Here is a 286,335-nt window from a genome sequence, read left to right on the forward strand (position 1 = left end):
TGTGCACATGACAAAGAGTGCAGCTCTTTAAGCCAGAATGAGGCCTCCAGTACTGGACAAATTCTTCCTCTTGCTTCCTTGGACACGTTTGATCTATTCTTTATAAAGAATGTTTTTAGCTGACATTTCTGTGGAATTTTCTTTGTCTCTTTAATTCCCTCTCCATAATCATTCAGTCATTTACTTCTATTTAGCTGTTCACCCATCTTGCAAGAGGGACTCTGGGTGGTAACACAATTTAAAACTTCATTACAAACTATTCTATTAACTAAAACAAAAAAAAAAAAAAAACACATTAGCATCAAAAGACAACCAACAATAGCCAATCAACTGACACATCTTGGGCTGCTCATTCCCCTGCCCAGGAAAATAGCAGGTTTTAAGAGCTTTCTGAAAGTGCAGCAGGGTCAGGGCCAACCTGTTTTCCAGTGCGCTGCTTATACAATCCATGGATGGGTTGTTCTTCCTTATGTCTTGATAGAACTGAGTGTGATTTTTTTCTTTCTTCGCCCTTTGACCACCCCTCCTTATCTCCTGACACATCAGTCTTTTTCACTCAGTTGCTGACAAGACTGGTGTCTTTTTTCGCTCTGTGGCTTGAAGCCATATTTCTAGTCTTTCGCTTAGAATTTTACTTTATTTTGATTATTTCCTTTTCGGAGAGAGCTGTGAGTGTCCTTGCTAGCTGCTGAGGTGCGTGCGATGATCCTGGGGCTCCGGGCCGTCCCGCGCCTCCCCGAAATTTCTGTGAAGCAGGAGTCCGGATTCTGTCCCCCCGAGGCGGCTCTGTGAGTAGCAATTTAGCCACCGGTGTGTGCGCTGGTTTCCTGGTCTGCTGGCACAACGCCACCACCAATTGAGCTCTCAGTTAGTTGGCGGCTCCGGAGTCACTGCACGGTTTCCATGGCAAACTCTGAAGTCTGGATTCGCTTTGCGGCGCTGACAAGGTTTTTCTGCCTTGCACCACATTTCATCTGTACCGAAGCCGCTGCTGGGTCATTAAGACTTCCTGCCGAACCCGCCATCACTGAAGCGGCCGCCATTTTGTTTTTCATCAGAGTGGCCGCCATTTTGATTTTGGCATCATGGCCACCATTTTGTTGGTGCCGAGGGAGCTGGTGGATGCCATTTTGACAGCAGCAGGGCCATGGTGGCGTTTTCACTGAACGTCGGGGAGTTCCCTGCCTGCTACACCTTTGCGAAGCGGAACGTTATGGCTTGTATTTGAGCCAGCGCCTTGGTGGTCATTCTTGTGGAGTGAACTTACACACTGGGAGAGCGGCTGCTCTCATGCTACACGGCCAGGTTGGTCAGTTCCTTTTAGGCCTGGCCTGTGGCCAAAAGGGGGATTGATCTAGAAGTGGTAGTAATTTTGGGGGTCCTTAGTCCCACTTCTATGCCCTGCACGTTTCTTGAGATTTTGCTTAAACTTTATACCTCTAACGTCCTCACCAATGGCCGACTCCTTATCCTCGGACTTGGAACATGAGACCAGCCCGCCAAGGGCGCCTAAGCCTTGGCTTCCACCAAAAGATCTGGGGCCTCAACTAGGCGCAAGCCTCGCCAGGCTCTGTCAAAGGACATTTCGGGTCAGGACAAAGATGCTCTGAGGCGCACCAAGGCATTGGAACACCAATTTAACAAGGCCAAACAGGCACAATCTACATTTGTGTCCCGGGGGGGCAGTCTTCACAACCGGATCCCCCCAACCTGTTGGGTATGGCTGCAGTGCCTCTTCATCTGCAAAGTGGCGTGCCTTCTTCTTCAGCTGGGGGTCGTGATTATCCGCCTCAGTCGTTAGGGCTGTCAAAAGGGGTTTCCCTTTCTATGCCAGATGTTTCTGCTGTGGGATTGGTTATGCCTCCTCTACCTCAAAGGCAGCAGCCGGAAGCCACCTTTATTCTGACAGCTGCGGGGCTCTGCAGAGAGGAAGGACACTTACCAGGGAGCCAGTTGGATCTTCAAAATATGCTCTCCAATGCTTTGTCTAAGATCCTAGCAGCTGGTATTCAGCAGGCTACTCAGATGCCATCGCAAGCCTTACCTATACAGCCCCTGATTCAGGGGCAGTTGCCCGGCAGACCTCGCTCTCCTTCTCAGCGAGATTCTGCTTCTTCAGTGGACTCAGCACATGGAGACGCCTACCCTGAGGACATTGAGTTCTCTGATGATGAGAGTCTGGTGCCGGATTCTCCAGCATTTACTGGCCTGTTTCAGCCTTCGCTGTTCAAATTGTCCACAGCTATTTTCTGAGGTGGTTCAAATGCTGTGGGCCAGCCGAGTTCCCTGACAGCTCCAAACAGTCAAGACAGAAAACTCTATTGCTCAGCTCCTGAGTTCGATGAGCTATTGACATTACCTTCTGTCGATGTTCCTGTTGCGAGTCTTTCTTCCTCCTCTGTCATTTCTACTGACTCCATAGATGGCCTTAAATCTGAGGATAGGAAGGCTGAGTTCACCTTCAGAAAGACACACCAAGCGGCGGCGTGGGCGATTAAGGCCGCCATGTCTACTTCCTTTTTCAACAGGGCATCACTAATTTGGTTATGCCAATTACAAGAGAGGTTTCCCCCGGAGGAGACTAAATTACACCAGGACATTAACAAATTGGTAGCTGCTACCGAATATTCAGTAGATGCAACTTTGAATGCTGCCAAATTTGCCTCTTGTGCCCTAGCTTCCACAGTCACCTCGCGGAGGCTATTTTGGCTTCGCAATTGGAAAGCGGACATGGAAGCCAAGTGGAAGCTGGCGTCGGCACCTTATAAGGCCCCAACTTGTTTGGAGCCGTCCCTGATCCTGTCTTTGTGAAGGATAAGGACAAACACAAAGTCCTCCCATCGTATCGAAGACCGGAGTGTAGGTACACGCCATATTTAAATATTTAATTTAAATATGCCATATTTAAATGGCATTTTAAATTTGGGGTTTTATAAATTGGGCCTATTATTTAATAATTTTTAATAATTTTAATTATTTTTAAATTTTGTCTGTCTTTGTGTTTTTAATTAGGCTGTACACCGCCCTGAGTCCTTCGGGAGAAGGGTGGTATAGAAATAAAATTAATAAAATTAATTAATTAATAAATAAATAAATAAATATTCACAATGGCAGCCCTTTCGGTCTTTCTCCAGGTCCGGGGTCCTATTCTCAACGCTCATTCTCTCACGCGGCGACTGACCCTCTGACAGGCAGCCCTTTCGTGACCGCGGCAGATCTCAATTCTCGGCTAAACGACTGTTTCGAGGATCTGAATACAATCCTTTCAGGAGGAGCAAGTGACTCCCGGTTGTCCGGTCCCATTGGCGGTCGTCTCCAACTCTTTTACGGTCAGTGGGAACTGTCGACATCAGACGCATGGGTATGCTGCACCGTGACCCACAGGCTCACCATCGAATTCCACTCCAGCCCTCCCAATCACTTTATTCGCTGCCCAGTTCCTGCCCTTCCTGTGAAGAAACATCTGATGGATGAGGAAGTTTGCCACCTATTGGATATCAAAGCCATCGAACCGGTGCCCGGCGATCAGGAGAGGACCAGCTTTTACTCGATATTGTTTCTGGTGCCCAAGAGTTCGGGGGGTGGAGAGGGATCCTAAACCTCAAGCAGCTGAACTCATTGGTCCATTACCACAGGTTCAAGATGCACTCCCTCTGATCGATCCTCGGAGGCGTAAGGGAGGGAGACCTCTTACAATCCATAGATCTCAGGGAGGCGTACTTGCACGTGCCAATTCATCCTCCTCATCGGAAATATCTGCGGTTCGAGTATGATGGCAGTCACTTTCAGTACTGTGCCATGTCCTTTGGTCTCTCATCGGCCCTCCGGAACTTTACCAAGTTGGTGGCAGCGGTGGCAGCGATGCTCAGGATAATCCCGGTATGCATTCTCTGTTACTTGGACAACATCCTCGTTCTGTCGTCCTCCCCGGCCCAGGCAGTCCACAACATGGACTTAGTGATCAGTGCATTTTGACAGCACGGCTTTTCCATCAATATGGACAAGAGTCAGCTGATACCCACCACCCGCCTCCTTCACCTCAGGGCGGCGATTGACTCGATAAAGGGGCAGGTATTCTTATCGCCTGACCAGATGCACAGCATTTATTTATTTATTTATTTATTAAATTTATATACCGCCCTATTCCTAAGGGACTCAGGGCGGTGAACAGCGAACGATAAAAATACATGTAATACAAACATTAATAAAAAACCAATTAAAATATACTAAACACTCTGGTCCTAGATAATTCAAGACATCCCAGTTTAAAATAAAATAAAAAAAGCAATATAAAGGGAAAGTTAGGCCAGGCCGGCCTGCTGAAACAGGAATGTTTTGAGGGCACGGCGGAAAGTGCGCAGATCCGGAATCTTCTGTATCTCCGGGGGGAGCTCGTTCCAGATGGTGGGTGCCCTCACAGAAAAGGCTCTCCCCCTGGGGGCCGCCAGTCGACACTGTTTGGCTGACGGCACCCTGAGAAGCCCCTCTCTATGGGAGCGTACTGGGCGGTGAGAGGCTATTGGTGGCAGAAGGTGGTCTCGTAAGTACCCCAGTCGTAAGCCATGGAGCGCTCTAAAGGTGGTAACTAAGACCTTGAAGCGCACCCGGAAGACCACAGGGAGCCAGTGCAGCTCGCGCAGGAGGGGAGCCACATGGGAGCGCCATGCTGCTCCCATAACTACCCACGCGGCCGCATTCTGGACCAGCTGGAGCCTCCGGGTGCTCCTCAAGAGGAGCCCCATGTAGAGAGCATTACAGTAGTCCAGGTGTGAAGTGACGAGGGCATGAGTGACCGTAATTAACCAGTCCCAATCCAGAAAGGGACGCAACTGGCGAATCAGGCGAACCTGATAAAAAGACCTCCCGGCCACAGCCGTCAAGTGTTCTTCTAAAGACAGCCGTGAGTCCAAGAGGACGCCTAAGTTGCGAACCCTCTCCGTGGGGGGCAATGACTCATCCCCAATAGTCAGCGATGGCACCAATTGACTATATCGGGACGTCGGAAACCACAGCCACTCGGTCTTGGATGGATTGAGCCTGAGTCTGTTCCTCCCCATCCAGATCCGTACAGCCTCCAGGCACTGGGACATCACTTTAAGGGCATCATTGGGGTGGTCCGGGGTGGAGATGTATAGCTGAGTATCATCAGCATACTGATCACAGATTTAGTGGAACATGTGATTGCGCATAGGTCAGTTCCCTTATTGCTTCTGTCACAGCTGCTCGGGAAGATGGTCTCATGTAAAGCCATTGTCCCTTGGGCTCGCAGACACACTCGTCCCTTGCAGTGGTTCCTACTGCCGTTCCAGAGGAAGGGGCGCAGCAACTCGTCATGCAAGGTGACTTTGCCTCCACAAATACGTTTGTTTCTCTGGTGGTGGACATCACCGGCCCTGCTGAAGGGCTGCACCTTTATGGAACCCGATCGTCTGGTGCTGACCTCGGACACCAGCCTTTACGGCTGGGGCGTGCATCTTCTCGACCAGGTGGCGCAGGGGCAATGGTCCCCAGCAGAATGGGCGAAAAGCATAAACTGGCTGGAGTTGCGAGATGTTCGTCTGGCTCTTCGTCATTTTCGGCCCATGCTGGAGGGGCAACGTGCTAATTCTCACGGACAACATGTCCACGAAAGCACATGTCAACCAGGAAGGGGGGACCCGATCCAGGTCCTTGATGTGCGAGGCGGAGAAGTTGATGAGTTGGGTGGAGCGTCACACGCTATCAATCAATGCGGACCACATATCTGGCACCTCCAACATCCGGGCGGACTGGCTGGGCAGGGAACGGATCGATCCAGCGAAATGGCAACTTCACCCATGCCTTTTTCTGGAATTATCGCAAAGGTTCGGTCCCCTAGTGATAGACCTGTTCACCAGTCCACAAAACGCTCAGCTCCCAAGGTTCTTTTCTCGCTTCCCGAGCCCCACTGCGGATGGTTGCAAAGCTCTTCGGTGCTCCCTGCCTGCTTTACGCATTCCCCCCTCCTCCCTCATCCTAAAGGTTATTTGAAAGATGCTCAACAAGCAAGCGGAACTTTTGCTGGTAGCTCCCCATTGGCCACGTCAGCCATGGTTTGCCGACCTGGTGGCTCTCTCCATCGTGCAGGCATGGGTAATCCCTCAGCAATGGATCTCTCTCTGCCAGGGGGTCATAGTCCACCCAGAACCTCAGTGGCTCCAGTTGACTGTCTGGCACTTGAGAGGGTCCTGCTGAGGAAGGACCGTCTTTTGGAATGAGTAATGCAGACCATCCAAGCATCCAGATGGCCGTCAACGGCCCGTATTTACGAGGCTTCCTGGAAGGCATTCTGTTCCTGATGTTCGAAGCAACACGTCGATCCAACATCAGCATCCATTCCGGACATTCTCGACTTTCTGCGGGTGGGTTTGAATAAAGGTCTGGCTCCAACTACCTGATGGCGACAAGTGGCGGCCTTATCCACGGTTCTCACTTGTGCTTCTTACCAATCGCTGACTCATCATCCTCCAATTCAGGGCTTCTTACATGGGGCCACAAATTTACGTCCGCCAGTAGTGCATCGCTACCCTTCCTGGGACCTTCCTCTGGTTCTACAAACCCTCATATCTGCACCGTTTGAGCCATTGGGATCCATTGGCCTCAAGTTTCTGTCCTTCAAGGTCGCCTTCCTCCTGGCAATCACATCCGCCAGGAGGGTTTCGAAACTGTTGGCCTTGTCCATCAGGAAGGACCTCTGTATATTTCATTCCAACAGAGTGGTCCTAAGATTGGATCCCTCATTCCTGCCCAAGGTGAACTCCTGGTTTCACCGGGCCCAGGAACTCATCTTACCTGACTTCTGCCCAGCTCCAAGACATTAGCTGGAGGAACGCTGGCACACCTTAGATGTGAGGCGGGCTCTCCGTCGGTACATTCGGCGGACGGCCTCCTTTTGCTGGACTGAGGCTCTCCTGGTCTCCTTTCACCCATCCTCTATGGGACAAAAAGTCTCCACTTCCACGGTGGGCAGGTGGCTAAAAGCTTGTATCTTGATGGCGTATGAACTCAGGGCCAGGCCTCTCCCTGGCAGAATTTTGCCCCATTCCACCCATAGCGCAGCTACTATGGCGGCCTAGGCTACCCAGGCTTCCGTCTCTGACATTTGTCGGGCGGCCACTTGGTCCTCCATTTCGCCTTTTATATGTCATTACAAGATCGACAGCTATGCCTCTGCCGAGGTGTTTGGCCGGAGGATATTACAGAGTGTACATTCGGCCCTGGGCCCGAGGAGGGGTCTTAAGCTTGGGTATATCCCATCCATGGATTATAGGAGCAGCGCATTGGAAAATGGACGTTGTCTTAACTGAACGTCCCTTTTCTGGGTGCTGCGACTACAATCCATACCCTCCCCTTTTCGGTTTCCTGCTCCAGGTCTCTGGGGTGGCCTTGCTGTCTGTATTTTTTTGTGTCCAGTTTCTTTATAGACCTTGGTTGGCCACGCCTTCGTGACAAAAGACTGACGTATCAGGAGATAAGGAGGCATGGTCAAAGGGCGAAGAAAGAAAAAAAATCACACTCAGTTCTGTCAAGACATGAGGAAGAACAACCCATCCATGGATTGTAGTCGCAGTGCCCAGAAAAGGGATGTTCAGGTAAAACAATGTCCGATCTCGGATACTACAGCGCTCCGAAGGGCATGTGCTGCGACAGACAAGGCAGATGTAATGCCTGTTAATGGGTGCCTTCTTTGTACTCTGCAATTACTACCTTTGATCAATACTTTTCATTTTCACACATTTTGTGCATTCTTCCTCTGTCTAAACTCAGCTGACTGACCCTGTTGATAACTGTTAACATTCTTTTAGATATATCTCTGAAGAAAAAACAGGGCTTGCTAATGTCCTGTTTTACAGTTCATGTTTTACAGTATTTGTTTTCTCATCTACTATAATGTAAGCTAGTAACTCTAATACATTTTTCCACACCACACCAGCTCTAATAATCTTAATGTCAGTTCATGCTTCCTTCAATGTTAAATTTGGCACAATCTTCTCTGAACTCTTCCTTTACATCTTTCTTCTTCTTCCTGTTAATCCCCTCTAAAAATTTCACTATCAAATCTGTTTTTTGATCTGTCCATTGTCTTTGATAGACAATTCTTCTCATTTGTAAACTTCCAAAGTTTCTGTCACCAAATCTTTTTTTAAAACTATTTTAGCATTTTCAGGTAGTGAAATTCTGCTTTTCTTCTCTGTTTTTGGCCCATTTCTTTCCCTCTACATTGCTTCTAGGCTTTCAGTACTATTTATATTCCAGTAGTGGCCAGTCTTCATCACTTGCACAGAACAAGGAGAAATATATCATTTCTCTTCATTTGTTCACTGTCCAATTATTACGATTTTCAGTGTTATATTACAAAATGCAATATTTTCTGTTTTATCCTTATGCTTCTTAGGAAAGCAACTTATAGATTTATTTAAGTCTTGTGACTTTTACTTTACCACTAAATGGTTAATTTCAAAATAAATATATAATTATATTTTAATGAAATAATAGAATAGAATAGAATAGAATTGAATTGAATTGAATTGAATTGAATTGAATTGAATTGAATTGAATTCTTTATTGGCCAAGTGTGATTGGACACACAAGGAATTTGTCTTTCGTGCATACAGTATACTCTTAGTGTACATAAAGAAAAAATAAAATAAATTCATCAAGAATCATAAGATACAACACTTAGTGATAGTCATAGATACTAATAAGCAATCAAATCAAACTAGAAACCAATAAAAACAATATAAGTTGTAAAGATACAAGCAACATGGATATAGCCATAAGTGGGAAGAGATAGATACTAGTAAGGATGAGAAGAATAGTAATACAGTCTTAGTAGTTAATTTGACAGTCTTGTGGGAATTAGTTGTTTAGCAGAGTGATGGCATTTGGGGAAAAAACTGTCCTTGTGTCTTGTGCAGAACCCTATAGCTTCGTTTTGAGGGTAGAAGTTGAAACAGTTTATGTCCAGGATGTGAGGGGTCTGTAGATATTTTCACAGCCCTCTTTTTGACTCGTGCAATATACAGGTCTTCAATGGAAGGCAGGTTGGTAGCAATTATTTTTTCTGCAGTTCTACTTATCCTCTGAAGTCTGTGTCTGTCTTGTTGGGTTGCAGAACCAAACCAGTTATAGAGGTGCAGATGACAGACTCAATAATTCCTCTGTAGAACTGAATCAGCAGCTCCTTGGGCAGTTTGAGCTTTCTGAGTTGGCGCAGAAAGAACATTCTTTGTTGAGCTTTTTTGATGATGTTTTTGATGTTAGGTATCCATTTTAAGTCTTGAGATATGATAGAACCTAGAAACTTGAAGGACTCTACTGTTGATACTGTGTTGTCTAGTGTTGTAAGAGGTGGTAACATAGGAGGGTTTATTCTAAAATCTACCACCATTTCTACAGTTTTGAGTTTATTTAGTTCAAGATTGTTCTGGTTGCACCACAAGGCTAGTTGTTCAACCTCCCGTCGGTATGTAGATTCATGGTTGTCTCGAATGAGACCAATCACTATTGTATCATACTTTAACAGAGAACTCTTTTGAAATGCAGTCATTGGTATGTAGAGAGAAGTGGAGAGAGCACACAGCCTTGGAGTGCTTCTGTGCTAATTGTGCAGGTATCAGATGTTAAAATTACATTTTATGGCATAAAAATGCAATCAAGATGTTATTTTTTTTCCTTATACAGCAAAGCACTTCTAGACACTCCCAACCGCCAGCTTAAAAAAGACTTAATGAACAGCAAATATGTTCCAGCCTCAAAGAGCAAGGATGCAAGATCTTACATAGAAACCAAATACTAAGAAGTGCTGTCAAATCCTCGGTGAAATCGTTTTTTTATTTGCTTTCTGTGAAAAGTTTCCACATTTTAATCTTTTACAAAATGTTATATAGATGAAGCGGCTAATAAAATAACACCAAAGGACCACTGAAATTGTTTTAGGACTTTTAAAATATTTGATGTTATTTCAGTTGTTACAATTTCTGTAATAAATTTTTGAACTGATTTTATGCTTCTGTGATTTTTGAAATATTTTTATCAATATTAAACAATTTCTTTACTATCACTGATGATGTTACCTAGTAATGAAAAGTCTGCAACAAAATGAAATGTCTGCAATAAAACAACCAAACTCAGAGAGCATCAAGGATCCCTTATTTCAACCCCGAGCTACTAATATTCTCATTTATTGGTAAAATAATTTCCATTTGTATTGTTTTTGCATATTGAAATTTATTCTGGCTATTTTAAATAGCAAAAAAAAGTTTGCAGCAAATAACCTTTCAACATTTAATATAGCATAAGGTTTTGTCTGACAGAATGATATATGTTTTGAGGATGAAGAAAGACAAGATGAAAATGGTGATCAAGAATTCATCTGGTTAAATTGGAAACATATTTTAAATCCATAGTAAGATATCTTTCTTGGTAAAACATACAGAGACCCAATTGCTTGAATCTTTCATCATCACAACCACCAACTGTAAAGCTTTATTTCTTTCATGACAAATACACATAGTGAAGATTACAGTACCATATTTTTTGGACTATAAGACGCACCTAAATTTAGAAGAGGAAATCAACAAAAAATGTTTTTGGCCTCCCCATGCCCCATTTTCAGGCCTTTTCCAGCCTTTTTTCGACCCATTTTCAAGGCTTTTTTCAGCCCATTTTCTAGGCTTTTTCGGCCTATTTTTGAGGCTTTTTTCAGCCCATTTTTTCAGCTTTTTTCAGCCCATTTTTTCCAGAAAAAAAATGGCTGAAAAAAGCCTCAAAAATGGGCTGAAAAAAGCCTCAAAAACGGGCCAAAGAATGGGCTGAAAAAAGTCTCACAAACAGGCCAAAAATGGGCTGAAAAAACTCAAAAACGGGCCAAGCAGAGCCTTGAAAACGGGCCAAAAAGCCTAAAAATGGGCCAAAAAAGGGCTGAAAAAAGCCTCACAAACGGGCTGAAAAAAACAAAAATGAGCCAAAAAAGTCTTGAAAACGGGGCAAAAAAAAAGCCTCAAAAATGGGCCAAAAAAAGCCTCACAAACGGGCTGAAAAAAACTCAAAAATGGGCCAAAAAGCCTCAAAAATGGGCTGAAAAAAGCCCTGGAAATGGGCCTGGAAAAGGCCCAAAAATGGGTGTGCAGAGGCCAAAAAAGGGCCAGCAGGTGGGCAGGGCTCCAGCAATATTCAGTCTATAAGACAGACTGAATTTTCACCCCCTTTTGGGAGACAAAAAAGTGTGTCTTATAGTCCAAAAAATACGGTAGTAGTCAGTGGTTTTTGTGAACTTGAGCCCCAAAAGCTTCTAAAAAGGCATGGCAGATGAGCATAAAAATCTATGGGATTGTAAAACAATGTATCTTCACCATGCCATCAAATGTAGCAAAGTCAGTTCTGAAACTTTCTTTCTATTTCTATCTTTACAAATTGCAAGCACAGATCATTCTGAAAAGAGGTTAGGATTCTTGTAATTTTAAATAGAATCATGTAATTATGGAAGAAGTGTGGCTATCAGTGTCTTCTTTAAAAAAAAAATAGCCAAGACAGCTTCTGAGAAGTAGAGGAGGGAAATGGATCCAATATATTGATTTGGGAAGTTAAAGGGATGCACATATTTCAGGACTTGTTAAGTTGTCAAGACTTTTCCAGATCTAAAAGTTTTTGACAGTACCACTGCCAGTGTAGCATGCCCATAAGGGCAAGGCTTCAACTGTTCTTGTATATCTGACATCCAAGATAGTGTCTCAGAAATCCAAGAGTTTCAGGGTGGCCAGGATTTTTTGGGCGTGTTTGCATATTGTTTGGTCAGTATGACTCCTCTTGCTGCAGGATACAGTGGACTGTTTTCAAATAAAAAATCTCAGGATAGCTGGGGAGATTTATGAATAACAATTGGCAGATTAAAAAAGAAATCTCCAAGATAGCAAGACCTTAAATGCTAATATGTTCATACAGCATTTCCATTAATTTCCCAGTAATGAATTCTGTAATGACACTAGGATTTTCGTTTCTCTGATAGTTCATTACTTTTTCATGTGAGCCAGAATATCTGAAACATTGAATTCCTTTCTTTTTAGCCTTACATTTCCCCCTATTTCCATTTAATTTATATCTGGCTGTGACTGAAAGGTTTGTGTGTTGAATAATTAGAAGCCAATTCTAAATGAGAAAATAACCCTGACCAGAACCAGCAATGGAGTATCCAGAGCTGTGGTGGCGCAGTTGTTAGAATGCAGTACTGCAGGATACTTCTGCTGACTACCGGCTGCCTGAAATTCAGATCGAATCTCACCAGGCTCAAGGTTGACTCAGCCTTCCATCCTTCTGAGGTGGGTAAAATGAGGATCCAGATTGTTGGGGGCAATATGCTGACTCTGTAAACCGCTTAGAGAGGGCTGTAAAAGCACTGTGAAGCAGTATATAAGTCTAAGTGCTATTGCTATCCTTTACTCCTCTACATCATTGTCTCTTTTGAACCAATGGCACCATATTTTGTCCAAGGATGCATTTTCTACTGCCCTAACCCAGCCTCCTATCTCCTTCCTGGTGGCTTTCACCAGACTGGGTGGGACATAAAATATGGCTATTTTTATATTCTGATTTCACATTCACATTGACAGTAACTCTGTTTTACAACTAGAGGACAGCAATTTTAGTCTTTAAGGTGTCTGATTTTCATTATTCCTCCTAATACCACTGAAACAACTGACTTGGACCCATTTCATCTTTTGGTTTTTCAAGCATGTGACAGATTTTAGCAACATAATTTTTGTGATTTAAGACTAATTAGGCATACCTTTTCTAATCGCCTATAAATATCCTAATATTTGGTACCAGGGCTGTCTTAAGGCTATCTAGTTTCTATGCAGTATTTCTCAAAATGGGCAGTGACTACTATTGGGATTGCTTATAAGACAACCAATTAGGGTTGCACACTATGCAGCTCAGCCTGTAATCTTAGTGAAATATCTTATTCAATTGATATTTGGTTTTATCCTTAACACTCATCCTCAATACTGCCAGGTAAGATAGCTGGTAATAAGTCTGTAATGTTCATATCCCCCTCCCTTAATTTTTATTCCCTCCTCCTTTTTTCTATTTTATGGAGAATAGATTCAGACCAGTGGTGGGATTCAGCCAGTTTGCACCTATTCGGGAGAACCGGTTGTTAACTTTCTAAGCAGTTCGGAGAACCAGTTGTTGGAAGAAATCTCATTTTGTTTTTTTTCCCACTTTACAGAGCTAATCCTGTAAGGAAGGCAGGAAGGAAACATTCTGGTGTTGTTTCTAGCCTAATCTTTATTACCCTGCTTACAGGAACTGCCTCTACGGTTAACCCTTATTACATTATAACAACTAAGGCAAAGTGCCCATCGATGTGAGTGATGTTGAGTTGGCCACGCCCACTGAGTCACATGACTACCGAGCCATGCCTACCCAGCTGGTCATTAGGGCAGAGAACCGGTTGTTAAATTATTTGAATCCCACCACTGGTTCAGACTCTTCTGCAGTCTTTGGAACAAAGAAATGGTAGAAGAATCCTCCAAAACTCTAACTCTGAAACATTCCCCAAACTTTTTTGTTCATTTGTAGAAATCAAGGTATAGAAATTCACTAATAATCACTTGGAACCATCATTATAGGCAAGTTAACTTATTTGTACAGACATTTCATGCTATCCACAAATCATTCTGAAATATGCAAATAATTGCTAGGCATCTACTTTAAGACTAAGTTCAGTTAGATATCTTGATTTCTGAGAACTTGCAATGGTATTAATAAAATATATTTTATGATTTAAAATGCATGATAGCAGTGTTCTGATATTTGAGGGGCTGCCACAAAGAGGAAATCAACCTCCAAAACACTAGGAGGCAGAACAAGAAGCAATGGATGCAAATTAATGAAGGAGCAAACCAACCTAGAGCTAAGGGGAAATTTCCAGACAGTGAGAACAATTAACCACTGGAATGGGTTGCCTTCAGAAGTTGTGGGTGCTCCATCACTGCAGATTTTTAAGAAGAGATTGGACAGCCATTTGTCCAGAATGGTATAGGGTCTCCTGCTTATGCAGGGGGTTGGACTTCCAACACTTATTCTGTTCTTAAATTTGTTTGCCACTTCTTGCTTCAAAGGGACTCTTTGGGCGGATTACAACATTGAATGCAAGATAAAGGTATGCTACATTTAGTAGGCAAATTATATTACCTTGTACATGTGTGATACAGTATATGAATTTAAGGCATCAGACCTTGAACAACTAATGATGGGACCTAATTTCTATTTGGAACTGGAGGCATCAGGACTTTGTACGAGACAATTGGAAAAACATTTTGTAATATGGTTAATCATGTTCATATTATGCTTAAAATCCTATGTGGAAGTGTACAGTCCTTAGGTTGAGCTGAAAATCTGAAGAGCAAGCACCATGTACGGATAAATGTCATTGTGAGAATAAGTGTTTAAGGATAGAAAGAAAAGAAATACAGGGAACACTGTTGATATAAATTACCTTTTAGTTGAATTTCTCTTTTTGACTCCACCCATTAATTTATTTCATTATTTCTTACCCTCTTTGTGTAGGTCACACGATTATGCATATTCTAACATCAAAATGATGGCCATATACATATGTAGAAGTAATGAGAAAATAAAAGTACCAGTATACATTTGTTTTTATTTCTGTATGCAATGTAATATTAGGCACATAGCTTGGGACACTTTCTAAAATAAATCATTGGCCATTGTTTAGAGTATCCTTTTGGCTTTTAAATACTGGTCAGGAAAACATATGATGTAAAAATACATGAATAACTTCTTTTGAAAGAAAAGTGGATTTTGCACCTAAAAGTGCAAGAGATGTTCTTTAACCCTTCCACCAAAGAATGTGGCAATATACATTATATTGCTTCTGTTTGAAAAGGCGGCTGGAATTTTATGACATAGAAAATTATAAATTACAATTAGTTTCCATAATCACTATATATATATACACAACCCAGTTGTGAAAAAAACTGGTTTAAAACTTACAAATGAAATCTTCACACAGATCAAAACAGTGAAAATATAACAATTAACATGCTCAAGTGCCCAATTTGGATATTTAAAGACATTATATCTTTAAAACACGAACTTTAATTACAAGAGCAGCATGGGCATTTGTTATATTTATTTGATTTGTCAAAAGGATTACAGTGTTTTAAATATGAAGATTGTTTCAAAATGGGTAATTTTGTAATGCTCTAAATTAAAGTACATCTTGGTGAATGGGTTAAAAAAAGGTGAGTCTTGTAAAAATACACAAGCCATGTGCACTTCAAAATATTCTAGTGTTTCACCTGTAAGGTATTGTTTCAAGCAAACAAGACTTAACAGAACATATGGCTTTACAGTAACATCAATCTGTCAACTAAGCTGTAGTAATAAATACTTAAAATCTCTACCGATAGACTTACATTTTGATCTGGTTTAAACAATACAGAAAACAATTACCAGTTGAAAGCTTGCTGTAGTATGTCAAACACCAAAATTCTTTTTAAATCATTGTTTTAAATCTAAAGCAACCAAACATTTAAAGGGCATTGCATTTGAACAATTTCTTTGCCAAAATGAAAGAAAGATAGACTTAAAAATGTTTTGGGTGAAAAATTATGAAAATTGCTACATACTTTGGTCACTAATTGTCAAATAGTATGCCTCAAATACATTAGATTTGTGTATTCACTTTTTTTTATATAAAACTATTCTTACAGCCATTTTTAACTATAGTATCATTACTAATGTTACTTGGGTGGCAAGTTCTTATTTCACAATCACCCATCATTTAGAACAATACAATATAAACATACGCAAAAATTTCTTGGTATTCTTCAATGTGCAATTTTTACACTTATGAATTTCTGTACAATGTCTCAAAATCTAGAATATAAATGTTGCTGGTCCTGATCACTTGTGAAATTAAATGCAGCAGTGACTGGCTCCAATAGGTTCTAGATGAAATCCTCAAGAATCATATCCTTGAAATCAGTTCATATTCTTCAGTTATCATCAGTCAATATCACATATCATACAGGGCCATTAACAGATGCCTCTGCTAGAATGGTTTGTTGATCAGTCCTAAGGAAATCAAAGAAGCATCAAATTGTTAGAAGAGAATACAATGATTCTGAACGCTGAAAAACAAAGTTAATCAAATTGCTTTTAGATTAAAAAAAAAATGGAATAGACCTTATGGCACTGATATACTTGCAAAGTAAATTAAAGAATTCAGCATTACAATGAAGATTTGCCTTGTGAATTTTCCCCGACTTCCCAGGAAGTGACCTAGGACACATTGGAGATCACTACATGAAGCTTAGGCTTCAAATTTAGCCCCATAGATTATCTTTCCCATAGGATATCAGTATTTTTACCTAATACAATTTTTGCCACAGCACTGAGATTTCAGAAATTGGTTGCTGCCAATCCTCTTTAAAAAAAAAAGTTGGAAAACAAGAACAAATTGGGAAAAATTTTCAAGGAAGAGCTTTCAGTTCCATATAATTCTAAAAGCCGTATAATTCATGCAATATTAAATATAGGCCATATTTTAGCAATGATCTCACTGCATTTATATTGGAGATGCAGTAAAATTAATAATTTATTTAAATATATTGTTTTATTTTAATAAGGGGCAATTAGATATATTAAGCTGGAGATGTTAATTAGATGTTTATATTCTTTTGAAGTTTATCTGTATCACATAGGAGTTGAATTCTCAAGGAAAATGTACTTTGTCAAAAGACTTGGTGTTCAGTATTAGAAAGACAAATATATAGCTCCAACTATTGCAAATTAATTAATATTGATCAGCGACAGGTGACAGTAATGAACAATTAGCCTCAATTTATTGATAATTGTGTGTCTGTAAATATTAAAAATTATCTTCTTGGGCCCATTTCTACAAGTTGGATGGTTGATTAACAATCAGACTGGATCCCCAATTCTACCACTGTTGGAATGAGATGAAATCAAGAGACTGTTTTCTAGGTTCAAGTTTTGTTTTGTCAGAATATGAATCACACATTTGAATTTTGATCTGCTGGAATGCAACCAACTTGAATAGAGCACTTCTTTTCCAGGTATATATACCCCTAACTCAACAATATTGGGGACCTAGATATTTTTCTTTCAGATCATAAAGCCAGTTACTAAATCTAACAATAAATTCACCAAATATATAAAAGGATAGTAACTATTAAAGAAATCATAATATCAATATGGAAAAGGTTAACGTTTACATCCTCTGCAAGCCTTTATATATCTGAAGAAGAGCAAGCCCTTTTCTAAAGCATTAGCAATTTACAAAAAAAAATTCAACAACAGAAACTATAATTAATTATGGGGATGAGGAAGCTATAGTAAACAAGTATTTTTCAATATGTTACTAAGTACAACCAATATTTAAAGCATGTTGCATTTATAATTGCTAGAATAAACAAAGTGAACATACTCATTGCTTATCATTGAAACCTATGCTCTTAGCTTATTATATAGGAATGGAGAAGAAAAAGCTTTGCCTGTGCATTTCCTATTCTTCCCAGAAGACATTAGCTAAGCTGCTTTCTCCCATCTCCAAGATACATACTTAACATCAGACATAAATAAAAGCAATGTAGCAATACGTATCATTTCTGTTAAAAATTAGAGAAAACAATATGAGTACAAAATGAGTTTATCAGCAGCAAATTTACAACTGCCAGAGCAGCCTCTTTTATTATGTCCTAGAATCAAGAGGCTGCAAGCTGTTAGCACTTTGGCCAGAAAGTCTATGAAGGCTAATTTAGAGTTCTCTCTCCTGTAAGGTGACAATGCTCCCCAATATGCTCAGAAGTGTCTGTGCAGCTTTCTGTCATATATGGACAAGCACATAGATAACAAGATGGTAAAACGTTGCAATGTTCAGTGTGCTAGAATCCTATAGCAGCAGTCCCCAGCCTTTCTGGCACCAGGGACCAGTTTCGTAAGAACTGTCTTCCATGGACAGTATGTGTGTGTTGGTTTTGTTCCTGCGCATGTTCAGATGAAGCTTTTGTCAGGGTTCCAAGTAACACCCCCAACGAAAGAAGACTCTGAGGCTAAAAGTTCCTCAAAGTTCCATTTTATTAGAGATGTCATATTGGCACATGTGGGAAAACCCGAATCTGAAAGCTTCCAGGTTTTCCCCACCCAAAAGAAAGTCCAAGTCCCTGTCCTAGCATGCACATGGTCCAATTAATGCACCCTCCCAACTGGAGATGCCTCCCAGTCACACCACTCTAGGTGCAGGGCAGGATGTCCTTGACTCTCAGAGAAAAGAATGTTATGGCTAGATATCTCCCCAACTCCATACAACCCCCCCTCCCAGTTTCCCACAGCACTAAATGTGGCAGCCCTGAAGATCGAAAGTAAAAGATGGCTTCCAGGACTGACAGCCCCCCCCCCCATCAACTGATGATCTTGTTCTGCAACGAGAGGAACATAGGGGGTTAACGCAATATTCCTTAACCCTAACCACCTCTTCCCCACCCAGGGGGACCCTTTGTCTTATCAGGGTATTTATCAAGGAATTGCTTCACTAATCTGTCTGCTTTTATATCCCAGCTTTTAATCCAAGTAGCTTCAGACAAAGGGTACCCCTTCTAATGTACAAAATATTGCAATCGACCTCAATACAATCTAGAGTCTAAAATTCTTTTAACTTCATAATGGGTTTCCCCTTGCATCACTATAGATTTGGGTGCTGGTCGGGTCTGCGGTCTCAATCTCGACCCACTGCTGGCTTTAGCAGACTGCAATGAAAGACAGGATGCACTTTCCCTAGAATGCGTGGGAGGTTAAGCTGAACCGTCACTGGGTTAATTACTTTCACTATTGGGAAAGGACCTAAAAACATAGATCCCAGCTTTTTACTGGGCAACTTCAGCTTTATGTATTTAGTTGATAAATAAAACTGATCTCCCACACAGAAGGGGGGATTGAAGGGATTGGTGTTTGTCAGCTTGCTTTTTTATACCCCTCGGCAGCTTCTGTCAGTGCTTTTTTGGTGTTTTCCTACCCCTTCTTCAGCGACTCCATCCACTCGGTCAGAGTCATGGAGGAAGGTGGTTCTCTGGGCAGCTCGGACATGGGGACAAAGTCCATGACGCTGGTGATCCGGAAGGGGGTCAATCGGGTGCTGCTATGCACGCCGTTGTTGTAAGCCACTTCTGTGAACGGCAACAGGTCCACCCAGTTCTCCTGTTGGTAATCGTCCCAGATGGTGTGGATTGCGGCACATCAGGTAGCTTAGCCTGGGTTCGGCAGCCCAGGGGTCTTCTTGCTGGTTTTTCTGCAGTCGGTTCCCTATAGGGGTAGATTTCCAGGTCCATGGCTACTGCCGTGTTGTACCAGGCTTGTATATGCTCCGGAACTCCCCTAATGCTGCAAGCTTGTCTGAGGTCTGGGTCAAGGGCCTCTTTGAAGTGGTAAACGAGGAGGCGCTCAGGCCAGTCCCTCAACTTTCCAGCCAGTCTTCGGAATTCCAACACTAATTCTTTCGGAGGCTGGCCCGCTTGCTTAAAAGCTTTGATCTGGGCTTCGGCTTCTACTCGGTGGGCCGTGTCTTCAAACTGACCTCGGAGTAGTTGGATGAACTTGTCCACATCATCTAGCTCCAGGGCTCCCTCGTCATGTAGCTCAGCTATCCACTCCACTGCTTCTCCTTCATTCATGCCATCCACAATTGCCGAAATCATATCTTGATCGATTTGGTATTGGTCACCATAGAGATCAATGTGGGACCAGACCCAATTGAGGAAGTAGGCCAGTTTCCCTGGGATTCTGTCAAATGTTGCTCTAAATCGTGGAGGGGAAGCGGCTGGTGGGGCTGGCATGGGCTGCTGAGCTGGCACCAGCAGCAGGGCCGAGACCAACGGAGGGACCGGCAATGGTTGCGGTGCTGGTGCCGGCTGCAGGACCAGAGCTGGTGTCCATTGGTATTGCACCCACCTCTGCCGGGGTAGAAGGGAGGATCTGGTCAGCCGGAGGCAAACTGAGGACTGGCTATGGAGGTGGGGTGCTGGCTCACAGCAGTAGTGCCGGACTGGATTGACTTAATGGGTCTTGCTGCAGTGCCGCTCCGATTCCAGCAGGAGCTATCACTGAACCCTTCGGTAGGCCTGCCAGTGACTGGCTGCATGACAGCAGTGGGAAGCCCCACTCTCGGGAGTTGCTGAGATCAGCCGGTCCCGATGCTCTCCATTCAAGGGCTTGGGTCTGCTCCGCTCTGCTTGCTCCCATCCGCTGTTCCTGCAGCATTGCCCCAGTCACTATCTCCAGGGGCGGCATGGCTCCCACAACTTCGCCCCACAGAGAAGGATCCAGTTGAGCAGCTTGCCAGGGCGCCGGCTCTTTGGGCCCGGCACCCTATCAGTGTTTTGCTTTGGCGGTCTCCACTGCCTTCACTACAGCTTCGGAAAGCGAGTAGAGGGTCTCAATGTGGACCATTGAACCAACCCCCATGGTCCCTTCTGTGGTTGTGTCTTTCTCCATCTTCCCCGAGTTTTCACGCTGCCCGGTGCTGGGTCGGTGCTCGAAGCTCAGGACCCCGGACAGCATCCCGGAGTTTGGGGAGCTGGTTGAAGTTCTAAAGGAGATTTGGGTTAATGTCAGGGTTCCAAATAACACCCTCAACGAAAGAAGACTCCGAGGCTAAAAGTTCCTCAAAGTTCCATTTTATTAGAGATGTCATATTGGCACATCTGAGAAACCCCAAATATGAAAGCTTCCAGGTTCCCCCCGCCCCCTAAAAAAAAAGAAAGTTCCCAGCACCCACATGTCCATCACATGGTCCAATCAATGCACCGTCCAAACTGGAGATGCTTCCCAGTCACACAACTCCAGGTGCAGGGCAGCTTGACTCTCAGAGAAAAGAATATTATGGCTAGATATCTCCCCAACTCCATACAATCCCCCCTCCCAGTTTCCCACAGCACTAAATGTGGCAGCCATAAAGATCCAAAGTAAAAGATGGCTTCCAGGACTGACAGCTTTGCTCATTCACCTGTCACTTGCATGGCCCAGTTCCTAACAGGCCACAAACTTGCTACCAGTCCACAGCCCAGGGGGTTGGGGACCCCTGTCCTATAGGATGTAGAATATCCTATAATTCCAGGAGTCTCCAAAATAGTTGAGAGCAGGTTGCCATACATAATCATCTTTTCATTTACCTGTATGGTTTTCCATAAAATATCTTTCCTTGAAAGGAAGAGCTGGATCCACCTCATGACTACATGCACCCATATTTTCTTTTTTTCCTCACCACTTTTTTTTTTTTCAAAAGTTTATAAAGGTGAAAGCACAGCCTATGTAAGAGCCCATGTATAAGGCATTCTAGGAGCAGGGTATAAAACAGATTATAAGCATTTCATATACACACACTGCTCACAATATAAAAATGACTTGGTAGCAACAGGTACCTCTGCTCCAGGCTGCTGCAAGTGGGCTGTGGAGCTACAGGACTTTCTTCTCCAGCATCTGCATTCTCTTCCACCACATATTTACAAGAAGCATCTTGCGAGGTAGACAGTTTTCCTTCCTCACTAATAAATAAATAAAATTACAGCTTTGTTTGTGCTTTAAATATTTGTATTACCATGCAATAATGAAAGACTTGGGGGAAAGGATCCAGAGGTCACATGCAAACAGATTTTAGAAATATGATTGAAACATGGAAAACAAGCACAAGATTGTTGTTTCTGTTGACGTTCATTACTCCCATCAGTTTATGTTTATTAAAAAGGAATTGGACAAGAAAAAAATGCAGGAGAGAGTAGTAAAAAAAAGAGGAATGAAGAATGTAAATGATGCCCAAAATGGAAAAAAAAAACATGTATGATCCTTTACAGTACATACCGATAGGATTTCAACACTCTGAAGCCACAGTGAAAGGGAAGGGTGGAAAAAACAGAAAAGTAATATAAAAAAGAATATCAAGATTTTCCCAGAAAAAAAGAATGTTCGGATCAAGTCTGTCTAGGATGCAACAAAAACAGTGGTATTGTTATCCAAATTCTTTAAACAAACCAGCAATTTCTACTGCTAAGAACAGTTGGGATACATTTTTAAAACTAAGCTTCTCTTTGGACACCTATGGATTGATTTCACAAGCTTAATATTCAGTAATCACAGGTCCCAACTGCAGACTGAAGTGGAATTATCCAACAACAGTTTACAACCAACCCATTACCAGAAATCAGCCTCAATTTTTATGAAAGAATATAAACTGTTTTGAGCTTTCCTGAATAAGAAAACTGAAACATTTGAAAACCAGATGCTTAAAAATGTGTTTTAACTAAACAGAAAAGGAACAACAGAGGAAAATGCCTCATCCCAACCAGTCTATTAAGTATAATTGCTGTCAGTCAAGCAATGTCGGCTGGTGGCCCCAGGGGGAGAGCCTTCTCTGTGGGAGCACCCGCCCTCTGGAACGAGCTACCTCCCGGAATACGACTGATCCCGGATCTCCGCACTTTCCGTAAGGCCCTGAAGACGTTTTTATTTCAGCAAGCCGGCCTGGCCTGAATAGGTTTTATGGGTTAGTTTTTAATTGTATAGCTTGGGGTTTTAAATTGGGAGGACGATTAATTTAATTTATTTTTAGTTATCTTAACTTTTATATTGTATGTTATTTTAATTTTCGGCTGTTCACCGCCGTGAGTCCCTTCGGGGAGAAGGGCGATATATAAATTCAATCAATCAATCAATCAATCAATCAATCAATCAATAATAGTCTACTGGGAGAATGAATTGTTTCAAAAAGATTTATTTTCTAGTCTTATATAGCAATGGCAAGGTTTAACCCAGGATGCTTTAAATTAAAAAAGTGTTTCTACCAAAAGCTTTGTCCTAAGGAGAAATGAAAGAAAGCCACCAGGTTGATTGCTCTTATATTAGTTACCCTGTTTTCATGGGAAGAGGAAAAGTTCAAAGAAAAACCAATGTTTCTTCATCTGGGAAAGAAAGTATCTCAAGCTGGAAATATGATAGCATTTTTTTTTAGTTTTTAACTATGTTTCATGAATTATTGTGAGCTTCCTAAAGTCACTAGATGAGATAGGAGGCCATATAAATCCATTAGATTAGATAGATAGATGATAGATAGATAGATAGATAGATAGATAGACAGACAGACAGACAGACAGACAGACAGACAGACAGACAGACTGTGGTCTAACAATAATTTAGTCATTATAAAAGAATAAAAGATTATCTGCATTTTGAAATCTTTCAAACTAAATGCTGATACATTTAGTATTTGAAATGATTTTTGTAACATGTCAAACATTTACTGTAATTCTGGCTGCAATCTGTTTGTGGTTGGAAGGAAAAAATATGCTCCCAGCAAAAACAGGTGAATCTGAAGTTAAAATTTCAAACCTTTGGCTTGATCTAAGAGCTGGAATGAATACCTTCTCCTGCACCCTCTCACTTTGAAAATAAAATTCTTTTACTTCTATACCAGTACAAAAAGAAAATTCAGTTTCTTGATAATTTTGCAAACAGAATCTCTTTGTAGAATTCTGCAGAATTAGAACATCATCAATATTATTTGGGTTTAGCCGCTTCTGTGTAAATTTTGACACTCAAAACAGAGGGGATCAAATCCAGATGTAGAAATGGAGGCTGAAACCAAAAATCCTGTGAGACTACAACACAACCATGAGTACTAGATTATAGAACCATGCTCCTGAGATTCAGACTAGAACGGACAGAATCAGATCCTCTGCTTAATATTTGGTCCTTCAGTATGCCTGGTAAAAAAAGAAGCTGGTAATCCAGAAAAATATGTAGCAGCCAAAATGCCAGTCTCTCGAGAGAACACTTATTCTCTCTGCTGGATTTCCAAAGTAATCACTGAGAGCTCACAGTTTAATAGAGCTACAAACATCCTAATTAACAAACCAAAGGGGAACTGAATTATGAATGCTGTGGGATTCAAGGTTCATTGCACCTCATCTAAGCTGACTCAGCTTCAGAATTTGAATATTTAACCAACATAAAAGTACTATCCTACCCTCTGTTGCATTCTCATATCTAATATATACATATTAGTAATTAGCCTGGTTATTTTCTGTTTTAACATACTGTCCCTGTAAAATTCATTTGGATGTATTTTGTTTTTTAAGCAGACTTTATAGAAAAAAAAAAAAGAAAACCCACTCAAGAATGTAAAAATAAATCTTGTCATGGGGATTTTAATTATAATTAAAGAATTCTGAGCCAAGGAATACATTTTGAGTACCAAACTTAATTGAACTTAATTCTTTGTAAATGTTCTTATTACCCTGCTAAAGATTTTATTTCTTTTAGATATACTATATACTATACTATAAGTATACTGTGCTATACTATACACTATCTTTCATTATCACTCTCAAATAACTTAAGAGTACATTTTTGCTGCATTACTTCAAATCTGCACTAGCTGCATTGGTTGCCGGTTTGTTTCCGTATTCAATTCAAGGTGTTAGTCATTACTTTTAAAGCCCTACATTGCATTGGTCCAGGGTATCTGAGGAGTGGTCTCTCCCAGATGGGACAAGCCTGCCCCAGTCGGGCCTGTGGAAGAGGCCTGCTATGAATCCCATCTGCTAAGGAAATGAAGCAGATGGGCTCAAGGAGAACAGCCTTTTCTGCTGTGGCTCCATCTCTGTGGAACATTCCACCACCAGAAGTGAGAACTGCCCCCTCCCTTTTGGCCTTCTGGAAGAGTATCAAAATCTGGCTTTTTCGATTGACCTGGGGCCTGAAAGGAGGAACTCATTGCTAAAGGCAGCTAATGGAGTAAGACCTTAACCACGTCCCATCCATCTTTTGGCTCTTGTAGGTGTAGTTTTAGTGCAGGTTTTAATATTTTAATGTTGATTTATTTTAATCTTTTAATTCTTAAACTATTTTTCACTTGTTTTATCATTTGTAAGCCGCCCAGAGTTGTAGGGGAGATAAGTGAGGATTGAATGAATGAATGAATGAATGAATGAATGAATGAATGAATGAAGACAGACAAGAAAGAAAGAAAGAAAGAAAGAAAGAAAGAAAGAAAGAAAGAAAGAAAGAAAGAAAGAAAGAAAGAAAGAAAGAAAGAAAGAAAACAAAACACTGGCCCTGTTCATGATTGAGAGGAGCAACCTAACTATAGATATTTTATTTTATTTATTTATTTAAAATATTTATCTAGCCATCCATCTTGCATCAAACTCTGGGTAGCTCCGTATCAACTATTAAAATAATGTAATACGTATAAAACCATAAACATTAAAAACTGGCACCAAAGTTAAGCTTCCAACATTCATGTTAAATCCTCCAATCTTCCTCCAATGAAGATGAAAGATCTCATATTGATCATGTTTCCCATCTTGACTAGATCTGCTCTATTATCATAAAAAAATCATTTCTGTAAACAAGCAGCAGAGTCTAGGAAGAAGAGATTACATCCTCTACGACCAGCTTTCCCTAGCAGCCAACAACCCTCACTCTTACCCATATACATACAAGACTGATGCATTTTCTGTTTCATAGCTTAGTACAGTGCTTACTCAAAATGACTATCATGTTATGTACAATGTAGTGATGCCATCCACAACACAGGTGGTGATAGGACATGGAATGTGAGAGAACAATCTATGTCCATAATACAAAAGCACGGGAACATAGTCATTTCAGGCAGGGACTCTTAAAGGTGAAGTATTTTGCTACAGACATTCCACTATCGTTGCCGTCTTGGTATCATCTACTATGCCTCCGCAGCAGGGAGGGGAGGCATCTGTCCCTTTCCCCACCAACACCTATTGAAGGATGAAATCAAAATTGCCTGCAACACTCTCTCTATTCGTCTATGGAGATTCTCAGTCATCAAGGTCATGATTGTCCCAAAGGTGATTTTTCAAGAGGCAACTGGATTTTCTGGTTTTTCTTTTGCTTCTCATCCAAGAAGCTTCTTCAGAAAAACCAGAAAGTCCAGTTGCCTCTTCAAAAAGCACCTTTGGGACACTCCCTATTCCTGTCATACTACAATAATAGTGATAAGTTAGGGACTAAGCATAACTACAGGCATAGTGAAGGCCAATTTTTTTGTAAACCGCCCAGATCATTTTGAAACAAAATTGATGACAAATTTGTTAAATAAATAAATATAAATATATAAACAAATAAATAAATGTGGCTGAAAGTTACATATTTTCTTAGCCTTTGGGGTAATACTGTTTCCTTAGTGTACTGAAGGAAACACTGAAAGAAATCTGCAAGGGTGGGTGAGGCCTCCTTTGGATTGTGTGAGTTCACATCTTTTTCGTTCCAGACTGTTTTTTGTCATTCTTGCCATCTTCTATTCTTCATTTTTTCCTTGTTTTGAATATTTTCACTTGTGAACCACTCAGAGTTGGGAATTAGATGGCATGTAATAAGACATGGACCAAAAAACAAAAACAAAAACCACCCTACCAGTATGTTAATATTCAGGTCAGAATTTTGACCAAAAAGGTAAACTGAAGAGCAGATTAAACATGCTAAATTTATATAACTATTTCAAAGTACAAGCTAAGAAAAAAAGGCCATGTGGCTATTGCATCAGCCCCATGGCAGCTATTATTTTCAATAATTGATTCATAACTAGATTAGAAAATTATTTTTAAAATAAAAAGAGGTAAATAGAAAGCACAGAAAAAACTTCAGAGGCTAATACGTAAGAAAAAATAGCAACTATCAACTTAAAATTAAAAATCTGCCCAATGATATTCAGTGAAAATAGGAATACTTCATTTGTTTGAACTTTTAGCATTCACAAAAAAATCATGTTTAAATCCCAATTTCACAGAAAGCTTGTGCCAAATGGTTGTTTTAAATGGTTCGAGAATGCAACACTAAAATGAAAATTCTTTAAACTTACAGGGCAGCAAAGTTTAATGCCTCACCTTTTGAAGACAGCAGTCTCAGTTTTAGCGTCTACAGTAAGGCTAAGAGTCTCCTTCATGCTGCCATTCATTACTGTTTCAGTCACTTTATCTGCATTTTCTGTATCATCTTCTCCATCAGAACCAGCTTCCATTGCAATACTTCCTACATCTGAAAAAAGAATTCGAACAATGAAACTGGACAGTTACTTTTTTATTTTATATCTGTATTACTCCTCTATTCTGTGCTGAGCTGTACACAACTGTCAGCAATAAGGAGAATAAACTTTCATATATTTCACTGATTAGTAGTAAACTCTTATTGAGAGCTTACTGTCACAGTAGCAACTCTGGATGACAAGTAAGAATGGGGAGATGGGCAGCATAAATATTTAATTAATAAATAAAAATTAAAAAAAAATAATTAATTCTGTTTAAATCATCAACAAAAATCCAATTCTCTCATCAGTGGAATATGCTGAGTCTAATGCCACACATTATTAATCAAAGTATTTCTGAGTTCTTACTTTCTGGCTGGGTCACAAGGGCAACTACATTTGCATTCAGAGGATCCACTGGTTCGGTGTTGGTTTCCATTTCCACAGGTGAATTACTTCTCAAAGAATCTTTTGAACTTTAAAAACAAAGTAAGAAAAATTGATGAATCACATTTTCAATTATTTTCTGCAAGGAGTACACAGGATATAATTCAGTTTGTTACTTCTGTATGATAATGGTAACTATTTGGAACAGGATTCTAGAGTATACTTGCGCTTATATGTAACTGAGCAGCAAATAAAGGCAATCTACCAGTAAATATCAATGAGCACTTGAGACCTTATAGAAGTTTATATAGATTCTGAAAGCTAAACTATTCTTTCTTTGCACCCTCACCTTTCAATTAGGACATGGAAGAAAAACAGATGGCTATTCAGCTATAGATTATTTTTTTAATCCAGAAAGCAAAAATAATAATGTTCAACAGAATGAGATGCAGAAAAACGGAGGATAATGGTTGAGTGAAGATGATAGAAAGACAATGAAAAGAGAAGCACTTCTTGAAGTGCTAGGGAAGAAAATGTTAGTGCTGCTTGTTTTATCCCATTATCCAAGATTTTCTGTACAGAAATGAAATTTGCAACAAAATTAATGGGTCAATGAGGTTAGGTTTTTATTTTTAGAGACTTGAGATTTTCTCAGTAAAATAGTTCTTTTTTCTGGAGAAAAAAATGATACTATAATTCTGCACTTTATTGATGAATTTCTGCAATGTAGTTTTGGGATGAGTGACAAAAAACTGACTTGGGACTCAAAAAATGCCATCCATTTTTTTTCTCAAATTGCACAACAGACAGATATTTTTCACCTAAGCATGTTAATCTATTACTACAGCTGCACTTTTAAAAGATGTCAAAGCAAACTAATAAGCTAATACTATCATTTCAAATATAAAATATATGAAAATAAAATATATGTTTTGTTCTTGTGTTTCTTTAATTTCATTTGTAGGTTTTGCAGGAATTCAAAACTTTCCTACCTTACAGTGAAATCTGAAAAGGAAGCCCAACCAGTTTCTTTTGCTGGCATTGGTTCCTCTGTACTCCATACATCAGATCCAACAGAATCCAGATTAGTGCCATGTGTGGTTTCCATAGGAACATCAAAGTTAGCTGACCAATTAGGTGCTGGAAAAAAATGTAACATTACAAATATATTAGTTTCTAATACTAAGCCTATAGCAAGGCAGCTTGTTTAAGTTTTAAACCAAGTTAGAGGAAAAATTTGTCAACTTTTACTTTTATGCATACTGAGATAAAATAGAACCATTTACAACTATTCATTCTACCATTACCATATTTAAGCAACTCGATTTTACAAAAATTCTGTGTCATTTTAGAATATACCTCTTTACATTTTACGCATGTTCATTTATAATGGAAAATGTCTATAGATATAAATGTCTCTAGATTGTCTTTCACTACACACAGCCCTCTGCTACAAGTCAAAAATACCAAGAGAGGAAAGGGTGGTGCACATGTTCCTAAGTCCCTCTGTACATCCATACATTGTCCTTGCATTGTAATATATTGAATGTTGAGTTTGGTCCATCTTGGTCTGAGGCAGCAACCATAATAACAGAAGTGATGTAAAATACTTCCCTTTTATTTTTATGGAGTTAACTTGAGGAAGTAGAAATAATGGGGGGAAAAAAATAAGAAGGCCAAAGGCTTCCACTTTTTTTTTTTTAACAAATGAAAAAATCCGGTAAGCACAGTACAATTCCTGCATCTGAATTTGAATGCATGAGAAACTGTGTGAAAAAAACTACTTACTTTCATTCAAATCTACTTCCATCTTGTCTTCTGTATTGGTGCTTGATTCAAAGAGGTCTTGCTTTGTTCCATCCTCTTCTTCAGAATCTGTACTCTCTTCACTGTCTGTACTGCCTGAGCTTTTTATTTTAATGAAAGAGACATATAACATGAATTTCCTCCCCTTCACTTATTACGTAACCATTTTTAAAACTTAAAAACTTTGGAGGATTAAGAATAGGCGAAGAGGTCTGACTGATTCCTCCCCCTTGTTCGTTAACATTATATAATACTACAAAGAGGACTTTTTCGCTCAACTCATGGTTGAACATCCACCGATTTTAGCGTCGTTCAATAGTAGAGTTTTCAGAAAATGTTTTACACAGTGTTTTGCCCTCACACAAACAGAGCAGCTCTCTGCTATTTGTTAAAAGTACTCAAACTTTTTCAGGCCATCATGAGCCTACAGGTGCCACTGTTTCAAGAGTCACATTGATAAACCTGAAACCTATAAACACAATTACAGTGTATTTAAACAACATAGCAAAACTAGACATTCTGTTATATTTGCCACTTAGATAATATCAGGCAACTTCCAAAGGAAGAGAGGGGCTCCTCCGGGTGCCGTCGGCCAAACAATGTCGACTGGCGGCCCCCAGGGGGAGAGCCTTCTCTGTGGGGGCACCTACGATCTGGAACGAGCTCCCCCCGGAGATACGGAGGATTCCGGATCTGCGTACCTTCCGTCGCGCGCTTAAGACGTTTTTATTCCATCAAGCTGGCCTGACCTAAACTTTTCCTCTTTTTAAATGAATTTTAAATTTGGTTTTAATTTATTGGGGTTTTAAAATGTCTCAGCCAAATTTATTTAATTAGTTTTATCTCTATTTTAAATTTTGTATCTACATGTTTTATTTTATGGCTGTTCACCGCCCTGAGTCCTTCGGGAGTAGGGCGGTATACAAATTTAATAAAATGAAAATGAAATGAAATGAATCATACAGAGGAATATGGACTCTTGTAAAGTCACTAGGCCCTGACATGAAAAATCTAGTTATTTAACAATTTTAGCCAGACGTTTCTGGGCAGTGTATGTAAATAAAATATAACTAAACTATATAAACTAATTTTAAAAACTGGGTTGAGCCTTTAAAATTACATTAGCAACCTATTCAACAAAACTATACCATGCCAGAGTCCAAGAGCCAGGTCTTCACAGCCTTCTGAAAGGCTAATGAGGCAGGGCCATCCTGGGGTGGGGTGGGGTGGGCTGTTTCATAAGACAGTTGTCATGACAGAGAGGTTACACTTTCTGATCTTACCAGGTGACACTGCTTCACTGATGGGACATGCATGCTCACTCTATCAGAACTAATGGAAGAGGCAAAAACAATTGGGATAGGTAGTCCATGGGTGAGCTGACCCATGTCATGTAAGTCTTTAAAGTGACAACCAGCACCTTGAACTTGCATCTAAAGGCCACCTAGGAGCCAGTGTAGCTCATGTAACCTTATGAGCCATTTCTTTTTGTAAGAAGGAATTTATAATTTACTTGACTCTACTGAACATCTTTTTTACTAGATGTGATAAGCTGTTAGTGGGAAAGCTCAAGAAAGTAGGTGACGACTGAAACCTTCTCTGTATTAATTTTAAAAGTGATCTCCAAAAAATCTGATCAGACACTATCCTAATTATCTTGACAGATTAAATTAAAATAATGAATTTAAAGTATGTAAGTCCCATGCCATAAGAAGCTATGAAGGGTTCTGTTTTCGGCTTTTATATTTCAGAAGGCCTCTAACCACTGGGCAACATAAAAAGAAGGCAGTGGTGAAGGTCAAAATTTGCTCTGTCACCTACATTTTTGCCAGAGGAGATTCAGTAAGGGGTCGTGACTAGCTATCATCATCAACAACAACAAAATAAAATTTTCCTGCTACAGTATTTGAAGATTACCTGGATCTTCTCTGAGATTCTGGAGTAAAAGCAATATGTTTCTCTTCCCAAATATCTTCCTCATCAGAGCCACCATCATCAAATTGCTGTATTCTCTCCTTGCAGCATGCTTCAAACAAAGCAATGTTGCCCTGAACATGTGAAAAAGAGCACTAATAATAAATACTTTTTCATTTATCATGCACTGTCTGTTGTGCAAATATGTGTGTGTACATATAGGCAAAAGCCTCCTAAGGCGTAAAAACAAGTTTAAATAATTTTCTGTAGATTGGATGAAGTTGTCATGTCAAATGTTTCTAATTGTTCCTCCCTCCAAGTACCTGCTTGCCTGATCTCTGATCTCAAATTAGACTTAATAGAGAAAAAAAAAAGGGGGGGGTGGCATTAAAATAAGAACACAAGAATTCCAGATTTTCCTGCTTTGTTGTGTTATCCGCATGTAAGGGAGCAAAGGCTTATCCCTTACGAGAAAACAGGTCAGCTTGAAAACTGTGTAGACATTTGTCTTCTTATTGATGTAAAAATTGTTCTTTACTCCAGGCTGGGCTTCTTTCCCCCTCCCCCATTTTGGAAGGATATGTGGCCGATTTTGGGATAGAGAAAATAAATTATAAGGAAACAGAAGTTCTTTTCAGCTTTCCATTTTTCCAAGGTTGGTAAAATCAGGGCCCAGATTGTTGGGGGCAATATGCTGACTCTGTAAACCACTTAGAGAGGGCTGTAAAAACACTGTAAAGAGGTATATAAGTCTAAGTGCTATTGCTATACAAAATGTTTCCTCTAATTATTCCTTCTGTAAAGAATGCAGCAGTAGAGTTTCTATTGTTAAAATTATACTCTTTAAAAGTATACCAGCAGGCTGTGGAGCAGGCTAGTTCTCATTCAAAGATATGTACTCACTTTCATTTCTATTGAGGTAAAATTGAAAAATACTTACACTTTCATTTGTATTGAGGGTAAAATTGATATCTGATACACGATCAAAAGAAACACTGTGAACAAAGTACAAATTTAGGCAGTAAAACAAAAAGGAAGTATCACTTTATAGGATATACTGAAGTACTTCATTTACTAACTTTACGTATCTAAAAAAAACCCCGAAATAATCTTTCCTAGCACAAAATGTTAAGCCTTTTGAAATAGCCCATATAAATTACTTGTGAAAATGAAACTTGAACCTTTTTTTCAGATCGTGATAAACCTCACGCCTAACATTGCTTCTTCCTTTATCAAGAGTATCTCAAAAGGGAATGCATACCTTCAAAATATTTTTACCTCTGAGGGTGATGTGAAGTAGCTAGGTTTAAAAATTATGCATCACTGCAGACACGCAAGTCTTTGCAATTTGCATATATGATTAACAGTTAAATAGAGCTTGCAAAGGATTCAACTTATGCGTCTGTTAGTAACTATAATATGCCAAGGTGTTCACATTACATCTTCAAAGATGAGCAGGCAGCTTGATTGCTAATATATTAAGCTAAAAGCTCTTTAAACAAGCTCAAGTAGGACAAGGATTAAACTCACTTGTCTCAATGACAGGCATCACTTCTAGCAGTAGTATTCCTTTCAATAATGTGATAATATGGACACTCTTGGATAATTCTATGGGAAGGGAAATGAAATAATCTATGTTGCTACCAAACTACTTCTGGATGTCAGCAGAAAAACAATGTTAGGTCTACCATTCCAAGAATGGTTATGCTCAAACTGTCAGAAATGTTTTCAAAATTATAATTTTAATATGCCAAAATTCTGATTTGCAATATTTGCATTCATGTTTCTGGATCTGGGATACAGATTTTGATACAGATTCTTGGAATGTGTGCAGTTACAGATGCATTTCATAAATCCAAATTAAAACAGAACACTACATAATCCAAATTATTGAATTTCAAATGTATAAGTAAAAAATCACATAGTTGTTTCTTGCCTATCTCATACAACAGCTGCCATCATATGCATTTGGAAATCAATATTTAGCTGTTTTCTGATTTTAATTTAGTTTGTGAAAAAACATCAGCATGTACATAAACATTGTGTTAGTTGTAGGTTAGCTTTGTGTATGAGCAATTGCTTATATGCAGCTTGAATTGTGCTTTTAAACATTTTAATTGTAGGGAACTTTTAGCAGTCAATTGACCCATTTTATTATTGAAATATTCCAAGAGAGAGACAACTTGCCTGAATAATTTTCTCAGAACAAATACGCTAAATAAGAGATAGACAAATATATCTAGCAAAATTTAAAAAGTCATAAGAATGTATAATATAGTAGATGGTGGATGAAAGTTTATTTCAATCCAACTGAATTCATCACATAAGGAAAAATAATTTTTATAGCTTGCAACTACTAATAATTGCCCATCCCACATGAAAGTGATTCTGTGGTTCCAAATACAGAGATATGGGCCCCATAGAATACATCCATTATGCCAACAATCCCAAAGATATTTTTCAAACCAGGTCATGATATATCCCAAGTTCTAGAACTTATCTTGAAACTTAAGAGAAAGGAACTCATAACATGAATCTAAACTTGCTTTTTTTTTAGTAAGGGTCACAATTTTTTTTTTTGCTTTCTAAATTAATTACAAATTAATAATGAGATTTCTTTTGGAGTATACCAAAAACATAAATATCTATGGAACAAAACTAAATAAACAGCATTTTATTGTTTTTAGGGGTAATGAATAACCACTGTGATGCAAGACATGGAAAACAAAAGTAACTTTTAAAATAGGACTGTACTTACTTGCCGATGTCATCTTGATCAGCAAACTTCTCATCGTTGAAGCCAAACTGGTCAATAAAATTGGACGTCATTTGTTGCATCTGATAATCAGAAAAGGCCTGGCAATCCCAGGACCAACGACAGTGATATAATGATTCTAATAGTAGTCTAAATACTATTTGCCCAATTTGCTCCAGAACTAATACTTTCATTAAATTGCAAGGACATATCATATGTGCATGCATGCACATACATACAGATACCACATATGGATAGGGCTGTTTTGTCATCAGATGTATGTAATTTGGGAGTTTAGGGGGTGACTGTTTTATAATTGAGTATTAAAATTACAGGTGATGGCACCACCACTAATCTCACTAATAGATAAAGGGGGTTTTATGTTTTGTTTTGTTTTGTTTTAGACGGAAGATACATAATAACAAAGAGTGTTACTATTACTTTAAAAAAAATCAGTTTACAAGAGTAATCCTACTAGAATATTTGGTAAAATATACTGCTCAAAAAAATAAAGGGAATACAAGCAGAAGACATCCGAGATCTGAATGAATGAAATAGCCTTATTAAATACTTTGTTGTTTACATACAGTAGTTTATACACTGCTCAAACAACTAAAGGGAACACAAAACTACTGTATGTAACGAACAAAGTATTTAATAAGGTTATTTCATTCATTAAGATCTCGGATGTCTTCTGCTTGTGTTCCCTTTATTTTTTTGAACAGTGTATAAGAAATGTGGAGGAAAAAAAGTTTCTTCTAGAATTACACTTAAAGTGAATCTCTGGCATCTTCCCAATACGTAATGTTTGCCAAATTCCTATTTAAGGATACAGCCAAAGATAAGTCACTGCATCCCCATACTGAAATCAGGAATGATATGAAACTTATTACTGCCTAAAGCTCATTTAACACCATCTCTATGTATTTACATGCATAAAACAAAAAACTATCTTTTTGGGGGGGGCAGGCATATTTTACTTTTCTGATCTAGGAAGTTTGACGGTTTTAACTATTCGATTGGATTATATGTATGAACTTTTTCTAGACAATGAGTAGTTTTTAACATGACACTGAACCCTAAAGGACTATTAGAGAATTTACTATAATCAATATTTTTGTAGATCAGGGCTTTATGTTTATGTGAATATTTATATTGCTTTCTAGTCCATAAGAAGGCAGACTATGAGTACACTGCTATCCCACAGAAGAGAGCATAGAATCCAGCATTGAGATCCTATTGACTCTAAAAGAGATCTTAATTCCATCAGAGGAAAATATATGTAGTTCAGAGTTGAACTCTGGGGTCCTTGGTTTTCTCTGAGTTGGTTGTTTGCTTACTTCTGTTTCATTACTCTAAACGCCACATTCACTATACTTAATGTCAGCGAGTCAAGTAATGAAATGTCTGCAATAACCAAGCTCTAAGTCTGCACAGGGATCTTAACTGACAGAAATCAATATGAAAACTATACATAGATATAAGTAGTGTGCACGCTATTCTCCAAGCTATACATTTAGAACATGTTCCCAAATGTCTAACTTGACTACAAGAAACAGGATGATTGTCTTGGTTGTAAAAAGTTGTTGGACAATGGAAGAGGTTGCCACATAATGTAGTCAGTTTTTCTTCACTTGTGTTATCAGAGGCTGGACAGATCAACAAGTTAGATGATGCCTAAGGTCACTTCCAACTCTCTATTCTATGAAATTGGTTTATCTTCTTAAATACAGTAATATTTTACACAACTGCAAAATCTGAAAGTGAATACCTTATCAGAAGCTTTTTAGCAAAATAATATATGCAAGCAGTATAGCTTAGAGTTTAACTCACTTCTTGCAGTGAAGAATCTTGTGAAAAACCAGTTTCTTTAAAATCAATTTCATCATCGCTGGATGAATGAATGTGACAAGTAGTAACCTAATAGAAAGGTAAGGAATTCATGTTAAAAAGGTTCTGAATAAACATCAGTTACAAAAATCCACACTAGACTTACAATTGTTCATTTAATGATGGTTTGAAGTTAGAACAGTCTTCTAAAATGTGACTTATGATTTGTCCTCAAAGTTATGACCGTTGCACCACTTAACGACTGCATCACTTAGCAATAAAAATTCTGGTCCCAATTGAGGTCGTAAATTGAGGACTACCTTCATAGTACTAAAACTGAAAAAAACCCCAAGTATTCCACTATGTAGAAGAATTAATTGAAATCCTCACCCTACCTAACTTGGATTCAACTGATAAAAACCTCCCTGGAAGATAAGACTTGTAAAAGTCAATCTACCATTTCTATGAAATGATTGTTAAAATAAGATACTTTTAATTTTTAGAATTATTTTATATATTGTTGTAAAAGTATTTTGTTTTGGATACTTCCTCAAAAATAAAGTTCATTTTAAATGTAAATTTTAAAGACAATCATTACAGACAGCACATTTTCCTTAAATTCGTATCTGTCCTGATAGTTCTCTGCTTGCTACATCAGATAAAAGTAGCATGTAGAATTAAGTAATAGACTATTAATTGCTTTTCAATTAATTCAAATTCAATTATTGGGCAGATTATAAATAACATTCAAGATAAAAGAATAACAGAGCTGGAAGCAACCTTGGAGGTCTTCTAATCCAACCCCATGCTCAAGCAGGAGACCTTAAATCAGTGATGGCTAACCTTTTCTGGACCGAGTGCCCAAAGCGCATGTGCACACGAATGCGAATGCGTGTGCGCATGAACCCCCAAAATACAATGCGCATGCAGCCCCTGCACATGCACCTCGCTCTCTACATGCATGCATGGGGACCCCCCACGCGCCCCATGCGCATGTGCAGCAGAGACCCGAAGACCAACTGGCTGGTGGGAGGCACACGGGCAGTGGAGCTGAAATGGGGTGACGGCTTGCGTGCCATCAGAGAGGGCGCTGTGTGCCACCTCTGGCATGCGTGCCATAGATTCGACATCACGGCCTTATATAATTTCAGAAAAACAACTGTCCAATCTCTTCTTAAAAACTTCCAGTGATGGAGCATCCACAACTTCTGGAAGCAAGCCATTCCACTGATTAAGAACAAGCTAACAACTCAAATTTACAAATAGAACTAGAATTATAGTTCTAATCAATATATTTCAGTTACTTCTTGATATAGTTTCCTATCTTTGTGCACAACTATACAGAAAAATAGTTGGCAGCAATATTCTGTTCAAGCAGAGATGCTTCTCTGCTTGCTCAAGTCATCTCTAGATCCAAAACCAGCAAAAAGCTAGTGGAGGAACTAGCGACCTAATTAACATTTGACAAAAGAACAAAGAACATAGATTTATATGTGGATGAAAGCAGTTCTTATGTTAAATTCTGCCCTTAAAAAGCATTTGTACTACTTTTGCTTTTAGAACAAAATCATTATACCTGCAGGGCAGCTTTATTTAATGTATATCGAACAAAATACCTAAACAATCATATTAACAGATGAAATGTATCTCACATAGCTCAGAGGAGAATGGTAAACAGATTAAATAAGAGACTAGGATTAGAATTGGCACTTTGGATAAACAGACTTAAAAAATAAGAAGTTAATGAACCCAAGGGGAAAAAGTTAGGTTATGAAACTGTATTTTTTTTGTAATACAAACACAGGAAGTGGCCAGTAACTCAGAACCAAAGAAAGTAGGCCTCAGCAGCAACAAAAACCTGAATGAATATAGTGCAGAAAAATTAACACAAGTGAAAATTTAAATTCAGTCTAATAAAGAGGGGAAGTGGGATTCAGTAGTTTTTTGGAATGATTAATATCAGCAAAATGTAGCTGTGGTATTTTAAATCTGACATAAAATAATAGAATGAGATATCTATTATGATTGTTATTACGTGTTGTTTTCATTTTGTAATGCAAAAATTGCAGTTAACTTCTCAAATGACAGTTTATAAAACCTACTAAGTCCACTGTGTTTCTCTTGTTGGTTTCGCCTAAAGAGTTTGTGCAGAAAGATTCCCATCGTTCCCTGATTTCATCTGGAAGTTCTAAAAAGTCCAAAAAGAAAAAAAAAAGCAATATCAAGAATGCAGATTGTCATCATTCCAGGTACTGCAGATTATTTTATATGTAATTTTGAATGTTACTAATATATATTATTATATATATATAGTTATAACTTCAGGAGAGAAATTCTGCTGTGATTATTTCTGTACCTGAACTTAAATTTTCACTCATTGTTCCCAAAGTATCATTCTTACAATTGGTACCTTGTTAGAAATATGATTTAATGGATCATCATCTTCAACAACTGAACTGATTTGTTCAGCTAGACATTACCTTCATTAATATGTAGAAAATTAATCAATTGACCAGCCAAACAGTTGCCAAAATTAGGTGATAACTTATTTTGCTTGTTTCATAATCAAAATCATTATTTAATCATTATTTAATTCCATAACTAGGCATTTGGACAATTTGCTATTGAGATATAACTGGCAAATGCAGCAAAACAATGGGCTTCTGATATCAGTTGCCTTCTATCACTGTAGGCAATTCCAGAACCGGAACATAAGATTTTAGGATCTAATTTCAAATCCTAATAGACTTGATTAGTTAATATAAGGTTCATGAAACACTAGGCTTATAAAATATTCTCACATTATAATGAAACTACAATTTGAACCTGGGAAATTGGAGTACCACTACCATGCACATTATCCAGACTTCTTTGAAAAGCTGAAATAGAAGATTTTTTTTCAGCACAATATGCTTTTCATTAATTTTTGTTTAATAAATGGTATAATTGGCAGGGCCAGGGACAGCTTCTGAACTTTTTTCATGATAAATAAATGGTAAGGAATGGTCAATCTTAAAACAAATCATGGTTTATTAGAACAGTTCTGACTGTATGCAGGAGGTATGCATTTCCTCCTCAAGAAACCTGTGTTTATTCATATGCATTTGAAATTTCTGTCTCTTGTGAGAGATTCACAGCTTTATGTCACATTGGAAGTTTGGTGTAGTGGTTAAAGTGTCAGGCTTAAAACTGGTAGACTGTTGAGTTTGTACCTTAGATACAAAGCCAGCTGAGTGACCTTGAGCCAGCTCTCAGCCCCAGGAAGAAGGCAGTAACAAACCACTTCCAAAATAATGCCAAGAAAACTGCAGGGAGTAGTCCAGACAGGCACCAGGAGTTAACACTGACTTGAAGGCACCAAAATAAATAAACAAACAAACCCTGTATGATTTGAATTAATTATTCATCTTTCACAATAAAATGTAACCTGTGCAAGTGTTCAAAAATCAAGCTAAGCAGAGAACACATTGAAGACATCTTCTATTTTTGGCTTTTTTGGGTTAAACAAAAACTCCTGAGAAGTACCGTATTTTTCAGACTGTAAGACACACCTGACCATAAGACGCACCTAAATTTAGAAGAAGAAATCAACAAGAAAATGTTTTTGGCCTCCGTGCGCCCCATTTTCGGGCCTTTTCCAGCCTTTTTTCGGCCCATTTTCAAGGCTTTTTTCTGCCTATTTTTTCTGAAAAAAAATGGCCATAAAAAAGCCTTGAGAACTGGCTGAAAAAAGCCTCAAAAATGGGCTGAAAAAAGCCCCGAAAATGGGTCAAAAAGAGGCCAGAAAAAAGCCAGAAAATGAGTGGTGCGGAGGCAAAAAAAAAAAAAAAAAAAAAGGCCGGCGGATGGGCAGGGCTTCAGCAATATTCAGTCTACAAGATGCACAGACATTTTCATCCCCTTTTGGGAGACAAAGAAGTGCGTCTTATAGTCCGAAAAATATGATAATTTTAAACCTCTTCATCTAAACTTTGTTACAACACATCAATGCAACTATTAGCTTAAACATGTGTTTACATTATTCATCTGGAGCCATTGAGAATAAAAATCAAATTGGTCAAGTCTGATGCTTGCTAAGTTATCACACTTAGAAGTAGAATACCTCAGATCCTATGAACTTTTAAGAAAGGACACGGGGGAAGAAATGAGATAGCGGATACAGAAAAACTGATAAAAACTGGTAAAAGAAGCCTATGAAAATGTGAATTCCACTTACACAAGACTCAGTAAGCAAAAGTACAATGGATTACCTTTAATAAGTTGTTGCACCAGTGTACAGTTTGGCCCTTTATCAGTACTGTGCACAATGCAATTTGCTATTCTTGTTAAGTGACCCATATAGCCATATCGTCTTCCTCCTTCAGCTCTGCAAGAGTTAAACTAAGTTATTCAATCAAAAAAATTAGTTCATTATAGGATTTTTATTTTATAGACTTGTAGAAATAAAGACTGATTCAATCAATATAGAACAGAATAATAGGTCAGTTAAAGACTAGCAAGTGCACACCAAAGTTCATTAGCTTTAAGTTTGGGGTGGGTGGGTGGTAGCCTGCAGCACTATCTTGTTTAATTTATGATTTAGCCTAGAATTGCAATTCTAGAATATGGGTGAATTCAGTAAGACATTTGAATATATTGTGCAAAACTTGGAATTATGATAAAATATCACAGCTTAATCCTCCACATAAAAATCTTGTACTTTCTTAAACAATTAACTATTTAAACAGCATTCTGCATTAAAACATATTCTTCTGGTTTAGTTTCAATATACATTTCTTCTATAAGTAGACTATAATTACTGTATTTTTTGGACTATAAGATGCTTCGGACTATAAAATGCACCTAAGCTTTTGGGAAGGAAAACAAGAAAAAAAAATCTGCCTCTGCCTTCCAGTAATTAGCCTCCTTGCAGTAAACAGCAAACAGCCTGGTCAGCTTCAGCACAGCCTGATTTAGCACAAACAGCTGATTGGTGGCTGGATCTGCCTCCTAGAATACCGCCTATCAGCTGTTCCATGCTGCGGGGATCACCACCGCCCATTGCCACTGTCGACACCCATCACTGCTGCCGCCTATTGCCACATCAGCACACCCCATTTTTGGCCTCCATGTGTCCTGTTTTTGGCCTTCATGCGCCCCATTTTCAGCCCGTTCCAGGCGGTGGGGATAGGTGGTGGCCGCCTGGAACAGGCCAAAAACAGGGTGCGTGGAGGCCAAAAATGGGACACGCAGAGGCGGCGATAGGTGGCAGTGGTGATGGCCGGTGATGGCTGCAATCCCTGCAGCCTGGAACAGCTGATAGGTGGTATTCGGGGAGGCAGATCCAACTGCCAATCAGCTGCTCATGCTAAATCAGGCTGTGCTGAAGCTGATCAGGCTCTTTGTTGCAAGGAGGCAAATTGCTGGGAGGCAGAAGCCAGCGGGTAGGCGGGGCTTTGGCAACATTTGCTGTATAAGACGCACAGACCTTTCCAACCACTTTTGAAAGGAAAAAAGTGTGTCTTATACACCAAAAAATACAGATATATATTAGGAAAGATGGCCAAAACATAGAGACAAAAGTGCACAAAAGTGAGTGTTTAATTAAAACAAATATAATAAACAGCGCAAATAAGGAGAATTAACAATGATATTGAGAACAATATCTGTTCTCATGGAGGGATCTCATACCTAAAAAGTCACAGGGAAAAGAGGTATATGAAATTCAGAGTTTATATAAAATTGCTAATTATAGTTAGGATGTAGGTCGATATCTGTGATACTTATACTGCATCTTAAAAGTACAAAGTAAGAAAAGTTTCTGACTACTCACTGTTTCTTTTCATTCATATCCCATGCTTCAAGTATTCGTTCTATTAAATGGCACTTAAGAAAAAGCTATAAAGAAAAAAATTACTTAGTGTTGCAGAAGAAATAAAAAAACTTGATCAAATAATAAAAAGAAGTATTTACCACATCAGTAACTGGCTAGCCACCAAACTGTACAGTGCAAAAAGCACTATTTTTCCAACACACACACACACACACACACACACACACACACACACACACGCATATGCATGCACATTCACTCTCTCTTCAACCCTGCCATTTGATTTCAATGTTTAACGGAAAGAATAAAGATTAAACTCAAATTGACTACATGCTGCAATTATATTATGAGTTCTGTCCTCAAGTAGTTGCTTAACTGTTTACAGTTTTAGAGGGAGACAGAGATTTTGGGGGGCAAATCATCTCTATGTAACCTGATAAGATGAACTAGATGCAGTGTTTATGAATGGGAAATAATTGGCAAGGATATTTCTTGCATTTCTGCTTCCATCCTTGCTATAAAACTTCTGTTAAAAATAGAGGTACATGAAGTCTGGAGTGGAGAGGTTATTATACATTAGAATCCTATTAAAATATAATGCTAGCATGTGTTTATCCTGCCACTCACATATTATAGTTGTAATAAGCTCTCAAAGATAATTGAAATTATTATTCAATTAGAGAACTTACTACCACTGTACAGAAGTGCAGCAACATTTAAGAACAAAACAAGAAAATATCTTACGTGTTTCAGCAAAAGGTTGCTTCTAGTGGGATCTGGATCTGAGACTGTACCATTTTCTGTGCTTTCAAAAGGACTTGCAAGAATCAGTGCAATACAAATTTCTACTTGAGTATGCAAAAAATTGTTCCATGTGTATTTAAAAAACATGTCCTGCAGGAGAAAAAGAAACAGGAATCAGAAGTATCCATACCACTTACTAAACATGTTTGGATATTTTTTTTTCCACTGATAAAAGTGATTTTAAAAATGTTCTTCCTCATTTAAAAAACCTCTGATATTCTTTATAACAGGGGTGTCAAACCTGCGGGCCAGATGTGTCATGCGCTGGCCACCCTCACTCCCATTTTAGCAAAGGGGGGGGAAGTCACGATACGTCACGTGACGACAATGTGACGACATGAGTTTGACACCACTGCTTTATAATAATGAAGGAAGCTGAACTCAGGTTTGTCAGATGCAGCAACAGAAATCCTAACCACCCTTTTTGTCAGAATTTCTTTGACATAAGGATTATGGAATCCTTTCAGTATTTCGTGTGTGTGTGTGCATGTATGTGTGTGTGTAAAAGCATATATTCAGTTAGGCCCTCCACCAATGTTGATTAAATGACTTGGTATATTGAGTATGAATGTTTGCACTACACACATCAGCTGCTGGAGCAATCAATTGGCTAGAGCAATGGGGCGGGGAGTGGGGGGAGAGGAGACTTGGAAGTATTTTTGAGCCAAGTTTTGGGATAATGAGCCTTTGGGTGGGGCTAACAAATCACAGAAAAGCAACAACTTGTAATATTTTAGTTATTGTTAGCTGCTCTGAATTGGCCAAAATAAATAAAAGGAGGGAAATAATAATGATCAACTGGGTCTTTCAAACTGACAAACATCTGCCACATTACAGCCCACACTTAGATTACATGTCAATTAAGTGCCAATTCTTTTCATTCCATTTAATATGAAACAATAAGAAATACAGGATATACATGGTCCTTCAATTACAATGATTCTGTCGCCAAACAATACACTCATGTTTTTCTCCTAGTTCCATACTTTTCTGGAGAGCTTGCTTTGGCACTTTTAAGATTAAAAAATAAAACTGGTTATCCTTATATCCTGCAACTATACTTGATAATAACAAGAGATTACATTATTTAAACAAAAATGCACACTGTAGAAAATACTAAGACTGTATCTTCTAATCTAAAATGCAATCATGGAAGTGCAAATTTATTCAGTATGGATTTAACTTCAGCCTCTCAATTTTTTTGAATAAATTCTTCCATCATCAAGGGTAACGTTTTAAATGAAAATATCCCAATTTCCCCTGCATTGCAGGGAACAGGTTTAATACAATATATGGTTACTATTGGTGTCTCCCCCATGAATTACATACAGGTAGTCCTGGACTTCAGGGACACTGTGAAGACTGAATGTTTGAGAACCAGTGATAATTACCCCTCATTCAGAACTGTCACTAGTTTGAATGGTCGCTGAAGGAGTGGTCGTTAATCGAGAGCCACCAGTAATCCAGCTGAGATTGGGGGTTGACTCCCAGGTCCCAGGTCTGGCACCTGGGAGTCAAAAGTGCTTCTGTTTTTATCTTTCTTTTAATACATTGTTGTGAGCCTCCTAGAACCATTATATGCAATAGGTGGTCATATAAATCCTATAAGTATTTAAGTAAGTAAGTAAGTAAATAAATCTAAAAATATGTGTTTTCTTACCAGTATAACTCCTATGCTGTTGAGCTCTATAAGTTCCTGGTTGACATTATTCGTATTTGTTTGCAGAAGGCTGGATATTAACCTAATCACATTTAACCTGGTATTCCCTACCGGTGGATCCAGTACACCCCATGTTGTCTTCATAACACTTTTCTATACAAAAAGAAGAATGCAACATTTGAAATAGAATTTCAACTCCTGAAGAAATATTTAAGTAACAGGAACGTAATTCTGTATTTAGCATAACGCTTATGTAATTTTATTCAAAGGGCTGTTTTCTATAGTTTTATGTTCTGGAATATTGAAAATATTTAAGTAGACTATAGTGTCTTCATAAGTTGTCAATAACAAAAACCACTCTTCCAAATACTTATGCTTGTACTTCTATTGCAAAAGAGGGTTTTTTTAAAAAAAGCCAAACTCAAAGATCCTTTCACCGTCATTTGATTCTGCAGGGCCTTTGGAGAATATAAATTGAGGAAATGCATTTGTTGTTTTACTTTTCTTATATATGTGTAAGCACTAGGAACAGAGTAGAAAGTTTTGCTTTCTCTAAAGTGCCATTATTAAGGAAAGAAGGCACAACAGTTTAGCTAGTTGTGCTGAAAACCAAGAAACAAAGAGACAGTAGAGACAGAGTTATGTAATAGAGTGGAAGTCATATTCCCAATTGCCTAGACCAGTGATGGCTAACCTTTTTGCCATCGCGTGCCAGGAGGGGGGGGGCGGGGGAGGATTGTGCGTGCACGTGCCCACACGCATGCACATGCAACCCCACCCACCCCCGCTCCTGGCACATGATGGCCTGGTAGGCCCGTTTTTCTTTCTTACCTGGTTCCAGATCCTCTCTATGCATGTGGGAAGGGAGAAAACAGCCTTTCCCACTCCCTTGGAGGCCCTACGGAGGCTGAAAGGGCCCATTTCCCAACTCTCGGTGGTACAGGAAGTGACATTTTTTGCTGTCCCCAGCCTCCAAAACCTCTCTAGGAGTTTCTAGAAGCCTCTCTAGGAGTCTCTAGGAGCCTCTCTAGGAGTCTCTAGGAGCCTCTTTAGGAGTCTCTGGAGGCTGGGGACAGGAAAAAAAGTCACTTCCTGTCCTACCGTGAGTCGGGAAATGGGCCCTTTCAGCCTCCGTAGGGCCTCCAAGGGAGTGGGAAAGGCTGTTTTCGCCCTTCCCAGATGCATAGAAAGGATCTGGAGCCAGGTAAGAAAGAAAAACGGGCCTTCCCCCCCCACCGGCCCTCCAGAGGCAGGAAACAGCCTGTTTCCCTACTTCTGGTGGGCCCAGAAGGCCCGAAAATCAGCTGGCCAGCACGCGCATGCGCCCCAGAGCTGAGCTGGCATGACCACTAATATGGCTCTGCGTGCCACCTGTGGCACACATGCCATAGGTTCGCCATCACGGGCCTAGACAATCGAAGCATGCTTTGTACTGGATGCCTCAATTCCATTACTGAAACAAGAGAACCTCCTCCAATAATTCCATACATCTAAGAGTTCTGATATCTAGCAATGCAAAGAAATATCTCCACAAGCCATTTGACTATGCTATTTCAAACAACTGTGTAAGTCATGGGTGTCCAACCTTTTGTCTTGCTTGAGCCTCAATGAGTGAAGAGGAATTATCTTGGGCCGCATATAAACTATATAATATCCCAGGTAGTTAATGTATATAAATGTGGTTCAAAATCAAAGAATAATGTTAAAAGTTTTCAATCTTGTGGTGCCGCATCACTATCGTGTTTCCCTAAAACTAAGACCTCTCCGGATAATAATCCCAATTGGTTTTTTCAGCGCATGCGATAAAATAAGCCCCCCACCAAATAACTAGAGGAATGGTGTATTTCAAGACATGGGAAAGATTCTATTTATGGATAGAAAAGAAATACGAATAAAAGTTGATAGATAAATGATATAGATAATAGAAAGTTAAATGAGGAATAAGATAAAAAAGAAATAGAAACTCAGATGACACCAGAGTAAATGGAAAAGCGGGGGGGGGGAAGAGGATTATAAATATAAATGTACAATTATGAAATGATAGATTGGGTAAAATGGGAAAAAAATTGAAAAGAAAGTATATATTATTAGAAAATTGGAGTTGCTCGGATACCAAATAAGGGAAATATTGCAGGAGAAAGAAAGAAAAGAGGAGGAGAGGGAGAGAGAGGAGGGAGGGAGGGGAAAGAAAGAAGAAGAAAGATTGTTGTGAAGAGAGAGAAAAGAAAGGGTAGAAGAGCAACCCCAAATGTAATTAAAATGTCTTATTTTTATACTTTCATTAGAAAAAAAAGTGTATACATATACATATACATATACATATACATATACATATACATATACATATACATATACATATATACATACACACACACACACACACACACACACACACACACACACACACGATTAATTGTGGATAAGAGAATATTTACAATATGTGTATAAGAAATAAAAATAAATAAATAATAATAAATATAAATATTCTGGTATAATAAATTGTTATGGTCATAAAACAAGGCACCTACATGACTGGAAGTAATTTTCTGGCCTTTTTCACAGTACTCATTAAGTGCTGCAATTGCTAAGCAAACCATTCATTTGAAGAGTGTTTTTTCCAGAAACCAGAAAATACATCACAAATGATGGTCACATGCTCATACAATACTGCATAAGGTCATAAAACTGACTGACATGTGGTTACATAATCCCCAGGAAGGAGCATTTCTGACCAGTCAAACTTGTAGTGTCTGTTTCCTGATCTAGCTACCTTGAAGGATTAACAGATTCCTCCATAATAATGAAAGATATCAAAATAAGGGGCATCAGAACTCTTACTCTTTAATAATTTTTCATGCAGAAATAGACATGTTGTCCCCAACAACATTAGAAGCATAAAAATTAGGATTGAAGAAGCTGTACAGTACTTCACCAGCTGATAAACCAATTCATAATCTGAGATAACTGCTGAATTTCCAGGCCAAGAACTACATTACTAAACAACAGCAATAGCACTCAGACTTATATACCCCTTCACGGTGCTTTATAGCTCTCTCTAAGTTGTTTACAGAATCAGCATATTGCCTCCAACAATCTGGGTCCTCATTTTACCGACCTTGGAAGGATGGAAGGCTGAATCAACCTAGAGCCAGTCAGGATCGAACTCCTGGCAGTCAGCAGAGTTAGCCTGCAATACTGCATTCCAACCACTGCGCCACCACGGCTTACAAATCAACTCAAGGATATAAATCTTCAGGATAGGTCTTTCAGAAAGCTCATTTATCAAATGATTTCCTCAGTGCTATTGGTAATGTGGTCTGGTGTGTGTATGTAAGTGTGCCTTCAAGTTAGATGTTTACTCCTGGCAACTGGGTGGCCAAGCCCCTGCAAGTTTCGGACAATGTTTTTTGAAACTGATTTGCCACTGCCTACTTCCTAGGGCTGAGAGAGGGTGACTGACCCAAGATTCCCCAGCTGGCTTTGTGCCTAAGACAGGACTAGAACTCCCAGTCTTATGTTTGTAGCCTAGTGTCTTAACCACTATATCAAATTGGCTCCCAATGTGGCACAGAGCTGTGAATTTCTTGTAAGAGACAAAAAGTTCAAATGCACATGAGAAAACACAAACATGTCTCTTGGAAATTTCTGAAAAATGGCAAAAGCTTTGGAAAACCATGGAGCTATAAGAATCTTGGGACTGGTGGCTCAAAGAGTTAGTTCTCAAAGAGTGGCTTACAAATGGGATAAGCAATTGCAGCAACACTTGACAATGCTACAGGAATCTAAAACATAACCTTCCCCAAGATAAAAACAAAAAACAAACTGCCTGTCCACTTTTATCTGTTTGTGCCAACTAACCAAAGATTTTGGATCTAGCTCTGCTATTGTTTTCCCTTTCCTCACTAGTCCATTGGCCACAATATCATTAGAGTTAAGGGTAAAACCTAATATTAAAACCCACAAATAGAACTAATTCTATTGATGCAGTTGAGAAAAAATCTGGTAAGACTAATATTTATTTTGAGCTTATGACTATCCAGACTGTGACTATAAATTATTCCATCAATCTAGCATTTTACCTGTAGAAATCACAGGCAAAACCTAAATATAAGCAAGATTTATATATTTGTGATGGCAAGGTAATTAAACAGAGCGAGCCATAATAATTAATTTTTGACTTGTTCAGTCATGTTTTGCCCTATTCCAGCTAACACAATTCCTCCATTCTGCATTCCATGAAATGTAACCAGTCTGAATGAGGCAATGGAGCAGAGAAGTAAAAGAATTTTGCATTTCCTTTTCCTTCCATATCTTCCTAGCTACAGTCACACTAAGTGAAGGAATACTTACTTATTTATTTATTTTGGACATTTTTTGATCCTGTTGGATTTCCAAAACAAAGTGTAAATAAAATATTTAAAAATACTTAATATTTATTAATATTTAATATTTGTTGTGAAAAAACAAGTAAAACTGACAAAAACGATTTGGGATGGGAGCAGCCCTTACCCTGTTCCTCTAGCCATTCTTCACTTTCAAACTAGTTTTAAATTTCAACACCCCGTTATGGAACTTAATGGTGCCAGTACCTGAGTTAGGCAGATCTTTCAAATACCAGAAAGGAAGATAGCACAAATGGAAGGAGGAAGGTGAAATTTATTTATTTATTTATAAAATTTATATTCCTGCTTACTCGTGCATGGTGACTTCAAGGCAACTTACAGGACATAAAAACACAACATAAAAGAAATAAAAATAATAAATAATAAAAATAATAAAAAAATAACCCCCTCACCCCACACTGGGGACAACACACATTCATACTAGCACTTAATGGATTCCATCCCGCTCTGGGTTCCTCAGGCCTGCTGGCAGAATGTCTTCAGGGCCTTCCAAAAGAGTGTTGGGGGGGCAGTCTAATTTCCGGAGGAGCCACCACAGAGAAGGTCCTTCTTCTGGGTCCCGCCAGATGTATTGCTTTAGGGTACAGGACCCACAACATTCCTTGCCTCCCCGCTCTAGTGGGTTGGGTAGATGTGACCAGCAAGACACGGTCCCTCAGATAACCCGGTCCTAAATGGAATCAATCCTCAACTAGTTTCTTCCAGCTGTTCTCTCCCATGCTTGGAAGACTTGAGGATCTCTCAGGGGAGTCAAGGAAAGTGAGTGTTGGTCTTACCTGACACGCTTTTTCTTGATGTATTGCCAGAGAATCCAAAGTGTGGGTAATGCTCCGCCTTCTTCCTTTTGGAGACTGAATTTGTTGAGCTTTCTGCCATGCCTCTCCTGGCTGACTCCCAGGTTTGATGAAGACGTAGCAGATAATTTGAAATTTCTCTAATCTTGTTGTCCTCTCCTGTACTCTGGACCAGACGGTCACCAGGGCGGGATTGGATTCTCTGGCAGTACATCAAGAAGAAGCATGTCAGGTAAGACCAATGCTCATTCTCCGATGTACTGCCTTGGGAATCCAAAGTGTGGGACATACCAAAGACATCATGTCCTAAGGGTGGGGCACGTTCTGGTCCTGAGTCCCCCTGTCTGTGTGTACTTTCTGGAGGACCCGTCTATCAAAGGCCGCCTCAGCTGAAAGTAATGCGTCCAGCTTATAATGTCTGATGAACGGGATGGTGAGGACCAAGTTGTTGCCCTGCATACCTCCTCTACAGAGGCCTGCGTCGCCCAGGCGCCTGTTGTGGCAGCACTTCTGGTAGAATGTGCGGTCACTTGTTGGGGCACTGGTAGAGCCTGTATTTCATAGGCCTTGGCGATGCAGGTCAGAATCCACCGTCCCACTGTTGTTGCAGTGACCTTACTACCTAACGTAGAAGTTTGCAATGATATAAACAAACAGTGACTCCGTTCTTCTCAGAGGAGCTGTTATATATAAATGCGAAGTAACCTTCTGACATCCAAGATATGCCACTTCCTTTCTAGTTCATGTTTTGGGTTTGGACAGAAGTCCGGCAATATGATTTCCTGTGCCCTGTGGAAACGGGAATTAACCTTGAGTAAAAATGAAGGGTCCAGTCATAGTACTACCCTGTCTGTATGGAATATACACAGATTCTCCCTTACAGAAAGAGCTGCCAGTTCTGAGATTCGTTGCGCCGAAATAATCGCCACGAGGAAAACTACTTTGCATGTCAGGTATCACAGGCTCGAAGGGGCTCAAGGAGATAGCCTGCAGGACCTTGGATAGGTCCCAGGTGGGGTACCTGTGTACCACCGGTGGCTTTAAATTGATTGCTCCCTTAATGAAGCTGCACACCATGGGATGATGTGCTAGGGATTCTAGGTCCCCACATGACAACACCGATGCTAGTGCTGCTACCTCCCTGTGTATGGTGCTTGGGAACAGTCCCTTGTCCAGTCCGTCCTGAAGGAACTCCAGGATTTGACCCACCGTTACTGAGGTTGGATCAATGTCGCCCTTGGAACACCAGCTACAAAAGGTCTTCCAAGTTGAATCGTATATCCTATTAGCTGAAGGCCTCCTGGATGCCTGGATTGTCATGATGACTCTGGGGAATAACTTGTTCTGTGTCAGGGCTTCCCACTCAAATACCAGATTGTCAGCTTTAATCATTGTGGCTCCGGATGAATCAGAGCCCTCTGGCTGAGGAATAACCTTTCTTGCAGGATCCTCCATGGTCTGGCTATCGATAGACTGACCAGATCTGCAAACCACGGCCTCCTGGGCCAGTGAGGGGCTACGAGTAATACTTCCCCCTTCTCTTCCAGCCTTCCTGATCACCTTCAGGATCACGGGAAGGGGGGGAAGACGTAATAAGAGGTCCTTCAACCATGGGATGTGGAGTGTATTAGCCCCCTCCACTCCCGCTGTTGCGAACCTGGAGTAAAATCTCGGCAGCTGGCTGTTTGATGGTGTGGCAAACAGGTCCAGTACCGGAGTCCTGAACCGCTCTGTTATTTCCCTGAACAGATCTGGATGCAGGCACCACTCCACGTGATCGATTGTAGTCCTGCTGAGCCAATCTGCCTGGACATTCGTTGTTCCTGAGATGTGCTCCGCTCTGATGGAGAGAAGGTGCTTCTCTGCCTAAAGGCCCAACTGATCTGCCCCTCACATGAGAGCCCTGGAATGCGTGCCCCCCTGACGGCTGATATGGGCCTTCGTGGCTACATTGTCTGTCATGATGAGTATGTGATTACCCACTATCCTGTCCCGAAACTCTCTCAGGGCCAGGCAAACTGCCCTGAGTTCTAGGCAGTTGATATTGTTTGCTAGGTTCTTCTGTGACCACTGCCCTTGTGCCATCTGTTCCTGAAAGTGGGTGCCCCAGCCGAAGAAGCTGGTGTCTGTTGTGATGGTTAGTTGATCGGCCTCCTTGAAGGCACAACCCTTGTCCATTGCCTGGGACGTCCAGCAATGGAAGGACTCCAACACCTTGTGGGTGACTCGAACCTTGGTGTTTGAATTGCTTTCTCCAGACCACTGGTAGGGTAGGAGAAACCACTGTAGGGTTCTTGCGTGTAGGCAAGCCCAGGGAACTATCACAATGCACAACACCATCTTGCCTAGGAGCTTTGAAAGAATGGCTAGTGGAACCCGGCGGTCCACCCGAATCTGATTTACTAATGACCTTATGTTTACCTGTCGCTCCTGTGACAGGTAGACCTCACATAGTGTAGTGTCTATGATCGCCCCTAGATGAGGCAAATGGTTGGAAGGAATCAGATGACTCTTCCCGTAATTGACTGAAAACCTGTGATCCTGCAGAATCCGGATCGTGACTTGTAGGTCCTCTGATGCCCGATAGTGGGAAGATGATTGGATTAGAATGTCATCCAGCTAACATTGGATTCGTATTGGTAGTGCCCTGATGTGGCCCGTGAGTGCTGCCAGGACCTTGGTGAACACCCTGGGTGCTGAGGACAGCCCGAACGGTAAGGCTTTGTATTGGTAATGGTGCCCCACGTAACAGAATCTGAGGAACCGACACTGCAATGATAGTATGGGAACGTGGAGGTACGCCTCCATCAGGTCTATAGTTGCTAAGAAGTCGTCCTCTCGGATGCACGCCAGGATGGGCTGGAAGGATTGCATTTTGAACCTCTTGTAAATGAGGTACTTAACTTTTTCAGGTCAAGAATTGCTCTGAACCCCCCCCCCCCCGAGGTCTTGTGTTCCGCTGAGACCAACTGCATGGCCTGAATGTCCAACAGGTGTTGAATTGCAGTCTCTATGAGGTCCCTCTTTGTGTTGTCCCCTGGTATGGGACAGCGTATGAAGAATCTTGGAGGTTTGGAAAGAAATTTGAGCCTGAAGCCTAGCTTCACTGTACTTAGGACCCACGTGTCTGACGTGGTTGGCTCGCAAACAGTGCTAGGTGGCCGCCAATGGGAGATTCTGTCCTGGGGTCACTTGTAGCTCCGGAAGGGGCACCCTCCAGAGCCACGAAAGGGTGTCTTGGCCTGGAACTGCTGTTTGGTTCTGTCTCGGAATTCGGCTCTATCTGTTTGTTCGTCAGTTTCCTGAGGAAACCTCCTTTGGAAGTAGCCTTGACTCGCCTCTGCTGGCTGAAAGGAGGAATTACACACGAGGTGATGGTTGCCAGTCCACCCGCCTGTGCAAGGATGGCAGGATCTTTCTCCTGTCCTTGGTCTCTACCAGGATGGGTTCCATGGCTTTTCAGAACAGCTTGCCACTCGTGAATGGTGCAGAGGCTAGCCTCCATTTCAATTTGGCATCTGTCTGCCAGTTGCGAAGCCACAACATTCGCCTGTCCGTCACCGTTGAGGTCATTGCCCTGAACACGAATTGGGCTGTGTTCAAGGTGGCATCCGCCAAGAATTCCGTTGCTGCTATCAGCTTTGTGATGTCCTGTTGGAGGAGCTGGTTGTCAGCTGGAATCCTGCTTTGCATCTGTCACAGCCAGGCTAAGAAGGTCCTGTTGAAAAGTGAGGCAGTCATGGCCGATTTGATCACCCAGGCCGCTGCCTGACGAACCCTGCGAAGGGCCAACTCTGACCTCCTATCCTCTGGCCTCAGATTATCTGCTGTGTCCTGGGAAACTAGGTTAGCAGAATTCAAGGCTGCAATTGGCCCATCTACTGATGGCAGTTGCAGCTTCTCTGCAAAGTCTGAGGTTATATTGTAATTTTTTTTGTCATTCCCATTTGGGTTAGGATATGTTCCTGGTTGGGAGTTCATTGTTTTTTGACTACATCCCAAAACAATTGTGTCGAGGGAATCTCTTCACTTTGAGCCACCGGTTGTGCAAACAGTAGCACATTTGGATCTGGTGGGCCCTGTGAATTCTTTTAATCCTTAAAGTCATTTCCCATGTTAGCTGTGGCCTTGATCTTAAACAGAAGTGGCTTAAAAAGGGAGGGGCAAAACAGCCCCGTGAATGCCGGTGGATCAGGAGCCGATCCCTCATCTTCTGAAAGGCTCCATTCTTTCTGGTCCTCCTCTCGTGAAATGCCATCTCTGCTCTGTAGTGATGGGGTGGGGAAGTTAGATTCCCTAAAATTCCTCTGAGCTTGGTGGGCCAAGCGTTGGCTATGCTCCAGGTCTGAGTCTGATGCCATAGTGTTTCTGATTTCCCTGTTGCAAGGATGTGACTAGTCTTTGTGTTAGGGATATCAATAATTGCATTTGCTCAGCAATCTCTGAGCTTTGACCCTTCCCAGAGCGTAAATCAGCCGTTGTGGGAGTAAAGGTTGCCTTGGAGCCATATGCTTCCTCTTTAAATCCCATTTATTCCCTGCTGACAGATTGTCTGGCTGAGGGAACTGATCTATGGAGCCCTCTGGAGACCAGTTTGGGTGGCTGGATTGACTCTCATCCTCAGCTGTCTCTGAATGTCCTGGGGAATGGATGACTTCCTTGGTCCCAGGGAACTCTGCTAGCTCTCTCCATTCTGCCTGTCTTTTTGCCTTTGTAATCTCCCTTTCCAAGGCCTTTTCTCTCCTGAGGGTGTCACACTCCTCAGCCTTAGAGATCTTTCTCTTTGCAGTTAATTTCCCGCTATCATTTTTTTGAAGCTGCAAGGCTTCTTTGTTCTATTTGGGAATGTCCTGCCTCCCCCCCTTTTCCCCACTCACGAGTCATCTCATGGCCATCTAATGCAGCAATATTCTCCATCCTTTGATGTGCTATCATTGTTTCTTTCACCTGTTCCTCCTCCAACTCAATATATAACAAAAAGTTATAAAAATTTTTTATTATATTTTCTTCCGTTCTTGTGATTATCCTATCTAACTCAGTCTTCTCGATATAGAAAAGACTGTAACTTAGCATCTTTTTTATATCTTGTACTTATCTGCATATACATATACCAATCTATCTCAATCCCGTTCTTCCAGTTCTTGTTTCTCTTTTAATTCCCCCTTATCTGTTAACAAGTCCTTGTATCTAACAATATTTCCAAAATTAAAAACATTTGGGTGTATTAAAGCTTCCATCATTGATAACCATATTGGTATTTTCACATAGTATTTATCTCTAACCTTTTCCCAAACCAATAGCAATGTATTTCTTATATAATGTCTATGAAAATATGTATGTATCTTATTTCTACCATATCACAAAAAGGCATGCCAACCCAATTGCAGATCATGCCCTTCCAATGTTAACAACTTTATATTTCTTAGTTCAATCCATTCTTTTAACCATGTCAATGTTGCTGCTTGATAATATAATCCCCAATTTGGTAAACCAAATCCCCCTCGCAACCTCGTATCTTGTAATAATTTCAAACTTATAGATGGCATATGCCACCGGAGAAGTTAGCAAAAATGTTCAAAGATAAATCAGCGAAATGTTGGAAATGTCACCAACTACCAGGATCTTATTATCATATGTGGTGGACATGCCCTGAAGCAAAAAAATATTGGAATAAAATTAAAATCTGGCTGGAAGAAATGATACAAATACGTATTGAATTCAAACCAGAGTTGTTTCTATTGGGTATCCTACCTGACAAAATTAAAAAGGAATATATTTATTTGATTATACATGTAATAACAGCTGCAAGAATTATTTATGCTCAAAATTGGAAATTAGAGAAAATACCTTCGGAAGATGAAGAAATAAGAAAGATCTTAGATTGCGCTGAAATGAATCGGTTAACTTTATTGATTAAAAATAGGGAAGAATCAGAATACTTTAAAATATGAAATTATTTTTATTCTTGGTTGCAAAAGAGATATAAATGATTAATTTTATAAATATGTATAAAAAACCTGATAGTAAGAATATGATTATAGTAATGAATTTGTATAGTGGTTTTGAAGACGACAAAGACAGAAGAAACTGTTGGAATAAGAAGAATAAAATGAACTGAAGAATTCAACACCGAGATGTCATAGGGGAGGGCTGATTGATGTTTTAAATGTTTGTTTAAAAAAAAAAACTTTATTAAAAAAAAAGAATCCAAAGTAACCTTAGTTGTTAAAGAAAAACAAATCTTATCTGAATTGCTCAACTAACACGTCTCTCTAGATGCAAGACTAAATCAAATCTGGGAGTCAACCAGGAGAGGCGTGAATGAAAGCTCAACAGATTCAGTCTCCAAAGGGAAGAAGGTGGAGCATTACCCCCAGTTTGGATTCTCAAGGCAGTACATCGGAGAAGGAATAGCTACAAGCCATGATTCTTTACAAAAACATAACATTTCATTGCCCCCCCCACTAGTAGTTTCACCTGTACCTCCTCAACCTGCTTAAATTCACAGCCCTAAAACAAAATCTAAGGAAAACAAACATTGACTAGCTACCCAGGTAATACATACTCAGATCTGCTGGATAAGTTCCAAGGAAACCTGAGCTTTCGTTATATGAGCAAAGCTAAAATACCACCAGTAATCTGAATCAGGATTATGTTGATGTATATAGCCTTACTGAAAGCTAAGCCAAGATGTCAACCTACAGACAGGAATTCACTTTCAGATTAAGCAAGATGGCACATATATTCTTGCTCCAGAAGTCACAAAACTGAATCAATCTATTTTCACCCAGTTGGGTGTTTTTCTTACTTTGGGGGGTTCCAGGAGCAATTCGTGGAAAGATGAAAGTCGTGCTTTTATGGCTTCTAATACACTTTTATTGACCGAGTATGTTGAGTGGCTCATACCTGGAGGGCAAATCTCTATGTGACCTTCAAATCTGTAACACATATATAAAAAGATGTTTCCCTATTAATACAGTAAGCAAGGCTACTGAAAAATTATGTTTGCTACCAGCAGCACTATCAAGCATGAGCTTTTTCAATTACAAATTCAAATAATCTTTTCATCTTCAGAAAACAACTGCTCACCACAACATAAGAACCATTCAACCTTTTCTAGAGTCCAAAGCAATATTTTCAGACAATGAAGTGAGCTCAAAGCTTTGTTGCGTTATATAAAAGGTTTTTGTTGCATTATATAAAGGGTCTATTGGCTATTCCAAATAGTAGGTTAACGCTTAATATAATTCATATTTGCAGCAATGTATTACTCCCTTGATTAATTCAGTTACATCGTCATGGAAGAAGTATACATAAATATTCGTTTGAAAATATGTATGGCAGCCTGCGTATAACAGGCTCACTACCATAAAGCATTGCTATATTATGAACAAGAAATCTGTGGCTGTATTCAAAATAACTGGCTCAGTACCAGGATGAACAGAAGATCTGTTATCATTATCAATGCAAACTTCAGATTTTACTTGTTCATTCGCTTTTGATACCTGGAATTGAACAAATCAGATAAGAATTATCAGAAAAATATTGATTCAGAATGTTTCTGTGTACATAAAGAGTATAGCATTATATCTAAGGAGTGATAAGCAAATATAGCCATAATCTAATAGTTACTAAAAAATTAAGAGTATCATTAGAATAGAAAGATAAAAAATTAACTTACGTTGGCCGTCTTGTTTCCAGTAAAGTCAGTAATATCTGAATTGCACTGACTATTGCAGATTCATTTTTCTCTTTATTAAAAATATTTGATAGCAGCTGTTCTATAATTTCTTGTCTATAATAAAAAGATAATGCTTGAAATATACCTTTTATTACGTAGATAATTTCAAAGAAAACCTTTGCAGTTTATTTTAAAAAGTCCTTTATACAAAGTCTAGACAATTATTTTTGCTTTAAATCTAATTCTTAGTTGCAGAAGAAAGTTGTGTAAAACTGGATTCTTACTTTTGTGGTATAAATAGTCCTCGACTTATGACCACTACTGGGACTAGGACTTCCATTGATAAGTGAGGTGGTGGTTAAGTGAGTTGCATCCAATATTCTGACCTTTTTTGCTGCACGCGGTGCAGTTGTAAACTGAATCATACAATTGTTAAGTGAATCTAGCTTCCTCCATTGACTTGTCCTAGCTTGTCAGAAGTCAGCTAGGAAAGTCACAAATGGTATTCATGTCAGCTTGGGGGGTGGAGGGGGTGTTGCAGCCATCCAAAATACATGTCAGTTGCCAAGTATCAGAATTTTGAACATGAGAATGCTGAGATGGTTCTAAGTGCGAAGACAGGTAAGTCACTTTTTTCAATGCCATGGTAACTTTGAATGATCACTAAACAAATGGTTGTAAGTTGAGGACTACCTGTACATTGATATATAAACAAAACAATCTAAGCTTATATTAAGTGTGTGTCCAGGCAACCAAATCCTTCTTCTACATGTCTAAATGTATCACAAATTCTTACTTTCTTGTAAAGGTTAACCTTCCTATTTAATACTTTTTTTGAATAAAATCTCTGGATTAATCTATAATCTATTATTATAAATATTACTATTATACATAAAATGTGTGAGTCACCTATTTAAAAAAGTACATTGTTATAAATACAAAGGCTGAGGTCACTAAGTCATGTTTTGGCATTTTATTTTTATTTAATGTGGCTGTCTATCTTAGGCAAATAACTGAGTGGCTCACAAAATATATAAAATATATAACAAAATATAAAAAATGAGGCACCTTATACGTATTCTTCAGTGACAAATTCACCTATGTCAGGTTTCACTAACAAGCTGCCCCTAATCCCTGTGGGTTTATATAGCCTTTCAGAAGGCCATGGGATCAGGACCACATGGATGGGAGGATGCTATTCCAATGCAAAATGTACATCTCATGGTTTCCACAAGATGCTACTGTTTCCTTGACAGGAACAGGGAAGTGGGCTTGGGGAGTATGCCACTTTGCTCCATCTGGTGGGGTAGATAAAACAACTGGAGACAATGGTTCCAACAAGTAATCTGGCCCTGTGTCACATAGGGTTTTAAAGGTAATAACTAGCGCCATGATTTGCATCCCGAAGCATAATGGAAAGCAGTGGAGCTAAGGCAGCAAGACATTACATAATTGAATGAACCAACTCCATGTTATCATGTGTTTTTTCTAAGCAGTTCTGGAGCGGGAATATCATATTTGCTATTTAGAGCTCTAAATATTTTGTTTTTATTTATTTACTGCTTGCTACAGCTTATACGGACACTACTACCATTATTAATATCTCTACCTTTCCTAATAGAAGGAATACATTTAAACTTTCAAAATCTATAGATAACATACTTATTTTAAAAGTAAAGTAATATTTTTACACCAACCTACTTTTCTAGTGTTGCAAGCAGTGGATCTGGTTCAGAACTGTTTTGTACTTGTAGCATCTGGTCTCTACTCAAGCGTATAATTTCACAAAGTGACTGGGATGCATTTGACTGTCTCTGAAGAACAAGAGAGAATTTATAAAGGAAAAAGAAAGCTAAACAATTTTATTTGCTAATTAATACCAGAAACAATTTAACAGTTTTACTATTTTCTAGAAGGCACAATTACAGTAAGTGGATTAAGATTTTTCCTCAGTCCTGTAACTGCAGAACCCATTATTTTAATGTAATGTTATAATTAAGTATATAATGAAGAAAATTTAAACTTTGTAAGCAGAATAGAAGTAAATTAGTATATAAAATGAAATATGAATTATAAAATAGATTTCTTACATCTTCATCTTGAGACGGATGGACAATTTCCACAAGCCGCTGAATAATTTTCTCTTCATTTAACCACTGTGGAAACATATGGCAATCTTTTTTTTTAAAAAAAATCACCTTCCAGAATTAAGACTAAATATAATTATTACATAATTCACCCACTGGTGCTATTTAATACTAAAGTGCGTTCTCAGAAATTCCAAGATATTCAAAATTTGCAGAAAGGAAATTACAAGTACTATCAGTGAGTATAACATGCTATGTATTTACTTTGTTATACAATGACATCATGAAAATAGCTCATTCTCATGCACCCTTGAAACAAGATAATAAATTATTCAAGAAATAAATAACTATTCTCACTTAATATAGCAAAAAGGTTTTTAAAGGGAAACTTGGATATCAAAAAGAAATAAAAACAAGGGTAAAATACACAGGATTTGGAGAGATGTATAAGAGATGAAAAAACCCACATAGATGGGGGTCAGAAGAAAACATTTAGCATGAGCTGAAATAACTAAAGAAGGGGAAATTATTCAAAGGCCTATGAAAGAGGTAATAAGAACAGACTGTTTAAATAAATTTAAGCTGGTTATATGGCGTTTTCTCATATAACCAGCACTTTCCAAAGTCTTCAATTGGAGAGATCAACAGTATTGCCTTCTTTACAACAGCAATTCTTAGGAGAACCCTACGCGCCTTTTGACATTTTTATATATAACCTAATTTTAAATTTGCACAATTTATTCCAAACTCCATAAAGAGTAAATGTAGCATCATCAGTTGATTCTTTTCTCTTCCTTGCATTTCTTTTTGCTTTGTTTGCTACTATAAATCATAAAGAGTTTGAAGAATTTGAAACAGTAACTGTTGTTAACTGTTGTTAAGTTTATAATAAATTTATTATGAATAATAAATGTATTATTCATATATGGATTTTGAAATAGGAGAATTACGACTTACATTTAATACTTCTTGCCTTGGCTGCGGAGGTTCTATGCATGTCAGTAGCCTGAGTAGTAAGTCCATAATAGCAGAGGTTCCTATGTGCTTTATTATGAGATCTACAAAATCATGCTTTTTCTTTAAGAAATCCACAATCTGGAAAAATATGAACAAGTATTAATAAAATGTTCTAAAACATTTTGAATCCAACAAAGCATAAGAAGATGATTCTGAAGAAATTGCTGGTATCAATTGATAAATTGTTGAATTTGCTGAACAAGTTCATTCCTAACATTGAATATATCATGATGTTTGTTTGCTTTTTACTAAATACTGTTGTGCGGTATCTTGTACGTACCCCAAATGTGAAATTTATTTTTTTCTAGTCCCCATGCTCCGTTTTTTTCTCGGCAGGGAGAACATTTAAAATAAAGCACTAGATTACAGACACTTGGTGTTTTGTTTTTTTGTATTTTTGGAATTATATTCCATTACTATAAGTAGTTTATGAGACTTATGAGTTTATGAGATTGGCAGGTTTTTCAAGTTGAAAAATATAACATGATTAATTCTGTATCCATATACGTATATACGTGGATCATTCAAGTCTATTAGGTACAAAACAGTGCTTAGACTGAAAAAAACGGTTCCTATTTATTCAGTTAAATCAATACAATTCTATCAAGCATATAAATACAGAAATATATCTCCACATGGTAGAAAAACAGACTCTCAAACATGAAGATTCAAAAAAGCAAATACCTGTTCTGGTTTTCTGCTAATAAGAATACTCAGCACCTTGCTGAAGAAACTGGCCAATAATGGATTTAGAGGTGGCTCATTTAGAAGAAAACTGTACAGTTTTATTAGTAATGATTCCTCTTCACCCAGTCTATCATTGATCTGTGAAACATCGGAAGTAAGCAGCTCACAAGATATATTTGGGTATCTAAAAGAAAATAGTTGAGGTTTTATTTTACTAGAATTACAAAACCATAAATTTTAAAAAAAGACATGCATTATAATTTTGCAACCTGTTAAATTCTGAATTAACCCAGCCATCTTTCACAATCTGTGCAGGTTTCATAGGACTTCCATTTGAGAATAGCATTTCAATGAAGCTACTTTATAGATGGTTCTTCAATTGATTAATGTATACAATAGACATTATTTGTACGAACAATATAAACTTCCCTATGTGGCATTCATGCACCATGGCAGAGGAATGGAACAAGCACAAGACAGAGCCGCTTAGAGGTACATCTCCGGTAGGCAAAAACCAGCAATGGGAACCACAGCAGGCTGTAAGGCTTACAGGAACCAAGTGAGAAGTCCTTTGGCGAGCTGTTATGAGATGTAGCAAGAAGCACTCCCATGAGCAATCAGGAATGCCAATTTGAAAATAAGCTCAAGGCACAACAGAAAAAATCTCTTTTGATTACTGTTCCACAGGCCATGGAGCTCACAAAAACCTCCATAAACAAGTTTCAATTTTTACAATTAGGATCCAAATGGTCATTGGGTGTGACATACAATAGTAGCCCGCTTGTCAGGAGCAAACAACTAGATCTACACATGTAGAGTTAAAATTAACTATTTTGTTGTTCTCTGTCTAGTACACAGGAATCTCCCCAGATTGACAGCAACATCCAGATAAAGCTGTAGCCCTATTTGTGTTTACGTAGCAAGTCCAGGCTGATTACTTGCTTGAGCCTTTCTCCCAACAGGGATGATTGCTCTCCAATGCAGCCACAAATATAGTTGGAAAAAATATATACCAGTCACTTCTGAAAAATTAGGAAATAGAGAGTTATGCACTTCTGGAAGAAGCAACAACAAAAAGTTGTTGAAGATCTGATTGTATGAGTTATAGAAGTTCACATGCAGGTTATCTCACTTAAAGTATTACTAAAATTCTACAAAGTTGCCTATACAGAGAGATGTGTATTCAGCTGATGCAGAATACAGCAGCTGGGTTACTGAGTGGGGCATGGACCCTACAAGTTAGTCCTCTGTTGAAGCAAATGCACCAATTGCCAATCATTTGTTAAGCAGTTCAAAGTTTTGATTTTGATACATATGGTTCTAAACTATAAGGGGCGTTGGTCCTACCTGACATGCTCCTTCTCGTTGTGTGGAGACAGCAGCCAGTGGGTAGCACTTGCCCAATCAGCTGAAGGACTGAGTCAGCCAATAATGTTAAAGCCTGCCCTTGTTGCCGGGCAGGTCCAGCTTTTGATGAAGGACTATAATGGCAGACTCGGCGTGTGGTTAGGCAGAAAGGAAAGGCTCAAGAAGGAAGACAACAAAAAAGGACCAGACAGGCAAAGGGAGGGTCTGGCTGCTGTCTCCACACAACGAGAAGGAGCGTGTCAGGTAGGACCAACACCCCTTCTCCATTGTTTGGTGGAGACAGCAGCCAGTGTGGGACATACCCCAGTTCACTGTCCCCAAGTCTGGGAGGGGCCAGGCTTGTCCGAAACCACGTCACTGGTCACAACCTGCTGCAACACCTGACGACCAAAGGCGGCCTCCGCCGAAGCAAATTTGTCCAGCTTATAGTGCCGTATGAATGGTTCAGGAGAAGTCCATGTAGCCGCACGGCAAATTTCCAACAAAGGAGCTTGAGTAGCCCAGGCCGCCGACGTGGCCGCGCTATGTGTGGAATGGGCCGTCACCCGGGGAGGTCGCGGTAGAGAACGAAGGTCATAAGCTGAAGCGATGGTCTGTCGAATCCAGCGGCCTATAGTCGAAGAAGTCACCTTGAGACCCAATGAGACTGGAAGGAAGGAGACAAATAACGCCTCAGACCTGCGAGTGGCAGCAGTCCGCTTGATGTAAATTCGTAACGCCCGCTGGACGTCCAGTGTGTGCCAATGGCGCTCACGAGGATGCGAAGGTCCTGGACAGGAATTTGGTAGAATAAGTTCCTGTGAGCGATGGAAAACGGAGTTAACCTTCGGAACGAAGGTAGGATCCAATCGGAGGACAACACGGTCCGTGTGGAACACACAGAGGTCAGCTCGTATGGACAATACGGCGAGCCGAGGTCACAGCCACCAAGAAGGCAACCTTGCAAGACAGCAACCGCAGAGAAGCCGTCCTCAGCGGTTCATACGGAGGACCCATGAGGGATTCGAGAACCAACGGAAGGTCCCAGGTAGGGTAACGATGCAGGACCGGAGGAGAAAGGTTCGTAGCGCCCCGAAGAAAACATCTAATCAAAGGATGTTGAGCCAGAGATGACAGTGAACCGCAGGTAAGTACAGAAGAAATGGCAGCCACCTGGCAACGTAATGTGTTAGGGGCAAGGCCATCAGAGAGACCCCGTTGTAGAAAGACAAGAATGTCCATAATAGAGGGTTGGAGAACATTCACACCAGCCCGGTCACCCCATGAACAGAAAGACCGCCAAGTCGCAGAGTATATTCTGTCAGTGGAGGAACGTCTTGACGCCTGAATCGTCTGAATCACGTCCTCTGGAGCCAGAGCACTCCTCAGGGAGAGCCGCTCAATCTCCAGGTGGTCAGGCTGAGCCAAGGAAGGTGCGGGTGGCTCAGTGCCCCTTGCGTCAGAGCGTCCGCCTCGAAGGGAATGCGCCAGGAGGGAGCGACAGAGAGGGAGACCAAGTCCGCAAACCATGCTCTGCGCGGCCAATGAGGGGCCAAGAGAATCACCTCCGCCCGTTCGTCCAGAATCCTGCGGATGACTCTGGGAAGTAAGGAAGTTGGAGGGAAAGCATACAAAAGACCGTCCGGCCATGGAGTCCGAAGTGCATCGATGGCTTCCGCCTGAGGTTCCGGGTACCGGGCAAAGAAACGGGGCAACTGAGCATTGACATGCATCGCAAATAGGTCCACAACTGGGGCCCCGAACCGATGAACCAGGTGTCGAAAGATCTTGGGGTGAAGACGCCACTCCGCATTGTCCACCTCCTGACAGCTCAGCCAATCTGCCTGGGTGTTGGCGACACCGGAAATGTGCTCCGCACGGAGAGACTCGAGATGGCGTTCCGCCCAGAGGCCGAGTTTCATGGTCAGAGACAGCAGGGCCTTGGATCTGGTGCCGCCCAACTTGTTGAGATGTGCCTTGGCTGTCACATTGTCCGTCAGTACAAGTACATGGGACCCTGAAACAAGGTGGCGAAACGCTCGGAGAGCCAGGAAGACAGCTTGCAGTTCCAACCAGTTGATTGTACGAAGAGAGTCCGTTGCACTCCAAATCCCCTGGGCTAGTTGGCCTTGGCAATGGGCACCCCAGCCCCGGAGTTACCACCACCCGCTGGGGTTCTAGAAAGAGACAGCCTGCCGATATCGCCGGGGATCGCCACCACCCGAGTGACCTGAGAACTGAGGAGGGAACAGGAACCGGCCTGGTTGACGTGCCCTTGCCCAATTTCTGTAAAGGCAAGAGAAACCATTGAAGTTCCCGGGAGTGGAGCTGAGCCCAGGGAACAATGGCAATGGCCGAAATCATCTTTCCCAATAACTGAGAAAGGAGATAAGGAGAACTAGACCTACAGCCCTCAATCTTAGTTACCAAGTCCCGTAAACTATTCTGGCGGTCAGGGGAAAGAAACACCCTATCCTGCACAGAATCAATTAGGGCCCCTAAATGAACTAAAGAAGTGGAGGGAACAAGGTTGCTCTTTTCTAGATTAACAGAAAAGCCATGGGCAGCTAACGTCTCCAGAGTTAACTTAATATCCGACACAGCATGGCGAGCAGAAGAGGACAATACCAAGATGTCATCTAAATAACATAAAAGTCTAACAGACTGAACCCGGAGGGAAGCAGCCAAAGCCGCCAATACCTTTGTAAAGGTACGGGGGGCAGACGAGAGCCCAAAGGGTAACGCCCTATACTGATAATGAACCCCCCCGTAACAAAACCTAAAATATTTTCTATGAGAAGGGAGAATAGGGATATGCAAGTAGGCTTCAGTCAGGTCGATTGAAGAAAGGAGATCGCCCCTCCTAACACCGTCAAGGATGGATTTCAACGATTGCATCTTAAATTTACGGTATACAACATACCGATTTAACTGTTTTAGGTCCAGAATGGGTCTCCACCCCCCCAAGGACTTAGGGACCAGGAAAACCCTGGAATAGAACCCCAACCCAACCTGTTCAGGAGGGATAGCCCTGATGGAAAGAAGATGCCGTACCGCTGCGTCCATATGCACTCTCTTCTCAGGATTACGAGAAATTGGACAGCAAACAAAGGTAGTCGGGGGAAGGGAAAGAAATTCGATGGCTAAACCAGATTTTAAGGTAGCCAAGACCCAATTATCAGAAGTAGACTCCTCCCACATGGCGACAAAAAGGGCTAGTCTGCCGCCAATGGGGGGAGTCGCGATGCAATCAGCGCCGGCGCCGGTAGGAACGACCTCCTCCCCCTCGAAAGGGCCTCCTGGATACAAAGGGTTTCCCCCGAGAGGACCTATCTAAGGCACCCCGCTGCCTGCCCAAGCTATTGTAAGGCCTAGAGGAAAAAGAGGAAGAAGAGCCCGCACCATCAGCACCTCGGAACTGAGAACGAGGGGTATAAGGAGCAAACCGAGACTCTCCCCGTCTAAAGACCGCTGCCAACACTTTCTTATCTCTGGTTTCGGTGAGGAACGGCTCCAAGGCATCACCAAAAAGACGGGACCCCCCAAATGGAACCGAAGCCAGACGCCACTTATGGCGGGCGTCAGCTTGCCAGTGACGGAGCCAGACAAGTCGATGAGCAGCGACCGTGGAAGCCATCGCCTTGGAAGCGAAGCGAGCAGCGCTCAATGTGGAGTCTGCCAAGAACTGCAAGGCTGCGACAATTTTATTTAAATCTTGCCGGATCCGTGGGTCCTCCGGAGACAATTTCTCTTGAAGCTGGCGCAGCCAAAGTAAAGTAGTATGGTTGAAGAACGAGGCGGAGGAAGCCGCCCTAATAGCCCAAGCAGAACTTTGATGTGCTCGCTGAAGGACCAAGTCCGAACGACGTTCATCCGGACGAAGACCTTCATCCGGATCACCCGGAACGTTGGCGTTGGGCAGGAGGGCGGCAATAGGGGCGTCAACAGATGGCACCTGAAGAAGAGAGTCTAACTCGCTAGCCACTTGAAAGTTCTTGCAGTCGTTGGAAGAAAGCGACGGAACCGAACCCGGAGAAGACCACTGGCGTTTCACCACATCGACAAACAGAGGAGGAGTCGGGATGGAGGTAACAGGTCTGGCCGGCTCAGCAAACATGGGATCCAAAGCCTCGGAGGCTGGAGCTGGATCTACCGCTGGTGAGGACAAGCGAGCAGTGTTAACGGCCTTAAATAATAAGGACTTAAATAAGGCTTGTGGAAAAAGTCCAGTGAAAGCTGGTTGATCTTGAGGTAAGTTTTCGTCGTCAGATAAAACAGAGTCACAATAGTCCACATCAGTCAAGGCCGAGGGATGGCTTGAGTGGGAACAAATAGGAGAATCAGGAGCCCGAAGCCGGGGTTCCTCAGCAACCGGTCGTTCCGGGGAAGCGGATGAAGTTGAACGCACCGATTCTGGGCGACTGCGAGAATGCTCTCATGCAGCTAAAGACCTCTGCACAGCAGTTTCGATAAGAAGCTGGAATTGCTCAAGTTGAAGATGTTGACAGGAAACCACCACTATCGGAGAAGAATTTGCAGAAGCAGAAACAACAGGATGCACAATCTCTGGAAGAGGGGCCACCGAAGTAGAAGGAGCAGAAGTACCCCACAAATCCGAAGTCGAAATGGTCACCGGACAATCCCTCAATGACAACTGATCCGGCGTATCAGGCCTAGAAGGAGACTCAACAGGCAGATTGTCAGCTACTGGAGTGGGAACCACCCTCTTCGCAGCAATATCAGTGCTCGCTTTTTCGCAGAGCTTTTGTAAGACTCTGTCTCTGTGTTTCTCAGATTTAGATGTCCCACTGTGCTTGTGGCCTTTATGATGGGGTTGATGAGGCTCAGCCGATGGCAAAGAGTCACTGGAAATCACAAGTTCCTCGGGTCTATCCTGAGAGCCAGAATGATACTGGACTTGAGCAGCAGTACTGGCCGAACGGCCATGTTTAGATTTTGCCAGTGCTTTTGGCATAGCTGCAGTGTGTCAAGGAAGAGCCTCAATTAAGACTAGGGGGGGCACGAAAAACTCCACCAATTATCCCCACCAATTACTGTCAATACAGTAATTCAACAAAGGGAGCGTTAAAGAACTCCACATGTATCACACTGTAATAGGCAGTGGGGGCGTAAACAACCCCTCAAATAAATTTCTGTCCGGAGATTGGAAAGGCTGAGGATAGGGGGCGCAAACGCTCCACAATAATTGTCCAAATGTCAGTTCATAGGAAGGATGGCACAGCTCCAGTCAAAGGCCAATGTATAATTCACCAAAATGGCCGCCGCCGCAATTATCAATGGCAAAATGGCGGGCGGCTCAAGCGAGGCACAGGAAATCCCTGCAGTAACTGAGGTGGCAGGAATGGAACAAGGAGAAGCCCAGCTAGTAGATTGCAAGCATTAGATAGTTCCTGTCAAATGAGGCGTCCCACTTTGAAGAACAGAAGCAGAGTTAAATGAGGCTTCCCAGGTTGATTGACAGGTGCAAGCAGGCAAAGGTCAGTAACAAGCCTCGCAGCAGCAAAGAAACGGCAGAGACTGTAGCAAAGCAGGTGAAGCAGGCCTCCCAGGTCCAAAACGCCCCTCTCAGCCAAATATAGAGATTCCGGCAGTAAACGGCAGTAAACGGCGAAACGGAGGTTTTCAATTAACTCCCATGCGAGAACGGCACGAAAGGAGTCCCAAAATGGCTGCCGCAGCCGCGCCCAAGCAAAGGGAGAGCAAACGCAGCTCTGGAGTTTGAAACCGAAGCAGAATGAACAATTTACTTTAAAGGCTTCACCACGAGCCGACAATGAGGAAAGGAGCCCCCCCAACCTCCGGAGGGGACAACAAGGGAAGCGGGCTCTCCTTTCAGCCACGGACAGAACAACGAGGCAGGAGTCACTCACAATGACCACAGTCCAGGAAGAGAAGCCGAAGTCGATCAATCCAAGGTCCAAATACCAAAAACCACAAACGAAACGTAGTCCAGCAGTCCAAGGTCAAAAACACGGTAAATCAATCCAATTTTCAGCGATAGAAAAAGGTATAGAGAGATATAGAAGAACAGAGCCAGAAAACCACACGCCCGATCAACTGAAGGGACTGAGTCAAAAGCTGGACCTGCCCGGCAACAAGGGCGGGCTTTAACATTATTGGCTGACTCAGTCCTTCAGCTGATTGGGCAAGTGCTACCCACACTGGCTGCTGTCTCCACCAAACAATGGAGAAGCATGATTTGAGATTCTTGCATCTACCAAGACCTGTAAAGCCTATACTTTTCATTTTCATTTATCATATTCATAAAGTTTCTTAAATTACATTTTTGGGACGTCATATTGAAAATCTCTCTCTTCACCATGTCCCTGCATGAACTGTTGTGTGAATGGCTTTTGTTACATTTTTGTTTTCCTTCACCCCTTCATTTTTAACTGAATCTATTAATTTTATATTGCTTTAATTTACATTAGAATGTTATTAGTATTATTAGCAATAACTAATATTACCAATAAAATTAATAAAATTAATAAAATATCTAATATTTTATTAGAAAAGTTTATTGTAAATCACTTCAAGTAAGATCAGACCTGGGCACTTTATCAGGCCCATCAGATGTCCCTGTCAGCCCTCGTGAGATCTATCAGAAATTAGCAATCAAATGAAGTGTACACCGCACATGCAACTGAGCAGAATTTAAGTTCAGCCTATTGGTAAGGCCTTCACAATGATCCCACTTTCTCATGTGGCCCCCTGGGAAAATTAACTGCCCACCTCTGAATAAGACAACATAATGTTTGAATATTAGTAGCAGGGTGAATAAAAATCGATTTAAAAAAATATTTAAAATTGGATTTTTAAAATTTAAATCGGATTTTTTTTTATCATATTTATTTTAATAAAATGCTTTTGGAGTAAGAATCTTTCTAAAGGTAGTTTTCTATTTAAGATACATAAATAATTTAGTTTATTCAGCATGAAATGGAGCTTAGTTACGTAGCATGAGGCTGTATATTCTGCAACATTGGGACTGTCAGTAAGTCAACAGCAGGTCAGAAGAGTAGCAGAGATGACAGTTGCTCTTTAAAAATTATGATTTAAATTGACTTGATTTAAATCAAATCCACCCTGATTAGTAATAACAATAAATAATTTTTGTTGATACAATTATTTTCGTTTGATATGATCTTAGCAAGTTATAAAAGGGAAGATTTTTTGAGAATATCTATTTTAGCATACAATCCACACTTCCCTAAAATTAGTAGCATGCAATCTCTTTTCACAACTTCCTATTTTTTCAGTGTCCAACTTTTAGATTAAACATATTTCTTACTTGTATCTGATCTTTTCATCCATGTCTTGAGGTGGCTCTTCTATAATGAATGATACTAGATTTTCCAGACATTCCGATTTCAAAAGAAATTCTATAAGTTTGCGATTTTGAGCTTTACACTCTTGTAACACATCTTCTTCATCCATCAGTTCCTTCAGTGTTACATCTTCTTTCTCCAGAAGTGTGTCTATGTGGGACGATGAATGAAGATCAAATTTCCAAAACATGCTGGTCTAGAGAGAGAGAAAAAAAATCATACACAGCTTTAATTAATGGAGTTTTTAAAAAGCCTGTTTAAGAAAGCCATTCCACTACCCCTCCCCCCTTCTCAATTTGTATGCAAAAGGAACTGTAAAAGCAAGAAACTACTGTAGCAAAAAAAGGGGAAAAAAAGAATGCAAGGAAGAAAAATGCTACCAGTATCAAAGTGCCTTAAATGATAATAAGCCAATGTCTTTAATATATCAATGTAGTGATTAGTCATCATAAGATTTTAATATGAAAATAGTTTATGTGTTAATGCAACAGCAGCAAGAAAAGTATTTATTGACTCAGAAATTTGATTTTAGTGTATTTTAGCATATTCTTGCCCTTTTTACTCGAAGCCTGATTCCAACAATGGTCAACTCAGGAAATTGCTATAAACAAATTAAACTAATCCTATTGCTGATCCACATTTCCATCCTTAAGTGTCTATGAATTTTCTCATATTTTTCTCTGCAGACCCTATTTACAAAAGATAATGAAGTCCTTCCCTGTTTGAATAAAATTTGGATGTCTTCTGGAATTTGCAAAACTCATCAGCACCAATAATCAGAACAAACCATTAATACTGCATCTGTCAGGCCTCATACTGAGTCCATATTCTTTCTATTGTTACCAGAATAAATTTATTTGATGAAGAAAATATTTTTAAATGTATTGGCGTATATAGAATATTAGGAAAGTATTTATTATTTCCTGAATAAATCAATACTGCCTCATTATTGTTAAAAATTAAGAAGTGTCTAGGCCAGTTAAAATCCTTTCATAATTTCTGAAAAATCAGGTCCAATTATTTGTTTTAAGAAAAAAACTTTTTTTTTACTCTTAATATTTAAAATAGTATTATTAAACACCCTCCCCCAATCTGGATCTTTTAGATGTTCAACTGACAATAATTTCCATTATCCAAACCTGATGGGAGTTAGACCAAAATATCGACTGTCAGGCTCAGAGGGTTGTATTAAAGATAAATTAGTATAAAGGTGCATTAGAAGAATTTTATTTCACAGAAAAAATAGGAATTAGCTAGATGATTCTCTGTATATTAATGTAAAAATTCAAAATGCTCAGCAATTCTATATCCATCAATTATTTAGTAAGTTAGTAATTTCCTAAAGCAGGGTAATGGCAACCACCAATTAAGTACATTATGAAGATATTATGTGCTCATCTTATCAAACTGCAATGAATTAACATCATACAATAACTCTGTTTCATTTTAAGATTAAAACAGAGAGAACAAAAGTTTCATGTACAGCCAATCCTGCATTGTTTTGAATTAAATACTAGCTATCTCCAATTAAGCACATGCATGATAATTTATCATAGGGAGAAAACTATACACACTTTGAGGAAGCTACCGTATCAAAGCCAATCACATATTGCGGGCCCATACTTCAATGCACTGGCCTTTTTAAAATAGATTGCAATTCTCTAAATATACACAGATGGAACTGAATTCAGTGAAACCAATAAAGCTTACTTCCAAATGCAGATCCTTAGCATTACAGTAAGAAACAATATTTAGCAGACATACAAGGAGGGGACCAAAAGAATGATACAGGATTTGACACAGGGTTTTTAAAAGTATGTACAGAGTATAAATAGTTAAACCAATTTCTGGCTTGGCTGCCTCTTACAGTATGAGCCCTACCCAATAAAGTTAACTACCACCTGCTTTTGGTATCTACCTAATCATTGTAAGATTAAAAAGGCAGAAGAATAACCAATGAATTAATATATTAGTACTTTTGCAGAATTTAAGTTCTATACATCAAATATATTTTACACAAATGAAAATCAAACATTGGCTTATTTATCAGGCCACTGCTACCACTCATTCCTAACTTATAAAGCAATTCTACCCTGTATCCTATTAAAAATCTGATTTCCAGATTTCAGCTTTGCTCAAAGAATTCCAAATCTTTGTGAATGAAAAATCCCCGTGCGTTCAACTTCTAGTCCAATGGATATTTAGAAAGAAGACCTTTCAAGAAGATGGAATTTAGTATCAAGAAAACATGTGCACCTCATGGTATATGAAATTCTACAATATATAAGACCCACTGATTTGTAATAGTAGTCAAGGAAGACCAATATTAAATATCAACAAAAAAGAAAGCATACTACTGCAAACATGTTACTGCGTTATTTCACAAACTTTCTCCCAGGCAAGCTGTTTGAGCTGGTTTCTCAATATGGCAGATGCTGACCAGATTATTCCATCACTTTCAACAGGAGACCAGGACCCTTGGAATAAGGAAAAATACCCAACATGGATCAAAGGGTAAATTGCAGGATCCCCAAAAAGATATCTTTGATTGAACTTAAATCTTTAAGATGTAATTATGCTTACAAATACATATTCTATTCAAGTTCCACTTACTATTCTAATATAACTCTTTGGTTCTCAAGTGAGATGCAAAACAGCCACCTAATTTCATATAGTTCTGGAAAAGTTTTATGATAAAAATAACTTTTATCGGTCTCATGTTATTTGCTTCCAAGGAGAGTATATGTAGCATTGCAGCAGAATACAACCAGAATTGAACCCAATAATGGAGGGCTCTTAGGAGAGCTAATCTACTGACCTTCAAAATATTTTTTTTTAATAAAAAGCATTTTTATTTTTAAAAAATTCAAAATCTTATGACAGCCAAATCTATGGCATCTCATTATTATTTGTTTAAATTGCTTAAAGCAAAGTATATATTGCTGCTGAAAAGATTGTTGATCTTTGAACAAGTATAATGAAGAGAATATAGATTTTTATTCTGCCTTTATCATTTTATAAGTAATTCAAAGCGGCAGATATATATAAAAACCTTCCTCCTATTTTTGTTCCCAACAACAACCATCCAGTGAGATGGGTTAGGCTGAGAGGAAATAACCAATCTAAGGTCACTCAGCCAGCTTTCATGCCTAAAACAGAACTTCCTGGTTTCTAGGCCACCACCTTAACCCACTATACCAGACTGTCTCTCAAAGAGAAGAAAGTGAACATAGGATTCAAAGATGTACTAAAATAGTTTATTGAATTTCATCATTTTCAGGCAAAAAATTTATCTTCACAATGACTGAGGGGCCATAAGAGCAGCTTTTATTGTCGCAGCGTGCAGGACACAAAATGTCCAAATATACCAAGAACTGAATATATAATCAGCATTTCTACTTTTAACAGTGAAAAATGTAAGAAGGCATCTGGATGATTTGACCCTAAAATTTTATTTTCCAGGTTTATTTGCATTCAACAGCTATAATCTCATCAAATATGATAAAGAGATATTTGATCATTTTGTGAAGATTTTTAGTTTTTAAGAATTTCCCTAAAAAAAGGCTAGCTTATCAGTCTTCAGCCTTTTCCTAATCAATACACTACAGATAGTGAAGCAATCTCCTCTAAATGGGCTTTCTGTTGTTCTATTACTTACCAGGAATATTCATTATCTTTACTCCAGATGTACAAAACAAATTCTAAGTGACCATACTCCACTTCACAGACTAAAAAACTTCAAAATTCATTATGTCCTCTTTTCACACTTCTAGTATGCATGGAAACTTCCCACTACTGGATATTTCAGTAATTCTTCTTGCTAACTTCCTATCAATGCACCAAGACCTAAGGTTGTATACGTAACACGGTAGCCGTAAGATTATTTTTTTGGCTTTACAATTAGAGGCTACTGCCTTCAATATGCATGCCATGTTTTATGCTGTTTTTACAGCACAGGTGAGTCAGGGATCTGCATTATTGCATCATAGAAGGACATGAGCATTTCTCCACAGCTTTTAGGTTACCACCAAGAATACTGATATTCATTTAATTTTATATTAACACTTGTACATTTTTAGTGTCTTTTTACACTGTGCTAGTACACTCTTCTTCTTTTACTTTAGAAGACAGCTGTAAAAGATACTATAGAAATATATATTTGCTATATTTAACTCCTTGGCCTTATTTGGTTTCTGTTAAATCAGGAGGAAAAAAATCTAACCTCAATTTTACATATCATTCCAAACTGTTGATGCCAGACTTATTAGACAGGTGCAATTACATAAATAAGAAGCTTGCAAGCATCTTTTGCAAGTATATGAAACTTCTGGATCAGCAAGCCAACAACTGGAAACTGACAAATCACCTATCCAATATATTCAATACACGTAGAAATTACTAATATTTCTATGATCCATACTCTTTTATGGTATCTCAGTCCATTGTTAGTGCAATTTATTCTATTCCCAGAAAGAAAATATCTGCTGCGAACTCTACATGGCATCAGGAAGGGGATCCAGCCAGTAAACACTCAGCTCCATTTAGTTACCCCAACTCTATCCCAAATTAAGGGATTAAAGATTTATAAAAAGGGTTTTATCTGTGCGCAAATAGTCTTTGCGGTTACAATGACATATGAAACAAGAGTTTGAAGGGGAACTAACAACTGGTCCTTGAAGCTGTGGCCATTGCATTGCACAGTCACGTGATTATGATTTCGGTGCTTGGCAACCGGCTCATAATTACAATGGTTGCAGTGTTCTGTTGTCAAGATTGCCATTTGCAACCTTCCCTGCCAGCTTCCTGCCAGCAAAGTCAATGGAAAGCCAGCAGAAGATAGCAAGTTACTCCTGCAGGTTGCTCCTGGCTGTTCTCCTGAGCCCCTGGGTGGCATGGGGATCTCATCCCCTGAAGGACCCACTGTCCATACTCTGAAGCACCTGCCCACCATACTCCTTAGTGCTGACCCTCCTGCTCATAGCTCTCACCTGCTGGCCTGCTTCCATGGGACACAATTTCAACATCACAAGCACATGCTTCTGGATTCCTCTTCCCACATTGAGGCATGTGAGTTTCTCACCTAACAACAGCACAGGCACTGCTGGAATTGCTATTGCTAAGCAATGTGGTCACGTAACTCTACTTTATGACCATGCTTCTCAGCGACAGAAATTCCAGTTCGCAGTTAGCCATTGTTAATTGAGAAACCACCTTAGCTAGAATTTACTAAAAAGCTAGAACAGCAGCTGGTTTGGAGTAATCTTGTGCCTGAAAAAACCACACATTTCAGGTGTTCTGGTTTATGCATGCAACAAAATGGAGCTTTTGGAACAGGAGAAATATTATTAACTAAGTGGAAGCAAAAGGCAAGAAAATTTTGGAAAGATCAGGGAGCTGGTAGTATATATCACCCTGAAAGACTGGTGTTTGTCTGTGTTTGGCCCTGGGAAGATGGGATGGGTAGATGAGTCAAATGGAATATGTCACACTGGAAGTTGCTGAGAAGGGAAAACAGATACACTAACAATAACCCTTCCCCTCACCCCCAATTCAGATTATCTTTTGTCCAAAACTCCAATCAACCAAAGCATACTGAGTTTTAGTTCTATTGAATCAAGGCTTGATTCAAAACTGTTCAGCAGGAATTCTGGAACACGATGCTTTGTTCCAGATTTTAAAAAAATAAAATTCTCATTTCATGCATTCCCTGATACTTAAGTTTCAAAAACGTAACTGTCTATTATTAAGATGTAGCCTTAGAGTATTATCCTGTAAACATGAGCCATGGTGGCGCTGTGGTTAAAGTGCTACTTCTGCTGACTACCAGCTGCTTGCAATTTGGCAGTTCAAATCCCACCAGGCTCAAGGTTGACTCAGCCTTCCATCCTTCCAAGGTGGGTAAAATGAGGACCCAAATTGTTGGGGGCAATATGCTGACTCTGTAAACCACTTAGAGAGGGCTGTATAAAGCACTGTAAAGCGGTATATAAGTCTAAGTACTATTGCTAAATGAATACAGAAAAATGTAAAATATTTCATGTTCCTAAATGATCATCTATGTTTTCTAGAACCCATTTAGTGAAAGCAAATTATGCGGCATACATTGCTGCATGTTTCTTACCTTTAAATTTTCCTAAATGACCATATCCTGTCTTCCAAAGTCCGTGTTTTACCACAGAATCTACTGGCTGTGATTCCAGAAAATGGGTTGTATATTTAACTGAAAAAATTTACAAGTCAGACTCTACCACTGGTCCAAGTTAATTGAAGAATTCTAACTAATCAATACTAGTGTATATTCAACTTGAATTGAAACTATACCTGGAAGACCCAATGTAGTTCCTGTGGGCTCCACTAGCAATTACCAAATTTCATAGCCCTGATATTTAAAAATTAAAAATACCTGAAGCAGGAGATTTTTATTCTAGAAATAGAATGCTGTGCTGTTAAAACAGCCCATTATTTTTCTCCCCTCCATTACACTGGATTCCTTTTTTACTTTTTATTTGTAAACTGTGCAGGACTGATAAGGAGTCAAGGGGTCTCTAAATGTGTGGATGGACTGATGAATAAATAAATAAATAAATATCTTCATCCATTAGTACATACTGGAGTGCAGAATTTACATGGCAGGTGGTTATTACATTTTCCCTTCAGCAAAATGGTTAAGAAAAATCTAAGAAGCATTTCCATACTATAACCTGGCTAAGGAAAATAATGTTGACAAAACACTGTTGATGAAGTATGTATTGGAAATGCTCAAAGGGCAAAAAACATTCTTGTATGCCAAACCATGACTGCAAGAATCAACAAGTACAATGTTCAATAAGTTTAATGAAAACAAGTAATTTTCCAATATTCTTGACCTAGAAACCCTCCAATTACTGGTTCTATAATATCAGCAATATCAGAGGGCTGTGCAATCAATATCCATTAATGATTAAATATTTTAAGCAGCTGTACTAAAAAGCATCTCCTGAAATGATACCTGAAGATCAGCAAATAAATCATGCATTCTTTTGCAAAGGCAATGTATTATCTGGAATGCCACTGTCAATAATTAAAAAGAGGTTCCAGAAGAAAGCTTTTTAAATTACTAAGATGGTCTTACTATTAGCTAAGTATTCACTGAAGAAAATGTTTTAGAATATAAACCATTAAAAAAAATCTCTTGGCTATTTATACATTGAGGAAAAAATATATAGACAAAATCAGAACAGCATATTACATCAAAAATTATATTGATTGTAAACATTTCTTACGGAATACTGACAGTATAAAGCATCTGCTTTATTGATAATGCAAAAGTCCATGGGGAGATATTCATTTATTCTTGAAAGAGTTGTACATGCTGCAGGTTAAATTTATATCTTAAAGAGCAAAAGAAGTCTGAAAAGATAATTGCAACACCAAGAAAATGAAGTAGAAAGAATGAAATAGTGACTCTGAAATTTGTACTAAAAAATTAATGGAATGGACTCATTTATTTTATTAAATTTCAATACTGCCTACAGTTCTGGACAACTTTGGAACAAAGTTGGACAACTATACGCTTTGGAAATTAAAATTAAACTAAACTAAAAGTAATGAAACTGAAAAACCATAAAGAAGCTTTGAAAGAAACAGATTTTAGAAGACCTACAAGTGTATCAGGGGTAGGTTCTACTTACCTTTACTACCAGTTTGCAGTGGGTCTGCACAAGCACAGAAGCGTTTTGATGACATCGAGGTTGGTGGGCGGAGCCTCCTGCCGGTTTTTACTACTAGTTCTATAGAACCGGTGTGAACCGGGGGCAACCCACTACTGGAGTATATGCAACACCCCAAAGTAATGGATATAAATGGTGAACTATTTGAGTCTTTAAGATTAGAGGCAGAAGTACTTGAAAATATAAAATCAATACCTACAACACTTACTTATTGAACTTTGACCATTTTTGTTTTTTATATTTGCGATAACTTACTCTCACAGAGTGACAAGAACTTTGCTTGATAGTGACAAGAACTTTGCTTGATACAGCCTGATTTCATTTGTGATTGTTTTAGAATCTTGGTCAATGTGAAGGAAACATGGTAGTTACACTTGGAAATATTCATACCAAATAAAAGATTATTTGTATCATCTTTGTGGACTTCTTAAAAAGACATCAGAAATAGAATGTACTAAGAAAATAAGGCTGATCAAATAAGAGTTTCATAAAGCAAAAGCTGTATTCAAGTAATCCCCTGGGAAGGGTGGGACCTTTTAATTCAACATTTCATTCATCCAAAGATTTTTCAAAAATGATTGGTTTCTATACCCCAGGTGTCAAACTTGCATCGTCACGTTGTTGTCATGTGACGTATCGTGACTTTTCCCCCTTCACTAAAACAGGGGTGGGTATGGCCAGCGCATGATGCATCCAGCCCGCGGGCCATGAGTTTGACACCCCTGCTATACCTGCATTATAGTGGCAATAATTTTTAAACAGACTGTTAAAATCTATAGAACTGTGATGGCAAACCTATGACATGCGTGCCAAAGGTGGCATGCAAAGCACTCTCTGTAGGCACACATGCCGTTACCTGCTGCTCTTCTGGTTTCTGGCACATGCATGCACACTGGCCAGCTGGTATTCGGGTTTCTGGCACTCCAGCATGTGTGCATGTGCACGTGTTCCAGTTTGGGCATTCGGTGCCGAAAAGGTTCACCATCACTGCTATAGAACCTTATCCTGAGGGCGGGGCTGACGTTGTGGCGATACAATGCATCTCAACAGGGCTCCGTGGGATCGTACTGAATTCGACCTGCCAGGAGGTTCTGAGGGACGCAAATCACCCTGGAGAGGTGATGAAGACAGAGAGGACATTCCACTGATCACAAGGAGACTGCATACTCCTTGTTTGGCGCAAAGGAAGCTCTCAATCCAGCAGGAAGAAAAAGATGGGCATTGGGTGCCTGACCGGAGCTGTGACAGCTGACCGATGCAGCAAACGATCTGATGAATTGTAAAAATATTTGGATGCATGTGTTTATCAAAAGAGGCTATGTGTTTGAGCATGGCAGGAGGAAGAAAACCCTCCATCCATTCCCCACTGCCATAAAGCCCCTGAGAAATCTGGCAATTAGGTATCTACCACCATTAAGTCAGTATCATCAATTTTCTTTTCATTGTTTTTATAGTAAGTAAGGCAGTAGGTATCCTGGATGAGGATAAACTCAATTAAGACAGGGATATAGCTAAACTTGTGTTCGCCTGTTTCTGGAAAACTTATTTTTTTAAATCCCACTCTTAACTTTGGGCAACCAAGTATCCTTTGCAGACCAGAATACTTTCCACCAAATTCTGGTTATTTATTTTCACTTTCAGAATGTGAGAAACTGTTTCTGGAAAATGCCCTGACACAAAGTCTAAAACAGTGTAGTAGCCCTGAAAGGGGCACTATCAGTGAATATATTTAATATTTATTTAAATCATATGTAAGTAAGATCTGAAAGTATTAAAAACTATTATTCCAGAATTGAAGTAACTTTTAATTTCCAGGATTGATTTAGAATATATACATTAAATCAAAAATCCTGAGTAACCAGAGACAATGCTATTAAAAGATTATCTTTTCCTGTACAGGTAGTCCTCAACCTATGACCATAATTGAGTCCAAAATTTATGTTGCTAAGTGAGAAATTTGTTAAGTGAGTTTTGCCCCATTTTATGACTTTTCTTGCCACATTTGTTAAGTGCATCACTGCAATTGTTTAATTAGTAACCTACTTGTTAAATGAATCTGGTTTCCTTATTGATTTTGCTTGTTAGAAGGTGGCAAAAGGGGATCACATGATCAAGGGTCCCTGCAACTGTCATCAATGTAAATCGGTTGTCAAGCATCTGAATGTAAATCATATAACCATGGGGATGTTGCAGGTCAAAAGTCTGAAAAACGGTCATGTCACTTTTTTCAGTGCTGTTGTAACTTTGAACAGTCACTAAGTGAATTGTTGTAAGTTGAGGACTATCTGTACAGTGACTCTTGCTTTCCTTAGAAAAGAAGTCTTATTATAAAACAACAATAGTCTCATGTAGAATGTCATTTCTCATCTTACACAGAAACTCTTATGTTCATTCAACAGGCATTTTTAAAATACCGAAGGAACATTACAGACTTTATGCAAGTACCATGTCACCTCAACAATAAGCAGCACCAACATCAAGACAGAAGAACAGAATTTAAATTATGATATAAGCACACTTCCATAACCTTGACAGAAACAGATAGGTGAACTGATAAAATATCAAAGATTATATATCCAGGTTTCACAAAACAAGCTGTTCAAATAGTTTAAGTAACAGCAGTGTGAATATTCTCATTTCACCACTTTCACCACAATCCTGGATGAGAACCTGATATACTTGATTTTTGTAATTGATCTATATAATTTTCATAAAAAAGTTTTCATGGGGCAACAGTTTGTAATAAAGTAGATTTCTGTTTCTTTATTCTTTATCTTTAAAGTTTATGTCACCAGGCAGATCTCAATTAAAGCACATTTTTTGAAGAAAGAAATTAAACCAAGGTAATTATATTTAATAAGATTTAGCACAGTGAAAAAGCACATTATTTAATCTTGAATTATTTCCCAATAATCCAATGCTTCAACTCAAGCTAAAACATACAAAGGGTTCCATCTCAAAATGATTTACTGTGCAGTAAAATCATTTTGAGTGTTTCTGAATTTTTTCTTAACTCAAAAACAAAGAAGGCAAGTTTTACATTGTTTCAAGTATTTGGATGCCCCACAATTTTTTCTTTCATAGTTTTCCCAACATCTTTAAAGGTTCCCTATTTCCTAACTAAGAACAAAATAAAACAAAAAACCGTCAATAAAATCATGAAGAGGGAGGAGAGGCAGAGAGACAAAGATCTACATGCAGCAGGCTTAAGTTTCATATGGTTATTTTGCTGCTGTTGCAGCAGCTGTGATACCAACTGCCACCATATGAAAAAATCACCAATACTAGGCCAGGCTATCTTCCATTTCCATAGGAGGTGGCAACGTCCAGTCTTGTTTTATCGACCCAGGGACTGAAATTCAGCCCAAGACCAATGGTGACCCACATACAACCAGCAGATACTAGATTAAAAGGGTTCTGAGACTAGTATTGTAACCTTAATGCTTTGAATAAGGATTTATGTTATATTGCCTAAATCCAACTCTAAGATATGTATCAGCAGAAGCAAGGTCCCAAAATGACCCAAAGGTCAGCAGAGGCAAGGACACGAAAACATTTGGGGTTATCAGGTCCTGGGCTGAATGTCCCTGAAAATGTTGGCAATATTAGGCAAACTGTGTTTCTAACTATCAAAAAGATAAAAACGCCCTTTCTGAAGAAGGGGTAGTTGCCATAGCAATTGTAGCAGTAATCCATAAGCAAATAGTAAATGATTCAATTTACTGAAAGTTAAATGTGCTTTTGCCCAAATGATGGTTTCAACAACTACTCATTATATTCAATATGGAAAATGTCCAGCATCTCTTCTGTCCCCCATTACAGAATCCCCTTGTGCACCTTTTCAACACTGACAATTGAAATGCATGATGTAGGACTGCAGGATATTTCTGCTACAGTGTGAAAGAGTGAAGGTGTTCAACAATAAATACTGCACACTATCCTGACATATGATACAATTTGTTTAGAAAAAGCTGACAGAGTTTGGTTCCTTTGGGCAGCAGAAATATCTCCAAGGCCTTCAGTGCTTGAATTTTGAGAAGACACACTAAGCCAGGTTCTTCCCAAAACCATGTATTTGGGAAAGGCCATGGTTACTATATAGAGCAAATAAGACAGACCAACTGAGAACAGGAACATACACTGCCAGCTGGATCTCGATCTCTCTCTAAAGACACTATGTGCTGGCAAGCATATGCAACTGGATAGGAGCACAGCGTAAGTTTTATTAGTCTTGAAGTCAACTTTTAAGAGGAACGTTTTTAGTAATGATATACCAAGGTGGGGAGATTGCTTAGTTACTTGCATTCTCCATGGCAGGTGATGGCCATCATTCACACTTGCATTGTGATTTAGTGACGTAGCTTGCCTTCCTCACAATTTATCCTCCATCAGACTTCCTCATCTGTGACTGGAGGATAAGGCCTATCCCTATCTTCACTTAGAAAAGCAGCAACTACCAGTGCTACTGCATGCCAATTACTGATTTGCCTAAATTTGGCAGAAATCATTGACTCTGAGCTCACAAGGCTCCATCAGAAACTACCTTGTGTGCCTTTGGCCAGATAGAAATACTCTTTACAAAGATTCTAGGCAATTGTTCTATAGACTAGAGTAGTGATGGCTAACCTTTTTCTCTTTGTGTGCCAAAAGCGTGTGCACGTGATCCCCATGCATGAGCATACAACACCCCTGTGCATGCACACATGACCCATCCCCCCGCATGCACGCGCAAGGGGTGGGGTTCAAAAATTTTAGCAACTGGTTCTCTGCCCCAGTTGCTGGTTGGGCGTGGCCATAGTGAGTGTGGCCTACTCAGCCTCCTGTACCACGGTGGAGGGGGGTGGCGTTTTCACCCTGCCCAGGCTCCAGACTCTTTCCTCAAGCCTCTGGGAGAACAAAAACAGGCTCCTCCGGGCTCTGGAGGCCCTCTGGGGGCCGGAAACGGGCTGGCACCAGCCAGTCCTTTTGCAACTACCGGTTCGGTAGTTGCAAAGATGCAAAATTAGCATCCGGTTCGCCCGAACCAGTCCAAACTGGCAACTCCCCTGCCCCCCGTTTTGGGCTTAGTAGGCCTCCTTGCAGCCTCCTGGGCCCAAAAACAGGCCGTGTGGGGGGAGGGCGCTCTGTGCCTGACCGCACATGCACGTGACCCCCACTCCATGCATGCATGCACATTTCCCGCATGCGCCCCACCCCTATGCATCCCCAAAATCAGCTGGTCAGCTGCATGCGCAGTGGAGCTCATCTTGGCGATGTCTCATGTGCCCAAGAGGGCTCTGCGTGCCAGCTGTGGCATAGGTTCGCCATCACAGGACTAGATACTAATGAGCACCTAGTGTAGATTACTACCAACTATTTTTGCGGTCACAGGAGAAAAAAGCAAAATCCTGCTTCATGATCCAGTATTAAGAAAGACCATCCAAAAATTTTCAGTTTTCTTTGTGAGGATCTAATCGCGTCGTAATGGGCTGCAGGAGGAGGAGGGGACGCCGTCTCCCCCATTGTGAAGCAAGCTAAATTTAAGTGTACTGCACAAAGCCCAGCGAGAGCAGCAAGCAGGCCATGGAGGCAGCGAGTTGAGGTGAATGTGCAGCATCAAGAAGTGCTGGAAGAAGCGCTGTGAGATAAGAGGCAAGTACAGGAGCGCTTCCCACGCGCTCTGAAATATGGAGCGAGTCTACATCCCTGCCATCGCCCTTACTTTCTCAGGCCATTCGAGGAGTGACTGGGAGGGGAGGGCGAGGGGCATGGGGGGCCAGCAAGCTGACAGGGAGCTACAGCAGGGGGACAAAAGAGCTTCATTTATCTGGGAACCTGAAATGACTCTTGATTTAAATCATATGGTAAAAAGCACCCAAAGGAGAAGAAAGAACATCAGGGGAAAAAAACCCCAACCTTCGCCTGTTTTTGGAAATGGTTCAAAAGGGAGTACACACACACACACGAGAGGGGAGGAGAGAGAGAAAGGGGAGAAAAAGAAAGAGATGAGAAAATGATGGAAGGAGAGAAAGAGAGGAAAAAGAGAAAAAAATGAGACAGAGAAGGGAGAGAGGGAGAGGGAGAGAAATGAGCTGGAGGGAGAGAATGTGAGAGGGAAAAGAGGGAAACAGAAAAAGGTGAAAGAAAGAAAGAGAGAAAGAAAGAAAGAAAGAAAGAAAGAAAGAAAGAAAGAAAGAAAGAAAAAGAGAAAGAAAGAAAGAAAGAAAGAAAGAAAGAAAGAAAGAAAGAAAGAAAGAAAGAAAGAAAGAGAGGAAAATGAGAAAAACAGGAGAGAGAGAGGGGGAGAGACCCATTTCCCACAGAAAACACCCAGAGCCACAAAACCCAGGTAGGTGTGGCTGGGGCAGGTCATGTGACTGGGTGGGAGTGGTGTTGAGATGGCCACACCCACCCAGGTTTTGTTGGTCCCAGTGTTTTCTTTTCTGTGGGAAATGGGTCCAAATGGCTCTTTGAGTGTTTAATGTTGCAGACCCCTGGTTTAGCCAATACTTTGAAAATCAGACATATATATTTTAACATACCCATCCAGAGGCAAAAATATGCAAAATTTCTTACCTGTTAAAAGAAAAGTTTATAAAGGAAAAAAAAATCTAGTCTTCTTAGCTCCTTGCCCATTACAAGGTATCCTGGCAACAGCAAAATTTTTCAGTCTACAGTATTAGCAGATTAGAGACTGAATTAGGTTAAGATGCAGCAGGTTTCTTCCTACAAAAACAAAAACAAAAATAAAACAAGATAACTTAATTACATCAATGTAAAATTTAATTAGCCAATTCAATTAGAAACAAACCAAAAAGATAAATATATAGAGCATCAATGGCCGCATTGGAGATAATAATTAGGTTATATATTTATCAAAATATATAGCAGCCTGGTTTTTTTTTCTTTTTACATGTGCTTTTTTTTCATGAAATTTGAAAAACACCAATTGAGGGGGGAGATGCCAGATGTTTCAGTAGGCTTTAGAAAAGGTCGAGGAATATGAGACATTATTGCTGATGCACACTAGATAACTGAGAAAACCAAGAATGTTAAAAAGAAATCAATCTGTTCTTCACCGATTATATAAAGCCTTCAATGACCTTTGTATAATCAACGAAGCACACAAACTTTGATTATTTTTCAATTATGTCACACATCAAGCAAGTTGTGAAAAGTGCTCAGAAAAATGGGAATCCCAGAATATATTATTGTCCTCATGAGAAACATAGATCATGAACCCATAGTGCAGGCAGAATATGGTATCTTTGAGACTGCCTTCTATCACATAACTCCCAACGACCAGTAAGATCCCACAGAGTTGGTCTCCTCCGGGTCCCGTCAGCTAAACAATGTCGGCTGGTGGGCCCACGGGGGAGTTCCTTCTCTGTGGCTGCCCCAGCTCTCTGGAACCAGTTACCTCCTGAGGTCCGGACCATCCCCACCCTATTGGCCTTCCGAAAAGCGGTGAAGACCTGGCTTTTCCAGCAGGCCTGGGGCCGTTGATCTCGCTCTTGCGATCCGGCAAGATCCGGCCATGAATGGTGTGAATGAGTTTTAATGTTTTTAATTTTTAAATGTTTTTTATAATGATTTTAAATGCATTGTGAGCCGCCCTGAGTCTTCGGAAAGGGGCGGCATACAAATTGAATTAATAAATTAATTAATAATAAATGGTGAAACAGACTAGCTACAGGTTGGAAATGAGTGCAAAGATCAGAATTGTGCAAGCCTGTGACATTCTATAAAGCAAAAGTTGAACTCTGAAGAAATAAGGTAGGAAGATTATTGACGCTTTTGAACTTTGTGTTGGAAAGAATTTCTGAGAATATCATGGATAGCCAAGAAAACAAACGGATCACTGAACAAAACAACCCAGAGTTCTTGCTTGAGGCTTAAATTACCAATTGTCCTATTTTAGATATGTTATGTGAGGACCTAGCTCTCTGGAAATGGCTCTAATGCTGGAAAAGGTGGAAGGAAAAAGAAGAGGACAACCGGGAGCAAGATGGACAGGTTCAATTCAAGTAGTCACTAGCTATCATTGGAATAACTGAAGAACCAGATTAGGGACAGAAAATTTATCTATGTGGTTGCTAAGAGCTGACATCCAGTTGATGACATGTAATCAAACATTCAATCAATTTAAAGATTATCAAATCCAAATTATTAAGGGGTGAAGCAGCTCTCATTTATGAATGGTAGAATATTTTGAGGTTTTTTAGTACAAAAATTAGGAGGATGTGATAGAAATAGTCTGAGTGAAGATTTTAAAAAGTCTGTGTTCATAATATTGAAATCTAAGATCATCAATGAAATTGAATTGGGACATTCATGACAAATAACACTTTTTCATACAATGCATATTATAAAAAAATGGAATTTATTAAGAGATCATTCCACTAAAGGAGAGCAACTTGGTAAGTGGATTAGATAAACTGATGAAAATCAGAATTATTGATGGCTAGTAGCAACAGCAATTTTATATTACAGTTATATTATTATGTTAATTAATTTATATTATATTGTATTAATTATATTATATTATGATATATTATATTAATTATATTATATATTAATTATTTTATATTATATTATTTTATATTATTATATTATATATTATTATATATTATATATTATATATTATATATTATATATTATATTATATATTATTATATTATATTATATTATATTATTATATTATTATATTATTATATTATTATATTATTATATTATTATATTATTATATTATATTATATTATATTATATTATATTATATTATATTATTATATTATATTATATTCAGTTATATTACAATTTTATATTATCTCCTGATAGGAGGGAAACGGCAGTCAGGCTGGGGAATGCTCAGTCTATAATGCATAGGACCGAGTCTGTCGATCTAATAGCTCCGCCCTCTTAGCCTTCTCCAGTTGTTTGACTCGGTCTATGCTGGACGGACGTGTCTTCCAGCCTTCCGAGTTTTCCTCATCTACAGACTAGATCGTGGTGTGCAAGATTTACTTCGTTCAGCTGAGAATCGGCTTTGTCTCTGCCAGCTGGCAGTTTCCTTGATCAGGCTCCCACCGCCTGTCTCTTCTAGCTCCCCAGATGATCGGATGAGCTCGGCTGCGCTTCAAAGACCTTTGCCCAGCAACCTGCCTCGGCTCAAACGGCGGCCTGCCTGAAGGCTCCGGTCGCGCTAATAGCCGGACAGCTAACGAATTTTCGGCACCATACCTCACTTTGTGACAAGAATTGGGTCCGGCTACGGTCCCTTGGGCTGCCGGTCAGTGTTTCTAGTCATCATCCTTGCTGCGCTTGCCTTTCAGACCGTTTTAAAATGGCGGACGCCATGCGGTTTTGGCCTTTGGCACGCTCCTTCCCCGCAGAGATGCCGCCACCCTAGTGACGCGTTAAGAGGGCTCATCGGCCTTGCCTCCCCCTCCGAAAAAGGCCAAGGGGAAGAAGATTGCATCTGCTACCACCCTCTCTTCCTCCTCTAAGGAGGAACAAAGGAGGCACAAGGCCATTGAAAAAGCCTTTCTCAAGGCTCAGGCCCAGGTGGTTCCCAACGATCCTGGCCCAGAACCAGATCTCCATTGAGCGGAGGCAATCCTGCCCTTGGCTCAGCAAGATCAGTCAGGGAATTATCCCCTGACATTTTGGCTGAGGTTTTCTCAGTTTCAGCGCCAGAAAGCCACCTGCTGTTTCAAACACTGCCAGATTCGGGCCCTTCGGCCGCTGAGCAGAGCTCTGTGGGGCTCCTGTCCTCAGATCCGCCAACTCAGGTCTCTCCTCCTGTCATGGCGGATTCATTAGAGGCCATTATTTCTAGAGTTATCAGGCAAAGCCTGGCTCAATGCCTTCAACCAGGCACTCTATGCGCCCCAGGCAACCCTCCTCAGGGCCAGTCCAGGGACCTGGATGATTCTCTTTCAGAACAGGATCACATTGAATCCCCCACCTCAGCTGATCAGGCTTCAGTTTCTGAGGCAGATGAATTTCCCAATTCGGTCTTATCAGATGATGAAGGCTTAAGTACAGACCAACCATCGTTTGTAGGCCTTTTTAGGCTGCAGGTGTTCCGGTCTCTCCTGTTCAAGGCTATCGCCACCACCCACTTGGGAGACCCACCTTCTATTGTAGCGATCTGGCTGTGGCCATGTTCGCTGAACCTACCATCAATCCGGAGACTGTGCCAGCTCCGAAATTATTTACGGATGTGATCCAGCGTCAATGGTCCCTTCCAGGGGCGGGGCCCAGTCCCAACGGATTGGACAAGCACTTATATAACTTGGCTGCGGCTCTCTCGGATCTTCTCCAGCTTCCCACGGTGGATCCTCCTATTGTGGCCCTCACCAACGTCCACATCCCATGGGCCCAGCTGAAGATTCTCTCTGTGCTGAGGATAAGCGAGCCAAAAAGACACTCCTCAAGGGTCACCTGGCGGCTGCCTAGTCAATCAAAGCCTCCACATCGGCTTCATTCTTCAATAGAGCTGCCCTGCTCTGGCTCAGACAACTCCAGAGTCGCATCCCTCTCTCCGACACCAGGTCCCATCAGGACTTAAAACAAAATCTCGGCTGCACTGAAATATTCGGCTGATGCTACTCTCAATGCGACCAGATTTTCAGCAAAATCCCTTGGCTCCACCGTCACCTCCCGCCACCTCTTGTAGCTTTGTAACTGGCAGGCAGACATGAAGAGTAAATGGCAACTCGCTTCCGTGCCATATTCCGTCAGCAATCTCTTTGATCCATCTTTTGAGCCCCTCCTCGTCGAAACGAGAGATAGACGCAAGGTGCTTCTTCCAGCCACCAGACGGGCAGACTCTTGCTATTCAACGACTCCACAGACCAGTCCTTTCAAGCCTCCGACTCGGCTTCCTTCCAGCCTCGCTTTCAACAGCCCTTTCCGTCCAGATCTCACCAGGACTCTCAGGTCAGACAGGGGACTAGGTTTCCAGCCAAGCGTCCTTCTCGAGGGGGGAGGGGGCGTTTCCCCAGACAGTCCAGATAGGGATCCCTCGGGCTCACCCATTGGTGGTCAACTTTCCCTCTTTTCCTCTCAGTGGGAATCATCCATCAATGACTCCTGGGTCTTGCACACGGTCACCTCAGGGCTCTCTTTAGAATTCCATTCCCTCCCTCCACCTGTTTTTCTCCAATGCCCGGTATCTCACGACAGGTCCAAACTAGCCCTGGTCTCCGCTGCCATTGACCATCTCCTGCAGATTGAGGCCATTCAGGTAGTTCCCCATTTGCAACAGGGCCAGGGGTTCTACTCCTGCCTATTTGTCATGAGGAAGTCTTCCGGCGGGTGGAGGGCCATATTAGACCTCAAAGCCTTGAACCGGTACATAATTTATCGCTGGTTCAAGATGCAATCCCTTTTCTTCATTCTCGAATCGGTCAGACCGGGGGATTTCCTTTCCTCCATAGATTTAACGGAGGCTTACCTCCACGTACCTATTTTGCCTGCCCACCGGCAATATCTTCATTTCTGTTTCCTTGGGAAACATTATCAATACAAAGCCCTCCCCTTTGGCCTCTCCTCGGCCCCTAGGGTGTTTACGAAGATTATGGCAGCCCTCATTGGCCATATTCATTCTCACCCTATACGGATTCAATTTTATTTAGACGACATTTTGATCCTATCACCATTCCTCTCTTCAGCACATCGTGACACCTCCACCGTTCTTAACATTCTCTAAAGTCACGGTTTTTCTATTAATTGGCCCAAAAGCCATCTTTCCCCATCCACCCGCATTTTACATTTGGGTGCTCTTATTGACATGGAATTGTCTATGGTTTCCCTCTCCCCCGATCGTCAAGATAGCCTACGGTCCCTAGCGAACCAATGTTTGTCAGCTGTTTCAGCGACGGTTCTTACACTGTCCTGTCTTTTGGTCAAGATGGTGTCAACTTTTGGCATCATTCCGTGGTCTCGCTTACACAGCAGGGAACTACAGTGGCTCCTGCTTCCTCACCAAAAGGCCGAACGCGGCATGTCACTCGCCTGACTGCAACTGCCACAATCTGTGGTCTTGTCCCTCCAGTGGTGGACCTCGGAAGCCATCTCCCTGGGCTCCTGTTAGAGAACCTCCTCGGCTCCAGCTCACCACCGATGCCAGCCTCACGGGATGGGGAGCTCACCTCCATCATCTTACAGCACAAGGTCGGTGATCAGCCAGTAACCTGCGCCCGCCGGTGGTGCATTGATTCCCCACCTGGAACCTCACCAAGATCCTCAATGCCTTGACGGAGCCACCGTTTGAGCCCCTTCACCAGGTGTCTCTCCGTCTACTGTCCTTTAAAGTCTTATTCCTCGTTGCGATCACCTCAGCTCGTCGCATTTCCGAGCTGGCCGCACTCTCTATCCGTGGGGATCTCTGTATTTTTCATAGCGACAGGGTTGTATTCCGCCTCGACCCCACATTTCTCCCCAAGGTGAACTCTACCTTTCACCGAGCTCAGAAGCTCGTTTTAACAAATTTTTGCCCCCAATTGTCCCATCGATTGAAACGCTCCTGGCACACCTCGAATGTCCCCCGGGCACTGAAGGTTTATACCTCCCGGACGGCTCCTATCCGCAAGACGGAGGTGCTCTTCATCGCCTTCCAACCGGCAACCATCGGATCCCGTGTGGCGGGCCCCACCTTGGGTCGGTGGCTTTGGGCAACTATCGCTATGGTCTACCGCCATTTGGATATACCACACATCACGGCTCATTCAACCAGGAGCGTGGCCACGTCGGCAGCTTGGTCTACCCTGGAGGAGATCTGCAATGCCGCCACATGGACCAACCTTAGCCCATTCATACGACACTTTAAGGTGGACTCGGCTGATGCAGCATTTGGAAGACGGGTTCTTCAGGCGGTTCATCGCTCTTGACGGCTTCCGGGCCGGAGCTCTCCCTCCCGGAGGACATGAAGCTTTTGTATGTCCCCAGCCTGACTGCCGTTTCCCTCCTATCAGGAGAATGGACGTTGGTCTTATCTGATACATCCTTTCTCTACCAGGAGGAAACGGCAGTCAGCCCCACCCTGCTGAGTCCGGCCCGGGAGGTTGGCAGGGGGTGGTTTTTCTAATTTTCTATCGTTTCAGGAAGACACGTCACATCAGTCTGTGTCATCGCCCTCGCCGAACAACTGGAGAAGGCTAAGAGGGAGGAGCTATTAGATTGACAGACTCGGTCCTATGCATTATAGACGGCGCATTCCCCAGCCTGACTGCCGTTTCCTCCTGACAGAGAAAGGACGTATCACGTAAGACCAACGTCCATTTTATATTACAGCCCTTACTGAAGGCTATATGACTGCTATTGTACTTGTGACCTACTTGTGGCTTTCTTAAATATCTTCTTAGACACAATGAGAACAGCATGATTTAGAGTTTTATCAAAAGCCTTTCTTATATTCTCATCATTTTTCAAATATAGAGTATGTACAGAGCAATAACAGAAATGTTGTAATGAATTTGGCATGAAAACGGTGACTCCTTTATGACCTAATATAATAATAAACACCAAAAGGTTTGTGTTTTTAAGGAAGAAAATGTAAAATGGTAGTTTTATAAAAAAAATAGATAGAAGATAGACAAAAGGTAAATTACATATTTATTTTATTTTGGTAGTGTTATTAGGTACCTGTAATATATGTTTGTAAAGTTCAAATTTAAAAAAACTTAGCAAATATATTGATTATCAGATATACACACTACTTGTATATATACTTGTATATTCTACTCAGCTAGAGATATGCACTACTTTCTGTGCATGGAAAGCATGGAAAGTTTCTGATGTTATGGTCTGTTTTTGGAATGAAATGGGGCTGCTTGTTCCAGCTATGGACTGAAACACAGCTATTTCAGGGGTGAATAGTCTAGGAAGGTTAAAAAATCTTAATGAGTAAACTATGACAGTGAGCTATATGTCAAAGTAAACAATACAGTATATGTATAATTGGATCTCAATATATTTCATTCTGAATTTTTGAGAAATGACATGAATTTTAATATGCAAGACATTCAAAACAGATCGGTTTCCATAGCAATTTGCCAAAGAACTGTGGGAAATGTGGTTCTAAAAAGATATCTAAATCTTCAGTACACTTTTACAAAATTAAAATCTGCAATTCTGAGAGTTGTTTGGTTTAGAACCATGATGGCGAACCTATGGCACGTGTGCCACATTGGTGGGCACGCGAGCTTAGCTCCGGCGCACATGCGTGCACCAGCCAGCTGATTTTCAGGCCTTTTGGGCCCACCAGAAGTAGGGAAACAGGCCGTTTCCTGCCTCCGGAGGGCCTCAGGGTGGAGTGGGGAAGGCCCGTTTTTCGCTCTCCCTAAGCTCCTAGAAAGGGTCTGGAGGCTGGGGAGTGAGAAAAATGGGCCTTCCAGTCCCACCGGAAGTCGGAAAACGGGCCGTTTCAGGCCTCCGGAGGGGTGGGGAACGCCATTTATTTATTTATTATTTATTTATTGGTTCGATTTATATCCGCCCTTCTCCGGAGACTCAGGGCAGCTTACAATACGAAGCAATAGCCTTCATACTTTTGTATATACCTGCTTAATAGGGCTTTCCCCCCCCCCCAGCGGTGTTGTTTTTTATACAAAGTCAGTTTATTGCCCTCACAAACCGGGTCCTCATTTTACCTACCTCGAAAGGATGGAAGGCTGAGTCAACCTTGAGCCTGGTAAGATTTGAACTTGCAGTAATTGCAGGCAGCTGATGTTACTTAACAGCACTTTAGTCTGCTGCGCCACCAAGGCTCTTATTATTTTCACTCTCCCCAAGCTCCTAGAAAGGCTGTGGAGGCTAGGAAGAGAGAAAAACGGCCCTACTGGGCCCATGGTGACATTGTGTGCCAGGAGCGGGGGGGGAGTGGGGCGGGAGTCGCATGCACGTGTGGGGCGCACAGAATTATGGGTGTGGGCACACATGCGCGTGACACCACCACCCCGCTCCTGGCACGCGATGGCAAAAAGGTTAGCCATCATTTGTTTAGAACCTTAACATATTTACTAATTTCATAACCCATTCAGAAATAGGCTTCAGTATGTTTTAAAATTAGTAAACATTTTATAACAGATCATATAACAGACCCAAAGACCAAACCCTTAATAGGTTCAGGTGCAATTTCTATCCTTGATTACTCTAGCAACACTATTACAAATCACAATAAAGGTAGTCCTCAACTTATGACAGGTTGGTTGCTTAACAACTGTTAAGAACAGGTAGTTTACAACATGTAAAGGATGCCTGCCCACTGTAAAATATCATGCCACACATCCTCAGTCATGTGACATTTTGGATGCCAGGCAATCAGCTTGCCTTATAGCTTTCTTTAGTGTCCCGCAGTTACATGACCACAATTAGCTATTTTTTGCCCATTTCCAGCAAAAAAAACTCCCATTCAAGAGAATGAGTTCACACTTATGAATTACAGATTCACTTAACCACCATGATTTGCTTGACAACCACCAATAAAAAATGCTGCAAAATCAGGATTGGTCATGTTACTTACTGATGTATGATCACCAATCTGGTCCCAATTGTGGTCAAATGACAAGGACTATCTGTAATTCATACATTGAAGTCTTGCACACCATCATCTCTCTTCAGTGTCATGTATTATGCACAGCAGGGTGGATAAAAATCAATTATTTTTTAAATTTAAATCAGTTTTTTTTATTTTTATCAAATTTGTTTTAATAAAATGCTTTTGGATTAAAAATCTATCTAAATATATTTTTCTATTTAAGATAAATTAATAATTTAGTTTATTCAGCATGAAATGAAGCTTAGTTATGTAGCATGAGGCTGCATATATTCTGCAACATTTACATTTTTGGTAAACTCATTCAATGAATCCAAGCTCTGCAAGCTAAATAGGAAACCTTCATTTCCTGACACTGTCACTAACTGGCCTATAAGAATCCTATTAAAAAGATGTAGCCTTCTTAAGGGAGTATTGAAGATGGGGCCAGTACATTCTCCACTGCTCCAAGCATTCTTTCAACTTTAGATATAAAATATAGCCCATCTCTATTCACTATATTCAAGGAATTCCTGGATTTAGGACTGAGAGATTGAGTTTGATGATTTCTATATTAAAATCCATGTTCATTGGTTTTAATCATTGATGTGTAGTACATAGGTTTTAATGAAAAAGGTTTGCATAATACTTCTAAAAGAGTAAACTGCTAAAGATTATATTGCTATAACACTTCTAACTGAATAAAACATTATAGGTTTACTTTTTAATTATTTTGGAAGAATCTGAGGAACATACAAAAACAAACTGAATACTCTAGTATTCAGTGCCATAAATTGCAGTGATAATCTGAATAAAAATAACTCTTGGAAAGCATTTCAAAGAAGAATGTGTAACAAAAGCCTAATTCTGCTATCTCTAAGATTCAGTTTTGTCAAAACATTTTGTGGTTGCCAACATACACAAAAAATATGGCAAAGATGATTGTGACACTTTTTTTAAGGAACATAGCTTGAACTTCAAAGGCTCCATTCCAGTTTGAGAAGGGCACAAGATATGCTCCATCATTACAGACATGAAGTATTAATGGGGATAACCAATATACCATATTTTTTTGGACTATAAGACACTCCGGACTATAAGACGCACCTAGCTTTTGGGGAGGAAAACAAGAAAAAAAAAATCTGCCTCCCAGCAATTTGCCTCCTTGCAGCAAACAACCTGGTCAGTTTTAGCACAGCCTGATTTAGCACGAGCAGTTGATTGGCAGTTGGATTAGCCTCCCGGAATACAGACGATCAGATGTTCCAGGCTGCAGGGATCACCACTGCCCATCGCCGCCTTCACACACCCTATTTTCGGCTGTTTGGTGGTGGATAGGCAGCGGTGATCCCCACCGCCTGAAACGGGCCAAAAACAGGATGCGCGGAGGCCAAAAATGGGGCACGTGGAGGCGGCGATGATCTCTGCAGCCTGGAACAGCTGATTTGTCGGTATTCCAGGATGCCGATCCAACTGCCAATCAGCTGCTCATGCGCATGCGCAGCAGATCTGAAATGGGGCAATGGCTCTTTGGCTTCCAGTTTTTTAACAACAAGAAAATAACTATCCATTTAATTACCGTATTTTTCAGAGTATAAGATGCACCTTTTCCCCCCCTAAAAGGCGGTGAAAATTGAGGTGCATCTTATACACCAAATGTAGCCCCGCCCACCCATTGGCCCCCACCCTTTGGCCTCTGCCTCGCAGCAGTTACCTCCTTGCAAGCAAACAGCAAGGAAAAACAGCTTTCAGCTTCAGCACAGGCTAATTAGCACAAGTTGTTGGATTGGCCTCCGGACTCTCAGCTGATTTGCTCTCGGATGTTTTGCCCAGGGCTCTGCTGCTTGCTGCAAAGCGGTAAATTGCTGGAGCAGATTTTTTTTTTCCTTATGCTAATCAAGCTATGCTGAAAACGAAAATGAAAGTAAAGCAGGCTGTTTGCTGTAACGAGGCAAAATTGGGCAGAGGCAGATTTATTTTTCTTCTTTTCCTCGCCAAAAAAGGTAGGTGCGTCTTATACTCCGGTGCATCTTATACTCCGAAAAATACAGTAGGTTGCTAAAACCAAGAACCCTAGAAGTATCCTATGGTAAAATAAATATTTATAAAGATGAACTCAACACTGTTCTAAACTAGAAACAAGATCAACTGCTCAGAACATTCCCTGTTCTTTGTACATTTGCTTCTACCTCTGAGATAGCTCTTAAGTTTCTTGAAAACCAAATTCAACAAGGTTAACTTCTGCCTCCTCTATTAAACTACGGCATAGGACATCAAGACAATTTAACCAAAAAAGTTACTGAAGTAAGATGATTAGCACTCTCTCCTCCTTTTGTGAAACTGCTCAGAAATACTAAAGAGAATAAACACATGCCTACAGACTGGAGACACTGAAGCTTAACACCTTTAAAAAGAAGAAAAATGATTTTTAGATTAGGTTTATACAACATACTATATCATAACATGATTCATTTAGTTTTGGCTTATTTGATATGAATCCATTCACTATAGTTAATAAGCTCTTTTTAATAATTTGCTTTCTTTTTCATATATATTTTTCTGTGGAACTCAATAAATATACATAGGTCATCCCATGTAGTCTTTTCTCAGCAAATGTTTTATTATGTACTTTGGACTAAACTTGTATCAATCTTAAATAGATTATTAGTGATTAAGCATCTGATATAACTTTACATTTTGCAACCAATCCAAAAAAAGTTCTTAAATACTTACAGCATTTGCTGCATAGACTTTGAAATTACATAATACTTATTCATGTTCTCCTTTAAATGAACTAGTATTTAAAACAGACTGGTTTGTAATTAAATGCATTAAGGCACTGAAGTTTCTAAAATTATCAGACCCTGCCTTTTAGGCCCATGCTGCCCAATTTTTAATTTTGATTATTTTATTTCAAATGACCTTCACATACATTTTGAGAAGAGATTCTATTTTTTAAACATTCTACACTCTGCATTAATATATTACTAATTGCATTTCTCAGTTTACACTGTTAGTATATATTAACAAAAACAAACTGAACAAGTGCATCAATATATTTACAGATAGTCCTCAAGTTACAATGGCAACTGGGGCTGGAATTTCCGTTGCTAAGCATAAAGTCATATGATCATATCGCTTAGCAATGGCAATTCCAGCATGAGTCATTAAGCAAGGATCTCATGTGACTGTGCTGTCTGATTTGCTGCCAGCTTTCCCACTGACTATGTTTGTGGCAGGGAATGTTGGAAATCATGATCACATGACTATGGAAACCCTGCAATGGCTAAGTACCATTCATTCAGTACACTGGTAACTTTGAACAGTCACTAAACAATGGTTGTATCCTGAGAACTATATGTATATAGAACTCATTAAACTCAAGAACAAACTTCTATATTTGTTTAAGTAATACTGCTGGAAATTAGGGTAAAATACAATATTCTACCCTGCAACAAAAAATTTAAAAAATGCAAACATATTACAGGTATACAGAAAGAAATTTTATACCGTTTCCCCCAAAATACGACCTACTCAGAAAGTAAATCCTAACTTGATTTTTACACATGTGCCCAATATAAGCCCTACCCCCAAACTAAAACCCCACCCACTTCAGGGTGCAAAGATAAAAATTAAGCTAGGGTGGGGATGGGGTGTGTGGAGCTGCCCTACTACTTACCTCTGGATAGTTGCAGCCAGGCCTTGCACATCTCGGCCCATTTCTTCTGCTGCAGCCGGCTTTCCTGAAGGCCTCTCTAGCCGATAACAGACCTCCGGATTGATCCAGAGTTCTGTTATCGACTGCAGAGGCCTTCAGGAAAGCCTTGCTGGACAAAGAAGTTCCTGAAAGCCTCTGATAGTGAAAAAGAGGCCAGGAGTGACGCACGCAAGTGAGATGAGTCAGTGGATGACACACATACACACACACCCAGAAAATTAAACCTGGTGCCTTTTTTGGTGGCAAAAAAATATAAGACGGGGTTTTATTTTTGGGGAAACACAGGTATTTAAGGAGGAATAATCGAAAGCAACCTGCTTTTCTCTCACACATCATTATTTCTTTTTCGTAATGGCTGCATTCACACATAAACTATAGTTTGTGTCCTCTAAACTCACCACAAAGAGCACATTTTATCCATAATAGTTTAGTATCATATATAAATTAGATCAGTAACCTGAATTTATGAAAAACTTCCAGATTTTTTCCTCATCATCCAGCACATCCTATCATATTCTGCCAAAATCTACTTCATAACCATAAAAGATAGCACTAGATACGAAAGATGGAACATTTTTTAGAAATAATTTTATTTCATGTAGTCCCATTTATGTATTTTGGGCAGCATTCTGCTAAAGAGGAAGAACAAAAAAATGAATATAGTCCCTCCTGCATTTTTTAACCTAAACAATTTCTAAAAATATTTAAGTTTTATCTATATATTACATTATTGCATGTCTACTAATTATGTTTGTCCTAGAGCTGACATTTTCCATCTAAACTGAAAATAATTCACCTGACTAAAGCTGAATTACTTTATATCAACTTTTTCACCTAAAATCCAGATGCTGTTAGATATTAAATGACCACTAAAACTATTATTTATCTCATACCCTATTTTGAACTTAAAAAATCATAGGTGGCAGTTGATACACCCAGGCTTATGGTCATGGGTGATTTCAATCTGCCGTCCGTTGGTGAAACGTCAGAGATGGCTCGGGAGTTCATGGCTTCCATGACGGCCATGGACCTGACCCAGTTAGTTCATGGCCCCACTCACAGGGGGGGACACACACTGGACCTGATTTTTGTCTCTGGCCAGTGGTTGAGTGGTCTTATTATAGGGGATATAGACATGAAACCCTTGTCATGGTCAGATCACTCACTCCTTCGTCTGGACCTTCGAACCGCTACACCCCGCCGCAGGGAGGCGGACCCAATTAGATGGATCCGCCCCAGGCGCCTGATGGATCCTGATAGGTTCCAGACGGAGCTTGGGCCAATTCCTGAAGATCTGGCACACGACTCGGCCGAGGACCTGGTAACTGCCTGGGATCGGGCGGCTGGTGGGGCCTTGGATCGAGTCGTGCCTTTGCGGCCTCTGACCCGGTGTCGATCCCTCGTGGCTCCTTGGTTCACCGAGGAGCTGAGGGAGATGAAACGCCGGAAAAGACGCCTAGAGAGTGGTTGGAGGGCCAGTCTCGCTGAATCTGACCGAACACTGGTAAGGTCGCATATTAAGACCTACCTAGTGGCGATAAAGACGGCAAAGTTTAACTACTTTTCCGCCTCTATTGCGTCATCAGGGAATCGTCCGGCCGCCCTGTTCAGGGTAACCCGCTCCCTGCTCCATCCGGGAGCGCGGGAGGATCCCTTGGAAGGCAGGGCGGAGGATTTCGGACAATACCTGTATGACAAAATCGCTCAGATCCGGGGGGATTTGGACTCTGACTGGGTAGATCAGGGCAGGGTGACGAGGAATAGTCTTGAGAATGTTACCTGGGAGGAGTTTGATGCTGTGACTCCGGATGATGTGGACAGGATTTTGGGGAGACTTAGTGCGGCCACATGTTTACTGGACCCGTGTCCCTCCTGGTTGGTACTGGCCTCCCGGGAGGTTACACGAGGCTGGCTCCAGGGTGTTATCAACGCTTCGTTGAGTGAGGGTCACTTCCCCGCCGCCTTGAAAGAAGCGGTGGTGAGGCCTCTCCTCAAGAAGCCGTCCCTGGATCCGGCAATATTGGCCAACTATCGTCCTGTCTCCAACCTTCGCTTCCTGGCGAAGGTTGTTGAGAGTGTGGTCGCGCGACAGTTTCCACAATTCTTGGAGGAAACATCCTATCTAGATCCGTTCCAGTCGGGTTTCAGGCCTGGACACAGCACGGAAACGGCATTGGTCGCGTTGGTTGATGATCTCTGGAGGGCTCGGGACAGGGGTTGTTCCTCTGTTCTGGTCCTGTTAGACCTCTCAGCGGCTTTTGATACCATCGACCATGGTATCATGCTGCACCGGCTGGAAGAGTTGGGGATGGGGGGCACCGTATTACGGTGGTTCTCCTCCTTTCTCTCCGACCGGTCGCAGTTCGTGTTGGCAGGTGGGCAGAGGTCGACCTCAAGGCCTCTTATATGTGGAGTGCCTCAGGGGTCGGTCCTCTCGCCCCTCCTGTTCAACATTTATGTGAAGCCGCTGGGCGAGATCATCCGTGGCTTTGGGGTGAGATACCACCAGTACGCTGATGACACCCAGCTGTACATCTCCACCCCAGGCCACCCCAACGATGCCCTTGAAGTGATGTCCCAGTGCCTGGAGGCTGTGCGGATCTGGATGGGGAGGAACAGGCTCAGGCTCAACCCTTCCAAGACTGAGTGGCTGTGGCTCCCGGCATCCCGATATAGTCAGTTGACTCCATCACTGACTATTGGGGGCGAGTCGTTGGCCCCCACAGAGAGGGCTCGCAATCTGGGAGTCCTCCTGGATAGGCAGCTGTCCTTGGAGGAACATCTGACGGCTGTAACCAGGGGGACCTTTTGTCAGGTTCGCCTGATCCGCCAGTTGCGGCCCTTTCTTGATCGGGATTCCCTGTGCACAGTCACTCATGCCCTCGTCACCTCTCGCCTTGACTACTGCAACGCTCTCTACATGGGGCTCCCCTTGAGGAGCACCCGGAGGCTCCAACTGGTCCAGAATGCAGCAGCGCGGGTAGTGACGGGAGCAGCCTGGCGCTCCCATGTAACACCGCTCCTGCGCGAGCTGCACTGGCTCCCGGTGGTCTTCCGGGTGCGCTTCAAGGTGTTGGTTATCACCTTTAAAGCGCTCCATGGCATAGGGCCTAGCTATCTTCGAGACCGCCTGCTGCCACCGACAATCTCCCATCGACCCGTGCGCTCCCACAGAGAGGGCCTCCTCGGGGTGCCATCAGCCAAACAGTGCAGGCTGGTGACCCCCAGGGGGAGGGCCTTCTCTGTGGGGGCACCTACCCTCTGGAATCAATTGCCTCCAGAGATAAGGAGAATCCAAGACCTCGGTGCCTTCCGCCGTGCCCTTAAAACCTTCCTTTTTCAGCAAGCCGGGCTGGCCTAATTTTTTAAGTGTTTTTAAGTGTTTTGTTTATTGTTTTTAATTAATGGGGCCAAATTTATATATGTATATTTTAACTGTATTTTAATATTTGTACTTGATGTTTTTACTTGGCTGTTCACCGCCCTGAGTCCTCAGGGAGAAGGGCGGTATACAAATTCAAAATAAAAAAAAAAAAAAAAAAAAAAAAGTATTATTTTATAAAAAATAGAGTGAAGCTAAATTATGCATTTTAGATCTTATCAGGCTATCTTTCTTGTCAACATTTTAAAAAGAAGTTACAGTGATGCTAGAATTATATCAAAAACGGCATAAAGAAGTGAACATTTCCCCCATGTATTCGTTATCAAATTGCAAATGCTACAGTGTGTCCTATCACGAAAAAACATTTGTTCACCTCTACACTTTCACCAGCAGCATGATCAGTAACTTTGGGGGGGGGGGGTTATCTTTGTAAACAAAAAAGTATTATCTCAAACACTGCAGCCTCATTTAATTCAACGTCTTCTGTCAAAGATGATTCTAAATTAAGAATATTTTCTCAGAAAAAATATTGCATAAAAAACATTTTGATCATGAATTTCTAGTGTCATTTTTCATTTAGCAGAAAACCCTAGTATCACTAATTTACTATTTGTTTTAGAGACATATTACCACACTGACTAGGACTAGTTTATTGCCCAGTTAATTTCAGCAAATAAAGACTCATCTGAATTCTACTTAAGAATGGTTTTAGCATTATCTATTATCTTTTTTTCACACTTGTGCAATTAGAGAAACAGCATAACCTGCTAGAATGCGCATTGAATTTAAGAATACTTCTGCCTTTTATTTCAAGTAACTTTCAGAAAAATAGAACACGCAAATTTCTGCATCCCTCTGCATTTTTAATCAAAAGTGCTTTGAATCCAGTGGCCCTTTTTTTTCAGGCAATCAAGTATATATGATTACAGCCGTAAGGTAGAATTCCTTCCACTTGAGCTGGTGATCCATGGACACATTGTTTTTAAATCCATGGATACATTGTTTTTAAAGCTGCAATATGGAAGCGATTTAAAATTCTTTGGGATTATAACTTTAACTGTAATTTTTTAAAAAATCACAATCTCAATCCCTATCTTGTATGATTCACAGAACTGAATTTCATTACTGGATGTTTTGCATCCTACATACAGTAGATCTCAGTAATAAAAATATTCCATTTCCAATATATAGGTCAGTAAAAATAGCTTTGACTTTTTTAAAAAAAGAAAAAAAGATAAATCAAATGAATTCTCAAAGCAACTGAAAAAACCACACTGCCAAAATAATTTTAGTTAATTAAGATGGATGCCAATATAGATCTCCAAATTGCAATTAGTCTCAAAAAACAAGCAGGATCTAACCTGTTTGCAGGAAGGTCATGCACAAGGCAATGGTAAATTACTTATGTATTGTTGCCATAAAACTTCCAGGGTCAAGTCTGTAAAACAACAGGACTTGAGCTTGACTTGAAAGCAATGTTATCTTTTCAATGTGGAAGTACAGAGAATAGTAAAGAATGTGAAAATTACACCACACTCTCTAGCCAATATAACTTTTTTAATACTACTTACAGAATTGAGAGGTGCAAGAATCACAGATAGCACATGTATGAAAACAGAACTTAAGAATTCAAACCTAGAAGACTAGTACTTTCACAAATCAAACTTGAGATGCCAGGAGGAAAGGATCAATGGTTTTAAAATATTGATTGTTCATACTAACAAAGCAGATCACATGGTATTAAAAAAGTAAAAAAAAACAATTAAACAAATCCTTCCTGACCCTAATATTGCTGGATGAATATACAAAATTACATTAAAGTCTGGGAATGGAAATAATCTAGTCTAAAATTTACCACATATCTAGAGTTGTTTATACTTCTTAGTTACAACTCATATTATTTAGAAAATTGACATTCTCAAACTTTGTGGTGCAATGATGCCCTAAACTAAAAAAATATGAGTGCCTCATGAAAAAATGAATTTATGTGATAACCTCACCAGTAACAGATGCATAAATAATGAAATAAGCATGCCATTTGACAGGTACCTGAAGGAGGGGATGTATCCCTCAGTTGAGAAGCAAATAACATCCACAACATAGAAAACTACCTTCACACCCTGAGAAAGTCTAAGTAGGGAGTCCAGCACACAACGAATACACTCCAGAAAGATATGCAGTAGAGCATGCTGGCCTCCTGTTATAAGATATCAACACAAGGTTTGCAGTGGGTTGAGTATCAAGATATAACATGACAAACATACTAGGGAAAGACATCTTTGAAGAGGGAAAAAGATAAAATTAGGCAGGAATCAGTGCTGAAACTACAAAAGTTGTTGAAGTCAGTCACATCTGGATATTATACATGGTTGTGTCTAGCACTAGCATCTTGGAGATCACTAACTTCCAGACATATGAAACAACTATGGCCCACTCTGTTCCTGTCCTCTAGTTTGAAAACTCCTACACTATTATTTATTACAGCATGGTCAATCAAATTTGATAGTAACTATCCAAAATACCTGGCAGACATATTTTATTTATTTATTAGTTCGATTTATATGCCGCCCTTCTCCGGAGACTCAGGGCGGCTTACAATGCGTTAAGCAATAGCCTTCATATTTTTGTATATACCTGCTTAGTACTGCTTTCGGGGGCCCCAAACGGTGTTCTTTTTTATACAAAGTCAGCTTATTGCCCCCACAAACCGGGTCATTTTACCTACCTCGAAAGGATGGAAGGCTGAGTCAGCCTTGAGCCTGGTGAGATTTGAACTTGCAGTAATTGCAGGCAGCTGGTGTTACTTAACAGTGCTTTAGTCTGCTGCGCCACCAAGGCTCAATGCAACTTTAAAGCTACAACTATTAAATATTTAATTTATATTTACCCTGCTACATTTATTTATTCAGATTTATGGCTACCCAACTCCCAGTGACTCTAGGAGGGATATAAATAAAAAAATATATAAAACAATACATATCAAAACCACCAAATAAATTGGTGATCAAAGACACTAACCAAAATAACATCCCACTTCCTAGAGATGGATTCATTCAGCACTCAGGCCCTACACCAGTAGGAACAGCAAGACTTTAAGAGCCTTACAAAATGTCAATATGATTTGGGCCATCCTAATCTGGTGGACAGGAAAGGGAGAGAAGCTTTTAAGCAGAGCAGACTCCATGATTAGAGAAGTCACACTTCTTGGGTCCCATAATCCCATTAGATACATTGCTTGATGGAAAGGCCCCAAAGAATGCCAACATTGTCCGACTTGGTGGAAACTAAATAAAGTTGTATAGAACAATGTCAGTAACTCACAGACACCTCTAAAAATGATTATGCCGTTTAGATATTAGCACTGTTGAACTGAAACAGCACTAACATAAACGCTGTGCAGCATTTTATTAAGATCCCTGGCTATTAAGATTCAATTTTGCAGCAAGAGACCTACACCTCTACTTTGAAAATAATTACTGATTACTTCAAAAGATTTTAGAGCACTATCATTTAAAAACAAAAACCAGCTGAAGTTAATATTTTCCCTTATGCCCGGGGAATGTTTTAAAGGCAATGGGGAAAAATTAGACTAACATATTCACACAGGATAATACATTTTCGATCCTTCTTCACTTAATGTAGAATGAACGTATTATTTGTTAACAGAAATGAATTTGAAGCTATTCTGACAAATCAAAATCCTGGCTTCAGGCAACCACTCTCTAAAAACCAGCCTAGCTCTCTACTTTTACAAGCAGTTGACCTCAAATCTCGAGTCCAGAAGTTACCGAGACACGTTAAAGTATCAATTAAGGAGAAAAAGAAATTATGTTTCAAACGATCGCTTTAATTTCCATTCATCTAACAACAGAAAAGGACATGAATGGCGTTCCTTACGTTCCCAGGGAAAGGAAACCAAAGGACTGCCGGGGGAAGCCTGCGGGTGGCAAGAAAACAAGAATACGTGGGAATGCACGAACGCGTGTTGGAGGTTCTTCCCCTCATTCTGTCGGGGAAGGGGCCCTTTATGGAAATCCTACTCGACCCACAAGGCAGGGGCGAGTGGAGTTCTCTGCTCTCCCCCCCCCTCGCCCCCACCGCCAGTAAAGGGAGAAAGGACGCAGGCCCGCTGCGACACAGAATCGAAGGCCGGGGAGGGGGGAGGGGGGGGCGAGTGCACTCAGGAAGCAAAACAAACCGGACAACTAGGCCGCTGCCGCTCCAAGTTACGAGCCAGAGGGCAGCATTCCGCCCCCCACCCCCACCCCCCGCGCTTCTAAGACGCCGAAGGGCTGGTCGTGGCGACGGAAAGGCTAAGCCGGCCTCCCAGCTCCGGTTCCTTCAGGACCGCCTTCCTGCTGCTTCCTGCGGCCGACGCGTTTCTTCAACGAAGCAAGCCACCGTTGCCGCCACCCCCGCCCCGCTCCGCTCTCCCCTGCCCTGGAAGAATGGGCGGCCGCAAGCTCCTACCCGAAGGCAGATGAACTCCTTTCAACGAAGAGGTCTCCCGCTCGGGCAAGCCAACCCCTTGCCGCACTCAGGCGGGAAAACTGCGGCTCCCTACCATCATCGACTCTTCAAGATGGCGGTCATATCGGCTTCTTCGAACTCTCCTGTCTCCGTCCCCCCATTCCTGCCAATCAACCTTACACAGGTCACGCCTTCGCCCAGCAGGATTTTTTTCTATTGGACGGTGGCTAAACTTTCTGTTTTCTATTGGTTCCAGGGCGTAGTCGATCATAAGGAAACCGATTCGCTATTGGGTAACAAAGGGATAAAGGCCGGGGTCACGGCTTCATTTAACCAATCAGCGTATTCGGATGGGTGACTCCGGCTTCCCACCGTCACGCCTTAGCAACAACTGTACGTCATTTTGAAAGACTTTCAGATGGCCCAACTACTAAGTCCCATTCCGTTTAAAAATAAACCAATGGGAGCCAATCGTTTTAGGGCTCAGTCCAATTGCAAGTCACGGGGGCAGAGCTGAAGTGCTTCCTCCCACGGCGCTGTTTACTAACGAACGTGCTGTCCTATTGGACAACATAAGAGTCCAAATTAACGTCATAAAATTAAAGAACAAGAACTGCCTGACAACAACGACTTCTTTCACAGTTGGGGGAGGAGTTAGAAATCTGTCGGTCAGTTAAAATGGCATTTCTAAGCAAGTTCAACCCTTCCACTACGAAGGGGAATTAGCTCAAATGGTAGAGCGCTCGCTTAGCATGCGAGAGGTAGCGGGATCGATGCCCGCATTCTCCAGTTTTATTGGTTATATATAACCTTGTGAAAAATAAGGTCTTCACAAGTTTGTTGTGATAACGACAGCATTTTTCTCAAACACCGGCTGTAATTATATTTTCCCCCACCACAGAGTTGCACACACCAACGTTTAAATCCTCTTATCTCCGCTATTCCGCAATCTCTCCCCCCTCCCCCACCATTAACTGGGTTTATGTTAAGACTGGTTGACAGGAACTCTTGCAAATTTACCTGTTATGATAATCATAATAAGGAACTGGTCCTAATCCATGATATCCAGGGCGGGGCCAAAGCTTTCCAGACTGACCCAAAGGTGCTTTTTCAAGAGGCAACTGGAGTTTCTTTGTTTTTCTTTGAAGACGTTTCACTTCTCATCCAAGAAACTTCTTCAGCTCTGATATTCCCCCACCATCCAGTCAGCTGAAGAAGCTTCTTGGATGAGAAGTGAAACGTCTTCAAAGAAAAACAAAGAAAGTCCAGTTGCCTCTTGAAAAAGCACCTTTGGGACACCCTGGATGACTGAGAATCTCCAGAGACAGTTCCAGATTTTTAGCATTAGCAGTGGGCAAAAAAAAAAAAAAAAGGAAGGAAGAGAGAGAGAGAGATTTCTTCCACCAGCACTGGAAGAGAATCTATGGAGCTGGCTATTTCTTTCTTTCTCCTCATTGTTAAACTTAAAAGAACCAACTCAACAAATAAAAATACAAATGGCACAGCACAGCCCTTGGATTGAATGAGGGTTTGGGAGGGGAAACTTAGAATTTAGAATAACTCTATTGTCAGTTTGAATGTATATTAAAATGAAATTTCGTTGCATACAGCTCTCAAAGGGTCACCATCTCCAATATACACTACACAAATGCAACAAAATAAATAAATAAATACAAAATTATGCATATACCCACATATTGTGAAGTTTCCGAGAGATGCCCTAAATGTCAACCTGCAAAGCTTTCAAGTTGCCACATATATTATATGACCCAGAGAAAAAGAGAAGAGAGAAAGAGAGAAATTTATAGGCACCACCAGGACTGCTGGACACAAAGTGATACAAAAACATCTGCCATTTGGACAGTGAGCAGAGCTTTGATGCATGTCAATCAAAGTCCCCTCTGGGTGGGAGTGGTTTGGCTGTGCATGGGAGCATCCATATGAATCAAGAGATTCCTCACATTGACCTCATTTGTTATACTTTATAATTCTTGGTAGTCTTAACCACATGGTTTTTTTCTTAGTTTAAAGCTTAGACTCTTTTTTAGAAAGTGATGTAGAATTTTATATGCAGTAGAATTTGTTGACTAATTGGAATCCCCTTGATAGCACAAACTCTGTACTTATTTGCTGTGTTTTATAATTGCATATTTTTCATTCTTTTTATGTTTATCATGCTTTATGTTTATATTCTTTTTTAAATGTTTAAGATATTTTTTTTTAAAAAAAGGAATAGATTTATGGCTGGGCTAAGTTTATTTGTAGACATAATTAAACCTGTTGGAAAAACTAAGTTTTAGTTATTTCATAAAAACCTGTTTCTTCTTAGGTTATCCCGATATCTTCCCCATAAAGTTTCAGTACACTACCTTAGGGACTGAAAAATCAGAAGTCTGGTAGCAACTAACACATTTTATTAAAAGCTCACGAAAGGGCATGACTTCTAATAAAATCTGCTGATTGGAAAAGAACAGACTGCTGTTCTCCTACAATGTCTATTTAGAGACTGAAAGATTCTAAGCCTGAGAGGGGAGTAGCAGTGGCAGCAGAACAAAAGGAGAGGAAAGGAAATGACCGGTATCCCACCCCCTGACATGGGGAATATGCAACAGACTCCTCCAGGACAGTTGCTCCTGTAGGAACAGGTGGCCAAGTGGCCTTCATGGAAGCTTTAGGCTGATGCACCAGTTGCAATCCTAAACTGGGCCCCGAAGCCCTCACTTGAGCCTCTCACTACAAGACCAGGTTTCTGTAGCCTACGCAATGGAGAGGTGCCTTTGAACATAACCCAGTAATTACAATTGGTGCAAAATGCAGTGGTCAGGACACTAGCAGTGTGAACTGTTGCTGTAAAATAATACCATCATCTGTTCTGGATTATTTCTGCAGTCGTTTCATTCTTGTTGCTCAGTGCTATCACTATTTTCTCCACAACTGCTTACTCCAATGTAAAATTATAATGTCTCCAAGGTTTGGGGCATATTATATGCCAGTTTTCTATTCTCTTAAAGACCACATTGTTTAGCAATGGTTCAAAGTTTCAGTGGAGCTGAAATAGTAACTTGATGACTGATCCTCGCATTTATGACTGCTGTAGCATCCCTGTGGTCATGTTACTGACATTCAGATCAGGGGTGGGTTCTGTTTACCTTTACTACTGGTTCGCAACTTCGAAGCTTCTGCACATGTGCAGATCGCTGATGATGATATCCAGGGGGGGGGGGGCGGAGCCTCCCGCCGGTTTTACTACCGGTTCTTGTGAACTGGTCCGAACCAGGGGCAATCCACCACTGATTCAGATGCTTTACAATAATTGCTTTCAACAAGTTCACAGTTTGGACTTGCAGTGTCTTGTGGCCATGTAATCATCATTTGCAACCTTCCCTGCCTGCTTTCCACAAAGGCAATTGGGAAGCAGGCAGGAGGTCACAAGTTGTTCCTGTCATTCTCTCCCCACTCCCAAACACAGCATCTGCATACCTGTGGCATCCACCCAACTGCCGAATTTGTTCAACGTTCACCTGCAAATCCTTCAGATATTTAGCCAATAATATGGCATAATCTAAGCAACGTGGTGGCACAGTGACTAAGATGCTGAGCTTGTCGATCAGAAGGTCGGCAGTTCAGCAGTTTGAATCCCTAGCACCGCCTAAAGGGGTGAGCTCTTGTTACTTGTCCCAGCTTCTGCCAATTTAGCAGTTCGAAACCATGTAAAAAATGCAAGTAGAAAAATAGGGACCACTTTGGTGGGAAGGTAACAGCACTCCATGCACCTTCGGCGTTGAGTCATGCTAGCCACATGATCATGGAGACGTCTTTGGACAGCATTGGCTCTTCAGCTTAGAAACAGAGATGAGCACCTCCCCCTAGAACTGGAAAACGCTAGCACGCATGTATGGGGAAACCTTTACCTTTACCTTTATGGCATTATCTATGTACAAAAGTAACCTACATCATGTCACCAACCAATACACTTATCACCTTAAGCATTCCTTATACATTTTCTCATTAAAAAGAGTTAAGCTTATAAAGACACCTCATGCCTTATTCTCTGCTAAATGCTACATACTCCATTTATTCTCACACATGCTTTACATCCATCCTATTCTGCTCTTAATGTAATCAGCAATCCATCTTCATATTATTACAAAATATTTGAAAATTCAAGCCTGTTCGTCAGTTTATGACACATTTTTTTGTAAATCAACAAAGTGTATAATAAACTTTTCCCCACACTTACTTGCTGAAGTGCAAAACTGTTGTGTCCAGTCTCTATTTCTCATACAATCATGTTGCACCTCCAAAGTTTACTAATTGTCTCTTTTTGTCAAAGGACACACTTAACAAACTTACCTCTTACAGTTTTTTTTACATTGAATCTTTCTACATTTTAAATACGTAATAGTACAATTCTTTCAATAGGCACACTTTAAATTGCTTTTAAATTTACTTTCCTGGAGGTTTCTTATTTAGCACTTTTCATCTACTTCCAAACAATTTTTATTTCCATCAGAATCGCTCTTCATAGCATTTCTTTTTGGCCTCTTAACCTCAGTCATCCCTTGACGATTTCCTTGCAATTATCTTTTTTTCTATATACACATTATATCCCTGATCCTTATTTTCAGCAGTAATCATTCTCCTTTGTGCATTTTTTCTCATCTGTAGCTTCTTTCACTTCATTCTATCAAGCTTCCCATGTCATGCTTCCCATTACTGTAACTCCAGTAATTTAGTTTTTTATTTATTTATGGGACTTAAATGATTGCCTATCTCATATCAAATGACTCTAGGCAGCTCACTACATCCATAACACATAGTTAAAAGCAAAGGTCCCCTCCCCAGGCACCAGACCAAACATCCACACAACCAAAAGCCCAGTGCTTGGTGGAAGAGACAGTTCCACAGAAGTCTAAACTATATTCAGCATTAATATTCTTGTAACAACACTTAATTTTATATTGTATTTCTTTCTCCATCGCTTCTTTCCAGATGTATCAGATCTAAAAAGTCCATTAAACTATAAACACGCACATGGAAGTTGATGAAAAGGTATTAAGAATCTACTCACAGAGAAGCAGACTCCAATGGTACAAATAAATACACACTCGTTCTAATTCATTACAAAGGCCATCCCAATATTTTGAAATCCGTTAACAAAGTAATAATATAAGTGCAAATAATGAAAATCTTAGAATAGGTTTCTGAATAAACAAGACAGGGTTAATTGAAGTGTCATATTATTTGTCTTGACATAATAAATATTCTGTTTGAATGTACACATGTTAAGGTCTTTTCTGGTTTGGGTGATTCAAAATGAATCTCCATATTATTTGTAGTCATTTCTGACTGGCATTAAAATTTACCAAAGTAATGTCAAAATTATTTAGTAATTTATCTTTTCACACTATGTCTGCAAAGTCACTATTCCATCCTGGTTTTATTTATCCAGGAGTGCAGTGGAGTGAGCCAGATTCCAAAAGGGAAAAATAGGTGACCTACATATTGATTGATTCTGGACATCTGGTGGCTACTATGAGGGGGAGGAGGAATCTTATTAAAATATTCACTTGTTGGCAGAAGGATTGCTTCAAAATCGTGTCTGATCTGCTACTGAAGCACACCAGTGGAGAGATTTTATAATATTCTTGTTTTTGTTCAAAAGAAAATATATTAAAATATTGTATTTCCAAGCATTTGACTGCAATGTTTAAATACACCATTGGAGGGCAATCTAATACCATCTGCTCCAATATTTTTATAGAGTTCTGTACTTTTCTTATTCACTCACATTCTACAGTGGGTAGCTTTCAGATGTTGGTATCATCTGCTGCCGCCTTCTGGACTCAAATTTTAATTCTGTGCTCTCAGGGTCCACATAATGAAGATACCAGAGACTGACACAGCCAAAGTTGAAATCCAGAATACTACAGACATTACATTATTATTATTATTATTATTATTATTATTATTATTATTATTATTATTATTATTATTAATTTAATTTGTATACCGCCCTTCTCCCAGAAGGGACTCAGGGCGGTGAACAGCCAAAATTAAAAAACATACAAATGCAAAAGTTAAGATAATTAAAAGAATTAAATCACTGGCTACCCAATTTAAAACCCCAAATCCATAAAATTTAAAATCCCAATTAAAAACCATTTAGGCTAGGCCGGCTTGATGAAATAAAAACGTCTTCAGGGCTTTACTTGCCTGCTTTTATTTACTCTTTTTGTTTCAAGGATAAACTAGTCCTATGTTTCTAGAAGAGAAGCAACCAAGATGGCCCCCAAACAGCATGGCAGCCCCAGTAATAAGTTTTGGTGATATAATAGCAAGTGTCAGTGACAAGCTGTTTGTCAGGTTATGACTCACTTGCTACCTTTGCCCAAATAGGAATGGGATTTGTCATAATAATCTCAAATTGATGCTAAAGCTGTCATGATATGTCTCCTAATAAATACTATGTGTGAACAGTAAACATGGCCTAATGGGTTTACTTTAACAGCTAAGTATTTTAGCATTTAATTTTCCTTGTCCCTTGCACTACCAAAACTTGAATACTATGTTTTGACTTGTAATATAGGGAGTCCACGATTTACAACAGTTCATTTAGTAATGGTTCAAAGTTACAACGGCACTGAAAAAAGTGACTTATGACCATTTTTCACACTTATGACATGTGCAGCATTTCCCATGGTCATGTGATTTATATTCAGATGCTTGACAACGGGTTGATATTTATGACGTTTCAGTGCCCTGGGGTCATGTGATCATATTTTGCAATCTTCTGACAAGCATAGTCAATGGGGAAGCCAGATTCACTTAACAACCGTGTTGCTAATTTAACAACTGCCATGATTCACTTAAATGTGGCAAGAAAGGTTGTAAAATGGGGCAAAACTCATTTTACAAATTTCTCACTTAGTAACATAAATTCTGGGCTCAATTGTGATCTACCTGTACTGCCTCCTCGTTCAATGACAGATGGAACCAATACGGGGTGAGTACACATAGTATTTCATGGTACCTGATCTGTGCATAGAGCTGTTAGGTGGACCAGCAACACAGCAGGCAAAAGATTGGGCAGAAAAACTATAGTTGGAAAAAAAGAGAGGAAGAATCCACCTAGACTCTTCAGAAAGAAATTTCATTTAGATGAGTGTAGCCTGCAAATGATGAACCTTCTTGTTCCCATATCCAACCATACGAAATTGTTATTGATGTGTACTAGACATCTGTCCAAAGAAAGAATCTATGGCTTGAACTCATGGAAAGTATGGAGAATATGTTTCTACAATAAACACTTGTCTAAATACAGAATCCAGGAATAGGCTACAGTGGCCTCTTGTTATTTATGCCTGGTTAATTCATCAAAAGAAACTGACACTCCACATTTAGGAAACAGGAGAATACCTACTGACTTCTCGTTTGCTTTATAAGAAGTCTGGCTTCAATCATTTCACAAATTGGAAAAACACCTGAGTTTGGAAAAACAAATCTCACCAAAATGTAAACTTGAATTCTGAACCTCTGGAGATGATGGCTGGTTGCCAGCCTGCCAAAAAACATTGACTACTGCAATCAGCCTAGCTAAACTGAAGCCTTTCTTTCTTGTCTGTCAATTTTATACTGATAATCATGTTCTAAGGCTTTGTTTTCAATCAGTAGAAATGAATTTTATGCACTGTATGGACCTGTAAACAGCATTTTTTCTGTAAGATTAGATTAAACTAAATGTATTTAATCTTTTATGGAATATTTGAAAATTAAAATAATATAAGTTAATATCTGCAATTGTTTTTAAGCTTTTATTTTGGGATTCTACATAGCTGTATTCAGTTACCTTTACGTTGGCTTTATTTCAGATTTCAATAGTAAAAAGCTTCCTTGTAATGGAATTTGGATGTCACAAACATGAAAATTTACTGTTATAAAAATAAGATACCTATTTGTATAAATGAGGCAGAAAGAAGACAAATTTATTTGCTTACAGCCAGCTTATTCTCCAAGGGAGAATAAAATTATTCTCCAAAGTTATTTTCCAAATTTCACTTCACACTGTGCTGAGGAAATGAATGTTTTTGTAGGATATGAATTAGGATCCAAGTGTCAAATGCATTTAACCAGAAATATCCCATTAAACTTGTTCTGTTCAACAAATCGTTCTCACATTTTAGTTTTGATGAAAGCTAACTTATCTTAAAACTATTTAATGTTAGGTTCTGTTCCAGATTCTGTCGCCTTTTCAATTGGCACCACATATTTTTTGTAAGAATGTATGGCTATCATCTGAGACCTTATTGAAAACTTTCCTGTAAAACAGATCCCCAAAGCACTTTTGTGTATGAATGTGTGTGCAGCCTTTCTGCAAATACACAGCATTTTATTGAACTCTGATATTCTATGTTGTGACAGATACAGTGTTCATCTTTTTTGGAAAACTGCAACTTTTGAAAAATGGGGTATTGGGTGGAAATGATAAATACTGCTTCAGCACTTAAAAAGAGTAGCCCCTTCACAAATAAATTGTGCAGAGAATTCCATCTCTGACTTCAGAAAGCTCAACTCAACTCAACTCAACTCAGAAAGCTCAAACTGTCCAAGGAGCTGCTGATACAGTTCTACAGAGGAATTATTGAGTCTGTCATCTGCACCTCTATAACTGTCTGGTTTGGTTCTGCAACCCAACGGTTCAGACACAGACTTCAGAGGATAATTAGAACTGCAGAAAAAACAATTGCTACCAACCTACCTTCATTGAGGACCTGTATACTGTACGAGTCAAAAAGAGGGCTGTGAAAATATTTACAGGCCCCTCACATCCTGGACATAAACTGTTTCAACTCCTGCCATCAAAACGATGCTATAGAGCACTGCACACCAGAACAACTATACACAAGAACAGGTTTTCCCCAAATGCCATCACTCTGCTAAACAAATAATTCCCTCAACACTGTCAAACTAGTTACTAAGTCTGCATTACTATTAATCTTCTCATCATTCCATCTCCTCCCACTTATGACAGTATGACTGTAATCCTGTTGCTGGTATCCTTACGGTTTATATTGACTGTTTCCTAATATGATTTGATTGCTTATTTGTTCGCTACAACTATCATTAAGTGTTGTACCTTATGATTCTTGACGAATGTCTCTTTTCTTTTATGTACACTGAGAGCATATGCACCAAGACAAATTCCTTGTGTGTCCAATCACACTTGGCCAATAAAGAATTCTATTTTGTTCTGTTCTGTTCTGTTCTGTTCTGTTCTGTTCTGTTCTGTTCTCTGTTCTATTCTATTCTATTCTATTCTATTCTATTCTATTCTATTCTATTCTATTCTATTCTATTCTATTCTCCAAAGCACCCATAATAGATACAAGAATCCTCAGCAATGCCAGAGGTATTTAATATGTGTATATCAATAACAATCCATAAAAGAGAATGCAGTGAAAACCTTTGTGGGGTGGGGAGCAATAGAACAAAATGTGGCTTGTGCACCAGAAAGATGTAGTTTCCCAGCAGAAGAAAATTACAGATGTATGGGAGCCCTATGTTGAGGAACTAGAAATCTTTTTGTAAAAAAAGGAAGGTAAATATGATTGCACAAAACCCTTCATTTGGGGTTCTGCAGCATGACACTTTCCCTATGGGCTGGCCTACCTTTCCAGCCAAACTGACCCAGGGTTATCTTAGATATGGGTGATGGGAGCTACATTTAATGAACACATCAGAGTGGGAGCAGAACAGCTGGCAAATTAAAGCAAATAATTAGCTATAAATCACAATGCACATGACTTTCATTAGAAATCACTATCATAAGTTTTTCACTGCCATGAATACACAGCATGGTTTCTGAAGGGAGCTGTGGACTCTCTGAAGTTTTCTTCTTCAGTAGTTGTTTTTGCTGGGAAGAACAGGATAAACCCAAAATGGATGCTTGGATCAAGGCAGAACAGGCAGTTCCAAAGAGTTTGGCTGTCTGCAGGCAACGGTCAGAACAGACACTGGCAGGTTTCCTGATAAAAGGCACGCTCAAGTAAAATTATTTCCAGATGCCATAAAATGGCATAGAAAAGAGCTATAACCTGCAAGCAAAATGCATCCAGCCAATAGCCTAGCTTAACATGGGAGGTGAAAAAAACCAAATTTGCAAAGGGGCTGAGAGAGATTTAAGGGTACAGTGCTTTTCAGAAAACATCTGAATTTTAAAATAACCTATTGGCTAATCAAGTGCAGCCATTCCTGTCAGTGGAACAAATAGAGCATAACAAAATGATGAATCTTCAATCTGGATGGCTATAGAAAGTACTGGCTTGGCACACCTTCCTTTTGCTGAAGGTAAAGAAGCCAAAATACTGTTTTTAAAAAGCAGAATCTTTTATCTTCTCTATTAAGTCAACAGAACCTGCATTTGCCCCTATCACCCCCCCCCCACCTCCTCAGGGCAGTCCATTTGCTTCCTCCATTCAGGTTGCTGGAATCTGGCTGCGAAAATGGCCAGTTTTCAATAGCACATTTTTTTCCTCTTTGTTTGCAAAAATAAAGGTAGGATCTTCTGTTCTTCAAGCACCAACCCAGAGGCTCCAAGTGATCCTTCTAAAGCTCAGACTATATTGGGAGATTGTTCTTTTTTTAAAAATTATATAAATGAAAGATGTTTGTCTCACCTCTTGATTTTTTTCCCTACCCTTAACCCACCCTCCATAGGCCAATATTGTTTCTGGCATGCCCTTTCTGATTAAATTGCCACATCACCAATTGGGCGCCTCCAGTTCTCTGTCCTCTGATCCATCAGTAGTTGCCCATCCCTGCCAGGCATTTTCTAAATCAGTCCAAATTCAAGACAAGGTGGTTGCCCACACTTACACTGCCATTCATTCCCAGCACAGGAAAGCAGGGTCAAAAGCACTCAATGTATAGGTACTGTATAGATACTACCTCAGTTGATAAAAGAGAATGGGCAGAAGGTAAAGAAATAATAAAATAGATTAGGGAAGGTAGTAAAAGGTCATCCACAAGACAGAAGCTAGATTACTTATCTGTTTGGGCTCTACCCAATGTTTAGAAACTACAGTAATGGAAACCACTGTGTGGTTTTATATGTACAGTATATTAAGCAGCCATGTCCTATTTGTCATTTGGGGCTCTTATAATGAACAAGAGGGCTGTGAGCAGTGACAGATGACTACCTAAAATTAGCAGAACTCAGCAGCCTGGAGTAAGAAGAATTTATGTTGTCATTCTGTAAAACACAGGAGGGAAATATTTTTTTTAAAATTTATATAAGAATCACTGCTCATTTTCACAAACCTTCCTGTATAATTCTTTGGACACAGAAGAGTTGTCGGTTTTCATAAACCCCATCCTAGCAATTTAATTAGTGTCTAGAATCTGTTTTCAACTGTAAATACATTGAGCACAAACCATTTAGACTCAAGAGGCTGCATAACACGTATCTTCTCTAGTAGCAGAAAGTAATAATAATAATAATAATAATAATAATGCATATATTTTCTGGATAATGGATTTAAAGCTTTCAAAAACTATTTTAAAATATTCCATAAATTGTATTAAATTTGCTTGATGTGAAACAAAGACTGCTAGTCTTCCCTCAGGCACAGAAGCTGGGTGACTGACTGTGGACCAGGCACTGAGTTGTTGTAGATAATATGAAGGAATATTATGTATGCCTTGAGTTGTACAAGTAAAGGTGGAATATAAATCTCATAAATAAAGTTTAAAAATATTTTTGGTGCAGGTCATTTTTATAGAATTACACAGAGACAAATTAAGCACCACGTGTTAGTTAAAAGAGGCAGTTTGCCATAGTGCTTAAGGCACCAGGAGACTGTGAGCTCTAATCCTGTTTTAGGCATGAAGCCATCTGGGTGACCTTAAACCAGTCATTCTCTCAGCCCCAGTAGGAGGCAATGGCAAGCCACTTCTGAAAAAAATTGCCAAGGAAATTGCAGGGACTCATCTAGGCAATTGCTAAGGGTCACTGCTGACCCAAAGGTACAAATAAAAATAAAAAAGGAAAAAAAATAATTTAAAGAATGAATTTTCTGGATCAGTTCTGAGCTGTAGCAAAGAATGCTATTCATTACAAAAGTCCTTCGTAATTTGGAGATGATTTCAAAATTTTAGGTGTTACATACTGTATAAGGAGTGGGCACCACAGTGCAAATTGCTGATATAACTGGAATGTAAAAGCTAGGACATTGCTATAAAATATTTTCCAGAGGTAACAAATATAACTAATTTCAGTATATCTTCCTGCTTATGTAGCATATTCCTAAACTTTCATTATATCTAAACTTCAGAAACATAAAACTGGAAAGCAATGAAAAGCAAGTTGTTAAAGTTTAGTTCTAAAAGCAAGACATTTAAATAAAAATGTAAAACCCCACACCTATGGTACTACAGGTTGCAAAGTCAAAAATTGTCTTCTTTTTAAAGTGTATGACTCAGTCAAAGATACACATATTTTTGATTCCCAGAGTATTAAAACTATGCTTTTTTCACTACTGTAAAATTAAAAAGACAAACAAGTATTGGGCTCTCTTTTATTGTTGGCAAAGGGGCTTTTGCATATCCTGGTGTATATTGGACATTAATATGACAAAAGGCTATTTTCAGCTGCCCAATTAATATTCAAAATAGTGATTTTGGTAAAGCTTGTGCTGATGATATAAATGTCAATATTATTGTAGTAAAAATTAAATGGAATTCCAGTCCTTAGGAAAGTACATTAATCTAATTTAATAACAGAGATTTTGTTACATAATTTTACAAAAATTTATACCAATAGCATATTTAGCATCCATAAAATATAAACAGTGAAATGAAAAGGAGCACATTGGGTGTCTTAAAGCTCCCAATTTTGTAATTTCTGGGTAAAAATTCTCCCAGATTTCTCTGAAATATTTTCTTAAAAAACAAAAACAAAAAACCAAGCACAACTCTCTGTAAAATCACATAATTAGTGACGTTGCATTAACATATACAAACAAGCTTAGTCCCACCATCCTGTGAATGCCTTAACTTGGAATGAGTTGAACACAATACGTATTTGCAACACCATGCTTGATGGAAAACTAACAAATGGAGCAAATGAATAAAAGGTTGCTTCGTTTTTAAGGCTTTGTTATCATCTGCCTATGTCAATATGCTAGGTTGTTTAAAAAGACCAAAGGCACTTTTTCTCTGTGTGACAAACTGTGTCTACAAAACGGTATATGAATATAAAGCTAAAATATTTAGGAGGTTTGCAGAATACACTTTACAATATAAATATAAAACAGATCAGCATGAGTCTATTATAACAATTCTTGGCAATATCTGCATATTTTCATGTACATTTACATTAGCAGCAACTGCAAAATACTTAGATACAATACAGAAAGCAGCCTGGGTTTCATTTCTAATTAGAATGCCCTCTGAGTTATGTACATATAACAGTAAAAAACAACCCACTTAAAAATGTAGGTTGCCAGGTTGCATTCAATGATTTCCCCCCTTTTGTGTTCCCACCAAACTGGGATGAGCCAGCTACTGCTTCTCCTGTTCTTCCGCCCCTCTCCACTTTTCCATAATTGGTTACTCTGCTTCCCTCATTCTTAGTGCAATGACCAAGAAGATCCTATGGGAAAGTTCACATATTGCAATAGCCCATAAGATGATTAGGTTTGATTTACTGCAGTGGGTGAACCAATTGTGATTTGTTAAATAATAGTTTATAGCTTAGTGTTCTGTAAAATCAGCCACCTATGGTTTATTAAAGGATCTATGATGTAATGTGAGCAGTGAAATGTGTATCCCACAACACAAAAAGTAGATATATAATAGGCCCTGAGGGAGAAAAAAAGAAGTTGGAAAAGCTATTAGCTGACTTTTCCTCTAGTTGAGCTCAACAGGCTCAAAAATAAAGGAGGATTCACAAGTTTGTAACTTGGCAAGCCTAATTTTGTTCCATTTTAATCCAGGCCCAATAGTTCTTATTCATTATTTAATAAAATCAATTGTTTTTCACCTAATTGCAAATAGTTCAATTACATTATTTACAAAATATTTTCAACAAATATTATTTTACAAATTAAATTTGACACCACACTCTGCTTTCCATCCAATACCTCAGCCACCTACATCCACACATAAAATTGGCAAAGGAAACTTCCAGGGAACTGAGCTCCATATCTAAAGGTGCTTTAAATACTTTTCAGATGAAGACTTTTAATATGTTGTATATTAAGACCAGCTTTTCCTTTCAAAAAGCCTTAGTTGTCCTAACGTGTTAATTGCTAAGAGCAAGCTCGCTCTCAGGTCCAGATCAATAACTACTTTCAGTGAATTATGGATTTTAAAAACTAATGTTCATGAAGATGGATCTAAGTGGACCCAAACAAACATCAGATACAGGGATTAGGTATCCAATCTGATATCTTTCTACACAGTAAAACCCAGTCTGGCTGGAAGAGATATGCTACTTAAGATTTCACCAACATTAACAATCACTTTTGAAGAGATAAAACATTCAAATCAATTTTCCTAGGGTAGTGAGATGCCACACAGTCATTAACCAATGGCAAGCCAATATAAGAAAGTTAACCTTTGACACTGCATTATGGCTAGACCTGAACAAGAGTTACTTGCTCTTTAAAATTTTAATAAAGCCAATCAGTTACATTTACATATATTCACATGTATTGTATTTAGAATATGAAGATAAGGTTCATATTCATGGGGCTAAGTCATAATGTGATTTGGTTCGGGCCTAGCATAAACCTAGCAATTGTAATTTATTCAATCAGAGTTTAGCAAACTATGGCTTAAAAAAAACTCTTGTAACTCTTTGGCAACATGGCCAATGATCCCAGACTAAGATGGCTCTTGAAAGCCAAAATTACAATCAACAGTTTATGTGGTATCATTTCAAAATAGCTTATAAAAATTAGAATTAATCTCCACACTGATTCATGATTTGGTAAACTGTATCTTTTTTCCAACAGAAGAGAACTGAACTGTGAAGTCCTTTGGGCTCTGAGCATGGTTGTTTATTTGCAGATGTTTCATTACCAGACTAGATAATATTATCAATACTAGTTTAAATGTGGGGTTTGCTTTCTGTTTATATACAGTAGCTTGCCCTACCAGTGTTGGTGGGAATGTGGTTTTCTCCTTGGTAAAGAATTGTCTGCAAGCAAACAACCAAACTCATAGTATAGTTTTTAATGTAATTCATTGAGACCTATGTCAAAAAAGAAATGGATAATATCATAGCCCAGAGTACTACTGATATCAGATATTTTAGCTAAAATTCTGGATTGGAGAGAGAGAAATAATTTAAAGTAACGAAAATATGACAATTATTTCTTGGTAAGATATTTCTGACTTCACTCAATTCTACAACAACTCCAGTTGGGCAGATGTAATAATTTATTTGAATTTGGTGGGATGTTTCCCAATTAGCATGTTAATCAAGAAAGTAGAATATTTAATTTTCCTGATTAACACAGATTTACAATAGCAAGCAAAATAAAAATATTCAGTATTATAACCATAAGTATTATAGTGCTCTGTTCACATTGATAGCATTAGTTATTTTTTCTCTGCTTAAAGTATCCAATTCACTGTACTGAATGCAGTACAATTTTTTCAGCAAGCAGGTTAATATTACCAATGGTTGTTTAACTTTCTTTTAAAAAATAAACTATTCATTCAAATTTTAATGTGCAGTGCATTTTAGAAACCTGGCAATGGTAAAGCAAAACATGCAATGTTAAGAATTAAAGGGTATCTTTTTATAAATGCTAGACACATACAAGCTTTATCTGTAACAAAGCTAGAAATAGAATCCTAGAATTAGAAGAAGCTGGCTTTATTACCTTCCCACCCAATTTGAGCTACTAAGGATTGTTTTTTTTAATAGTATGTTACTATGATTTAAAATTAGTACGGAATGTTATGATTTTTGAGCTGAGTACTCTAGATGCATTGTTATGGACTATTTTTGTGCTAGACACATAGGCAATACACCCAAACGACTTTGGCCTCCCCAAAGTATTCAGGGTAAGGATATTTTTGCATACAAATAAATAATTCTAATATTTTATCTCCCATATTAAACTTGGAAATAAATGTAAAATGGCATGTCTGCAAAATACAAGTTTCTTGAGAGATCAGAATTCTCCTGTACTCAAAGATACTAATTGTAGGTCCTCAGAATTAAACCACCATATCCAAACAATTAGGAATAGACTGATGAGAACATATTCAGAAATAACAGAGATCAACCTCCACCTTATTAATAAGCTTGGAAAAAGTGGCCAGGGGTTGGAGAAGTCTCACCTCACACTTGGCCAGAAATACTTGCTAAAACTCAGCTATAAATGTAAAAAAACAACAATTTTCATCTTTGTCAATGATTCTGACTGTCAAAAGCCGGCTGCACCTGCTGTTACGCAGCTGTGAAAACATACTGTAATTTTGGCTTTTCCCTCTTTTTCCAATCATATTTCATTATTTGTTCACATCACAGTCTCCTAATTCTACAAGCTTTCAAACATTCTGTGTGAGGTAATCAAACCAAAGCACAAGCACAGTCAGTAATGCGAGACGTGTTGCTCATTTTCTTCCTGACCCGTGATGAAAAGCACCTTTCTTTCTGGGTTTTGTTCCAAATATAATGATCTTTTATTGAATTCTCTCTCTGATTATGAGGATCCTTACTCCTGTGCTCTCTCTCTCTCTAATATTATATATAAAAGGTTAGAGAGGGTAAAATTTGGATTCTTACCCAGTGGAGAATATGGTGGCAGTGTATGTTATGTTTTAAATTGAGAAAAGGTTGCTTTTTTTCTGTACAACCAGGGGTCTTGGCAGACACCTATTCAAGAAATATCCAAATGCATCAATTTGGATAAATAGTTTTGCTATTCAATGAACTCTTTATAAACTGTTTTTAATTGATGAAATGTGTTTTAATTTTTATAGATTTTTTTTTAAAAAAATTTTCAGATGGACGTGAGAGAAAAAGAATCTTTGAGGGATTACATTTTTCTAAACTATTTTAATCTTTCAGAAAATTGATTCATTCTTTTTTTCCACTTTTCATTTTTATTTCTGTCATGACTACCACCTCCTTTCCTCCCTCTTCTCTCCTCCATATCTCCTGAGCTGTATTGGGGGCCTTTAGAGAAACATAAAACATGAATCAGTGCCTTGAATTTGACAGACTCGTAATAGAAATGTGATGCGTCCAATAGGACTGAATGCTTATTTTAATTTGGGGAGAAGTAGTTCATCATGAATAATGTAATAAATCTAACACGTATTCTAGAAGTTCACTTTTTTAATGCAGTGACTCTTTTGGAAAGTGAATGATGGAATAAAAGAAAAGAAAGCATAGGAAGCCCATTTTTGTGGTTAAGTACCTAGGATCAAGTATTAATCCATACACACAGACACACACACATATACAGACATACACAGACACACAAGAATTTCCCTTGTGTGTATTTCAAATAACATCATCCTTCATTCATTCATTCATACATACTTCTTCTTGCCTTTTATATTATTTAAAATAACTTGGCACATTCCCCTTTATTGAACCAAAAGATGATTTCAAAATGTTCCAAGCATATTATTTTCTGCTTCTCACCTCCTTTGGAGGTCAATTTAAATGTTGTGACTTCAATGCAAAGGCAAACTATGGCACAAAAGAATGGATTATTAAATTAAAAAAAATCAACATAAATATCACTTTGCTGTACAATTTTCACAGCCCAGGCCCATTCATTTTTATTCACATTTTTTATAAGTTCCCACCCCATTTTAGATCATAAAATATATATTTAAAATCTTTGTTCATATTTAAAAACATATTTACAGGAAAAGACAAGTCCCTTCTGTTAAAATCATGAAGAGTCTGTACAAGGAGATGGAGGAGGGGGGTAGAGGTGGAAGTAGCTTCGCTCGGTAGCTGGAGACGGTGGGCAGCTTTCCTCTGCTGACATGTACTGGCTGCGAGGAGTAGGAGGAGGTGGATAAGGATCTGAGTCTGAGTTTAAGTCGATGTAGTATTTGTTAGCTTTCCACCGACTTGTGGTGTAGTCACTGTCACATACATCTGTGCTGCAAGGGGTAGTTGGTGGAGCAATCCCTCTGATAAGATAAGGCCTAAAATACAAGATACACATTAGTAGCATTGTAGCAAAATTCTGCTTGCTGGGAAAGCGCAGAAGTTGGAGACTTTCCACTTCTTTTTATCTGCAGCAAATTAGCCTCAATAGACACATAGACAACATCTACATACGCTGCAAAAGAGATCATCAGCACGCCAAAAAGGGAACAAAAAGACTCTCAAACACTTCCCGAACAGCAATCAATACCCAAATGAGCATAGATTAACACCAACTTTAATATCAGACTAACAATCAAGAAGTAAACAATATTTCCCAATCAAGAAGCTGCCAGAGAAGCTAACAGTAAACAGCCCAACCAAAGAACCTCCAAGATCCCCACCCACACTGGCAGGGCAAGCCACTAGAATATAAACTGAGAGTAAACCCCACTCCTTACTAGAACTGATGATGTTACCTAGCTTGGGTAATGGAACAACCAAATAGAGAGAGCACCAAGGACCCCTCATACTGGGGTCCTTAGTGCTCATGTTTTCCTGAGCAGTCTAAAAATGCATGTCCATGTTAAGTCCAATCACAAAGCCTTATTTCCCAGTTTGAAGATTCCACCAATCAAACTGTACAAAGCTGAGAACTGGAGCAGCTTTATTAGAAAAAGAAAGTATTCTTTATCCAAAGCTGTTATATAAGCAAAATAAGAAGCAGTTATTTAAAAACTAAGAGTTAAAGAATCTGCCAAATGATTTTGAAAGCCATTACCTGTAAGACCTTGTTGTTGATGGAATGTTTGAAGAATAAAACATTTCTGTGTTATAGAGGGAGCGATCTGTAGCTGGTGAAGGTGGTGGATTCAAAATCTGTGTGAATGTAAAATGAAATAGTTTAATAATGTCCAATGGGAGCTACTTCTATCAATGAAATCGTTTGAGATGCCTGAGGACAAGTGGGCCTTCTGTGCTTTCTTTGGGTAATAATCTAAAAGACCATACTATGAGAATCTGTTTCAAATCCAGATGTTTTTCTAAAACAATGGGACCATTCTATTAATGTGCCACCATTTAAAGTTATATGAATAAATAAATGTTCTGCTAATTATTACATTAAGGAATCAGCATACATTTTATACTAATTTATTTCCATGAAATAACTTGGTACTCCAGGATAAACGGGGACAGCAGTTCTCCACAATTTTACCATAGACCTTTCCAGGAGGCCATCAAAGTTGCATTTTCTTAAATATAAATGTTCAAGTTGGGTATATGTGAGAAATAGAGAACTGTTCTCCAGCTCCCATCAGCTATTGGTGTGTGAAGGCTGACTGAGAGGAAACTGAGATCTTTGAACCCAATCTAACTTCCTTAAGTTTGATTCAAATTTCATGTTTGCATGATAGCAACTCCTTCCTCCTCCACAATTATCTAGCTAAGTGTGCTGTTCAAGCAGGGCTAATAGGAACTGAGATCATAATTGCAACATGGCTTATACAATTTTCAACACTTACCTGTGGATAAAATGTGGCTTTTGTACTGGATGAACTACTAGAGGAAGCTCCAGTGACGTGGTTTCTGTCATAAAGAGGGGCACCGCTGCTTCCACCCATTAGGCTCATGGAGCTAATCATGGATTTTCCACAAGAGATGCCTATATGGATAGAAGAAATAAGAATATACTTATTCGGTTATATACTCACTGAAATTTACCAAAGCAATTACTGTGGTAAAAGATGTCTATATGGACTGCAGAATCTTGGTTTTATCACAAGGCTTTAAAAAAATGCAATTCCTTTAACTTTTCAAATGCAGAAATTCTTTCCTACACAAACTTGAACATTTTCTTAAATATTAGAATTTAAAAGATCTCTGCACAAGCAATACATATCCTATAACACATACAGTTCTGCATCATATCTACAAACAATCCTATTCAAAGCACACTACTCATGCAGAAGATATGGCTAAAAGAATAATAAAAGATCTCAAATTCTGAGCGCTGGCATTCCAAAGGAAGAAAGAATCCACTTCAAAATATTGCCCTTCATTCTATTTTTGAAGATTCTAAAATAGTAGTTTGGCCGGAGATTCAAAAGCAGGAGCAATATAATGAAGATCATCATATAACCACAGCTAGTTGTTATTTAGCATGTAGCAAAGTAAAAAAACAAAACAAAATCTGAAGAACATTATAGGAATACATAGAGGCACTGTTACTATTACCTGTAAAGGTCCCATGCTGAGAACTCCCTGGAGCAATGAAATTTAAGGGAACATGAGGCGTCCCGCTGACATACTCATGTGGAAAAGGTCCATTAGGCCCAGCGTAACGTTGGCAAACCACACGCTGGCAAACAAAATACATGCCTCCCATGACAAAAAGGGTAAGAATAATTCCAATCACAGGCCCAATAGCATTACTGTGGGGTCCAGAATCATTAGAGGATTTAATTTTTTCTGAAAAAAAAGAAAAGAAAAGAAATTAGAACTCTATCTCCTCCTTTTTAACAGCCCTACAAATGTTAGTATAAAAAAATTAGAGGGCCTTTTTGGCACAGGCTTCCAGTTACTAACAACATAACCCAGACATGGCTGATGGGATTTACATTCTAAGTAATTTTTCACTTATGTGAGTTACCAGTAGAGGAGTTCAGTTGTCATCTTTGATGTTGTAGATTCTGGCTGAAAAGGTTCTCCTCTATAGAATGTAATACTGTTGGAACAATTCCAAGTTTCCAGTTTGTCCCCAAAGTTTATATCTATCAATAGCCCACTACTGCAAATCGTGTGCAGAATGGTGCTTCCAATCCTAGATGACTTCGGGTCATCTCCTATGTGCAAAGGTTCCGCAATCACTGTGGGTGCTTATTTTTCTGTACAAGTGGCTAAAGCAACTAATTTTAAATTATTAACGTCAAAAGAAGTTTTAACAATGTGTGCAGTGCCAAAAGGGTAGCATTTGTTGAGAAGGATCAGCAAATAATGAGAATATGAAGGACAGGAGCCTATTAGAAATAATGTTTGTATTAAAGTTTGTAGAAATAAACACTAAAAGTTTACTTCCCTCTCCACGTTCTGCATAAATAACTTTTCTCCTGTCACCTCGTATCAGCTGTCTAGTATAGTAAACCAGACGTTGCCTTCCTTTTATCATCTTTTTACAAATCACAGTAAATGAAGCTTTCCGTAAACTTACTAGCAAGACACATACACATACCTTTGCACTGAAGTGTTTCAACACTGTGCAAAGGAAGAAAGATGTGGAATCCCCAACTGTATCACCTTTCCTGGTTTGAGAGTGATACCTTCCCACTTTCACAATGTCTACTTTAGCAACCTTTGTCAACTAGCAGAGTCCACAAGTGTCACCTTTGACTATAACCCAACTATAACACATTGATAAGGGTCTCCTCAAACCTGGAACCAATCTAACATCACTTAGGAGCCCCCACGTTTTAATGTATTGAAAGGAGCATTCAAATAAAACCAATATTGGCATGTTCTCTTCATAACTTCAACAGTACTTTTCAGTGTTCAAAAGGCTGCTCAATGTTTACTTTGTTTTATTCATATGCAAATTCCATTAGGGGGGATTTGATGGTGGCTGGATCATGATAACTTGTGGTTTTCCCATATTAAATTGGCCCAAGGAATACATAGTCCAAATTATTTTTGGTCTTCTTTTTTGACCATGGGATGATGGGATTTGTAATCCAGTGCATCTAGAAGGCACCAAATTGGGGAAGGGTAGACCAGTTTGCAATCTACAGCATTTTATTACAAGGACCCTTGTGGCTCTTTTCTGTATAAGTTTATCTCTATTGCAACACAGTTATCAATGGCAATCATTCTAATGGAAAATAGCCAGTTCAATTCCTTTTACAACATTCTGGAGGTTATTAGAGGGCTGCTATCTCTAAATATTTTTCCCTCAATCCCAACACATACAGAAGTCCTAGGATTGAAAATACAGAATTATTATCAAACCATCTACAGTCAGAAAATGGCATTTATGGTTAGCATAAACGATGCAGGGATTAAAGCCAATCTGAACAGCCACCAAAGGCCCAGGGGGACAAGACAGAATTGCATCTGCTTTGGCCTTTTGATAATAGCTTTATTTTATACAGTTGTTTTTTCATAGGATGTGGATTTGGCTACATCTGAAGAAAAAAAAATGACAGCTTTCTGAAAACTGCAAAGCACCATTGAAGAGTATTACATTTCAAGAATAGAAGTATTAAGCCTCGGCAATAGTAAATAACTATATTTGCTTTTCTAGACTTCGAGAATAAACAGTGATCCCTGGATCCAAACTTGCCTTTACGAACTGGTAGCTTCCAGTTGTGTTGGGCTGAAAAGCTTCAGAATTTCCTAGCTGTTGGCTAAATTGGCTGGGAATTCTGGGAATGTTAGCCCAACACAAATTGTGTAAAGATAATTAACAATAGGAAGCCTTTTACAATACCAACTTACCGGTAAAAAGTGCCTTATCACAGAAAAGTTCATCAGAACCATCAATGCAGTCCGGAAAAGAGTCACACTGCTGTTTTTTGAGAATACACTGGCCATTGGCACACTGAAAGTGATTCTGCAGACAAATAGCTGTGAGGGGGTGGGTGGGATGGGAGAAAATCACCAAACAATTTTTAATACTTTCAAGATAAATCAACCAAACCTAAACAAAATAATAAACACATCACTTTCTTCAAGACAGCAGTTATTTTATAAGCCTCCAAGAACCACAAATAAACATTATACTCAGTCCCCTTGAAATCAAGCATTTGGCAGAAAACATAAATGCAAACCACTCACAGTCTTCTGTTAAGCACCGAAGATATGAGAAGATGAATTAACATAGTGTCAATGTAGAGTTTACTCTAACCCCTTAAAACAGGGATGAACAACCCATTTGTGGCTTGAGGACACAATTTTAAAAATGTAGGGGGGAAGAAAGAATAGAAGGCTATGAGGAATGTGACAAGGATGGCCTGGCATCATTTAAGAGTGCATAAGCAAAATGTTTTATTCTACTTTTGGAATGGGTGTTTTATTTACCAAGAATATAAAAATAAAACTCAATAATGAATTATTGCTATAGGCAGTGACTTTTGATTAATTAATTAGTTACATTTGCTTTATTTATATGCTGCTTTTTCTGGAAGGCTCTGGATGGCTAATAATAACTTCACTGAACAAGAAATCTCCTTAACAACAGCAACAAAAACCCATTTGATTTATTAATCATTCACCATAAAGCAAATGATCAAAAGTATACACTGAAGAAAACGTACAAAACAATTCAAATTCTATGTCTGCACTTGTGAGGGAAAGAAAGCAGTCATAATTGCTTTCCTGAAAATCAGGAGAGAAAGAGATCTCCATAGGGAAGGCATGCCAGAGTCTGGAAGGTTTTATAGAAAATGCTGGTTTCTGAGGTCTCATCCAGCAGCATTCCTATACAAGACAGGATCTGGAGGACCAACCCTTATTTGATCTTAATGGACATCAGATGAATGTGGGGAAAAACAGGCCCTCAGATAATCTGGTCTTGAATCACGTAGGGCCTTAAAAATGAGGACCAGAATCTTGGAATTGCATTCAGATGCCAACCAGCAACCAAGACAAGTCCTAAAACAGTCGAGCCATCCAAGAATATTGGGATGTATCCATCACTGTCTAGGACTTTGCATTTTGTATCATTGATAGCTTCCAAATGCTTTCCAAAGGCAGCCCTATGTAAAGGGACTGTAAGCAGGGCCCCACAATAAAGACCGCAACTGGAGCATGAGATATAATTAAACAAAAGCCTTCTTGGTCACAGCTGCCAGCCCCCAAGTTGCAAACCATCTCTGAATAGAGGAGTGCAACTCCATTCACAGTGAACATCATTTGAACTTGAAGTTCAAAGCTAATCTGTCTTGGAGGAGATCATTTTAAGACTGTCCCTTCTCATACAGGCCCTGACAGCTTCCAAGCATTGGGTCAGTCCTTTTACCATCTCTCGTGTTTGACTAGGCTGAGATCTATAGGCGTATATGTATAAGCATAGTTCCATGTTCTTCCCTCATTGCTGAATCTAACAATGTGTATGTGTCTATCATAAGATAAAGTATACAGCTCTTACTTTCACAATAAGATTCATCAGATTTATCTTGGCAATCAACTTCTCCATTACATCTCAAATGTGCGTCGATGCACTGTCCCTTCTCACATTGGAACTGGGTTGCTGAACAGATGGGGCAGTTTTCTTCATCACTCTGATCATCACATTCTGAAAAGCCATCACAACGCCATGCCATGGGAATACAATCTATCTCTCCAGTTGCACATGTGAACTGATCTGGGGAACAGGTTGGTGGCTCTGAAAGGAATTTTTAAAGAACTGCATGAAACTCTTCAAAATATTAAATAATTTACAATAAAGAATGCACTGTTTTATCTTTGTAAGGCCCTTATACTAACCCTAACCCTGTAACATTATGACATTTATTTCAATCAGCCTGAACTGAACTCTGCCCATACAAGGCAACTCCACCTCCTTTACAAAAGACATAAAATATGCAGAACCCCCTGAATGTATTGAAAATCTGCAATCTATTATTTGGAGGCTATGTTTGGAAATGTTGTCATTCTCAAAGAGACAACAAATTTCATCCTGCGATTTAGATCTGGAAACTAGTTCCAAAAGGAGCAAATTCAATGTCTAAAAAATAAGTATCACGTATACCATACACCAAGTCTAAATTACAATTACATAAAGTAATTAACATGAAACACTGTAATTCGAAAACTGCAATAAATGAAATGATAACCAAGAAGAGCTCTATTTACATAATTAAAAAGTAAACTAGCTTTTCCTTCAACTCCCTGTATTGAAATCTACCTTTCATGAAGAAAGTTAAAATGCATGTGACAGCTACTTATAAAAAATGTGTTTGAAAAAAGCCAATTGATAACAATAATCAAATGTTTTTTGATAGAACAAAATTCTTATAGAACAAATTACAATTAACTGAAATTAATCTGTCTAATTAACTGATTTCTAATATGAATAACAAGATCTTATTTATACCCAAAGTTTCCTTAAAACAATCATCACTGAACAACATTTTGTGCCTTTTTTCTAAGGATTTATCAGTTAATAAGAAAAAAAAAATCTTTTCCATATGACATCTAGAAGAATTTAATTTCACCACTTTCAAAGTGGGGTGATATTAATTCAGAGCACCTTGAATGGTACAATGGATAACTGAGTGAAACATGTAATGCTGATTTGAGTTACATTCTCCACAGAGAAATCTTGAAAGAGTTTACTCTATTTCCCTTCTACACCTCTTGAAAAAAGGTCTTTTCCAAAGGCTGCTATCCCAAAGGTGAAAATTTCTGTTCTTGTACTTTTATATGCCTAAATCCAGGATGTTGTGTGATCTCTTATAAGGCCCCCTTAGATCCCTTGATTTTTAAGGCTTGAGTTGAAAATCCACAATAGGTAACCAGATCTGAGACAATGCATTTTCCCCCATGAAGAATTACATTTGTACACAAGGATTAACTGGTTTATTGAATGCAGTGAGTCACTTGGATCATTATTCTTTAAAAACCTCACAATGAATTCCCCCCCCCCATTTTTAATTTGTCCACCACAGTGCTGAAATCCTCCGAGGTTTGCCACTGGTTTGTTGCGCACACATGCATGGTGCTCACCAAACATGTGCTGCGTGCACATGCACAGTGCATGTGCACTTGTGCAGTGCGTGCCGAACGTGCGCTTCACGTGGAAAAATGAGAAGGTAAGTAGAACAGCGAGGGGAGGAAACAGCTGTGCCATTCGCTAGAAGGCAGGATTTCCTGCTTTCCAGCAAATATAAATCGCGTGGCACAGCTGATCATTGGAAATACCGGTTTGGAAGAACCGGGAGTATTGTTTTTACTACCGGTTTGCCCGAACCAGTGCAAACTGGTAGCATTTCACCCCTGGTCCACCATAAAATATCAGGCTCAGTACTTCGGCCCTGAATAGAGTGACTGCAGAGAGAATATATAAGTATATCTGTGATGGTTGACAAATCTGTGATACTGAAGATTTCAAATTAGGGTGCTAGGAAAAAAGACAAGGATAAATATAAAATTACTGTATTAGGAATGGTATGTAAATGTGAGATTCAGCATACAATAAGAAGAGTGCATTTATCATGAAGAATCTCTCACAAATGGAGAAACATGAGCCAATAAACTGACCTTCTTTCTCCATAGAATAGATGTAAAACTCCAATACCACAGAGCATGTTGTGGTTGCGAGACAGAAACTGTTTATAAGAGATCCCTGGAGAGCTCATAGTACAGCAAATGTGTCATTTAAGAGAAAGAAGTATTTTCAAAATAAACTTGAGAAGGAAAGTTTTAAGCTGCAAAGATGGGAGGAAAAAAAGCCTTCCTGATGAGAGGGGATGTTTATTTTCACAGAAAATATTTTGAAAAATGTTTTCTTCCATAAAAGCAAAGAAAGGATATATTGGAATAAGATGGATAAATTTGGACGCTGAAATAGGGGAAACTCTTAGCTAAAAACATAGCACCATAGTTCTTAATGCTGAGTTGCAAGATATCTATTCTACATAATGCCATTTGTATGTAATTATTATATTACATAATTATTACATAATTACTCTCCCAGGGGGAGAGCCTTCTCTGTGGGGGCACCTACCATCTGGAATGAGCTCCCCCCAGAGATACGGAGGATCCTGGACCTGCGCATGTTTCGCCGTGGTCTCAAAACTTTTCTATTTCAGCAGGCTGGCCTGGCCTAACTCTCCTCTTTTAAATTTTTTAATTCGTGATTTTATAAATTGGGTGTTTTAATTTGTGTTTCGGCCAAAATATTTAATAATTTTAAGGGATTTTTAATATTTGTATTATCTGTATTTTAACTTGGCTGTTCACCGCCCTGAGTCCTTCGAGAGTAGGGCGGTATAGAAATTTGATTAATAAATAAATAAATAATAAATAAATAAATACAGCATGATTATGCTATTTCCTACTGCCTTTTGTTTATCCACCCAAAGTAACAATTTTCAGGATTTTTGGAAAATACATGGAATCTGTATCTGTATGTATATTTGCATTGGATTTATGTGACACTCATCTTGTCTAGAAGCCTCTGGGTGGCTTACAAACAGGTTCCCTTAGTTATCTGTGATTCCTTTATTCACAATTAGGAAATACAGACTAGATCTCATTATCTGCAGTAAAGGAGTTTACATAACCCCAAATTTCTGTGTGGATCTTTTTGTGCATATTATGCACGTTTTAAATGATGATTGGGGATTGGGGCACTGCATACTTTTATAAAATCTTCTTTTCTGTAGTTTTGTTATCCCCAATTTTGAATGAAATCGAGGAATAATGATAGCCTTGTGTAGATTATTTTATTTAAATCCTCAAAGAAAAATGAGAAAGGAAGGAGAAGAGGTAAAAGAAACACTGAGGGTAGACGTCATTTACAAACAGGGCTGTTTTCAGTAGTATTTAGTACTCCAATCACAGCATTTCCTGGAATGTTTGACTAGTTGCATCACTTTGAAGAAGTTCAAAGGCACTATTGCACAGAGAATCTCTCTGTATGAACTGTTTCCAAACATCTACATGATGTATTGATGAGATCACTCAAAGAGTTCATGGTTTGAATTTGATTACTTGGTTAATAAAACCCATCTCTAGTTTACAACTCATTGAGTGATTCTGAGCAGGTCCTCAATATGAAGTAAAAAACTAAGGTTCAGTCCAGACAAAATAGAGGTTCTGCTACTCAGCAGACAATCTAATATGAGGTCCGGATGTAATCTGTTTTGGATGGAATGGTTTTAGATTATATTTGTTTTAAGGGGAAACAAATAAAAATGCCCCTTGCGGTTATCTTTTTCCATTTACTTTCTATTTTATTTCACTGAAATACAGAGCCTAAGAAACAATTTTGAATTAGATATCACTACGATGAGATTTTCTTACAGTATTTCCTCGTGATAATGAATAAAGAATCACAACATAGTTTTTGGTGGGAACAACCAGCATAGTTATGAAAACAGTAAAATGCACTGTAGTCCTGTGCTTTAGTTAGTGTACATTAGACTCATTGTGATTTTTATAACACTCCCTCCCCACTACAGTACAGATATTATACAGGTCTTGTTAATATATTGTCTCAATTACAGAAAGATTACTATGTATGTAAAAATGGTAGTCAAATTTACCTGCTGAATTTAAATTGCTCTCATAATCTCATTTGGGTGCAAATACTGCCTGCCAATGGCAAGGGATTGAGTGCATGAACGGGTCAAGCAACGTGAAGGCTTCCCACAAAACGGGGACCTGCAGATCTCTCTGAGTTTAACTCAAATAATTCTCACATTGTCTGCTACATCTAAGGAGCAGTAGATAAGGAAAACTGTTCTAGAGCCATGAAGTACAAATACATCTGCCTTGCGAAGCTTGAATGCTTGCCAATCTTTCCTGAAAGGAAACCTTTTGCTTAAGACTACTTACCTCCACACGTTAAGAGGTCCTGCAGAAGTACCAAATGAACAGGGCAGGAACACCTGGGAGTTCCATCTCCTTTTGCTATACAGAGGTGTGAACACTTCCCATTATCTCGGGAACACGGGTGGTTTGCTTCATGTAGAGAAAAAGGAGGATAGCAGTTGTTTATAGAATAGGGGAAAAATTCCTAAATGTATTACTACTTAAGTACAGGTAGTGCTCGACTTACAAACAGTTCATTTAATGACTGTTCAAAATTACAACAGCAGTGAAAAAAGTGACTCAGGACTGTTTTTCACAGTTACAACCTTGTAAACACAGGTTACAAGGTTGTAACACAGTTAGCATCCCCATAATCATGGGATCAAAATATAGACGCTTGACAACTGAGTCATATTTATGACTGTTGCTGTGTCCCAGGTCATGTGATCTCCTTTTGAGACCTTCTGACAAGCAAAGTCACTGGGGAAACAAGATTCACTTAACAACCGGGTTACTAACTTATCAACCACAGTGATTCACTTAACAACTGTGGCAAGAAAGGTCGTAAAATGGGCAAAAGTCACTTAACAAATGTTTTGCTTAACAACAGAAATTTTGGGCTCCATTGTGGTTGTAAATTGAGGACTACCTGTAATAGTTTGTAAATTCCAAGTTTCTTTACAGACATTTTATTATTGCACCAAATTGCTATATCACAGTTAAACTTAGAGGAGGGTAGGTGGGGGAGGAGGGATATAAAGGCAGCAATAGGGCATGGTAAAGAGAAGAGAAAAAACCCCAAAACACTGCTTTAGAGATTAGAGGCGTTCTCAATCAACACTTTTAGAATATTGGTCAATTTTGCCCTTCTTGTTTCATTTTTAGCAATAAAGAGGACTCCATCTCATTGAAACAAAGAAAGAACCGCAAGCACATCCTTATTACTGTAGCTTAGCTGAGGCATTCACTTAAAATTAGTTTCACACTCTCCCCTCTTTAAACTATATGTTTCCACTCAAACTGGTAATTAATAATAACTTTAAAAACTATTTGTTTCCTCTGTCCTCCTTTTCCTTTTGAATTGTGGCATTTAGACATGGGGAATAGGGAGGACATTGTTTTCTGCCTGTATATAATAAATATATTCTCTACATTTTACAAATGGTAATAAGTAAATGTTTCCAATATGCATGAAAGAGTAGCTCTTTGAGACCTATTTTAATTTATTTAATTGATATATAGGTTGCCTGTCTTCTTTGATGAAGAATGAGTTTAATCAAGAATGGAAAAAAGATGAATTCCTTTTCTATGTTCTCTGAAGACTGTATAACTTCTAAATAACTATACATAAAATTCAAGCTGCACAGGATACAAGCTGAAGTAGTAACCTTTCTAGAACTGGGCTCAATGTTACCTGAGATCAAAAGATAGGTGCATTCTTAACTCCCAGCAAGCATGGGAAATTTTATGAGGAAAAACATAACAATTTTTTTGCCGACTTGTTCATTCTGATGTAAAACTTAGAAAATTATCAGAGTTTAGTATATAAACTCATGGTGGCATTAGAACAATTACTGACTTGTAACACATAAGAAAAGGTCAACAGTTTCCAACACATATGGTGCTCAACAGCCATTTTTCTTACTTTTAGGAAATTGTGCACAACCTCTTATAAAAAGGTACCTGCTTGATCATTAAAAGACAAAGGATTAACTTCCTTATTGTATTTTCTGATACCTAGAACTTTGTTGTTGTGACATAATGATTGTGGGCAATATACAAGGAAGGAAGGAATAAGAAATCAGTTTTACCATGTAACAGCCAATTTCTTTTAGAAACAGTAGCCCACACATGTAGGGAGATTTCATATCATGATAAGTGACTACCAAATACCAAAAGCAAACAAAATCAGAAGATTCTCTCCCAGGGCTGAAGATGGCTTGTTAGTGGAGTTTTGTAGTATTTGGGGCTTACAGAGCAGTGATGGAAAGTGCTTAGGAAGGGGAGCAGGTTTTTTTTAATCTCTTTAAAAAATTAACAAATTAATCTAGATGATTTCTAGAGAAAAGTTCTGCTGAGTGAGAACAACAAAAAAAGTCCTCCTATTCTTAACCTTTTCTGAAAACCACTCCTTTTGTGAATGTTACCTTCATTCATGCAAAAAGCAGATTTTTTGCTAAATGATTTTTTTCTGTGGATGAAGCATGAATTCTGAGATAATGCAATCCACTCTGGATACATCTCCAAATTTAGAGAACTTTGCTCCAATGAAGTCTTAGCTAAAGTTGGCGTGTTTGTGGCTTCAGAACCACAGTAAAAGGTTTCTAATTTTAGTTTAACTTTAATTTAAAAAGTTCTTGAAAATCCCACTAGATCTCAGTCAACAGAAAATACATGAGGTAAAATAATCTCATTTAAGATGAACTTCACTCAAGGTTGGTATATGTTTTAAGAGGCCTGCCTATTTTAATTCTTTATACTTACAAATAAAGTTATAAGGTATTAATTAACTCTCTGTGGCAGGAACATCCTTCAAGATGTTCACAGTAGCTATTTATTGGAAAAGATAGTTTAAATTTCCACATGTAAGTGCTCACTGCTGTGTAACTAGATCTAGTTAGATTTCTTTCCTTTTCTCTTACTTCCTGTCTTTAATTTTTATTGCACACTACTTCTTACTCTTTTCCTGGTTTTGCATAATATTGCCTATCCTGAAAGATGGACAAAAATTTGGAAAAATGATTGAAAAAATATATTCAAAACAAACAGCAAAAGTAATGTTTAACCAAGACACGATGGAGGGATTTGAGATAACAAAGGGAGTAAGACAAGGCTGCCCACTCTTCCCACTTCTTTTTATCCTATTACTGGAATCACTCTTAAATAGAATCAGGGAAGATCAAGAGATTAAAGGTTTGAGAATTAAGAATGAGGAATATAAAATTCAAGCCTATGCAGATGATATGGTTTTTATAATTGAAGACCCGCTAAAATCAGGCCTTAAATTGATTAGAAAAGTAGAGGAATTCGGTGCAGTGGTGGGTTTAAAAATAAATCAAAATAAATCAAAATTATTAACCAAAAACTTTACAAAAGAACAGGAGACAGAATTAGAAAAGACTATGGATATACAAACTACCAAAAAAATATATATTTGGGAATCTGGCTGACCGCAAGAAGCTCCTCAATCAAAAAAGAAAATTATGATAAATTGGTTTGGCAAATTGAGAAGGATTTGGAAAATTGGACAAAGCTGCAAATTTCATGGACAGGAAGAGTGGCGGCAATAAAAATGAGTATCTTGCCCAAAATTTTATTCCTCTTCCAGGTTATACTGATTAGAATGGGAAAAAAATCTTTGATTTATTAAACAGAATGACTACAAAATTTATTTGGCAAGGGAAGAGAGCCAGAATTAGATTAAAAGTATTACAAGATACAAGAGACAGAGGAGGAATAGCCTTCCTGGACTGGGAAACCTATTACCAAGCAGCTGGCTTAGTCTGGATAAAGGACTGGATAGAATTAGAAAATAAAAGACTCTTAATATTAGAGGGACACGATCTTCATGTAGGGTGGCATGCATTTCTATGGGGGGGGGAACAGAACACACATGGATACTTCAAAAGACATGTAATTAGGAATTCACTCTTAACAATTTGGAATAAAATTAAGAAACATCACTATATAGGAGTACCATCCTGGATCCCTCCAGAAGAAATATTAACACACCCAAATTTACTAGACTGGTCCAAAATTATTAGATATAGGGATATTGTTAATGGAGAGGGAACCCTAAAAGCAAAAAACGAATTGGAACAGGACTTAGGTAGAGAAATACAATGGTGGTCATACCTACAAATAAGATCAAAATATATTGAGGAGAAGAAAACGGATCAAATTAGAGTAGAACTAACCGACCTTGATAAAATTCTGTTAAAGAATGAACAAAAACTAATTAGTAAAATATACAAATTTCTATTGCAGTATAAACTGGAAGAGGAAACCGTGAAAGAAACGATGATCAAATGGGCCCAAAATTTTAATTATTCGATAAGAGTTGGAGAAGTGGGAGAAGATGTGGAAAACAAATATGAAATTAACAATCTCAACTGCATACAAGGAAAACCAGATGAAAATGTTTCACAGATGGCATCTTCCACCAGCGAGAATAGCGAAAATGTTCCCCAGCAATTCTCTGAAATGCTGGAAATGTAAGATTAGTTATGGAACATTTTATCACCAATGGTGGACATGCCCGGTAGCAAAAAATTTTTGGAAGAAAATTAAAAATTGGATCAAAGAAATAATCCAGAATTCAATAGAGGGAAAACCTGAACAGTTTCTATTAGGGATATCAATAGAAAATTATACTAAAGAAACACAGTATCTCATACTACATATATTGACAGCAGCACGTATTATATATGTGCAATACTGGAAGAAAGAATTACCACCAGATAAGGATATAATTAAAAAGATTTTGGAATGCGCAGAATTGGATAAACTAACTAAAGAAATTCAGGGGAAAGAGGAAACTAAATACTATAAAGTGTGAAATAATTGGTATGAATGGCTGAAAAATAAGGAAATAAATTAAAGGAATGAAGAAGGGAAAGAGAAAAATGTGATAGATCAATTAACATGTTAATAGAAATGAAATAGAATAGGAAAAAAAGGCTGAATAAGTTAACATTATAATATCTGTAAATATTTATATATAGTAAGAAGTGGATCACTGTTATGTAGCTGAAAAAGAAATTATGATTCTTGTATATATTGTATGTCTATGTATGTCTTTTTTACTAAGTTTAAAATAAAAAACTTTTTATTAAAAAAAAAAGAGGTTATATAATAGAATATTCTGTTAGTTGTAGATGGGAAACCTGAGAGAATCTGTAGTAAGTATTGGATGCAATCACCCTGAAACTGGAGAGGAAAATAAAAAATTGGAATATTATCTCACATGGTCCGGACATGTCCCACTGTTGCCACTTTGGGAATTGAAATCTACAGGATCAGTGCAATTTTAGTTCAATCACTGACAATTGAAGATGCAACTCTGCTATTTGGCTATATCTCAAACAGCAAAACATGCAGACTTTTTGTACACAGGGTACACTTGAAAGATGTATGCATTTATTTACTGGATTTATATGTTGGTGACTCATATAGGCTCATGGTAGCTTATAAAAATCTATTATAAAACAATGGTAAAGAACATTTAAACATCATTTATGAAGCATTTAAAATGCTTTATGGCAGTGACTAATCTACATTTAGGAATTAGGGCGGATTCAGGTGCAAGGATGAAGACTGCTGAGCAATTTGTTCAAATCCTTTGAATTATTTCAATTATGTGATATTTATAGACAAGCCTTTTTTGTGACTTGTTTCTTTTCTGTCTTTTTGATGAGAAAAGTCAATATAGTTTTGCTAATTTTGTGTTATATGTAACTTTTAAAAAAATAGGTAGATAATCTAACCCTAATAAACAAAAATAAGTAAATAGCAGTCAATGAGAAGGGAAAGTGGTGGTTGTATCTATTTTAAAGCTGGATCATACTTGAATACTCATTTCCTATTATTCCTATTCCTCATTTCCAAAACCAAAATCAGTCTCAGAATTGCCATTCAGTTGATTCTAATTAAAAAGAAAAAAAGGGAATGTTCTGGAATAAATATTCAGCTTTGTTCTTCAGCCATGAAATTGATACAAACTATTTTATTTTATATGCAGTGATCATTATCAAATCAAGAATGGTAAAACAAAGAAGTTGGATTTACTAACGTTTGACATATGAAGCCCATTTGTTTTTCCAATAGACATGGCTATTTCTTGATTTCTACTCGCTTTTGAAAAACAGTGAATCAGAATGCCTCAGCCAGATGAAATATATTGTTAGATTCACAATGTGAATATGGGTTTGTTTTATTGCAAGGTACATGAAGTGAACAATGTGGTATAATGATAAGGAACTGGATTTGGATTAAGCTTTTCAAAGTTCAAATTCCCACTTGATCCTAGATCTCAGAGTATTCAATGCCAAACTTTTTTAGAGTAGACTCAAATAAAAATTGTCCTTCAGAGTTTAAAATTCCTATTAGAACTGACTCATGAATCTGAGCAGCAAGCTGAGAATAAAAAAGGGTAATGTAACAGGATATTGGAAAACATTAAGAATTTAATATTATAATAAACTTACAGAATTCCTCCATATCAATATCTTCAATGGCATGTATACCAGTTAGGTGAGCAATTCGACCTTGTATTCTGGTCCTCTTGTATCCATTGGTTTTTTCCACTCTTTCTATCATCTGCTGCTGCCGATCAATCCAGTAGAGATGATTTCCCAGAACAGTCAAACCCATTGGCTGGAGAATGTTGGAATCCTGTAATGTGACCCGGTTAGCCCCTGAAAGTATAACATAACTTTTGTCAATACAAACTTTCTTTTCTTTCTCTCTTTTTAGAAGGAAGGTTTCAAAAAAAAAAAAAAGTAATAATGATTTTTAAAAGTTACTATAGCTACTAGATGGTTGCTTGGCAAAAATTAGCATCTTGATTTTTTGTAAATGTTCTACACTTGACAGCCCTTACATGAGTAAAGTGAATACCAAAACAGACTGCAACACCTCATTAAAAGACCAATGAGAAAATAAGTACAACCAGTTTCATCTAATCCAGAAGGAGAACAATATATTCAAGTTATGTAGTTTCTTCTATAGAAGTGGTTTTCACGTGAAATTATATTCAATGTCTCATAAGAGAAATATTTTATGAGCAATTTTTCTTAATAATAACATTTCAGGTAGCATTCGAAGTAGAAGTGAATAATAACATTTAGAACAGCGACTACTGTATTCTAACATATATTAAGCTAGAGAAAAGAATCAATTCTCTTTTATCCTAGTTATCTTTCTTCTTTTCATTACACCAAAAGGGCCTTACAGTGTTAGCGGTTTTGTTTTGTTGTCTTTTTATCCTTGCTTTTTTCTGTTTTTAAAATATGATTTTAGCAGAATTAATAAAATCTATATTGACATAAAAATACAAATCTGTTTCTAGTACAACTGTACTCCAAATTTTTATTATAGATTCATATTCCTGGCTTCTAAAGTCCTTCTGGCCCTATTAATGTATAATACTGCATGTGTGTTTATTTAATTTATAGACTGGTTGGCTCCACCAGGATTCTGGGTAATATACAGAATAAAACAATTAAAACATTGGAATCAGAGGCAATTTCAAAAGCAAGTGTCCAAAAAAATAATACAATAATTTCTGTTGTTGGACTTCTGGAATCAGGACAGATTATAATTATCACTATCTAAAACATTCATATTCTGTAAAGCAAATAGTTAAAAATGTAATGAACTAATTATAACCAAGGAGAAGAGTAAAAGCTGGAAAGTTACAAAGAAAATAAGACAGGAAAATAAGTATACCTCAGAAATCCTACTTTGGAGAAAAATCCATTCAGCATTCAGTTACAGAATTATCCGAGAATACTGAACTGGTTACTAACTTGTGCAGTTCACCAAAAGGTTCAATGGTTTGAATGGGACACTCAGGACATTTTATGCAAAAAGGAGAGCACAACACACCTGATAAGTCGCAACTTTCAATCCGTTTGAGATCAGCATCCACCCAAAAGAGCTTCCCAAGCTTATTGTCAATCACTAGTGCAACAGGTCGAAGCAAACCAGTGGTGAAGAGGACTTCTCGTTCTGTTCCATCCAAGGCTGCACGCTCAATCTTTGGGGCTCGCTCTTGCATATTAGTGAAATACATGTACCTGACAACATATAAGAACAACTGAACTCTTAATATCTGGGAGACAAACATCATGTATAATTATATTCTCTGCCATTTTCTGAAGTTGTTTTCTGAGACTGAACTTCCTTTCTCAGCTTCTAGGGCAGATTAACTATGATCTTGTTTTGTACTGAAGGAAGATTCCAGTAAATTTTATGGCTAGAAAAGGGATATCTGAAATATACCGTCCACTCGCTCCCAAGCCAAACTCCCCCAATGGACGTAGTACAGTTGGTTAAATAAAGCCAAAAGGATTGGGACTAGAAGCCTGTAGGCATGACCTCTCATCCTTCCCCTTCCCATCACAGCCCCAATAACAACTGCTCTGGAGGATTAGGACCACCCTCTGAGGCAGATGTGTGGGTAGAGATGAAATTGCTGTCCTCATTTATCTATATTTATTTAGTTTTATGATTTCTCTAGGAACTCAAGATTATAAAAATCCCTTCTATGGATGGATATGTTATCAAGATTTTTTCCTATTATTCATTCAAAAGTTTCAACAATAAAAATAAATGCATTATTTCCAGAGACAAGAGCTTAATTAATCCCAGAAAACTGTTAGGTAGCTTTTGGTTTAAGTTAAAGGAGGTTAGAACAGCCTTGGTGGTCTAGCCATAAGAAACTGTCAGGCAGCCCTATGAAATTGGCTTAAAATATCCCAAGATAACAAGCAAAATAAATGTCTATATCCTATAACTAGCATGGGCAACCTCCATGGAACACTTTGCAACATTCAATGCAATATAACTTCTTAGAACTTGAGAGTATTCTCACCCTCGTTCTGCATTTACGACTATGGCCCTGGGCTTGTCATGATCTCCCCGTAAGACAACTCCAATCTGCTCGCCATTAAGTCTGTGGACATTGATTGTATTTGTAGCTTCACAGGTCCAGTACAAAGTATGGCTGAAAATATCAATGCTCAGGTCATGTGGCTGCTTTTCTGGATTTTGGCTTTGGTTGCGAATATTCATGACTGTGAAAGGCTACAAGGAAAAGAAAAACAAGAACAAAATAGATAAGATTATTTGATGTCACAGTATATAGAAAATTTGTTTAAAACCAAATAATAATTAGAGAAAAAAATTCTAAGAATGTGATTTTATGCAATTCCATAAATCCCACTGAGTTCAATTACTTTTAACCCTAAGTAAGTGGTTACTGGATTGCAACTTCAGTTGACCAATTCAGTAAAGACAATAATTCACAAAGATGTAGACAAAAAATCATAGCTTGTTTTTTCTTCGCTCAGTATTTTACCAGACTTTGAGATGAACTATTCTTTCTTAAAACAAATCCTCCACTTTCTAAAATGGTACTATCAGTAGCTGTTTTTATTTGTATATGTATTAAAAAATTCCTGACTACTGAGGGAATGAAACAATCAGATTATTAAAAGAAAGAACTGAAACATTTAAGGCAAGAGCTAATACATTCACAATTTGCTTTTAAAACTATCTACTTTTAACTTTAAAACTACTAAATCCACTTTAAAACTACTTTTAAAGTTTAAAAGAGGTGATAGAAAAGAACTGACAGCTATTTTGAATGTGTATTTGAATGTAGAATTAAAAATGACATGTCACAAGACTGATATGGAAAATATGTAACACAAATATGTTTACATATGAAACCAGCTGATATCTTAATAATTAAATAATAATAATGAAAAGGGACATACAGATAACAAATCAGAAAAGTGATTTGGATAACTGTCTTATCTTGGATTTACAAAAAATATAAACTTATTAAAGAGGTTTCTGAGGACAAAGGGGAAATAAAAAATATTTTGGGACAGTATTTAAAAGGATTAAAGGTCAAGGTTCTTAAAAGCAAAGGAAAGGAATATAAAATTGGCTTATTTGATCAATGTTACAATATATGTGTTGTTGTTCCTGATAAATTGTTAAAATTGTTTGTACTTGTCTTTATGAAGGGGAAAGTAATTCCTCTACATATTTCTTTTCTTTTTTTACCATGTTTTTCTCTTTTCTCTTTTTCTTTTTTCAGGTACCTTTTTCTTTTTATATTTTTCTTAGGTTGTATTAATTTTTTATCTTTGTATCTGTAAACGTTAATAAAAATTATTGTAAAAAAAGGTGCTTGGGTCAGAGAAATCCCAGGGCTGTAAAGACAGCAATAGCAAGCTATTGATGTATTACTGTAAAGAAAGCTAGAAGTTCATGCAGGCCCCAAGAGGCAAGCTTACATTTTTCTACATGATTTCAGGAAAAAAACAACTGAGAAATATCTGGTTATGAATATTAATATTTAAAACCACTAATTAACAGAAGCTAAATATGAAGTACCCCAATCATCAATATCACTGCAAATCTGCATACTAAAAATGTCGCAAGAAGGAATTCTTCAAAGTGAAACTCTTTTGCTTCTACAGAACAACAGACCGCATTGTAGCAAGTAGTCACCAATGTAATTTGCACCTAAGAAGAGCACTAATGGGAAACAATTTGGCAATTAACGCCTAGCAAATATTCTTCAAAGAGCAGGCCTGACACTAGAGAGCCCCTCCTTGGTACAAACAAGATTTCATTATCTGGTAGAAAATATTACAGCAAAATTTATCAAATTAGCCCAGATGGTCCTTTCCTACACCTCGCCCCCCAATTCTCATTTTTACAGAACACAAACTAGCGAAAATACATTCTTGGATGTATGAAAATGCACACTGAACATTCAAGTATTTTCCATAGAAAAAGAACTTTACTACAGCTTGCCAAGAAAGAAATAATCAGCAACAGCCAAAATATGACAGTATAAATAGAAGGTGCTTTGATTGAAAAGGGCCTTTTCCCCCCTTTCTACTTCTTCAGAAACGTCCTAGTTTGGAATTAGCAGCCTTCTATCACAGCAAGAAAACTTTTAGGGTAGGAGAGGAAAAACATTTAAGTATTTACTTCTCACCCCCTAAGATAGCAAGGTGGGTTTTTTCATTTTTTGGCTTCCTTTCAGTTTAAATCCTGTAAAGGAAGTCTTGTTTTGGAAGGACATTGCAGGACCAGGTTGCAGAAAACATCCATACAGTATATTGCTATCAATATGCTGCATGTATATGCTATCAGTTTAGGCACATTTACAAGATAAAAATACTTGCCTGACTACCGTCATCTTTCGCCCTTTTAATAATGTTTTGGCGTCCATCTACCCAGTAGATGAATGCATCAAGTGGATCATAATCAATGGCTTTAACATTTCTTAGGCCATGGATGGGAAGAATGATGTCTGGACTCTGCTGATCATCTGGTATCATCCGACTTATTGCAGACCTCTGACTGAATAGTAAGAAGCTACTGGGTGCTAAAGGTAGAGAAAAAATGAACACAATCCAAATAACAATATTGGTAAAATTCTTTTGGAAAGTAAATTACACATTTGCAAAAATATCAAAGTATAATCCTTCTATGTCCATATTTTTGCTAATACTAATATTGGTCACAGAATGACATGATTTCAATCCCATCTTCAAAGAAGACACCAGAATGATTTGCCAAAAAGTCTGATATATTTTGCATTACCAGACATAGGATAAAATGACATCTATGATCTTCAGTTCAGTCCAGTCCAGGAAGGAATCCAGGGAAGCCTAACTCATGCAAGATTAATTAAGAAGACTGGTCTGCCTCACTTTCCCAGGGATCCTCTCTTGGAGGATCATGCAATGCCAGATCCAGGTTTTTTTTAAAGGCCCTTTTGGGTAGGATGCCCTCTACATCTACCAATCTCAACTTCTACCAATCTTATTTGTTGAATCTGAATCATTAAAGAGAGATCCAACCTAGAACTAAGGAGAAATTTCCTAACAGTGAGAACAATTTGTCAGTAGAATGTCTTGCCTCCAGAAATGGATGGATGCTCCATCATTGGAGGTTTTCAAGAAGAAATTGGATAACCTAGAATAGTATACAGTCTCCTGATCATGCAGGGGGTTGGACTAGAAGACCTCCAAGGTCCCTTCCAACTTTGTTATTCTATGTCCTATGTTCTTCATTGCTGATGGCATATGGATGTGGGTGAATCCAGCTCTTGCCAAATTATAAGAAAGGCTCCCATCACTCTCAATGCTTACTTGCATAGAAGGGACAGATGCATAAAGAATAACAGCAAGAAGCAGCGGTCAACCCAAGGAGTACTGGGCCAGCGCTGGGTTCTGTTAAAACAAAGGGCTCAGCAAATGTCAACTTGCCATTCAAGCCAACGGTATAGGAAGTAAACGCTGCTGACATTTTCTGCAAAATGTTCAGTTTATTTTCAGTGTATAACATTAAATAGTACTCCTCTTACTGACAAGCACTACCCCAAACAAAATTAAATCCTACCATTATTACTTGCATCAACTATATCTTTAAAATAATTGCAGTGTTTCAATTTAGATCCTTTAAAAATGAATTTAGAATTCCTTTCATTTAATGTGTTTAACCAAACTTTCCCTTTCCCTCCACCCTGAAGCAAAGCTGGTGTTACTTTAAATCACAAAGGCAGGTTTTTGGAAAACTCTGAAATGGACAACTGTTGGCAATCACCCTTTATGTTTATTTTCCAATACTGTTTTGAATCCAGAATTGTGCTGAGTTTTATCCAGTTGCTTTAATGATAGGTTTATTGTTAATTTCATTTTTTTGTGTTGTTTGTTAACCGATATCTGAATTTCTCTTCTGATTGGAAAACAAGATAATGATTTTTCTATAAATGAAAATTAAGGCATTTATCGGGAGAGATGCAGACGTCTATATATACAGCCATAAGTATCTAGTGTGCTAGGAGGACATATGGATTTAGTAAAAATTATTCAAGTTTCGTTTTTAACGCTACTTATTTTTACTCCTTTTCATTGCCACCCAGTAGGCTCAACCCTGGACTGAGCAACATGACAAAATTGCTAGAAGCTGCTGCAATGCCAGGAGAAAAGAATTAGCCCTTTCTTTTCATCTGGAGGGTTGCAGGATGAAAAAACCCACTCAGCCAGGTTTCAGGTATCAGAAACAAATGGGCTGGCAAGATGCCCTGGAACAGGAACTATGCGGTTCCTTTGTGAAACCTCTCCTCTTTTAAGTTCTGTTGCAGAATCCTTGACATTCCTCCCATTCTACCCTGGGCTTACTGGAACCAGGACTCTATTTTGATGGAGGAAGGCCTGGAACTAACAGAAGAAGAGTGAGTGCACACTCCCAAGAACACTATGTTCTTTAGCTGCTACTCGGCTTCTGGCAAGAATAGATGTGAATCACTCCTATGGTTCGTTCCAGCTGTCTGTCCTTCCCACGCAGATAGGCTACAGATGCAAAAATGTTGTCTTCCTGGAAGTGTTGGACTATAACTTTCAGGATCTCAACCAGCACATCCACGATGAGAGTTGTAATCCAACCTATTTAGAGAATACCAAGATGGGACTGGTAGACAACTGAAAATATTTAGAGAGCTGCAAAAAATACATACAACTGCAGTTCCGGGTCTTGGGATCCAAAGTGTAGTGCGATGCACAGCCACATCTATAGCCATTGGGTATGGCCAGGCACAACTGCCCGCAGTGTCCATTATTTTGCGCACACTCGTTGAAACCATCCTGTCGTGATGAATGGAAAACTAATATATCCATCACAAAGTCCAGACGATTCTGAATAATTGTTCGATTCCTCCCATTTGTTTTGTCAGCTCTTTCTATACTGTGGAGGTTCCAATCTGTCCAGTAGATGAAGTCACTGTACTGAGTTAGCCCAAAGGGGTGAGGTAGATCATCTGCTATTATTTCCCTCTCTTGCCCTGAAAGAAACAACCCATATATTGTTAATCAACAAAGAGATTCAAACCATGATAGCCAAAAGATTAAAGGTTGGATGAATTAACTCAAATTTTTACTAGTAATGTTTAATTATCAATTAATATAGGTCATCTATCTCTGCCATTTGCTATTCCTTTCATCTTTTTGAAAGAAGCATATAAAGCAGTACTTCCTGTCAGAGTACATTGAAAAAAATTGCCCTGGACAATTATGAATCCCATGGTCCCCCATGGTCAAACACAATACCTTCATTAATTTTATTTATAGTCTCAGACCAATTACAAAAACAATGGAATATAGGATGTTCTCTTGATCATTCATTCATTTTTGATAATTATTCATCTCAGACTAATGGATGGTTGACAATCATAAAAACAATTACAATATAGTTCAAAATTTAATATATATGGCAGCTAAGAAACAAAGCTATCACTGATGAAAGCTTTAATTCTGTAAAAAACCAGAAACAAAACGATACAGTTTGGGAAGTATCTTTATTTCACCTAAAGAAAGTCCCATCATAGGAGCAAACTTTCAGTTAAGTACTGACTATTTTCTGCTGCAAAGCTTTATCAAGGAAAATATATGCTGGTACATTAAAGATAAAAAAAAATAGAGTTGTGCACTGCTTCAGATTTGATTCTAATCAGTGCTTTGGGGCATGCAATTCCTTAAACCAAGTGTGTATTTTCCCATGCCTGTATAGCAAATTTCCAGATGATTAGCATGATATGTGTGATGGCTTCCACCATTGTCACCAATGTTTGAACTAAATCATATCTATACTTCTAAAAAAACATGATCTGTTGGTGAAAGGCTTTCTTGTGATACTTTTTATGGGAAAAAAAAGGAATGCTAGACAAGCTTATGAGATATAACTACAGTCAGGCTATATCTATTCCCTGCTTACTGTAAGAGCACAATATCTAAAACAATAATGTGATATGTATGTACATGGTACATATACATGTACATACACATTAGGCCTATGCAGAAATCTAAATTTGAAGGACAAAAGATGGGCATACACCGGGCATCTTTTAGAAGCACCTTCAACTAAGCAATTCATTTCCCAGTATCTCGTGTCAGCTGCAGAAAAGCAGCAGCACAAACTTAAGAAAAGATACAACTGTTTTAAGATGCTCCTTAGCACCATAAAGATGCTACATCTGTACATCTGTGTGACCCAACTAATATATCTGTACATATTTGTTTGTTTTGGTGTTTGTTAATTACGGCCCCTTTCTCCCACCCTACACAATTTGGTAATTATAGGGGGATTCAGGATATTACTTCATACTGGAAGAGACCTCAGGTGGCTTAGCAATGCAATAGTTGGAACACCTAGTACAATCAGCTCTTCTGAAGCAAGAGATGGGAAACATTCCAGAGAGATGTTTTTGTCCATTGTATTGTTCACATCCATAATTTGGACACCGGGACTCCAAAACTTTCCAACTACTTTTGGTAATACACTCTGGTTTGTTGTTGCTTCTATTTAATTACTCTTCCAAAGTTTTGGAACAAATTACAAGGAATGAGAAATCGTATTCAGAACTTTACGTAAAACCAAGTTTTGGGGGCTACTTAAACAAAAAGGCTGCTATAATGTGCTCCCATGTGATCAGTTGATCACATCTTTGTCTTAAAGATAAATAAATAAATTCAGGATCTTTCTTCAGCATGACATACCACCCATAGCTTTCTTTACTTATTTTTATGCCACATCTACTATATTTTAGATATTGGCAAATTACCTAGCATATTGGATGACTCAATCATGCTTGTGTCCAGATCAGTCCAATAAAGTCTTTGATCCTTGTAATCAATGGTAAGATCGTTGGCACGTCCCACCTTATCCACCAGCATGATGCTATTTGTTCCATCCATGTATGCTCGAACAATTTTGGGTTTTCCTCCCCACTCTGTCCAGTACATATACCTGTAATGAAACAAAAATTGGAATGATTCAATATTTAATTTGTAGCAGAGCAATTGCTTGGCTTGCAGGTTGCCTTATGAGTTCTCAGAAATGGGGAAAAAAATTCTACTATGTTTCAAAACAATTTATTTTGGATGTTTGCACATTATTTGGGGGAGGCACGGGTCTCCCAGGGACCATGGATGCATTCGGAGTGGTATGAGTCTTAGATGTTTTGGGCACAGTCACCCATCTGGATACCAGGACTTTTAAGATGATAAAATGGTGTCTCAAAACTAAGGTTTATTGTATCCACTGCAACACTTAAAATAACCCAAAGCTCAAAGTTGCAAAAAGGGCCAAATATAAAAACTGTTTTTGGGAATACATGCACTTGCCCACCCCTACTCTAGAACCATGCAAAAGAAACAGAGGCATGATCCCCCCCCCCATTGGCTACATAACTCGCAATGAATGTTTTCCATTAAGGACAGTTCTCCCACAGGAACTGTTATTTGTCCTTTCCTATACAGCTCTCATTTAGTGGCTGTTCGAAGTTATGACTGTAAAGAAAACAGCTTTGCAACAAATCCTTGCATTTATAACCTTGGATGTCTTGGTTGAGAGAAAATCAAATTAAAATGTTTGCTCTGCTTAATACACATACCACAGCGATACAGAAATCTTCCCTTCTGCACAAAAATTGGGCAAAAAGTTCAAAGTCAGGCACAAGGAGGAACCCCAGCCCCTTACCCCACTGCAGTAGAAATGGAAATCAGAGCAGGACAGAAAAATTGCAATTCTATAAACTTTTGGGAGACTGGAGCCTTCCTCCATCAAAATGGCATAATTTGGGGAACACATTTGCAATTAAACTAATAAACACTAATAAACACCAAGTCTGGGTTTGAGGTTTTTTTTTTCCCTTACCCTTTTGATGGATCAAGAGCCAATGACCTTGGATTGTCCAAATCTTTCCACACAAGAACTTGCCGGAATAGCCCATCCAACCGGGCCACTTCAATCCTATTGGTTCCAGTATCTGCCCAATAGAGATTCTTTCCCATCCAATCTACAGCCATGCCTTCAGGGTAATCTAACCCAAACTCAATCACATGTTCGAGTCCACTTCCATTCATAAAGGCTCGGCTTATTGTCTGCAAAACCATTTTAAAAGATGACAGAAATTTCAGAATACAAAAGAATTTAAACAATTAATGGCTCAGTGCAAAGTATTATGCAAGACAGGGCTCCCTCAAGGATTTGTTTTATTTTGTAAGATTTAAACAACAAAATATTTAGAACCAAAATGTTGTTCTGGAAGGAGTCCATTAGAACAGTTGGTTAACAAAGCAAATCATGAATACCTTTAAGCTAATATCTGTCCAGTAGATTCTGTTGTCAGATACATCAAAATCTAGAGCAGAAGCTTCTTTCACACCCGTAAGAGGAATGGCAACATCATTGTTGCTGGCTCCAAGAGAAATCCTATGAACAGCTGCCCTGCTGGTGAAGACAAGGAAAGCTTCTGGGATGATGCAGGTCCTCATATCACTAAGTAACTCCAGTCCAATTGGACAGGCACATCTGCACTCCTGGGGTGTGAAGAAGCACAGGTGGCTGCAGTCGCCATTATTCTCAGCACACGGATTTGTCCCTAAAAAGAAAAACAGTTCTCTGAAGGAAAAGAAAAGCTTGGCAAGGACAGGCTTTAGGTCTTAAAGCATAGGCCCTTCCATGTTCAAAACAGCTCAAGATAAACTCTGCCCCATGTTTTCTAGAATTGTCTAGTGAAGGAAACTGGGTTAAAAGCTTTCCTCCATTTATTATTTATCTCAGTCTTAGACAAGATTTGAAAGTCCTGGGCTGAAAATTCACTTTAATGAAATTAAGTTCAACAGATATCCCTTACAATATCAATGCATTGCAGTCTCAGCCCCTTGTCTCCAATATTTATTAATTTATCTTACAGTTTGTTGAATTAATATGCATTTTTCAATATGGAAAAATATGCCCATAACTATCAATTAAGAGTCAACACAATCTCCAAACCCAACCAACAGCACCAAGACGCTGCAACCAATTTCAGTTTTCTGTTAGACAGTAAGTATATTTCTGTTTCTAGTTGGACCTATTCATTGGAGTCTTCCTAGATGACCTCCTATAACTTTCCCAACAGCCCAACATACCTTTTGCATCAAAAGTATAATTATTAATTATTGGCCCACATGATAATTCCAAATACGACAAAGATAGTAAACCAATTTCTGAAATTAAATCTATAGAGAATTCCAATAGGCAGCAAACATGATTCAGTAAGATATGACAAGCAGTTGTAATAATGATTCAGCATCTGGATGATGAGCAGATGATAGCTGCATGAGTAACTCTCTACACATATTTTGGAGTGTGAAAATGTGTGAAACTCAACAAAATTTCATGGGATTGAGTGAAAATGTATCCTTATAATAAGAGCTAATAATTTGGCATTATGATAATGGCTGTTATTGTTGCAGTTTCAAAGAAAAGGTTATTGAAAAGAATCACAAAATTTAAATTAAACTTAATTGATTTTTATGGCAAAGTTCCATTTAACATTAATGAAAGAGTAAAACATTCCTTCTTTTCACAATAAACTTTTGGAATATTATAAATTTCTTTGTGCACTTAGGTGTTAAAACCTGTGGAGACCCCTAAGTGTTTTCCATGTATGAATAATAAATTCCCAACCTTTGCACTATTTTGACTTGTAGTTTATATCACAAACTTCAGCTCATCCCAGATGCTTGTTGTCTGGGAATAGCAGCCAATAAATATTTTTTGAAAATGTTTCCTGTGTCAGTATGGTTGAACACTGCTATGAGGAAATGTTAAAAAGATGAGTGAATCTTAGAGAACACAGTGAGATGGGAAAGAAATATATCTAAAGCCCTAATTAGGCAAATGTAATGGCTGCACATATACATAAATCAGGAGCCAAGCTTTCATGTTTATACTCTCTCTCTCTCTCTCTCACTCTCTCTCTCTCTCTCTCTCACACACACACACACACACACACACACAGTGTGTAAATATGTGTGTAAAAGATACAGTTATTTTCAGTATGATCCTTCTATCTGCAGACATGAGGAATATTAATGGCTACTCTCTTTTTAAACCTTCATACTTAAACTAAAAGCTTCTCTGGACATAAACATAGGTCAAAACAGCATAATGGGATTGGTAGCTAATAATGTGCGCCTTTTATAACAGAAGGTATTGCATAGAGGATATTTTGTAGCCCAACTGATGCATCCCTATAATCATACTTATTTCTCATTTGTAAGAATACATGATAAATTATTCATGTTTACCTCATAAAATGACCTAGGTAGCATGAAAAAGAAACAAAATAGAAATACATCAGCACTATTCAAAGACCTTAACAAACCAGGTGGCTGTATTCCCATTACAGCATTTCTCCAACCATTTTGGAGTTCCCCAGTCCCTTAGAGAATGGATACACTGCAAAGATGAAATTATGCCAGTAATTGAGCCCCTTCAACACAATATCTAAATCTCACACACACGTCCATTGGTTATGCCTTTTCCCCCCATCACTGTCATGAAACACCCTTGGCAGTTGAAATAATATGCAGGTGCAACCCAGGTCCAACAGGAGAACATAGCTAACTGAAGAGGAGATCGGCCACTCTCCTTCTCACCAACCAATGGGTTCAAAGTTATTTCACCAAATAAGAAACAGATCACTGAGAACAATTGGCATGCAAGTTCTCAGACCCCTTTACCTATCAGAGAGTGAACCTGCAAAAAGGATCCCAATTTTTATAGTTAATCTTAACACTGGTTACACTTCCTATTAAGCAACTCTTCACTGCAAACATGAGTAGTGGAGCGTAGTCCAAACCATTGGGCAATGCCCTCACTTACCCTCTGCTCTGGTGACACTTGTTGCTTTAAGACCCATCAAGTCCGGCAACTGATCAATGATAATGTCCCGACTTGCCCCCTTCTTATGAACCCTTTCAATACTTCGCCTCTGCCAATCTGTCCAGTAGATATATTCACCAAGTAAAGTAAATCCAAATATATGAGGAAGTTTATCTTCTATGAGTGTTTTTCTCATGGTTCCATCAAGACTTATTACCTGTAAAATATAAATATATGTATATATAGTTCAGCTATAGTAAACAAGCAAAAAAAAGGAATATTCTGTATGAAAAATTTATTTTGATGGAAGTGGTTAAGAGATTAACATGTGATCAATCCTGCAATCTGTTTCAAACACAGGAACCAAACTCCTAATTTATTGAAACAAAAATATTTCTAGTTTTCCTTAATTCTATTAGCCAGCTATTATTATTATTAATCACACAGGAATAAGAAACTTGTAAATCATTCATAAACTTAGGCAATTATTATACATTTTAATTCTCAACTATTGATCTTGAAGTGCAGAAGGCTGTAGGACTTAGACAACTTTCACTGATCCTGAAAATCATAAGCATGGGTCCTACCTAGAAGATCATCAGGGATTATTAGCGCTTTAGACTAGATTAATTTTTTTTAAAAAATCATGAAAGATGGTCCTGGCAAAAACTTGCACTACAAATAAAAATACATGGATATAGTCCAACTATATTCTGTGAAAACTATATTTTGTGAAAACTTGATTTTATTTACTCATATTAAAATAGAAATAATTCAATTTCTATTATTCCTCCCATCTACAATAATATTATCAAACCTCCGCAGCTATTAGATCTGTTCCTAACACTGTGCAACCTCTCCCTTAAGAGCTGAATATTTGGGTTTGAATGACCATTTCAATCTACACTTCAGAAATAACCCAACTTAACCCTGTATTGTTGATACATATCACTCATGCTATCCTCATTTGAGGTAAGCAAAATACAGAAATGAAGTAAGAAATTGTTAGCTAAGGAATTCAAAACATAATTTTAAGAAAGGTAAATATAGCTAAATCTATGTTGATGAATATTCTTGAACATCCAGGTAAAGTTGTATGAAGGTTGAGTCATGGTTAGTCAATGTCCAGTTGCCATGACTCAACCTTCAGACAACTTTACCTGGATGGCTGGAATTTTCATCAATATATTGCAAAGCGCTTGGGGAGGAAACTCCTGAGGTTGGTGCAGGAGGAGTTGGTACAGTCCAACAATACCCTGCCTAACTAACTTGCTATGACTGAAGCTTCTTAGACGAGCAGTGGAATGTCTCAAACTAACAGGAAAAAAAATCCAGTTATCAGGACTCAACTTTCAGACATCTAGTTTAGACCTTTGCACAGGTTCGCCTGGTGCACCAATTGCAACCCTACTTGGATCGGGAGGCTCTCCTCACAGTCACACAAGCCCTTGTCACCTCACGGTTAGATTATTGCAACACGCTCTACATGGGGCTACCCTTGAAAAGTGTTTGGAGACTACAGTTGGTCCAGAACGCAGCCGCGCGAGCTGTCGTGGGTGCACCTAGATACACCCACATTACACCAATTCTCCGCGAGCTGCACTGGCTCCCTATTGGTCTCCAGTCACAATTCAAGGTGTTGGTTATTACCTTTAAAGCCCTACATGGCTCAGGGCCAGGTTATCTTCGAGACCGCCTTCTGCTGCATAGCTCCCAGCGACCGGTAAGATCCCACAGAGTTGGTCTCCTCCGGGTCCCATCAGCTAAACAATGTCGGCTGGTGGGCCCACGGGGGAGGGCCTTCTCTGTGGCTGCCCCAGCTCTCTGGAACCAGTTACTCCTGAGGTCCGGACCATCCCCACCCTATTGGCCTTCCAAAAAGCAGTGAAGACCAGGCCTGGAGCTGTTGATCTCGCTCTTGTGATCTGGCGAGATCCGGCCATGAATGGTGTGAATGAGTTTTTAATGTTTTTAATTTTTCAATGTCTTTTTATAATGATTTTTTAAATGTATTGTGAGCCGCCCTGAGTCTTCGGAGAGGGGCGGCATATAAATTTAATTAATTAAATTAAATTAAATTAGTTTATATTCATTAGACTTTCGGTTACTGTGAACCATCCTTGCTTCTACAATATCTGCATGTTGTCTCTGTCTCTGAGGATCTCATTAACTCCACGTCTGTTTTGGTGGTTGCAATCATTTTCTTGTGACAAGGAAATCTATAGAACATTGATATAGGTCCATAATATCTCCTAAGTATTCAAGCACCAGTGAAATCTAGCCCTATAATAGTCAGAGGTGGAATGGTATCCTGAATTAGTATATATTATTAACTCATTTTGAATGCACACAAACTTGTATATTTAGATATATACACACACAGTTCAACTACCTTCTTTTGACAATGTTGTGGTCCTACTGTAAGGAAACTAAACTATATTTGAGTATTCATTTGAAATTCACACACAAAATTCATCCTCTGCTGTTTTACCAAAACTATTTTCAGAATTTTGGGGTATTTCCCCTACACATACACACACACACACACACAAACACACACACTGTTTACATCTTTCTCTTTACCCTATAAATTCCCACACAATCTGATCTCCAACATGTATAGGGTGCATTGAGAACAGAACATTTACCAGCTGTGGAGGGAACTGTGAACCACAACAGATTTATAAAACAAGAAACTTCAATCTCTGCTTCTTTGTAATTATGTTAATAAACCACAAACTGAACCAAAACAAATATCTACTACGTACATTTCCTTTTGCATGGAGTTGAAGAAAAATCTTAACAGAAGCTTTTCTAAAATTTTGACAAGTGAGACTTGGTCTGGTGCAATTTAAAAACACAGTCTGAAATTAAGCTACAATTATTTTAGCACTAGCTTCTCAGATATTCCAAACAGATTTCAACCCTGGGGACTTCTCCAAATCAAGCTCTAATTCGTTATGAAAGTTTTCCTTCTGTCAAAGTATGTTAATATCTACCGCATGTGCACTAATGCGTGGCTTGGCTTTTTTCCACATCACCCAAGGGTCAGGCTTATAAGCATGAAGCAGCCTTAGGGCTGCCAGGCAGCAGTAGGGTAGAAAACTGCCTTGTTAAAGATGTTACAATCCCTGACAAATCAGAGATCGAGACAAGTTTTCCTTTATCAAAAGGCGTGATAACTTTCCCAAGAAAATAAAATGTGAAGAACTGGTCAATATTATTCAACTCTTTGAAAAGTGTGATACAGGCATTGAATTACGATCACAACTGAGCCCAAAATTTCCATTGCTAAGCAAGACAGTTGTTAAATTAGTTTTGCCCCATTTTACTCCCGTTCTTGCCACAGTTGCTAAGTGCAATTGTTAAATTAATAACAGAGTTAAGTGAATTTTGCTTGTCAGAAGATTGCAAAAGGTGATCACATGACCCTCGCACACTGCAACCATCATAAATACATGCCAGTTGCCAAGCATCTGACTTTTGATCACATGACCATGGGGATGCTGTAATGGTCATGAAAAACCTTGGTGGTACAGGGGTTTAAAGCACCCTGTTATTAAGCTTATTAAGACCAGCTGCCTGCAATTACTGCAGGGTTCGAATCTCGCCAAGGCTCAAGGTTGACTCAGCCTTCCATCCTTTCTAAGGTAGGTGAAATGAGGACCCAGTTGTGGGGGCAATAAGCTGACTTTGTATAAATATACAAAAGGATGAAGGCTATTGCTTAGCGCATTGTAAGCCGCCCTGAGTCTTCGGAGAAGGGCGGCATATAAATCAAATTAAAAAAAAAAAAAAAAAAAAACAGTTGTAAGTTAATTATTTTCACTGCTGTTGTAACTTCAAATGGTCACTAAATGAATGGCTAATCAAGGATTAGATGTGTGTGTAATGCAGCTTATTAATTATATTTTATTCACACATTAACGTGATTTAAATTTCAGACCATGGCTGTAGTATGGGTTATATTCATACATTGTTCTAAAGAAATGGAGAAGAACGTATTTATCAACTGAGATTTCAAATTATATTCCGCAAAAATCAAAAGTAGGAAATAGTCCCAATTAAAGAAATCAGTGTATAATCATATGGTATGTTTGGTCTATCCAGAATTTGGCAAAATTCAATCATGAAGATTATGCTTGGTCTTCTCAACTACATCTGTTTGCATTACAATTTAGTATACCCATCTACTCTGGTGACATCTTAGAAACCACAGAGAAGTATTTTAGGATTACTCATTCAATTCCCCTATGTTCAGAAATGCAAGCCACTGTCTTAACAGCTGTAGGACTTTGAGGAAAAGTAATAAATTGCTTGACTATCTTTTTCTTTATGCTTATTCAGAACTTTAGGATATAACTGGATAAAAATATCTCTTCTGAATTGTTTTTATTTAGCGTACAGCAAATACATGGACTTACAGTGATTCAAATGTTAATGTCCAGTCCACCCAGCCATTCGAGGACAGGCTGGTCTATGTTGGAAAAAATCAGACATTAGGTCAGTGTAAGCTCTTGATTTGGACACAATGTGATGGATATTTTGTCGAGGAGCACCACAGTCACACTAAGGGGTAGAGACAAGACCCCATTTAAATGATGAGTCCTGGCGGACACCATGTTGGGTACAGATCCTGTTCAGAGTTGACTAATGCTGGCGAGGAAGGTCAAAACTTGGCACCTCTTCTGAATGACCTCATATGAAGAATCTTTTTGAGACAATCTACAGCATGTTTAAAGACTTACTTTCCATGTTAATGAACTCCAAAATATTAGGCAAAGTGTCTCCTCTCATCTGAAGTGGGTTTTCACTGGCCCGAGTAAAAAGAACGTGTATATGCTCATTTGTAAAGTAATTTCTCCAAAGAAAAAAAAGCTGCAGACTTATCAGATCATCCATATTTATCAATGTTCAAACTGATCACAGTAACAGTGCAAAACATCAAGTCATTGGGGGGGGGGGTACTTTATTGTTTTGCAATACCACATGATGGTACTTGCTTAATTTTTGATAATTCTGTTAGGAGGAAAACATCATAATCCCTCTTCCCTTCAAAAGGAAAACTGGGCATACTCAAACTATTCCAAGTTCAATAAATTTTGAGGTAGAAATACTAGGAGAAAACTCTATACTGTTTCAAAAATATTCTGAAGAGTGCAAAAAAGCCTCTTTGACCAGTAGGTAGAAATCACTGAAAGGAAGTAAGGATAGCAGCAAAGGAAAATCATCTAAGCATAAACAATTTTAGAAGTAAGAAAGAAAAAAAAAACTCCTCTGGTTTGCCCAGGTCTACATTTCATTTTACATCTTTAAATACTTAAATAATAGGTTTATAATACAAACTTTTCCTTATTTGCTATGTATGTCTAAGTGTGTTGTAGTTTGTTTTTCAGATGTTGCTAAATTTTTAAAAAGTGCATTTAAAATCCTTAATCTTTAATACTTGTAATAGAATCCTATTACAAATTGCTATGCTACTGGGTTTTTTGTTGCAAAATACAAAAACTATCTTGCTTTCTTTGACCTTTGCAAAGAGAGAATTAAACTTTTCTGTTCATGGAGTGAGTTTTTAAAATACATTCAGTGCTATTGCGTCTTTGGGCATAAACTTTGTGGTTACTTCTGCAGGAAGAAGTTCCAAAAGGATGTTTAACTATTGCTTCCATTTTTTCCTGTTGGACTTTAAAAAAAAAAAGTTTACTGGGGGAGTGGGGGGTGGGAGAGAGAAATTTGACATGGACTGACACCTCAAAAACTTTTGTGATCCTAGGATGAAAAACAATAGAGCAAAATACTCATTTAATGTTTTCACTGAATTCTATGGGCTTGTCCCATGCAAATATAGGACAGTGAAGAAATGTTTTGTTCCGTACAACACCTAGAAAATTATATCAGAATGTTCTGAACATCTCAGTTTTATTAAGATTTCATTTTCCTCTTTTGTGTACATCCCCTAAAGGAAATACCATATTAAGAACAATGATTCATATGCTCTAAAGTAAAACAATTGGCTAGACTGGTTGTTCTTCCACTCCTGATAATTTGGAAAAGCTGTTATCTAAATCTTACCAGCATAATATGTTTTTTAAAAGTCAGAAAAAATTGATGGATAAAACAAGAATATATATGGCAGGAGTAAAAGGAGTGGAGAGATAGTAAGAGAGAAAGAAACTAATTTATTTTACTTCACTGGGTTTTCTGTCCTTTTATGAAGTTCAATATGATACTATTATTATTATTATTTTCAAACTTCTATACCGCCCTTCTCCTTTCGGACTCAGGGCGGTGAATATAAGGATAACACCATGGATTTTTTTGATTTATGTCTCCTGAATTGCATCAAAGCTTTATTGCCAACAGGGTTCAACTGAATTCTACAATCTTGCCATTGCATTATTATTAATTTCCAGCAATCATCTTTCAAAATACTCTTTTTAGCTCGTTCACTCTAACTTAAATATTTTACAGGAAATAAACTCTCTATATCTGTAATGAAAAAGGAAAGTTATACCAAAAATGTATAGCTTGTATAGCCTGTATGTAGAACCAGGCTGCTGGCAAAACAACAAATGTCCTATATTAAAAAAACTATTCTGCCAAGTTCAGAACATCTGTAACCTATCCAAAATATGGGCTCATTTTGTCTCTGCTGTTAGTCTTCCTCCCCGCCTCATTAATAGACTCAAAAGTTTTCTGAAAACAAAGTCATAATTATCAATCATACCTCATATCCGATTGTGTTGCTGCTGTTGCAATTCAAAACAACAGTGCAGCAAGCCAAAGCAAGTGTTACTTACATGCAGGTGAAAAAGATCAGCAAGTACAAGTGAGACGCAGCAACTGCATCATGCCGAAATTGTGTGATAAAATAAATTATCAGAGGCAAGCTCAATTACACGTCCATTTTTCTCTTCCCTTGCCCATATCCCCCAACACGCACTTCTATTAATACCTAACAAGAATCTGCAAACTATGCTCCATTGACTAATTAAAGATCAATGCATGTAATTCTCCCCACCCTTAATTAATACAGATCAGGGACTTTCATTGCCTTGGGCTACACAAGTAAATTATGCTTGCCAAATATCTGGAGCCGTATTAAGTAATAGCCTCATTTAAACCCAAGACACATAGTTCATAAATATTGAAGTATCAGTGGCAGCCATGGCCAGGAGGATTTCTGCATAATTTCACTTTGCATACTAATTATGCTCATTGCTGGACTGGGAGGTACGGTTTATGTTTATTTATGCCATAGTCACCTCCCAAGGTGGATTATTGCAATGTGCTCCAAGACAGCATTGATTCCTATCCTGCTAGTCTTTCATAAGCTCCAGGGCCTGAGGTTCTGGAGGTTAGATGGCCTGTTAAAAGGTTTTTATTGGTTGTTCTGTTTGGGCTTAACTACTATTGGTTTTTACTTCATAATAATAATAGGAACCTAAAACAACTGGAACACCACTGGAATACCATTGGCATTGACAAAACCACCTTCAGTCAATTGCAAAAGGCAGCTTTAGTTGGAACAGCTTACATCCTGCAAAGATACCTCAACATCTGCCTAACCTAGGTCCTTGGGAAAGACTCGACAGGTGGATAAAAATACAAAATCCCATCTGAACACCTGATTGACTGTATGATAAACCATAATAATAATTTTAATGTTTTTACCTTTTGTTAGCCACTGACTATCACATCTGTCAGATAGGTGGCCATATAAATTGATGAAATAAATAAAGCTTTCCCCCAACACCCCTATATGTGGTGTTGCGGGAAAGCTGTGAGAAAAAGACTGGAAAAAAGAAAGAGGAAGAGGAAGTGGCTGCAGAATGCATCTCTTAAATGTAAAAGGGTTCTTCAAACTGGCATTCTCTTTATGTGTTGAACTGTATAGTCGTGCTTTCCCATATAGCATAGTCCTTAGAGCATTCCCCATCTTGGCACCCTCAGGATGCAACTATAAGTACCATGTTGCCTCATTTGGACAGATATCCAAGTATGCATTCCACTGTAGCAATGAAAAATGGACAGACCACCCACACTGGAATGTGCATTTAGAGACATACACCTACATAACCCAAGGAATTCTCATATGTCTGCCAGGTCAGAAAAATGATCTCATCTAGGTCAACCTCTGGTCTTTTAACAAGAGTCTGCCAAATGGCCCTGATTCACTCACAGGCAAAGAATGGAAACAAGTATATTTATTCCTGACAGGAGATGCATGATAACTCTGCTTTCACTGACATAGTAAGTACAGAGACTTACTATGCTGATATTATCTTTCCATTTGGAATTTTTAATGTCAGGATTAGCTATCCAAAACAGCAATATTGGATGGAAGATAAAATCAGCCTTCCCTAAGCAGGTATACGCCAGACTTGCTTCCAGACTATACCATGGCATTGTTAAAATTAACTTTGCAATGGTTTAGATTAAATATTACATTACAGAATAATATTCTACAACCTTAGCTGTATTTAGATATTTTGAACTTTATTCAGGTGCTCTTAACATTGAGTGGATAAATTTAAGTTTATTCTTGTTCTGCAAACTTTTTTCCTCCCTCCTCCTGGCTTTAGCGTACAAACCATATGCTAGAGTGCCTCTTTCTCTTTATTCTTCTGCCACGCTTCTTATCCTTAAATACTTGTGTTTTTAATGACTCTGCCATTTGTCCAGTTCTGTTTTTACTTCTCTGGAATTTTTATAGGCTGTCTTCAGAGATGGGTTTTGTTATGTCAGGTGGCTTACAAACCATTGAATAAGCAGGGGGCTCCATGATTCCCTCAAGGAGCAGGTAACTTATCCTTTGGGCTAAAATCAGGTCCATGATGCATGTCGTAAAATTATGCCCATTTCGGCAAGTTCTCATTTAGTGTTACATACTGGAACATGATTAAAAATAGTAGTTTTGATTTGTGGGGAGGGGGGGAACCCACCTCAAAGAACATTTCTTAGAACACAAGAATGCACCGACTGATCTCCACTCTGGATAATTTTATCTGAAATTTGGAAGAGTGGTTTAATTTATAGCATGAGCTAGGACAGAGGCCTGAAGCTATCTGCAATCAATTTTCTCCCTTGCAAACAATTTGTCAAAAGCTCTTTTGCACAAGGTGGGGTGAGGTTGTTTTTAATTTCCTAACCTGAAAAATGTTAAAAAAAAAAACAGTTGTAAAAAGGTTATTGTATGCATCAACAAGCAAAACAATTCCATAAAAAACCTGCCCATTGTGAATTTGAATTTTTTTGCCTTCTACATCAGACTAACCTTGGTTGAAAATTAGAACAAAGTATTTTATTATTTTCATCCTCAATTTGTTTTATACCAAAGAGAAAATGTACAGACTTAGCTTTCCTTTAATGATCTGAGCAATATTTGCTTTAGATGAAATGTAGTATTTCAAATGCGGATATTAACTTACTTGATATTTATCCCACTTTTGTTTTTATATACAACTCAAGGCAGCAAACATACTAATACTCCTTTCTCCTATTTTCCCCACAACAACAACCCTGTGAGGTTGGTTGGACTGAGGGAGAGTGACTGGCCTAAAGTCACCCAGTTGGCTTTCGTGCCTAAGGTATGAAAGGCATTATCAGATTTCCTCATGCTGTCTCTGGATAATAGAATTGTAGTATAAACCATCTACATAGAGAACAAATTGTAAAAGACTGACTTAAATGAATGTAGGATAAGATTATGAGTCCATTCATTTATATCTAGACATTCCATGTAAATGTAGTAATGTTACTAGTGTAGTAGTGCTAAGAATAAACAAAGTAATAGGGAACATTCTATTATTAGCAACAATCAATATTGTAATATTTTCTATTTCTAACTTGTATATGATTGATCTGCACATAGATTATACTTAAAGGATGACGTTTTTATGGGAAACTGTTGCAGAAAATATGCAAAGTTATTTAGACAATTCTGTAAAATAAAATAAGAATTGTATTATTTGCTAAAAAATTATGTTTTACAATTGCCTGCTGGAAATGAATACTAGTAAATATTAATTTTCTATCAGCTAGTCCTGAATAGCAAATAATACAATAACAATATTTTAATATGAAAGTGCAGCTAGTTATAGCTAAGAAAGCAAATATTCTTTAGCAAAATATACAATGATGATTTTTGATAAACAAAAATATCAATGTGTCCGGATGAAATTCGCCAAGACCAAGTAGATATGCCAATATAACCATGAAGTGAATTTAACTAGGAGGAAATTTTAAGAAAAATATCTAGCCACCATGAACAGAACAAAGCTGTGAGTAATGGAAGACAAATTTTACATCTATGGGACAGTGTTTACAACACTGTTGTAAAATTGGAGTATTGGACAAAAGCACCCAAGATAAAGCAAGATGAAAACTGACAAAAGAGTCAATGTGTTCAATAGTTCACAACAGGCTCCCGAGGGAAAGTTAGCTAGAAAGGGAAAAGAGCAGGGCTACCTCTAGGCACAGCCAATGCAAAAGGGCAGCAGGGTGCTCTTAGGTGAAGGAAGCCTTACCATAAACAGTGACAAGCAAAACATATGGACCATCACAATGAAATCAGCATGCAGACATAACAACGACTCATCATAAAAACTGAAAAGTAGCCCCGATTAAAAAGTTGGTGGCATCAATTGAAAATTAACATTGCCCTTGCACTGTTTTCTCATGCAAATGTTCAAGCAACAAAGGACTGGAGAGAGGGGAGAGAGAAATACAAGGCTTCTATTTGAGGCATGAGAATAACAAAATTTAGGTTAAAATGTTTTCCACTCTTTCCTTTAGCAAGTTGAGTGCAAAACTTAGAATCATCTTTAAGAATTGCATCTGATTTTGTTTTTTAAAGGAAAGGGTAGGCAGAATTGAATTAAAAAAATTAATTATGGTCAGCAGTAACAAATATGACTCATAGAAATAATGACGTCTACGGTAGAGTACAAACTATGCCTCCATAATAAGCAACCAAGAAAATACGTAACAAAAAAACGTTTCAGATTGCAATTAATCCCGAAGAAAACTTCAAAGTGGGCTTCAATTCCTGCTCTCACAACTCAGAAACAATGGTGACGTAGGACAGTTTTAAAAAGTGCCTGCTCAGGCAGATGATTTATTGACCACTTTTGCTCATATATGCCCATCCAAACTATTGGAAGTATAGCAGAAACTCCCTCTCTCTCCTCGTTCTCCCCCCCCCCGTTTCTTTAGAAAGAACTAGAAGGGGAGGAGAAAGACAGCTGACAGCGCTTTGCATAAAAGGACAACACAGCATTTTCAAGCATTCATAATGGCCAAATCAACCAAACAAATTGCCCGAAGAACTGCAACAGTAAGCTATTGGATTTTTACGTCGGCAACTTCAGAAGTCCGTTGGAAGAATAAAATCTTTTATCGTGCTTTCAAAAAAAACAAAACAATCACAATTCTTGTTCTGTCTCTCAGAATTTGGGGAGGAAAAAAAATCACCCCTCTGCATCACTAATTTAGTTTTCTTGCCGAAGAATGAATACAAGTTAAAAAGGAGCCGACGGTTGGAGGAAAGCCAAAGAAATCTTTCAGGAGCAAAATGCAGAAAGAATGGTGTTTGTTCTGCATTCAAATTTCACATGCAATTCTACAGATGAGATGATATATCTTGCTATGGGTCCAAGAATTACACCTTTGTTAGAGAAAACGCTGCCCTACCTAGAAGTGCAAGGATAAGAATTCCTTGCCAAGTTTTCTTTCAAAAGTCACCCTTCATCAGGAAAGAGGGCTTCTTTGCAAGAACCACAAAGTGGAGAATTAGGCAGCTACTGGCTTTCTATTTATAGTCATCCAGGCAGTGAATAGTTTCATTCCAAATGCCACAAGGCAGACATGCAACCTTTCATTCTGGGGACCTGATTTGTGTTTAATTTCATGAAGTCAAGGACTAGAAAAGACAAAAAGAATTTCTAACAAGTGTGCAACAAAAAGTTTGGCAGGGAACAGCAGCCGCCTTCTTTATTAGTGCTACCAGATTCTCAGACATTGGCATAAGGGGTTGGATAGGGGAACTTAAAAAAACCCTTTCCCACAGACTTTTAGGGTTTTTTTTGTTTTTTTTTTTAAAAGGCAAATCTGCATGGTCTATTCCTTCCCTCCACCCCGACCCTCATTAACCGTGAATGCTACTGCCCTGAAATTTAGGCAAACCTGGGGGCATATGCCTGGCGGGAAAGACTTGGAAAAGGAATGAAGGGGTGCAAGCATTTCAATTAGTTGCCTTTGAAGGATCCTTCTGAATGAGACAGAACACGCTTGTCAAATGCAAGTTCAAGTGAAAGCCACTTCTACCAATGAAGGGCGCAGATAGCTGTGGGGGTTCTGCTAAACCCTCTTTGCCCCCCTTATGTCTTTATTGCTCACAAAAAAAAGGAGGCAAGGGTCACCCATAGTTTAAAATAAGTTAGTATGCTTTCCCACAGGATGACTCTACTCAATCAACCCTTCCCTTTTTGAGTGACAGATGTCTCCTCACGACACTAATTTATAAAGTGAACACACCCTTTAATATAGCTGATAGTTGCTGAATATCAATTGAACAAACCTAAATATTTCTCTTAAGTTAATGCTGAGTGAGCACACCCACATTCTAATCAGCTCTTTCTTCCCAAATGGGTTCACACAATGGGGCACTGAAGCTATCAAAACCATCTACAATCCAGAGAGTATCCACTATATAATTGCTTACATGCAATGGCTAAGAGCATATCCTGAAGACACTTTTTTTCCGGGCAGTTTAACCACATGCACATTGAGCATGAAGGAAATGAAACTAAACAGAGCAAAACAAAACCACTGAGGTGAATTTCCCCCGTTATTTAAAATGAAGGGGATCAAAACATGAAAAATTATTCACTGCTAACCACGGTGAGGAAAATGTTTCTTACATTTTCACTTGATGTTGTTCTAAGTATGGGTTTGGAGAAAAGAAAAACAATTCAGTATCATTTAATCTCACAACACTACACGAAATACCTAAATTGTGTAAAAATAGCACAGCAATAGCATTTAGGCTTACACACCACCCCCCAGGGGTGAAATCCAGTAGGTTCTGACAGGTTCTAGAGAACTGGTAGTGGAAATTTTGAGTAGTTCGGAAAACCAGGTGGGGTGGGAATGGAGATTTTGCAATATCCTTCCCCTGGAGTGGGGTGGGAATGGAGATTTTGAAGTATCCTCCCTGCAGTATCCTGCAGTAGGACACACAAGGAACTTGTCTTGGTGCATATGCTCTCGGTGTACATAAAAGAAAAGATACATTTGTCAAGAATCATAAGATACAACACTTAATGATAGCCATCGGGAAACAAACTAAATATAAAATAAACTGAACTGAATTGCTCCTGCAATGTTTAATGAAGAAAAAAAATGGTTTCTCTCTGTCAGGAGACTTTGAGCATCTTTCCATTGTCCCACTCCTGGGCGTGGTGGTAGCCACGCCCACCAAGCCACGCCATGCCCACCAAGCCACGTCCACAGAACCGGTAGTAAAAAAAATTGGATTTCACCACTGCACCACCCCATAGCGCTTTACAGCATTCTCTGTGCAGTTTACAATTTCTAAGCATTATTTGCCTATTGCCCTTAACAATGTTGGATCCTCATTTTACCGACCTTGGAAGAACAGAAGGCTGAGTCGATCTTGAGATGGTGCGAATCGAACTCCAGGTAGTGCCTGCAATACTGTATTTAATCACTGTGCCACCAGGGCTCTTAAAAACCTAAATGGATCACTGTTATATATTCTAATCTAGAAGGAATGATATATATTCCACCTGAAAGTGGACAACACTCTGTAAAAAAACAAATCTGAGTATTAAGACAAACAGAATTCTATCAGAATTCAGAACCTAAATATACCTAAAGAACACAGGTAAAGTGGGCAGTTATACCTGTAAATATTAGCAAATTTTCAAATTAAAGCCAGGTAACCAACAGAGTGGAATTAATCCTAAAATAGTGCTTTGCATAAACATGCATTACTCCTGAAGAGATTCAAATCAAATTTTTCACATGCTGCTTCAACTTTCAAACATTCTATTTCTTATTATAGTACAATTGTATGTATTCTACATATTTCAAAACATCCACGATGAAGGAAATAATGCTTAGGTCTTTTTCTAAATTAATGGAAAATGCACCCCCCTCCAAGACTGACAAAGCTATGATGATATCAAAATTAGATGTGTGCATGAACATCATTGCACAAATGAGATGATGTATTTGGGATATACAATAACACCTGGCACAAGAACGTAAACTGTATGATTTGCACAGAGCTTGGGCTATCATTTGTCTCTTCCTCACCCCCGACAATGTATAGAATTGTGCCATTGAAAGGGGCAATTTAGAGTCCATTCCCTGATTGGTATAGCAATTCACATTATAGCATTCCAAGAGGACACCTCTCTAGCATCTGACTGAATCCATTGAACCTGCCACCTCTCTGGATAATTGATTCCTCATCAAGTTCTTTCTGTTATCAACCAATTGCTAAAATTCAACTGAAATCTGCCTTCCCATAACTTAAACCCTCTATTCCATGTCCTGAACTCTACAACAGAGGAGAGCAGATCTTGACATTAGGACCTTCATAGAATTCCTTTCTCCTCATAGGATCTTCATTTCTGGTCTCCTGATTGACCTCACCATCTTATTCTGCACTTCTTCTCATTTTTTCTAAACTGATGCCCCAAAGTCAACAGAGCATTTGAGATAGAGTTGAATAAAGTAGGATGGGGTGGAACAATTATTTACTTTAAGTTTGCAATGATCAACCTAGAATTCTTTCAGAAGTCTCATTACCAAACCATTTTGTCCACCAAACCTATAACTAAACACCAGAGTTTTGTTAAGTGTTTTTCATTTTAAAAAGTTGCATTTATCTATTAAACTGTCTTATGTTCAATTTACGATCTAACGAAATACCCAGTAGTTCCCTCTACAACTGCCAACTCAAGTCTCGCTATACTATACTGAGACTTTCATTTTTTTTTTCTCTTTTAAGATGTAGGATCTTACATTTGTTTCTGCTGGCTTTCATGGCTAAAGCAAGACGAGAACCCATGGATCTCCCTCTTTCTAGCCTGGTGCCTTAAACTCTAGACTAAACTGGCTTTTAAAGCAAGATCATAATTTGTTTCTCTCAAAGGATGAATGGCAACTTTAGAAATGATGACAAAATGGAGAATAAAAAGCCTCCTTTGAGCCAGAATCGAACCAGTGACCTAAGGATTACAGTACAAGCAATTCTACAGTCCTCCGCTCTACCAGCTGAGCTATCGAAGACATGCTTTGTTTTTTCTCCTCCAAATTCTCTTTCTCTTCTAAAGAATTAGCCACTACTCCTAGTTCTGCATTATTCACAAATCTGGTAATTACCTCCTCAATCTTTCCATCAAGGCCATTAATAAGAATCTTAAACAGCATAGGGCCAAGACAGAACCTCTGTGGCAATCCACTTAGTTCTATTCTCCAAACTGATATTGAAGCATTCAGAAATATGTTGTATAATCTAGCTCACATTTTACAATTTTATTAATCTACATATGATGGGAGACTTTATCAAATTCATTGGTGAGATTATGTCTGTGGCATTCCCCTGAACTATTAAAATGGTAATTCTGTCAAAAATAGAGGTAAGGTTAATCTAGCATGATTTACTAGATAATAAAAGCCATGTTGGCTCTTGTAACTGTGACATTCTTAACCAACTGATCACAAATACATTGTTCAATAATCTTCCCCAAAATGCTCAAAATTTCCCAGATCTCCATTTCCTTTTTCTGGATTAGAACAACATTTGTCTTCTCATAGTCTTCTGAGGCACCCAGAATTAACTATAACTAGATTATAGTCAGTAGTTCTGATAATTTTTTCAATACTCTGATTGTAATACTTGAATTCATGTTAATTGTCTTTGTGCAATGGTCTTTTTATAATTCCTTAAATTTTAATAGATTTCCTCTTAATAAGTTTACTTTTTAAGATAATAAGACAAGTGAGGACCCAGTTTGTGGGGGCAATAAGCTGACTTTGTATAAAATATACAAAAGTATGAAGGCTATTGCTTAACGCATTGTAAGCTGCTCTGAGTCTCCGGAGAAGGGCAGCATATAAATCAAATAAAAAAAAAAAGTAAGATGTGTTCTAGTTGTACCTGTCCCCATCTTTATGCACGAAAAACATATTTTTTACTCCCATGGGCAGAGGGTGAGTTTTCCTTCCTGTTCTTCTCCAATTCCATGCCACTGCTCTTCCTCCCCCCCCCCCAGACTGCTCAATCCAAAGCATGTAGAAAGATCAAAAGATTCAGCACAATAATCACTAAGGAAAGGATTTTGGTAAGATATATGTATGCATTACCAAAGCTTCAGTCACATTAAGTGGAAGGTCGGTTCTAAATATTTTTATGGTAATGTTTCTATGTAATATGGTCCAAATGTATAGGAAATGACAAAAAGCCAACATTCTATTTCAATCAGAAGAAGAAAATCAGAAGAATTTCAGACTTGTGTGGAAACTATATTGTTGCAAGCCACAGCAGTCTTTTAATTGGTTCCCTGAAAGTCAGGCTACTCAGTACTATTCAGGATGATCAACGTCCATTTGTCCTTTGACTGTGGGAAGGCAACTGCTTTACTTCTGACATAGCCTCCTGATGGGTCAAAGGTCAGTTACCCTATTCAAGGCTCCCAACCGTCTCTTCCTCCCTGTCCCATTTTTTTTAAATAAAAAGTTCATTTTAATGTAGGATAAAGAATACACCATTAATTTTAAGTATAAAACAGCTATTTTTTCAGCAGTTCTTTTTAAAAGTTCAGGGAATATGAGTTGATTTACTTATGTAAGAAAAGAGCAAATTATTTATAGATCCAAAAGAAATATTTTAACAAATTAAAAATACCATATAATATGTATTTAGAATATCAAATGAAGGAAGCCACTCACACAGTCACTTTCCTTACTAGTACTGTTGCAGGCTCGAAGAAATTTAGTTTTGGGAACTAAAGACAAGAGATGGGAGGGCGAATTTGTCCTGCAACTCAAGTTTTGAGTAAGATTTTGATCAGTTTTTTTTTTCAAAATGTAAAACAAAATTAAGACACAAAAAATACAATTAAATTTTGAGAAATAAATGTTAACGTGTTCTAAAATTCTGGACCGTTTTGTATTTTACATATGTAAAAGTAACCATGCTAGAAGATCCTTCTATCTTTTACAAGATTGAAATAAATCCTTCAGACCTAAGCTGGAGATTAAAAGCGCCATTTTAAATTTCATATGCAAAAATTACCTAGAATACCTATAAAAGTCATTACTTTGAAAGCCTGTTCTGAAATACAGCCAAGGCTTTGTTTCTTCAATATCCGTCAAATAACTATAGGGAGAAAAAGTAGGAAGAATCAGGTTGCCAGAAGGATCAATGAGTTTTGTTGGGTTTGCAGATAGAGGTGAAGGGCCTGACACGAGTGACCCATGTTATGCCTCACAGACACTGTTTATCACTGCACAATACTTTAGAGAATGTCTGGGTGCAAATTCTGAATTTATTCTGAAGAAAATAATCACAAAGCTTGGGGGGGGGAAGAAGTGGTGATTCTATGGGCTACATTTTACCTTTTAACTATGTTGTTTTACAGCAATTTAAATTAGGAAAAACACTTCTAAAAATAGACAAATAGGTCAACATTTTTAAATTATGCAATTATACACAGTCATTAAGCAAATGTTGACAAGACAACCCACAAAACTGGTTTTGAAAGAGAATTAGGCAATTTTGCAGGCAGATGTCAGAGTCTCTTTGCTTCTCCTTCAGCTGGAACCTTGTAAGCAACGTTAATTTGTTCCTGGAATGTACTGTTTTCCGACGGAATCTTAAATTTTCTTTCAATTTACTTTTGCGCCATTCACTTCAAATCAGCTGCACCTCCTGAATCCAAGATACTTTCCCCATATATCTCTCTAAAATCTGCTACAATTTTTTGCTCTCTCTCCTCTCTCTCCCACCTTTCAAACATGCTGCCAAACCAAGTTAGGAAAAAAAAAAACTTTTAAGAGCTGGGAACAATGTTACCACAGGGTGCCAAATTTGCAGTGAAAGCCCCAAAGGCTGTTGTCACGCAACGTTTGACAAGGCTCGCCAAATGGTTTCTTTAGGATATAAACGGCTTGTGAAGTGACTGAGGCCTTTGTATTTACAGCTGAATGCTGCAGATGGGAACGTTTCTGCCAAGAATGAATAACTGCTGTTTCTGCCATGTGAAGTTTTACACACATAATTAAGGAACGCACTTCTATGTATCTAGCAGTATTTTCCTGCTTTTGGGGGGGGGGCTGGGTAGATTTCTCCCCCTCAAGGGAACAAAAAGGTTGGTTTTCTGAAACAACGGACAGCTAAAAATGCAACATGCAATTAATTGAAGTACATTATTATACAACCTATTATACATTCTTCTACATTTTTGCCAAGGAAATAACACAGTGCTTAAGAAATATAGTTGGTAAGTCAGAGCACAGAGCAAATGGCCAACCAGCATCCCCACTACAGATCTTGCCTGGTCTCTTTGAATTCTGATTTTTATTCTGTCAACACGTCCTAAAGTTTCTGGCGCATTAAAAAAAATACTCTGCCTTAGAAGACGCACTGTGGTAACTGCACAAAGAAATATGTCCTTTAAGTATCTCATGCTCAAGATTAATACTCCCAACCTGAAGACTTACATCATATATTTGCTGGATTTAGTTACTTTTATTGTATAAAGTCAGCAAGCCTTGAACGTAACACAAAATACTTCCAGCAGGATGCATAAATTACCCAGACAGAATTAAGCTGCAATACAATTCTCTTCTGGGAATTCTGAAGGAGAATATTATTTGTTTTAAATAGTTTTCTCCATGTTTGTCATTTGATAATGAATTCCAGACCTAACTTTCAATAAATTGGCTTATTTTAATAGTCCAGCTCTAATATTTCTCTACTTCTTGGCCTCTGACAGTGCAGCTCTGTATTTGCCTGGACAAAAGGCACTCCTCATTCTCAGTTGAGTCAGGACAGGCTGGGTCCTTTTAAAATGAAATACAAATTCTTATGCTGGGATTTTTCTCCCAAACTTTTCAGAAACTATCCCTGGTAATGCAATGTTTCCAAAAAACAGGAAAACAAATCAAGATGTTTTCTCTGGAACAGAACCACAGTTATCTGGAAATATCTCACTTACCTCAATTTTGTCAGTCTTTGCATCTCCCCAATAAAGTTTGTTTTCCTCAAGATCCAATGCCAAACCATTAGGCCATCCTAGAGATGTATTCACCAGCACTTTCCTCTCAGACCCATCCAGATAAGCAGACTCAATCTTTGGATTTTCGCCCCAGTCTGTCCAATACATATAACTTTTGTGGAAGGAGAAGAACAGCAGTTTTATTCTAATGCGCAAGTATTCTATCAAATATATTATTGCATTTTTAAGGCGTGCTTTTCAGCAAGATGCTTTTTCATGAACTGGCAGTAAAGAGAAAGATTCATTCAAAGATTTCAAGTTTGTGAAATATACAAAACGATAATAATATTATAAGGAATAACACTTTAAATGAGGAAGGAAAATTTAAAATCATGGACTTTGCTACCTAGAATAAATAGGCTGATGGTTGTGTATTCCAAATTTACTAAATACTAATAAAGAATATGCATTTGAGAAAACATATTTTGTTGCACTGCCGCTGGAACATGGTATGGCGAAACAGATTATATTTTTAAAGTACAAATGGTCCTCGACTTATGACTGTTCATTTAACAAAGGTTCAAAGTCACAACAGCTTGGAAAAAGTGACTTATGACCTACACTTGCTCTTATGCCCATCACACCATGCCTATGGTTACATGGTTGCAATTTGGGATCTTGGCAACTGGGTTCTGGGTCATGTGATCATTTTTAGCTGACTTCCAGCGGGGGAAAATGTTCATTAGGGATGCTGGACTTGCTTAATGATCATATGATTTGTTTAACAACTGCAGTGATTTGCTTAACAACCATTGTAAAAAAAAAAATTGCTGTAAAATTGGATCTGACTTATGACTGCAACAATTTACAATGGAAATTCCAGTCCCAATTGTGGTTATTAAGTCAAGCAATAGCACTTAGACTTAATATACCGCTTCATAGTGCTTTACTGACCTCTCTAAGTGGTTTACAGAGTCAGCATAGTGCCCCCAACAATCTGGGTCCTCATTTTACCAACGTCAGAAGGATGGGGGGCTGAGTTAATTTTGAGCCGATGAGAATCAAACTGCTGGCAGTAAGCGGAATTTGCCTGCAATACTGCATTCTAACCACTGTGCCCCCACGGCTCTACAAGGACTACCTGTAACATATTCCATAGCATAGAAATGCAAAGGCAGAGCAACCACCATAGTTTTTAAGACTGAACAAATACTTGCAAGACTTACCCCATCACAGGATTGAGCACTATTGCTCTAGGTTCATCTAAGTTTTCTGAAATAAGGATCTTTCTTGAGGTCCCATTCAAACGTGTAACTTCAATCCGATCTGTACCAGTATCAGTCCAATACAAATTCCTACCCACCCAATCTACTGCAATGCCATCAGGATGATTTATCTCTGTTGTTACTAGAGTCTGGGCTCCAGATCCATCAAGAAATGCCCGGCGAATAGCTCTGACATCATCATCTGTCCAATATATGTAGCCCTCAACAGGGTCATAGTCAATTGCAATAGCATGCCTAATATTGTCTATTTGCAGAATGACATCTGTGAAGTCCGGCATGTCCAGGGAAATTCTTCGTAGATCCGTTCTTCTAGCGAGCAAGAGGACTTCCTCAGCACCTAAGAAAAAAAGTGGTAATCAGTCAACTACCAGTAAACAGTTCTTTCCTTGCGCCACACAGTTAAATTGTTGCTTATGAAATTCAATTTCTAGTTTTCCGATTAACTTTACATTATGAAATGTATGGATTGCATAGAAAAAGGCAATCTGATTGTGAAGGAAGATCACAAGTTTTTCTCCAATGACAATAATGTTTTAGGAAGAACGTGGACAACAGAAATTTCTGCTTCTATTGATACAATTAGAAATATACATTTCCTAAGTACAACTCCTATATGAAGACACTTACAGTGTCTTCAAAGTTGACGCTTCCTGGGACTTTTCTCCAGCTGAGAGATCATGACAGCAGGTTGTGTGATTCCTGATCTTACAGTTCACAAGAATAGTCATATCAATCCCCATCACCAATTACAATGCATCTCCAATTATGGAAGATGCACCAGGCAAATGCAACACTCGTATTTATATGTCCAAAAAGCAAGGCAGGACTGGGTAAGATAATGGAAAAGATAAACGGGAAAACAGAGGTATGCATACAGAGTTTCTTGAGGAGCCAATCTGTTTTTGGAATTGGAATGTAAGAGGCAACAGATACTTCTGGCATAGTCATCCAGGGTATGAATTAACACACAGTAGATATGCCTCTATTGACGATGTGAGCTATGAGAATGAAAAGCCATTAATTCACATTTTTCAGTCCACCTATAGTCAAACACCAAAATAACACTCTGAGTCATCAAATTCTTTAAAAAGTACTATATGCATTGTCCTAAAGGCTGTGTTCTCTGAACATGATGCAGACTTCTAATGCCTTCAGTGCCTGTTTCTTGTATTATATTTCTTTTTCTAACTAAATCCTAAATAGTAGCCATAAGACAGAAACTTCTAATATGTTTATGAGAGTGAACAGAACTGTGCATATTTTGTTGTAGATTTGTATAAAAGCATTGATAGTAGCAACTGTAATCCTAATATTCTCTTTAAAATTGATTTTCTAATGACTTGTGTCAAGATGACATCTTTAATGAACTACTAACCATGGCCAAGCTCTCAAAGGATAGGAAATAGCTATTAGAAAAACTTAACTTAACTTAACTTAGAAAAGCTTAAAATGTTGAACAAAGTTGCACATTATTGTTAAAACTAGGATCAAAGCCCAATTTCAGTCTAGATACCTTCTTGCAGTTGATTATTCAGGCTAATTGGCTATGTATCTGAGTTTCCTTCCCATCCCACTTTTTTTTTTTTCATTTTTCACAACCTAGAACAGTGATGGCGAACCTTTTAGGCACCAAGTGCCCAAAGTGCGCATGCGTGCCCAAACTGCAAGGCATGGGTGCATGCGTGGGTGCACCCCATGCATGTGTGCGCACCTCGCATATGAGCCCGTGCCCACCTAAACTGCAAGTCTCTGCTGCGCATGTGCGCGCACCTCCCACCAATCACCTGAAGACCGGCCAGCCAGTGGGACGTGCACGCGCATGCACGGCAGAGACCCGAAACAGAGCTGGGGCGACAGTGCACATGCCCTCAGAGAGGGTTCTGCGTGCTACTTCTGGCACGCATGCCATAGGTTTGCCACCACTGACCTAGAATATTGGAGGACTCATAAGTTTAATGACATCTTGAATTGTACTAAATATTCTATTATCAAGACAAATTAAACAATACCATTTTAAACAATGAGAGTGGGATCTGTAGCTGTTATATGGTGTAGCTGAATATGTAAAGATCGTTCTTATTAAAAGAAATAAAAAGATGCATGGAAAAATGTTTCAAGAAAGTTTTAAAATGTTTGCCTTTCTTTGCTAGCACTGGGCATGAATATTCACAGTGAAAGGATTTTTATGAACCTGAGGGAAAATATTACTGCTATATGAGAAAAACACCTTCATAAAGCATTTTCAGAACCTGCTCCTCAAAGTGTCAGAGTATTGTCCCCTCTCAAAAGCTTGGCCTGGTTCCGACATCTTTAAACCTTTCATGTCTGGTTTTACTTGTCCCCATTTCATGTACTCCTTCCAGGTAGGTTCCAGACAACATCCTCTTTAAATGCATAAGAATAGCATTACCCACATCTTGGTCAGTTCTCTTTTTTCCAAACAACACTTCAGAACACCCTGTCCTTTTCTTTCAGTATTCTTTGTATGCATAAACCTGTTTGACATATTTGCTTTTCTTGCATTAGTATGCACACTTATTATTTCATTATTTTGTTATGCTTTGTTAAATTATTTATACAATATTAGTCTAGACTAGAGGTTCTCAACCTGTGGTCCACGAACCACTGGGGGGGAGGAGTAATGTCATCACAGGAATTCTGTAAACGATTGAAGAAATGTTATGATTTAAATCTTGAGTTAAGTCTTGGGTCTCTGTGACCATAAAAGATATTTAAAGAGGGTCCGTGGTGAAGAAAAAGTTGAGGAGTGCTGGTCTAGACCATGGGAAAGGAGTGGCTTGAATTAATTCTTCAAGGTGCAACTTATTTAGTCAGTGTTCCTGTAGTTAATATCAGGTTAATACTTAATGAGCAACAACTGTGATCTTAGCTGCTCTTTTTCCTACTCTCATGCCCCTAACTGGTTGCCAGAAAGCTGCTCTGTTGGGTTACGGCTGCCCTTATTATGACAGACAATACATTTCAGAGCACATGGACAAATTCCACATTTGAATGTTTCTGAAGGAATTGCAAGGAAGAACTGCCTCTGCCTCTCTCTCTCTCTCTCTCTTCCTGCCTAGTTCAAGCTCTCTTGCTCCCTATTCGGTCATTTTTCTACTCAGAGGTGAGTTTTGAAGATGCAATTTATCTATCTGCAAGATTTGGACTAGTGCATTACGATAACTCTCTTCAAATTATATCATTGTTTTGCATGGGTAGATCAAACCTCAGCCCATAACTCCATATTCATAAAAGAAATGAAGAACAAATCTTGGTCTGAATCCAATGTTCTGCTTTATGTTGCGCTATGTAACTTTTTAGCAAGACACTGTCTTCTGCAATAGCTTCATGAGCTCTTCAAATGAAGCACTCTTGTAGTTAATAGTTTATTAAGGATAATTGCATGTAGCATTTCAATTTCAGTTTCCCATTGATAGTTGGAAAGATTAAAGTTTGTAAACAGGATTTTCAACATGGTACTGGTCTGCAGCATCTTGAAGGCATGTCTTTTCCTGGGATTACCTGCCAGATTGTTTCTAGGAAAGGGTGCAGCTACATTACAACATTTTTTGAAGCTACATTGCAACAATTTTACTAAACACTACAATTAAAAGAAAGAATACAAAGTAAAAAAAAAAGAATAATAGAAAGCACAGAAAAGGGAAAAAATAATACAGCAAAGAAAAAGGAAAGAAATATATAAAGAAATGTCCACCCCTTCATAGCAATAAATATAAATATTTTAGTAACATACCACCTTCTCCTAAAATACAACAAATTATCTCTTTTTCCCATATCTTATCCATAAACAAATCTTTAAAATCTTGTCATTAGGTGTGGATTGGCAAAATTCCATTAAGCATATCTATAAAATCTATTTATTTTAACTTTGATCAGATAAACCAACTTTATACTAATTACTTTTAACAATTTTGATCTTTATTTCCTTCAAATAGTGTCCTAGAACTAGATTTCATTTTCATTGTCCCTTCCCATAAAATCTTTCAAAAGTTTAGCAAGACTCTTTTGTAAATCTAGTATAGGAAAATTGCCCAGGTAACTCTTTTATTTTATTATTTCTTTTAATTATTAAGGCATCAGGACTTTTTATTTCTATATCCAGCATAGCATTTTCCCCATATCATTCTTGTAGTCTGTTATTTTTAAATCCACTTTCAAATCAGTCCCAATCTGGTTTCTCTTCCATAACATCTTTCAAATAGTCTATTTATAATTGCAGTCATTTTAAAACTTAACTTCTGGCTCCATTGTTCACAAATATCCTTCAATACATATGATATTAAATTACTTTGCTCCATTCTGTATCAGTAAGTCAAGTTTAAATATTCTTTTAATTGAATCTTTAGTTCCTTCTGGTTCCCTCTAGTGTCCAATTTTTAATGTCCCATCCTATCATGTTTTTGTTATGAAGATTTCTATAGCTAAAAAGTAGTTAAAAAGCAATCAGGTGACCAGGTCCCTCCTTGGTAAGAAGAAGTCAGGGCATCCCTTACAGGGTCACTGAGAGGAATACTTTTGGCATCTGTCCAATACAGTTGCTCGACTTTGCTTGGAGCTGGATTCTGGCTGAGCAGATTCTTTAGAGGTGATGAAGACATGTCTGAGCCTTGTTAACTGGGAGGAGTTTGAACCAGTTGCTCTTGAGGAAGTAGGCAGGGTCCTTGGGGCTGTGAGCTTGGCCATCTGGGTTTTGGCCCCATGCCCCTGCTGGTTGGTTAAGGCCTCTCAAGAGGTGGAATGTGATTGGGCACAAGTGATGGTTAATGACTCTTTGCAGGAGAGGATGATACCACCCTCCCCAAAGGAGGCAGTGGTGAGCCCAGTGGTGGGATTCTACCGGTTCGCACCGGTTCATTAGAACTGATTGTTAAGTAGTTAAGCAATTCGGAGAACCAGTTGTTAGGGGGGAAAAAATCCTTTTGTTTTTTTTCCACTTGACAGGGTTAATCCTGTAAGGAATTTTTGCTTCTTAGCCTAATCTTTGTTGCCCTGCTTACAGAAACTGCCTCTCCATTAACCCTTATTACATTCTTGGCAGATTTACTGTTGCTTCCCGGAGCTTCTTGGAGGGGTTTTTTTTTTTTTTTTTGCTTGACTTTCTTAAAGGGGAAGGGTTGTTTTAAGCTTTTTACACCACTGTTGGGAGGAAATACTCCCCTGTTGGGAGTTCTTCCAGCCAGGCTGCAATGATCAACACTTTAAAGAAATAATTGAATAACGAAGCAGAAGCTTTTAATGACAAGGAACCAAGATGAGTGACATTCAGCAAGGCTTATTGGCTAGCTAGAAAGATTGACATTCAAACGTGAGTTTACATATCCTTTCTGACTTTTGGTCTAAAACTGGTTTTTGGTAAAGTTTAATTCTGTACTTGGTGATGTTTAATCCTGTGTTTAGTGATGAGATAATTTTCCCTATTCAGCTTTGTTTGGAAAGAAAAATGTTAATCTCTGTTCCTGAAAAGAAGCAGCTTCGGAAATCTGACTAGTTCCTGTGTCTATTAGTTCTGGTAATTGGTTTAACAAGCAACAGCTACTCTGTTTGCTCCTTTGCTTCATTCTGGAGAGCTTAAATGACCTCTCTGCTAAAGGGTTTCACTTTATGAGCAAGAATTGGCTGCTGATAGTTATCATTGCATTTTAACTATTTTAATTCCTCAAGGTGCTTTGGCACCCTCCCTGATTTGTAACTCCAGTTTGCAGGTATTTCTAATCTAATGATTGGTATTTAGGGCAGCTTTTTGCAAGCAAAGAAGCTTTTTTCTATTTTTGTACAGATAATCCTTGACTTACAACAGTTACAATGGCACTGAAAAAAGTGACTTATGACTGTTTTTCACACTTTTGCAGCAAACTGTCATTAGGGCAAAGAAGTGATGCCACATGACCACCTGGCCACACCCACCCAGTCACATGAAGCACTGCAGTTGTGAAATGAGTGACACGGTTGTTAAGAATGCTGCAATGGGCATAAATGATGAGCGGTCATAAGTGCGAGGACCGGTCAAAAGTGCAAGGACCTGCCAGAATCACTTTTTTCAGCCCTCTGGGTAGTCCCTATGTACACATGGACTACTCAGAGGGCTGAAAAAGTTATTTTTGACCGGTCCTCACACTTTTGACTGGTCCTCACCCTTACGACTGTTCTCATATTTAACGTTTTGCACCCTATTTTGTCACCGTGGTGAAGAGAAGCAGTTGTGAAATGAATGACACTGTTGTTAGGAATGCTGCAATGAGCATAAATGTGGATGGTCATGACTGTGAGGACCAGTCAAAAGTGCAAGGACCAGTCAGAAATGACTTTTTTCAGCCGTCTGAGTAGTCCCTATGCACATAGCCACGAACACTCGGTCACATGACCAGCTAGCTGCGCCCTCCTGGTCACATGACCACCAAGCCACGCCCACCCAGTCACATGACCACCAAGCCACACCCCCAAATAAGCCACGCCCACAGAACTGGTTGTTAAAAAAAACTGAATCCCACCACTGGGTGAGCCCCTTTCTCAAGGGGCCATCTTTGTATACAACTATTAGGCAACCTTTGCTCAGTTTCCAATCTTCCCTTTTTAGAGAAGGCTGTTGAGAGGAATGCTATAAAGGCCCCTGGATGAAGCAGATTATTTGGATCCTTTTCAGTTTAGGTTCAGGCTGGGGCATAACACTGAAACAACATTGGCCACACTTCTTGATAACCTTTGGAAAGCTCACAGTGGGGATGGTGCAACCATTATGGCCTTCCTGGACCTCTCAGCAGCTTTCGATAGCATTGACCATGCTACTTTTGCACAGGCTTCAGTAGTTGGGAATGGGAAGTTCTCTATTACGGTGGTTCTTCTCCTTTGCATTCCCACCCCACAATATTGCCTTTTGATTCTCTGAGATCTCTATGGCAGCTTGACAATAATTAAAAACTGGCTATGAAACAAAAATAAAATCACATTAATAAAACTGCCCAGGAATTTAAAAATCAAAAGTACAAAATGGAATCAAAATGGAATCAGAAAAATTCCATAGAAAATGATCTTACCTCTCTTCAGCTTGACAACCCTATCAAACAAAACTGTAAAGAACTTTCCCATGCATAAGCCCTACAAATGTGCAAAACTTACTTCATTTTCCTTCATTTCCAACCAGCGTGGTTATGGGTTATTCAAGAGCAAGGAAGGGAGGATTGGCAGGAGGGGGAACAGATTTTAAAAGTATCAAACGGACCTGATGAACTTGCTCCAACCATCAACAAATTGAAGCCCCCAACCTGTGGCTATACGTTTGCCCCAGGAGTACTCAGGAGTGAATTCTGAATTAAGAAAACATGGGTAAGAATGCAGCCTAATTGCTAGTTAAGAAATGTGTACAATACTCTCTAAAATGCAATGGAGGAATGTGCAATTTATAGCCCACATACCAGATAACGGCTGCCAAGTTCCTTTTACAGACCCTGGGCTGTCTGCACTGCCTAAAATATCCCCCGGCTGTGCCATGGCCACCTAAGCTCTCTAAAGTTGAGTATAATCTCATAACTTTGTGAAGTCCAGGTGGCTCAACCAAACCAACAACAGCACCACTGTTGCTATGACAGAGAGACATCAAGACCTCACAAGGAGAAACACAACTGTCCTGAGCAGCTAATGAAGTACTGAAAAAATTCACCATAAAACAAGTTTTGCGGAATGAGTATCACTCCTTCCTCCCTCTCTCCCTCCAAAAGCCAAAAGTCTAGTTTGGAGGAAAAATACTTTTCAGCTACCAGCACAGAATCCAAGAATGTATGGATATCTGTTTGCAATTTTCAGTGGACCAGACAGATGGTGCTTTATTTAACTATGAGTACCAGAATGGCTCAACTAAATACATATCCAACATTAGGGGACTGCTCAGTTTTTTTTAAAAAAAACATGTATTTAAATAAAAAAGGGGAAAGCAAGCAGCATGTCAACTCTTCGGATACGTTTTTTTCTTCTTTTAACTCCATGATTCTATATTTATGCCCATTGGTATTTATAAGATGACCTTGCCTTGTTAAGAGCCAGCAGGTATTGTTACACCATTTACAAGTGATTTAGCGCTGGCATAGCTGCTATACATACATTTGGTTTCATTTGAATAGGATGTGAGGCACAATCTTATTTCACTTAATTCATCCACCATACTAAACTATGATTTGCTAAACTATGGTCTGCTGAATATATCACAATAGATTATAATCTCAACTCCTGGATATTTGTCCGTTTATGGCCACAAGATGGCCTGTAGTCTCAAACTGTCTTAACTTTCCAGGGCCAGTTGATTCTTATCATTAAATTAAACCAAACAAACAAACTACAGTATTAATAAACTGCTCAGCTCTGGTGTTCTTATTTAAACATACTTAAAAAAAACATCTAAAATGGATTGCAAATACACCACACTGGTGTATTTTCATTGAATACAAATTTAGCCAAGAAAATAGTAGTAGAAAGGAGATATATATGGAATGAATAAATAACAGAATAAGAGTGTTGGAAGGGACTTAGTAGGTATTCTAGTCCAACCCCCTACTCAAGCAGGAGACCCTATACCCATGATGGTGAAACTATGGCACGCGTGCCAGAGGTGGCACGCAGCGCCTTCTCTGTGGGCATGCAAGTCATCACCCCAGTTCAGCTCCGCTGTGCATGTGAGTGCACCTTCCACCAGCCGGTCTTCGGCTCTCTGCTGTCTGTGCGTGGGGGCGGGGTGCCATGTGCGCATGCGCAGGGCGTGTGCGCATGTGGGGGCATGTGAGAGACTGTGCGTGCATGCAAGGGGCCCATGCCGCATTGCATTTTGGAGGTTCAGGCGCGCTCACGCGCTTTGGGCATTCAGTCTGGAAAAGGTTAGCCATCACTGCCCTATACCATTTCAGAGAAGTGGCTGTCCAGGCTCTTCTTAAAAGCCTCCAGTGATAGAGCACCCACAACTTCTGAAGTCGTTCCACTGGTTAATTGTTCTCAATGTTAGGCAATTTCTTCTAAATTCTAGGTTGCTTCTCTCTTTGATTAATTTCCATTCATTATTTTTTGTCTTCCCTTCTGGTACTTTGGAAAATAGGTTGACAGCTCTCCCCTTCTTTGTGGCAGCCCCTCAAATAGTGAAACACTGCTAGCATGTCACCTCTATGCTTCTTTTCACTAGACTAGTCATACCCAAATCCTGCAACCATTTCTTCATATGTTTTAGCCTCCAGCCTCCTAATCATCTTTGTTGCTCTTCTCTGCACTCTTTCCAGAGTCTCAACATCTATTTATATTGTGGTGACCAAAACTGGATGCAGTATTTCAAGTGTGGTCTTACCAAGGTCTTATAAATCGGTACTAATACTTCACATTATCTTGATTTTATCCCTTTGTTAATGCAACCTAGGAATGCATTGGCTTTTTTGGCTGCTGCCACACACTGCTGGCTCATATTTAAGTGATTGTCCACCAGGATTTTCATAGAATTGCGAAGTTTCTCATACTCCCCCAAAAAGGGGTGGGGAGAGCTGAATCTAAAACACATGGTTGAAAACGTTACTAAAATGCCATGCTTTTTGTGCTTACTGTAAGAATTTCAGAATTCACTACTGGCTCTGTATTGCACACTATACATATCGACTGAGTGTTTTCAAAACAATAGTATGCTAATACTACAGCCTTCATGACCAGAGTGGGCATTAGTGGGCTTATCCTATTCTAACCAGACCTGTTAGTAAATCTCAAAACTTCAATGTGATATATATTTTCCTCATTTTTTAAGCACTGAATTCTTTACAGCAGGGGATAATTCTAGCTGAGTGGGAACTCTGGGATCTGTAATGCCATCAAACATCTGGAGGCTTCCCTATTCACAGACATGGGGGGGGTTGTACTCTGACACAGGGATGGGGCATATGGCATATGGCCCCTTTATGACATGTGGACTTCAACTCCCAAAATTCCTGAGCCAGCAATTCCCAGAATTCTAGAAGTTATAGTCCACAGGTCTTAAAGAGGCCATAGCTGCCCACACCTGCTCTACACAACTGAGATGGTACAACTAAGGCTAACTATTCAAAATCCAATGGCACAGTCAAGTCACTGCCTACGAAATTGCCCATAAATATTATTCCACATCATATTCTACAAGCAGTACAAGCAGCCATTTCTCAGATGGCATTCAAAAGGAAAAAATAATAAATCTCCCAAAGTTGAGGTTCATCAGCCAATCTTATTTGGTTCTGGAAAATTCCTTCCTTGGCCAGCACTGGAATCCAAAGCACTATTTAAGGCAGCACATATATTCTTACTGGCTTTTTAAAAAAAGTCTGTCTACATCAGCCAGCAGCTATTTGTCCAAAAAGAGGGGAGGGAAAGCAATAAATATAACGTCTCATTCAACAAGCAAAAAAAATTGCATAATTTCATTACTTTTAAAAAGGGAAAGTAAAGAACCTAATTTCCCTTAATCATATAATAATAGTTTTTAGTAGTACAATCCTTTATTCTCTTCAACTAATATTATTAAACTGCCTTGTTTTCTTTTTCCATTCCCCAGAGCTTTACATATATTTAATATCCATAGAAGCGTATGCCTTTTAATTAGCATTTAGAAACACCTGCTAAGGATAACTGAATTTGAAAGGAAAACTGGCCACAATGCGTAAGTGTTGGTCTATTTATCCTCAGCCCCTGAATGCTATATTCTGTTTTTGTAGTTAATGAAAAACCAGGCAGAAAGCAGAATAGAAATGGTGAGAGAATATGGTACTGAGTTGCATGTCTCTCTGTGTCAAGGTTTATAACCAAGGTAGGATTCCCTTTCATCTGTGAGCTTTAAATTACTATACTAGTATACTGCCTTCCAATATTGTTGCTTTGCACCCCTGTGATTAAAAAACCATCTTTCTATTCTGGAAATTGCAGCTGCAGTCTATTGGCAAAATTATCTCCAATCAGAACTGACAGCAGCAAAGCAGACCAGCTCCACAAGAGCTGTTTATCATTTCCCCTTTGGCTCTCTCTGGGTTTGACAAGTGACAAGGCACCTATAACATAGTAACAAATGCTCCGGTTTATTCATCCAACCTAAACAAATGTAGACAGCATTTTGCTTTTGCTAAGGCAGAAAATGCAGCATTATTCCTTTCTCATTAGTCCTTCTGTTAACCAGACTATAACAATGGTCTATTGTAGATATTCCTTTCCCTTCTTCTCTTCCCCTCCCCTTTCCCAACAAAGGGGACTAATTTCTTACAAGCATCATTTTACTGGCAGAGCCTTGGGAAGGGGAATAGGTTTAGCAAAGTCTAAAACTAGCAAATACCACTACCACTGCTACCTTTGGAAAGCAATGAATGTAAAGCTATCATCTATTCGCCTCTTCAATACTGAACCATACCCAGAAGTGTATTAACATGAAATCATTTTTAAAGCCATAAATCCATGAGCCTGATTTACCTGAATGATTTCCTACCACTAATAGTAGAAGAAAAAATATATTTTTTATAGATCATGAGAAGGGGGGGGGGGATGGGGGATGGGATTAAAACGCTAGTTATTCTGACCAACCATGCAAAACAATGAACAAAGTTATGTTTAACATTTACAAATTATTTGATATTGCACCAATTGTTCAACTGCAGCTCTGCACAGAAGATAGGAACTTATAGAAAGAAGATCACTGGAAAAAGTTTTATTTCACTAGAATCAACTGTATTATATATGCCACTATAGTGTTTATCAGAAAAAATTGAATGCCAAGGAATATTGCCATTAAAAAAATAATTCTTGTTGAAATAACTTTGTTCCACACTATGAGAAATCCAATTATTATGATCCCATCATGAAACTCTTGCAGAAAAGTTTCATATGCATATTTATAATAGACAACCTAGATAGTTGTTACCAGGGTTAAAAACCTTATAACTGAGGGATATTTAAAAATTTTGTAAAGGTTTTAAATAGGATTTTAAAACTAATTTCTAACGTTAAACAGTTCCATCTAGTTGAAAAAACAAGCAGGCATTTTATAAATGAACTACTCAATATTCATTTATAGACAAGCAATTTCAACCTAATGGACAGTTTATATAGAATGAATATTTGTGTCTGTATGAGTCCCTTACCACTTAATGCACATTTTTATTTCTATTACATTTTGGGGTAGAAAACATAAATCATCTGGACAGACTGGTTAATTCACAATGTCACTCTCAGTTAAAATGGTAACTGTTTTTCCTTTAGGAAAAGTTAGATAACACCTCATAACTACATATATTCTATTTTACAATTAACAGATGGCTAATATATATGTAGCTTTTTTGCCATATGATCATTAAAGAAACTATATGTTCTCAAAAATTATGTTATCATGTAATTTGCACTTATACATTTATAATATGATACATATTCACATTAGTGAAGTAAAAAATGGAAGAATAGATATTGATCTAAATTTAACAGGAGAAAATATCACATAGATTCTATTCTATACTGCAGCCATAATAAAATATACTACATTTAAAAAACTTCGAGGGAGAATTTAAAATCAGGAGAAATGAGTTTAAGGAGAAAATAATACTCCCACAATGAAACCGCCAGCTCTGCATTTAATTTTTTTTTTAAAAGGCACATTATGGTCACCAATGACCTCATTTCTATCTAGATCCACCCAAAATTATTTAAGGAACAATTCAGACATTGTCTATAGCATGGAAAGTATTAATCTGAAGAACACAATTCCTGACGAAATCTCAAAAGTGGATATACTAAAGCAAGTTAAATTCCTCCTGAGTGATATATTAAAAGTCCTTGGCCACCAATGAGTTAATTAATAAGATTGGGAGTTAAAGCACATGGATGTTGGCATTAGGCAGAGAACCCACAAAAGATGCAGAGCTTGGGAAAGAAATAATCCATAAAAGTGAACCAAAAAGCTACATATTCTTATGCAAAACCAGACTTCCTGTTCCCATCCCACTTTCTACCCTTTTGATAAAAAGGGCTGAAAGAATGTCTAGCTCAACAATAGAAAGGTGCAAATACCACATAAACAGTCACTCATTTCTGTGCCCTTAGCCAAAGTACTAAATGCCCACTGGGGCTATTTCCCATTGCCAGAAACACAAGGTCAATATGAGTCTTCTGAAAGGCTTGTTCTGAGCATTCATCAAGGGTTTCTAAAGCTGTGAAAAGAGGAGCTTTTTTTAAGGGGAGGGGGAAAAAACCCTGTTCTTTCAATACCTTAAGAAGCACATCAATAACACAATTGCAGCAGACAGAATAATGGGAGGGGAAAAATGGCCTTGCTTTCTTCCAGATACAAATTCAATTTCCAGCATTGTCCACATACACATGAAACAAGAGCAACAAGTGGTGGAGAAGAGGCAAAAAATGGGGGGGTGGGAGAAATGTGGTGGGCAAAGGCCACCATCAATTGCTGCCCAAAGATGTCTAGATTAAGTGCATCTATACGATTCATTGTTATTAAATGTTTCATGCCTGCATTCCACAGCATAATGATGTTAAACAAGCAAAATATTATTAACTATTTACGTAAAATTTATTTTATATAATCAAATGGCCTTCAATAAAGGTACACATTTTATTTTAGTAATTATATGTTTTCTGCCATGATTTTCCATCTTTCTTTTCAGAAGACAAAGTAACATATTTAAAATGGATTTTAATTTTAAAAAATCGTAATATCATTTTCTGAAGTACTTGAGTTCTCTCTTACAGATATAGATATTTAAATCTGAACACATATATATCTGAATACATACATATATATATATATATATATATATATATATATATATATATATATGAATACATACATATAGATATAGATATAGATATATAGATATAGATATAGATATATAGATATATCAGTCCTGACATGATGACGAACTAACATTATGATGATGTAACTTCCACCTCAGACTATTTTTGGCAGAGGTCATTCATATTGTTATCCCATGACACACTTTAGCCATAATTTGTTATGTATACCAGAATCAGTGTTGCAGATGAGCAAAATAATCATGATTTATATGGTGACTTCACAATGTTCTCCATTCTACCATCACTCAAAAGATATCAGGACATGTCAGGTTCTAGGTTCAGACATGCCATGATTAGAACAAATCAAGATTTATAAAAGAGCTATGATGGTGTAGTAGTTAGAATAAAGTATTACAGGCTAACTCTTCCCACTGCCAGGAGTTCGATCCTGACAGGCTCAAGGTTGACTCAGACTTCCCTCTTTCTAACGGCAGTAAAATGAGGACCCAGATTGTTGGGGACAATATGCTGACTCTGTAAATCGCTTAGAGAGGGCTGTAAAGCACTGTGAAGTGGTATATAAGTCTAAGTGCTATTGCTATAAAGCCCAATCAGCATGGTTTCAATTTGTGGTTGTTCCAAACAAAAAAAGATTACCTTCTGGGAGCAGTTTCACATATCATAGTGATGTAAAAATTATTTTATGCTCAATTCTCACATTTACAACTTTTGTGGATTTGTGAAACAAAGCTGAAAGCAGAAGTAAGATCCTAAGGACTGAATTGTGGGTCTCAATACGCTTGTTAAACCAAGTAGTGATAAGGTAAAGGATTCCTTACCTGCTTTGCAGGTTTTTCCATCTTCTTGTAGTTGGACTCCAGTAGGACAGGTACAACTATAAAAGGGTTCCTTTGGGGACAACAGGCACAAGTGTGAACAGCCACCATTATCTTCCTCACAGGGTGTGTGAACTTGAAAAATAAGAGAAGAAAGGAAATCATGCACTTTAAAAAAAAAAAAAATCTGATAACACAGAAAGGAAACCTAGATCCCTAAAGAAGACAATCACACTTTGTTTCCTCATAAAATCAGGCCCTAAAAGATAATTGACTACAAGGCAGACATTTAATGTTGCTCCATACGACTTTAGGGAAGTATCAATAAACATAAAACTGTCCTGAAAAAAGTACCTTTTCACACTACAGTGTCTCAAACTGCTGCAATGCAGTTGGGGATTCAATGAGGTTTAATAGTTTCAGAAGTATAAAATAATGTTTAGGGACAACTGGATGCTGCATGTTTATTTCTATTTGGACTGTTGTTATAGTTACAGCACAGGTTGAACCTGAACAATCGTTATTTGTTCAATCAGGAGTTCATACTTTTCTGTATATCTCACCCTGCAACAATATTAGCAACTTCTTAGTATTTTCTACATTCAACTGTGTCCCAATCAATTATGTTGGCTATACATAGCCTAAATATTTTTATTTTTTATTTATATTTATTATAGCTAGTGGACTTTGGAAGGCATACAAAATCACTTGTCTATCTTACAATCAAATCTGAAAAATTAAGATCTAGGTGTTCTGTTTGTGTTCTTCTTCTCCATCCCAATATGTAAACTGTTTGGATTATGGCATCAAACGGAGAGAATGACAATTTAAAGTAGTGTGTTTGTGTAATCATTCAAAAGCACCAGTATTAAGACGGTAGCCCTGTATATGATCCACAATCAATTAATACGGTACAAATACTTGGAGCAATGGCATCCAAATCCAGTTGAATCAAGAGACAGCATTATCTGAACTATTTCCAGCAGATAATATTTCCCAGTGTGCCAGGCTTTCCTCACTACTGTCCAGAAATATTGTGACCCTGGGGTGGGACGTGCTCTCAGCTGAGAGAAATGTTAGGAATTCCGAGAGCATCACATAGCCTCATCTGGAACGCAAGGACAAACTCTATCAGGGCACATACCCAATGACATCTACTGAAGCTTTGCACCTGTTTCTCAGCTAAAGCAGCTCTTAAACGCCTCTCTTTACTCCATGAATATTTACCATCCATCTATCCTTTTTCTTAGTATAGCCACAGCTCTTCAGAGCTAAGGCCAAATCTCCTCTAAGGTTTTCAATAGTAAACTTAGGCCTCAATGCTCTCTTAAATGAGATAGTACTCAACTTTAGGATAAAACTATGTTATGTGTTACATTATGTTATGTTTCTAATATTTAATGTGCACAAGACACAATTTCTTTGGAAATCCTGTGGCTAAAGAATTCAAGCAAAGCATACTATCTGCTTTTCAATTTTTTCCACAGATTTTTCCTGTTGATTAAAAGCTTCATCCATGAGAAATAATGAGGTATCTTCCTCTCTGCCGCTCCTCCCTCCAAGTCACTCACAAGAAAGTTATTTTTCTTACTGCAAAGTATCATTAATATTTTTGTAACAGTATTACAAAATACTATTACAAAATACATACTATTAACAAGATACTAATGAAAAAATAAGTCCTTAAAATCACTGATTTAAAGTATTTAACGTACGTACATGTGCCTGAGAAATTCTGAATTTTAACATTTCTAAATGAAAGCCTCTTTCAATAAGCAGGCAAAAAAGGCATCTCAGCAAAGAATTTGCATTACTATGGCCTGCTTTTTAACCAAATTTGCATTGCACTATGAATGATATGCACAACCAGTTAATGATGATCTCATTTAAGTTTTGGAAAGTGTTCAACTATTCAGTCTAATACATTGTTCAGAGATCTGTGGCATCCAAGTGGGAATTAGCTATTATATTAATGAGAGTAACTTACGGACTCCACAAAATTTGAATCCCAAGTCTCCTTCCTTGGCACTTTTATTTAGTTATTATGCTCTAGCTGGCTGAGCTTCTTTAACATTATGGCAACAGCCACATCACTGACAATCACAGAAATTCTGTCTTGCAAACTTCCACTGAAACACTGGCCAGATCAGCCAATACTCTCAACAGGCAAGCCAAATCAGAGCTCAGAGAAGTTACTGCAAGGTGAAAAATCTACAGGATGAGACCCTGAGATTTTCTTTCCTTTGAAACAATTTGAGATTCTGTTCTGCAATCAACATCTTATGTAAATATGATGGTAACAAACTTTATTAAACAGCAATCCAGTTAAGAACCTAATCCATGGCATTTAGGACTAAACCTCCTATCACAATCAAATAACAGCCTAGCATACCAGATGCTTGTTAATAATTATAGTAGGGCAGAGGCCTGCATTGCATAAATAATATATTTGTATTTTCTTCTTTGAAGTCATGGGCGTTAGATTTCCCACTTATCCCTAATGTGAGAGAAAAAGAAACAAACAGCAAACATACAATATGGCTGTCTTTCAGGGCTCAAAACTTGGATGTCCATTGGTGAATAAAGAGAATTTATTATTTCTCTCTTATTCTCTCCAGCTTTCTTGTTGCAGGCATGAATGGAACGTGTCTGCCAATCCGTCCAGTACAGAGTGTCCCCAGCCAACGTCAGGGCAAATGGATGAGTGAGACTACCTTCCACCACTTTTTGCCTAGTTTGTAGAAGAAAGAATATTTTCCAAAGTGATTACAAAAACTACTTCACAAATTAAGATGGAAAGACAAGATGTCAATATTTAAATAAAATAACAGTGACTTCCATAAACAGCAGTAATCAATTTATGTGGAATGGGCCTTGTTCATAGGCCCATTCCACATAAAGACCAAAACGCTTTCTCCTGAATCATTTCAAAAAATACCATGCCTGCAAACTGGAACCACAATTACCATAAAACATGTTGCTCTGAAAAATTATTTAAATTATTATCTTGTTCTGACTTTTCAAAGTGGCGGTTCATCACACAGGAGTCTGTTCCAGCAATTTTAATCTACCATTCACAATAGAAAACATGTTATACTGCTATCAAGTTAGTTCACAGTGGCAATATTTGTAGTGTATATAATTTCTTTGAAGTTTAATTTATTTAGCACTATTAAAACTAAAGGTCATTCAGGCATTAAAATATCATATTTATATTTTCCATTACTGCTCCAAAATAATTTTAAACATCTATAATAAGATACAAAAAGCTATGGAATTATGTTGCGCACAAAACACAAATATGCATTGCACAATGTCCAACCACGAGTCATGAGTGAAGAGGAGGAGGAGAAAAAAAATGAGGCTGCTGGAATATTTTATCTTAAATGATACATGCAGAACATTAGCATTCTGAAACTAACTTTGTTATCGCTAGAACAACTTTGTCACAGCAGGAGATATGTATGTTCCAACAGTACTTATTTGTATTTCTTGAATCTGGGCTGTAATTTAAGCTTTCAAAAACAGCATTTAGGGGGAATAAAATGAGTTCATTTTTTTTATCATTCAGAACATAAAGCATTTTGACTAAACACGCTAATTGGATTTTTGTACTCCAAATACATTTCTTTATAGGAAAAAAAAATCCTTCCTTTCTTTAAAAGAGAAAACAATATTGAAATAGCATTGAACAACATTTAGGATGTTTTGTTGTTTACAGACTATATTGTAGAAAAACATGTATCCCTCTGTTTGGATTAAAGAGACACAAAATTAAAGCAAAATTTCAGTAACAGCACAAGAATATGAATTTGACACAGACTATACAATGTACAATCCAGATTTATGTTATTATTTTTATGAGTTACTGATACTATCGCTTGATCACAGAAAATGTCATTTTTGATTTGACAGTGGCATGAAGGATACCAACAAAACAAATCACAGAAGTTTAAGAGAATCTAATATAATTCTGCAGATTGAATTTTTTCAAACACCCTGGAAAAGAAAAGAACAACCAAGTAACAGTTTCTTTCCCTCTGCTTGTATATACGCAGCTATGCAAAGTATGCATTTGTGTCTCTCCATTTTCTCTATGTATACGAGGTCACAATAGTTGACACACATACTTGATTCATAGGTGCTTCTGAACAACACAGACAATTCAACGTTACCATGTACATGAAGGATGAGCTATTACCATGGGGTGAAAAGGGAGGCATGTGGAAGCATGAACTAGCAGAAGGCGTCAGTAAATGAGAGATGGAAACATGTAGAATGAAAAAGGAATAAATAATGATCTCCAGACACTTATCTAAATATTCAAGGGCAGTCGGTGACGCAAGGTTGACAGCCTTTGTTATCATAGTTGCCAGAAAATACATTAGCACCCTATCAATTTAAACAGAAAACATCTAAGCAATATTAAATGTATTTGCAGAGGGTTACATGTATTCATATATGTACACACACACACACACCCTACCTGAAAGAGCCGTCCAGATTTGCTCTGTGAATGAAGCTCAGTTTTGCATCAGCCCAATAAAGCTTTTGTTCACTGAGATCTATTGTGAGTCCATTGGGCCAATAAATGTCAGAATCCACGATTATTTTCCGAAAACTGCTGTCCATTCCAGCACGCTCTATTCTAGGTGTTTCGCCCCAATCTGTCCAATACATGTATCTAAAAAAAAAAAAAATCCAAATACAATTATAATAACAGAATAGACACTTTCCTGAAATCAAGGAAATTTTGTGAATTTCCTTGAAACCAAGTTTATATGTCAACAGATATCAAACATTTCTTTAAAAGCAAAACATAACTTTATTATTTTTAAAGATTTTCCCACCTGTTAACTATTTCTAAAAATATGAAGTCTTTTGTTTCCTCTACAGTTCAATTAATACAAATCTTTTCATTACTTGCTGAACAAGGACTCTTTATCTCAACTGGTAGAGCCCCTTGGGCTCCATTACGATCTTTCAGCAAAAACTTTACAGCTACACATACCTTGTACAACTTTTTAGCTACAGTAACTGTTTTCAACCAATTAAAATAAGAAGTGCCATTAAAAAAAAAAAGAATGATTCTACTATTGCATCTGAGTAGAAGTAATTTATCTACTTTTGAATTAATGACTTACACTCAGGTTTTTGCAAGAGTAGAGAGATGAATAAAATGAAGCACAACAATGATAAAAATGGCATATAACAAAATGAATAATTGGCTGAAAACACTGTGACACATACAGCTAAAAGAGAAATTAAGTAACACAAAGATCGGAAAGGACTAAAACCAGTTAACGGAAACCATGCCTTAAAGTCAACGTGGTTCTCAAGGGGATACCAACATCACCCTGCCTTTGTAGTCATGTACTTCTTTTCTTTGGCAATGATAAATCGAGAAGTGCTTCAGAAGTTGGCCTTGGTATTTGGAGAAATAGAAATGGAAGGACACATGCTCTTTTAAGACAAACTACTTAAGGCACTGGAAGTTTAAAGGTGAACCGAGTACTCTCAGAAGGTTAGAAAATGACTGGCAACCAAACCATATGAGAAAATGTCTGTTATTGTATTTCTATTGACTATGAATGCCTGGCTATTAATCAGAAGTTCAAGGAAACTGAATATTACTTAGATAGCTTTTTGGTGTCAAAGAATAGAGAAATAATGAATAAGAATAGAATAGAATAGAATAGAATAGAATAGAATAGAATAGAATAGAATAGAATAGAATAGAATAGAATTCTTTATTGGCCAAGTGTGATTGAACACACAAGGAATTTGTCTATAATGACCCTTTAGGACAGGGATGTCAAACTCAAGGCCCATAGGCTGCATCCAGCCCGCAGGATGCTTAGATCTGCAGGGCTGCCCTGGAAACAGAAGAACCGGCCTGTGGTACCTCTGCCAGCAAAAATGGAGCAAGTGGCCTTCCTGAGCTCAGTTTTCACTGGCAGAGGGTTGCAGGAGGCCGTTGCAGCCAGAAACTGAGCTCGGGAGCCTATTTTCACTGGCAGAGTGCTTGGGACACCACAGGCGTCCTGACAGAAGTGACATCGAGCTGGCCACACCCACCCACCCAAGGTCAAACACAACCTTGATGCGGCCCTCAATGAAATCGAGTTTGACACCCCTGCTTTAGGATATATGACCAATATTACTATGTATTATTTATTAGACCTGTGTAAATAATTCACAAAGCAGCTTCAACTGCATGGATGTTTTTCCCAGAATTCAGTCATCATTCAGAAAGGCCTTCTCAGATTATCTGCGCATGCACAGATGTTTCCACTAGAACTGCTGAGGAAATCAATAATTTGCATAGATCTATAATGAATTTTATTCATTTCTTAAGTTTATGACTTCTTTTTTTTCTTCAGGCAGCTACCTACTTGCACTTTTGGGTTGTTTTTAAAATGCAAAACTGAACATTAACAAAACTTGAGAATATAAAAATAAGATACAAAACACAAATATGAAAAAGCAGAGAAATAGTTATACAGATAAAGATATAGATATACAGATTCTCTGATAAACAAATATAATCTATTATGAATGGTTTTTGTTGATAAAAATGGGTACAAAACTTGAATAAAACAATATTTAACAAAGAGATTTATCAGGGCTCAGTTGTTTTTTCTTTTAGCCAATACTATTTCCCAAACTTTTGAATATATTTGATCCAAACAAAAATGTTTTAATTTTCTAATGTTTTGCAACAATAAATTTGTAAAGTGAAAGAAAAAAATACATTAATTTGTTATGTTGAAAAATACAGAAAATAAACATACAATATAGTTGATTTCCAAAGATTATTGAGCAACTTCAAAAATATTTGGCCAGAATGAGGAACTAAACTGACAATGGCCAATGGCCTCTGGCAGCAATGTAATTCCTACCAATCTGTACAGGAAGATTTTGGTTCATGTAATGTAATGTTAATGGTGGGTATTAACATTCTAATTCTAATTCTCCAAAGTTGGATTTAAATAGAATTTTATGCCATAAAGAATTCCAATGTAACTCACTGTCTTAGCTTCCATTTCCTCTTCCCATATTATTTTATTACTTCTTCTTGGACTTTTTTCACCTTCCTTTCAATGCCAATGCTACCAAGTACAGAAGTGTATTACAGAACTAAAGAGAGTTCCCTGAATTTAAACAATGCATATACCATTCTTCAAATACTGCTAAAGGGTTTGATTGCTGAAATTTAATAAAATTAAGAAGGAATGATGAAACCTGATTCACCTGAAATTTGTAACCAATTCTTCAAAAAATATATTCAGCAGAGATGGATTCCCAATTAAGTCTTTAACCAGAAAATGTCCTGACTTTTCTAATATCCCATTTCATATAGTCATTTTATTAATATATGTATTTGTAACTATATATAAATTTCTCAATATCAGGGATTGGTTTTAGATTTTAATACTCTCTGCCAATTCAGCATAATTTGTGGTTATTATGCTATGAATAGAGTTACTTTAAAAAGTATCATAATAATCTTTTAAAGATGTATACCTAAATTCCCAACATGATTTTGCTTGTGGAATATGATTTGCATCATCCTACTTCTTTTATACAAATGAAAAAGAAAGAGGAGTGTCTTTTGCCATGAACTAAATTAAGAAACAAAGATGTTTGAAGTTTGAAACAAAAATAAGATTTTAGAAAACCAAGAGAAGATATTTTACTAGAGATAAAGAAAGCTATATTAATTTGCAATCTTTCAAAGTGGATCTTCAGCACATTTCTTCCCTGATGTCAATTACAGCAATTGCTCCTAAATATCTAAATACATACATACATACCAATGGGAATTAGAGTCAAGCATATTAGGAGAGCCCAGATTGTTTACTTCTGTAGTTGATGTACTTTAAATTAAGCAGATAAAAGAATAGCAGGATTAATATATCTCCTTTCCATAATTCAAGAATGTTGTCAGATAATGTATTAAGTCATTGTGTGGTTTAATTTGGTTCTGACTTAGTTTACTGCGCAAATCCAACCAATATGGTTCAAACTGGAATGTGTGGCTAGTTCACTGATTGTGGTTGATTAAAATTTACAGTACAATATTAAGAATCCAGATTAAGAGGTAACTTTTTGAGTGGAATATATGGCCATACAAGCTATAAATTTCCTCAACTCCAATATCTCTTAAGCATAGGTCCAATCATTCCCTATTACCCTATATTTAATAATGTTTTAATTATGTATGCCATGTTCAGCTTTACAATTACAATACTGAAATACAGTATTAACGATTTCCTTGTGCAAACCACTTCTGAAACACCTTGCCAAGAAAACTGCAGAGTTTTATCCAGGCAGTTTCTGATAATCAGACATAACTGAACAAAAGTAAAGAAAAAACATTCCAAAAGTCATAACATTATCAGAAGTATATAATTTTCAAATAAAATTACTTATAAAATAAGTGTCTCATTTATTAAATATAATTGATCCATATCTACATGCTGTATACAGAACATGGTCTCTCGCATATGTACACAAATTAATCTTATACATAAATATCATAACTAGATGTAGGCATAGCCAACTCTGAGGAAGAGGATAGAGATGGGATAAGTGAAAGGGGTAGCTGTATATGGAAAAGAAGGAAAAAAGAAAGAAGTTAAATAGGGGAGGGAAGGAGGGAGGGAGGGAAGGAAGGAAGGAAGGAAGGAAGGAAGGAGGAGAAAGATTCTTTTTAGGCATTACAAGAGGATTCCAATCACCTTCCCACATAGCAGCTAATCTTCAAACTAATCTACAAAGGCCTCCACACTTCACAGAAATATTTGCAGCCATTTGCACCTCAGTTCATTGCTTTGTTTTCATCAGATACTTATATTCTTATCAACAACTGTAGTTTCCACTCCCCTCCTTCTATTATTTGGAGAAAAATGGGGGGGGAGGAGAATAGAAAGAGAAAAACAAACTATAAAACAAAATAACCTATACAAACTCTGCAGCCGCTATAATTCAAGTTTTCCAGGCAAATTGAAAGATTCCAAATGAAAACTGTATTGTTTTATAATGGAAATACAATTACAAGGAACACATGGAGAGATATTGCTAGCAAATGCTAAGGAAACTATATACCAAACTTGCCAAAGTAACCTGCATATTAAAAATAAGTCAGAAAGCCTCTGGAGGAATTTCAGAAAAGTAAGCTACTTAAAAAGACTGGCATATCCTCAAATTCAAATTGTGTAGAAAAAACATTAAGGGGCTTTTTACAACCAACGTAAGGAGTGAACTGTGAAAAAAAAAAGAGGGGGGTGGGATGGATGCCACAAAGACAGACAAGGAATGCAGCTGCTGGAAGAGTTAATTCCACAAGGATAGACCTCAAGCCACTATTATTCCTCTTCCCCTTCCCCCACCAAGAAAAGCAACAAACAAGTTCCACAAGAGGATTGGCAAGTAAACGATGCACAACCAACTACCATTATAAATGGAATTTCTTAAAAGAAACACATTCAAATATTGCCTGAAAGGAACACAAAACGATCAACTTTCAAATATGATTAGGGCTTCCCATACTTCGTACATCCTCCGGAATTTTTGCTAAATTTTGCCACATTAAACACTTAAATACAGAAAATGTATGCAAAGCAAAAGACAATAAGGTAAATGAAAAATAGATCTATGCAAAGATGAAAAAAATTAGAAGCAAAGACACATGTAAATACACTGCATACCCCATTAATATACTTCCATGAAACAGCTTGGTACAATGGAATTTGTTAGATTAAGGGAGCAGGGAAAGTACGACAAGGTAACATTCTTGTTTCATAATATCTCAAACAACAAAACTCCAAGTGTAGCCTAAATACTCAATAAAAACAATTGTAAGAATAAAAGCATGTCACTGCTTTTTATTAGTATAAATATTTAGATGAACTGCTCAAAATTTAATAACAGGATATAGGATACTCATAAAAGAACCAGACTATCTCACACAATATCCCTTTCTCAAATTATTTTATTTTATTGATTTGATTTGATTTTTATACCGCCCTTCTCCAACAGGACTCAGGGCGGTGAACAGCCAAGATAAAACATAACATATAAAATTTAAAAGCAGTTTAAAAGACATTAAATAATTTTGGCCCTCAATTTAAAACAGCCCAGTTAAAATCAATTTCAAATTAAAACCGAAAGGATGGGATCAAGCCAGCCCGGCTAGATGAAATAGATGTGTTTTCAGGGCCCGATGAAAAGTCCGGAGGTCTGGTATCGTGCGTATCTCTGGGGTAGGTCATTCCAGAGGGCAGGTGCCGGCACAGAGAAGGCTCTCCCCCTGGGGGTCACCAGCCGACATTGTCTGGCCGACGGCACCCTAAGGAGGCCCTCTCTGTGCGAGCGAACTGGCCGGTGGGAGGCTATTGGCAGCAGAAGGCGGTCTTGTAGATAGTTTAGTTTAGTTTAGTTTAGTTTAGTTTAGTTTAGTTTAGTTTAGTTTAGTTTAGTTTAGTTTAGTTTAGTTTAGTTTAGTTTAGTTTAGTTTAGTTTAGTTTAGTTTAGTTTAGTTTATTTAGTTTAGTTTATTTGATTTGTATATCGCCCTACTCCCGAAGGACTCAGGGCGGTGAACAGCCACAAGATAAAAACACATAAATAGCAAAATTTAAAAACAGAATAAAACCAAATTAAACTATTTGGCCAAAGACAGATTTAAAACACCCCAATAAATTTAAAACAAATTAAAATTTGTGTTTTAAAAGGGAAAAAGGGAAAAATTAGGCCAGGCCAGCCTGATGGAATAAAAAGGTTTTAAGAGCGCGGCGGAAGGTGCGTAGATCCGGGATCCTCCGTATCTCCGGGGGGAGCTCATTCCAGATAGTAGGTGCCCCCACAGAGAAGGCTCTCCCCCTGGGGGCCGCCAGTCGACATTGTTTGGCCGACGATACCCGGAGGAGCCCCTCTCTATGAGAGCGTACTGGCCGGTGGGAGGCTACTGGTGGCAGCAGGCGGTCTCGTAGATAACCAGGCCCTAAGCCATGGAGCGCTTTAAAGGTGGTCACCAACACCTTGAAGCGCACCTGGAAGACCACCGGAAGCCAGTGCAGCTCGCGCAGGAGAGGTGTCACATGGGAGCGCCCCGTCGCTCCCATAATCACAAATACTAGAACTTTAATTTTATTTTTTTTAATTTATATCCTGTTTTTACTTTTTTTTACAAATAACCCAAGACAGCATACACATGGAACACACCTTCCTCTTCTTATTTTCCTTACAACAATCCTGTGAGGTAAGTTGGGCTGAAAGAAAGTGACTGGCCCAAGCTCACTCAGCTGTTTTCATAGCTAAGCCAAGACTAGAATTTAAGATCTCCCGCTTTCTAGTCTAGTGCCTTAATGACTAGACCACGCTGGCTCTTTACCTCAGATTAACTCATCACATTATGTCACCACTTAATGTTAAAAAATTTTTGAACTTGCTCCTTTTTGTCACTGTCCTTTTCAGTCAGGGTATTCAGAATTAGATTTGAGTATAGATTCCAAGTAAGAATTGACTAATGCAGGCTAGATTGAAATTACTATTTCCTGTATTCTAGAATCTTTTACATTCCAAAATAACACATTCCTACATCACACTGCTGGCTCATATTTAATTTGAGATCCACAAAGATACCCAGATCCCTTTCACATCCACTGATACTAAGACAAGTCTAGTTGTCTCCAACATCATATACTTTGCCACCGTATACTGCCCTATCCTATCCATTTTCCTATCCAATTACATAATTTTACATTTCTGCCACTTAAATTCCACTTTATTCATTTCAGCCTAGCACATAAATTGTCTAGGTCTTTTTTAAATAACAAATTTAAGCTATATAGGTCTTTTTAAATAGTGAAAAAGCAGAAAGACACTGCTTTACCATACATTATAAACCTAGGAAACAGGGCCTCCTGTTTTTGTGAATGTTCTAGCATTTTGCAGAACTATTATTAAAAGATTTTTCAGTTCTAAAGTTTGTCAACTAAATCAGTCAACTTCCATGTAACTAATGTCTTACGCAGGTCTTTGCAAAGACTCCAAAATTCTATTTTCCATATAGCAGCTGACATCAGTCCTGGAACTATGCAACTTTTAAAAAATAGCATTAAATATGCCTAATGAAAAAACCTGTCAATTATCTTGGACCAAGATTCTATTTCCAGTCTCAGATTCTTGGGACAATTAGAGCTATACAAGTCAGTGTTGTTACTATATACCAGAGCTAAGTAACTGTGTCCTTTGTGGGTTCAAAGCTTATTTGCATTTAAATTGAGGATTCTAGGAAGGACAAGCATATCAGAGAAAATATAAAACATCACAGTTATCAATATAAAGAATTTAATATGCACTTAATGTGCATGCATTTGGGAAAAAAAACATTAAGTCCTGCCTGCAGGCTTAAAATTCTAAAACAAAACATTCATGTGACAACTGAGGTGAAAACAGATGGGAAAGTACCAAGTACATATTTTACCTAAGACAGGACCAGAGTGAAAGAATAAAATAATTCAGCAAAGCACTAATTAGCTAGACGTATGAAAGAAGCAATACCAAGTAATGCATCAAAGAGGGAATCAGAAGTAAGAAGACATTAGTTTTTAATGATTTCTTAATTTGAGATTAAGAAAAGGCCAACTGAATATTTAAGGAAAATTAATTAAGAGGCCACATCAGAAAAACTTAAAAGAGACAATAAATAAACAGAGTATAAATTTGGTATGAAGATTGACATGGGATGAATAATGGGCCCAAGCAAAAGAAGGAACTGCAACAAGCATGAAATACTTTACTTGTCACCAAATAGTTAAAGCTGCTGAAAGCAATAAGTAAAATAACTAAAACTTACAAACAATAATGATGAATTGACAATAGAAAAACAGACCAATAAATGAACATTACCACAGTCAACATGAATCAGAATGGATTTCTAAATGCTTCTTAATCTCTTTCACAGAGAGAATAAGACTCGGCACTGCAAGTTCCTGACAAATTTGTAAAATGTTAGTAGCCATATCATGGATCTGATCATTACAGCTTCATTTGCACAAACTGGAGGGCAAGTGTAAATAATATGTTTAGATTGTTTATTTAATGTTTAAAGACATCTCATAAGAAGGCCCTAAATATAAAAATCTCCTTCAGGAATACGTGATCAATATTATATATAAATTACATGCATCCAAAAAAAGTGGATAGGTTCTTCCCAAGGAACAATACAGTGACATAATATTGTCTTCCTATTTGTATTATTTTTCCAATGCTAGCATACTTAACCACAAATCACCCCTATATTAACTGTGTGTACAAGCCAAGTTTTTTTTTGGGGGGGGGGTTATCATATTCTCTTAACTCTTAATCTCTCATTAATAATGAATATCCTCTTGCACCCTGTCAGCCACACCATTACACAACCCTGCCCTCAATTTCTTCCTTCCCAGGACTCTGCTTATACAAGACAATTTCCATCTCATAAGAGCTTGGGCCTTACAGGCAGGATAATTTTATTAAGATGATTCATTATGACTATTATGCTGTTATGACCAACATGTTTTACTATGTATTTCAAGAGTAATGTTCACTATTCACAAATAGTTTTGACTCTATATTTATAATTAGTAGTTTAATATAATTGTTTTTACAATGAGAGACAAGAATAATAATAAATAAAATACATGCAGGTAGTCCTCGACTTACCACAATTTATTCAGCGACCATTCGGAATTACAATGATGCCAAACGAAGGGACTTATGACTCTTGCCCAAAGTTACAGTGCCCCAGACACCTGAATAAAATTTTGAATGCCAGGCAACCTGCCTGCTGTTACGACCGACTGCAGTGATGCTGCAGCAGCCTCCCACCTATCTTCCCCCCATCCCGTCCCACTTGGGCTTGCTTCCCACCCTGCAGGGTCCCGCACTTCAGCCATTTATAAATTAAGGCTTCAATCTACAATCTCTGGAAGGGAATCCCTTGGGTAATTGAATAATTCAGAATTCCTAAAGCAGGATTGTTAAGAAAAGGGGGCATGGATCCACTGTAGCCAATATTTTCTCCCCCAACATTGAGAAAAGATTTACAATCTCCCTTCCCCAATGATGAAATGAGAAAATTATTTTCCTGCTCTCTGATATTAGAACCCACTAAACTGGATGCCAGAACTGCTGTTAGGTGTGGTTAACCAGAATATTTGGATAATTGGGAATTCAAGTAATTGAAAGCATTATTTCTAAGAAGTTATACTGATTCTGAATTACACAGTGGATCTAACTGATACAAGTTATTATTAATAAATATAGTTTTATGAACCGAGTGATATAATTCTGAATTATTTAAATTCTACATTTTGCCCTCAGAAAGAAGATCTGTGGTCAGTCTTAACCCTGATGAAAAGTACAGAAATTTCATTTCCATCCTCCCCTTTTCCTGCTAGCAATATTTTATAAAGTAATGATTTCATAAAATGCTTTTCTAGAAAATCTCCTAAATTCGAGTGTTAGACCAAGAGTCTAAACCAACTTAATGACACACCTTTATTTTCTTGCATCAAACTTTTGATTGCTTGCTTCTCTGTACTGCAGAAGCATATTTTACATGCCAAAATCCCCCTCTTTATATCTCAAACTATTGGATTCCTTCTTACCTCAAACACAGTATTTGAAAACTCATTAAGATTCAGTGGAAAGACAATGTTACAGATTTGCAAAACTGAATCTATCATGCATTTCAGCAGGCAACCTATTTTTTTTTTTTACCAGCCACATTAATTATAGATAAAGCATAACATTGTAAAGTTTTATAATGTTAAAAGCTATAAAGTTAAAAGTTTGTAAAGTTTTAAAGAATTCTAAACTGGAAAAATTAGATTTTTTTTTTAATGTTTGGTTTGGCGCGTTAGTCAGGATGCTCTTCTATGATTTGCCATTCCTCATCCCATGTTTTATTTAAATATAAACATACGTTCAGAGAAAAATATCTTGAGAAAACAAAATTTGTGAGAAGAGATTGTATTTTGTTTGGCAAGATGAAAACAATCGTGATCCTGCAAATGAATGTGAAAGTTTAAAAAGACAGGGTGCTTACCCGTGAGCTGGATCCAGGGCAATTGCTCTTGGCTGGTCAAGATCTTGCCAGAAAAGAACTTTCCTAGATGTTCCATTGAGATTAGCAACTTCAATCCTATTTGTTTCTGAGTCAGTCCAGTACAATTTTTTCCCAATCCAGTCACATGCCAGGCCATCTGGAGAAAGCAGCCCTGAAACGATGACGCTCTGTACAAGATTCCCACTTTGGTTAAAATAAGTCTGTTTGATAGCTTCTTCGCTCACATCTGTCCAGTAAATAACACTCTGTGAGTAAAGGAAGTCCACTGCAGCAGCATCTTCTAAGCCACTGACTACAACTGTTGCTTCCATCTTCACTCCACCAGCATCCACCAGTCTGACATCTCGACGGTTTGCAAAAAGCAAGAGAGGAGAAGCTTTTAAAAAAGAAGAAAAATAACACTCAATAAAAAGATTGAAAATCTGTATTATCTCATTTACTTCATTAAATGTATCAAATGTACACATAACACTGTGTTTCAAATATGGAATAGTTTGGGAACTAGAATTGAAAGGATTCACATGAGGATAGATATTAATATATAATAAAAGGATGGTGTTTGCTTAGGTATTATTTCTCAGTTATTCTCAAGCAGCTTAAAATTTCATAGTAGAATATGCAGAACTGACTAGATCCAATGTTCATTTGTGGCATAAAAACCCCTTACAACTTGCAAGTAAACTCATTTACTGCTAAAATAAGTTTAACACCCCACCCCTAAAGATAGGATCAATCCTACTGTGGGTCACTATGAGTCAGTTACCCAGTTATGAGTCAGTACAAATTGCACTGTCATTTACAAACTAATTTTGCTACACTAGGTCCATATCCATCTTACAGCTGTTTTGATGCCATTGCAGCAAGCACTCTTTATTATTTGTCGCCATAAATAACAATAGGCAGATCTCTTACAATGATCTCCCCCAAATAATACAAAACTATAGTTTGCTATAGTAGTAGCAAAGATTATTTAAAATGTAATAGGACTTCTTGGCACCAACTTTCAATCCTAGGACTGCTTTAGGATGTAATGCAACAACTTCAAAGGGTGCAGAAGGTCTTTAGGACTTTGGGTAGTGGTCATTTCCAATCTCAGCCTTTCTTGGCGATAGTAGAAACTTTTTGCACACAAGCAATTCCTTCTTCACTGATTGGAATAATGTAATTTTTTTAATCCTTTGCAAAATATGCTCAATAAAAATCCTTTGCAAAATATGCTCAATAAAAGCTGTAAATCTCATGCTAACCATTAAATTAATACTAATAATAAAGATGAAGAGATATTTCCATTTGTAAAATTGTAATGACCATTTCCAAAGAAATAGCATGCCATACAGTGATCAAATTAATACGAAATAAATTTTATATTTACAATTAATCTTTTTCAAATATGTCTACAGTTCCCATATTTAAGGTATCAGACCACTTATGGTGATTTCAGTTTTTAAAATATATAATCAAAGACTCAGGCAAAGGAGTAAAAACCGCTCACCAGCATAAGCAATGTAAAGAATATCAATTTTTTATCATTATGAAAATAATAGGAAAGATTAAACCATCTGGCTCTATTATAGATTTCAAAGATAGAAAAGGTTCAGATTAATGCCACCTCACATATTGTGCTTTAAATCAAGTTTCTGCATAGCATTTGAATGAAAACTTCATATTACATATCAAGGTAACAGGAAATGTGGATGTACTCAAAGGGGAAACTCACTCAAAAATAGAAAAATATTGGCCTAAGTACCCATCTTCAGAAAATTTTTAGTCACTTCCCAGAGTGGCCAAGCACACATTTCGGGGGTTCTTGAAAAATATGTAAAATGTGCATTGTTCCTCTGCAAATGGAATGGAAAAACAGTCTAATTCCAATCCAGAAATTATACTGAGTTTTCAAGACAAATAGGCTTTTATAGGTTCTCCATGAATGAATCTAATCTTTTTTCAAAGACAAACAAATTAGTAGCCATAATCATGTCTTGTAATAATAAACTCTACAAAATTAATTAAGTACCATATGAACTGTTTTCTTTTATCTGATCTATATCTTCCTTCCAATTAAATGCTGTTGGTCCATAATATTTTCTCTAAGTTAAAATTTCTTCAATATTCTACCCATTTGCCATAGGGAAGATAATAATTTTGGCTGCCTTCGTGGGCAATTTTTGTAGTTCTGTTATATCCCTTATCAATTGTAGTGACCAGAACCTTACACAGTGCAGATGTAAATATATCATACAACCATGATGGCGAACCTATGGCACACGTCCCAGAGATGGCACGCAGAGCCCTCTCTGTGGGCACGTGCACCATTGCCAGCTGGTCTTCTGGTTTCTGGTGCACACATGTGTGCCGGCCAGCTGGTCTTCGTGAGTGCTGGGGCACCGGAAAATGGCTTGAAAAATGGCCAAAAAACCAGGCCATTTTTCGAGCCTTTTTCAGGCCTTTTTCAAGCCGTTTTTGAGCTGTTTTTGGCCCAAAAAACAGCCATGAAAACAACCCAAAAAACCACTGAAAACAGCCTGGAAACAGCCTGGAAAATGGCAAAAAACTAGGCATGCGCGCACCGGCCAGCTGGTCTTTGGGTTTCTGGTGCTCCGGCATGCACGCACGCATGCATGCATGCACGTTCCAGTTTGGGCAGTCAGTGCCGAAAAGGTTCGCCATCACTGCTATAGAACATTACAATGTTAACAGACTTGTTTTTATTTCCGATTGATGACCTCTTGCATGTATTTATTTGACTTATATTCTTCCTTTAATTAGAAACATAAGGGAGCATGCATACCCCTCCCTCCTTTTATTTTCTCTCACAACAACCCTGTGAAGCAGGTGGTGCTGAGGGAATGAGTGGCTGGCTCAAAGTTACACAAAGATATTTTGGGTAATATCAGCAGAATTTTCCGCTTCTAGTCCAACAATTTAACCAGTATATCACACCAGCTCTCATTTCTCTCTTCACAGTAGTCTCCTCTCCTATTATCCACATCATTTGTATTACTAGAGAAAAAAAATTGGTTGGAAAACCTAAAAGACACTTAAAATATGTCAACTCTGGGGAGACAGTACAATTCCTACAGCTGAAAAACAGGAGTAATATCTAAAACTTTTTAACAACTGTACAGTCAAACAAATACCATTCAAACATCCTCAACAGACAAATGCTGCTTGGAGAAAATAAAATATGGCAGGTGTGCAGACTCCATCCAGAAAAGCCACACACACCCTTTTTAAAGGAAATGTAACTAAGACTTAAAACAGTTAGGAAGATTATTTGATACTCAAATGAAAAAAAAAAAAAAGGCAGGATGTGGTCTGCTGCAGACAAGACCAAGAATTATGCCTTGGGGAAAATTGCAGATACATGTCTTTATGAACAAACTGCCTATTCAAGCACCATCTCCACTTACACAGATAGCCAAATCTAACAACCGCACTGAAAATTGCAAATTTTTTAAAGATGAAACTGTTGTAACATTATCAGGATGTCTGTTATCATTTTTTATTCAATTACCTGAGTTTTGTTCAATTATGTCCCTAAGTACTCAGAGTTATAAATGAAATGGGATATCAATACTTGACTCCAAAGGGATTAGGTGGTCAACAATATTGGTTTTGATAATGAAATAAAGACAGATGTGTTTTTAAAACTGGATAAGCCAAATATATCTCAATGGTGTCAGATACAATTGAGTGAGTTTTTTCCCCTTAACAATGCCTTTAGACACTCTAAAAACGCTCAAACTCAAATCAGCAAGACTAATCTGCCTGTTAAACTGGTGAAGGTAGAATGATACATTCCAGTCTGCAACCACTGATATGGACAGGTGTGCCCAACTTTCATTGTTCTAAAGGCCACAGAGTCTATGAATAGCATGACAGGGATCACCTGCACACAGCCCATTTCTGGGCTGTGTATTTCTGCTGAGTTATCTCAGGAAAACATAGATCAAATTCAGTTAATATTTGGCTAATGTGTAGACTGGGATACATAGTCACCGAATAATATTCTATGAAAGTGCGCACAGAAGAGAGGCAATCTGAATCAGTCAAAAGACCAGGAAGGAAAGCCTTTTAAAAAACTACAATAGTTGGGATTGCTGCTCAAAACAACCAAGCTTTGTGTTTTGCACCCACCCCTATTCATTGGCAGCTACTACTGTAAAACACCTGAAATCCATTGATCACCAACTTCAAAAGATAGATTAAACGTTGATTTTCATGCAGTGAGCCTTCATATTTAACCTGAGTTTAAACTTGTCAAGTACTGCCTTGTGAAGAATGGAAAATTATTCCTTTTATCTTGGAGAAGTGTGTGCAAATATAGGGGGAAATTCACCTTGCAAATGTACACAGTGGCTTATTGGGTACTTTTGTCCCTCTGAAGTAAACAAAAACTGTAAGTGGGAAATTAATCCAGGAAACAGTTTAGGAAGCCTGAATTCTTATTCTGGGGTTTTGTTTTGTTTTTTTGTAACCTACCTATCATTATAGCAAGTTATAATTTTGTTATTTAAGCAATGATCAACAAAACATAGAACATAAAAATGGAATGAAAATTCCATGGTTATAACCAACCCAACTGCCCTCTCCACAGCTACCATAGAATATTTTTTTAAAATGACTGAAAAGCAAAAATAAAGTTTTTTTAAAAAAAAATGTTAAAATTTGTTGAAGTCTATAGCTGGAATATAGACTGCATTGACAAAGCTGCCTCAAAGGTGCTTTTCAAAAGGCAACTGGATTTCTTGTTTTTCTTCCCTTGTAAATGTTTTGCTTGTCATTTAAGAAGCTTCTACAGGACAACCATGACCTGAATGATTGAGAACCTCCATAGACATAAAATACAAAGCTATTTTGAACTCTGTTTTGGCAGCTGTACTGGCCTAACCTGCAAGAAACACTAGGACAAAATGGGTAGCTTGCCTATCAGACTATGCCAAATGCAAATAGTGCCCTCATAGCACTACATGGTCCAATCCTGCTAAATACCTCGGGGATTTCTCCTTCATCTAAGAGCTTCTTGTAGTATTAAAACACTACTAGGAATCCTAAAAATAGTAGCCTCTTCTTAATATTAACCCCCATACTGTCTTTTCTTCTAGATTTACAACACTAATTGTATTAAGGCAGAGATTATGCAATACATAATATAAAAAGTATAATCATTTAACATATTTCAGTAAAGGGCAAAAGCTAAAATTAACACAAAATGTTTGAACAACAACTACAAAAAACCAGAATGGGACAATTCACTGCAGTAAACTCGCCTCTACCAAATGGCCAACTCGTTGCAGGCCAATTAATTAATTAATGGTTATTAAGACCAGCTGCCTGCAATTACTGCAGGGTTCGAATCTCGCCAAGGCTCAAGGTTGACTCAGCCTTCCATCCTTTCTAAGGTAGGTGAAATGAGGACCCAGTTTGTGGGGGCAATAAGCTGACTTTGTATAAATATACAAAAGGATGAAGGCTATTGCTGAGCACATTGTAAGCCGCCCTGAGTCTTCGGAGAAGGGCGGCATATAAATCAAATTTAAAAAAAAAAAAATTCGCTATGGAACAATTCAATTTAATTTATATTTTAATTTTTGTCATTCACATTTCATTTTGTCCATCCTTTTGCATCCTTTCTTTAATGATTTTATTCCACCATTTCTTCAATATTAGTGTATCTCTTGCTCTATGGTGAGTTGCTCCACAGCAAGTTGGCCGTGATGAGTTGTCCGAAAGCAAGTTGGGCGCACCAAGCTGTCCTGCAGTGAGTTGGCCATGGCGAGTAGGCTGCAGCGAGTTGTCTTAGACCCCAAAAAAACTTACATTTCTACATAGTGAAGCAGGTAGATACAGTATATTGATAAATATAAGATGAGATGTGAACTCCTACCTCCCTTGCAATTAGTGTACGAGTTGGAAATTGAAGACAGAAACCACTAAGCCCTTCTGAAATCCTGTGGCATGCGAGCATCAGCAAATAAATAACAAACACATACATGCACAGACACACACATACAAATCCTCACCTTAACAGTATACAAAAGACAGTATTTATTCACATTAAAAACCATTTGGGCACAGTAAGGGCACACAGTAGATGAAGCTTCACTTTATTCTACTTTGTTTAAAATTTGGAGAAAGAGAAGACTAAAATATATTTTCAGCCCAACAATAATTTATGCATAGAATATTCAACAGATGTCAGCAGCTGGCTCTTCAACCTTGCTTTAAATTTCAATAGGCTATGATTTGAAAATTGTTGCTATGCATAGCCAATTCCTGTGAACCAATCCTATTCAAGGAAGTGTATCAAAGTACAAATTACATTTAGTATAAATTCTAGTTATGTTAAACATTTTGTTGAGCAACGATATTGCTGAAGAGGAGACACAATCTGAACTCTAAATATATCAAAATAATATTACTACAGAACAATCCTCCTGGTGCCCTCAAAAATATTGAAGAATATGACTTCTGCTACAGCTAGCTAGAAGCAAACTACTTAATAAAGAATGATATCATCATATAAAGCAAAAACCCTCACAGGCATATATCCTCCTTAAATTTCAGAGTGCAAATGTATACAAATTGAATCAAATAGTATTCTTGAACTAAGCCAGTTAATTAGCTTATTGCTTTCCATAACTTTTGATAAAAAATAAGAATAATATTTGAGGAAGGTACAGTATATAAATCCTTCTGCTTAATATTTGGCTTTTGTTTAGTCATTTATAACTTGATTGTGACAAAATGAAAAAGTTTACCCATTGTGCTCATTTATTATGATTTGTTCTAGATTAAACTATTGTGTGAATGTAGCTATGGGATTTTATAAACTCAAGATTTATGGCTTAGTACTATATTTGCACACAAATGCAACAACCGTAGATTATTTTACGCAAGAATGACTAAAACCAGGTATAATAATAACCTGTCTATTGTGTCTTTTTCCCATAAGATTTTTTTAGTTGGCAAACTAAGTTATCTTATCTACCACATACAATTTATGAACTTATTTGAATAATTTGATTTTGGATCTTTTTGTGGTTCAAGACATTTTGGCAACTTCTGTTTAGAAGTTACCTAAGATCACCATAATAAATCAATTACAAAATCAATTTCCAATATTCATCCAGATTCAAGGACAACACTGGCTAGGTTTATACACCTAACACATAGCCCATGTGGTTTAGGTGTGTGAATGCAGACATTCTCATTTGTACATTCCAATTTACGACTTAGCATATGCAAATCCAGCTAATTTTGGTGTATTCTTAAACCGCAGTTAAATCAAACACAGCTTCGCTCAATGCATGTAACTCAGCCATTATTCAAACAGTCAAAATCCTTTATTAGAAAGACAAAAAGATTTATAAACCACAATTAGCTAAACTGAGTACATGAGAAAATAACAGCTCCCTCCTCTAAATGGGAAGTAGCTATACAATTTTTTACCTGCCCTGCTACTCCAGTTTTACAAAACATAAACATCAGGGATAGAATGAAGCAGGTTGCTGTAGAAATAACTGACAGCTGATATGAAAAGGGCATGTTTTAGAAATGTGTTTTTCCTATCCCAGGGTTTTTATAGGATATAAAATTATCCCAAGGCCATATTAAAATAACATATATTTTTTTTAAAAAAAAAAACCCCTTTTTAATTTTTATTTGCATTCCATACTCCCACTTCAAAGAGTTAACACCTTCTCAAAAGACCAGGAAATTTGGGCAGCTAGCCTAGGTTATTTATTTTGCATAGTCAAGTGCTGCATATTTTCTGGAATCTTGTAAAAGATACATATTTGGCACTGTGTAGGTTAAATCTTTTGCACTAATTATAGGTTTCAGAAACCAGACAGATTTATTTCAGAATCCTTGGTTTTACTTGGCAGTCTACAGTTTGTTACTACTAACGTTATTATTTACAACGAAATATAGCTCGCTGATTATATACTATTTCATTTGGACAAACTTACTTTCTTTCCCAGGGGACACTTGCTTCTAAAAGACATTGTGCAAAACAAAAAGTCAATGTTTTCTGGCAAAGCTGATAAAGGCGCATAATAAAAAAAGCATATTATTTTTTTAGAAGTCTCTCAAGTTGTTATCAATTCCTGCACTATATACAACCTCATTCACCCAGTGTTCTAATGAGGTCTCTTAATTATAGCCTCTGTTATAGCGCTAAGCAGCATAGATTGTGGCAAGGCAGCCCAGTGGTTGCAGTACCACGGAGAGCTCCAAAGAAACAACTTCCTGATCCAATGATGTCATTAAATTCAAACAGGTTACACCTTGGCTGATATAGCACCTTTTAAACCCCACCCCTTTTTAAAAGAGATGTGGCCTGGAAACAGCACTCCATCTCTCACACCCCTAATAACAGATGCACAACTACGTAGACTGCAGATTGAAAGCCTGCATAGCTGGAGTACTGACAACCATTCATTTTGTGACCATTCCAAATTACAATGGCACTGAAAAAAGTGACTTATGACCATTTTTCACACTTCATAACCATTGCAGCGTCCCCCATGGTCACATGATCAAAATTCGGATGCTTGGCAACTGGCATGTATTTATGACGGTTGCAGTGTCCTGGGGTCATGTAATCACCTTTTGCGACCTTCTGATAAGCAAAGTCAACGGGAAGCCAGATTCACTTAAGGACTGTGTTACTAATTTAACTGCAATGGTTCACTTAACAACTGTGGCAAGAAAGAACTGTGGCAACAGGTAAAATGGGGAAAAGCTCACTTAAGAAGTATCTTGCTCAGCAACAGAAATTTTGGCCTCAATTGTGGTTGTAAGTCAAGGACTATCTGTACTCAAGAAGACTGACACATCAAAGCTGGGCTTTGGCAAATTAGGTTCAATGAATCCCTGGGCAGGATTTTTCAGTACCTTGGCTTTGAAAGCATCTGGTTTTGTGATTTCTACTTCCTTCAAGCTCTGGATGTCCAGATTATCGCAGGACAGGGACCATAACAAGAACTTCCTTCTACCCAAAGGACTGCATTTGCAGGAGAAATTAATTCTAACTTAGCATCAATTATGTACTAGATATTTATCCAAGGAATCTTTACAAGATATAGCAAACTACAATTGGCTAAAGCATTTCCCCCTCCTCTTCTGCCAATCTCAGGCATGGCTGGCCAGAACTCCCATTTCTTTTTTAAAGCAAAAAACATAAAGACTGATTTGAGATCTGGGTGGCCTGATATTAGTAGGGGAAGCCTGAAACTTACCCTAGTATCAGGGGTGAAATGCTCCCGGTTCGGACAGGATTGCCCGATCCGGTAGTGATGGCAGCGGGTGGTTCGGAGAACCGGTAGCAAAAATCCCTGCGCCCCCCCCAATGCCCAGCTGAGCCACACAATCATCAAAGGCTTTTTTTTAAAGCAGTTTTTCTACAACCTCTTCCGATGAAAAAATGCTTTTAAAAGTAAAAGCATAGGGCCTAGCTATCTTCGAGACCACCTGCTGCCACTGACGATCTCCCATCGACCCGTGCGCTCCCACAGAGAGGGCCTCCTCGGGGTGCCATCAGCCAAACAGTGCAGGCTGGTGGCCCCCAGGGGGAGGGCCTTCTCTGTGGGGGCACCTACCCTCTGGAATCAATTGCCTCCAGAGATAAGGAGAATCCAAGACCTCGGTGCCTTCCGCCGTGCCCTTAAAACTTTCCTTTTCCAGCAAGCCGGGCTGGCCTAATTTTTTAAGTGTTTTTAAGTGTTTTGTTTATTGTTTTTAATTAATGGGGCCAAATTTATATATGTATATTTTAACTGTATTTTAATATTTGTACTTGATGTTTTTACTTGGCTGTTCACCGCCCTGAGTCCTCAGGGAGAAGGGCGGTATACAAATTCAAAATAAAATAAAATAAAATAAAATAAAATAAAAAAAGCCTCTGATGATCACGTGGCTCAGCTGGGATCATCAGAGGCTTTTCAAAGCATTTTTTTCTGCAACCTCTTGGCCGAAGAAGTGGTAAAAAAATGCTTTGAAAAGTCTCTGACGTTCCCAGCTGAGTTTCCTGATCGGCAGAGAGGCATTTTTAAAAAAGCCTCTCTGACAATCCCAGCTGAGTTCCTGATCGGCAGAGAGGCTTTTCAAAGCATTAGAAAAAATGCTTCAAAAAGTTTTTTAAAAAAAGTTGGCCACGCCCACCCAGTCACATTACCCCCCCCACCAAGCCACGCCCACAGAACCGGTAGTAACAGATTTTACATTTCACCCCTGCCTAGTATATATAAACTTTTATTTAACAAAAACAAACCCGGAGTACTACAGCTGCAGAAGTAGTATATTCAGTAACTCCTCTAGTCATCTGTGCCTAGAGACTAGAAGCTTAAAGACAATTTCCAGGTAGCTGAAGGAACAAGAAAGTATAAGAGAAAGGAAGTGAAATGAGGCACCTGCAGAAAAAAAGATTGAGGACATAGTTAGGACAGAGAGACTATGCAGAAATATTGATTTGCAATATTGTGGATTGCAATAGTGAATTGCAATTGCAAAATGAAAGGCTAGATTATGGCTAAGATAAAGTGTCTGAATTTGAATGGTTATCTTAGTCATTATCCAGTAAAGCTGCTACAAAACGAGGAAGTTGCCTAGATAAGGAGTTAACCAATGGTTAACTTCTCCTTTCCCTACTTGCCTCCATAGCTTTGTCCACCAACCTTATTTTCTTATTTCCTTTCCAGTTTGTGGTTTTCCATCGTCCTTCCAATTTTGCTCTACTGGGAATACTGAAATACTAAAAGTTTCTTATTATAAAAAATTATGCACATGTTCAGGAGTTCCAGCTTGCAAAGCACTCTTCTCCCCCCCAAAACTGATACAAAATTGATACAATTGATGAATAGTAGAATTTTGCTTTCTTCTCTTTTCAGAAAGGACACATACAAGTAATGGAGAGATGAAAAGGTTCTGATTTGCTATTTTCATAGAAGATAAAGTGGCCCTAGTGAAATTAAATGCACATGTATAAGTCAACCAATACTTCAATACTAAGCCCCTCCATCTAACAACAACTCTGCAAGTTTGTTTAACACAGTTCTATTCTTTTTTTTTTTAGTTTGAAGACGCTTTTTTGTATTTTGTTTGGATTTGTAAATAGGGCCACCAATGAATTTTAATTCCTTCTTCCAATAATTTTTGTCTAGATTTCAAATTCCCTAATCCATTTAACAGTTCCTTATATATTACTATTTGTTAAAGTCAATTAAATTGGGGTAGACCAAGGCTTCCATTGTCGACACTCATTTTGGGATTTTTGGATAAAAGTTCCTTTTAATTTTCATCCAAGCTTCTAATTGTATTTCCCTCACTTGATGCCTCTGGAAATACTTATGGGTTTTGTCTTTTCCATCCCAAATAAAGGCATGCCAACCTTTCTGCAAGTCATGATGCTCAATTGTTAAAACTCTTCCATTTTTTAGATTTATCCATTCTCTGAGCCATGACATTACTGCTGCCTGATGGTACAATTCCCAATCTGGAAGGCCAAAGCTACCCTTACTTCTGGCATTTTGTAACATTTTAAATTCGATTCTGGGCTTTTTCCCTAGCCATATAAATTTACTAAAAATTTTATTCAGTTTGTCAAAAAAGGTTTTCCCCAATTTTATAGGTACTGTTTGAAACAAATATAAAATTTTGGGTAGGATATTCATCTTTATCGTGGCGATTCTCCCAATCAAAGAAATTTGTAGTTTTGTCCAATTTTCTAAATCTTTTTGAATTTGTTGCAATAATCTTGAGTAATTGTCTTCCTTTATTGAAGCACTGTTTCATAACCATGAATTTACTTCAAATGTAAAGGAAATGACTTCAATCAATCAATCAATTTTTATTCCATCCATCTCCCCTATAGGGTGACTCTGGGCAGCCTACAGATTTTTAGAAGTAGAAAAAATTAAAATATTAAAACTGCAAATTAAAATGTTAAAAACTTTAAAAAAACATGACTAAGAGACAGAAAATACGAGCACAAAGACTTTTTACTCTGTCAACCGCCTTCAGCAGTGAGTGCCCACCTTGGAGCCCCAAGCCAACAACTGGCAAAGCCAAGTTTAAATATACCTTCCAGTAAACCAATGGGAGGACCGAATTCTCCTTCCCAGACAGTAGACTATTGCTATAAATTAGGCCATGGTCAATGTCTCCTCAGTTTCATTTAAGTCCAAGAGTTTAGTTTACACAAACAAAACTAGATTAAATGGGTTTACTGCTGCCAGGATTTTGAGTTCATCTTAAATAGGTCCAACATCGTGCGAGACCCAGAAAGAGTGGCTTGCCTAAGGCCACCTAATCTCTTAAAGTGCAGGATTGGAATTTCATTTAATGAAAGTATCAATTAACTGGTAAACCAGCTTGTATCTTTAATTGCTGTAAATAATTTACGTGTCTGTATTTCACAAAAATGTGATAAATAATATGCCTAAAGTCAGGGGTTGATAAACACCACCATTTTGTGTTGCTATATGTGCCACTCCTGATTTAAGCAATTTGGCATTCTCAAAGTGGCAGAGCAATCCCACCCATCCACCCACTTATCAAACCCTTGAATAAAAGGCAGGGTACTACATAGCCCTTTAAAACAAAATATTCACATGCCAATCAGAGTTTCTTCACTGAAGCAACAAGCCTTGCCACATACATGCGTGAACTCTTGCTCTCTCATTTTAAAGGAACAATTCCTTGCCTTTTAGTTGTGCTCTTCCTAAAATATTTTTCTGGCTGGCTGGAATGTTCTAATTTTCAAAATAATGGCCAGGCATTTCAGCAAAAGTGGCTGAGAAAGCAGATGACCTGAAATGAAATTTGTAGTATCTATGGCTCCAAAGCACATGGCTATATTTTTCAGGCTTTCTATTACTAAGACATAAAGGCTTTTATTTTAATAAAAGCAGAGCTTCTCTGGTCACAATGCAAGCCTGCAATGCATATACATGCTGACAAAGTGAAAAGGGTGGGGTAAGAGTGGGAAGACAAGAAGGAATCTTTAACATAGCCTTAGGAATTTTTATAACCAGTCTTGGTTTTGTTCAACACTGATTTTTTTTAAAAAGTTAACAAATCAGTTCAAAAGAAACAGGCTGAAATTGGTAATGCATCAATCACAATTGGGCTTATGCCACATGTGGCTGCAGAAAAGACTCATATTAGAAACCCCACAGACATTGTCTCTGTAGTACTGAAAGCAGCACTTGGGGTTTATGAACAACAATAGAAAAGAAACTTGTGAATCTCCCTTCATGTAGTTCCAGGAACACAAAGCAATCCCTTGGGAACAGATGCCATAAGGACCGAATTGACCATAATCAGTATGTTCCCGACTAAAGCAGAATTATATTCAAGAAAGAAGTTTGTGATATATTTCAAAAGAAGGGCCACACACACATACACACACACACACACACACACACACACACACACACACACACCACTATTGTTTGATTTAACTCATTTCCCACCAAATTTGCCATACAAAGCCAAGAAAGAGTCCAAATGGCTTTTAGATTAAAAAAAAAAAAAACTTTGTAGTAATTGCAACCGCACAATTTTTCCATTCTTCTTAAGACTGCAGCTTCCAATTCTACAGAGAGGATGTTCCTTAGGATCATAGAATTCTTTGGATTATACTCTTTTGTGGGATATTTTACCTGAAAAAGACTCTTTTGCTTTTTTTTTCCCAAGGCAAGTCTGACAGGGAGAAATCTTATTTTAAATGAAGAAACCTTCCCATTTGGCTATAAAGCCTCAATTTATGTTATACAATTGTCCAACAATTGCAGTAATAAACAAAGCAGGGGCAGCATGCAGATTATAGCAGTGGCCATAGGAAGCATCTCTATTTCCTTCAATGTGGCAATATAATATGTATCTATGTATGGTCAGCTTATGCGTCTGCTTGCCTGTGTTTATGTGAGGGTCAAATTAGGGAGCGTACTTATCAGTTGCATCTGTGTATGGCTATGTTTCTGCTCTGGTTAGCATTCTTGTGTGAATATATGCATGAGAAGTTTAGGGTGGGCCGTATATACTTTAATCTGGGTCACATAATTAGGATGGCAGTCTGAGAATGGAACAGATGGCAACCTTTTGAGCTGTTGCCCAACCAGAGTTTTTTTCTGAATAGTTCTGATCAGTGCAATCGCCAGCTTGATCCAGCTCTTTTTTTTTAATTAGATCTTTCCTTTTCTGGTTTCTCTTGCCATACCAAATTTGATCCAGTTCTGTTTTTTTTTTTTCCCCAGAGAATAATCCTGTTGACAATGTCCTGAGCCTTTTTCCATTAATTCCTTTGCAGCATTCCATTGCATTAGTAGAGATAATAAAATAACCATCTTCTCCGTCTGTCATCAGCAGGGTTTGGAATTTTTGAGGTTCCAGTATCAGAATTCTGATCTTCCTGCCCAACATCCATACTACTCCAACCAGTTCTTCCATGTGTAATGTATCGTACATAGTTACACTAACACAAAAATGCAGAACTCTTTTTTCCCTGTCTTATGTCCTCCTTAAAACATTTTCTCCAAATATTTTCAAAGGAGAAGTTGGAATTTATATCTTAAGACATGAGGGCTGCATTTTTTTAAAAAAATATACTCTTATTTGCAAAAAGGAAGACAGTTTTTTAGAAGAATGTTATGCCAAAGAAGGTAAACCTCATACTATGAGTATAATAGAGTAATTAGTAATATTGAAAAAAAATCAGCATTTTCAGCAGTTACTCAGTATTTCATTATTTATTAAAATATTTCTTTTTGGACTCATGCGGTCTTTAACACTAGGTACCTAATTATTAAAACAACTGAAACCCAAAAACAGATTCAGAACTGAGCAAAAGACCTCCGCAAAAAGTAAAATTTGGAGTTGCCTCCAGATGAGATGAGCAACACATAAATCCAATAAATAAATAATAAAATAAAATTGTCTCTTTTAAATTGAAATTCAAATATATTTGTTAATCTTGTAACCCTGAAGAAGAAAAATCTTCCCACCAAAATTTAGCTATTTTCCTACCAGAACATTGCTGGGAAGAGGACTCAAATAGGGCAGTGGGGGTTTCGGGTAATGAGTCAGTTACCCACCCATTCCAAGTAGTATGTAATATACTTTATTTATGATAAAATATGCAATTTTGTCAATCTGTTGCTCGTGCAATTATTTGGGATTCATTTCCAAAAAGGTACTTTGGAAAGCAAAGAGGCACAATCAAAACACCTGCCAGACAAGTCTTAAAAAAGATGCAGATGGTCTAAATCACTGGTGTCAAAATCGTGGCATCACATTGCCATCATGTGACATTTTCCCCCTTTGCGGAGCTGGGGTGGGCATAGCCTGTGTGTGACGTATCCATTCTGCAGGCCGCCAGTTTGACACTCCTGGTCTAAATGGTGGCACCCCATATAATTTCTGAACTATTTTTTTCCATATTATTTTAAAACACTTCAGTTTCACTCTACCTAAAATATATCAAAACATATCCCAATCCAGTAAAAATTACCTCAAAAAAATCCAAATCAAAGTTTCCTCATACAGGTAGCTCTCGACTTATAACTGCCACTGATTCCAAAACTTCCGTTGCTAAGAAAAACAGTTGTTAAGTGACTTTTGCCCTGTTTTACAACCTTTCTTGTCACAGTTTTTAAGTGAATCATTGCAGTTGTTAAGTTAGTAACACAGTTGTTAAGTGAATCTGGCTTCCCCAGTGACTTTGCTTGTCAGAAGGTCACCAAAGGTAATCATATGATCCTGGGACACTGCAGCTGTCATAAACACATACCAGTTGCCAAGCGCCTGGATTTTGATCACGAGGCCATGATGATGCAACAATGGTCATAAGTGTGAAAAATGATCATAAATTATTTTTTTCAGTGCCATTGTAGCTTTGAACAGTTACTAAACAAATGGCTCTTAAAAACTACTTGTACAACCTACATGCAAATGTCAGAGCTCTAATAAATTTACATCCTGACCTCAATGCCTGGGGGAAACCAGGCCTTCACATCCTTCCCAAATCTACCTTTAGAATAGGTGCTGTCTGTATCTCTGAGATGTTCCACAGAAAAGATAAACAATAGTCCTTGATTTATGACCTCAATTGAGTCCAAAATTTCTGTTGCTAAGTGGCACAGTTGTTAAGTGAATTTTGCCCCATTTTATGACCTTTCTTACTATAGTTGTTAAGTGAATTACTGCAGTTATTAAGCAACTAACATGATTGTTAAGTGAATATGACTTTCCCATTGATTTTGCTTGTCAGGTCACAAAAGCAGATCACATGACCCTGGGACACTGCAACTGTCATAAATATCAGTTGTCAATTGAATTTTGATTATATGACCATGGGGATACCGCAATAGTCATGTGAAAAATGGTCATAAATCACTTTTTTCAGTGTCATTGTAACTTTGAACAGTTCCTAAATGAACTATTGTAATTCGAGGCCTACCTATATTTATAGGGCCTACCGGATTACACTGCTTCCCCAAAAGGACTTGAAAACATGCCCAATATGCCAGGTGGGAAGGGCATAAGCCTTGATGAATAAGAAGTCCTAACACTAACCTGACCCCATGACTGGTAGGTCCTTAAATATGGCAACCTCCACTCCATTTAGGTATCATCCAATGTAAGGCTGCCAACATCTACTCATCTAAACAGTGACTAAATGTCAGCCCCAGTAGGTTTGCCTGACCAGAAAATCAACTCTACAGGATGACAAGAATTACTTTTAGTGAGATCGGCTATAATAACAGAATCTTGCAAGAATGATTGTGTGATATACCCCAGTGAATCAGGGAAGTGTTTGCCTCAGCTGCTTCTGAATATTATCTGGTTTGCCAGAATTTAAAGAATTTTTCAGGCCTCTTAGTCAAGAAACAGTTCTTGTATATTTCTGTCAAGCTTTCCGCCCTTACTCTCTATATCAAGCCTCACTTGAACCGTGCACCAGAACTTCAAGAAATCCCCAAATTCCCTCTGGAATTCAGCTAGGTCCATCAGGCCCCTGGGATGGATGCATCAAATAGGTCCCTCCTCCTTATAATGGGGAAGGGGGGGGCGGGTATCAGAAAATACAAAAATACACCAACATAGAATATGAAAGTTTCATCCTACAGGGGTTTTCCCCCCCTAACTTAAGTATTTTTCTGAGCAACATTTTATATATGAGATTGATTTCAGTTCCATGTTTGCATTCTAACAGCAATATACTGTATCCTAAAGTATCCTAAAACCCAGTCAAGCTCTTTGGGTGAGCAGAGCAAACATCTGGAATTAGAAACAAGATCACATCTGAAACAAGCATACCTTTGTAAAGTCTTTTATCTCCTGACATCTTATACTGCTTTTGAAAATCAAATTTTCCATGGTAGCTAAGCCATCATTTAATACAGTCATTAAAAACCCTCCTATCGTAAAGTCTATTAACTACACTACTATCCAAACCAAATTTAACATACACACACAAAAACACACACACACACACACACACACACACACACACACGAATATAAACAGATGTCCAGGGAATACCATTCCTTGCATATTTATGGCACCTGGAACCTTTTAAAATATGGAATGAATTGAATTATTCCAAAACAAAGTAAGCTTATTTAAAAACAATAATACCTTTAGTGTATTAGCTAGCATATTATTCACACAGACACCAAAATGTGGCAAATATAAATTCAGACCAAACTAATGCAATAAAAATATTAACACCCCCAACTGAATACCAATTCCTATGAATTTATGCACCAAATACATGCACACGTACTCATATATCTTGTGCTTTACTTTTATTACTAACACATTTTTCTTCCCTCATCCCCAGGTTTTGGCCAAAGCTTGTAGTACCAAGCATTGGCCAATAGCAACATTTTACAGTAACTCCCAATGAAACAAGTCAAAAGAGAAATTTCTTGTGAGCTACTTTAATCAACAAATAGCACTATGTCTTCTCAGTTTATATTTGTTATTTTCAAACTGGAAAGACACAGTGCTATTTAGTGACATTTTTAGATCCAAATTAATATTACCACAGGATTTGAAGAGATTTCTAAAAGTTGAGCAGAATATGTAATTGGCAAATCAGGCATAAAGGGAAAATCACATAAAAGGACTGAAGTCTTAGCAGCGGGGATGCGGAGGAACTTAATACCAGTATGTAATATTCCATTCTGGTTTTATCATTTGTATTTAGGTCATAAAATTGTATGGTTCTGCAGTGCAGAAATCCCAATTCAAGGATCCTTCACAGATACATGTCCGGACTTGGTGCTTCTGACAAAGGGAAGCCCATCATTTGTCTCAGTAATTTTACAAATGAACTGCTCTTAATATTAGGGTTTTTTCACATTCAACTACAGCTTGTCTTCATGTAACTTAAGCTCGTTATTCTGTGTTAAATCTAAGAGAGCCTGCGTAAGGTTTTATTTTATTTTCTTTATTTAATTGATTTATATGGCCACCCATTCAACAAATGAGTCAGGGATTCCCCTTTAAAAAAAATAGCCTGTCCTGTCTTCTTACCTCAAACCTAAAACTATTCCGATCCTTCAATCTCTATCAGATTTGGTTTTCAGTCTCTAATCCTCCACAATGCTATTCTTTTTATTGATTTCGGTTTCTCTTGAGTCCTTAAAATGCAATGTCCAAAGCTGGGCACCATATACAAGACCGGGTCTCACCAATGCTGAGTTTTGAACACGTTACCATGGTGATGTTGCAATGATCGTAAGTGTGAAAAATGTTCATAAATCAGGGTTTTTTTTTCAGTGCCATTGTAATCTCGAACCATCCCTAAATGAATGGTTGTAAATTAAGGACTATCGGCACTATCTATTTAGAGGAAATATTTTTTAAGAATATCTCCCTGAACTCTTTTGCCAAACTTATTTGCCTACTCCTGTTCACCCAAAGGACTCATTATTTGGAAACAGTTACTGTGATATGGAAATTTCCAATTTTTGAAACATAAATTAACATTTTTAATGGTACAATGTAAACTGCCAAGGTCAGAAATAACAGAAGGTGTATTTAGCAATAATTAAGCAGAAAAAAACAAGTGTGTAAAGGAAGTCTTCTACTTACAACAGTTCATTTAGTGACCATTTAAAGTTACAATGGCATTGGAAAAAGTGACTTATGACCGTTTTTCACATTTATGATAGTTGCCGCATCCCAATGTTCACATTATCAGAATTCAGATGCTTGGCAACTGGTTCATATTTATGACGGTTGCAGTATCCTGGGGTCATGTGATCAGCTTTTGTGACCTTCTGATAAGCAAAGTCAATGGAGAATCCAGATTCACTTAACAACCATGTTACTAACTTCAGAAATGCAATGATTTACTTAACAAGTGTGGAAAGAAAAGTTGTAAAATGGGGCAAACTTACTTAATAAATGTTTCACTTAGCAACATAAATTTTGAGTTCAATTGTGGTCGTAACTCGAGGACTACCTGTAGATTACTTATCTTAGAAAGAAAACTCATTACTGTTCAATGCATGTCAACATTTGGGAGAAAAAAAAGCAAAATTACATATATGCATACATCCACATTCAGAAATACTTATGGCTCCTGTTGACTGCTATTTTCAAGATAAGCACTTGTTACACCAGAGAACAATATACTCCAGAACTGGAGTGCCAGCTGAATAATTGCCCCCAAGGGTCTGTCTGCCAGATTGTCTAACAATAAGTGAATTTGAAGGACAAAGCGAAAATCTAGACTACCAGCACATTCCTTTGATTGGTTTTCTTTTTAATTCTAAGCTGCTAGATAAGAAAAAGGAGATGTCAAAAAAATTCAAAACTCACTGGAATCCACTTTTCTCTGTGAAAATACTAGTGAAAAAAAACAGTGAACATTTTTATAGCCTCAATCCTCCTATGCTCCTAGAAATATTCACCTTGCCATAACAGATTCCATCAGCAACTGTTTCATCACTATAAAGAAATTGTCTCTTGACTAACCAGATTTTACACCTTCGAGCATCTTGCATATTATACACAAACATAAATTCATGCTGCATTGGATTTGGCCTTTAGCATTTGCACAAAGCATTGAATGAAGTACAGATTTCCCTTGCTTACTTACTCCCATACCTGCAAACTATTACAACCGTTGTTATGGGGATCAAAATAGCCATCTCCATTTTGTCCTACCCCCTTACTCAGAATGAAGAGAAAAAGGACCTCTAACACTTGAAACAAATTTGAACAAAGTACATTATGCTGAAGCCGGTAAGGATCCTCAGCTCTAAAATGATTCTATACCCAAGCAAATCTACTGTGTATAACATAATGAAAATGCTAATAAAATCTGAAGTGTCATGATGCATTTTGCCTCTTTGACATAACCACTTGCATTAGAAATCCAGCTGGAGAAAAGAAGGAGAAAATTGAGAAAGAGAGTCCCTCTTTGAGGGAGATTGAAGGTTCAGAAATGTGAAAAATAAAATAAATAAAAAATGGTTTCATTGTAAAGTACATAAAATATGACATGAGGAAGAAAGCATGTCTGAATAACAGTGCTTAAGAAGAAGGAAAGCTCTAAAAATTTATGAGCATATTTGTCAATGCACCTGGGTTGCAACATTTCACAGTATATCCTGCGATCTTGTTTTTCTATGACTTTATGTAAATTTATGAAGTTTTAGGAGAACAGAACCCTAGCATAAAGTTTCTCTTGCTTTTATGCTAGGGTTACATTCTTCCGAAACCTCTTACAAAGCTTATATGCAAACTATATATTATGCATTAATAATAGCAATTATATATTATTAGACTTTCAGCAGAGCTGAAAGAATGGTGGGGGAAAATCCAAGCCTACTCTTTCAAAATGCTCTTAAGACACAGGTTGCATTCTTAAATCATGATTGAAGCCCACGGTGAATAAATTGGTGAATATTATTGAAGCCAATAATATTGCAAAGTAGTAAATTATTCATGACATGATTGGCCAACTCCTGGTTTGTTGTTTTTTCTTTTAGCACTCTTCCCTTTAACTACTGTAAATTGATTGTAGACTTGGTTGTGGATAAGAATAAGCCAGGAACCCACAATAATCTATGCTTTCCTATTTGAAAACATGCTAAATTGCAGTTGAAATTACAAGGCCAATAGCAAATCATAGTTTAGAATTACTTATTTCCTTAAAATAAGCCTTTGTTTATTTGCAAATTATGGTTTTGCAAAAACTGCCAATGAAACCAGGTTGAAAACCTCTATTTTTAAACCACTACCAAATTATTTGTTTGCTGAAATGTCCAAGCTCCCCCACCCCAGCTACAAAACAGGCTGTTCAGGTGTTTGTCATTTAAGGAAACAGGAGATAGTCCCAGGACTGTTTAAGGTGTCTGCAGCCTTCTCATATCTACTAATGCTGCTTAACAGGTTTGTTCTTAGGTTTGCCTATGTGGTTATTTTAATTAAAAGAATTATAACCACTCCCCAGCACCATAACCACCATCAGGCTCACAGCAGACTGAAAGACATTATTTTAAAAACTATGGGATAGACCGAGACTTCCTCATGCACAAGTTTGACACATGCAGGCGAACCTGAGTGTTTATTTATGCACCAACCCATTCATATCTGCATCATGCTTTAATCATGCTTTAATCTCAGGTTCTCCAGACCCAGACCACCCCAACGATGCCCTTGATGTGATGTCCCGCTGCCTGGAGGCCGTGCGGGTCTGGATGGGGAGAAATAGGCTCAAGCTCAACCCCTCCAAGACCGAGTGGCTGTGGCTTCCGGCACCCCGATATAGTCAGCTGGCACCATCGCTGACTATTGGGGGTGAATCTCTTCCCCCCACAGAGAGGGCTCGCAATCTGGGCGTCCTCCTGTATGCATGGCTGTCTTTAGAAGAGCATATGAGGGCCGTGGCCAGGGGGGCTTTTTATCAGGCTCACCTGATCCGCCAGTTGTGACCCTTTCTGGATCAGGACGCCTTGCGCACGGCCACTCAAGCCCTTGTCACCTCCCGGCTGGACTATTGTAATGCTCTCTACATGGGGCTCCCCTTGAAGAGCACTCGGAGGCTCCAACTGGTCCAGAATGCGGCCGCGCAGGTAGTTATGGGCGCGACCCATTACGCCCATGTAACACCTCTCCTGCACGAGCTGCACTGGCTCCCAGTGGTCTTCCGGGTGCGATTCAAGGTGTTGGTTACCACCTTTAAAGCGCTCCATGGCTTAGGGCCGGGGTACCTCCGAGACTGACTTCTGCCGCCAGTAGCCTCCCTCCGGCCAGTTCGCTCTCACAGAGAGGGGCTCCTCAGGGTGCCATCAGCCAAGTTATGTCGGCTGGTGACACCCAGGGGGAGAGCCTTCTCTGTGGGTGCTTCTGCCCTTTGGAACGAACTGCCCCCGGAAATACGTAAGATTTCTGATCTCTGTGTATTTCGCTGCGCTCTTAAAACCCTACTGTTCTGCCAGGCCGGGCTAATCATTTAAAAATGATTTTAAATTGGGTGTTTTAATTAGGTTTTAATTCTGAGCCAAAATTATTTATTACTTTTAATTGGTTTTTAAATTGATGTATATATATTATGTTTTAATTGGCTGTACACTGCCCCGAGTCCTTCGGGAGGAGGGCGGTATAGAAATTAAATTAATAAATAATAAATAATAAATTCTCCAAATTGTGTTGTCCTACTCAACTGGAGATTAGTAAGCACTCCAGCTGAGGAAGCCTGCTGTAGAGACACTATAAGGTAGAATAAAAGAATCAAATGTGACTTTGCACTGGAATCATCTCTCCTTCCTCACTGGATTAGGAGACAGGGGACAAGAATATTTGTTCTAACTCTGAAGAAACAAAGATCATGTGAGACTGCATATGGCTAAACATGGTTAAAATACTTTATGGGACTAGACAAGATTCCCAATGCTGTGAAATAATACGACTAGCCAACTAAATGTTTTTTTAATTATTTTTTAGAATTATATTTTTAGAATTATATTTAGAATTACATTTTATATACTTATTTTTTATAAACTAAACATTGTTTTATTTCAGATATTTCCTCTATCAATATAAAGGCAAAAGTGAGCGGATGGAGCACAGCAGACTTCCTCAACAGCTTTCATACAATTCATGCAATTGTTGACTGCCTGAAATGGGGAGATGGAATGGAGTAGAATAATTTTATTGTCATTCTAAATGTACAGTAATCGGCATACATTAAAATGAAATTTCGTTGCATGCAGCTCTCAAAAGGTCACCGGGTTTATGGTCAAAAGGTTTATGTATGAACACCAACATTCTATCTAACTTTACGGGCCCAAAAAAACATGAGGAGGGGGGAGAAAACAAGTCATTGCTTGTCCTGCACTACATGGTCATATGATCATTCCCAAAATTGCGAGAAGCAACCTCTAGATCAGGGGTGGCAAATTCGTGGCCCATGGGCCACATGCGTCACGTGCTGACCACGCCCATCCCTATTTTAGCGAAGTGGGAAAAGTCATGATATGTCACGTGACAACAATGTGACGCTGCGAATTTGACACCCCTGCTGTAGATGAAGGATTGTGAGACTGATCAGCATATAGCAGTTACCCCTTCCAGACTGCAATAACTTGCTCATCAGCAACAGTGAGAGAGAGATAAAAATAGTATTCTTCCAAATACTATGAGCTTTGGAAAGGACTGCAAACTACCGAGTGGCCTTCCTTGAATACTTTTAATTGTTGAGGGGTTTTTGTACATTCTTGTTACTAAACTGTGGCATATATCAGGTCATACAGTAGGCTTTTTTTTCCCCTTGCTAAACAAATGGCACAAGTGAGTTGCAGTCCCACCACTAACAAGTGTACCTTGCTTTAAGCATTCAATCTAAATGCACTGTCTTATTAACTTACACACTGGTACATTAATCATTGAAATCTTAAATTAAAAATATGTTTAAATCAGACATTGGGCAATATCCAAATTTGCCATGTATGCAAGTTTTAAGATATCAAAACCCTAAATATGCATCAACAACTGGAGTGTTACTACTCCTATGAGATCAACCAATTCAGCAACTCCTGGGTTGACTGTCAAAGGATGAAAAGACAGGTGTGAGAGAAGGAGAAATCATACAACCTCAATGTGTTAAGTCACACCGAGCAGCTTCCATTGACTGAAGCATGAGTAACTTCTGCTGAACTATACACTAAAGGACCTATCTCCTCTACTCTTCTTATACCTCACTAAATGCAGCTTAAATAATAACACCCAGATATGCCATAATGAATGTTTATTACAGTGCAAATTTCATTGGTAACATCCTTCTTCAATCATGGCATGAGGTTGCCTGGAAATATGATTTTCCTTCAGTCTATTTTAATCCACACAAGAATGTATATGTTGTGTATTTGATGACACAACTTTTGCTGTTGTTCAATGTAACGCATGCCATTTAAGCCCAGCAAACCTTTAAATACTGAAAGACACTGACTTGTATTCACAAGTTCCCTTCTATTCATGAAACAATGTTTGCACACCATCACAAGGATACTGAGAAAAGAACCACAAATCACATATAGGAAAATGGTCTCATTTCCCTAAATCTCAACATGTGTTTAGATGCTAAACCCTATATTTACCCTGTTCACCATATCTCTCTTTTTTCAATATTGCTGCAATGTGACATAGCAGTGCTCGAAACTCCCTTAAACTTATTTGTTCAAATACTATATTTGTTCAAGTTACATTTAATTAGATCTAAAGTTAAGACTGATACAACTAAATTCAAATACACTGGAACTATGAGAGATAGTTCTAATACAGAATGACTTTGTTTTCTTCTCTCCTTTTAATGTTAAGTGAAGTGACTTAAATGTAAACAAGTTTGCATACAATATAGAAACACGGGTATGTAAAGCTAGTTGAAGCTGAAGCTGAATAAGCAATTAATCTCAACATGCCTTTTATTTTTACAAATCAAAAGAAAAAAATGTAAATTTTGAGAGAATTCTCTTGAGAGAATTTTGAGTAGTTATTTTATGCTGAACTGGTGCAATTCTTTCAAACACCATAAATGAACAGCATATTGGTCATTTTACTCCAAAAAGTGAGTTGGGCCAGGACAAAAACAGTTGGGAGCCAAATGCAATATAAAGTCACCATGATTATTCTGCATGTATTCAATGTTATTTGGTTTCTGCTGCATTTCAGTTAACAATTCAACAGCAATATTTAGATAAGATTTAGGAACTACACCCAAGACATTGGACGACTGCAGGCAACACCTGAATCAAATCTGCTTGTAGAAGCCCAGTAATTCCCAATTGTGATAATCCAAAGTTTTCAATTATTCACAGCTATGTAACTGTTGAAGGACTTTTCATGTTTTATAAATAGACAGGAACAAGTATTTGTAACTCTAAAGGAATTAGTTACAATCTTTTAGGGAGAATGCCAATCCATACATAGGGTATCCTCCAGAATTTTTTTATTACAGTACTTTCAATGCCTTGCTGTTGGCTACAATTACTATGTTATTAGTAGCTAAAGTCCGGACTATATGAAGGGCATAAAGTTGCATTGGTGAGAATAAACCAAATTTAAGGAATAAAGATGCTTGCTTTCATTAATTACTTCATATAGTCTGCCTATGTATAAGAACAATGGGAGCTCAAGTAAAGTTTTGGCTCATATTCATAATTCTGAACTATGATGAAAGTTATGTATTAGCCAGCTCAGCTGATTTATTAAATCTACTTCTGAACTTTAAGTTTTCCAACCATGTACTTTTTCAAAGCAAAAGAAGCAGCCAAGAATTAATAACATTCAAGCTGCTTGTCTTCATAAGCTAAGGTATCAATATTCTTCAATACAAATACATCTCTGAACTTGTGATTCACATATAGTACCTCCCCCCACTTCACTAAACTGGGCGTGATGCATTTGGCCCATGGGCCACGAGTTTGACAGCCCTGATTTAAAGGAAAAAAGGAGGAAAAGGGAGCAAATTAAAATACATATGCACATAATGCAAAGACAGCACTGACTAAGCATCCACATTAATAAAAGCCATATTTAAAAACTGAAATCAACTTGTGTGTATATACTTTATTTTTTTTAGACTGAGTGTTGCATTTTACTAACATGCCGGACAAAATTGAAATTTTATATCTGTATGAGTGTGTTCTTGCCCTCCATTGTAATAATGATTCATATGCAGCATGTTTTGCTACAAAATAACACTTAAAAGAATACAGTTCAGGAAATTGTCAAAAGATTTACAAGTTAATTGGTTAGTATGCAAACCAGTTTAGAGTATTGGTTAAGGCTAAAAACTGAGAGGGGCTATGAGTTCTAGTCCTGCCTTGGGCACAAAGCCAGCTGGGTGACCTTAGGCCAGTCAGTCTCTCTCAGCCCTACGAAGGAGATAATGGAAAACCACACTTTTGAAAAACCTTGCCAAGAAAACTGCAGGGACTTCTCCTTGCAGTTTTCAAGAATCACATACAACTGAAAGGGCGGGGTTAGGAAGCAGCGTAGCATTTGGTTTTTCTTCAGACTAGAAAAACAAAATTCAACTGATTTTGCTAGATTTACATATAGATTTCAACAAATCATCATTTGTTTTATACAATGAGGGATCACAAGTAAAAATGCCCACATTGAAACTATTATTAGCCACTATTTATAATCCAGAAAGGGAGTGGATTAGACATTAAAACATTTTCTGGATCTCACATTTAGCTTTGTTCACAGAACATGCTAGAAATAGTTCATACAACATGCTAAAACAAAAAGCATGATGATGGTTTTAAACAAGATAAAGTGATTTGTTTGCTTCCGTCTTAGCCACTGTGGGTCATTATTCATTGTTTATGTTTTCTGCGTTACGCAAACATAGCCAATTAAATCTAGAACAGGCAAGCAAATTAAATCCACCTCCCAAATGTGACGTCTATGTATATCAAACCACGAGTTCTGACTTTCAGGTGAATTTCTACATTTTTCTGAATAGTCAATAAATATTTTATTACCAGGAGTTTCCTACTACCACCATGGCTGACAACATCCTGTTTCTTGTGATGGGAATGGAATCCAAGAGAAGCCCAAGGGCACAAACAGTGAGAGTTTCAAGGTATTTTTCAGAATCAGATTGAAGATTCATGTCTCAAATGAAGCCAGTCCAAAAATTCTTCTCTTTAAAAAATTAGGGAATTTTTCATGACCAGTTTTTTTTTTAGCAGAAATCTGTTTGTCTAGGAGCTACAGATCTTTTACTGGGTGGACATGGCAATCTCTATCTCTGTCAGACTATCTGGGCAGCTATCAACAGATAAATGACAGAGTCGGAGGTGGGCAGTGTCTAAAATCAAATAAGTTAAATTAAGTTAAAGAATGATACAAAAAACTAAAAACTCTCTTACCAGCAAACACCATAGAGTCCCATCACAAAATCACAAGTGCCAGGCTCTTGACCATTCCCCTCCTTAGTGTTTGGTGGGAAGGCCAGGTCTTATTTATTCTGGCAAACCACTGCTGTTTCCACCACATCCAAAGGCTGATTCCAGCATTCTCTTCTGTTCTTTAAATTCTTAATTTCTCTTTTTAAAGGCATAAATTCTCTCTTTTGAGAAACTCAATTATATCCAACCACAACTTTCCCAGTCCACCCTTTCTAGGCTTTAGAAACAAGGTAATTAGTACTTTAACTGTCTTAACCTATTAACAATCAACATACTTAGAAATGCAGTTTCTTTCTTAGGGAACAAACTAAGTACAGGTAATCCTTACTTAACTACAGTAACTAGGACCAGAATTTCCATCGCTAAGTAATGCAGTCATAAAGTGGGACATCACGTGATCACATTTCATAGCAATGGCAATTCTCATTGTAAAAACTATAGATATAGATGGTACATCATTGAAAAGCCACTTGGTCTTCTTGCTAATGCTGTTTCTAAGCGTATTTTTACCCATCATTTTCAAATCACAGTTTCAAGTACCCAAGAAAAAGGGTTCCAAGGCATCATTAGAGACTGACATATAAAACTGAGCATCATCCATGCATTGATTTGTCTTACATGAGCTGCATTTAAATATCCATTTTAAAATATGCATGAATTAAATGGATTAAATTGAGTGGCATTTGAGTCACATTCAATTACCCACAAAGAGATACCTGTTTAAACTTCAACTGATTCATAATATATAAATCTGCTCAACACTGTTTACAAAACATCTTCAGATTATGGTTTAGTGTCAAGGCTCTAGCTGCAAGACTTGCACACTCTTTCTTTACTTTGTTCAAACTTTTTTCCCCCCTGAACTTCAAAACATCACTGGAGGCTTTCAAGAAGAGACAGGCGAGCCACGTATCAGAAATGGTATAGGCCAGGGTCTCCTGCTTGAGCAGGGACTAGACTAGATGACCTCCAAGGTCCCTTCCAACTCTGTTATTCTGTATAATATTAGGAAATTTGGTTAAGAATATGTTGAGACCCATTAGTTCAGATCAAAAGCCTGTTTAGTTTGGCATTCCTTTCCCACAGAAATCAATAAATGCCTGCAGGAACTTTACAAATAATGCATTAAGTGCAGCAGTGGCCTTCTGCTTATAATCTCCAACAACTAGTATTGTGATGCATACCAACTCCAATAATGGAAGCAATACATACCTGTTAAGACTAGCAGACCCTGATTCTCATGATAATTTTTTAAAACTAAGCAGTCATATGGCAGTTGAGTCCTGAAATAGCACACATTATTATCAATTTTATACCAATATGCATCATTTTACTGATATATCCAGCAGAGGTTCCAAACAGTGGAGCCCCAGATTTTTCTCATATCTCCTTTTCCTGAAGTTCCAAATCTCTATCTATCTAGATCAGGGATGTCAAACTCCCAGCCCATGGGCCGGATGCGTCACACACTGGCCACACCCGGTTTAGTGGACCAGGGGTGGGGGAGGGGAGTCCCTATACGTCATGTGACACTGTCATGATGCTATGAGTTTGACACCCCTGATCTAGATGGTGAGACTCCATCAGAAAACTAGGGAAGACCACAAGAGGAAGGACAGTCAGTGAAAAATCATTTCTGAAAGAAACACAGTTTCAAATCCTGCTGATTGTCTTCCCAAGTATCAAGGTTCTATCTAAAACCATTAAGTATTAATCGTGTGTGTGTGTGTGTGTGTGTGTGTGTGTGTGTGTGTGTGTTAAATGTACAATATAAAGAAAACCAGATTCAAACTTCTATAATTGAGATGTTTTCCTGGCTATTTAAAAAATATGAGAGCCTTGATTTAAATTACTCTATAAAATAGAAAACTATTAGATATTACCAATTAGGACAATTGTTAAAAATCCTGTATGAAAGTTTAATCACTGGAATAGGTTTACCTTGAGAGAAATGTAGATGTTTACCAAACATTCTTCTGTAAGTAGATACTGCTAATACATGTAGTCCTAGACTTATGACCACAATTAAGCCCAACTTTTCTGTTGTTAAGCGAGACAGTTAAGTGAATTGTCCCATTTAACAGCCTTTCTTGCCACAGTTGTTAAGTGAATCAGGCTTCCTCGTTTACTTTGCTTGTCAGAAGGTCACAAAAGGTGATCGCATGACCCCGGGACACTGTAACTGTCTTAAGTATGAGACAGTTGCAGAGTGCCTGAATTTTGATCTTGTGACCATGTGAAAAACAGTCATAAGTCACTTTTTCAGTGCTCTTGTAATTTTGAATGGTCACTAAATGAACTGTTGTAAATCAAGGACTACCTGTAGTTATGGTCAGTAGAAGATATACAAATATTCTGGAAAAACAGAATCCATTTTTCTTGCTCTCCACCTAAAAAAGTAAACATTGTAACTTGTTGCATATAAATAAATGTTTGACCAGACTTTGATAAAAGAAGCACAAACTAAGCAAATCATTGGGAAAAATAGTAATTTGTTACATTGATATGCTGCACAATTTCCAAAGAAAACGCTAAGTAGTGTAACTAAAGACGGAAATGAGTTTTTAGGATTGTGGAGTTCTTATGCCAAACACTCCAGAAAGAAAGAAAAAATATATACTAACTATATATTGTTTTAACTAAAACAAATAGCTGGGACTAAAATTTTCTTAGTTAAAAGCCAAGATGAATTTCTCCACTTGGCTGCATTTAGTGTATATTTTATAGACAAGCATTTTTATGTCAAGGAAATTCTTTCTTTTATTGCTCAAAATATACATTAACTGACTTGCTACCAAATTTAGAAACTGTACACCCTTATACTGGATACATTGAGGCAAACCAAAATGACTTTACCCCATGTAGCAATACAAAGCAGTTACTTTGTTTTTATAACAGATTTTTTTTACCTTCCTGTGTTTTTCCCAAGTGCAGGGTCCACTTTTAATAAATAAAACATTTAAATTAGGTGTCAGAGAACAATGCCGTTTGGGGTTATTTTTATGTATGTATGACACTGTAAAGGTGAGAAATAATCCTTTAGGTTAAATAACACTACACCTCAAAACTTTTAAGATTTAAATAATTGTTAAGTTTAAGTTTTAAGAAAAGCAGGTTCTGGCTGAATGTTTAAAAAAAAAAAAAGCTTCTTGGCAGTAAAACTGATCTGACAGCTAAACTGGTCTCCCAGAGAGGTGGTGAGCTGTTCTTCATTGAACACATTCAATCAGAGGCTAAGCAACTATCCCTTTGGGATATTTTCATTTGGATTTCTGTACTGACTAAGGAGATGGACTCATTGGCCTAACTCTACGATTCTCGCTAAGGCAGAGTGTCTCCAACCTTGGCAACTTTAAGCCTGGTGGACTTCAACTCCCAGAATTCCCCAGCCAGCTCTAAGGAACATTTTAAAAACCACAATAATCACTTTTTAATACTGAAACAAACTGGTGGATCAATTAACTTAAAACTCTACTGGAATATTGAGCCTTTTCCCCCTAACAATCAGGTGTGTGAAGGATTTCTTTTATTTACAAATAAAGCTGCACACAGATGTTATTGTATATCTTAAAACAAGTCAAATCTCCAAACAAAACACAATGGCCTTTGGGAAAACTGGTTAGAGCTCCCCTATTAAATAGCAATTCTGGAAAGTAAAAATGATTTCAACAAAGGGGGGAATCCCAGTAATAGCTACTTTAAGAGAATGCATTATTAGCCACAAGTATATTTCTCCAACTAATTGAAAAATTACAACAATTAACATTCATTAGTGTGTCAAAACTTCAGTTTGCTGAGGACTGCTAAACTGAAGACAAACACTAGGCTATTTGAGAGGTTCTTATGTATAAAAATATTTTTCCTGCAATTAATAGTACTGTCAGGGTTCCCGGGAAGTGGGAAGCAAAAAAGACAGTTAACTCCCTTTTTGTAGCAGCCTCTGAATTACTGTATAATTGTTAGAATCTACTAGAGTTGGGCAATTTACACACAGACACAGACACAATATATTTCTATAAAAGAGCAAGGGGAAAGAGGATAAAGATAAAAGCTGGCAATGGCTTACAACTGAAACATTTTAAAAAAATAAAACTGAAGGCTAGATAGAACTAATGCAATCAAGGCCAGAAGGGGTGGGGGGACCCAAATTATTTAAAGGGCAGATTTGTGCAAAGAAAAACAGTAGATCATATACTCAAGATCATGAAAGAAGATTGCACAAACTGAATGTAAACAATGTAACACAGTCACCCTAATTATTCACTAGAAGAACATCGGTAAAAAATGTCATGTACTAGTAATAAAACATCAGTGCTCAAGAACAAGCACGATAAAATATTGTGGGATTTCTGAATACAAACTGATAAAGTCTTGGGTCATAACCACACCAGATTTAACTGTGGTTGAAAAGAAAATGTGATGTGGCAATAAGAGGAGATAGCAGAATAGAAGACAAAGAATTGGAGAATATAACAAAGCATCAAGATCTAAAAATCAAAATTGAAAAATCATGGCATAAAGCAGCTGTCATGGTCCTAATGGTTATTGGCACACAGGATGCCATACCAAAAAATCTTGGATAGTTCTTAGAATATCTGCACATTAAAAAAAATTCCACCCATGAATTGCAAAAGGTCACACTGTCTGATCTGTTGATGCATCACAACATCCTAGGTTCTTGAGAAGTATTTGATGCTTATAAATGCCAACATTAGATAAGGAGCTGGCAACTGTGACTTCAAATTGTTGTGAACAGGTAATAAAAACTTTTAAGACAGTGGAACAACATCTCCCTATTCCAGGTCCTTGGGTACATCTCGAAAGGTGGATAAAAACGCCAAATCCAGTCTAAACATCTGGCTGACTGTGTGACAAATTATAATATCATAACACTCTTTTTGTGGCAGTGCTGGGGATTGCTGCAAGAACACAAGAGACTTTATAAACCAAATGGAATACAAAACAAAATGTATGATTCCTCAGCACGTGGAATACCAGCCACAAAATAAGGAAGAAAAGCACCCTATATAATTATTGATGTAGAAGACCCCAAAAGGAAACAACAGACCCTTCTGGCTTCTTTCCTCAAATCTTCCTGTACCTCTTGCATCAGTGCAAATGTTCACAAGAAGAACACACACAGAGTAGCGTATTAAGGAGGGAGACGGACTCTTTATTTATATATCCAAGATTAATGATCTAACAGATCGGGCCACATACTAGCCAAGCACATTTCAGCAAAATCAAGCCAGAAACTCCTTCTTAAAAATTTGAATAAAATGACTACGAACTGCATATGGAAATGTACGTGATTGTCTGATCACTCCCTCTAGTCAAAGAAGGGAACAAATGTTCACTGTAGTTTTGTCTGGGTAAACCCCCAGACAGACCAACTCTCTTCCCAGAAGTCTGTTTTGCCAAGTGTTACGTTTCACAAGTCAGGCAAGTCTCTCTTCCCTCCTCCCGCTTCTCTTCTCTCTCCCCCCCCCACCCCCCGGTTACAACTATTAAACTAAAAGGAAATTAGATCTGCTCTTTTCCCAACCCCCTCCGCCAAAGCCGATGCCAAAAAGTTTTGATTCAGCCCGGGATCGACACCCGACACCCGCTCCTCCGAACTCCTGGGAAATCTCCGCGGCCGAGGGCCGCAAAGCGCTAGGAAAAGTAAAACTTTTGTCTCGCTCTCGAGGCACAGGCTGAGCTCGAGAGCCCCGTCACGCAAAAAGGCCGAGGGAATCCTTTCCTGGGGGTGGGGGGGAAGGCAGGCGCCCCGAAATGCTACGTTGACCGAGGCACGGAAACGCCCTCGGCTTTTACTTCAGAATTTGCGCTTCGGAGGAGACGTAACCGAGGCGCTTCCTGCCTTTTTCCCCCTTGCCCGATCGGGAACGGGTCGGTCGGTCTCCCTCTCTCCTAGCCTGACATGCAGTACGGCCGTCCTTCCCTTTGCACCGTCTCCCCTGGAGGAGGCGGCCGAAGCTTTACTCGCCAGGGCTACAGCCACCCCACCCGCAGCCTTGCGCCCCTCTTCCCGCCGCCACGCACGCTCCCAGCCACAGCACTTCCCCGCCGCCCACTCGGCTCGCCCTCGCGGGCCCCCACGCACGCACGCACGCACGCCTCCTCCGCTCCCATTCCCGAGTTGCAAAGAACTTTTCCATCTCCACAACAAAAGGGGTCCCTCTTCCCGAAGCGCGGGATCGGAGCAGCCGGCAAGGGGGTGGGAAGGGAGAGCGGGTGGGTGGGCGAGAAGCGGCCCCACAAACGTACCCGCGACAGACCCCAAGTTGCACCGAAGTAGCGAGGCGGCGAGCAGGAACAGGACCAAAAGCAGCGGCGGCGGCGGCGGCGGCGCTGCCGCCTCCATGTTGTGCTGCAGCAGCAGCTGCCCGCGGACTGGCTCAGGCAGGCTCCATGCCCCGTGTGCACCGCGCTCGGCAGCGAAGGAGGCGGGCGCTCCCCGGAGCCTCCTCCTCCTTCTCCTCCTCCTCGGTCCTGGCGCTCTGGGAAAGAGAGAATGGGAGCCTCCCGCTGCAATTCCAAGCCGAGGAGGAGCGGAACGGAAGCCAACGAGGCGCTCCGCCTCTTTCCCGGCGTGGGACACCCGCGCGCCCCCAGACGCCGCTGTCCCCCGCCTGTGCCGGCGCGCCTGCTTGAGGAAAGAGCGCCAGGTGTGAAGTTCGCCCTTCAGGTTTTAAATTCAACAAGTCGCCTCCCCTAGAAAGGAGGAGCAGTGGGTGGGGGGAGCGAAGGTGCCCACGAACCGCTTCCCTCTTTAAGGGGGGGGGGCAGTCCTTAAACTGGCCAAGTTTCTCTCACAGACGCGTTTACTCGAAGTTTTATTTCTGAATCCCGTTCCTTTCAATAGGGTCAAGTCAACCCCCGTGAACGCCAGTTCTCAGGAGCCCGGTTTAAGGAAACTGCGGGCTGGGTGGGGGGGCTTCTTGATGCTCTCTGAGCTTGCTTGTCTTCTTTCATTACCCAAACTAGGTAAACATCCCCAGGGCTAGTAAGGTGACTGACTGCCTCCCTGGAGAGCCTCCCTGGGTCACCGGTAGGGGCTCGAACTAGGTATTTCGCCGTTGGTAAGAACTTGAGGAACAAAAGGCTTGTCGTGATGGCTACCTTCTGCTGGCAGGAGTTTTGAATCTTGGGAAGCTGCCAGACAGGAAGATGGTGATTGGGGCCATCGCTGCATTTGTTCCTGGAAAGCCTGCACCTGTCTAACCCTTGGCAGGCCCAAGGTGGCTGTCGCCCAGCACATATGGCACAGGGCTCACTGACAAAAATGCCTTGCGTTTTAAGCACCTTTGCGTTTTAAGCACCGTGGGGGTAGGCAATGTGCCACAGACACCACCCTTGGCGCCACAAGGCTCTCTGCTGCCTCTGATTTATTATTTTTAGATTCTTCTAATTAGGAATAAAATAATAGGAAGCAGGTATGCTGCAAAGTGCCAGCCTCTTGTGGTTATTGTTTTTTTTTTAAAATAAGGAAATAATGTTCTGAAGGGGAACATACAAAAGATCTTATATTTTAAACCAGGGGAGATTAGATACAACCCAGGCCTTTGTTTTAAATTTGTTTGCTTCCTAAAAATTAGAAATTAGATCAGTTGCACAGAATGGTGGGTACCAATCTCATCCATTTGCCTTAGGTGAAGTGTATTCCTATGCAACTGTCGGGGTCCATAATGGCACAATATAGTGGCACTCCCCAAACCCTAAGAATGCTCACCGGTCCACTATACTGTGTCCTTCCATTTAAATATACTGTTACTGCTATTGATTAAGGTTTTCAGTTATTTATGCATTGACAGTTTTGTGACAAGTAAAAACAATCCACATCACTATATTTCAAATAAAAGCATTTTCCTAGTACCCTGAACCAATCCAATAACCCACTCTCTGTTTCCAAGGGGCATAGAAGCAGACACATTCTTTAAGAGGATCCAGGTTCTGTCAATCTACTCCTGTCAAAACCTGAAAGCAGGCTAGACTAGGCCGTAGATTTAATGGCTAGACACATGGCCAAAAGCCAGTCTGGCATTGGGGTAATCTATTTAAACAGGAATGCTTATTTCAGCTTTGGTCCAATTGAAAATCGTTACACATGAGCTGGTTTATTGTCTTATAAATAAGAAAATGAACATTTCCTTATTTTAGATTTTTTGTTTATGGCCCTACTGAAATGTATCGACTTCATACTCCTCTACCGTTTGTAACTTTTATAGTGAGCTAAATGCATAAGTCCTTAGAAGTCCATGTGGGACATAAAAGTCCAGGGGGGAAAAAATACATTGTTCATTTGTGACCTGAGAAGTTGTGTGTCTTCCTCAATTGAATAGAACCAAAAGGGTATTTCTTATTTCTCTCTAAGAATGAAATATATCGGGTGGAAGATGGTACAGCACACTGATTCCCAGGCAAAGTGGCCCCAAAGCTTTCTGTTTTTAACTGTTGTGATAAAATGTGTTTTGCATGAATTTAGGAGTTTTACAAGTTTGAAAGATCTTTTCAGTATTATATATCTCAGTAGTATAAGTATATATTTTTATACAGACTTATAAGTAGAAAGTAGGATCAAATGGTAAAGCATTTTGTAAAAGGTATAAAGTTGGGAGGGGGGCTTGGAGCATGTACCCATTATCAATGTATGCAAGCATGCCTGCCTTGGTATAAAATAAAGACAAAAACTCAAAACTGTTTGCTTGTTTCACAATGTTTCTAATCGTCTTACAAGTTGAGCCAATCACCAAATCTTAGCCTATTTCTAGGATTTAGAATCCAGTAAACAGTCTGAGTTTGGTACCAGTAAATGGTCTGAGTTTGATCTGAGTCCCAATAAGCACAGGCATAACAGAATTGGACTAGTAGCACTTATATCCTTAAGAGCCACAGACTCTTTCAGCTTTCTAGTTGTTCTGTAACAGAGGTAGAATCCAGCATTCATCTCTGCCATAGCATTCATAAATTAATCCCAACCTTGAGGTTTCTGTTTATCAGCATGTGCTCAGTGTTGCAAGGCCCCTTTTGCCAAGTTTAAAATGATAGCATTAGAAATAGTTACACCTTTGTATAAAAAGGTGCTACGGACATCCCATGCTAAAATGTCCTGATGCTATTTCATTTTCATTAATGAAAGTTCAGCATTATTCCTGTAATGCATTACTGTGCTCCTACAAAGATGAGGGGGTCACATTATTTTCCAAAACTCCAATAAGGCAAGACAAGAAACAATGGATGGAAACTAACCAAGGAGAGAAGTAACCTAGTACTAAGGAGAAAATTCCTAATGGTTAGAGCAATAGCTTGCCTTCAGAAGTTGTTGGTGCTCCATTATTAGAGGCTTTCATGAGCTAACTGGACAACTATTTGAAGTAGTATAGGCCTGTGATGGCAAACCTATGGCACGTGTGCCACAGGTGGCACGCAGAGCCCTTTCTGCGGGCACGCGAGCCATCGCCCGAGCCCAGCTCCACCGCACATGCGCGCACCTCCCATCAGCCAGCTGGTCTTCGGGTCTCTGCTGCACATCCGCAGGGGCAGGGCCTTCCCCGATCTCTGCAGGTTCCACCCTCTGCAGATGCCTCTCCATGGCAGGAAAGCAGGAGAAAGCTAGGACACGATGGGGGGGAGAAACTACAAAGATTGGAGGAGGCACGGAAGGCAGGAGGCACTCAGTGCGGGAGAGAAACTTTGGAGATTGTGGAAGGCAGGAGGCAGCTAGGATTCAATGGGGGAGAAACTTTGGAGATCAGAGAAGGCAGGAGGAAGCTAGGATTTGATGGGGGAGAAACTACGAAGATTGGAGAAGGCAGGAAGGCAGGAGAAAGCTAGGACGCGATCTCCACAGTTTCGCCCTCATCCGAGTCCTAGCTGCCTCCTGCCTTCCACGATCTCCAAAGTTTCTCCCCCCACCGAATCCTAGCTACCTCCCCGCCCCCACCCTATTTTGGGCTTGAAAAGCCTGCTGCACCAACCTGGTAGCCAAAACGGGGGCCCAGGGTGCATGCGCAGGGGAGGGCACATGCGCAGAGAACGTGCATGCACGTGCAGGGCGCATGCACGGGGGGCACTCACATTGCATTTTGGGGGTTGTGGCACACACACGTGCATTTCATGCGTGTGCGTGCATGCTTTGGGCACTCGGCACCAAAAAGGTTAACCATCACAGGTATAGGCTCTCCAGCTTGAGCAGGGAATTGGACAAGAAGTTCCAACTCTGTAGTTGTTTTACTGTCCTACCCTAGAACATCATGCATTATTTTGTCTGTGGCGATGGCTGTGGTCAAGGATCTTCTGGCAGATAAATGAGATTCAGCCTATTCTTTTCAACTTTGTTTTGTCAGATTAGCCTTAGAAATTTCTGCAGCACCGAATTGTAGAGCCTAATCTTGTCCTCACACAAACCTCTGTGAAGAATGGCACACATTTCATCATCCAATTGGTCAGTGGCTTTAGTTCCTATAGTAGACGCTCTAACCTGCAGTTGCACCATCTGATGATGCAACACCAGATAACATTTTCTGGGTACAGTTCATGTTTATCCAGCTAGTAGTCTAATCAACAGCAGAATATAAGCCCCTAGTAACAATCCAGTAAACCTTCCTGATGAACGATCTGCTGCTTCTTTTTGAATGAGACCTTTCTATAACTCAGTTTTTTTAAATGAACCCTTTCTTTCTCCTTGAAGTCTACAATTGCAAATATTTCAGAAGAGGGTTTCCTTTTAACATGTTTGGGACTATTTCTACTATAGCACCGATCAAGTCATTATTAGCATGTTATTAGCACTGCATAAGATGGCCTTTTTTTAAAAAAAAATCTTCAGTTTCTGTACATCCTCTATGACATCCTGGATGAACTAAGGCTGAGCTAGTGCTTTTTTACTCTTCTTTTTCATAGTATAAACAACAGGGTAAGACAAAAGATACCTGCTAGATGCTTTTTATTCAGAATGGAAGTGAATCACATATTGAAAGCAATATGATGTCCATGAAAAAAAACAATGAAAGGAACAAGAGTTTCTACTATATTCTGATGACATGTTCCTAACATCAAGCAAATTAATTTGGGAACCTTTATTTTCAGACTCATCCTTACAGTCCATGATTTGTTCTGAATAATGGCTAGCAGACACCATTTCAAACAAACTCCTTTGAATGCTTGGGAACATTTATTTTTGTGTACAGGAAATTGAAAAAGTCATACTAACTACATTTAGTAGCCAAGAAATCAATTATTAGATACTTTTGAAACAGTGTAGCCAAACCTTATCTATTTATAATTTTTTAATAATAATCTCACAACATTTTTCGGCATTTGGATAAGGACTTTAAGTTCAGTAGAAAATGTGCAGAACAAAAATGTAAAAGAATTAGACAAACAAAATGGAACCAATTCAATTTCTTCAGAATGCAGAACCCAACGTCTTCCAATTATTATCACAATGAATTATCCTGTGCAGGATAGAAACTGATCTGTTTTTATTACATGATATGGTAAGTCATACTTGATTTAATTTGGTGTATTGTCCAAACTGAAACTGTTGGTCATATTTTGATAAAGATGCTCCATTTTAACCACAATCTGTGACCATGGCTTGATTTTGGTTAGTTTATTTAACTTGGTCTGGTCATGACTTGGAAAATGGGAAAATAATATACTTACAAGATGAACTGTAAAACAGTCCTACCTCTTGCAGCATCTCTGCTGCTTTTAGTTCAGTTTCATCCTATGGGAGTACATAAGTGGTAAAAGAGAGACATAAACAGAGTAAAGTGAGAATCAGTTTCCACTTGTCATACCAACACAACCAGTGCTCCTAGGATCAATTAGAGCACCTTGGTGTCTATTTATAAACAGGTGCCTGGAATACTGCAAACAGATTTACCATATTGTCTGGTGTGCCATTAACCCATATTTAATGCAATGACATTCCTAGAGTCATGTGATCATTCATTCTTAGAGCATCATGCAAATACAAAAATCTTGTTATGATGGCTCCAAACAATTTCAGTATATGGTTTGTTATAATGCAAATTATAATTATGTGGATATTATTGTTGCTGGGATATTGTTGCTGGTATAAAGCATGCTATATGTTTCTAAGTATATAAATTATATAACATACTCTCAATTATCTTCATGGAAATGGCTTCTAAAATGTATTAAAAGAGGGATTTATTTGATGTTTATTGTTTAACAGAGCTGGATTATATTTACAGGCATAGTTGCCACTTCAGAGTAAGCATTGCCTGCCAAATTTCAGATAGATAGATGCAGGAGATTTGGTATTTTTGTACAAAGAAGTTTAGAGACTGGGTTTTCAGAAAAGGATTTACTTACCCCTGTGATTGTTTGAGCAATTTGTATAAAGATTACTTAAATCATCATATGTAATTTTCATACATATTGCTGACAAAATCATAGGTAAGCATATCTCTACATAAAGTACCTTAGAGCGGGAATCAGTACATCTTTAAATGATAATGGCTGTTTTATTCACTACTATTTAAAATTTTGGAGCAAAGATACTCTTCCGCTCTTTTATGAATATTTTGAAATAATTTTATTTTAGTTATTTAGTTATCATATATTTTAGAAATGTTATTAGGCAGGAATCCTGTTAAATTTTGTAATAGGTACAGAACTGTGAATTGTGGGGGGGGGGGTTCTGTACAGTTGATATAGAAGTAATAGAAACTTAACTTGGTGGGTAAATTGATGAATGATACAGTCCTCAATTCATAGCCATTTGCTTAGCAACCATTCAAAGTTATTGAGCGGCATTGAAAAAGTCATTTGCAACTGATTCTCTCCATTACAACCACTGTAGCATCCCCACAGTCACATGATCAAAACTTGGCAACTTGTATGTATTTACAACAGTTGCAGCAATCCAGGGTCATATGACCACCATTTGCGAACTTCCCATCTGGTTTCTGACAAGCAAAGTCAATGTGGAAGCAGGTTCACTTAACAACTGCATGATTCACTTAATAACTGTAGCAAAAAAGATTATAAAATCAGGCATGACTTACTTAATCCCCTTGCTTAACAACAGAAATTCTGGTCTCAGTTGTGGTCATAAGTCAAAGACTACCTGTTTTCTGGTCTACTTGTGTCTGCAATATAAAGCAAATATATGCTGTGTAGCACAATCCAGTGGTGGGTTTCTACCAGTTCGCCCCGGTTCAGGCGAACTGGTAGTGGTGGCAGTGGGACGCTCTGCCCACCCGTTTGCATGTCATCATGGACGCTCTGCGCATGCGCGCACTCCTGGTTCCGAACCGGTAGCGAAGGTAAGAGGAGTCCACTACTGGCACAATCATACTGCACTTTAGCACACTTTATATAAAAGCCAGCTTGATTTTACAGCCTACCCTCCTTCCTTTTTAATTATTGTTCATCTCAGTTTTTGTTTCAGAATGAAAAAGTTAGCTTACCACCAGAATTTATGCTAAAGGAAAGGGAGCATGATCATTGCCCCTTCAATCTATTCCCAACTCCCTGGATCAACCAGAAAGAAAGAGCTGGAGAAATTTGAAACATTCTGTGGCACATCAACAACAAGAATTCAGACCCAATCCTATGCTATTAAAACCTTTACTATGGTTATAATGAACAGCAAATAAGTTTTTTTTTTTTTTTAAAGAGCAAATAATTTAAACAGAATTTTTTAGTTGATTGAACCAGAGCATTCTGGTCCATTTTGTCTACTATGGGACTATGCTCTAATTTATTTTCTTTAACTATTGTTAAAACAATATCAATATAAGTGGCAATATTGATCACATGTCTCAAAAGTTGCTTATGGCAAAGCAAAGATCAATAATACTATCAGCATCAGTAATATTTTAAAATTATATATAAATGGAAATGTACAAATAATAGGGATGTGAAATCAATTACATATATAAATAACTTGCAATTCATACAGATTATTATAGTCCTCTGTGAACTGAGATTGGCCAGTTGACCAACACCTATTTTTTTAATTAGCAGAAGCAGACATTTGATGTTTAAGAAAGAGCCTGGATTAGAGGGGATCTGTGTATAATTTTTAAGCTGTTTCCATAGTTGGGGTGAACAGAATCTATAATTTATTTTAGCCAAAAGGTTGAAAAATCTGATTGGCCTCTGGTTTCAAATTCAGACATACTTAAATTAATCACTCTACTGAAAAATGGTAAAGTGGTGGCAAGGAAATTAATTCCCCCAAAATTGTTGAAAATGAACCCAAAATAGGAATTATTCTATTACCTATCTATATAAAAGAAAAAGAAACTGCCCAATTATGAGAGAGTTAGCCTTTTAGGTAAAATTAGCAAGTTTTAGGTGAAACATTTATTATAACCTTGCTGATTTGGTGAGTCAAGGAAAACATTTGATGTATTCAACTATGCATCAGTGTGCAAATTTACATTACATGGCAAAGGAGTTTTCTAGTTTTCCAAGGAGCTCTCCATTGATTGAATTATCTAAAACAGATTATGGGGGTAATCTATTTCCATCAACGATTGTCTGCTCAAACTGATAAATAACATGACATGTAAAGTCCTTTCTGCAAATTAGATGTAAGAGCAATGGCAAACTGACTGCCCCATTCCCAGGGGTCCTGTGTTGGCCTCTGCAAGTATCTCCCTGTGATAGGATATTTTGGTCTTGCAGCAAAAAGTTAAAATCCAAAACAAAGGTGCTACTTTTTACTGTACTGATAAATTAATTGAGCAAATTAAGCAACTTTTTGCCTCTTAGACCTCTCAAATGAAGAAGCTCACAATGAGTCCCAAAAGCTCATCTTTTTACAATCATCAGATTCTCCAAGTTATAAGGACAATAAATATATGCCCATTGCAATCAAACTATTTAAGGGAATGGTCTTAAGAATGTGTATGCAATGACCCAATTCTGTGTATATAAGGACATATGTACCTCAGAAGCTATTTACTCTAAATTTTTGAGAGTCATCATCCACATATGTTGCTCAATAGTAAATGCAACCCTTTGGTTGAACTTTGGTTAGATTTCTGTTGAGGCTTGTTTGAAGCCTGCCGACTTAAATTTATATCTATTAAAACAAATACTTGAAAGTGAATCTTTAACCCATTTTATTATTTCGGAGTATAGTCAAGGCTATGGTTTCCCCAGTTGCAATGTATGGCTGTGAAAGTTGGACCATTAGGAAGGCTGAGCACCGAAGAATTGAGGCCTTTGAACTGTGGTGCTGGAGAAGGCTCCTGCGAGTCCCTTGGACTGCAAGGTGGTCAGTCCTAGAGAAGATCAACCCTGACTGCTCTTTAGAAGGCCAGATCCTGAAGATGAAACTCAAATACTTTGGCCATCTAATGAGAAGGAAGGACTGACTGGAGAAGAGCCTAATGCTGGGAAAGACTGAGGGCAAAAGAAGAATGGGATGGCAGAGAATGAGGTGGCTGAATGGAGTCACTGAAGCAGTAGGTGTGAGCTTAAATGGACTCTGGGGGATGGTAGAAGACAGGAAGGCCTGAAAGAACATTGTCCATGGGGTTGCGATGGATCAGACACGACTTCGCGACTAACAACAACGAATTATTTTGGATAGTTATACATCTTTTAAAAAGCAAACAGACCTTGGTTGAATCCACTGCAGATCCCTCCCCCCCCACCCTAGCTATATTTTTACAAGGCCCATGGAAAGCCATGGCAGACCTCAGATGAAGAGATTTAAATCTACATGTCTAAGTAGATCAATTTAAAATCATACATTTTGCTATTGCAAATTTTATTTATGCTTCCTTTGTTACACATAGATATTTCTATAAAATCCTCCCTGCATAGATAGAAGGGCATTTACATTAGCATGAATTAGGGCTTTGCTTTCAAAGTTGATGCTGGGAAGCTATGCTATCTTTTACCAGAATCACTTCTTCTATTTGGAGATTGCTGTTGTGTTATATTTTAACAGAACTGGCTTTTATATCACACCTGGTTTTAACAAGATTATTAATGTGCTTTTAGCAAGTTTGCAGACCAATTTCAGTCAGCAGTTATACTGATCAACTACTTGCAAGATCAATGTGTCAAAATCTCCAGCAGAATTGCAAAATGTCTAATGTTGCTATTACTATTAAAAACCACTTGTATATTCCACAGTGAATTAAGTCTGGATTAAGTGTGTACTTTATGATGCTTGAACATTTTATATCCACTTTTTATTAAACTCTGAAATTTGCCTTGTTCTGTCCTAATAAGAAGTCAGATCTAAGCCATGTATAGTGACATCTATTTCTTGTGTATATAATGGTTTGTGATTTTTCCATCTATGACTGTTTACCAAATAAATAAAAAGAGCACAAAGATAAATGTACTAATTCAGTTGCACAAAATAAAAGAAAAATTTGCTCAATTTTGAACTGTGACCAAAAAAATATTTTGAAACCCTGGATAATTTGCCCACTACCACTCCATGGTTTGAACTTAGTATGACATGATTTCAAAATACATTTAAATATTCAATAGCTATAATTTGGTCACTGAACAAAGTCTCAAACTTTGTTAACAGATTATCCCAATAGACTGTGGATTGGAAAAATAAATATGATTGGCCCTATTTCTGTATTGTGGGTTTTTAAATATCAGCCCTGAATTTTTGAATATCTGTAAAGTGATATTTCAATAATTTTGTCTCAACATGGGGTCATGAAGTGTACCCTAAATGTTAAGATATTCTCATACATTAGTGTGGTTCTGCAACCCCTCAAAATGATAATTATGTGGCTCCTCTGAATAAAGCAAGCAGGTTAATTGGGGTTAGAGTTGTACAAGTAATAAATAGTTATTGAATTTTAATTAGTTTATCACACCTGCACTTAAACTTTGGGGAACTAAAACTGGACTTTCATAGGCAAAGGAGAAGCAAAGCCAGAGCAGTTTTGATAGGGTCCTCCTTTGGCCTAGATGGCATGATCAAGATTTTTAAAAAAACAACAACACCATGATCTCCCTCTTTAAGATACTGTACTTGTGAGTCCTTCAGGGGATCCCAACTCAGTTTGATAATTCCTGCTATTCTTGATAAACTGAAATGTGATACAATGCCCAAGGCATCTGGATTAGTAGAGCAGTTTGCACAGGGAACAGTGTTTAAACACAATATATAACTCTGGGGTAAGTGGGGGGTAAGTATTGGTGCTCTCTGAATTTGGTTGTTTTCTTGCAGATGTTTCACTACCAATCTAGGTAACATCACCAGTGTTTGGTAGTGAAATGTCTGCAAGAAAACAACCAAGCTCAGAGAGGACTCCACAGTTCAACCTGGAGCCAAAATACTCTCTTCCATCAGTTACTGTTGTAACTGTCTGAGTTACAGATTTTATCAAGCAGTTCTCCACTGGAGAAAAGAAGATCTTATATGAGCAAGATAAACTTCACTGGCCTACTACTCAGTTGAATCATAGTGGATAAAGAACATAATAGATAGGTTTTCTTTGTTGCCATGAAGCTACTCTAAGTGGGCAGAGGTCCAGTCTTGATTTATACTTCTGCATGCAGGTGGAGAAGTTTTAAACCTTCCATTAACAGGAATTAAATACACAATTTCCTGTCTAATTGTTCCAGTACTTGCCTTATTGTTTTGCCAGAGTCTTTCAGATGGGAACAATTGTGCAGCTACCCATCTGGAATACATGATTTCCTGTTAATCCTTTTGAAAGAAACTATCATGGAGAGAATGCTTTATGTTTTTATTTCAAAAAATTAAAATTGCTCAATTCATTGCTTTTTTGATTGTTTAAAATTATTTTTAAAAGGTGATTAATCTAACCAATCACATGATTACATGTTGCAATCCCAGTTGCCAGAATTTTAGTAAGAATACATTTTTGTAAGAATATGGATGCAGCCAGGTATTGTCCTGAAGGAGGCAGTATTGATGACTGTTGCTCCCTTCCCTTAAAAATACTGTAGGAGAATTAGTGGAAGTTAAGATGAGAACTGGGATAATAATTACCCGTAACCTTTTTTGACAAACATTTCCAAGGTGAGCAGTTATTTAACATGTTTATTTTAAAAGCCTTTATGGATTTCCAGTACTGGGAACATTGCAGGAGGGAAACCAATTTGATATTCATAATTTATTTTTATAATTTATTTTACCTGTAATTGGCAGATATTAAAGAATAAATCCCAAGCCCCTTTGGTAAATATGTGCATGGCTGCTATAAGATGGACTGTACATACAATACATGGCCATCCATAGATATTGTGATGCATAACATGCATACATATAAACTTTATATGTTACTACTGAACATGGTTTATGGGAAACATAGGAAATATATATATCCATTTTTTCCCAGTTGTCCTGTTTGCTAGTCACTGGTTTAGGAAGCAAGCAATGTGGAAAACTGGGAGGGAGGGAAAAAGTTAAAAATCACCTTTCCCAGTGATTTTAAGCAAGGTTGCAGGCTTTTTCTATTTTCTGATTATTTGTTCCTGGGCAGATGAGCACTTTGCCAAGTTGGTTGGTTTGAGGGATAGACCAGGCATTCTGCATCTCTGTGGGCTGCAGGCTATCCATCCTTGCCCTCTAGTAACATTATACATATGTTCCTGGAATACCTGTTCTAATTGTTGATTTGAGTTTTGAAATTCCTTTAGCATTTTAAAAGATTGTCATATGGGAGGGAAGAATCATTTACAAATTGCAGAAATATAATGTTGCCATCAGCAAAGAAAGAAGAAAAGGAAAGAAAGAAAAAGAAAGTGGAAGAACAGAAAGAAAGAGAAAGAAAGAAAGAAAGAAAGAAAAAGAAAGAAAGAAAGAAAGAAAGAAAGAAAGAAAGAAAGAAAGAAAGAAGAAAGAAAGAAAGAAGGAAAGAAAGAAGGAAAGAAAGATTAACTGGGTACACATGAAGCCTTGGGGGAATGAATTAAGTAGCTCTTTTAATCCCATCCATTGTCTTAAATGACAATATGCAAGGACTTCAAGAAAAACTAAGGGCCTTATTATGTAATATATTGTACCAAGATTACAAGAAGAAACTTGCTTGGGTTAAGTTGCACAGTTAGATGTGAAATCTGATTAATTGCCTGGCATGTTTAAAACCAATTCTTTTGTGGAGAAACAGTATAATAAGCACCCTGAGTGACTGAAACACCAAGAGATCATTTATTTCTGGCAAGGACTGCCAGTTAGGGCTCTATATACCCCTAATTTTTCAAATTCAAAGAATGTACAGTATTTTAATGTACAGTATTTCATTTAATATTGCTCTGACCGGTTTACAATAAAAATGCCTGATATTATTAGATCAGTGATACTGGTATTTTCCAGTGGACTAAGAATAAATCCCAGGAAACAAATAAGAGTTGTTTTTGAATCAGTACACATAAGATTAAGCATGCATAAGACTGTACTTTTTCAAATTGATTTTTTTACTATTAAAAACATAAATTTTACCTAACTCAATTATTTATAAGAGATAATTGTGTTATGTCTAAATATAGCTTTATATCTTGGTTTAGCATAGGCCGCTGTTGTTTCATTGCAAAAGGAAACGAAGAATTACACTTGATATATAATTGCTAAAATTAAAACAAAACAGTAAGAAGAGGAACAGGACTAGCACCTAATTCCAGCAAGAGGAAGTTAAAGATCTGTTTACGCAAGGATGTGTTAAGACTATTTGATTGGTTTAGAAGGGAGGACGGTGAACTGATTCCAGGAAGATTTGCTCCCACAAGCATGTGTTAAGGTCATTGTATGTTTGCTTTAGAAGGAAGGGAAAGGATCATGGTTTGAAAATTTTTGCACACTTCCTTATATTATATGAAACTAGGGGGGTCTTCTCTCTGTCCCACTACCATTAGAGACCCCATTAACTGGAAACAAGAGAGGCACTAGATCCTCTCCAACAAGCAAAAGTGTTCCTATTCTGATATGCTTTTGACATTTCAACTTACTTTGTTTCTGTATTTGCTCTGAAATGACATAGTCAGAAAGGCTTGTGTTAGAGCAGATCTGTACAACCTGAAGCTTCAGGGCCACTTCTGGTTTCCAGCAATCTTGGATCTGGCTCTTGAAAGGGAAATACACCATACAATTTTAATACATCAGCTAGCAGTTATGTACATTGCACTGCAGCCAATATAGGAATTTACCATTACCCAATTTATTCCAATGGTTTAAATACTTTTTCAGGTTAGTTACAGGTATGATACGTATGTGACATAGTTTTGATTTATGAATTATAAATTAAGCTTACCTTTCACTAAAAAGCAAGTGTCAGTATTTAGAGAACAGCTTTAAATTAATTTGATTGAAACAAGCCTCTTCCCCCCAGTTTTTTAATATTATATTTTCAGTATAGGTGGTCATTACTCTCTGTTTCTACACAACTGCTCAGATAGCTTTTCAGCTTATATTTTAATGTTCAGAATCACTGCTGAAAAACTTTATGAGTATTCTACCATATTTAGGAAAGTAATAGCCTCTACTCAAAAGAATATACTTAGAAAATGAAAAGCAGCTTTCCCAGAATGTCATATTATGACGGTTATGATTCAACATTGCAGGTAGTGATTTCAGTTCTGGAATGATTTTTGGCATTAGAATTGAAAATGTTGAAACACAGCCCAACCTTCTTATAGTGAAGAAGACTAATATATTCTGCAGTAGAGATGAACCATGGTAGATCACCTCTTAAGCTTGGTGAACTTCACCTGTTATCAGCCTTAACCAACATGACCAGTGCTGAAGGATATAATGAGACTTGTAGACTGTCAGTCCTTGGAGGACAATTTATTGCTCATCCCTGTTCAAGAGGAACTCAACTGTTGCTTTTAATAAGTAATCTAAATTCCCAACTTTTCTGAAATGTTATGTTCTTGGTCTCCTGTTTGGGATATACCTTCTGATTGAGAAGCCACACAATTTAAAATGGCTATTCAGTGGATAATTAGAGGTGAATGTATTCTGCATTGTGTGTCATTTTACGAAATTGTGCTCTAAATTAATTACTATCTGCACCAGTTACAGGTTTTTGGTGAAGACCTTATCAGGTCAAGGTCTGAAATAAATAATAATACATAAATAAGTCCTTGTTTAGTCCAAGCCCTAGATAAGCAGAAGTGTGTTATTGAAAGCAGAATGCAGTGGGCAAGCAGAAACTATTACAAATCCAGGGTGCAATCAACAGAAAAATCAACTTTGACATAAAAACCTAGCCTACATACAGTACAATGAAACTATCACAAATATTCCACTGCTATACTGTATTTGTGGTTTTGAATGTCATAAATTCCCTGTCCAGACAATTGTCAAGCTGAACCTATCCTCTGCCCTTGGTTTCTACTGGTATGGACACTGGGGTCCCAAGGGGTGGCGGCGGCGGCTGGGACTTTGGTTTAGGCATGAATGATCAGGATTAGAGTTGAAGTGGTGGCGGTAGATTTGCTTTCTCTAATCCTAGGGCACGGCTTTGGAGCATCATATTGAATTGATGTCTCCTCTTGTTCTTGTCCTCATCCAAACAGGATTTTTGTGCCAGGTTTTCAAGCAGAGATTTACTTGCATTACTTGAATGACTGAAAGTGCAATATGGGATTTTCGTGCCTTTTTTTCCATGTGTGGTTAAGTAGGGAAGGCTTATCAAGCAGGAATGCTTTCTATTAGTATCTGTGTGGTAAGGTGGTTGGCTGGATTCACACCATTTTTTACATACCAACAAGCTAAAACCTGACACTGAAAATAGATCTCCGAAGGAGCTAAAAGCATAGCTTTAGCATGGGCTAAAATGGTGGTGGGTATACCTCCTTTAACCTACTAACAGAAGTTTAGTGTATTATGTTTGCACAACCATTTGCTGAATTAAAAAAAAAATTATTCCAAGTCATTGCTAACCTCCAAATTAAATCATCAGTGTCATTACTTCATATGATTTATGAACTTATGTAGCATATTTAGCCACAAACCAGAGTTAACAGAACATGAATGTATTCACATGACATAGTAAGTCAAAGCAACTTTTGTTATGCGATGGCCTGAGTTCACACAAAAACATATTATGTTTTTTCTAATTTTAGCTGTTTTTTTGTAAACCATGATGCACAGTACAGCAAGTTATGGAAACAGAACCCTGGTCAGTCTAAAAACTGTTGGCAATATGTTGGAGACACAACTTTTCTGACAAAGCTCTTACAAAGAAGAAAAACTGTCTCTGTGCAGACATGGAATAATATTTCATGTTTTTTTAAAAGGTGATGAAGGTTGTATTTTTTCCTTTCTTTTCTTTTCCTTTCCTACCAGGACTTATCTCTTTAATTATAAGTAGGTATCAACAAGAAATAAGATTCTTCTCAACAGCAGCTGGACTTACACAACATATTAGCTTGAATTGGCTCATTCTATGACATGAAAGCAGCCAGTGTAGATAGTTGCATGGTTCAGAGAGATTGAAAACCCAGAAAATTCAATTAATTGAGTACATCTTGCAGTGGTGCCTTATGTCATTATCATCACTCAGCTGGGTTACTGCAATGCACATATGTCTGTGTTTTAAAATCATTTGGAAGAAGCAGTTGATCCAGAATGCAGTGATCTGATTGTGGTTGGAACTTTTAATGAGGACATAGCCCAGGTCATCTGGACTGGCTGCTGGCTGCTGTCAACCCCACTGGGTAGAGCAGACCAGGAAATCAACACTACAGGGAAACCAGAAGTACACTTTATTGAGATTAGCTACAATAACATAATCTTGCAAATCTGATTATGGTTATATCCCACCCCCCTTCTTATATCCCTATAAATATGGGAGGCATCTGCCTGAGATGTTTCTGAAATGATTCTGTTTCCCAGGGCTTAAAAAAATGCTCCAGCCTCTTTTCCTAAGTAATGGTTTTGCATATTTCTGTCAAGATCATCTTCCTTAGTCTTTTCAGTTTCCAATTGAATTTTTCTATTGGCTTCTGGAGGCAATTCAAAAAAAATGTTTACTCCGGAATCTATCTTATAGGAGATGGAGTATAGTCACATATGACTTTTTGACAATATTTCTTGATGATGGAGGTGATAGAAATGATGATGATAATAACAGCGGTGACTGGAATCTAATTACTGCATGCAGCTTGACTCTTAGGATTTTATTTACTTGATGTCTTTTAACTTCAGATCTTCCAGTAAGAAACTGTTCTAGTAGTTCTCAGGATTTCAAAAAAGGTTTGTTATACAGCACATGAAGCTGCTTTTTGAGAAATACACACCCAAAAGCCATGTGGAAATTCACAACTAGTTATAGGTGATCCTCACTTAATAGCGTTCTGTGACCATTCCAAGTGAATAAGCAGTATTTAAGATCGGCCCTTGAAGTTCTAGCTGTTGCAGCATGACCATGGTCATATGATCATAATCCAGGTGTTAAGGAACTCACCTGGATTTTTGACTGTTGCAGCATCCTGTGGTCATGAGATCGTGATTTGCAACCTTCCCTGCCAGTTTCCCACAGGCAAAATCAATCCAGAGATTGGCTAGAAGCTGGAAATAATGTTGACATGAGGACCTCGCTTAATGACCTGCACTGTGATGGCCAGCTCAGAGTCAGAGGATGAAGATCATCAGTCTAAAGGGATTCAGCTGGAAAAATTGCAGACTGAAAAAGCAGTATTGCCTAACAACCAGGAAAGGCAGCTATTGCTGGTCTCGGAAGACGAAGAGGCTAACACCTGCTCCCAGTACAAGGGCTCGCCACAAGGAGAGGAGGGCTGAAACAAAGGTGCTCAGCAAGACTATTGGTCAGAAAGAACTCTTGTTGAAGAAGCAAATTAGAATCATACCACCCCTATATAAAGGGAACTGCACACTTCAAAGATCAATTGGCAACAATTCTCCATTTACCTCACCATCGTGTTCCTCAACTCCTTAGCTGCTTTCTAGTTTGTTCAAACCCTTTACCATTGAATTCTATTCGAAAACCTTTTAGTAAAGATGTAAGACCTGCCTACGTGTCTGTGATTTCCATGGGCTCAGATAAGACATGCATGGTCCTTACTTGATGTTGGTAATTACAGGAAATGACGAAGTGGAGCTGGAAGGTAGGGTCAAATGCATCAACAGTTTGGAATCCTTATGCAGCCACAAGAGACCTAAGTCCAGCCCCCTGTGAATTCCATTGACTCTTATCTAGTGCCAATTTGCCTTGACCATTAGTAGATCAGATTCTTGTGTATAGGGTAGCATGTAATAAACCTTTAGTGCTTTATCTCCTATTCCTGGTTACTTGTTCCTGACAGTAACCAGGACCACTAAGTAATATGGTCAAATGATGTCACACTTTAAGGCTGAATTCCTTAGGGACAGAAATTCTGTTCCCATTTACTGCTGCAAAGCAAGGGCTACCTGTGTACGATTACTTGATTTCTGGGATTATTATTATTACTTCTGAGTGTCATTGAGAGTTGGGTGGCATGCAAGTTTAATAGATGATGATGATGATGATGATGATGATGATGATGATGATGATGATCTTTATTTTGCTTAGTGGTTTAAGTACCAAGATGTTTTTTAAAAACAAGCAGCACTATTGGTGCATGAAAGGGGAAAATTCATAATTCCAGAATATGCTTAATTGGATGAAACAAAATAATGAACTAGTTCTCCAGAATTCTTTACAAGGTAAGATGGAACAAATACTAAGGAATGGGGAAGAACCAAGAAAGTCCTAAAATGGTCTTAAGGTATACTGTTTACATTCATCTTGAGATTTTATTTATTATTTACTTACTTTCTCTAGCTGCCTATCTCACAAGTGACTCTGGGCAGCATATATCATAAAACCATTAAAACAAAACAATACAAAATATGTACGCTCACCAAGTAAAACTATTGCCATGGATGTTAATACTGCCAAGAAACAGGATTCTTAATGCACTTGGACCCCAGGCCCAGGTACACAACCTGGCCTTCACAACTTTATGAAACCAGGCCAGGGTCTCCTAATCTCTGAAAGGAGAATGTTCCAGAGGACAGAGGTTATGGCACTTCACTAAATCTACTAGTACCCTGGGACAAAGAAATAATGTGTGAACCTTCCCATTGTGAAAAACATTCAGTCAAGGCTACAGCTGTTGAAACATGAAGTATACCTTACTAGATAACAATTAAAGCCATGTAGAAGGGTTTCTTCTATTTCCAGGAGAATCATAGGAGGAGTATGTGCAGGGTGGGTGGGCTGCTGCTGCTGTGCTTGCATAGATACCACTAAATCAAAACGGTCACCACAGAACCACCCCTCCCATTGCTAGTTCCAACTACATTAGTCTTCTTTTCATATAGCATCAACAGCTGCTTAACAGAATTTTGCAAGAATGCACAGCTCCTGTTTAAGCACCATCAGAAAGGTCAGATTGACCAAAGTGCTGAGCATGCAACAGCTTCTTTAATGCCAGCTATCCATTTGCAGTGCCACTTCTCACGTCCCCCTCCCTCTCAAACATCACATGCAGCACTTTGTACAATGGGTCTACAATACTGCAGTGCTCATCCTAACATCTGCCTAGAACCACAACATGCCTTTTGCAAAGACTCTTGCTTACTTACCTGCTCTAGTCCTCTGCCAACAAAAGCCACTTCTTCTCATTTTATATATCTGCCTTTTATCACCTGCTTTTTGGCATCTGATTCCAGAAGTCTGTCACCAGCTGAGGGAGCGGCCATATTTTTGTGCTGGTGCACATGCCTTCCGTAGATAAGGCCCCAGATTCAATCCTTGGCATTTCTTCGGTTTCAGGTTCAAGCTTTGAAAGAAAGGGCACTCCCAGCTGCCTGGAAGAAGGCAGCTGTGAGACTGAATTTGAATAAATCCTCCACTGACTAAATTATTTGCCCAACAATCTGTTAGTTGCTAAGCTGCCTTTCTCTCAAAATACTCAAGTAACGTGCAAGTCAGCTCTATTTACTCTTGGATCACATGAGTAATTCCAGTCTACAACAGGCAATCTGGTTTCTTGCAGATGTTTCCATCTATACATGCCATAAGTCATCATCACTGGCTATATTGACTGGGGAATATGAGGGTTGTGCAAAACACCTGGATAGCCCATCTCTGTACCTGTTTCAAGGTGCCATTTCAGCTTCAGGCTTAGATTGTCTAGGTAGCACTAGTTGATACTTTAAGATGAGGCTGTGATTGTATTTATTTTCCCCACTTTCCAGTGGCTTTTCATTCCATTGGCAGCATTATTTTAGGTCTATCTGGGTCAAAAATATGGATAGAAATCTCCCTTCTGACCTGGTGCTTTTATGATGTTTCTCCAAGACTCCAAAATATAAAGAAAAGGCTTTACATCGGTTTTCTTCAACCTCAAGATTAATTAGACCATCATTCCCAGTATCTGAAGTTAGGACAATGGGAATTGTAGTCTGGCACATCTGACAAATGCTAAAATGGGGAAGGCTGCCTTATACAGTGCTGATGAAAATGCCTCCTTACCACCAAAACTCTTTTTTTTTAATTAAAAAGTTTTCTCAAATATTACAATTTTTTCCCATCCCTCCTCCCCCCTTCCCTCCTCCACCCACCCCCCATCCCTCATCCCCCCTCTCCCTCCAACCCCCACCCACCCACCCCGGACTTCCCAGAGCAAATACAGGGTATAACATTTAACAAACATAAACTAAAATATGCTAACTTTCTAGAGGCTCCATACTCCCTCTTGCTCTTTAACTCCCCTTTCAACTAACAAAACATAATTCAAAAAGAAAAAGTCAATTTCATTCATAAGCTATTTGAAACTTTTCAGTCCAATATTTGTTTTGAATATAGTCAATCCATCTTCTCCATTCCGATTTATATTTTTCATTTGAATGGTCCTTCCAAGTATGCCGAAATTTTTGCCATCTCTGCTAAATTCACTACTTTTAATATCCATTCTTCAATAGTAGGTAAGTCTTCCTTCTTCCAATACTGCGCCACCAAAAGTCTGGCTGCTGTTATTAAATTTAAAATCAATTTAGTCTCTATGACCGTACAATCTGTAATTATACCTAACAAAAAGAACTGTGGAGTAAATTTTATCTTCTTTTTAAGAATGTTTTGAATGATCCACCATATTTTTATTCAAAATGCCTTAATTTTTTTACATGTCCACCATATATGATAATACGTGGCCTCATCACATTCACATCTCCAACACTTAGGTTGCAAACTTGGATACATACAGGCTAGCTTTTTAGGATCTAGATGCCATCTATAAAACATTTTATAAAAATTCTCTCTTAAGTTTTGGGCTTGCGTAAACTTTACATTTCTAATCCATATTTTTCCCCACGTTTCCATCATTATTGATTCTTCAATATTTTGTGCCCATTTTATCATACAATCCTTAACTAGCTCTGTTTCTGAATCTATTTCTACCAATGCATTATACAACCTTTTTATATGCATTTGACTTTGGTCTCTAATTTGTTTTACCAAGTTCTCCTCATTTTGCGATATACCAATTTTCTGATCTTTTCTCCATCTAGCTTGCAGCTGTCCATACTGAAACCATGTTTGAATTATCCTTTCTTCTCTTAATTGATTCAAAGATTTTAGTTGTAATATACCTCCTTCCTTATTAAGAAGCTCTTTATAAGTAAACACATCTTGTTTTTGCTCTACACTTATATTCTCTATTGCGTGTCTGGGTATTGCCTACATTGGTAACTTATAGTTTAATTTATATTGATACTTTTTCCAGACACGCAGTAAAGCATTTCTTAATATATGACTTTTAAAAGTCTTGTCCACTTTCTTATCGTATAATAAATATGCATGCCAACCGTAAACCAAATCATATCCCTCAATATTCAATATTCTTTCTTCTGTTAAATTCATCCAGTCACTACTTGCTGACAGAACAGCTGCCTCATAATATAATCTTAAATTGGGCATTTTGAGACCTCCTCTTTCACGTATATCCTGCATTATTTTATGTTTTATTCTCGGTCTCTTCCCTGCCCAGACAAAATTATTAATACCCTTCTGCCATATCTTCAAATTTTCATCTTTTTTAAGTATTGGTATCATTTGAAAAAGAAACAAAAACTTAGGCAAAACATTCATTTTTACTGCTGCTATTCTTCCTAACAAAGATAATTGTAATTTTTCCCAATTTTCCATCTCTCTCTGTATTTTTTGCCAAAACTCTTAACATTTATATTTACTATAAAACACTGAAATCATAGCCACTATCCTTCATCAACTCTGTAATTTTCCTCCCAGGCAGTCTTGTCAAATTTAAGATTGCCTGCAGTACTATTCTTAACTGCACTTCGTCCTTCTGTAGTGACCCACACAGATCCTTGTGGCTAACAACATCCAGCACATGTCCTAGAGTAAGTAGTATATACAGTAGGAAGCCAACATGGTTGGTTTTCAAAAAGAAAAAAAAACAAAGTAAATAAGCCAGAATAAAATTAAAAAATAAAAATAAAAAGTGGAAAATGACAGGACTGAATTTGGTTCTACCAGAATTTGTGATCAGGTAAGTATACCAAAAAAAAAAAAAAAAAAAAAAAAATCCTGTAAAAAGTAAGGTATGCCTCCTAAGAAAGTAGGTCTGTACAATCTACCAACCCATGTGCAATATTTCAACTGTAACTGATGGTCCAGAAGGATCTCGTAAAACTTTCAGATTGTGATGACTTCCTAGAAGGCTTTGTGCAAAAAATTTTTTGTCAAGCATCTGGTCCCTCAGGTTCAAATCTCAGACAATTCATAGTCACAGTCATTGTCTTGCAGTCTTCACATCCATAGTATACATGCTAGCTTATCTTTAAAATTTATGGCAATAATTATTTTGATCATAAAATTTAAAATATTTCCAGCTATTAAAAGCGGTACTTCACCGACATGAAACAGTATTATGAGATGGATCAGCTGTCTAATTTAAACTACAACAATTTCTTCTACCAGAGTAACTTTCCATGACAATCACCAGAAAACTAAGCTCTAATTCAGAAGGTTAGTTATTATCCTAATTGCTGTGGTAACATTACTCTTCCACTGCTTTCGCCTTGGGCCATTTAGTGGGTGGCCCTCTGAATATGTGGGTCAAGTCCAGTATCTGACCACCAGTTAGCAATTAGAACAAAATCCACATCAAATCTGCAAAAGATCCAGTGGTAGTTTCTGTCCTGCTTTATTTTTCCTATGTATATACCCTGTCCCTTGGGAGAATGGTAGGTGGGATTTTAAAAAAAATATATGTTATATACCACTTGCCTCCAGAAGTTGTGGATGCTCCAACACTGGAAGTTAAGAAGAGATTGGACAACCATTTGTCTGAAATGATGTAGGCTTTCCTGCCTGAACAGGGGGTTAGTCTAGAAGAGCTCCAAGGTCCCTTTCAACTGTTATTCTGTTATATTCCACACCAGGGGTGGGTTCTAAATTTTTTTACTACCGGTTCTGTGGGTGTAGCTTATTTTGTGGGTCTGGTTTGGAGGTCATGTGACTAGGTGGGCGTGGCTAGCTGGTCAGTCATTTCTGGAAGGTCCTCGCGCTTACGACCAGTCCTCGCACTTACAACCAGTCCTCGCACTTACGACCCGACTCATTTGTTTGCTTTTAACACTGATCAGCTGTAGGACGGCCCTTTGAAGCCCCGCGGCAAGAGTTTAAACAGTTTTTTCCCTCTAATCATCAGCTGGGACTCAGGAGGCAGCAATAGATTGGGGGTGGGACCAAATAAAAGGTAAGAATAACGTGGGTGGGGGGGTGGGGGATGGGGGGGAGAACCGGTTCGGTGATGTCATATCGTCACCGCTACCGGCTCGGCCGAACCGGACCGAACCAGGAGGAACCCACCACTGTTCCACACATTCCAAATATCCTTCATTCCTGTAGGAAGTTAGCATTCACCCCTCTCCTAGAAGAATGAAATATTTTAGGAAATATTAAAAAGGCAGAATATTATATTTCCCTGGATGAGAAATGGAGAAACATGTTTTAAAGACAAAGGAGCTTCTTGCCTCCCCCCCACCTTTGTCAATGGGCCAGAGGCAAAAACTCATTCCCTCCACTTTTATCAATGGGCCATTAAGGCCTCAGCCAAGCTTACTCATTCCTACCACCTTTGTCAATGGACCATCATCTCCAACACAAAGGACCCATCCAGCCACAGAAACTCCCTACATAGCACCTGGGAAGATTACATCAGCCAGCAAGGCTAACTAAGACCCCCATCCCTTGACAACCAATCAGGATACTCTTCCTGTGCCCCAGGAAGTTCAAAACTCAGAGAGGGCATAAAACCAAGGCACACTCAGCATCTCATCCCTTTTCTGCTCAGGAAGTCAAACCATGTGATTCCTGTCCACCATTAAACCATCTTTCCAAGCAGTCTCCATGTTTCCAGTGTCTTTTTCCCCACTTGGAACTGAACCCAGATGGACATTTCATCTAACATTCACTTCAATTCCCATTTTAAAGTAATTTTTTTATCCCTCCCTTTGTCAGAAACCCCACAGAACAAATGGAAGAAGTAATAAACCCTACCTGCTTCCTTCCAATTTTCTTTGTTTAGGACAGAGATGGGCAACACATGCCCATTCATAGCATCTCAAGATGGTGCCGTAGAAATTCAGTGATGATTTTCAACAGGTGGGTGGGTAGGGATGGGAGAAGAAGGCCTCTGCCCATTCTGAATCCCATTTTCGTTACTTTCTCAGTAGCCTGAAGTTACATTGTCAGAATTTGGCCAGATTGTCACCAAATTTCGATATTGTAGTGCAATTTAGGAGGTATGCATTAGCAAAGCTTCATGGCCAGATGAAGGTTTTTCAGGCCAGACTGGGGTTTTTATGGGCTGAATTTACATGTTGCATGTGCCTTCCTTGTATGAGTGCCCTCCTTTATATGTGTGAACCCTATCATTGTGATTTATAGAATGTAACATGGTTAAACAAACTATAGCTTAATGCCCAGAAGTTCATTTAAGTCTAATAGTAGTCATTAACCATGTAGTTGAGGGATTATGGAAGTCTAACACATCTGGAATGTAGAGTTTGAGACAATTACTAGTCACCTGAAGGGTGGGGGTGCAGTCCCTCCTAGATCCCTGAGGTGAAACTCATATCCCTGCAATCAGATGCTTCCAACAACTGTGTCAGTGACACCACCACCCCAAATGATCATTCAGATAATGGTGGCAGCAGAAAGCTAGCTTAGTATGAAATCCTCAGCTGTGCTGAGTTTGGTGGGACTCAGTGGCTCAGTGAATGTTTTTTCTGCTCATTGTCGCAAGATGCGCCATTATAAATGCTCATTCAATTACTTTTACTTCGTAAAAATACAATGATTTGCTATAAAAAAACCCTGTTCATTGCATAACACAGTTGGCTGCCCAGTGTTTAAAATTATGTAAATGTCCTTCAGTGTGTGGGAAATGTGGGAGATAGTGCTCTTGGTACAGTATGAATTAATGAAACAAAACCACCAACAAATAGGTGGTTTTCTGAAAGTAAATGACAAAAATCCCTTTGGGGGAATTGTGCACAACAGATAATCTTTGCCAATCTTAACCAGGGCCAGAATTTCCAGTGCTAAGCAAGGCAGTTGTTAAGTGAGTTGCACCTGATTTTATGATCTCTTTTTGCCATAGAACCTTGGTGGTGCAGCAGACTAAAGTGCTATTAAGTAGCACCAGCTGCCTGCAATTACTGCAAGTTCAAATCTCACCAGGCTCAAGGTTGACTCAGCCTTCCATCCTTTCGAGGTAGGTAAAATGAGGACCCGGATTCTGGGGGCAATAAACTGACTTTGTATAAAAAAAAAAAAAACACCGCTTGTGGGGGGGGGGGAGAAAGCCCTACTAAGCAGGTATATACAAAAGTATGAAGGCTATTGCTTAACGCATTGTAAGCCGCACTGAGTCTCCGGAGAAGGGCGGCATATAAATCGAACAAATAAATAAATAAACAAACAAACAAACAAATAAATAAATAGTTGTTAAGCGAATCATGTGGTTAAGCGAATTGACTTTGCTTGTTGGAAGCCAGCCAGAAAGGTTGCAAATAGTGATCACATGACCCCGGGACACTACAACCAACCTAAACACATGCCTGTTGCCAAGAATTTTGATCATGTGACCCTAGGGAGGCTGTGACAGTGTGAGGACTGGTTTCAACTCGTTTTTTCCCAGTGCTGTTGTAACTTCAAAGAGTCACTGTACGAATGGCGATAAGTTGAGGACTGCTGTACACGGTCAAATGTAGGTGGTGAAGACTTGATGGGCGTTGGATGAAAATCAGGCACAAATAGGTACAACTTGAGCAAAGGAACCATTGAAGAGGAAGGTCTTGCCAGCTCTTGGTGTATTCAGCCTATCCCCAGAGGTCCAGATATGCTCAAAGGACTAATCAAGTTTGTGCTCCAACCTAGCACCTTCAGATATGTGAGAAACAACTCTCAAAATTCTCAACCAGCACACCCTTTAGGACTTCTCAGAGTTGTAGTTCACCAGCTCTGGAGGGCACGAGGTTAGGAAAAGTTAGAATAGTGATACAGAGCATTGGTTCAAATTGATCCATGTTTTAATTATGGGCTATTAAATAAATTTCAATTAGTTGAAATCATACAGCACTTTAAGCCAAACAATGTAGAAATTAGAGTTCTTGGATTCATGTTATATAATATACCAAACAAGCCACAATGTGAATTAATATTGTATGTGAAGCTGGTCCTTAGATGCCCATGTGGAATTCTAGTGAAATGGTCAAGACAGGTCCATTTCTAACAGTGGAGCTAATTATCTAAGAATCTACAGAAATTGTCAATCATCCAGGTCATGTCTGTCCCAAAGGTGCTTTTTCTAAAAGGCAAGTAGACTTTCTTGGTTTTTTTCTTCTTTTTCTTTCTTTTTCGCTTCTCTTCCAAGACGTTTCTTCAGTTCCCCACCCATCAGTTAAAACTGAAGAAGCTTTTTGGATGAGAAGCAAAACATTTTCAATGAAAAAGAAAACCAAGAACATCCACTTGCCTTTTGGAAAAAAGCACCTTTGGGACAATTGTCTAAGAGCTCATTTATTTTGTAGTCCTTTCCTTTATAAACAATGTAAAACTCTGACACATTTGCTTTATTTCTCATCCTTAGCTGGATAAATTTAAAAGATAATATCCTTCAAGGCAGAAATCATATTAATGGTGCAGCATTATGGTTACCCAATTACAAAATATTTACATAGAAAAATCCTCAGATTCACTGGGGTGGCATTTAGTTTGATATGTTAAAATGTTTGATACATTTACATAACTCCATTTCCTCTTGCAATAAGAAAATACTAATTAAAACAACAACACAAAGACCTCCATCCCCTTCAACAATGGTGGTAATAAATTAACTATTGTGCTAAATGAATTACTTCAGTTAAAGAGCAGCTGCTGGAGGGGGTATTTTGTAAGTCCACTGTTTTCATATTCCTCTGATAAAAATGTAGCCCAAGAAAATACACTTAAGGATCATATTGAAGGCAGCTGCAAGCTAGGCAAGAGCCCTCTAAGAGAGAGCCTGTATTCCTCTCTGAAGTTCGTCAGGTTTCTTTCATCCATTTCTTTGAACTCTATTCATATTAGTGACTTGTGGTTATTATTTTGCATTTTCACATTGTACAATAGAGCCAGGGTTCATGCAGGCCTCTAAGCATTTGTTTATATCCCCTATTTTCACTGTTGGTTTAGTACTGAAATGAAAAGAGTGGAAATAGCAAAGCAATAGACTTATATGCTGCTTTATAGTGCTTTACAGCCCTCTCTCAGCAGTTTAGAGAGTCAGCATATTGCCCCCAACAATCTGGGTCCTCATTTTACCTCCCATCCTCAGAATCCTTCCATCCTGCCATCCTCGGAAGGATGTATCAACCTTCAGTCGGTGAGGATTGAACTCCTGGGTGTTGGCAGAATTATCCTGCAATGCTGCATTCTGACCACTGCACTGCATTATTAGGAAATCTTGGATCACTTCCCCTCCCCCCCCCAAAAAAATGGTATTTCTGCCTCATCTCCCTCCTGGAATCACTATAGCCCCAGTTTGGATGTTTGTATACCTGGTCTCCTGGGCACACCTGAGACATTACCAAAGAATATGATTTATTCCATATTCATCTAAATACAAAGATCAACACCCCACATTCTAAAGAGTTCTGATTTCCCCCCACAATCTAAACTGCACAACTGAAAGGATAATTCTGCACATTCTTTTGTCCAGGTCACATCTGGCTCCCAACAAGACTTGCCTGCTGCTTGATTCATCGTTCTCCTGTTTCTTACTCTTCCCATCTGTGGAGGGAAGGCAAGACTTGCTGGCTGGCTCCTGGATGGACCAGTCTATCCAGTGTCTGCCTTTTGCTTGTGGGAATTGTTCCCTCCTCACTAGTCCCAGTGCCTTTCCTTTGCTTTCCCAGACATTTGTACACATGAATAACTTTGCACCCTTTTGATATATTATTTCTTTTGACCCTAATGTGGACCTTTCCAAGGGTGGGTTCTACTTACCTTTACTACCAGTTTGCAATGGGGCAGAAGCTTCTGCGCATGCGCAGATCGCCATTTATGATATCCAGGGGGGTGGACGGAGCCTCCCACCGATTTTACTACAGGACAGAACTGGGAGCAACCCACCACTGGACCTTTCCTATTCCTCCCCCCCCTTCACAATAGCATCATTGTTCTGATGCTACAGTAATCAAAACCAAGAGGGGAGGTAGTTCTTTGTGGCAAGAAAGAACTGATGGCCCACCTTCATTGAAACAAAACAAGCATGTTTCTTGGTTGCAATTTAAAGGTGTTTTTTTTTTTTTAATGCAGCAAAGAAACTGGGAAAGGAAGGGGACATGCTTCCCCCAACCTGGAGGAGAAACCAAAAGGTAGATGTAGGGGTTGAATGCAGTGTGAACTTCTAGGGTTGAAGGGCTATCATTGAATCGACTCCAGAGTTATTTTTTAAAAAATCAAGCAGCCCAGAGTGAAATGGCTAGCCAGGACAGTGACCAGTTGCTGGATGGGAAGGGATGTGCTAGTCACTGCAAGCGGAGCTGGGACTGCTGCTGGAAATGAATTAAGTGTAAAGGCCCATCTGCTTTGAAGTGTTTAAGATGGGTCAAGCTGGGAACAGGGGTGAAATCCAGCAGGTTCTGACAGGTTCTGGAGAACCGGTAGCGGAAATTTTGAGTAGTTCAGAGAACCAGCAAATGCCATCTCTGGCTGGTCCCAGAGTGGGGTGGGAATGGAGATTTTGCAGTATCCTTCCCTTGGAGTGGGGTGGGAATGGAGATTTTACAGTATCCTTCCCCTGGAGTGGGGTGGGAATGGAGATTTTGCAATATCCTTCCCCTGCCACGCCCACCAAGCCACGCCCACCAAGCCATACCATGCCCACCAAGACACACCCACAGAACCAGTAGTAAAAAAAAATTGGATTTCACCACTGGCTGGGAAACAGTAGTTTTGGAAAACATGGGTTTGGGCTGGGAGTGGAAGGAAGTCAGGCTGGAAGTGTGTGGAAGATGACATCATCTGTTCCTGTGAGGAGAGCCCTATGCTGCCCATGGGGCAAGTAGAAAGTATGGCTCTGCCCTCAACGTCCTTTGTTTAGTTTGCTAAGATGTAAACCACTGGGTTCTTGCCATATACCAAGCCAGTAGGTGGCAGCAAGAGTCTCTAACTATAAGTCAAGCAATCAGTTGCTTGCAATACAGTCTAGAAGGGAAAGGCAGTCTTAAGAGTCTTAGATATCAGAGCATGGACAGAATTCCTTTTAAGAATAATGCTTAAGAGAAAATATTTCTAGAGCATATATTAAAAGAGCATTGATGTTCACTGAATTTGTTTGGTCCCAAAGGAAATTAACACCAGAATTATCTATAAAGTCAAGTCACCCTCGTCAGCTATCCTGCATGAACTTTCCTTGGTAGCTTTATTTAAGTATTGTGTCGCTGTTTTATTCCAGGATGTTCCTCAATAGTATACAATAGTATACAAATATAATAATATAATATATAATAATCTCCCAGATATTTATCTATTGATTAGGGAAATAGCTGAAATGCTTAAGTCACTTAGATGAGGTAGGGCAGGGTAGAAGTGTTACCAATAAATAAATATGACTGAGCGTAATTCAGTCTAATGACAAAAATAAACTCAAATTTTATCTAAGTGCCCCTTGTAGTCAGATGATTCCATCCTTCTAATGATTACAAACTAATTACAGAAAAAAGTAGCCAGTTCAAATCAGTTGTCGGCTGTTCTAAAATAAATATGTTAAATAGGACTGGGGATTGGTAAAAACAAGAGTATTTGTGTATGCACAATAGGAGTCCAAAATGCTTGACGTTCCAGTTGGTGATGTTATTGATCTCTATTATAATGGAACAATTCTGTAAAGTACTATCCATATGTATGGAAATGTGAAAAGCTTCCCAGTGCACACAGTGCAGCCATCACAGAAGTATCCTGAAGAGGAACACAAGAAGCTGTATTGTTGTGCCATAGCAAGTCATAGTCCATCAAACTTAACTACTGTCTTCCCTGATCAAAAAGAACACTTCAGATTTTGAGAACGGTCCTAGAGATGCTCAAGGTAGAACCTGAGCATTTCCGCATGCAAAAGGTTCCCCCAATGTTTCTTGCGATGCATCAAAACTAATTAATTTTAATTGACCAAACTAAGTAATAATTTTAATTAGCAATTTTATGATGTTTGTGTGTCTATATTTTTCTTGACTGTACACCGCCTTGAGTCCTACGGGAGAAAGGCGGTATAGAAATATAATAAAATAAAATAAAATAAATAAATAAATAAATAAATAAATAAATAAATAAATAAATAAATAAATAAATAAATAAAACTAATATTTTCTGATTGGGCTGGGACAGGTAGCACTATCCAGGGTTTACCTGCTGCATTTCATTTCACTGTAGTGTAGACAAATCACTCCAACTGGCTTCAGGGCCTCCCACTTGTATAGATGGATGCGGATGGATATAATGCATGTATGAATGGGGCAAGGCTTCTAACTTTGAACTGATCTCCCCCACCCACCCCCATGCCATCCTCTCATGGATGTTATTGAGTTGAAATCTGAAAAAGGATTTCTTAGGTTACCTTCATTTCCAGCCAGTTTATGCCAGGGAGACAAAAAATGTAAGCCTGGAGTGAGGAAGAACCCATAAATTACTTTAAAATCTTTCAAAACCAGTGTGCATTTATGGATTTAAATAGTTTAATGCACTGCTTCCCAAACCTAGGTACACTACCCAAAATTGGGTAAAAGTGGTTTTTCTTTGGATAATGACACATAAACTCATTACCCAACCACAAAGAGCCACATCCTGTCAGCCTTGTCAAGTTTGAGCCAAATTCTGTTCCACCCCATTCAAAGCTGAACAGCTTCCAGACATAGACAGTAAGACTCCATAATGGATGCTGGCTCAGTAAGTCCATAGCAGGGCAGCTATAATAAATTTAAACAAACAAACAAACAAACAAACAAACAAACAAACAATAACAGCAAAGACAAAGAATTTAAGATTTTCTCTATAAAAGGAAGTTTAAAGAGAAAGGAAAGGTTGGACATACACAGAAAACTCCTGTACATGTCCAGCTTCCCAGCACCTTTAACCAGATTCTGGGTGCCATCTCCTATTGAAGACAGTCAATAGCTATGCATATACGACATCCTTTGATATATTTGTTCATATTCGTCTCTGTTCGTTTATGTACTGGTTAAAAACAGTTCCAAATTGGTATGACAGCATAACAAAAACATACATATATATTAAGAGAATTAAATTAACAATTAATACGCATACACATGCAAATTATTATCCCACATAGACTCCTCTGTACACACATATATTCAAGTGTGCAGAACTTTTGAAAGTATGGATACTGATGTATATTTACATCTGGAGAATATTAGGTTGGAGAAGGCTTAGTCAAAATTCTCTTTTCTGTACCATCATTTTTTTTCTTTTTAAGAACACTTGGACTTTCTGTTCTCTTTCATTTTGTCTGCTGATAGACTTTCTTGTTGATCTTAATCTGTCACTCCCTTTGAGTCCGTTCACATTTTCCCCTTAGCAATTAAATTCTGGCTTTGAATTTCCCCAATTCCATCTAAATCTCTATCGGCACATTAAAAATCCAGCTGTTTGATGGCACAGCATTAGCCTGTAACTGTCCCATCATCCAAAGGAAGGAATGTCCAGAAGCTTTTAGCTACCAGCTGCAATTCAAGCCTCTTTTCTCCTGCTCTCCATGCTTCCTATCCCACACACTCCAGCTGCTTGTGGTGACTTTGAGAAGGATGTGGTTCACCAAGAATCATATTGTGACTTTGCCCCCAACCAAATGCTCAGCTGATTTCCCTTTAACTTAAACTCAATTAATCAGTTTCCATACATTTTCTACTCAGCACCTATGTTTAGTAATCATTTTCTTTCTGCTTAGTATCTCATTTCCTTCTTGTGGCAAATTGGAAATTGTCCCCAAGTAACAGTCAAATGTTCTAATTAACCTAAAAGGAGATGGTAGGGAAAGCATCCCTTAAGAGTTGATACTAAGAAAAGAAGGGGGTGAAGCAAATTCAATTTTTTTAAAAAAAGTTGGAATCATCATTTTCTAATCCGGATATAGAACATCAGGCCATCACTATGTCCACAGAGGAGAAATAGATTGAAACAGCAGCAAGGAAGGGGTCAAAACAGCCAAGAGGAAGGTCATGGAATTGTGACTGAAGAGCTGGCCTTTGGGACATGTTTGGATCTTTGCAGCAGTCACTTAAACGTGTACAATAAACTGCAAGAATGTTTTTGCAGATGTTCATTTATCTAGGAGACAAGAGTTGCAAATGTTCATATCTAAAAGAATATCCACTATTTTGTGCACAATTAATTGGGCAAAGAACAAAATAATACTACTATGTCAGGTGGATTGAAAGTTTGCAACTTTTAAACAATTGTAAAAAAAACCCCAAAACCCTTGTTTACTACTATACATTGTTTCTCCTTCTCCCTTGCATTTCTTTAATGCAGCCATAAACTAAGTAAGGCTGTGGATTTAAATACAAAAAAGTAAAAAGTAGTGAAAACACCATTGTAAGACCTGAAAGACTTATGTTAGAAGAAATATCCTTCTGGGCTCAGTTCCAAGTGAGGAAAAAAGACACTAGAAAGATGGTTTAATAAGTGGACAGGAATCACATGGCTTGAGTTCCTGAGCAGAGAAGGGCAAAGATGCTGAGAGTCCCTGGGTTTTATACCCTCTCTGGCTTTGAACTTCCTGGAGCACAGGAAGAGTATCCTGATTGGTTGCTGTCAGAGGTCATAGCTAGTCTTGCTGGCTGATGTAATCTTCTCAGGTGCCATGTGGGAAGTTTCTGTTGCTAGATGGGTCCTATTGTGTTGCAGATGGGATGCTGAAGCTTTAATGGCCCATTGACAAAGATGGGGGGGAATGAGTTTCTACTTCTCCTTTAAGGGAAATATTCTGCCTTTTTAGTATATCCTAAAATATTTCATTTTTCTAGGAGAGGGGTGGGTTTTAACTTCCAACCGACCAGGTGAGGGAGAGATTGTCAGGGAGAAAAATTATATATTTGATCACTAAGCATCAACAATGATTTGATGGCACATCATCATCATAAATCTGCAAGAGATGAAATTTGGATGGAATGAGCAATGAAACATTTCCCAAGATTCTCAAGAATCACACTCCAGTTATGAGCTCTGATGCCCTAAATTCAATGACGTGATTCCTCCCAATACATCCAGAACAGAGGCATGGATTGTCATGTTTTCATTGAAAGGAAAAGTGAAATATTAATTGGATTCTCCCAAGCAGAAGGGGCTGGGAAAAATTGAGGGCAAAAGAAGAAGGGGATGGCAGAGAATGAGGTGGCTGGATGGAGTCATTGAAGCAGTCGGCGTGAGCTAAAATGGATTCCAGAGGATGGTAGAGGATAGGAAAGCCTGGAGGAACGTTGTCCACGGGGTCGCGATGGGTCGGACACGACTTCGCAACTAACAACAAAAAAGCAGAAGGTGGATCAGAATTTATTTCAACCCCAGCCTTCCAGAGAGCAGATTTAAAAAATGACCCTGAGACTGCAGGTCTTCTTTATATCCCTTGCAAGTCATATAAAGTTCAGTTCCTAGGAGTCAAGACCATAATCATTATCCAACTGGGCAGAACTTGTCTAATCCTGACCACCATCAGAAGGAAATTATTCTCAACAGAGTCCAATTATAAGGGCTGGAGAGAGAGAGATATAACAAATGTAGACAAAAACTTTGTTTTAGTCAGGTTTTCTTCTCCTGACTCTACCTAGCTGGAAGGCAAGAAAAATACAGATACCTCTTTTATTAAACAATTTGCTTTAGTGTTCTTTGCAATATTCGTGTGGCTGAGGAACAGAGATGTCTTTTACTAAGTATGATGATGCCAAAATGATGAAACACCTCATTATGTTGCAATATAAGTTCTGCCTTTTCATACTGACATTGTCATATTCAAGTATATCAGGGTCAAGTATATCATTGGGAGGCATGTTTCATTACTTGCCCTGACCTGCAGGTGCCTACACACAGGAACCTAACTGAAATAGCAGAAGGAAGGCTCTTCTGACAGATGCTGTTCTTTCTATTTAATCTACACACTACTAAAATCCTCATTGTCCCTAACCTTTAAAATGAGCAAAATGGTGCATCATAGGGCAACAATTTTCAAACCACGGTACCTCAAATCAGTGGTGAAATCCAAATTTTTTTACTACCGGTTCTGTGGGTGTGGTGTGGCTTGGTGGGCGTCGCTTGGCGGGCATGGCAGGGGAATGATACTGCAAAATCTCCATTCCCACCCCACTCTGGGGCCAGCCAGAGGTGGTATTTGCCGGTTCTCCGAAGTACTCAAACTTTCTGCTACCGGTTCTCCAGAACCTGTCAGAACCTGCTGGATTTCACCCCTGCCTCAAATGGGCTAACTTTCAGAATGTGTCCAAAATCCAGGATCCATGACTCCCAAGGGAATGATATTTGGGGAAGTTGCAGCTGCTTCAGTGCTATTGGCCATTGCTGCACTGCTGTTGCAGTCACATGATCACTATCAACATTCCATTCTGTGACAGTTTCCTAGCCAGTCTTGCAATCTCTCCCTTCCCCTCCCAGCAGCAGTCACTTACCTACCTGCTGCCCTGTAACCTGCAACTTCCTGCTGGCCTCTCCATTGACTTTCTCCTTGCAAGCTTCCCACAAGCAAAGTAAATGGGGAAGCCCGCAGGCAAGAATTTGGAAATTGCTACCGCCCCCACTGCTTTGTTGCCCACCCGTGCTCATTTTGTTTCTCAGTTTTAGTAAGGAAATATTTCTAAAATCTTGACCCAAAGGAGCACGGGTTGTCTAGTTTGTTTTTAAGAACTACTGTTCTTATGTTGTTTTGAAACCTGGATGTACAAAACCAGAAGTGGAGAAGGATAACAACAGTTTGAGAGCATGAGAAATTACTTGGGGGCAGTTATTTCTCATGCTGGTTTCTGACAATTTTTTTCATGGGTGGACAAATGATACTATAGTGCTTGACTCAAAGTTCATCTTGTGACTATGCTGCTTTCGCAATCCAGGATGGTCAATCACTTGACACTCACTTAAAGCCACCAGCTGCTATATTTGGAAGTATATTTGGAGAAAAGACTGTTTTAGTCTCCGTTACATTTCTTTTTTTTATAGAGTTTGCCAATATCCTTTTGATGCTAGTTTGAATTGTATGATCTATTTTGTCTGAAACCCTGTAGGAGAAATCTTTAATTTGAAAACAATATTTTAGTTTTCAATAAACTCGAGATACAGAAAAAAGATGAAAACAAAAGAAAAAGAGAAAAAGAAGGAAAAGGACAAAAGTGTATTATGTTAAATATAGAAAACAACATAGTTTTTATACATATTACATCTCGATCCCATGTGTCAATATGAAACCAGTTCATAACCAGAAAGTAAATATGTTTCATCAGTGCAAGATTATAAAGCCAGATGGCATTATCTTTCCTTTATAAAAGAGAAATCTTATTTGCTAAGCCCCATTTGGTAGCATCATCATTCCTCATGTAATGGTAGATTTCCGATTTTGAGCATGTAATACATAATCACTTCTTTAAGCAATATTACTCACCCAACCCTTTTAAATCAGTCTCTATGATGTGGAATAAAAATAAATATATATTTTGTTGAATTAATCTCATATTCAGATTGTACATATCTATAAAATAATCATTAAAATATGTTTTCAGTTTTATGGTACAAATATTTAAAATAAAGTAACTAAATGAGAACTTTAAGACTCCACATTGATTATTTAATATGGGTATTCCACCTTCTTATTTCAATATCTTTGGAAATCACCAATCATTCAGTCTAACAATGCTTCTTAATTGCTTACTATGAATATCATTTGATATTGACATGAATACATTTCAGTGTTGATAGGCATTTTAGATCTGCTAAAGTATCCTCAGCTCAGCTGGCTGAAGAATTCTGGGAGTTAAAGTTCACAAGTCTTAAAGTTGCCAAGGTTGGAGACCCTGATGTAGCCAATGTAGGTGTTAATGTAGAGTTAAACGAACACGTTCAAATAAACCAACACATCTGTTGGGAATCAATGAACAAAAAGTCAACTCCTTCTGGGTTCACTGATTCTTCTTTGCAGTTCATTTTTCTGTCCACTTCACCTCATGCTGGATTTGTTTTTCTGTGAGCATTCTGGGGGAAGTTGTGGGGCAAGGGGATAATTAAACCAGGGGTGAAATCCAGCAGGTTCTGACAGGTTCTGGAGAACTAGTAGCGGAAATTTTGAGTAGTTTGGAGAACTGGCAAATACCACCTCTAGCTGGTCCCAGAGTGGATTGGGAATGGAGATTTTGCAATTTCCTTCCCCCAGGAGTGGGGAGGGAATGGAGATTTTGCAATATCCTTCCCCTGCCACGCCCACCAAGCCATGCCCACCAAGCCACACCCACAGAAACGGCAGTAAAAAAAATTGGATTTCACCACTGGATTAAACCCAATTTCTTGCTCTTGTTTGCCCCAAGAATTAGTAGCGTCTCTGAGGAAAACATGGGGTCATCTGGGGAACTTGTGTTCCTTTTGAAACTTTCACTTCTGCCATTAGAAACCCTAAGAACTGGCTAGTCCAAATATTTAATGCTAAGATTTGAAACTAAAAAGAAACAACAGGGTAAATTGCTGAATATGGTTGTAGGGAATCTGCTTATTGGAGGAAACACCATGTGCAAAGAAATCAGTGGGCTGAAGAGATGTGGAAAAACTCTCTAACCATTCCTTAAGATAGAAATAACAGAATAAGAGCCCAGGTCAGGTTAAGATTCTTCTGTGATGTGATTGAAACAAAGGCTGTAAAGATAGTCCTCAACTTACGACCACAATTGAGCCCAAAATTTCAATTGATCACATGACCATGGGGAAGCTGCAATATTGTAACTCTGAAAAATGATCATAAGCAGAAGTGGTATTCAGCCAGTTCTGATGAATCGGTACTGGAAATTTTGTGTAGTTCAGAGAGCTCGCCCCGCCCCCGATCTATTCGCTGCCTCCCGAATCTCAGCTGATCGAGTCTCAGCTGATTGGCTGGGTCTTCTTTTGTTGCTCTGCACAGGAGAATGGAGTTGGAAAGCAGGGTAGTGGGGTGGGGAGGGAATGGGGATTTTGTAGTATCCTTCCCCCAGGAGTGGAGAGGGAATGGGGATTTTGCAGTATCCTTCCTCTGCCACTCCCACCAAACCACACCCACCAAGCCACACCACGCCCACCAAGCAATGCCCACAGAACCAGTAGTAAAAATTTTTGAATCCCAACACTGGTCATAACTCACTTTATTCAGTGCCATTGTAACTTTGAATAGTCACTAAATGAACTGTTGTAAATCAAAGATAATCTGTATTTTACTATCCTATTTGCTGGGCAGCAGCTAGATGACAGCACATAGATACTGGAGATGACAGCATAGAGATACCAGAGCCTCTAAGCTATAGGGGTCATCCTGATTTTTGCATTCCAGATCTAGGATCTAGTCTTACCTGAATCACAATCTAATCCACCATATTTTAATCTAGTTTGTTTTCATAGTGTGGTATGAAAAAACATGGAATTATGCGAGAAACCACTGTAAACCAGTGATAAGTGTGGCATGAATCTTGTCCGTACAATTGATGTTTCAGAGTATGGAATAAACCCATGTAATTGACTCAGTTCAGTAAGTCATTATTAAATCAATCATGGTTGGCAATAAAGACACCATAGTTTCAAAGGCTGTTTTGACTTGCTGGTATAGAAGAACTTGAAGTCATCATATATTTACTTTTTTCTTTCTTTATTTGGGTTTGTCGTGTTTTTAACTTACCCTTTGTTTTGGTTTCTTGTAACAATTTCTTGATATTGGTTCAGCTACAGAGATTTTAGGGATGGGATTGTTTGATAATATGTCTGAGACTGCCATAGAAAAGTCATATGTGTTATTTTACTGTGCTGTCTTATACAATGTGAATTTGCATTTAATAGCTCTGCTAATGCATCTCAGTGGAACTGAACCTCTAGACTTCAGCAGTGCAAAAAAATATTCTGCCTGTATCTATAACACCATCATTTTAGGAGAAAGATGGTAGCTTGAAGGAAACTTAGCTATTCTCTCTGGGATGCATTTGTGACCTGGTTCAAATATCCTATCCTCTTAGTGAGATTCTGGGAATCAAGCACTGGCAGAAGCTAATATATTGCTATTGCTGCTATTGGGTTTTTAATTAGGAATTTAATATGAGCAACTTAATTACCACTCTATCTGGCTGAGGGCCTGCAGCCATCCTCTCACTCCAGCTGCAGTCCTGTCAGATTTCAAGTTTCAGAAATGGCAACAACAGGCAGAGCCACGATTTGAATCAAAGCCACTGAAGAAAGGCATTAATGCTTCAAGAGGAGGCTCAATTGGTGGCAAGCTGCCCAGCTGTGCTTATTTAAATAATGCTGTGAAATGGCCTTGCAGGGCGCTAGGCTCTGCTTGGCAAGAGCAAGAGCCAACTGGGGAGGACGAGATGGAAACTGAGATCTCTACCACTTGTGGCACTTCTCACAGGAGTTAAGGGTTGACGTCGGCGGGCAAGGCCAAATTCCACTGTAACCAACTCCAGGTCTTGTTGCCAAATTAACATTCTGTTTGCATTCCATCTGGATTTGGTTAGCATTCTCTCCTTCCCAATGTTATTGGGCAACACAAAGCCAAGGTCTGTTTATACTTCAGAACCTGGCACTCAAATCATGTCTCAAATACCTGGAATCCAGTAAAAAGTCCTGCGTGTCAGCAACGTGCTAAAGTTGTGTAACCTTTTCCAGACTTTTGCTTTGCCAATAATATTGGCATTATTCTTCTGTGGATGGAATTCGTAAATATCTCGAATAGGGAACTGGAGTCATACAACACATTGAACTAGAAATAAGCTAATTATATGTTAGCCAAGCATGTTATGAAAATTGAGTCCATGGAATTAGTTTGTAGTTCAATATACCATACTTCACCTGACTGACTTATGGTGTAAAATCTGGACTTCCGGATGATGAGCAGCAAAAAGATGCAATTTTTTTTTATTCCAGCAGTTATGCAGAGTTTTGCAATCCAGGCCTAATAGCCTTAGGCCTGGCTACTAGCAGAAGCGAATTTAGGAGCATTCAAAACTCCCAGGATATTTTTAAAACTGTATCCTGCCCGCCACAATAGTCCATAAGTATAAAATAAGCATATTTAAAATGAGTTATGAATACAGGAAAATGCTGAGCAAGCACAAAAATGGATCACCGAGTCAATGAGATAGCCAAGAATCAGATGTTGATTTTTCTAAATCCTGTGAATTCAAGATGTTTTTTCCTAGTTTTCAAAAAACAAAGACAGGTATGGGTGTTTGCTGAGGAAAAGTTCTGAACTTTGGGTGGTTCATACAATGAGATTGTGTCTTACAGGTCCATCTACCGTAGCATAGAAGAACCTATTTGCATTTGCTTAGGTTTGTATGAAAGCCGTATCTATGATTGCTTAGTTATAGAAGTAATCCAGTATTCTGACTCTATTGAACCTTAAGCCTTCTCATAGGCTGACAGTAGTATATGAACACAGATACTACACCAAGAAGGAAAAACTTCCTTTCTAGAGCTTTGATGTTGGTGAAAGCCAGCGGAACTGATATGCAAGACAGTTCTGATACAACTTTCTCACCAACGGGGTGGGAGGCAACTTTCACCAACTCTCTTCTGAACAATAGGAGGAAATATGCTCCAGAAGAGCACATTTATTGACATTACCTCCCATGTCCACAAGGGGGAGACTCCACAGAGAGTCCATTTCCATTTGCCTAGCTACAGGTGTCCCTAGGAAAGGATGGGAAGGAGGGGTTGGAAACCATATATGTGTCATAATGTAAATGATACAGCTTATGTTTTTGCACCAGACAGCATAATAACTGCCAGGTTTCCACCAGGAGCTGACCATGTAATATTACAGTACTTGCCCCAGGCAAAGTTGCACCACACCAGCAATAACAACGTATAACGGACAGAAATAATAAGAAACAGGTTGTGTCAATCAGGCATTGAAACAGTGGGAAAGAATCAAGGAAGGAGGTATATAACAAAAAAAGAAGGCACTGTAGGTGGGAATGCAATCAAGTCCTTTCCAACAGTCTCACCTTACTGTTGGCTGCCTTTTCTGCAGGAGAAAAATGCAAATGTTTACAGAGCAAAGTACTGTATATTTTACTCTATTTCATTCTAGTCATCATTCCTACATAGAAAACCTCACTGATTCACTGCACAGCTATCAATACCATTTGTATAACATCCAAAATACGTCCCTTTCCTCAGAAAGTTCTAATTATGATCATGGAGGTCCTGGGCATCTGGAGACTTTGCAAAACATCATCTGATGCACAGAACTTTACCCATTCAACTTTAGTCAAACAAAAATAGGGACTGAAATAAATTGTTATAGATTTATCCAGGATTTGGCGGACAATGAAAGCAACAGAATTTAATAATGAATAAATGTTAATGGATCCTATTTTCTCTCTATGACTAGTGCAGTGAACACAGAAACTATGATTACTGTGATGTAGTAAAAATGTATTTTATATTTTTTTTCTAATGTTATTCAGTAACTAGTAGCACTGAATCTGGAGATTATACATGAAGCCCTCTACTAAACCAATTTTGTAGTGGTTGAAATGAAATGGACATTGGAAGAAGTTGAAAAAATCTGTTCCTGTTCCAATTTCACATTAGAGAAGCTTAGGTTGTACTTGGCATTCAATCCTGGGGAGCACATTTCAATATGACTCATCAGATCACTTGCCACACATTTCTACTCTCTGAAATACTATGGTTTTGCTTTGTTTCTTATTTATTAGCTTTATAAACCAATGCTCCTCCTGGTGTGCGTGATATATGGTCTCTTCCCAATTTTCCACAGTAACCCTGTGAGATAGGTTAGGTTGAGAAAGGAAGAAAGGAATTGGCTCCAAATCATTTCTGTGTTTCTGTGACTGAGGTTAGTTCCATTCCAAATATACTATTGGCAGTTTAAGAGAGAGAGAACCAGAGAGGTAACACCAAAAGTCTGGAAGTGCAACCAGTATACGGGCATGGAAAACCAAGAAAACATTCAATTAGATCATTGAAGAAATCAGAATTCTCACTCAAAGTACAAATGACCAGGCTCAAATTATCCTGTCTGGACACATGATTTTGCAAAGCAACAGGTGTCATTTGAAAATCTCCCTGCAAACACTCCTTTGAGTGGTCCTGTTTGTACCTTGTCATGAACATAGTGAGCTACCAACACTAACAAGAACATGTAAAACAAAACAAAATAATTTAAGGCAGTTTTTGGACAACTTTGAATATGTTGACAGAAGGGTGGACCTAGAAAGGACCAATTTACATATTAATGTGTTAGAGCTGTAAATCATTATTTTTAAAAAGTGTAGAATTCCAACATTCATAACTGGGAGAAATAGATGGCCTCAATTATGCATCCAGATAGGTAAGAGAGGATGATATGTTCTTTCTACGCACTTGTTAGACAAATGGTCTAAAGAGCTGAAAGCTAGATCTGTCCACTTCTTTTTCAGACCAACATTGTGACCAGAGATAGACAATAGTCCTCTCTTTTTTAGATCTATACAATCATAATTGAGACTCCAGCTGATTGCAGAAAGACAATGCATCATTACTACTAATGGGACTTTCTGGTGTAAAGATACCAGTTGGAGTTGAATATATTCAGAACTTTTTGTCAACCTATTCAAATTCACATCATGCTTCAATCTGGTATTTTGTGTAATCTCCTTACAGTTGTTTTAACTTTCATAGATTTTTATTCTGTAAAGTCTTACTTTTATTCTTGTATCAGGTCTTTCATCGGAGCTTAGCACAGTATTGCTCCAGTGGCTTAACTTAACACCTTGGTTAACATAATAACAGCTGTTGGCAGCAGCTTGAATTTGGATAGGTTACAGATGTTAACCCTTTGGCTGCTAGCTGCGGTCCCAGCACCTCAGAGAAGTAATATAGACACAACCTTGCATACAATTGCCCTTTCTGCCACTTGGGGATATTCCCAAGGTATGATTAAAATTAATCAAGATGGCAGTTACAATGCCGGAAAAAACAGGCAGAGCTTTGATGGTGCTGATATGGCTGCCATCTTGACTTTTTTGATCATAATTGGTAGGGGCACCTCTGCATACATAGAAAGATATGCTTACCGAAATTCAGGTGGCTTATTCAATAGTGTATAATAGTCAATACTGGCTGCTACACAGTAAAAAAAAATGTGCCTGTCCAGTTTTTATTTTGTGCTCTTAAATTTTAAAGGAATCTTACAGTTTGTAGAAAATTTTCTAAGCTTGGAGCAATGCTGAACTTTTTTCCTTTGTTCTTTTTCTAAGCAATTGGTTTGGTTAACAGGGTGGAGACCCACAGAAAAGAACCATTTGTAACAGGAATGAACTTTTGGCCAGTATACATTCTGAATTTGCATTACTAGCCATCTAATGCTTTCCATATTGAAGGAAGATGTCTTGAGAAGCTGCTGAGCCCTGTCTCTGGACATGAGAAGAGCTAAAGTGGTTTTGACAAGACACAGATTTCTTGAATGGATACAGAACACATAAGACATGTTTCATAAATAATGCAACTGTAAGCTGTTGCTTTTCTTGTCATTAGTTTGCCTACATAAAATGCAAAGAAAGCTTCAAAGGATGAATGGTGTTTTTCAACATCCCACGGTTAGTTTCTAAGAAAAAAACTGTCAGTTCAGCTTCACAGCCTATTGTGCTTGTAAACTCAGGTCACAAATCCATTTGATCCTGGTTTGTGTGCTGAAGAGACACAAAATTAACAAGCTATGGTTTGCTGTTAAAATAGAAACACAAGTATTCAAAAGAAGAACGAGGAAAGAGGAACAGCAGGTGCCAAATGTTAAACCATTGGCATCCATTGAACTCTGTTGGAAAATTGTTGAACTATAAGGGAGTCTGACTTTCTTACTGTTTTTTTTTTTTTAATTTAATTTATATGCCGCCCTTCTCCGGAGACTCAGGGCGGCTTACAATGCGTTAAGCAATAGCCTTCATTCTTTTGTATATTTTATACAAAGTCAGCTTATTGCCCCCACAAACTGGGTCCTCATTTCACCTACCTTAGAAAGGATGGAAGGCTGAGTCAACCTTGAGCCTTGGAGAGATTCGAACCAGCAGAAATTGCAGGCAGCTGTGTTAATAACAGGGTTCACTAAACCCCTGTACTATCAAGGCTCTGTTTGATTTAAACTATGTAGCACTCTGTGCTATGTGGCACACTCTTCATAAATTAGATACTAGGTCCTGTACTGAGATGAGTGATGAGACAGGGAGCTGGTGACAGCCAAAGAAAAGAACACACTGTGTTAGACTGGAAACAGGCAATTGCTTGATTAGAGAATTAACAATGGTCTGGTCAAGCCATAATTGCTTCCTTATTCCAGAGCTGAGACAAGTTCTGATTTTTTTGCACCCCCCTCTGAAATGCATTTCCCTGTTGTGTGACGAAGTGAAAATGGTTTGCAGGAAGGCAGGTATCTGGAAAACTTGGGAATATGTCCTCACTCTGGAGACAAGATTTTTGGGAGGTAAGTTTGGGTGCTTGGAGAATTGCCCTTTAGATGTACAGTATACCCCCTCAATTCATTCAATCTCTTAAAACAGAAACAGAAATTAGAATGCAAACAAAGAGAAGACATTCCAAGAAGAGCAGGTGTTATATTAGAAGACGTGGAGTTGGAAGTAGAATGAAGACAGAGCTAAAACTAAATATGGATGTAATCTGATCTAGCATGGAAAAAAACTAATGGAATTAGAGAATCCGGGCCATTTCTAAGGGACTCCAGTAAAAAAAAAATGACTCTGATTGACTACAATTATATATGACAAAGATAGCCAAATGACCCTTTACCATTTCAGTTTTGATATAATCTTTTTCTCCTTTCTTTAGTTAAGACGTTTCATACAAAAAATAAAGTAGGGCCAGGAATTATGTGGTACCTTGAAAACTACCTTTCTTATGGGACAAAAAAATATGCCCCACCCAGTAACTTTGTTCATTTTTAAGGTGCCATGTGACTGTGTGCTACTAGACTACTTCCCCTGGAAAGTCTTATTAAGTAGGCTGCATCCATTGAGCCATTTCTGCATGTAACATATATAGGGAAATACAGGAAGATAGTCCCTTCCTTCCTTCCTTCCTTCCTTCCTTCCTTCCTTCCTTCCTTCCTTCCTTCCTTCCCTTCCTTCCTTTCTTCCTTTCCTTCCTTCCCTTCCTTCCCTTCCTTCCCTCCCTTCCTTCCTTCCCTTCCCTTCCTTCCTTCCTTCCTTCCTTCCTTCCTTCCTTCCTTCCTTCCCTCCCTCCCTCCCTCCCTCCCTCCCTTCCTTCCTTCCTTCCTTCCTTTCCTTCCTTCCTTCCTTCCTTCCCTTCCTTCCCTTCCTTCCTTCCTTCCTTGGTATTCCACGGCCTTCTTTATGGCGCAGGCATGACTCAATTACAGTAATGGCTGGGATTGCTATTGGAAAATTATGGGTCTTCCTCCACCTGCTTTCCTTCCATCAGGGCCTCTGGCTTGCAGATGTAAACAGCTTCCTCTCTCTGTGTTCTGATCATGAATGCTTCAGGCAACCAGGCATGATGTGGTGACACACTTGGGATATGAGATGGAAGCAAAGTGTCCTCAAATTATGGCATTCAATTTATCTTTGAGGCTCAAGACAGGCTGTAGGGTGCAAATAGGATGGCTGGAAGACCAGAACAGATACTAATAGATAGTCTGGTGAGATGGGTGACATATAAGTCAAATGAATGAATGACTAGATGGATGGATGGATAAATCAATCAATCAATCTAATAAAGAACAACAGTTGGAATTGATGAGTGTTTATGTATACGTATGAATGTGTGACAAAAACAGATGCCATTAGCCTTTTTTCAAAAGAATGACACAGACGTTGTCCCTAATTATCTGGAAAGGATTGCATTTATAAACTAGGGCATAATTTCGGTCAGAAAACTGGCTTTATTCCTTGTATGGAAAACACTTCTAGAATTTTGCTCAAACAAGAGTTCTTCCTGAGCATAGATATTTGCAGCAGGAGGAATGACATATGACATCGTGAGGCAAATTCTACCCTTTAGGTTCAGTTCTTGCTTGTGAACTTGCATTGTGATTTCACAATCCATGTTTTCTCCTTTCTGTGTCATCATGGCTAGAAATGAGCACCTATGCTTCTGAGGTTCTCAAATGGCCCTTAGGAGTCCAGAATATTTCAGTAATATATTTATATAAAACTGTCAGAAACCAGCATACATGTAAGACATATGACCACAACTGAGACCAAAATTTCTGTTGCTAAGTGAGATTTTTTTTTTTGCCCCATTTTACCACCTTTGTTGTTAAGTGAATCTCTGCAGTTTTTAAGATAGTAACAGGCTTGCTAAGCAAATCTCACTTCCCCACTGACTTTGTTTGTCATAAGGTTGCAAAAGGTGATCCCTTGGCAGGGGTGAAATGCTCCTGGTTCGGACCAGATCGCCCGATCCGGTAGTGATGGAGGCGGGTGGTTCGGAGAACTGGTAGCAAAAATCCCTGCCCCCCCCCAGCCCAGCTGAGCAGTGTGATCATCAGAGGCTTTTTTTCTTTTAAATGCCTCTGACGATCCAAGTTGAGTTGCCTGATTGGCAGAGGCTTTTTTAAAACTCAGGCAACTCAGCTTGGATCGTCAGAGGCATTTAAAAGAAAAAAAGCCTCTGATGATCAGGCAACTGAGCTTGGATCGTCAGAGGCATTTATGCCTCTGATGATCCAAGCTCAGTTGCTTGATTGTCAAGCTGAGTTTGACGATCCAAGCTGACAATCCAAGACAATGCCTGACGATCCAAGATGAGTTGCCTGACCGGCAGAGGCATTTAAAAGAAAAAAAAGCCTCTGCCGATCAGGCAACTCAGCTGGGATCGTCGGAGCCTTTTGAAAGCATTTTTTTACAACCTCTTCGCTGAAGAGGTTGTAGAAAAAATGGTTTTAAAAGTTAAAAAAAAAATTGGCCACGCCCACCCAGTCACATCACCCCACCCATCAAGACACACCCACAGAACCGGTAGCAACAAATTTTAGATTTCACCACTGTCCCATGGCCACAGGATATGGCAACCATCATAATAAATATGAGTGAGTTGCCAAGCGTCCAAATTTTGATCACATAATCATGGGAAAGCAAAAAACTGTCACAAGTCACTTTTTTCAGTGCCGTTGCCATTTGAACGGTCACTAAATGCACTGTTGGAAGTCCAGGACTATTTGTATGCCGTAGAGCAAGGCAATAGCTCTAATGGAGACTCACAGAAGTTATTGAAAAATGAAAAAGATGTCTGGCTACAATCCAATATTTTGTTGGGACATCCACTTTTGCCTTAAAAAAGACAGGCTAAGGATAAGGCAACAAAAGTGACATAACCATTTTTCACACTTACAACCTTGCAGCATCCCCATGGTCACCTAATCAAAATCCAGATGCTTAGCAACTGACTCATACATTATTTATGACGGTTGCAGTGCCCCTGGGTCATGTGATCCCTTTTGCGACCTTACAAGCAAAGCCAATGGGAAGCCAGATACACTTAACAACCATGTTGCTAGCTTAACAACTGCGGTGATTCACTTAACAACTGTGGCAGGAAAAATTGTAAAACGGGGCAAAATTCACTTAACAAATGTTTCACTTAGCAACAGAAATGTTGGGCTCAGTTGTGGTCATAAGCCGAGGATTACCTCAGGGGTGGGGTCTAAATTTTTTTACTACTGGTTCTGTGGACATGGCTTGTTTTGTGGGCGTGGCTTGATAGTCATGTGACAAACAATTCTTTAGGATTTAGCAGAGGTATTGGTCTACCAGGCTTTTAACTGCTTGCAGAGCCGTACCGGTCTACCCATTTGTTTTTGGAGTGCGCTGGTCTACCACCACACTGCCTTTTAGCGCTGATCAGCTGTAGGGCAGCCCTTTGAAGCGCCGCGACAAGAGTTTAAACGGGGTTTTTGCCACTCTGCCCCCACCGAGAGCATCAGAAACCACTTTCAGGCAGCTTGGCCTCAATTGCCAATCTACCACCACCGAGCGGTTTACAAGGAGCGGATCAGTTCTAGCCAATCAGTTGGGAGGCTTCTTGGCTTCTCAATTTAAAGCTAAGATGTCTTGGGTTTTTTTTCCTCTTCTTTGTCAAGTGAGCCCTGATTTTTTTCCTTCTAGCCCATCAGCTGGGACTCGGGAGGCAGCGACTGGATTGGGGGTGGGGCCAGGCAGAGGTGGTATTTACCGGTTCTCCGAACTACTCAAAATTTCCACTACGGGTTCACAAGAACCGAGGAGAACCAGTAGCAACTCACCACTGGACTACCTGTATTCTCAAATTTTCAATATATTCCCTAATCAAAAAGACTAGGATTCCTGGGAGAATAAGAAACTTTTAATCAGAACTTCTTATAACAATCGTACCCTCCTGGTTAGTAGTAACCTCCACAAATTTGTTAATCCCAACCTCATTTTAATATTTATGAGTGTGAAATTAGAAACACATTCTAGAATGAAAGGAGAAGTTCAAGAATCCTATCCTAGTAGGGAAAACTGAGCAAATGAATTGTGGGGCTGCCTAGTTACTATCCAGGGAACTACTAGTGAGCAGCTTCATATCCTCCCATTCCCTGGCCTTTTGAGCTTTAATATGGATTTGACTCCATCCCTTCACAAAAAGAGGCCTTCTGGAAAAAGTATAAATATAAACTAAAGGATAAGTTACCAATATGGACAGTACCCAGACACGCGATAGAGAATATAAATTTGGAGCAAAAGCAAGATAAGTTTACATATAAGGAACTCCTTTATAAGGAAGGAGTTAGATTACAATTAAAATCTATGGAGCAATTAAAAGAAGAAGGAATTATTAAAACTTGGTTTCAGTATGGTCAGCTGCAGGCCAGATGGAGAGAGGATCAAAAAACTGGTATTTTGCAGCAGGATGAGAATTTGATAAAGCAAATAAGAGATAAAGGTCAAATGCATATTAAAAGGCTGTATAATGTATTAGTGGAAATAGATTCAGAAACAGAGCTAGTCAAGGATTGTATGATAAAATGGGCACAAAATATAGGTGAACCAATAATGTTGGATACATGGGAAAAGATATGGGTTAGAAATGTAAGATTCACACAAGCTCAAAACTTAAGAGAGAACTTTTACAAAATGTTTTATAGATGGCATTTAGACCCAAAAAAACTAGCCTGCATGTATCCAAATTTACAACCCAAGTGTTGGCGATGTGAGTATGAAGATGCTACATATTTTCATATATGGTGGACATGTAAAAAAATTAAGGCTTTTTGGATTAAAATATGGTGGATTATTCAAAATATTTTAAGGAAAAAAATTAAATGTACACCACAGGTTTTTTTGTTGGGAATAGTCACGGATTGTACTGTAATAGAGACTAAGTTGGTTTTGAATTTAATAACAGCTGCCAGGTTACTGGTGGCACAGTACTGGAAGAAGGAAGATCCACCTACCATTGAGGAATGGACATTAAAAGTTGTGCATCTGGCTGAGATGGCAAAAATTACATCATATCTTAAAGATCATTCAAATGAAAGATACATATCAGAATGGAGAAGATGGATTGACTATATGCAAAAAAAGTATCCGAACAAGAAGATTCATATAGCTTATGAATGAAATATTTTTAAGTAGTTTATGTTTATAGTTTTTGAGCTATAAGGAGTTAAAGACTTAGGGAGAATATGAATGCAATAATTTGTTAGCATATTTTAGCTTTATGTTTGTGAATGCTATACCCTGTGCCTGTTCTGGGAAGTCTAGGGAGGGGGGAAGGGGGGAGGGGGAAAGGGTGTGGGGGGGGGGGAATGTTTGTATTTCTTATAAAACTTTTCAATAAAAAAAAACAAAAAACAAAAAGAGGCCTTCATATGACAAATTAGCCTCTAAAAGCCCTTCAGGCGGAGGACTGCCTTGTGCCAAACAGGAGACATGGCCAATAGACATGGTGTATTATAGCCATGCACTATGTTTCAGTTGCCTCCAACAAGTATGCCAAAATACAAAGGTTCCATGGAGGAGTTGCATATAAAAATGGGTGGGTGGGACAATGCTTTATTTTTATTGCAGAGAAATGTGCTTTTTTTTCACTCACACATGCTAGGTTATACTCATTATTACATTCCACAAGGTTTGACTGCAGGTAAGTTAACTAAGATGGAGAGTGGCCTATTCATATTTGAATAAGCATGATTATGTTTGATTAAGATATTACTGTTCGTTTATTTACAAAACTACACCCCACATTTCCCCCGTTTGTGAACAATCCCCTAACTGACCTTCTGAGTCATTTGGACCATATTTTATGTTCGCTGGCATTAAAGGTAGTGAACTCAATCAATCGGGTCACTAAGTATATTCTCCTGCCTGCACAAAATGTTCTTTGCAGCTGTCATATTTTATTTGTTTTCAGAGACACGGAAAGTTGGCCCACCTACTCTGAGAGTCAGCAGTTCCTGATGCTCTTCAGAAGCTCCCACTAGGCCTAGTT

At 38.6% G+C, this 286,335-nt stretch overlaps 2 protein-coding genes and 1 non-coding gene across 9 annotated transcripts; 1 reads left to right on the forward strand and 2 right to left on the reverse strand.

Annotated features, from left to right (window-relative positions):
- Positions 1–14,663: 14,663 nt before the first annotated feature.
- PPP6R3 (protein phosphatase 6 regulatory subunit 3) lies at positions 14,664–104,367 on the reverse strand. 6 transcript variants are annotated; one of them, XM_070932355.1, is made up of 24 exons: positions 104,245–104,367; positions 83,710–83,859; positions 69,409–69,641; positions 60,747–60,933; positions 60,003–60,140; positions 59,049–59,114; positions 58,660–58,772; positions 56,959–57,072; positions 56,086–56,215; positions 44,081–44,233; positions 42,361–42,510; positions 41,617–41,681; positions 40,055–40,170; positions 37,907–37,992; positions 35,808–35,894; positions 33,978–34,075; positions 32,160–32,214; positions 31,223–31,353; positions 29,288–29,406; positions 28,492–28,639; positions 27,482–27,588; positions 26,976–27,126; positions 21,483–21,605; positions 14,664–16,122 (listed from the first exon to the last, which is right to left on the reverse strand). In XM_070932355.1, exons 3-24 carry the CDS (start codon positions 69,633–69,635, stop codon positions 16,071–16,073), a joined length of 2,616 nt encoding a protein of 871 aa, XP_070788456.1. In that variant the 5' UTR covers positions 69,636–69,641; positions 83,710–83,859; positions 104,245–104,367; the 3' UTR covers positions 14,664–16,070. The 6 variants fall into 6 exon arrangements, with proteins under 6 accessions (XP_070788456.1, XP_070788466.1, XP_070788484.1 ...); XM_070932365.1 differs by lacking the exon at positions 104,245–104,367 and adding an exon at positions 101,886–101,904; XM_070932383.1 differs by lacking the exons at positions 83,710–83,859; positions 104,245–104,367 and adding an exon at positions 71,800–71,879 and having other exon boundaries at positions 33,978–34,024.
- Positions 104,368–104,960: 593 nt separating this feature from the next.
- On the forward strand, positions 104,961–105,033 carry TRNAA-AGC (transfer RNA alanine (anticodon AGC)). The gene has a single exon. It is a non-coding gene; the product is annotated as a tRNA-Ala (tRNA).
- A 17,007-nt stretch (positions 105,034–122,040) lies between these two features.
- Positions 122,041–202,984, reverse strand: LRP5 (LDL receptor related protein 5). Of its 2 annotated transcripts, none has more exons than XM_070957372.1 (22): positions 202,638–202,984; positions 192,024–192,221; positions 190,072–190,268; positions 187,541–187,672; positions 172,854–173,250; positions 171,628–171,799; positions 152,372–152,588; positions 149,809–150,098; positions 149,372–149,598; positions 148,278–148,462; positions 146,178–146,501; positions 143,839–144,041; positions 141,501–141,712; positions 140,513–140,703; positions 139,111–139,320; positions 132,929–133,054; positions 128,514–128,750; positions 126,872–126,991; positions 124,610–124,831; positions 123,898–124,037; positions 123,156–123,253; positions 122,041–122,433 (listed from the first exon to the last, which is right to left on the reverse strand). In XM_070957372.1, exons 1-22 carry the CDS (start codon positions 202,967–202,969, stop codon positions 122,172–122,174), a joined length of 4,692 nt encoding a protein of 1,563 aa, XP_070813473.1. In that variant the 5' UTR covers positions 202,970–202,984; the 3' UTR covers positions 122,041–122,171. The 2 variants fall into 2 exon arrangements, with proteins under 2 accessions (XP_070813473.1, XP_070813472.1); XM_070957371.1 differs by having other exon boundaries at positions 124,610–124,843; positions 126,863–126,991.
- Positions 202,985–286,335: the final 83,351 nt, after the last annotated feature.

This window comes from Pituophis catenifer, unplaced genomic scaffold (genome assembly GCF_029215685.1).
Source record: "Pituophis catenifer annectens isolate HBS135680 unplaced genomic scaffold, rPitCat1.0.hap2 SCAF_1, whole genome shotgun sequence".
NCBI classification, from domain to species: Eukaryota; Metazoa; Chordata; class Lepidosauria; order Squamata; family Colubridae; genus Pituophis; species Pituophis catenifer.

Bases quoted from the DNA above. Each gene is read 5' to 3' on its own strand.
- PPP6R3 (XM_070932346.1), bottom strand. The intron at 40,171-41,616 runs GTGAGTAGTCAG...TAACTCTTGCAG, and splicing joins GATATGAATGAAAAGAAACA to AGCTGAAGGAGGAAGACGAT. The intron at 27,127-27,481 runs GTAAGAACTCAG...TTCTTTTTTCAG, and splicing joins CCTTGTGACCCAGCCAGAAA to ATGTAGGAAGTATTGCAATG.
- LRP5 (XM_070957371.1), bottom strand. From the start codon at position 202,969: ATGGAAGCAACAGTTGTAGTCAGTGGCTTAGAAGATGCTGCTGCAGTG. The intron at 171,800-172,853 runs GTAAGTCTTGCA...CTTCCACAAAAG, and splicing joins GTGCTCAATCCTGTGATGGG to TTATATGTATTGGACAGACT. The intron at 139,321-140,512 runs GTGTGTTGTGCT...TTATACTTTCAG, and splicing joins TGAAAGTTGCGACTTATCAG to GGGCTAACCGGGTCACATTA.